At 27.9% G+C, this 207944-nt stretch overlaps 11 protein-coding genes and 1 long non-coding RNA gene across 15 annotated transcripts in view; 7 read left to right on the top strand and 5 right to left on the bottom strand.

Annotated features, from left to right (window-relative positions):
* LOC107445344 (putative uncharacterized protein DDB_G0282133) overlaps positions 1-3703 on the top strand; it is a 25897-nt gene extending 22194 nt beyond the window's left edge. Inside the window, exon 5 of the mRNA XM_016059713.3 lies at positions 255-3703. Coding sequence (XP_015915199.2) covers positions 255-682 — 428 coding nt within the window. The 3' untranslated portion in view covers positions 683-3703. The remainder of the gene's footprint in view (positions 1-254) is intronic.
* A 12660-nt stretch (positions 3704-16363) lies between these two features.
* On the bottom strand, positions 16364-55009 carry LOC107445956 (transport and Golgi organization protein 2 homolog). The gene is made up of 7 exons (XM_043042755.2): positions 54458-55009; positions 40208-40333; positions 29513-29627; positions 26444-26517; positions 23872-24028; positions 21808-21918; positions 16364-18768 (listed from the first exon to the last, which is right to left on the bottom strand). The coding sequence occupies exons 1-7, from the start codon at positions 54597-54599 to the stop codon at positions 18612-18614; spliced, it is 882 nt and encodes a 293-aa protein (XP_042898689.1). The 5' UTR covers positions 54600-55009; the 3' UTR covers positions 16364-18611.
* A 4578-nt stretch (positions 55010-59587) lies between these two features.
* LOC139425587 (uncharacterized) lies at positions 59588-61533 on the top strand. The gene is made up of 2 exons (XR_011636789.1): positions 59588-59787; positions 60800-61533. It is a non-coding gene; the product is annotated as an uncharacterized lncRNA (long non-coding RNA).
* Positions 61534-68269: 6736 nt separating this feature from the next.
* LOC107445957 (phosphatidylinositol transfer protein alpha isoform) lies at positions 68270-87161 on the bottom strand. Its single transcript, XM_071181253.1, has 13 exons — positions 87013-87161; positions 85116-85146; positions 83066-83229; positions 81268-81359; positions 80192-80199; positions 78638-78715; positions 77388-77468; positions 75852-75929; positions 74538-74633; positions 73067-73189; positions 70738-70830; positions 70140-70187; positions 68270-68407 (listed from the first exon to the last, which is right to left on the bottom strand). The coding sequence occupies exons 1-11, from the start codon at positions 87027-87029 to the stop codon at positions 70786-70788; spliced, it is 813 nt and encodes a 270-aa protein (XP_071037354.1). The 5' UTR covers positions 87030-87161; the 3' UTR covers positions 68270-68407; positions 70140-70187; positions 70738-70785.
* Positions 87162-87267: 106 nt separating this feature from the next.
* Positions 87268-112481, top strand: LOC107445958 (mitochondrial disaggregase). The gene is made up of 16 exons (XM_043042756.2): positions 87268-87907; positions 88571-88622; positions 90036-90122; positions 90414-90517; positions 91395-91523; positions 93968-94065; positions 96310-96424; positions 97836-97913; positions 100511-100566; positions 100653-100697; positions 104260-104421; positions 106036-106192; positions 106283-106356; positions 108348-108467; positions 110318-110422; positions 112195-112481. Exons 1-16 carry the CDS (start codon positions 87667-87669, stop codon positions 112399-112401), a joined length of 1830 nt encoding a protein of 609 aa, XP_042898690.1. The 5' UTR covers positions 87268-87666; the 3' UTR covers positions 112402-112481.
* Positions 112482-113506: 1025 nt separating this feature from the next.
* LOC107445961 (sin3 histone deacetylase corepressor complex component SDS3) lies at positions 113507-126893 on the bottom strand. 2 transcript variants are annotated; one of them, XM_016060478.3, is made up of 11 exons: positions 126669-126893; positions 126475-126571; positions 125800-125866; positions 123543-123690; positions 120677-120833; positions 119970-120065; positions 118781-118842; positions 118343-118373; positions 116955-117036; positions 116725-116812; positions 113507-114193 (listed from the first exon to the last, which is right to left on the bottom strand). In XM_016060478.3, exons 1-11 carry the CDS (start codon positions 126678-126680, stop codon positions 114098-114100), a joined length of 936 nt encoding a protein of 311 aa, XP_015915964.1. In that variant the 5' UTR covers positions 126681-126893; the 3' UTR covers positions 113507-114097. The 2 variants fall into 2 exon arrangements, with proteins under 2 accessions (XP_015915964.1, XP_015915963.1); XM_016060477.4 differs by having other exon boundaries at positions 118781-118845; positions 126669-126862.
* Positions 126894-127062: 169 nt separating this feature from the next.
* On the top strand, positions 127063-141684 carry LOC107445960 (NADH dehydrogenase (ubiquinone) 49 kDa subunit). The gene is made up of 12 exons (XM_043042759.2): positions 127063-127220; positions 129356-129468; positions 130612-130721; positions 132173-132374; positions 133102-133214; positions 133905-134143; positions 135280-135399; positions 137396-137525; positions 137611-137706; positions 139260-139343; positions 139988-140045; positions 141531-141684. The coding sequence occupies exons 1-12, from the start codon at positions 127123-127125 to the stop codon at positions 141566-141568; spliced, it is 1401 nt and encodes a 466-aa protein (XP_042898693.1). The 5' UTR covers positions 127063-127122; the 3' UTR covers positions 141569-141684.
* A 5793-nt stretch (positions 141685-147477) lies between these two features.
* LOC107447584 (DNZDHHC/NEW1 zinc finger protein 11) lies at positions 147478-160000 on the bottom strand. Its single transcript, XM_016062520.4, has 8 exons — positions 159652-160000; positions 157261-157423; positions 154083-154189; positions 152300-152361; positions 152120-152216; positions 150507-150579; positions 149764-149872; positions 147478-147689 (listed from the first exon to the last, which is right to left on the bottom strand). Exons 1-8 carry the CDS (start codon positions 159768-159770, stop codon positions 147613-147615), a joined length of 807 nt encoding a protein of 268 aa, XP_015918006.2. The 5' UTR covers positions 159771-160000; the 3' UTR covers positions 147478-147612.
* A 50-nt stretch (positions 160001-160050) lies between these two features.
* Positions 160051-173074, top strand: LOC107453086 (uncharacterized). Of its 2 annotated transcripts, XM_043042760.2 has the most exons (8): positions 160051-160312; positions 160484-160589; positions 160663-160704; positions 163787-163897; positions 165271-165403; positions 166023-166123; positions 167691-167882; positions 170219-173074. In XM_043042760.2, exons 2-8 carry the CDS (start codon positions 160485-160487, stop codon positions 170249-170251), a joined length of 717 nt encoding a protein of 238 aa, XP_042898694.1. In that variant the 5' UTR covers positions 160051-160312; position 160484; the 3' UTR covers positions 170252-173074. The 2 variants fall into 2 exon arrangements, with proteins under 2 accessions (XP_042898694.1, XP_042898695.1); XM_043042761.2 differs by lacking the exons at positions 160051-160312; positions 160484-160589 and having other exon boundaries at positions 160699-160895; positions 170219-172959.
* A 10653-nt stretch (positions 173075-183727) lies between these two features.
* LOC107447579 (uncharacterized) lies at positions 183728-199460 on the top strand. Of its 2 annotated transcripts, none has more exons than XM_043042762.2 (5): positions 183728-184071; positions 190570-190699; positions 193151-193296; positions 194714-194843; positions 197496-199460. In XM_043042762.2, the coding sequence occupies exons 1-5, from the start codon at positions 183987-183989 to the stop codon at positions 197740-197742; spliced, it is 738 nt and encodes a 245-aa protein (XP_042898696.1). In that variant the 5' UTR covers positions 183728-183986; the 3' UTR covers positions 197743-199460. The 2 variants fall into 2 exon arrangements, with proteins under 2 accessions (XP_042898696.1, XP_015918003.1); XM_016062517.3 differs by lacking the exon at positions 190570-190699 and adding an exon at positions 188656-188785 and having other exon boundaries at positions 183875-184071.
* Positions 199461-200392: 932 nt separating this feature from the next.
* Positions 200393-205168, bottom strand: LOC107450415 (rhomboid-related protein 4-like). Its single transcript, XM_071181252.1, is given in 2 exon segments — positions 200393-204583; positions 204747-205168. Coding segments are annotated over 2 exon segments (1107 nt in total). The 5' UTR covers positions 204902-205168; the 3' UTR covers positions 200393-203631.
* Positions 205169-205293: 125 nt separating this feature from the next.
* On the top strand, positions 205294-207944 carry LOC107447581 (Fanconi anemia group J protein homolog; the record flags this gene model as incomplete). The annotated part of the gene is given in 2 exon segments (XM_021146434.3): positions 205294-206932; positions 206934-207944. Coding segments are annotated over 2 exon segments (2165 nt in total), but the record flags the coding sequence as incomplete, so codon positions are not given.

Below are 207944 nucleotides of genomic sequence, written 5' to 3'. Positions count from 1 at the left end.
TGGCATTTCCGGCAAAATTAAATTCCTAGTGCACTTTAGCATCCAAATAGAGTCTCGGTGCTGCCATCTAGTGTGGCAGAAACTAGACGTCCAAATTAACATGACCAACGGTATCTCACCCATTGTGGTGGTCCTGAAAGAGTGGATACCACCTCTGGAGAACGTACTAGGTCTGCTCATCGGCAAGACCGATTGTGCAGCTCATTGAAAATAAAAAATATATATATATTATATCTTTTGTCATTTCTTTTCAGGTGTTTCCACAGATCAGCGATTTCAGTCAAAGAATTGCTACAAACAAAACAAAATTCCAAAACAGTTGAATTTTAAGTATAAAACTAAGAGTCCAGTGGTACTCAAAAGCACTGGATTTTCAAAGAAATGGACCCCTGGTTTATGGGCAGCGAACAACAAGACTTCCAGTATTATGGACAAATTCAAATTTCAATTGTTCTCAACTCATGTTCGAAGAAAGAAACATCTTGGACCAATGGTCTATAAATACGCCGATAACTTTGACCAAGTCAAAAGCAAAATTGAGGCAGTTTTGGAATATTATTATAATAAAAAACGGATTGGTAGAGACGATAACTCTGAAGTACGAATTCTGAAAGATCTGATAGGAAGGTTGGATGTCCATATGAAGTGTGACATTTGTTTAAGAAGTAAAAATATTACATGAAATGAAAATAATTATGATGTCAGCTTTTGATGCTTATCTTTAGGATGTACCAAAAGTTCCATTCTCAATATGTATATATATCTTTTTTAATTTAGGATCACAAATTAATATTTTATCTATTTGTGCCTTGCATCCTTTCCAAAAGACGATTCCTTTTTCCAAAAATGAAAAAAGTGGTAACAAATGTGCTTGTTTATTGGGATTTATTTTTCAAAATCAAAATAATTTTGTTTACCATAATATATTAATATATATTAATAATATAGATTTGTATATTTTTATCTGAAGTCAAAGCATGGTGCTGTTTTAAGGCTAAATTAGTAGGTAACAAAAAGAGATACTGCAATTTTATATAGAAATTTTTCACATGAAGCCACTTTTAACTGCTCGGCATTGATGGTTTAAGCGAAGAAAAAACAAAAACGCTATTGAAATCTAACAAATCATTTATCGAGGGTGGCAGATATACAAAAAGCATTAGAATTGTGTTATTGCAAGTAAACATAAACGTGTTTCTTTTAAATTTCTTTCAATTGCTCTCTCTCTCTATATATATATATTTAGCAATCAAACAGGTTTTAGTGTTTTATAAATCCGTCTTCCTCAATAGTTATTTGTCATATTTCGATAGCGTTATTGTTTTATCTTTGTTTAAATAGTCATTTAAAACCCTCAATGCATACACTATTTTGGCTTTTTTAAGTAAGGTTTTGCTTTATGTCTGTTATGTTTTGCTTAAAAGTTTTTTACACTTGATTTATTGAACTCTAGAATTTTTGATTTTTTCTAAGTGCCAAAACAGAGTTTAAATAATCAATGCATGAATATTAAAGTCAATGCTCCTGTAAAATACAATATCATTCAAACGTACTTATTTATGCAATATTTTAACATGTTCATATTAAATCATTGAAGTTTTGTTTTTCCCTTTTTTTTGCTTAAAGGGTTTGGACAATTGGATATATTTAAATATTCGACTTTTACTTTGTTAAGGGGCAAAATAAAATTTGAAAACTTAATTGGACAATTTGTGAACATAAATTTATTGTGATTATTCATGCATATACAAGATAATTTTAAACATTTTTATTTTTGTAATATTTTTACATGTTTATATTAAGGCACTGATTTTTCATGTTTTCTTTTTGTCTTGGTCATAGTAAATTAAAAATAAATAAGATATTTTTATTTCTAATTCGATTCGCATTTTTCAAACGATTTAAAGCACACTGAAATTTTTTTTAATATTTAGATTCATTTAAAAAGTTTTGAATGATTTTAGGCAAAAAGGCATCATTCTAAGCAAAAATGAAATAAAGTTTTTTTCCTCACATTCATGATTTTATTTGATCTTTCTGTAATACTTAGTAATTACAGGCTTAAATCTCTTCAGATTTATTTCTATTGAGAATAAAGTTTACAAATATTTTTTTGCTTTACAATCAGCATAATATACTCAATTAATACATTAATCTACTTAATGAATTAATCTACTTAATTAATCTACTCAATTAATAACATAATATACTTCATTAATAAGCGTTTTATATCGTATTAAAATTTTTACACCATGTTAAATCTGTGTGACCGATGTTTTTAGAATTTTCAATCTTAATTTTTTGGTTATAACTAACCATGAAAAATGTTCAAATTGATATTTAAGATAATGAATTCTTAGATAGGTAATACTAATCACGTAAATAATTAAGAAAAAAAACTTTAAAAAAATATGCAGAAATAAAAAAAGTGTTAATTTAAAATTACAAAATATTTTCAAATTTTGTAATATTTGACAATGTTTCTATTTAAAAAAAATAATTATTTATTACCAATTTCATACCCAACTCAAAATTATTGATGGTTTTCCATTGATGGGCAAACATAATCTTGATGGTATCATCAATATTTCTATCTTCTAATTCTTTATGATGGTCCAACTTAAAAAAATAAAAAAAATGTTCTGATGGTATATTCCTGAGAACCAACAAGAATTCCTATTGATCCATCGTGAAAATGTATAGTTGGAACCATCATGACTCATCACGAATCATCATGAATCGTTGGTCCATAAGAATCAAACTTCTCTTGATGGTTAACTATCATAGTATTTAAGTAGCATTTTCCATCACGGAATGATGGAAGTTTGTTGGCATATCAAACACCTTGAACACGCAATGGAAAATGTTGGATGATGGTGATCATCAAAAATGTTGGACCATCACAAATCGCTATTAAACCAGCATAAACCATCAAACTGTTTTGATGGGACCGTCAAGAATTTTGATTTTGGGTAGGCACGTGAAGTATTCACGAATCATTTATTTTCGTTTCAAACAAAAAAAAAATAATGAGGGTACAACTCCTTGAAAAATTTGGATACTTGATTTTATCGAAATATTTGATTCTTACTTATTTTTAAGTGCAAAATGAATTTGATCTCCATGGTCACATTTTCCCTTGATCATACAATATCATTTAAAACATTTTGACATGCTCATAATAATTTTTCTTTTTGCTTAAGAGAATTTAGATACTTAATTTTATTGAAGAAATTCGTTTTTACTTTTTTAAAGTGTCAAAATAAAGCTTGAAAGTCTAATCAGGCGATGCATAATAATGTAAAATTGTTTTGTTTCTTGTTATCATTTGAAAGATTTTGATATGTTCATAATTAGGCAACGATTTGGTTGTTATCATTGTGCTCAAAAGGGTAATTTTAGTGAAAATTGTTTCATTTTTGATTTGTCAAAAGTAAGTGTAAATATTATTTTTTTAAGAAAAAGAAAAGGGTTAAATATCTCTATAATGCAAAATGAATTAATCATTTCAGTTTGAAAAACACTAACAAAGAAATATTAGGTCAATTGACAGAGATAGTATTAAAACTTGAATATATTTTTACTTCATGAAATATTTTTGTCTTCTTCATTGTGTATCAAATATTGTGATATCTGTCATTTCATGATTTGTAAAAATGTTTCATTGCTCTCTGTTTTTTTAAATAAATAACACATTTATGCAGTTCGTTGATTATTTATTTCTTTTCTTTACTGACAAAGTATTAGTAGTTACTAAGCAAAAATATCTTAAACCATCATAGAGATATTACCTGATAAAAAGTTCCTTCACCTCAAAAATAAAAATAAAATCAGGAAATAACAGCCGACATGTTTCAAGAGCTTCAAAAATAGGCTCCCGTTTTCAAGACTTGTCAGATATGAATGTTAAGAAACAAAAATGATTTGAAATTAATGAAAAAACGTAAAATTTTCAGCAAAAAATAGAAAAATAAAGGTGAAAAAACAATCCTAGAAAAACCACAATAGCCGAGAGAGGAAAACGAAGAAAAACAGACAACAAAGAAAACAGCTAACAAAGGAATCAGCATTCATTTGAATAAAACAAGATTCCAGGGCATCAAGATGAACTGATGTGACCGGAGTGGAAATAAATTTGGTATTTCTTTCATTTTATAACCGTCGTAGAACAGCCGACCCTTCATGCTTACGACTACTAATGTTCAAAGCCATATCCTTGTATTTTTGAACCCAATCCAGAAGACAAGGGAACTTCTGGATTAAGTATTGGGAGAAAGTTGCCTTCGTGGAGGTCTTTTTGATGGAACTAACCCGCATTTGCGTTACATGGAGACGAACACCACGGGAACCTCCCACGGTTAGCCTGACGGCAAGGGGACTCTTGATCCGTCTACCACTGAGGATATTTCAAGTCAGCACTGTGATCGGCGCATGCTGGATGCGGAATTCGTATCGACCAGCCATCGCCGGGTTCGATCCCTGGCTCACCTCATTCGAAGGCAAAAGCTCTATCTTCTGATCCTTCACGGTTCAATAAATTTGGTATTGTCGAAATTAAATGTTTGCCCAAGATTCTAACGATGAGCAGCAATTGATGATATTTTGAATTCTTGATAACGGACATATCTATCGCATTCCTTTCGTCTAAATTTTAAATCTCGTTTAGTTTGCCCGATGTAGCCAAGGAATGAGGTAAATGCCTTAGCGATTATTGAAGCTAATAGACCTCTAAGAGACTTAAATTTGGTTTTGTAAACTGTCCTGAAAAGGACTTTAAAACCAAAATAAGAGAGGATATTAGCAATTTCGTAACTAATGGGAGAAAAAAACGGTAAAGGAACAAGCTCTCTGAAAATATTAAAAGAAGTGGGGCGATGGCCTGGATAGCAGGAGCTGAACTCACGTTTGTGAGAAAGGGAGCTCAAATCCAGCCGGCCGGAGACTCCCCGTGTAGTAAATGGTGACTGCTGCACGTTGAATCTGTCGGAACACAAAGCATTCCATGTTTCCATAACAAATCAGTAACTCTGGGTAGACTAAATTGGAGATTGACTATTCTCTGGTTCAGCTAAAAATGACGATCTGTGGATGAATGAATGGGCCCGCTTTAAAAACGGGTGTGGCAAAAGTCAAATTCTTGACCATAGATGGCGCCACTGGAAAACAAGAGCAATCACACCCCGTCTACTTAATGACCGACGACAACAACAACAAGAGGGGCGCTTGGGTTTAATGACTATAGCAAGAGGTAAATCCTCTATAGAAGAATTAAATCCGCAGTTATCAGCAAACAAGAGGAGGAAGTTAAGTTCGGAGTTCAAAGAAGAAGATTCATAGCAAAAGTCAAGTGCAAGTGTGAAATGCAGGCATTTTCTGCCAATTAGGGTGATTAGAATTAACATGAGGAGACAAAGAGACAGCAAAATGTTTTCGATAAACAGAGGTGGAAAATGATAAAGGTACTTAGTTACAAGAACATCTGAAAAAGTAAAAGTCAATTAATTTCCATCTCTAAAGTGAACTCAATGTTGGGGTCAACTGAGTTGACAGCAGAAAGTAACTCTTGAAAATCAAACCCTCTGTCTACTAAGACAAACGTATCGTCAACATATCTTTTCCTTCATGAGAATTTGAACAATTTAAAAACTTTTTCTTCGAAGTGATAGATGAAAATGTCAAAAAGAATGAGAGATAGTGGATTACCCATGGCTAAGCCCTCAATTCGTCGATAGAAATTACACTTGAATTGAAAAGAAGTTTGCTGACAATAGGAATGGACAAGGAATGACAAATATCTTCACTTTCTGTTGTTTATTGTTGTTGTTTCTAATGCTACTTTCCATATGGGCAAGCCTGCTTGGTGAAACCGAGCAAATTTAAGGCAGAGTGTGCGTTTCTTTTCTTTCAGTGGCGCCATCCTATGGCCAAGAATTCGTCTTCAGCCACACACACGTCACAGCCCGTTTTATAGGACGAACCCATTCACATACCTGCCAACTCTTCCGGATTTTCCGGAAGATCTTATTTTCATATTTAAAGTGGTAGCAATACTCAGGTTATTCCAATTAACTTTTTGAATTATAATGATAATTATAAATGAGTTTGACCACCACTACATATAAATAATTATAATAAATATATGTAAGCATAACAATCCTTGCGCAAGCGACTTTCAACGGGATCAAAATATAAATATATTTTTGAGTCAGATTGTTTTTCATTTAATGTTTTACAACCACTCTGAAAATCCATTCTCGGAAACAGTGAAAGTTGGCAGGTATGCATTCACACATCCATTCATTCATCCACATATCGCAATTTTGACCTGAATCAGAGAACGATTGATCTCCAATCCAGTACCCCCAGAGGTATTGATTTGGNAGACAATTGCCACCCCCTCCATAGAAAAGGTTTTGTTTTATGGCTACCGGGGCCGGTACCCCCTGAAGACGTCGGCTTCGGTGGTCATATTTTTACTTTTATTTCCCTTGTTTCCTTTATTGCTACATTTATCCTTTTTGTGAAATATCTGCTGCTTTTTAAGCGCGTTTTTTTTTCATAGAAGTTTTAATAATTTAGATTTAAAAAAAAAATTTGTTATAGACAGCAGAAAGTAACTCTGGAAAATCAAAACCACTGTCTACTAAGACAAACGTATCGTCAACATATTTTTTCCTTCATGAGAATTTGAACAATTTAAAAACTTTTTCTTCGAAATAATATATGAAAATGACAAAAAGAATGAGAGATAGTGGATTACCCATGGCTAAGCCCTCAATTCGTCGATAGAAATTACACTTGAATTGAAAATGAGTTAGCTGACAATAGGAATGGACAAGGAAGGACAAATATCTTCACTTTCTGTTGTTTGTTGTTGTTGTTTCTAATGCTACTTGCCACACGGGCAAGCCTGCTTTGTGAAACCGAGCAAATTTAAGGCAGAGTGTGCGTTTCTTGTTTTTCAGTGGCGCCATCCTATGGCCAAGAATTCGTCTTCAGTCACACGCACGTCATAGTCCGTTTTATAGGACGAACCCATTCACAGATCCATTCATTCATCCACATATCGCAATTTTGACCTGAATCAGAGAACGATCGATCTCCAATCCAGTACCCCCAGAGGTTTTGATTTGGGAAAATGGAGGACTTTGAGACTCGACAGATTTTACGTGTATCAGTCACCATTTACTACACGGGAAGTCTCTTCACTTTCTATATAAGATTAGTGAAAGTCTTGCAATTATAGTAATGTCCAAGCTAGAAGCTGAACTATATTGGTTTTTTATTTTATTTCATAACCGTCGTTGAACAGCCTACCCAATTTTAGAATTACGATTACTGATGCTCAACTCCATAGCCTTGTAATTTTGAGCCCAATCCAGAAGACAAGAATTCCTGGATCAATCCAGAATTCCTGGATCAAGGATTGGGAGAAATTTGCCTCCGTGGAAGACTTTTTGATGGAACTAACCCGCATTTGCTTTACATGGAGAGGAAAGCAACGGAAACCTCCCACGGTTAGCCTGACAGCAAGGGGACTGTAACCCATGATCCGTCTACCACTGTGGATACCACTGAGGAAATTTTATGTCAGACTGCTGTCGGTGTGATCCTAGTGCAAAATTCGTATCAACCAGCCAGCCATCTCTGCGATTCGAACCCGGTTCACCTCATTGGAAGGTAAACGCTCTATAGCCTAAACCATCGCGGCTGATTGTCATGCATTAAGGAACAATCACGAAAATGACCATAGCTCAAAAAGTTAAGTATAGAATTTAATGAAGCTGGCACATATTATAGTGCACATAATAAAGTATAAAATAACATAAAAAGTATTAACCAGACAATTATGGTTTAACAGAAATTAACAAATGTATGAAATGAATAAATGAGATGTGTCAGTTTTGAATCGAAAAAATACCCTCATTATGTAGTATGACCACTTCTGGCATCGATGCAGCACATACAATGTGATGATTTCAATTATGCGGTTCAAATTTCATCGGGATTGGCTTATTTTTGAAAGAGTCACTGCTATTTTTGTAATTTTTCTTTCATTTATAATCAGTGTATATCACTGAGCGAAATAAATCAATCTGGCGTTTGCACCATTCCTATTGGACGATTCATGTTAACATCTCAATAGAAACGTATTCCTATTGGTTATGATCTGTAAAGCATTGATCACATTGGTGGATTGTCTGTGGACAGATGAGTAAAGTGACGTCAGGATAGACTTCTCTATACACTACCTACGCGTGTATGGTGGATAGAAGTGATCGACAATCCTTCTAATACGATATGTGGTTATAAAAGTGTTTATGTAAATCTTAAAAAGAAATATTAGAAGTGATTTTGTGTTTATTTTGTTATGTTACAATATATCTGGCTGGGATTTTTTATTTTTATTTTATCGAATTCTAGCCTCTTTTCAATTAATATGCTGAAATGCAAAGGTCAGTAATAAAATGACACAAAAAGTTTTGAAATTACGTTTTTATAGTACAGTAAAACCTGTTTTTGTGCGGTGGATAGGGACCGCATAAAAGAAATCGTACAAAAAAAAATATTCGAAAATTTTATTAATTCTTACATATAATAAACGACTTTGTACGATATACTACTTAAAAAAAATTTTATGCGGTGGATAGGGACCGCATAAAAAAAGTCGGACTAAGAAAATACATCAATGATTTATGAAATAGAGAATGCGTTCAATTAAATTAGACCTAAAGAAATTGTAAGAATATTTAATTCTTCATTGTACATATGCATGGAGAAGTTTTCAAATTATACATTAAATATTTTGCTGCTACTCGTCGTAATCCAAAACGCGCATTTCTTGTGATGAATTGGTTGAAAATCGATTTCGTCGCTTGAAGATAGGATTTCAGTTGATTTGCTTTTTGGTACCATAAAGTCAGTGATCAGTTTTAGTGACGACGGTCGACTGGTCAAGGAGACCACGTAATCAGAGTTCGTTCACAACACGTATATGCACATTGATAGGAAACATTAAACTGATGCTAACGTCGCTGAGATTCATACACCGCATAAAAAAAATCGCACAAAAAAAATCGCACAAAAATAAAATCGTACAAAACCAATCGCACAAAAACAAAATCGCATAAAAAAGGACAGCACAAAAACAGATTTTACTGTACATGAAAGAGGAGAAAACAATTCTATTTTTGACTGACCTGAAACATTAGAGTTACAAATTCAAAAGAAGAGACGTTGTGAGATAAGTTTATTACAAAAGTCATGCTCCTTATATTTTTCGCTTTAGATCTGACCAAAATTTTTTTTTCTACTTAAGTCATTTCTATATTTTTTATTTTATTTCATTATTTTTTATTTCCCATCTATTAGTTTGTTTATGTCGGAAAATGGTTTACATTTTGATAAATTATAGAGATATATTTTGATTGCGTTATTCAGGAAACAATTGATATTTGTATTGACAACTGGCACAGTATGTAATGTGATCCAATTGTTATGAGAGACTAGCTGTATATCTAAAAAAAAAATTTAATATTTGTAGAACTTCTTGTCAGTGAACTTTTCTCATGGACATAGAGATTAAAAAACGTGCAGTTAAAAAAATGGGCATGCTTGACTTTCGCATTTGGAAAATAAATCAATAAACCTTACTCAAACTTCTTATCAAGGAAAATAACTTGAAATGTGGGTTTCAAAAACTGATATATTAATTTATGTGCTTGTTTAAAAATGAGCATTAAAATAATTGATCAAAGCTACTTAGAAAAATTGACTTAGCACCTATTGAATATCAACTTTAATGACTATTCCATTTTGAGCAAAGCAATAACGAACAATAATTATATGGAGGAAAAAACAAACAAAAGAGTTTTAATTTGGAGTGCGCCTTTTTCGACTTAGAATGACGTAGGTAATTTTGAGATAGATCCATTACTTCTAACGTACATTTGAAGTTATTTCTTTTTTTAAAAAAAAATGCAGCTAGTCCAAAAAAAAAAAAAAAAACGTTTTACTGAGTATGAAAATACTTATTTATTTATAAAATTTACTTATTTTCTGAAAATATTTATTTATTTTTTATTTAATATTTATTATTAATGTTTGAAGAACGGTATTTTAACTTATTAGATTGCATTCTTCTGCGCGTTGTTTTTAAATTAGTTTTCTTCTCTTGAAAATAAAATTAAAGATTGCGATGCATCGCGTGATATGCTTCGAACAAGTTAAAGAANGTGGATGATGTAAGTAAAAGAGGCATACAAAAAAAGCCAATTTAACTTCAGTTAATGCCCTCGATATTATATTTTTAAACTCCTCGCAAAAATGTAGTAAAAAAGTTATACAAATTAAATGTCGCAAACAGATTAATATTAAGTAAGAACGAATCAAAAATGATATCGAAATATTCTGAATCACTAATGAGACAGGCGGGATGAAAGACATCGAAACCAATTTGATTAAATAGTAAAATTAGAAAGTGTTTAAAAAATCTGGAGATGTATCAGGCTTCAATTTTTTTTTCTGTCACAAAATTTATCAGGGACAATTCGTTAGATTTCAATACGGGTTATGTTTTTTCTTTAATTAAATATTATTAAACATTAACTAATATTTGTCTTTCAAAGCTTTTCATTCTGTAATAACGAATGTCAAGCAATTAAAGTATCCAGTTCAAGAATGTCAAGTATCCAAATGACTTCATTTATTAAATTTAAAAAAATAAAAAATAATAATAAATAAATATCCGCAAGGCAGGTGCGTATATTTGGGGCTGATGATTATGAAATCTAACACAAAACTGTGAGATCTCGGGTTCTATTCCAGATGATGACAGTTTTTAATTATTATTTCTTAATACTGAAAAATATATTTCTTATTTTTTTTAAAGTATGCATGTTAAAAACTAATAATTGAACAAGTATTTAAAAAACTAGAAAGCTACACCCCCTGTTCATTTTGCGCACTAACCCTCATGGTTGCTTCTGATTAATCATTGTAGCTTAAGAGGAAAAACGGCTTATTTCCATCATTTTATTCTACAAAAATTACGATTGAATTTCTATTTACATTTTGAAGATGACTAAAATTTGGCAAATCAATAAAATTGGTACCTCCTGCAGAGTTATTATCCAGTGAAGATGGACTCAAGGGCACTAAGCTCGAATCCCAGTGTTGACTGGTCGATACGAATTCTACATCCGGCTTACAGCAGCCACTGTGCCGAAGTAAAATATCCTCAGTGGTAGACGGATCATAGGTTAGAGTCCCCTTGTTGTCAGACTGACAGTGGAAAGCTTTTGTGGTTTTCCTCATCATGTAACTTAAATACTGGTCAGTTCCATCAAAACATCCCCCTCCAAGACAAAAATTTCTTCCAATACTTGATCCTGCAGTTCCCTTGTGTTCTGAATTGAGTTTAAAATTAGAAGTCTAATAAGTTGAACGTTAGTAGTCGTAAACTCGAAATTAGGTTGGCTGTTCAATGACTATTATAAAATAAACTAATAATTTGGCCGGGATAGCCTGGTTGGTAGGGCGTTGAATTCGTGTTCGTGAGAATGGGATTTCAAATCCAGCCAGCCGAAGAATACCCATGTATAAAATGGTGACTGGTGCATGTTAAATCTGCCGTGGTCGCAAAGTCCTCACAACAAATCAATACCTCTGGGTACTGATCCAGTTCTCTTGTCTTCTGGATTGAGTTCAAAAGTATAAGGTGATTATTCAATATTATACGGAGTTAAACATTTGTAGTCGTAAACTCAAAATTAAGTCGATTGTTCAACGGCGGTTATAAAAAAAATAAAACTAATGATCAAATTGTATTTTCTTATGTTCTTTCTAACTCCTTGCTTATTTTTGACACACCTTCATAACTTCATGTTTCTAAGTCATAGAGCAGCAAAGCGAAATGTAACGTCAAGAAAAAAAAAACAATTTAGAAAAAAAATTCGCAAAAGAAAAAAAATATCATTTAAAATTCTTAAAATGCCAAATAACATGTATTCAGAATTTCAAGAAGAAAAAAAAACTCTGTTAAACATATAATGGTTCTTCTAGCCATGCCAAATCTTTACTCTGTACTTATGATGTTCTTAAAAATAGTTTCTGTTTTCCTCCTGGTTTCATTTTCAGTAGCTTAGAGCCCCGCCAAGCTTAAATCCGGTCCTGATTTCAGTTGATTTGCTTTTTGGTACCATAAAGTCAGTGATCAGTTTTTGTGACGACGGTCGACTGGTCAAGGAGACCACGTAATCAGAGTTCGTTCACAACACGTATATGCACATTGATAGGAAACATTAAACTGGTGCTAACGTCGCTAAGATTCATATACCGCATAAAAATAAATCGCACAAAAAAAAATCCCACAAAAATAAAATCGTACAAAACCAATCGCACAAAAACAAAATCGCATAAAAAAGGACAGCACAAAAACAGGTTTTACTGTACATGAAAGAGGAGAAAACAATTCTATTTTTGACTGACCTGAAACATTAGAGTTACAAATTCAAAAGAAGAGACGTTGTGAGATAAGTTTATTACAAAAGTCATGCTCCTTATATTTTTCGCTTTAGATCTGACCAAAATTTTTTTTTCTACTTAAGTCATTTCTATATTTTTTATTTTATTTCATTATTTTTTATTTCCCATCTATTAGTTTGTTTATGTCGGAAAATGGTTGAAATTTTGATAAATTATAGAGATATATTTTACTTGCGTTATTCAGGAAACAATTGATATTTGTATTGACAACTGGCACAGTATGTAATGTGATCCAATTGTTATGAGAGACTAGCTGTATATCTAAAAAAAAAATTTAATATTTGTAGAACTTCTTGTCAGTGAACTTTTCTCATGGACATAGAGATTAAAAAACGTGCAGTTAAAAAAATGGGCATGCTTGACTTTCGCATTTGGAAAATAAATCAATAAACCTTACTCAAACTTCTTATCAAGGAAAATAACTTGAAACGTGTGTTTCAAAAACTGATATATTAATTTATGTGATTGTTTAAAAATGAGCATTTAAATAATTGATCAAAGCTATTTAGAAAAATTGACGTAGCACCTATTGAATATCAACTGTAATGACTTTTCCATTTTGAACAAAGCAATAACGAATAATAATTATATGGAGGAAAAAAAAAACAAAAGAATTTTAATTTGGAGTGCGCCTTTTTCGACTTAGAATGACGTAGGTAATTTTGAGATAGATCCATTACTTCTAACGTACATTTGAAGTTATTTCTTTTTTTAAAAAAAAATGCAGCTAGTCCAAAAAAAAAAAAAAAAACGTTTTACTGAGTATGAAAATACTTATTTATTTATAAAATTTACTTATTTTCTGAAAATATTTATTTATTTTTCATTTAATATTTATTATTAATGTTTGAAGAACGGTATTTTAACTTATTAAATTGCATTCTTCTGCGCGTTGTTTTTAAATTAATTTTCTTCTCTTGAAAATAAAATTAAAGATTACGATGCATCGCGTGATATGCTTCGAACAAGTTAAAGAACATAAAACTTAAAAAATAAGATAATCATATTTTCTTTAAATGTAAATGTATTGGAGTATATCAAATAATTTTATCGCAAGAAAATTAGACGCACTTGAAAGATGTAATAATGTAACGTTTTATCTCAATACTTTCTTCTCGACCGGAAATTAAGAAAAAAATAAACATATGAGTGCTTTTTTTATCATTCAACGATAAATATTATCTTATCATGTTCAGATTACTTTAGGTACTATGATTCAAGTTTGCGATGAATTATCCGAGTTAGTATGGAAACGGTCAATAATTTTCAGAAATATGCATCGGATAAAAATCTGAAAATATTTCATTTAAATATGGTCAGAAGATCTGTTAAATAATACCAGAATCTGCCCTTAATCTCCCTCCCAGAGGATAGTAAAGAGATCATTAAAATCCTAAAACCCTTGGATCTAAAAATTTAGAAAATTTGGGTAGATTTTTGAACCCAAAACTCATAAATTACGCGAAAAATAATTTTGCAATAAAAAAAAAAAATGAAGATTCGTTTAAAATTTTGAAGTTTACCCCCGAATCCACTCCAGAGGTTGGGGTTCTATCTTGGTGTAATTAGACTTGTCTTTTTAGATTACCAGAGACATTTTAATTAAGACAAGACAATTTTTATTTTTTTCGATCTTATGTGTATTTATTACGATACCTCTAAATTATACAATACAATTTGTAACCCCATTTCCATATTGTTAATTGCCACACCATTTCTGAACCAAAATGCAAAAAAAAATTGCTTTTAAAATTATTGATTTATTTTTTCTTCTCGAGAATCAAAATATGCAATAAAAAAAGCTTTATTTTAAAATACAAAAATTGTCTCTCATTTTATATTTGGGGATTAATTTGTGTAGAGAAAAAATTTAGCTTGGTGTCATTAATATCTTCAGGATTGGGACTGAACTAACAAAAGAACTAAGATTAACATTGTTAAAAAAGGGAAAGAACAAAACTATTTTGTATTTATAACCCATCATTTTACTAAATAATATCAGGCTTCCATAACTCACTCTAACCACTTTTTTACTGAACTAAAAAAATCTTTAATATTCAGAACCATCAACTATTAACAATGCTTCAGTGAGTAGCGTATAAAGTATTATAAGTTACTATTGTTAGAAAATGGCACAAAAATGCATTATTTTAAGCCACATTTTTATTAAGCTACATTAGGGCACAATTTATTATGCTTATCTTTGTTCTCGCATAGCTATTTACCATCAGGAATTGTAGAATTTAATTCGGAAAATTCAAACGGAAGATGACAAACGGATTATAATGACTTTCACAGCACATACGCGGGAACGGCAGATGGACACGAGTGATTTCAGTTCGTGTATAATCACGTGACTCCCTGTGTTATGATATAAGCGCTAAAGAATGATGTACAAAACGGTTATGTAGCTTTCACGGTTACAATTACAAAATTTCGAAATTTTCAAAAATCAACACCCCATTTTCTTCGCCGAGAGGACTGTGCAGGATTCAGGGAACTGATTTTGTATCAGAAAGGTGTTTTGATTTTGAATCTCGAACAAGGCATGGATGTTCTTTCACTCGCTGTACTATCTGTCCTAACTGTAGGAGGAGCGCTGGTCCCCCTAATATGGTGCTCCTGAGAGAGAGGCCAACAAATCTGCCCAAATTGACGAAATGATTGAATTGACGAACAAAAACACACCATTGAAAAGAAAACACACCCATTTTTTTTTATTTTATCGAAGCATAATTCTTGCAGTAAAAACCTAAAATGGAGTTGGAGCAATTTTTTCAGGCCAGGAAATTGCAACACTACGCTTTTGCCAAATGGCACCACTTTTCGTGACCACTGACATGAGAAGTGAGTGTGATAAAAATCATAAAAATTAGAAACGAAACTATAAACATGCCAGGGGGCATGTGAGAACGAACAGGTCAAAAATTATTAACATTTAAACGGTTTATTTGTTATCATATCTCTTTTTTTAAAAGTTTTTCCCCCCATCTAACTCTCTTCTGGTAAGTAGTCACTAAAAATGACGACTTTTGACAAAAGCCTAATGTTCTAACTATCGTTTTAACTCCCTTTTAGTCCACTTTTTACTGTAAAGATTACGTATTGATCCAAAAAAGTTCATGTTGCCATTTGAAAATTTCGAAATTTTTTCACTGTAGCTATAACTGTGAAAGCTACACCGAAGTTTTTAACATCTTTCTGAAGTGAATAGATCACTATGCCTAGGTACGAAATTTTATTTCCTTCACTTAAAGGTAGGGGTCATATGACGGTAAAGTAATGGTCATATGATGGCTTAAGGTAAGGGATCAANTACACAGCGTTACGGAAAATTTAGAAAGGGTATTCATAAGTTTGGGAAACACTGGCTTAAGGTAAGGGATCAAATGATGGCTTAGGAAAATAAAAGGGAAAAAAAAAGACTTACTGATTAATTAGACCGTTGAATTCAAAGAAAGAATAAGTAAATTTCAATGACTGCTACAAAAGAAGAATGAAACTACAGCAGAAATTTGCGAATCTATACAAAATTTTAACAGCAAAAATCCAATGTTTCCGTATATAAAGTCAAATATAATTGTAACAAATTCAATCAATGCTTAAGACATCATTTTCTTATGTTTCGGATAAAATTCACAAAACAGAAAATTTTCAGACTCGACTTTCTAAGGTAAACATATAAGGTAAGGGTTATTTAAGCTTCAAACTTACACTTAAGGAATGGCGCAAAACAAATTTAAAATTTTGAATTTTACTTATTTTTAAAATCTCCCCAAAGCTATTTTTAATGTCTTGTAAAATTTTTTACTAAATCTACAAACAACTTTTTTTTTATTAATAAAACATAAATTGGCACGAATTATGCAAAAAAATACATACACATTCATTTTTACATCATAATATATAAAATAAAAATATTCATAGAATACAATGATAAAAAATAGGGTATAAATCATTCTGTGTTATACAAATATTACACAAATTTAGTGGATTATTCTATCAACTCGAGCTAGGTAGAATTATAATAAATAAGAGAACATTATAAGGTGTTTAGGGAAAAAGAAAAAATTTCCTCAATCAATCAGTTGCTTAGAAGACATAGCAGACTAGACTCTCCTCTTGTTGATAGCACCTCTTAGACCATTCGAACTTTCTGAGATTTCTTCTTGGTTGGTAAATAACGTATATCATTCAGGATAAATATATCATAAACAAAGAGTGTTTCGTTAGGATAAATCGTTTATGCACAATATCGTTACAAGAATATTCTATGTTTCGTCATTGTTGAAGAACTGAAACGTTATCTGCCTTTTTGAAACATTTTTCGTTAAATACAACGTTACTTTCTACTAGGTTATAATACAAGAAGACAATAGGTAATAATATAGAAAAAAATAATTTTCGTGATTGACGAAATTATATTATCGAGAAAAATATTTTCATTTTTAGAAGAAAAAAGTAGAAATTAACCTGCAGTTATTTTTATTTTTAATTAATTTAACAATCTGTTTTTTGTCAATTTATTTCTTTTTCAAGTTTAAATCGATTATTATTTGAACAACTTCTAAATGTAGTCATATTACTAATAGGCACATAAAAAGAGCCGGAATTTAATACATACTGGTATCAAAGTCTAGTTTATTAATTTAAACTTTAAGAAACTCATACAAAAATTGAAAGAAATTTTTCAGAAGAGAAAAAAATTATAAATAACGACCATATATCATATCCGGGTATTTGATTTCATTATAAATATAATGTAAAGATCCAAATACCGATTATTGTTGATTCCACGCTGACCTGGTGCTGATATAAATTATTTCTAGTGACAAATAAATAATGGGTTAAAGTTTAATGGTCATCGAGCTAACCACGGGGAGTTTTTACATTCTTTTCTCCATATAACATATGCAATGGCTTGTTTCATTTAAGAATTTCTCCTTAATAGTGATAATGTTCCAATATTTGACTTAGGCGTAATTTAGCCACGTGAATTGCTTCAAAATTACGAAATAGCCACAAATAGAGTACAATCAGTGACAGTTTCTATTGGCTTATGACAATGCATGAGTAATAAAAAAAATTCAACTACCTTCTCAGAAAAAACGATTGAGGTTAAACCATCATATCGAGCCAATTTGAATTAACTTTAATATGGTACAAAATTGAACTATATTTTAAGCTAAATTAAATCACAGTATTACGCAGTTAAATAAAAGAAAAAATGAATTAGTGAAAAAAGTGGTTCAGTTTGAAAATCCTGCATGGATTGGAAAAAGTCACTGTGGTTATAAAGTTTCCATTTAACCCAATTCATTGAACAAAATATTCACCAAAACATTATACCAACTGTGCAAAGGTAACTACAAAGTTAACCCTTTGACACCAGTGTCCCTTTTATATATAATTTTTCTGACTTTCTAATTACAAGCAAAAATATATATTTTGATATTTTTCAATTATAAAAAACAGTCTAATAATTACTAAGATAATCTGTTAGATTATCGGAAATATATCTGTACTAAAATATGAAATCCCCCCAAAAAAGTAGTATGAAATTATTTCTTCATTCAGATTCAAAAATTTATTAATGGTTGATGTTGTAAATTAAAGAAATTTCAATGATAAATAATTGCTTCTTTTACAACTGAATAACTGCAAATAAGTGCAATATTAAAAAAAATCATTGTTTGGATGTTTGGAACATTTTTACCTTTAATGCAGAAAAAGATACAAATGTTTCATGATGTATTTGATAACCATAGATTATTAAAATGCTAAGCATAATATTTTCACTTATTTTGATTTAAATTAATATGAAATAAAGAAAGAAGCACGAAAAATAAGTTAAATAAAAATTCTGAGTCCGAGGGTCAATTTTATGGAATTTAAGTCACTATGTTCTAAAATGTCATCTTACTAATGATTCAGTTATTTACACTGATTAATTACGAATACTGTATGCATAGTTATATAAATTAATCATTCAGAAAAACTTCTCAATTGTTAACAACAGAATGATTATTTCGATAAATAATTCTGAAGTCTAAGAAGAATTGGCCTTAGAGGTGGGATGAAATTCTCGTCGAGTCTTCTATGTTGAATTGCATGCGGGTCGTTATCCAGTTGATATCGGAGGTGACATCGATTGGCTCCTTCATTGTCCTTTCCAAGTAGTCGACACGACCATGTCCGTCAATTAATATCACTGTGTGAGTCCTGTGGAACATAAATAACATTCAAAATAAATATTAAATTCACAGATGATTGTATGTTAACAATTATAAGACGAGGATAGATTAAAAAAAGTTTATAAGCAATGGCAATTAAAAAACAATTATTGTGGAACATTAATACATTCCTCCAAAGTGGAGACAGCATACTATAGTTGCCTAGCAGTGGTTATAAGGATAGCTTATCCCAGTTCGAAAGACGATTTGTTGAAGTCATTCAAATGACACCCTTCTGGTCCTCGATTTTCTTAGGGTCAACGGTCTGATGGACCTTGTCTGACTTCGTTCAGCATTGGAGGATAAGCCACAACAACAACAGAAGCCTAGAAAAGTGGTCTCATATCGTAGTGCGAGCAGTATTTTGTTTTTATGAACAAGGATTTTCATCCAAAGCAAACGCCTTGTCATGCTTAGTGAGGGTGTTAATCTCTTGCTGGTTAATAACAGATCTCATCCTGATCGAAAAACGCAAGCATTGTTTCAAAACTTCAAGTGGAAAGTTTAAAGCTACCACCATACAGCCCAAACTTGGTACCCAGTGACCATTTCCTGTTTCTTAAATTGAGCGAAAACTTTCCTTACTATATATTTTTTACTTAACTCAAAGAGGGGCACGGAGCTATGTAGAACAGAAACAAACTAATTACGCATCGAGGATGTCAGGTATACAAAGCAAAAATATAGCACTGTAATATGTAAACAATTAATAAGTCTAAGTAAAGTAAAATATGTCGACGAGAAGGAATTATATTTCAGCAAATTCGACCTGTGATACGGAGCTGTATTTAATTAACTTCACGTTAATTAGCATTCTAACCTATATGGAGAAACTTAGCTAAACTTTAACACGCCATTTTGCTTATGAACGATTAGCTGACGTCACATGTGCTTGTATCTGTGATCTTTTTCTTGAAGTAAAAGTATCCAAATCTCATTAATTAGATAGAACTAATAAAATTCTCAATAGCTGCGAGTATTAAGTCGGAGAAGCAGAGAAAAATTGACTAGATAAAGATTGCGATAGTAAAATTCTTTCTGATACGGGGTTTGAATTTATGACCCTATAGAAAGATACTAGAGTTTTTTTTACTATGTCACCGGAAAATTGCATTAAAATTTTTTTTGTTTTTATTACGCGGCTTAAATGTTGTTGTTTTTTCTGGGGGGGGGGAAACTATGAAACTATTGAAGTGGCCTCAAAATGAATATCGTATTCGAAATCAACATTTCAAAATTTTTAAAAAAATGTTTTATTCAATATCAAACTTTTATGTTTTACTTGTAAGATTAAACGGAAAAAGTTGACAAGTCGAAACATTTTGTTAAAAAAATAATAAGATGAAATGAGGAGGATACAGAAATGTTTGCATTTACTCAAATATGAATGAAATAAACTTTCGTTTACTAAAAAGTAGGATCTTGTTTTCAGAAAAGGTTGTTCGTTCCCTCAAACATGATAACTTTACTGTCGAGAATCTCAGTATTGATGAAGATACTTGTTACAGTACCGAAACTGTCGTCTTTCGCATTTAACTGTATTACTCGTCTTTTAAGTTTTATGTTTTACTTTCATTATAATGATATATTTTGTGACTACAAATTTTCCAAATACTCAAATATATTTAACTTAAAATAAGTTTTCATTTCTGCTGTGCAACATAAAAATACAACCGATAGTGCACCATAAAGAACTGATGGGAAATGGATTTGGGAGAAATTTCCCTTAATATTTTGTTTAGAATATACCCGATTACCCCAAGAAACTTGTTTAAAAAAGTTCTCAATTTTGATTCTTATTGATTTGTTTAAAATCCATAGGACATACAGAGTTTGAAATATAAAGTATGAGAATGAAACTCTTTTAACACTTAAGGAGTAATACAAAAAATAATGCATTAAGGGAAATAATAAAGGTAAACTTGAGATATCAAATATAAGGGTATTGATAATGTTATACATGTGACACTCAATGTGATATGAGAAATCATAAAGTAAAAAAGGGACAGCAATTATGATTTATCATATTTGCTTACCATATTGCTACCACTTCTCTTATAAGAGAAGTGGTAACTGTATAAATGAGAAGCAAAAATATAATAAGAGAAATCATAAGGGTTAAAGCATGAAAAGGAAAGTATTATCGGTATAAATGTGTTACTAAACGTGATAAGAGAAATCTTGAGGGTAAAAAGTTATACAAAATATGATGAATGAAGTAATAATATAAATATGATAAGAGAATTCATAAAGTAAAAAGTGTTATCAAATATGATAAGGGAAGTAATATCGGTATAAATGCGTTATTAAACGTGATAAGAAAGATCATGAGGGTAAAAAGTTTTACCAAATATGATAAGTGAAGTAATAATATAAATATGATAAGAGAATTCATAAGGTAAAAAGTGATATCGAATATGATAAGGGAAGTAATATCGGTATAAATGCGTTATTAAACGTGATAAGAGAAATCAAGAGGGTAAAAAGTTTTACCAAATATGATAAGTGAAGTAATAATATAAATATGATAAGAGAATTCATAAGGTAAAAAGTGATATCGAATATGATAAGGGAAGTAATATCGGTATAAATGTGTTGCTAAACGTGATAAGAAAAATCATGAGGGTAAAAAATTATACCAAATATGATAAGTAAAGTAAATACCGTATAAATGTGATACTAAATATGATAAGAGAATTCATAAGGTAAAAAGTGATATCAAATATGATAAGGGAAGTTATAAAGGTATAAATATAATACTAAATATGATAAGGAAAATAAGGGTTAAAAGTGATACCAAATATAATAAGGGCAAACACATGGCTCCAAAATGGAGAATAGAAATGATAAGAAAACATGTGATACGAAATATGATAAGGGGAATAATGAAATAAAAAATAACGTATGATAAAGAAATGATAAGGATAATCTTTGAAATAAATGAAGAGTAAATATTCAACTCTTCTAACTATTTAAAGATGGTGAATACATATTTTAAAATTTATAGCAGGATTTTCGTCCTTCTTACCTGGAACCGTATACTCCTAGTTCTGGCTTTATAAATATGGCACTCAACTCCTTGACGTATTCTTTAGGTCTACCATCAGCATCTTTGTCTAGTTGCTCGTCAGGATAATGGCTGATGATTAAGAAAATAAGAGGAGTTTTAAAGAAACAACAGAAAAGATTTTGCTGTAAATGCATAAAAAGAAACTTGTATCTGTTGTATATATTTCACATTGTACAGCGCAAAAAAAAGAAAAATGAACTACCCTGAATAACTTTTGATCTAATGATCGAATCTTAACGTTCTGACACTCAATTTTAATGGTTCGAGGGGATGACTTCAAATATGCTAAATAATTAGCTCAGATCATATTTTATGTAACGAAATTAGACACAAAAACGCACCTTCTTTGAATAAACATAACTTTTTTCCCGACAGATTTGGATTTACGTCCCCCAAAATATAGGAGGTGGCCGCAATCTGGGTAATAGGATGAAAATAGTTTCCGCAAGTGAGGGGTTCATGGTTTGGACCCCTTAATGTAAACTTTATTTTTTTGTGCATTTCGCTATATCTCAAGAAATATTTAAGCTAATTAAACATTTTTTGCACACATTTATAAAATTCGTTCAGCCACAAATAATTCCGCACAAAAAATAAATTTTAGTGAGTTTTTATTACATTTATTATTGTTTTACTATTTTATTTAATAATAGTCGAAAACATTTTTAATTTTAAGCCATACGATTTTTTACATTGTTTTAAAGAATGAATTTTTACATGGAATAATACAAATTATTATCAAAATCAATCGATTAATTCCTGAGAAATCGAATTTTAAAAATATGACTCTTTCAAATTGTGATTTCTCAGAAACTTTTCGATCTATTCGCTCAAATTTTGTATTTTGTCATTTAAAAATATATTCTTTAAAATGATGTGAAAAGCTATATACCTCATAAATTAAAGGTTTCCACATATCATTAAATAAAATAATAAAAAATAATAAATACTCACTAAAATTTATTCTTTGCATTGAACAACCTGTGACTAAACGAATTTCATAATTGTGGGCAAAATTTTTCATATTCGCTTTAAAAAGTTCTCTAGGTATGGTGAAATATGCAAAAAGCAAAATAAACATTAAAGGGTTCAAACTTCGAACTGCTCTGCTGATCAAACTAGGACCACCATATTTTCCAGATTGCGCCCTACCCCCTATATTTTGGGGGTCAGAAATCCAAATCCGTCAAAAAAGGTGTATTCATTCAGAGACAGTACGTTTTTGTGTCTGATTTTTCACCTTAAAATATCGCCTGCACTAATTGATTCGCATATTTGTGGTCACCCCCACGAACCATTAAGATTGAATCCCAGAACATGAAGATCCGATCATTAAATTAAAGGTTATTCAGGGTGGTCAGTTTTTTATTTTGCTCACTGTACAACATTGCATTTCTCTAAAATTCAGAATAACGCGAAGTCTCAGTGGAGGAAACGCCAAGAAAGAAATATCATTTAAACACATGAGCTTAAAAGTTATAACTGATAAATGCATCGTGCAGAACTTTTGGGAAATTAGTTTGAGAGTAATTCACTAACGAGGTATTACTATGTCTTTTAAAAAATAAGTGTTCTTTTATATTTCTGAGGATATTCAAAAATTTTCGAATATTTCAGTATCAAAAGTGTCAAAAAAAGGAAAAAATGAAAATTTTAAAAAAAGTTTTAAGTAAAAGTTATGACTTATGATTGACAACACCCCATCAATGAAAGTTTTATAATAATTGGATTTTCTTAAAACATGCTAACCAAACATACAACATATTCCGTGCTGATCATCCTTTTTTGCAGATATTTAGAATGTTTGTAAAATAAACTAAATGATGCTCACATTAGAAGATAAGAGACAATTCAATAAGAGAAAAAAACTATCAAATTCCGATGGCTCATTATCAAGGTTAATAAGTGAAAAAAATATCTTCAAAAGTTCACACATTTAAATTGTGGGTGTACTAAATTTATATATATTTTGTTAACAGTGTCGAAATAGCTGTATTTCATAATGTAAAATAATTAGCTTACAGAGTGTCATCTCGAAGAACTTGAAAGATGTCTGTTATTAGTTCTTCCTTATGAGATGTACGAGGATGATGAGCTGTTACATCTTCAAACTTCCTTTTGGCAGCGTTCACTTTCTTCCAGGGATGAGAGGGAGAACTATTTCCAAACACGTGCACTCCTGTAAATAAGTTAGCAACAAATAAAAGGGGAATTAATTTGCGTCTTTGTTTACTGCCATTCAGAGGCAAAAACTATAACAAAAGATAATGTTATGCATCAACCAATATCCAGGGTGATAATAAATTATTTTGTCAACACATCATTTGCATATACCGTGTGAGGTAATGGAATAAAACTTTGAATGAAATTTCCCCATGCATTATAAAACACTCCACCCCTTAATGAATATTGTTAAAAACGATTATCCAGCTTTCACGCATATGGTTACATGGATGAAATTTCGACATTTTCTAAAGGCAATGGTCATTTATTTCTCACAATATGAAACTTTGAACAATATTTTCAGCATGTAAACCACCAGCGGTTGGCAGAGATGAAGAAAAAAAGATTCAGTATACAAATCACTGTGCCTTTTTCTTCGTTACCGCTGTTGTAGAGAAGGTTCAATATAGTGCTGAATATCTGATCTAGGCGAAAACTTGTAAAATACTATTTTCTTCATCTTTGTATAACGTTGTCACCAATCGAGTAAAATAGTCGTTCCAACTTCATTATCGATTTTGTACTGTAAGGACCACATTTCACAAATTACGAGCTGCATTCGAAAGTTTTAAAATTCTGTCTCCATAACCGTGAGAGCTGGATAGTATAGCTTTTACCACCACTCTTGAATATACCTTATGATATATTAATATAAAACTTTATTCTATTTTCTCGAATAATGTGCTCTCAAAGGGACTCATACAGTAGGCAAAATTTATTAATAATCACCCTGTATTAAAATATAAACTCTCGTTTACAAGAATAATTCTACCAAAGAAAGAAAAGTAACCAATCATTTGTAAAACGTTAGTTTATGAATGAAAATAATACAAACATCAGTCCGAACTTCTTGTTGCATTTCTAAAAATGTCTCGGAAGCAATTGAGGATTGAAGCAATGTAAGATTTAGGGACTAGAAAGCAATTGAATATTTAAGTAGAACATGTGATGTAAAGGAATTTTTTGAAAAAATTAACTCCATAGTATATAGAGGTGTACTATTGAAAATAAAATCATTTGAAGGTTTAGAACAGTAAATAATCTTTCTGTATCTAATTTCTTGTTGGCATAAATCTTAAATACATTTAATCACTCACACGGTGCTCTCTAATGTTCGACCTTACTGTGTACTTTAAGAGTCCTTGTCAGTAATGAAGTAAAATAATTCTACACATCAAATGTCACGGAATTGGATATTTAAGGGGGAAAGAAAGAAAACACCATAGAAATCAGGAAAAGTACTATTGAAAATGGCGGGAATAAAACACATCAAAGCTTATTTCATTGTCCACAAATCGCCCAACCATAGCCAAGCACTTAGTCCCATTTTTAGGACTATTAACAACCACGACAGGAATATCACGTAATTTTGACCCCAGACAGACGACGTGGACAGTGCCTGAGTTGGAACCCCTCTCTTGTTTCACTGTTCAAATAAAGAGAGGAGTAGAAGGTTCTTTTATCTGGCAATCAAATATTGCTTAATAAATACATGCACTGTAATTCAATGCATAGTTCAACAGTTTTGCGTCTTCAATTCCGTCTTCTTCAAAAGAGATTCCTCACATACTCCTTTTTCTCTTGTCTTCGTTTAAATAATAATTTGTGATCCTCGATGTGTTTACCTTTCCCAACTTCATTCTTAACAAGCTTTCTAAAAATACACATAAAGGAGTGTGGTAGAGGAACACCCTGTATGAGTATGTTTAGTAAAATTGAGTGATTTTAAAATGTCACTTCATGTTTGACAAACTCTATTTTATTATATTGTTGTTGTTTCTAATGCTACTTACCTATATCAGCAAGTCTGATTGGCGAAACCAAGCGAATTTAAGGCAAAGGGATGCGTTTCTTGTTTCGCGGTGGCGCCATCTATGGCCAAGAATAAGACTTCACAAACACGTCACAGCTCGTTTATAGAGCGGGCCCATTCATACATCCATTCATTCATCCACAGATCGTAATTTTGACTTGAATCAGAGAACAATCAATCTCCAATTCAGTACCCTCAGATGTATAATTTGTAATGGGAGCATGGAGGACTTTTTGACTCAACAGATTTAACGTACACCAGTCACCATTTACTACACGGGGTGTAAATGGTGACATTCCTCGGCCAGCGGGATCAAACTCACGACCTCTTTGACATGGGCTTAATGGCTCATTTTATTATATTGAAAAACTTAGCGAAACATGTTGATCCACTGAACTCTCCACTTGTAATATAGCTATATCCAGTTGTAATATAGCTAGGCCTTTAATAATGTCAAATTTAACTATTTGACACTGAACTACGCGTATAATTGCTTAACATTTTACTATCTTTTGTTTCATAAGAAATATTTTAAAAATTAAGAAATAAAATAATTACCTGGCTGCATAACGACTGGTCCTTTTTCACTGTCGTTGGTGTAATATAGAGCTGTGACGTCACCCAGCATCGGCCTATCAGTTTAAGTATAAAAATATTGCATAGCAATGAATAACTATTTGTTGGCCATCCATGAATTTTTCACTTATTATCACATTCGAACCATCAGCCAGCAAATCATCAGACTTTCGCTCAAAGATAACAGCAACCATTCAACAAAATATTGTTATATAATAAAACAAATGCAGTTTCGGACAACATATTTTTGTGATTTTTTATATCACAGATATAAAATTAACGTAAAACATAGGATTTCAACAACTCTCATCTTTAAAACAATTAAATTTGTGATATTTTTAATGTTGAAAAATGAAACATTCGAATAACAATAACAATAATATATTGAGAGTCGAAAATTTATATTCAAGTGGAAAAAAAAGCTTTCAAGTGAAAAAATAGCAGACACGATTTATTATCGAGATTAATTAATGGAAAGATGAGTTTAAAGATTACAAAAACTTATTAATCTGTTGAAGAAAACTAAAGGTATTTCAAATAATATTTTTCAAGCAGAATAATTATTATTAATTATTAAATATTTCCAATTAATCTTACCAACAAGGTTATTAAATATTTCCAATTAATCGGAAAATTATATTCAAATGAAAGAAAAAAAAGTTTCATCAAGGTAAATATGAATTGTTATCGGGGTCAATTTAAGCAAAAGTGATATAGAAACTGTTTATCTGTTGAATGAAACTAAATAAAATCTAAATAATTTCCTTAAAGCCGAATAAATATTGAAAGCGGCTTTTAGTTTCATACAACAAATAAACTGATTTTTAATGATTGTTTGCAATCATTCAGCGTTTCAAAACTGTTGTTCGTGAATCAATTTCCTATAGAATAAGACTGTTTATATTTATGAGTGTATTTCATATTCCACTGAAAAATCTTATAAATTTACTCATGATTTACTCAAAGATAGCATAAGCAAAATAAAAATAAAAAATAGTTGAGACAAATTATTGTACAAATTGTAAAGACACAGTTCCCAGCAGATCAGTGGCTGTGACCAACAAGCCGGTGAATGACCACTTTGATCAACCTGCTTAGGGACCGAGCGTGCGCGGTATCGGCCCTCATTAAACTGATCCCCTGTAAGGAGTCGCCTTCACGCAGGTCGTCGGACTACCAAAATGGGAGAGCCATCTCCTCTGCATAGGATCAAAATTGTGATGACAAGTCTTTGGATCATCATTAGAGATGTTTCCCCGACCACCAATAGCCCATTGTAAGGCTTTAGTGAGATGTAAGTAAAATACCTACCTAACTACTGATGCAATTTCAAAACCTCACCCTATGATATACTAAAATTGATTTAAATAGAGTAAAATAATTGTTTAATACTTTGATGGTTTACTACAAGATATTCATAATTCATCAGATCGGGAAGCGTTAAAATAATATTCACAGATGCATTTAAATAAATTATTAATTATCTTAGGCATTTGCGTCAAAAATTTATATTTCTTATAGGGTTAGCATTAGTGGCAGAAATTTATGTCCATGAATGGTACTGACCCATTATTTACTTTCAAAGAAAAAGTCAAATAGAGGGCGCGTTTAAAAAAGTACGGCGAATATGTTTATTACGGACCAATGAATAAGATTCGATTGTTGTGGCATTTTCGGAAGGAGTTTTTCGTCAGTTACGTCGTGACCTTTTCAACATCGAAAATGGCGTCAAAAGTTTAAGGCAGAAGGCGCATGAAGCTAAATAAGGAGAGTAAGGCACAAAAAGAGACGAGTAGACAAACGACATAGTAAACGACAAAAGAGAATCGGCAAAAAGGAAAGATATTGTTCCAAGCGTGCAACAGTTGCAACTGACTCATTTCCGGTTTTGAGTCCCTTAAACGGCTTCTAAAGTGATTACAGAGTCAGTACATTGTTGTCATACATTGAGTTTAACAGTGTGCAAACTTTCTTGTTACTTTTTGTGACAAATAAATAAATTAATAACTAAAATAAATTGGTGAGACGTTGTCTAAAGTCTTGATGCACAGCAGATACGATATTAAACACTGCTCCGTCTCTGGAATCAGATTGGCAAATCGCAGCATGATTATGAAACGTGATTACTTAAACGGATCAGACTATCTGAATTATCTTTTTAAGGGATGTAGTGTCAACAATTACAGCTGTAAAAATACATTTATGTTACTTTTCTTTTATCGCACCTTGTAAATGCGGGATCATTTACCCTGAAATATCTTACTGATCTTACAAATTATTTTTTCTAGCTCTTCTTTTGCTTTTGTGTCGTATAACACGTTGTTCGAAATCTTGATGAGCGGCAGATACGGCAAGATAAAGTTTCGAAGCCTATCGACACATCACAGTTTATTTAAGTGGGACTATTTCAGCGGATCAGGGTATCGGAATTAGCATTTTAAGTGGATTCAGTATCAGTAGTTGCTACTGTAAAAATACATTTACGGTATCTTTCTTTTATCACATTTTGTAAAAGCGGGATCTTCGATTTTGAGATATCTTGCTTTCATCGTTACTGATCTTTTTCCTTTCTTCTTTTGTTTTCGTATAGTTTCGTATGGTTCGTACAGTTTATAAATCACTTTAATTTTGCTATCTCGGATAGATAGTATCGTTCGTTTTTAATGCTGAGTTTGTCAAACGTCCTAGAAGGGAGAAAACCTTCTCACGGGTTACCATAAACGAGAAATCCGATCTTATAGTAGTCCGAATGTTGTAACATCTTTCTTGGTTGCCTCCACTGCGCAGTTAGTAGTCCAGACGTTGTGACATCGTTCTGATTTACTCCCCACTGCGCACTTTATGTTCACTAAATCGGACTACTAAATTGATTAGTGCGAATGCCTTCTCTTATCTAAGAGGTTTTGGTTTGAAAGGGCGAAACTGCGTGTTCGTCGTGTGCAATATAACCCAAACCAACCAACATCAACAAAAAAAATACCTGTTGGTCCCGATAATTTATATAGCGTCAATCATAGTGACAAAATAAAAACAAATTCTAATATCACTTACTTAACTTCAATGGTAACAAGTAAAAAGCCATGATACATGAATGCTTCTCTCCTTAATCTTTGCATGTAATTAATGTTGTCCATTCCACTGTCCAGGTAATTGACCACAAGAAATCCTATTATAAGAATTATTCTGAATTTCACATTGATAATGCATCATTGCATAAAAAAGTTAAGCTTAAATATCTCGGTTTCTTTTTCTTTGATTAGCATGCACTCATTTCACGAAATTTTCGAAATAATTTCAAGTTAACCCCTTAACGATCGGTTAATTTTTAAGAANGTAATTGACCACAAGAAAGCCTATTATAAGAATTATTCTGAATTTCACATTGATAATGCATCATTGCATAAAAAAGTTAAGCTTAAATATCTCGGTTTCTTTTTCTTTGATTAGCATGCACTCATTTCACGAAATTTTCGAAATAATTTCAAGTTAACCCCTTAACGATCGGTTAATTTTTAAGAAAACGGTCTTAAAAGTGCCTAGTTTTTTCACATATCACAAATACAAGTATTTGATTAGTGCTGACTAGGACTGGGCGATACATCGATGCATCGGAAAACATCGATGTTGTGCAATCATCGCCGATCCGATGCTTAGACTGGCTTCTTTTTCGAAGAATTGTGAATTCCGATGTGAGCACGATGTTTTCCGATGCCAGGTAGACATCGATGTTTCCCGATGTCGCGAAGCATGATTCTCCCTCTCCAACATCGATGTTCGCAAGCACGCGCGATGAGCATTTTCCCCCGATCATGCGGCGACATCGATTGTCATGACAATCTTTTCCCCTATGTTTCTTCCTTCGCGAAGTATCAAGTAACGATGTGCTCACACGATGATTTCCGATGTGACTAGAGGATCTTTTCCCCTGTGTTTCTTTCTTCGCGAATTATTAAGTAACGATGTGCTCACACGATGATTTCCGATGTGACTAGACGATCTTTTCCCAGTGTTTCTTTCTTCGCGAATTATCAAGTAACGATGTTCTCACACGATGATTTCCGATGTGACTATAACTCATCGCCAATGAAAGATGAAAAGGTGCTTTCTTCATTTCGTGCAAGTCCAAGAAAGGAAAGTGATTCTCGGAGGATTATTTATGTTTTGTTATTTGACAATACTTTGAGATCATTTTTGTCTTGTTGAAGAAACGATCGTCTGTTTCGATAAGACTTTTTATTTATTCACTTTTTTACCTATTTATTTTTCTTTGTTAAATCTGAAGAATTGCATTCCTTAAATATGGATAAAATGTTTTCATTAATAATTTTATATAGCTGCAATTTTGCGTAATGACCACGTTTTCAATTATTAAAAAATGATTATTATTATTGTTAGAAAATATTTAAAAAAAATCTATTATTTTTGCAAAAAACTTTTGCAAACGAGGTTTTGAACCGACAACTTCTCAAACGCAAATTTTCTTTTTAAGACAGTCGTTTCGTTTTTATCTCTTTAGCATTTTCTTTTTCGACTTGACTGCTTTTCGATCTTTCTTATTTATAACAATTTTAATAAGAGTGTGCAGTTAAATTTTATTTCCACGAAATATAGTTTAGCAACATAATAATACATTAGGTCAGCAATAATTTTGAAAAGAAATTTTCAAATAATTGATTTTTACAACATTGAAGCCATAATAATTTCCATCATATCCTTTTTCAGGAAATTTTGTTTTTATACTGGTTTTTCTCAATTTCCTCAATTAGTTCAAAGGTTACTACCTTCAATATATCTACTGCCTTCAATAAATTATTGAAAGATATTCTTCAAGAAATTCTGGAGAATGAAAGGTCAAGAGGTTATGCGCATCGGCTGTTCTAAGTTTTCTAGCTTTCTCAATCCATATTTTTTTTATTTTTTTTTATAATTTTCTATTACGTTTTTTATTTTTCTGTTTATAAAGATTTTTAAATTGTTGGCTCAAAGCACATTTAAAATTTTATAATTGTATCTATTTTATTTTTACAATTGGCTGACATAATTCGTTTATCCAAAGATAATTTTATGTAAAAATGATTTTAATTAATTTTTTTATTAGTAATAGTCGAAAAAAGTTTGAATTGTAAGGTATACAATTTTTTTAAAAAATATAACTTTTTATTTTAAAATAAAAAAGTTAAAAGAAATTAGTTGAATAGTTTCTGAAAAATAAATTTAAAAAAATCAGACTTTTTGGAATCCAATTATGAAGTCAACAGTTAATTTTTTTTTCATGCACTGCACTCTATCCACAAATATCAAATATTAATTGCTGAAATATCCATGTTAAGATAAATTTATTACAATATGAGAAATGAAAAAATGCACCAATTTCTTCTAATTTTATTTTCTAGAAAAATTATTTCTTAATGTAATAATTTTTAATGTGTTTTTGTCTATGATACCTAACCATCTTTAAGAATGTTGAAAATTAACGATAATTTTTGTTGGCTAAGGTTAAAATACTATTCTTTTTTTTAAATTCATCCTTAAAGATAATTTCTCATTTTTTTAAGCTGCGTGTAAAATTTTAATGAATTATTCGTTTCACCAGTTAACTATTTATTCAATATCCTCTTTCTTTAATTTAAAAACTTCCGATTGTTTTCAGAAAAGTTTGAAAAGATGTGTTTTATTTAAATTGAAAAAGACAGTCTATCGAATTATTTTAATCCAAAAGAAGAAAATAATCAGTTTACAAAACATTGATATACCAGGATATAAAGTCATACATTTAATTTACTCCTATCTTTACTTTTTTCTCTTATTGATTATATAACTTTATTGAAATTAAATACCTATAAAATGAATATAGTTCGTATAATGTAAATTTGATGCATTTTGGCAGATTTTCACTTTTATAAATTTTTCTGATTATCCCTCTTGAAATCCCCAAACACACGAAGTTTAAATTCTAAAAATCTAATATATATATTTAAAATTTTAGTTTTAGTCTTACTTTACAGTAGCATCAAATAAATAAAAAGTAAAGGTGTGCAAGAATGCAAAATTTGGCAACCAAATCTGAAATAGTAATGTGACATCGCGATGTATCGAAACATCACGATGTTTGAGTGGCGATGCATCACGATGCTGAAATCTTAACATCGCCCAGTCCTAGTGCTGACATCTAGTTTAAAATAAACGAACTACCTGCAACTACCTTAAAAATATCCTGGTACTGCCATCTGGTGTGTAAAATGAGAAATAAAATTTTTTCCAGGAAAGCGAAATGAATTAGTTTTATTCTTATTGGTGCGTTACTACTGAGCACTCCAGTCCAGAAATATCACGGGAGCCAGAAATAGAGGGTGAAACCTCACTCTTGCATTTTCACGGGAGCGAGAAGGAAGGGGTTAAAAGAATTGCTACAGAAATTATTCATACAAAATAAAGTTTTTACAAATATGAAATCCACATCAATAATAATAATAACTAATTGAAATTAGTGTAAATCTGATGTAGTTAAACTAATTAAATGTAGGTAAAACAAGCCATTTTTTTCTTCATATAAGAGATTATGCAGACATTATTGTTCCGACAATTCTGAACTCGGAAAAGGGATTGTACAAAGCAATTTCAAAAATTCAATGAGATAATTGAGACCCAATGGCATTTCAAACAACGTCGGACATTAAAATTCATGCGAAAATTGTTGTAATTTCTAATCTTGAAATTTTCTTGACAAAATATAGATATATTTTCATACTAACATAAAAAAAATTCGTAGATAACCCATGAAACATTTATTTAATGAAACATTTTAAATGAATGAACATTTAAAATTAATTAACGACACAGCAAGATAGCTTTTTGCTATGAATTATCATCTTATTAATGCTTAGGCATGGTTCCAAAATGCATTATAAACACATTAATATTATTTTTAAATTGTAAATTTTACGTAAATAAATTTTTATAAACATGTATTCGCGATTTTAAAGAATTGTTTTGTTGTTTCTCGTTAAAGAGTGTTTTTTTCTCAATGCAGTTGTTTCTCGTTAGTTTGTATATACATTTGTGTACATTCAAGAAACATTTTATTAAACGAGATTGTAACTTAATTTTCCTTAAAGTTTTAGCTGCACTACAAATTTTCCAAATAAAAATATTCTATGAATTCTTTTTGAAGCAAAAAATATAGAGTAGCTAATTTTAATATGACATACGAAGTATTAAAAAAATAGCAATAGCTCAAGCGATAGAGCAAAACATCCATATAATTTTTTTTTTTTTCATTTATGAATTATTTTTGTTATTATATAACTTTTAGACACTAATAAAAAGTGATCAGATTCTCAGTTCAATAAATAAACATTTTAATGATTTATTTTTCGGGCTTATCATTATTACCCAATACTCAAAATAAAAAAACGGAACACCTTAATAACTTATAGTCCATTGATCGGATTTTTATGCACTAAAGTACAATCTTAATAGTTACAGTGTCTAAGTTGACATAAGCTATTCAATTTATGCGGACTGTATTTTATGTAACAAAATCATACATAAGCCCATTTTCTATATCTCCGATTGTGTTCTTGATTCTAAAAATATGGAAAGTTGGAAGACGTAACCTTGAATATAAGGTTCAGTCGTTTAGTCTGTGCATTAAAAAAAATCCGTATCAAATTAAGCTATAAAGTACGGGCACTTTTCCGTAAAATCCATTTTAATCGTAAATTCCATTTTTACAGTAAAATACTATGTCTTAACTTTTACAGAAATATTCATTTAATAGAATTAGAACGATTAGAATTAGAACGATTCATTGATTTTACGGCAATTTTTACTGTAAAAATGACGGTGTATCAGATTTTTTGTTCCTAACATGTTCCGAAAAAAATGGATTTTACAGTAAAAAGTGCCAGCACCCTCAATGCTTGTACTTTTTACCGTAATTTTATCCGATTTTTTTACAATGTAGAGTAGTTGAAACATTAAGATCTTTCATATTAATTTCTGTTTTTAAGTATTTCTCTTTGAAACTATTTAAACGACAATTGGAAACAATTGTAAAGCCCCTTTGTACAAGAATAATTCCGTGTTAAATATAATTTATTGGAATTATTTGTATTTTTCATTAATTTAATATTAGTTATAAGCATTTAATAAATGGATTTATTTTTTAAAAAGAATCCTCGTGCAAAATAAAAAAATTTTAATTGCTAAATTAGTTTTAGAGATATAGCGAAATACGCAAAAAAAGGAAAAAATAATAATAAAGTTGATATTTTTCGGGTTATTTTACCATTTTTCAAAGTCTAAGTAATCAATCAATTGTGTCATTCTTTTTATTTTGAACTTCAAAAATCCGATTCCACCAGGGGAAAAAATTTTTTATTTCAAGATAGTTCGATTTTGTGTCTGATTCTTAACTTGAAATACCGTCCGGTTCTAATTATTTGACATATTTACGAAAAGATCCTCGAACTATTAAGATAGCATCTTTAGCAACAATCCAAAACATATCAAAAACTATTACGCGTTTTGTTTTTTCTTGTTTTTTTTTCTGAACACTGCATTTATTTTATACCATTCAACTTATAAACAATGCAAATAAAGGGAGTTGAATTAATTATTCCTTTACGGTTCATCAATCATTAATCCAATTATAATTCAATTAATTAATAGTAATTCTTTTAACGATGATAAAAGCAGATAACTTAAATTGTAACTTGGTGAAACATAATGAAGCGGCATTGAAACTAGCAAATACAAAAGAAATGATTGACATATCTAAGAACGCATTTCATCAATCATGCAAAGGTTTTCAATTCTTTCAACATTGACGTCAATGACGACTTTTCACGTTTCTCCTAAGCGAATTCGTTACTATTTCTCCATTAATTGTGCTTTTTTTGTACAGTGTGCAAAAAAGAAGAAAAAGGAGAACTACTTGAATAACTTTTGATCTAACGATCGGATCTTCTCGTTCTAGGACTCAATCTTAATGGTTCGAGGTGGCGACCACAAATATGCTAATTAATAAGGGCAGACGATATTTTAAGATCCCAAATTCGGCACAAAAACGTACTTTCCCTGAATAAAATTTCTTTGACGGATTCAGGTTCCTGACCCCCAAAATATCGGGGGTAGCAGCAAGCTGGAAAATATGGTCCCAATAATTTTATCAGGAGAATACTCCAAAGTTTGAACCCTTTAATTTTAATTTAATGTTTTTGCGTATTTTGTTACATCTTGAGAACTTTTAAGCAAATTTAAAAAAAAACTGCACGCAATTATAAAATCTGTTTATCCAAAGATAATTCCATGCAAAAAAAAAAAGCTTTATTCAATATTTATCATTTTTTTATTATTTTATTTAATAATAGTCTGAAAAATATTGAATTGTAAGGTATACAATTCAAAATTTCAAGAAATTGCCTCATTTCAAAGAATATAATTTTACGTGTCAAAAGACAAAATTTGAGCGAAATCAGTCGAATAGTTCCTGAGACATCGAATTTTAAAAACATGACTTTTTCAAAATTTGATTTCTCAGGAACTATTAGACAGCTTTCGCTCAAATTTCGTATTCAGCACCTGTTTGCCAGCTTCTTTGATCAGCACGAGTGATTTCGTCATTGTTTCGGTGTTGATTGTAACTCATTTGCTTGAGTTTTCCAAAAATAAAAATCTGCTGGTTTATTTTAGTGGGGCAAAAATAAGTTCGTTAAGAACGTTAATATTGTGGAAGAAATAAGCTCCTGTATAAATCCCGAAACCTCCCCACGAAGACCACATTCGCACATTTTACCAGTATGCAGTAGACATTCCCTCTTTAAATTCAACCTTACCCATTGTCATTGTTGTGATTTTTTTCTTCTCCTGGACTTCAGACAGGGGCACAATCTTCTCCAATTTTTTTTTTGTTGTTTTTTTTGTTGTTGAAGGAATTGAATGTTGACATATCCTGCTGTGCCTGCTGGGATGACAGCGGTGTTCCTTCGCTTTCCTTGTTTTATCCTGTCTATGGAAATGACGACCATTTTGTAGGTTTCTCTTATGGACTTTATGATCCAAATCATCTCTCTTCCATTGAGATAAGAATGTAAAAGATATCATTAACTCCACTAACATAAATGAAATTTATTTCTGACGTATTTGTCCTGGTGTCATGTTATTTCTCTTTTGTTTCTTTTATATTCTTCTAGTGACAGCGCCAAAATTTCCATTAAGGATGTATACTATCTTCAATGTCATTTTTCTGATGATGTTTTTTTGAAGAACATCAACCCTTGTTACAGGTTTTGCGAGAATAACATTGGCAATCGTACTTTCCATCATACTGATTTTTTTTCTCGGCCTATAAATTCATCATTTTTCATTTGACTAAAATGTCGTTGTAATAATATAATATCGAGAAGTAAACCTTTTCTATTAAATTGTAAAATATCTACAATTCTATTAATCAATTAATAATTTTTATAAATAATTTATTACCCTTATTTGTGTTTTCTTATGGCACAATATCATTAGCGAAACTTTAGTCGAAAAAATAAACATATTAGGAATTTAAAGTTAAATTTTAAGTGAGGTATAAAGACGTTAATGAAATATAATGAATCCACTATCAAAAGAGACAGATTTTAAAATAAAGTCTACTTGAATGCCGGATGAAACTTAAAAACGTTTCTAACAATTGTTCTTTCAACTCCTCTCAATATTTTCAGGTAATAAAACAGGTTTTGATGTTTTCGGCCCTGGATACTTCAGTAAATATTTATCAGAATACGACAATATTTTTGTTTTGGTCGCGCTTAAATATTTAGTTGCTACCCCTTATACGTGCATGATTTTTCTTTATTTTTGTCAAGGATTTTCAAAATGTGTTTTAAGAGTAGTAATTGTGGAAAACCTTGTATACTATACAACAACTGCACAAGATCTTGTAAACTGTAAACGGGTATACTGTATACAAGAGACAGCATACGAATGGAAAAGAATGCTTAACATGAGAAAAAATTAATAATAGGTAATAGATAATATTTACTTATTAAGTGGATCTTACCATTGAAATTAAAGAGAAATAAAAGATTTCTTCAAACTAATTACTAAAAATATAAATAATAATAAATAGTGTATTACTAAGAGCAGTGATTGAGGAATTCCTTGAATATTAAAAACTGTATGTGCTTGGAAAGTAAAGTATGCATAAGAAAAATATTCCGATCGTTGATAGATAATGCCCATTTATTGCTGGATCTTACCATTTAATTTTAAAATTTTTTTTATCCTTATACTAATTACAAAAAGAATTCGGCTGTATATTATTAGGACCAGTGCTGCGGAATCTCTTGTAAACCGGAAACTTCCTACACTTCTAAAAAAAAAGGCATTAAAAAAAACGGTATTTGATAAATAATCATTATCTACAGAGTGCGGCGAAAACCAGAGAAACAATTTTTAATTATTTAAAAAAATTTGTTTACAAAATATAACTAATAATAAGAGTAGACTTTTACTAATAAATTTTAATTGGTTTCATAGTGGCTGCCTTTTGCAGAGGACGCAACCGCTCGTAGAGATTCATTTTCACTGATGTGATGCTCTTTACAGTTCAACAAGCTCATAACCCCCAGAATGATAGGATAGGTCTGACGCATCTCGGCATTTGTTGATCCTCGCCCAAAAATAAGTCAGTTATTTTGTAATTTGCGCAAGCGGCAAAACACCTCTGGTTTTTTATGGATGAGGGCGTTAATTGGTAAAATAAATCGAAAAATTTACCAGAAAATTCTAGAAGGTGTTATACTTCCTGGGGGCCAAAAAACACTTTCGCAATATAAACATGACGTTTCAACAAAACTCCACGCCAGCTCACAAGAAGGCCAAAAAGATACAAGAGTGGTGCTGGGCGAATTTTCCAAACATGATGTCATCTGAGAAACCGCCAAATTACTCACCAGATCTCAATCCCAAGAATTACAGCATATGGTCAGTTTTGGAGTCTAGGGTCTGCACTAAACCACGCAAAAGTTTGGACTCTCTAAGCAATCGCTCCGGTGAGAATAGGATAGATTAAAGCTATAATAATTCTTGTGGCCTATTGCTGAAAAATTCAATAAGCGTCGCTGCAATTAAACCATGAAACCAATAAAATTTATTTTTTAATAAAAGTCTCATCTTATTATTATTCGCTATATATTTTGTTAATTTATTTATTTTTAATAAAGTTATATTAAAAATAGTTTGTCCCTGTTTTTTTAGCCGCGCCTTGTATTAAGTGGATCGTAAAAAAATTTATTAAAAGAAAACAAATTTTTGTACATTTAAACTGATTGCAAAAAAAAGAAGTAGTTTTTGCTTAATTTCCAAAACTTGCTTATTTTTTTAACGATGATTCTATGTGTTTGAATCTACATTTCAAATAGAAAACATTGCTTACCACCAAATAATAATTTAAAAGGTATCATTTATATATCACAAACCAAAAACTTCAGCTCTGTGTGGTATGTGCATGGGCTTTTATCCTAAAATATCGAAGCTAAAATTATTCTCTTTTTTTATACATAATTCTTTCTTGCACAACATCACCATGAATAGTGATAGAAGCGTACTGACTTAGATAAAGTCTACATTGTAACTGATTTACAAGCTCTATTCGAATAAAGTCTTCTCCGTAACTTTCGAGAAAATCCATTGAAATAAAAATAAGGAAAATGTACAAATGACAGACAATGAAGAATAACTAAAAATAAATTCCAGCTTAATACTTCATGTTAGTCACGTAGAGCTCAGATAGGAAGTAATTGCGGTATATGAGTTGCATACTAAAAAAATTGTAAGCACCTTTAAGCAGAAATAAATATGATAACATTGATTTGATAATATGATTTTAACAATATTAATATCATAAACAAATCTCGAACTATTGAATTTGATTTTCAAACGATTTGATAGAAGTTATTTTACTTTTTATTTTCTGCAAAACCAGAAAAGAAATCGGTTAATTGTTTAAAAATCAAGACTATTAGAAAAAAAAAGTTTTTGAAACACTTATTGATTCGTGAAAAGTTTTAAGCAATTAAAATAATGTGTCAGTTATCCATTTTTATCAGGTCATGAAACTTTTTCATTATGTAAAATTACGATGTGTAGTAAAAGTTATTATCCTGCTTGAATAATTTAATCTAATAATCGGAAATAAAATACATAGTAAATTTGAAAATACATTACGGCAAATGTTATTTATTGAAATGTTTATTTCACGGGAAATATTCAACCAATTTTTTTTCGAAATTTTGAATTTTGTCATTTAAATAATTTTGTCTTATAGAACAATAGTTTGTATACCTTGTATTTGAAAAACGTTTTAGTCCTTAATAAAAAAAATTAATTAAAAATTACGACTGAATTTTTTTTCGAATTAGCGAGTTTTACAATTGAATTCAGCAAACATTGTGGTCATCGTAAAATACTCCTGCTGCACGAAATATGTTTCTTGCCGACTCAAACTAACTGGACGATTTGCCAATAGCCTCATATATAACTCATTCATATAAAAAGTTACGCTTTTACAGAAAAAGTATATTTTTGAGTATCATTTCATGAATACTATTAATTAACTAGGATGCTCAAAGGGTGTCTCTACTAGCCACTGGTATTACATTTCATTACGTGAAAATCAGGTAATTCGATAACAAGTTAGACAGTATATTTCTTTTCCTTTTTTAACAAAATGAATGAGCTCTGATGTCATACCCCTGTCTCTCTTCGTACCATCCAAGTGTGACAAGGGCTGCATAAGATTTAGAAGGGATGCCATTTGCCCACTTGTGTTCATTGCTAGCCATGTTCCACCTTGCTTTCCCTCTTCAAAGTCCATACCTAAAGTAAATAAATTTTAGCTTAAGCAACAATAAAATAGAATGGACATAATTACTAGCAGGTATGCATAATAAATAGAATAAAAATTCAATTCTTTTAGAGTTGTTGTTATTTTTAATGCTACTTGCCAATACTAGCAATCCTGCTTGGTGGAACCATGCAATTTTAAGGTAGAGGGTGCGTTTCTTGTTTTTTCAGTGGCGCCATCTATGGCCAAAAATACGACTTCAGCCACACACACCTTACAGTCCACTTATAGAGCGGGCCCATTCATACATTAATTCCTTTTTCCTCAGATCGTAACTTTGACTTGAATCAGAGAACGATCAATCTCTAATTCAGTAGCCGCAAAGGTACGGTTTGTTATAAGAACATGGAGGACTTTGTTTTACGGATTTATGTGACCAGTCGCCATTTATTACACTGCCGTGGTCTTCTGCCGTTGGGAATCGAATCTTTTAATGTTTTCCGCAAATAGGTTATGTTCAACAAAAATCTTTCGAAATTAAATTAGACTTTTATTGTAAAAAAGTTAGGCGTCTATATTAGTCATAACATGTCCATACAATGTAAAAGTATAAAATTCCCCAGAAAGTTGAAAAAGTTATCTCCTATTAGAGATATCATTTGAAAATTTAAAAAGTGGCACAATTGCGTTTTAAATTTGAAATATTTTTTATTTGCCTTCCACCCAAGTAAAATATTGCTGTGTTTTTAATAAAGGTTTGGGGAGAAATTTTAAGATTTCATTCAAAGGAAGAAAAAAAAAACCCGAATTCGTGAAAAGTTTTTGTAGTTCATTCAGACGAGGCAGTCAAAACAATGTCTCACAAACAGTCACAATAAACTTCTCAACAAGGTCCATTGGAAAAGTTAAGGTCATGATCCAAGTGACCGATTAAAGTTTGTATTCAAGTTCAAACCTCCTCTTACTTTGTTGTTAAAACGAAGGTGAAAGTGGCTTAAGGAAAAATATGGAGGTGAATAAAAATGTGGACAACCTGCTTTCAAATAAGCGGAAAAACTAATTAGGAAAAAATAATGATCTGTGATTTATGGGTTTCTTCGTTGTAAAAGGTAATTAGAACTGAGGGTATGAAACAAAGATGGACGAAAAAGAACTTGATGCACATAAAGAGTGTTTCTCAAAAAGTACTTGCACTCAGGACACCGGTACCTTTTACCGGAAAGTTCCTTTTTACCTGAATATGTTACGGAAAAGAAATTTGATAAACCGTAATTTTTACAGTAATAATAATTGTAAAATTACTGTGAATCACTCTAATTAAATAAATATTACGGTAAAAATTGCAGTATATTTCACGGTAAAAATGGATTTTACGGATAATGCACCCAAACTTTCGGTATTTTATACCGTCATTTGATCCATTTTTAAATATCTTTAACTTAATCAATTTACGTTATTACATACAAGCGTTTCATGTGTTTAGATTTAAACAACTGATTTTTAAACTGGAACCACAAGAAAGCTTGATCACACACAAACTTGGAAACCACAACTGGCTTTAATCACAAGAAAGGCTATTGTCAAATGAATATAGAAATTTAAAAAAAAAAAAAGTTACTTAAGTTGTTTAGTTGCTTTCAGAAATTTAAGTTTTAAGACAAAAAGTCTCATCTATAAAAATTTTTAAAAATTTCATTACAATGAACTCTTTTCTACTCAAATACGTACAATTCAAAGTCATCAGAAAATTTCACTATTTTCTATATTTGTTTATCACTTTTTTTCTCTTTTTTTCTGACAATAAACTAATTTCAAAATCAAAATATTTATAAACAACGTGAACTGAAGCCAATTTCAGAAATTGATATCACAGAATTAGTGGTGGTGGTTCTTCTTTTGCGTGGTGGTTCTTCTTTTGCAAATAAAAATATACAAATGGCTTTGGGTGATATATATAGTGATAAGCCACACTTTTCCAAAGGTGACATTTGTATTTTTCCCTAATCTTGTTTTCCGTTCGGTACATTTTTTTTCCTGCAATTTCTTCTTTTATAACTGAAACTTCGTATTGCCAGCATAAAAATCATGTTGTACGCAAAAAAAAGAAAAGAAAGAAACGAAAATGTTTTCCTGAACTATTTGAAAATGCGGCTTATTATTATGCTGCCCTAAACGCTTTTAATCTATTTCTGATGAATTTTCCTAACATTAAATTGTTGTCCAACACGTAGATCGCAATAAAAATGGAAAAGTTTATTTTCGTATTAAATCTTTGTAAAATACAATTCAAACTCATACTTTTTCTCCTGTTTTCAATGTTTCATAATTCCTTTACGAACTTTTCATAATTCGAACTTTTTTACTTTATCATTTGAGTTTGATTTACTAAGAGTACACTACATTGACAATAGCACACTAATGGTAGCATTTTCTTTTATTTGATTTACAGAAAAAAGAAGCACCACATTCTTCGCATTTGCAAAAAAAACTTTATTTCATCATGATCTATTCCCCCCTTAAGCTAACTCGTACTGTACTTAGATAATGCAACTGTAAAGTAATCCAAAAATAAATAAATAAATAAATTTAAAAAAAACGGAGCAAACTTAATAACTTTTGATCTAATGATCGAATCTCCGCGTTCTAGGACTCAATCTTAATGGTTCGAGGGGTAGACCTCAAATATGCGAATCAATTAGTGCAGACGATATTTTAAGGTACGAAATCAGCTACGAAAACGTACTTTCTTTGAATAAATACATATCTTTTTTGACTAATTCAGATTTCTGACCCCCGAAATATAGAAGGCAATCTGGGAAATATTGCCCCGATAGCTTGGCTAGGAGAGCGCTCCAAAGTTTGGACTCCTTAATGCTAATTTTACCTTTTACCTATTTGCATATTTGGCTATATCGTGAGAAATTTTTTATGTGAATTGAAAAATTTTTGCACACGATTTTTAAAATTCTTTTATCCGAAGCTAATTCATGCAAAAGTTTTTTTCTTTTCTTTTTTGCGCACTGTACATTAAGTAAAATTGTGCTGGGACTGAACAAGAAATGTTCTGTGTGTCTCTTTAAGTCATCTAAAAGTGAGTCCGTACTTATTTTTATCCTTAATGTGTAAAAAGTGGACTATATTGAAATTAATAATTTACTCGTACTGGAAGAACAGTTATATGTAAATACGAACACAAAATCAGTAGAAGGTCAGGCCCATTATTATTTATAGCCTATTATCTTCATGGAAGAGCAATTACTTTCAAGGGCAACAAACAAAAAATTTTCTGGCCATTATTTTTACGCTGGTTTCTTAGATGTTGAATGATATTCTGGTTCTACACGCTACAATATTTCAACATATTACAACTTAAGCAAAATTATCTTAACGCTTGGAACGCCTGGAGCTGTCAAAAATAAAAAGATCAAAGGATTAAATATCGACGGCGTAAACGACAACACAAAACAAAACTAAATGCCACATTTTATAAAGATGCCTAGAATAGCGAAGCCAGAAAATTTAATGACAGATATAATATTAGAATTACAAAGGGAAAATATCAAATTTAATTCAGCAACTGCTTCAGTTCCTTCTCTCGGGTGTCTGTCGGTCAGAATTACATTCTCAGCTATCCAAAATTAATAATTATTAGCCAGTGATGACCCCAATTCAGATTGTAAACTTCGCATGTAGTACTTAGAAGTCGCCAAAGAATAGGAGGGCCCCAGGCCCACCTGTACCCGTTAAATTTTAGTTTATGATTTTATAGTAAATAATCGTTATCTTTTTTTTTTCGTCTTGTGTATAGCTCCGTTACCATATATATATATATATATATNGATGAACACATTCTTACACGATCAGACAAATTCTTTTCCGTTATTTCATGTGGAACCCAAACACTTTGCTTTAACACAAACCCAAGAGATTTAATGTGATCTCCAACAGTTGTATGATGAATGCCAAACTCTTCTGCAATTTGTCGACTTGTTAAATGTGGATTATTTTCCAACATGGATTGCAAAACATCACTATTGATTGACGACAGAACTTTCCCTCCAACCCAATATATATACAGAAAATGTCCGCGCATGTGCAGAACAAAAGAATACTTTAATTATTTTTATCAAGCTCTAAAGCAAAAATTTTATAATTAATTTTAAATTGCTCTAAAAATCTTATTTTTTATAAAAATGTCTGTATCTTCATAAATATTTAAGCTAGGTTTACGAAATTTAGTGTAAATATTGCTTCAACTTATTACCAATGACTAACTCAGCTAATTACTAATCACCAAAATAAATTTCACAATTTACAAATCTAATGCAAAATTTTTTGGCATGGGGTGTTCAATAACATTTTTTTCTGTTTGTAATTTATTGTCGGTGCTCAAATCTCTAGAAGCTTTAAACTTCAATGATATGTAAGAGAAATCGCATGATCTAAACACTTTTGAAGTTCGTTAAGTATTTCGGGAGAAATATGAAAAAATGTATTAGTATAGAAGTGTTACCATAATAGCAAGCATTTTCACTCTATCTTAAAATTTAACGTAACGTTGCCGGCAATTAAAATCAAAGGCGAACAGGTCAAAAAATTATTGTGTAAATTGCAATGCTGCGCAAAATTGAAAACAAAAATTATCACTCTACATTTATTACCAACTTAAACATACCTTATTATGATGCAAATAAATAAATCAGCTAAAAGAGGCTAATTTGTATAAAAATTTAAGTCATTTAAACAATTTAAACAATAAAATCAGCAACATATATTTTGGAAGAAATAACCACTGTTCTATAAAAACGTTACAATAAGAAAAATTACAATTAGTTTTTACTCATATATTTTTGCTCATATGATTTGCTCAAATTATAGCTACTGTAAAGTTAAATAAACAAAATAGGGGTCGAATCGCCCCTATTTTGTTTGTATGGTTACGAGATTTAACTATTTCAAGTAAAGCTGTTGGGTTAATATTTAAGACGGGTTTGGGCTCGAGTCGGTTAGAGAAAAGAAATCATTTTTCATCGATCCATTTCGAAGCTTTCATCTTTTAAATAGGCTATTTTTTGTTTCTGTAGCAGCAGACGGCTTTAGACTTAGTGGCGAGAGGAGCTTTTTTTATATAGACAGACTGTATGCAACTTTTTTTTATGAACACTCATACACCTTATTACAACTCGATTGGCCTGCAAAATCACCTGACTTCAACTCCATAGAAAATCAACAACGGGTAAAAAGGCGAAGTTAGCACCCCGTAACTTAGTGGATTTGCGTGATCAAATGAAGAACAAATGACTTAAATTGGCTGTTACCGATGTACCAGCAAAGACCTGGAGAACTCATTCTCTTGATTCAAATAATATCCAAAATAACTGAGACTAATAATGTAGTTATGTCCAAAAACAGAGTTACGCGGTTCAGCTGTTTTTTTCTAAAATGTCGACATTTTTTTCGGCGAAGAGCAGAGGATGTTATACCGAAGGAGAAATTATTAAAATCAAATTTTCTTCTTCCAACCGATGAAATTCAAAATTTAAAGTATAGAATAAGAGAGTTCAGGTATACCTAGAATAAAGAATGAAGTTTCAAAAACTGAAATATTTTTTTCAAAACATCAAAATGCAAACAAATTATAGCAGGGATATTTAGGATTACATAGTGGCTTAGTTATCCTGTAAAAAAAATTTTGCATTTTGATATTTTGAAGTTTCTTTTTCAACATTTGAAACCTCGTGATCTAGATTTACCTGAGCACATTTTCCATTAAATTTTAAAATACCAATGAAGGTAAAATAAAATTTTCCATTAGAAGTTTCTCCCGTGGTTGGGTATCTTAAAGTCTTTTAAAACATGCAACATCCATTAACTCAAATTTTTGGCGAATACTGTCCAATTGCCTGTAGATATAAATCTTGTATCTAGTTGACAGTTTTTTTTTCCTTCAATACACTTTGATTACAAAAAAAAAATTTTTAAAACTATATCAGTTGGCAATATCTACTTTTATAAATTCAGTAAAATTCCTAATGAATAAACTTAAATATTTCAAAATTATTTAACAGTAAAAAAGTGGATATTAAAATGTCCTGTTTAGGATCGAGTGATTATAAAATAAAATTAAGAATTAGATAAAGTTGAATAAATTTCTGTAAAATTTTTTTGATAAAAAAATAAGACGTAATAAGTTAATGAGAGAGACAGAATCCTCGAGATACAATAAGTCTTATTCGATGCGCAAACTAGAAAAATAGAGTAAAAAATCTAAATGAATGAGCACAGATTAGATTACAGAAATAGCTCGTGGTTATATAATTCAGTCGGATCTTCTTTGTCCTTACTTCCTTTCAATCTCTATAATTTTTAAATCCAACGTCAATAATTTCATATGACCTTGTAACGCAAATCAATACAACTTTGCATATTCCATTTCTTGCCTAATTATTAACATTATTGAACTAAAGTAATATTTTTTAATGCATAAATAACTTTAGGATCTACAAAATAGCTCTGAAGACACACAAAGAAATTAGGGGTTTTGTAGTTCAGTTGCTATTGTTATTTGACATAAGATGGTTATCTTTCTTTCAACACTGCGATATCATTAAAAAGACTCCGAAACGTTATCTGTTCCACGAAATCTAATCCAGTATCTTGTCTAGATTTCGAGATACATTTGCTTTGCAGAGTTAGTTAATGAATTAATTTGATTAATTTTAATTAATTAATTAATTTGAAGTTCAAGGGTAGTATTAGGTTATCTTATTGTAACTAATAATTTTAATTTGTAGGAGAGTAATTTATATCATCCGTCAAATTAAAATTAACTTGCAAGACTTTAATTAAACTATTTTATTTGCGTTATTTCTTCCTAGCTGAAATTATAAGTAAACTAAATATTACGTTTTCGAATTTCTAGTATTGTTGTCTCTAATATAACCAATGTATGAGTAGTAATGTAGGCTTTAATATAATCAATGTGTATCTAGTAATGTTGTCTTTAATATAACCAATGTGTTCTCTAATATTAATACCTAATTTTATGTATGGAATATTAATATTATGTAGAGAATTATTATGGAATAATATATCTAACACTAACCTCCTTTGGTAACCAGCTTGGTCACGTTTCGAACTTATGTTGTACAACATATAAATTTCAGTGGTAACGAAGCCGAATTTTGCAGAACTGTATTTAAATATTCAAATTCTTCAACCCTTCTTTCAATCCAAGCACCTTAATTAGTTTTAAATAATGTATTAAATAAATATTTGCAGCATCCAGCTGTTGCCCGCAGCTTTGGAAGTTCTTTTATTTTATTTTTCAATTGTAACAACTTTCAAGATATGTTCACGATATCGCCGAAGTTCTTTATGAAAGTCCTACACGAAGGCTAATTTCTCCCAATACTTGATCCAAGAGTTCCCTTGTCTTCTGGAATTTGTTCAAAGTTACCAGACTACGGAGGTAATCATTGATAGTCGTAAACTCAAAATTGGGTCTGTTCAAAGACATTTATAAAGTTCTTTATGCATTGAATTTTAACAATAATTTAAAATCCGCCATTAGATCACACAAATCACAGTAAATATAAGCTCGGGAAACTTCAGCATAGTAAGCAGAGGTAAAAAATTCTCCTAATGTTTCATTACGTGCTGTATGTACTATTTCCTCACACACCCCTCGTGCCATAAGTAGAGTATCGTATATGACAGTATGCCGCAGTATGTTGATGTTTAAATTTTTTCACCTATTTTACAAAGGATCAAAAATAAATCTGAATAATTACTTCGTAACTAAAGTTTTATTTCTATAAAAATACGAAATTAATCTAAACATTTACTTAACATATAATTAACTATTCAATACTATTTACATTATTACTTAAGACAACCAAAAAATTGAATAATAGTATTGCCAATAGAATTGAAACACTTTTATACTAACACATTTTTTGATCTTTCCCAAAAATACTAAGAGAATCATTTTACAAATATCGAAACGTTTAGGTTAGGCGATTTCTCATACTTATCCATAAAGCTTAAAGCTTTGAGGGACCAACAATATATTACAAGCTGAAAATATTGTTTTTGATCCATGCCAAAAATGTAGCAATAAATTTGTAATTTTTAATAATTATTTTGGTTGTTATATTCAATAACTACGCAAAATTTCGTAAACCTAGATTGAACGTTTATGAAGATATGGATATATTTATAAAAAACAAATTTTTTTGGTCTTACTTTTTTTGCGATAACTTTAAAAATATTCGATAAAATTAAACAAAACTTTTAGAGCAATTTAAAATTAATTAAAAAATTGTTGCTTTAAAATTTGAGAGAAATTTGCTTAAAACAGCACAAGATGTGAGTAATTAAAGTAGTTATTTTATTTTACGCATACACGGGAAAAAATATTTTAATTTATTTTATAGTGAATCGTGTTTGGCAACTAATTAAAAAGTTCTATATGAATATCTCAAAAATTTTAAAAGTTTCAAGCAATTTTTTAAATAGTTTTTGTACTTTTTTAAAGAAAAGCTAACATGATAAGGGGTTTTAATTTTTTACTAACAAACAAGATTTATTAAAAATGATATGGGCATTGTTGAGGATTATCTCCTCTAAAAGTATCTTAACTTTCTCATGTTGTCTTTCCTTACACAATAATATTTCGGTGTATGAACGTTTATTGTAAAGTATTAATTTGGTATTAAATTTTGTCTTTGAGACAAAATATTTATAGAAAACCCCTTATCATTTTGAGTTCCTTTTAAAAAGTACAGAAGCTACTTAAAATTTGCTTAAAACTTTTTAAATTTTTGCGATATTCAAATCGGACTTTTTTTATTAGTTGACAAATACGATTTATTACAAAATTATAAAAAAAAATGTGTTCAATTTTGTTATGCTGACGCTTTATGCTCAGTGTAGATGGATCATGGGTTAGAGTTCCCTTACCGCCAGGCTTACCGTGAGAGGTTTGCGTAGTTTCCTCTCCATGTAAAGCAAACGCAGGTTTGTTGCATCAAAAAGTTCTCAACGACGGCAAAATGTCTCCCAATACTTGATCCAGAAGTTCCCTTGTCTTCAGGCAAGGCTACAATTACAAGGCTACGGAGTAGAAAATAGTAGTCTTAAACCCAAAATTGGGCTGTATAAAGACGGTTAAAAAATAAATAAACACCAGAGTCCAAAGCCGTGGTGACACAGGGGATAGAGCTTTCGCTTCCCAATGAGGAGAACCGGGTTCGAATCCCAGTTGTGGCTGGCTCATACGAATTCTATTCCCAGCTCATCCCGACGGCAGTGCTGACGTAAAATATCCATGGATCATGGATGAGAATACCCTTGCAGTCGGGCTAACCATGGGAGGTTTTCCTCTCCGTGCAACGCAAATGAAGTTTAGTTCCATCAAAAAGTCTTCCATGAAAGCTTGATTCAGGCGTAGTTTTCTTGTCTTCTGGGTTGGATTCAAAATTGCAAGGCTATGGAGCTGAACATTGATAGTCATAAACTCAGAATTGGTTTGGCTGTTCAACGCTAGTTATAAAATATGAAATAAAACATCTGAGTTCCAACAGTCACGTACTTGTCTAATTCGGTGATTTTAGCGGAGAAGGAAAGGCGACTGTTAAGAGTTAAGAGGATTTTTTATTTATTTATTTTTTTATTAAATTATTTTAGAATTCCAATTTTTATACATATAAACTATAGATATAAACTTTACCAAATACGATATATATATATAAGCTTTACCAAATTGTTTACATTTTAACAAAATTTCGATAATTTAAATTTTTTGAATTCCATTAAAAACGGTTAAAACCTTGTGATAAAAACTTATCCATGCTTTTCAAGTCTTAAAAATGGTTCGAAATTTTAAAATATTTCGCATAATTTACACTAGCAAAACAAATGTCCATATTTATAATTGAAGTTTAAAATTATTATTTTTTCTTTTTGAACTTCAAAATTTTAAAATGAAATATCTACTTTTCAATTAATTAATAATTTTAAAAGAAGCTTATTATTAGTTTCAAACTTTTGTTATTGGCCATTACAGCACTGGTAGTGGGATTGTTCTAGTTTTCTAGTAGCGCCATCCAGGGCTGACACACCTATATGTCCCACCCGTTTAAATGGTGAACCCTTTCAGATCCATTCATTGATCTAAAGATTCTAATTTTGACCTGAACCAGAGAACGATAAATATCCAATCCAATGCCTCCAGGTATACTGCGTTATGGGAACATGGAGGCTTTTGTGTCCCGATGGATTTAACGTGCACCAGTCAGCATTTACTACACAGTGAGGCGAACTTCCGCTCTCTCAAACGTCCGTCAAGCTCCCTACCAACCTGATTATCCTCATCCCGGTCCAATATCAGCCTTTTATTAAACTTACTTATCGAAAAAAAATTCACACTTAATAATGTTATGTGTCAAAAAAAGAAACTACAATTATTCCTTTTTTTTCTTCCTTCAATTTTGTTAAAGTTTGTTTATTTTAATAACATATTCCTGTAGTTCATAATTACAAAGTATATATCACATTTCAGAATTCATCTAAAGGTGTTTTTTAATTATTTAAAAAAAAAACGCTTTTAAATATTAATCTAATATAGAACACAACAGTATAACATATCTTGTAAAATCATAGATATCTTTTCAATCATGGAGATTTTTTCAAAATATTTACAAGAAAGGATTTCAGGCGTATTAAGAAGTCGAAAAATAAAATAGAAATTAGGAAAAAAATTAAGTATCACCTTAAAGAATCCTCTATGTTCTTTTCAATTTTATAATTTTATTTTTACTATACACCTAATAGGGTTAAACCATTTTAATTCCTCTGATAACATACTCGATTTTTCTTCCACGCGTCATAGTATTTAAAAAGATCTGACGATTTCAATTGAAAATGACCTGATGATATTATTAAAGAGCTTATAATTTAGTATTATATATATATATATATATATGATCTATTTATTGAATCGTATTATATTGATCTTTCATAACGCATTTTTTGTGTGAACAAATGTATGTTATACCAATTGCAATTCTAAATATTCTAATAAAACAATTGTAATTTTAAAAAGGGATAAATAAAATTTTTTGTGAAGTGCATAAGGTCTTCCTTTGACAATTTTTAATGTCTTATCAAATGCAGCACAATAAACCACCATACTTTAAAATTTTCGGCTTTAAAATTTCAACATCGACTTTCTTCTATTGAAATAACAAGGAGAAATGGAAAGTTAAAAATACTCTCCCAATCCTCTAACAAGTGCAACCATGGTAAAAAGGTTTTATTAAAAAAAATGAAACAGCCTAACGCTATATTATTATTTTTTTTTTTTAAAAAAAAGAAGAAAAAAAGAATTCCAAAATTTAGGAAAAATATTTTTAAGTAGATTTATTCGGCATACTCTTTTCTATATTTGTACAAAAATGTAGAAGTTTACGTAACGCAATTAAAATGTACTTACTCAATTACGTTATGTTTCATTTTTTGTGTCCTGAATTTAGCTCAAGCAAACAATAGATGTCTTGGACAGACCTTAAAACCTAATTATTTTATCGCAGTTTAATTTTGTAAGCTGTTATTAATTTTCGATAACAAAATCGCTCTGGAAGCAAAAAATTAACATACCAACAAAATGTCGCTCCAACACCTAAAACTAAAAAAACTCAATGATAAGAGACAGATTTTATTGTACTTTCTTACACCACAAGAGTGGCCACCTTACTCACCAGACTTGAATCCAATAGCCAACAAAAAATATGCATTATCTTAATTTTCGAAGAACTGCAGATATAATTATAAAAGTGGTGAGTAAGTATAGTTAATTCGTAATGCATGGAAAAATGAAGAATTACCTGGTGGAAAATGGTGATTTGATTTATGATTTGAATTATAGGAAAGAAAATGACAAAGTGATAGTTATAGAGGTATATCGACATGGTACAACTAGACACTTTGTAGATATTAATACTAAGAGAAAAAATGCTTAAAACGAGCATTCGTTTCCTACATTGCTCTTAGATATACGAGATTTCCTACATTTAAACAAGACCAATTTGTCTTGGGGAAAAAAAAAATTTGTTTTTTTGGCTTTGAAATTCTTTATTTCGAAACAGAGATATTTTATCTTGTTATAGCATTCATTTTTCATTATTGATCGTTTTGTCTCGTCAGCGTATATGAAATCACGCGCAAGGTAAATAATGCGCATCTTAAGCTTTACCCCCCCCCCCCCCNNNNCCCCCCCCTTATAATTAATACTTACACATTCCAATTCGTACTCGATTGATGATGCTCAGTAATTTTGAAATTTACTTTTTTCCTATTTCCCAACGCAAATAGCGCAATTTTTTGCGAGTAAGACGGTATAAGCGTTCTCATTTTGTGGTGCATTGCCATTTTACTATACCTAGATACCACTTTTATAATTATAGCGGTAACCATTCCAAGTTTAAGGGGATAGATACGAACTTCAGTATGCACCCTTTATAATCCAATATAATTAAAAAATAATCTCCGGAATAAAAACATAAAATTGTTCTGTTTTTTCTTTCTTTATAAAAAAAATTGAAAAATGTTCTTTGTCCTTTATGAGTACCCAGTTTTCTGTTTCAGAAAAGTTTCGACGGCTTTTGTTTTTTCTACAAAGCTCATTGATTTATCTAATGTGATATGATTTTTGAAACAATATTTAAAATGTAATATAGTTAATTCAATAAAAGTGTCAACACAGATATTTTTAAAATAACTTTATAAAACAACCTACTCAATATTTTTTTAAAAATGGCTCTGATATCTTCGGAGTACTGTTCATGAGTAGAATATGTTTTGGTTATGATAACATTTCACATTTTCTTTAAGTTTATAGGAGTGAGGTTACTTTTTCATTAAGTACTTTTTAACTTAGAACTTTTTAATCAAGTTTAGCTAATCATTTTAATATCTTTTAAGTGAAAACCTATCATAATACAGATGCGTAATATAATAATTAATATAATTGTCTTAAAATAATAGCCTTATAAAACAACCTATTAAATTTTTTGTTGTTGGCTCTGATAATTTCGAATTACTGCTCATAACATGCTTTGGTTATAATATATTACTTTTTCTTTAAGTTTTTTTGAGGGAGGAAGATTATTTTTTCATTAAGTACTTTTCAATTTAGAACTTTTTAATTAAGTTTAGCTAATCATTTTAATATCCTTTTAAAGGAAAACTTATCTTGTTATAGATATTTAACGATAAAAACCCCAAGAATAGTTTATATATATATATATATATATATATAGTCGGATATAGTCGTGTGGGCTGAAGAAAAGACTATATCTTTTTTTCCCCCGGTTTTTTAAATAAAATTTAATCCTTTTTTTTAAAAAACTGTTGTTTGTTATTTTTTTTACTTATTATCCCCCCCCCCTTTTTTTCTTCATTTGTCTATTATTTTTCTTTGTTTTATTCTTCATTCAAGTATTTATGCAGCTGTTAACATGGTAAACAATAGTTTTGAAAATATGTTGAATACGGTAGTCATGAAATTAAGAAAAATTGGTTGAATGTTTCGATTAAACTTCATTTTAATACTAAAAAAATAATTTTTTCTATACATACAGCATTAAAGTACGTAGTCTTAAGTTTAATTTGCACAAAAAAGAAGTCTATATGTGAAAAATTGTTCGAGTAATTACAAATTTACAAAAAAAATTGGATTTCGGGTAGCCTCGCTCATATGAATGTTGGGTATCAACGACCAATTTTATTTTGTCGATAAATGTACGGTTGCAAAGATTATTATTTTAAAGCTTCAAATTTGAATGCTATATGCATTTTTAACAACAAATATTGTTGTTATTAAATGATTGTTATTAAATGATAGAATTCACTAAAAGTATATAAATAAGTAAAAAATAAAATAATTTTGTGATAAAAATGATAAACGAGGTTTACCTATTGTCAATACATTGGTCATTTTCATTTACATCTGAAAAAAAAGTAGTCAAAAANATATAAGAATGAAGAGTTTTGATATAGAATTTATAATCAATACAACTGTAAAATTTAATATTGCTATAACAAAATTGTGTTAACAAAAATTCGAATTTATGACAAGTACATCTTTAACTTACCTCCTATAATACCAGGATTTTGATCCCAAAAATGACATATGCGGGCCGGTCTGTAAAAAAACTCATCTCTTGTGTTTGCTAAGATAATATAAAAACCATCAGGCCCTGGATTCGGATTGATATATAGAAATAACATACACATCTTCAGTCAGTCTATGAAAATATATTAAACAGCAAACTATGAGCAAAACAATCGATACTAAGTGAAACTAATGAGCTCTGAAACTCACAAAACTTCTAAAATATCTCCTCGAATATTTCGCTACTTTGAGAATATTAATTACAGGCAGGAATGAGATTAGTCGCTCTATTGATATCTATTGTGAGAAACAACCGACTAAGGACACCTATTAGAAAGGGAAAGTGAAATATTCTACAAGCAACCGGCTTTTGGATGAATAAAGATCTGGAAGATAGAAAATAATAAAAAGTCAGCAAGATTCGGAAGAAGGGAAATATGCTGCTGCTGACCCACTTATAAATACTCAGATTGCTGTTTTGTTTGTTATCAAACAAACTTCGCCATGTTTGACCACAAATATTTAATTATAGAGTTGAAAAGAGATTTATTCGTTTCCTATCGTGTTTGTAGTAAATTTATAATTATTTTTTGAAGCGTAGGTTCTGATGTTTTTTCAGAAGTTCTCGCATTTTTTATTTGAAATTATTTTGACAATAACTCTTGAATTGATTATTTTGAAAATTACTCTTTCTTTCTTACTTTGAAAATTACTTTTGAAATTAAGTCGATTCTATCATATTAAATTACTCACACCAAGCTCACAGCACTTGCTAACCTGCTTTCGCAGTTCTTTACGGATTTCTTCTCTCACTCATAGTATACTTGCATATTTTAATCTAGCTTTGGAAGAAACCCGAAACGAGGGTTCACTTATCATAAAGTTTTCCATTCACGGATAGATTGGGTACTGTTGTGTTAACGGGAACCGGAAAAAAATCGCCAAATGGTAGTGAGCAAATTCGAGACCACAAAGGCAGCCCTTCACGGAAACGATCAGTATTAGGAATATCGGGAGCACAATAGCAACTAACCTCAAAAGTATCAGTGTAGGGTATACCAGGTAGTGGCATTAATCTTTAAAAAACTTTAGTTTAGAGTATACCGGGCCGTGTCAGTCAACCTTAAAAAACCGTAGGGTTAACCGGACAATGGCACTCATATACCTCGATTAAACAGATATATAACAATAACTAAGAGCGATTATTAATTGATTATAAGATTACTTGGCTTTTGATTTGGCGGGAAAAAATGTAACCATTACTAACGGCTCCTTTTATCAAAGAGTACCATTACTATATAAAGTATACTGTGTATCTGAAAAAGTTTAAAGTACACTCTAGTTTTGTAATTGAAATAATAAAAGTGATCAAAATATAGTATGATTTCAAATTATGTCAATGGAACTTTCTTACAATAATTTTTCTAAGAGTTACAAGTTATTTTTAAAAAATGCAATATTTATGACATCATGAAATCACATTAAAGCATACTTCGAACTTTTGCCCAGTCACTTTGGTAAATCCTAAGTTTATCTGTAAAACCTAAGATTTACCAAGCTTCGAGTTTTTACAGTAACATATGTTACAATTTGATTCATTTACTTTTAAAATAAATAATTCATAGAATTTCCCTATTTGCACAATTAGAATATTCCAGTCTTAGTTCTAAATTCAGTTTTTTAGTTCTAAGAACAGTTTTAAATTCTTTATTCTAACATAAACTCGCAAAACAAATGAAAAACACTTTCCGGTATTTATTACGAAACTAAAAATAATTATTAAGCTAAAATACAGTTCCAAACTATGTTATTTACGCATATCAATAAGCATAATTTAGATATAGAACAGCTTGACTATAGTTATTTCTGTTATACTGATTGGATTCCCAGTGGAGCACCGAAGTCAAGCATCACTGGCTGCTGTCAGTAAGCTGGTGGGTGAGCAGTTTGATCAGCCTGAGCAGGGACCAAGGGTGTGCGGTATTGGTCCTCGTTAAACTGTTCTACCGTAAAGTGCTCAACTTCGCGAGCAGGTTGTCCGGCTACCAAAGCAGGGGAAAAATCCCCTCTGCAGAGGATCGAAATTGCAATGGTATGTCTTCGGATAATCCTCGGGGATATTTCCCAGACAGTCGCCAATAGCCCATTCTGCAGCTTTAATTCGACGTAAATAAAATACCTACCTACCTATACTGATTGACCCAGTTTGTTTCAGCTTTTCATTGCCAACGCATTGAATGAAATTTTATCAGTTTTGAGATATTATACGCATTAGTGTTTTAGATACTAAATACTGCAATATAATACTAAACTACTGCATTATTTGCTTTAATACTATGACGAGAATGGGCAAAAGCTAATTCTAGTCCAGAGAGCTAGATCACGATTCTTTGCGATCTATTTGAATTTGTACAATCGTATCAGGCTAGTCAAAATTAATCTTGGGGAAGAGGTAAATACGAATAATATGATATTTGACAATGCAAAATTTCTAAGAAAAAACAATACTTTTTTAATAAATCGTTAACATATTCCCCAGCCCCCAAAGATTATTGCGCTAACTTATATGGTTCTCTTTTATAACTTAATTTTTATTTTTTATCATCACAAAAACAACATATTTTCCTCATAGGAGTTGAACATCAAAAGTTTTCGGTAAAATATTTAGCTTTTAAATATACAGATCGTAAAAATAGTATGTTATAGCTTTTCTTTGTTTTCTGTCATATGGAAAAATTTTATCACCATGTCTTAAGCTAAAAATACAAAATTGCAGTAAATTTTCGAATTCTTGACTGCTGTTTTTATTTATTGTGATTTCACTAATTTTCACATTCTGTAAACAAAGTCAATTTTTGAATAGTTCTTGAGAATTGAAAAATATGACTTTTATTTTTAATTTTTGTATCTTGGGAAACTNTACGCAGACTGATCCCGCACACTGACCGCAACCAGTGATGCTTGACTTCGATGATCTGCTGGGAACCATGTCTTAACGATCAGTCCACTGCGGGAGTTTAATTTTTGTATCTTGGGAAACTATTTAGATGATATTGTTCACATTTCTGAATTCATCAATAAAAAATTAGGCAGTTGAGGATTTAAAAAATTGTATACGTTTCAAGTTGAAACTTTCACACTAAATCTTAATTAAACACCAAAAACAAGTAACAAATTTAGGAGTTAAAAGCAAAAAAAAAAAATTTATAAATAGTATAAGGTTTTAATATCCTCGATTTCGCACAGCTATAAATTAAAATTTTGATTAAAAACAACCCTAAAACCACGAGGGAGAAAAAAAACAAAAACACCCTCGATATGTTTTGGTGCATCTTTAACATTAGGTAAACATGGCCTCTCGATTAAAAACCAACTTGCTGTATTGGAACTTGTCCAGTTTTTTAATAAATTACTTGTAATTTTTACGTTGTCTTTATTCAACATTTTGTTTTCTAATCACATCACAAAATACTAAATATTTTTCGTATTGAATTCCACTAGGTAAAATATCCTCCCTCCATTAAATCTCGAGTGGTTTGTGGACAAATATGGCGATACCATCAAAAGTGCTTAAAATCGAATGAGTGTTGCAAGATGGTGTTTGTAATCCTTCATTAAATCAGTGGGAGATTGGTGTGAAAGATGTTTCAAATGAGTGACAGTTGTAGATTTCAGTTTTCTCCCTCCCCCGCGGAGGCATCCTACCGTTGCAAACAGAGCCCTGACATAATTTCAATAAGTGAAGTAAACCAAAAATAGCTAAGCCACTAAAAGTGAAAATCACTTCCGTAATAAACTGTTAGGTTTCTTAATTATTATGAAAAGATGACAGGTTAAATGTATTTCCCGTGTAAATGTAAATAAATAAAACACGTGAAAATAGAAACGTGTTGTAAGTGCTTTTTCTTTAATACTTAGTTGCCGTTCGTGTGGTCTATTCACGTTTTTAACACATTTTAAAAATTTTACTTCCGCTTTTAAAAAAAACGTTAGGAGTGGAAGTGCAATTCAATTTTTTGCATGAACACAGAAATAATCTCTATTTTTAAGCTTATTTAAAAGTATCGTTACTTTAATATTCAATATATTTCTCTTATGTGGCACCATAAACTCGGATATTTCGCTATCTATTGGCAACACTATGGTTGTTATTCATTTTGTTAGGTTGTCGTTAGTAATAATTTACGTAGTGTCAAAAGAATAATTATGCATCAATGTTTAATAAGATTCGTTTTGTTAAGTTGCCTTTAATTTAAGTAGTGTCGAATAGTTAGTTATATGTTAAGTATTTAATAATGGAATAATTTTTTATTTCTATAGAAATAAAATTTTAGTTCGAAATAATTATTTAGATTTTTTTTTCTTTTATAAAATGGCTGTAGAAATTTTAAACATGAACTGTGCTATGGTGCTGCATACTGTCATGCCAATTGGGTATACTATAGCCTACGTCACAGGTTGTGTTATTCCTACTAAATTTAACCCATGAACGGCATTTTCTGCGAGCCTAAACTTCAAGCCACAAATAAACAAACGAAGTGTTTGATCGTTTAAATAGCTGCTCGCCAGATTTTATTGCATTATAAAGAAATGTAATTGATATTCGATTTTTGATTAACAATTGATTTATGTGGATAGTGGCATAGAATTTAGCATTGCGTCATGGTAAATGTTATTTCTACTAAGTGGAAGTAGTTGTGTTTTTTTTATATTATACCCAATTATAGGCGATGCAGCTTGTATTTTTCAAGCAATAACAATATATATACACATATAATATATGAATGGAGATAATTCAAGAAATTTAATTCAGAAATCGGAAAAATAAACATACTATTTCTGTGGATTAAAAAAAGTAAGTTATGTTTATAAATTTGAAAAATAAAATTTCATACGATTCAAAAACACGATTTCATATTTCTTGAGTGTAATTATATATATATTTCTCTTATGTTGCTCCATAAACTCGGTAATTTTTCCATCTATTAGCAACACCATATAATTATTATTCGTTTTGTTAGGCTGTCTTAAGTAATAATTTAAGTAGTGTCAAAAAATAAGTTACACGTTAAGTATTTTTTTAAAGATAATTTTGTATTTTTATCGAAGCAAAAACATAGTTATGAAGTAATTATTCAGATCTAATTTTGATTCTTTCTGAAATGGCTGTAGAAATTTTAAACAAAAACGGTGCTATGGTGCCGAATACTGTCATACCAATTATTGGTGACGAATTTTGCCTTTTTCGGGCAAATAGCTTTTATAGAGAAAGTTATGGCTTGGGAGGTGCTGGAAGAAGTAGCATAGCACGTAAGATTTTAAAATATAACTAAAATTTAATACATTAAGAACTTTGACAATATCGCGGACATCTTTTGAAAATAGTTAAAAGCGAATGCAGTTGTTTAGGCTATGAAAAAAATTTGGCTAATTTATTGTTTATAATTAATTAATATGCCATGATTGGAGGAGGGGTTAAAGAATTAGAATATTTAATTGGAGTTGTGGTTGTCCATTCGGTTTGGTTACTATTTAAGTTTGTACGTTGTACAAAATAATTTTGAAAGGTAAACAATCGGGTCACCAAAGGCGGTAAGTATTAATCTAAAACTGTATAACAATAAAAGATTATTTAAAATATTAAGAGATATTTCTAAAATTTTCATTTTATAAAAATAATAAATACTAAATACCACTACTTTAATTTTTACTTAAATCAACAATACTACTCCATCTCCACAAAATCAAAAATTGTATACCGTAACTGGGTGTTGTGTGTGCGTATTGGTGATTGAAATGGGCAACATTTCGCATGCTTTCACCATTAGCGTGTGGATAGTCATAGGAGAACTATAAACTATATGGAACTGAAAGCTGCATTGAACATTGTTCCACAAGAAATCTTCGAGGAAATTAAAAAAGAATATTTTTGAACAGTAAATACGAAAAATATTAAGAAAGGGGAAAACAGTACGTTTCTATGCAACTGATGAGGAGAGGGAAGGGTCAATTGTAACCGGTCTACTCCCTAGAAGGTGTATTCGAGCGTTGCGATCGCGAATAGTGTAATTTTTCGAAATTAAGACCAAAAAGAGAACAAATGATTTAAAAAAAAAGTAATTATCCCCTACTTCTTTTCAACAGGAGTTCCAAAAATGACGTGTCGATAAAAAAAATCAATTAACCCTTTGCACTCCGAGTACTTGAAAATTCTGTTTGAACTAATATAAATATTTTAAAATACATAAAGCAGTATTTTTATACATTTTTTAGAATAATGTGGTTGCTAATTATTAAGGCATAAAAATTTTTTTTATTTTAGAGTGGCGAGAGTCAATGGAGCCTCAAAGGCGACATCGGAGTGCAAAAGAAATATGGAAGGAGGTAGAAGTGTACTGCTTTTTGCGTTCTGCTTAAGAAATAATATTATTTCTTTTAGCCAAGTTTAAAAATTAATTGTTCAGCAACAGATGACGTTGCTCACTTAGGAAAACTACAAAAAGAAGTTTTGGAATGATCTGTCATCATGCAGCAGAAAGCATTATTTTTATTTTCATCAGAGCCATTGTTTCGAGCCAGAAATGATAAAGAATAACTCGTTAGAGAGACTACAAGGTTTATACAACCCTGTGGTACGAAACTTCCATTTCACTTTAAATATCTTAAAAGCTTAATTTTTAAAAAATATGTGACAGTAAATTAAAATATAATTTTATTTCACCGCATTAAAAAAACTCAAGACTGGTTCAGACGGTTACCAATTTTACAAAGTATATCACTTTTGAATCGGGCTATGGGGTTAACAATTTCGCAGTGCTTTAGGTTGAAGCCTTCTTTAAATTTAGCCTTCCCCGACAGAACGGAAACGCCCTCCGAATGCTCCGTAGAGTGGTGGTAGCGTATTCGAATCCCAGGAGTCCTGGCAGTATTTTCGTACTGCCCTTTTCTGAATTGATCCATCTTCTTACTTGGCAAGGGCTTATAAGCCGTACTTTATGTAACTAAGCACACAAGCCTGTAGTGTTGTACCAATAAATAAATTTTTTAATTGATTCATCCCCATTAGTTACGTATTTACTCTAGTTTCCTTAGCAACAGACTACTTTAGACTTTCAATCGAGAGGAATTCTCGTGGTAGAGATTATTTTTCCGCTCATAATCATCAATCTCATCTTCTAACATTCGAAGTGTAAAGTACTTTTAGCATTTCGGAAAAACTAGCAGTGAAATAATTAGCTCCAAAAACCATCGCTTGAAGAATGGTGAAAAACAATTTCACGCCGGTTTACAGAATTCATTTGGATAAAAATGAACACATAATATTAATGGCGACGTTTCTTTCCCCCGCAGAAATATTCAAAGTTATCGTATTTTCCCCCTCGAACTAATTATTTTCATTTTTAAGTATGAAATACATTTCTAACCAAAAATTTTATTTCGTGCTGACTATCGAAGATTTGACGGCAGAAGTCAATATCTCAATAGTTCCAGACGCATAGATGACCACCAACGAAAGGAAATCACTTAAATATTATAAATTTAATTTATATTCTCCTAGAACTACTTATAAAATAGCACTTTATTTAGTACTATTAATTTATATTCAATTAATACAATTATTTATATTAGTTCGATTAAAATTATTTAAATTTTCGATTTGCGGAAAAAAGTTAAAAAAATCCGTAGATAATTCATTTCATTTAGCTATAAATATTTAGTTATAAATATAAATTTTTTTTTAAAAAAACATTAAAAGTCCTAAAAAATTTGACTATCGTAAAAATTTAAAATCTCATCTAATGATAGGGTTTGGACTTCGGTAATCTGTAACGTAAGCTACGTTTTAATAACTTAAAATAATCCCGCATTTGCAATAAATAAACTTATTGAGTTTCTCATTTTGAATAACTCTATTAATGTTCTGACTTAAACAAATCCATAAAAAATATTTCCAAGTTACTGAATGAGCCAAAAATAAGTGACAATTTGAAAAACTAATTAAACCAAAAAAAAAAAAAAAAAAAAAAAAAAAAAAAAAAAAAAAAAAAAANAATGCACGGTGTGCTGCGTTCTATTTTAGAAACCAAGATTTATTCTCACCAAATTTTAATATTTGCTACAAAATTCGTCCATAGACATTGAGAAAAACTATAAAACGAGGTCTTCCATTCATAAAAATAACCATTAAATTAAAAACAACCATTATTTGCTGCAACAACATCATACAATTAAAGGAAAATATTTACATGGAATCATTTGAAGAGCTTTGTAACGAATTTTGAAACTTGCCAAGAATAAATTTAGTTAATTGTCAAGTTCAAATTGTCTAATAAAAATTGTCTCTTGCGAAAAAACACAAAAAATCTTAAATTTCTATCTCTTTCTCTTCTACTTTTTGAAAATTGGCGGAAATTTTTGGGACTTCTACTGGGAAAGTATGTAGTTAAAATAGAAACAACATAGTGATACACAATTAAAAAATCATATTTTTTGTATGAAAATTTAATTGGGAGAAACAAAACAGAGTCAACTTAAAACACATTTTATTTACTTATAATTGTCTAACAATTTTGAAAAATAATTTCATTTTATAATAAGTTAAATTTTCTATTTTTATAATATAATATATATTTTTTTGTTTCTGACACATTCACATAGTCAAGAAAAAACTAAAAAGACCATTTTAAAAGGTTTAAAGACTGATAATTAGAGCACAATATGAAAAATAGGAATGCATGGAGTTAAAATATTACATTTTCACGTAAAATAAGAACTAATAGTAGAAAAATAAATATGTTTTACACAATTTAACAAATTCACTGCAAAGCTAAAAATATAAATAAATATTTCAAGTAACCCAGGTGAAGCAAATTTTTTTTTCTGTGGTCCACTTCCTCTTCATTAACCTACACAACTTACTAAACATAATTTTTTTTTATTAACTAATAAATATTTATGCTTTTATTCTATTCAATTTTCAAAAATGTTAGTTTTTTAATCAAAAAGTGAATAGTACCCATGTATTGAATCCACATGTTATTTCTTTTTTCGTGTTAAGTGGAACTAAAATACTCTTTTCTTTAAAAAATTAGGATGGTCTGATATGGCATAGTTTACACATTTTTAGTAAAAACTTTTAACCAATTGCTTGTCGAACTTTCTGCTCCTTCACACATGTAGCTTAATACAGTGAATGTGTTAAAAAGTAGTTAAAGCATGCTTTTTATTTATTTAAATAATGAATATGGCAGTACGGTTAGATTAAACAGTTCGGTTTAAAATAGGCTACAACTCCAACTACAACACATATTTTTTTTGTATACAGTAGCTTCAATAAACACTGTTAATGTAGTAAATATTTAGTGTAAAGTGCTTCTTACCACGAGCGTGAAATGATATTCCTTGATGAAAACTAAACAAATGTTAATATTTTAAACTGAGGCATTATTTTACAAGTCTAGGCATGACATTAAAAAAAAAGATTTACATTGGAACATTCGTTTAACACATCTTGAGAGATGTTTTGCTGCCTTTTATTAGAAAGAGGTCAAACATTGAGCTATTTTAGAAAATATAGCTAAATTAGGTATTTTGGGGATTATAACATATTTAAAAAAAAGCTAAACGTTTTTTTAAAGTAAAAAAATATCTTCATATCATTTATAAACTTTAGATTAAAAGGAAATTTTTTATTGAAATAAATAATAATAATAATAAGCAAATAGGATTCAATTAAAAATTTTATTTTACAGTAAATACCTAAAATATACAAAATATCAAATGTTTAGATAATTAATCAATAAAATTTTTATTTAAAATTAATTACTTAAAAATTTGATCAATAAATAATATTTAAACCTTTAAATGAATGATAAATATCATATTCTAAAATTTTTATAAATATATTTCGTTCAAATGCGTTCGGTTAGCACACCGCAAGTATATAAAGATATTTTTATTTGCACTATTTACGATTGTGTATTAAGTCACTGATAGCAGTTTTACTCACAATCTACTAATTTATAACTCTCAACAATTAAATATTTTCTTAGAAAGACTATCATCTTTATAATAAAATTTACACACATACATTTACTAAAACAAAAAACGCAGATCACTCGAATAATTTATCACTTTATTATAAAAGGAGAATTCTTTCAAATAAAATGGAACTACTAAACATACACATGCAGAAAACGAATCACAGTATAAGATCTTCTCACTATAGAGATATAGAATAACAAAATAATAAATTACAAAAACCACATTATTACAACTTTACGGGTGATCTGCACGACCTTGCATAACAATATTAGTTATTTAATTAAATTTAATAAGTGATTAAGTGTTAGATAAACACAGTTTGAATGATTTACAAAGAATACCAGCTGTATTTGTTACTTAAAAATTAGTAATATAAGTTTCCAATTACTTTGCAATAGATGCTAAATAATAAAATAATAGTAAACTCTTGTTAACAAAAGTTTTTACTTTACATACAATAAAAAATGGCTGCAAAGAATAATTTAAAACATTTAGCTCAAACTTTAACAAATTTTTACTACTTAAAAATAGAATACTTGAATAAATTCAACCGTAATAAGAGGTAATGTCGTGCGTAAAAAATTTAGTTTCAATATAAATTATTATTAATATTTTTTTTTTTTGAAAATGAATAAAATTCTATCCAAGTTTTTCTTTAAAAAAATGTTTGGAAAGTAATAATAGGATAAGATTAATAATTAATTTTATGAGAGGGTTTTGTAATTGATACTGAAATTGTTAGTATGAAAATTAAGTCGCAAATGTTGGAAATATAAGTAAACTACTGTTTAACAGTTTGCATTTCAAAAATTAATTTACGATATTAAGATTTTAAACGTAGCGTCCCAAAACAAATTTGTTGAAAGGTCTAAAGAGGTCGAACATTTTACAAAGGAATATTAATCAGAAAGATTAATAATCCTAGTTATAAATTGAAATTTCTGTTCGCATGCTAAGATATTGTTTGCATGCGATACACATTTAATAAGTAGATGAAATTACTGGAATAAATATTTTAACAAATTTTAAAAGAATTTAGTTATTCACATAAGTAAGATAATTACACAGTAACAATTTTTATATTTACACCAACCAAATGCAAGCATTTTACTTTTGTAATAATTGTATGCACAAAAAAAAGTATTGATACATAATTTCATTTTTCAACAAATTTATTTTCAAACAAAAGAACATTTTGTTTCTTTTCACTTTTTTTAATAAAATCTGTAATATACACAAAAAGAGAAAAAAGGCTTAAACAACAAGCAAATATAACCATAAAAGCATTTTATCTAAAAGATTTTTCCTGAAAATGAAATAGTTGAATTTCCCATAATCTTATTCCTAATTTAATTTTTCATTTGAAAAAAAAAAGATAAATATATAATAAAATATATCAGGACTTAATTCTTTACATACAAAGGAACAATTTCCACCATAGAAATAGAAAAATTAAAAAAAAAACAAGCTGTAAAAATATATAAATTAAAATAAATAAATCACATTAATAACAAACACATCACTAAACACTTTTTAAATCATAGATAACTTATATCTTCCCTTTTTTTTAAATCAAACAAATTCTCTGCTGAAAGCTAGACTTTTTTTTTTTGATATAGAACAGACATAATGTTACACTTATAATTAATATTTTTTTAAATATATAAACGAGCATTAATTCAAAAATTAGAAATATAATTGATTACACTCCCATAATTATCACTAAGATCAGCATTATCCTTAATAAATACCCGTACTAGTAATAAAAATATTAATTACTAGCTGCATTAAGTATTTAAAAACAAATTAGCAGCAATACTTGTTAATATTTTAAGGGTGTCTATATTTCATTTAATCTTAATAAATAAAATAAATAGAAAGTAATGCTATTTACAGTGAAAACAGAAATCCACTTTTTTTTGTTATGTATTATATGATAATTTGAAATACAAATAAAGATTTCCTATTTTAATGTCACTAGATCTAGAAGCTGAATTCTACATCTAGACTGAATAATATTATTATAGACACAAAGTATTCACAACTGATAAGTAGACAAAAGAAATTTTCAATTATGATATAAAATAAAAATTAAACTAATAGAGATTTTATAACATACATAATATTTTTTTTAAATACTTAATTTAAAAACAATCTGTGTAACCAACAGAAATATATAGCAAATCGTTGAGTACTTAAGTGAATCAACATGTTAAGTCACATAAAATGTATTTGAATAAATTAGTGCTAGAGAGTATAGAAATACCTAGGAGCTTATAACAAAATAGGGTTCACTATCTGGTAACCAAAATATCCAAGCTAACACATCCCTCCAAAAAAAACAAAAAAAAAAACAAGAGATTTTAAATGGCTACCTGTTTCGACAAATTCATTGGGCAAATCGAAAATTTATCAAAAACCTATAAATGTAGAAAAATTAAAAAAAGTTTGATTATGCTAAATAATGCAAATGAATTAAAAATGATTATACAAATGAATAATTATAAAATCTAAGTGTCCGAACTTTCTATAATACTGATATAATATATAGTATTTTGATGCTAACTATAGTTTAGAATGATGAGATTTAATGACTGATAAACTTAATTGATTAAACCCATCAAAATTCAGTACAATTTTACATTTCCTTTATTTATTGTTCATTTGATTATTCCTTATTCTGATTTGGATAACTTAATTTTTTTTTTAAAATTAGAACTAGTGTTAAAGTTAATTCACAAATAATGTGCCACTTTTTTAGTACCCTCCTAAATCACCAAAAACAAAGATTGTAGATTTACACGTTAAACTATGATTGTATATTTTTGTATTAGTATAATGAGGCATGGGGTATGATAAGTTTTTCTGTTTCGATTGAAAGAAATCCCACATTTTAATTTATAAATAAAACTTCTTAGATAAATTTGTTTTTAGTAAAAAAGTTAATTTTAAACTCAAAACTAGAAGAAACCAACAGAGCTTAAGCTTTTTCTTTTTTAAATGAAGTCCAGATATTATTTTTTTTTTTTGAACCCGTTTACAAAATCTTTTAAAACTGCCTAATTCAAGAATTGCAGTCTGATATTAGACAATCTTAAAAATGTGGCTTAACATGTTTTCTTCTTTCATTTAAAAACTAATTTATCTTAAGTGTAAAACTCAAAATAAATACTAACAGAATGAAGGTAAAAAGTGAGAATGCACCACTAAAACTTCTTTGGTAATTCATTTTAACTAGATGTATCAATTTAAAATAAAATAGTAATTTTACTTTAAAATGACTAGACTAAATTTAGTTAAATCCAAATAACATGCTAGTAAGCAGGTTAATTTTTTTTTAAAAAAAAGCATATTTACAAATATATTTTAATTAAATATCACCGATAAATTAATAACATACACAGGACAGTAATAAATTAACATTTATCTACGTATACTACAATAATATCTCTCGAAATCACACTTATAAATAATTCAATGATCTTCTAAAGAATCACTAAACATCAAATGGATCCAACTTCCGCACAGCACATAAATATTTGTAAAACGTAACAATGAAAAAAAGTCACTCCATTAATAAAACAAAACATATCGAAACAGAGATGGAATGTCCATAACTTTTATGTTGATTACAAAAATTATAAAAATACAGTTAGAAAATTTAAATAAACAATGATTCACTCATTTAGAGAGAATCACAGAATTGTGTAAAAAAATAACCTTTCACTTAAAAAATACGAAACATATAATTCAATATGTCCAAAATAGTATGAACTCAACTGTGTGCTTCGCTTCGAATAGACGTCTGGTTTCATAATTACCTAACTTCACATAGGTCTCTACTTGATGTACATACTAGCTTTGGGCGGATCATAGTCATTTAAACCTTTTAAGATAAAACGCATAATAAAGTAATAAAACAAAATAAATTATAAAAATAAAAGACCAATAAGAAAAAAATGAAATTCAGTCAAAAAAAAATTCTATTGAATTAATAAACATAACAATAAATAAAATATTAATTTTAGTTACAATAATTAAATAAATAGAACTAAATTTAACATTGAATTAACTCATAAAAATAATCTACTTAAGCGGGACTGGCTAAATATTAACCAAAACTTGTCCCAAAAATTTAATTAACTTTGCACAGAATAATCACCTAAGGTTAGCCAGTTAATCGAAAGCTCTAAGTGCAAGAATCAGATATAGTTATTTATTTACCACCTAACACAAGATAAGTTTTAAAAAAACTCTATGCTTCTTCTTAAAATGTAAATTAGCAATTAGCTGTTTTACATTGCAGAACAAAATTATGTTATTTAATCCTCTGAGAGGATCAGCTACTTCCTAACTTCTGTTGTTTCTCAGTATTGCATCGCAAATCCCATGTTTTTCAATGGGAAATGATGTACAGAGGAGAAAATTTCAATTAAACTTACAAAGATGCTTAATGTTTAAAGGGTTTAAGAAACTTATGTTATTTATACAATATTAAAAAAACAGAGAAAGATTGTCGATCATTGATTTAAAAAGAATTAGGAAACAAAATTTTACATTGTTAAATAATTAAAATACTGGTTCTCATGGCAAAAAGAATAAAAACGTTGAATATATTTTAAAATTTACACGATAGGTATTTTTTTTTGTTCCAATAGAATATCTTTTAGTCAGCTTCATTAGATAGGCATAATTTTCTTCATTTTTTGAAGCACATTCTCTACACTTTTATATTTACGAACTTCACAAAACCCTCAATGCTTTTATCATCAGTAATATCATATATTACAATCTCTCTTTTGTTTTTTTATTAGTAAAAACAAAACTGCGGAAATTTTTTTTACATACAAATGCAAGAAAATTTAACTTCATTATTAGGAAAGAAATTCCCTCAAATTTAAATATATTCTAACATATTTTTTTTTGTGTGTGTATGTTTTTGTAAACTCTGAATATCTCCTTCAATAATTCATTAATACTATAATTAGAGTATACCTCCCTAGAAATTTATTTGTATCACAGGAATATCTAACTTGCACCTTTTTCATGAATTAAACTATTTTAACTATTAAATTTTAAGACAACAAGATAGTTTATTTGGATTTTACATTAAGCTAAATATATATTTTGTTACAAACTAGTTAATTTTTACACATTAATACTCAATATTTTCCAAAAGAAATACAAATAAAATACAAGTGCTAGATAAATTTTGTTAAGCACAAAAATAATAAAAATTAAAAAAAAATTAAGTATAAAACAAAACTAAAATTAATTTAAATTTTCTGCAAACCTAAAAATTAAATACACAGCTTTTTTTTTTCTTCAAACAGTTACTAAATTTTAATTATGCTACATCTGCTTATACTGATAAAGTTTTGAAAGCTCAATCAATACAATCTTTAATTCACACACTCATATAAAAAGCTCTGAAATATATTAAATAATCACTAACAATTGTAAAACAACTCCTTTAAGAAAAATAGATATAAATAAAGTAAAAAAAGCTAAACACTACCAAAAATTCAAAAAAACAAAATTTGCTACTAAAAAAAAAATCTACACACTTTTTACTAAAAGGGGTGAAAAGTAAATATGACAACTGAAAATAAACTTACTAAACAAAAGTGGATGAATGAATGACTACACCAGCTCAGGTCAAATTTCTGAAACAAAATATTAAGAAAACTAAATACAGAATCTCAACTAAAAGATTAGGTTTGGTTTTAAAGTAAGTGTGAGTGCATTAGGAGGTGTTCTACTCTTTGCAATGTGATTCTTAATTCCAAATATCATTACAAAATTGCATACTTTTATTTAATCATTTGAAAGATTAAAAATTAGTCTAAAAAGAATTCTGTTAACACTTCATATAGATTGCCAGACACATCTGAATGTTGCTTGCAAAGTATGGTTAGGTTTTATATAGTCAATTAAACATGCAACTAAGTCTGCTACACATAGTAATAACACAGAAATTAGTTGATCTGAAGAATATGAGAGCTTGTATGCTACCACATGGTTTATACACAACTTCCCTATGGATTAAACTCACTGTCTCAGTCTAGAGTTTTACAATTCTGGATGTGCCTTAGTCGTAGTACAATTACATCACTATGATATACTCTAAAACGATTTTTTGGGGGTATTTAAAGAATAAAAGAATTAGATTGTTTTATGTTCTCCGGACAGTGAAATGGCAGAAACAGAATTTACATAGGTGATTTGGAACAGATATGCTTGATTTAATGTTACCACTTGAAGTCATTCCTCACCTTGAGTGCCTCTAACAGTTCCTTTGTTGCGTTGCTACAAAAAAAGAAGGGGAGAAAATGTCAATTTAGAAGAAAATACAGGAGGAACACAGAATTAGGAAAACATTATTTTGCAAAGAGTATATAAATACAGATCTCTATAACGCTAACCTTGAAAAATGAAGCATTGTACTAAATGGAATTCTGTGCTATATAGAGAACAGAATTAGAAAACATTGATATGCTAAGAGTATTATACAGATCTTTAAAACACAAACCTTAAAAAATAAGGTTTTGCCTTACATGGTGTTATATAAAACACAGGATTAGGAAAATAATGCTATACTAAACGTATTATATAAATACAGCAGAAGATCTTTAACACAAACTTTGAAACATGAGGCTTTGCATTATACAGAAATTTCAGTTATACAGATTTATGAAGAGTTAATAATGCGATTGCAAATATTGAATAAAAATGCGGTTATGCATTATATTTTGTTACCAGCCCTTATATTATAAGAATGAACAATTGCTAGGTTAGGTATCATATTTTCATTATCATTCAGAATATTCTTTTAAATTGCATCACTATTTTCTTAAAATGCACACAAAGATTCATTTTGTTAATCTATATCCAGCTTTGGCTTATCATATAAAAACAAAAATAATTTGAAAAAATTTGATAATAATTTTAAAAAAAAATCTAATTATACATATAACAATTAAAAATCATTTTGATTTTACAGATTAAAAAAGTTTCATAAAGAAAGATTAGTCTGCATAATAAAAAAAAACTAATTAAAATAATTAAATACTAAAGCACAATAAATATTACATTATTCAGGCCACATTATGAACCAAAGAAGATATTAGGACAACATTTTTAGGGGGAAAAAATTATAAACATTTTTTTGAACCAGTAAACATATACTTGACTACTTTTAAAAAGGACAAACAACAAAATATAAAAGTACAATTTGACTCAACTTACATTAAAAAATTATATCAATTTGTAAAATAAAAGAAAGTAAATTTTATTTCAAAAGAACAATAGAATACATTATATTTTGAATTTTCAAATCACTTTTAGAACAGAGTTTTGACAGTTTCTAGTGTTTTATTAACATCTGAACAACTTATAATAGTTCAAAATCAATATTTAGAAAATATTTATGACACTGTTGCACTAAAAAAAATAGTATCATTTAGTTTATGTTTCTTCATACCAATATTTCATTCAAACTTGAATAAAAGAACAAGACTTCCATAATCAAATAATTTCAAACTAAGGTCTCAATTATCACAAAATAAAAACAGTGATTATGCCACTTAACATTTTTGTTGAAAAGAAAGTTAGTGGATGATCCCTCAATTCACCATTTAAAATTTCTATGATATAATTATTGAACTGTTGATTGGAATTGATCTTTCGTATTCAAATGAATCAACAACTGTGATAATACAAAGCTCCTCTCGACAAAATTTGCGACTGTGTTAGATGAAAATGATAAATAAACACATGATCCCTGAATTCCTCACCAGGCATTAACATTTTACATTTTAATAATTTTAATTCTGTTTTTCTTTTTCTTCATAAAATTACTGAATTTCCAAAAAGTTTGAAGCTTGTGAGTAAGGCTATACGTCTGTTCCATGCACAAAATTAGTGAACAGTCTCGAAATTTGAACTCCAGAGTTATGATTTTTTAGTAGCAGTATTAATAAAAATAAGCAAATGTTTGAACAAAATTTTAAATATTTCATTGCTTTAAATCGATTACTTTAAAATTTACATTTGTAATAATAGAAAATAGGATATTCTGAACATTCACAAAAATCAAATTTATAAGAACAAAAAGCTAACAAGACAACTATGAACTTTTCACTATTCCAAATGTTTGCAATTCAAAATATTGAATGCTTTAAAATTTCAATGCACATATTTACATGTTTCTATTGTCTTTTTTTAGGCATTCAACATTTAATTTCCTTTCGATTAATATTAATTTGTTACGCTATTGAAATATATTGATATAAAAATAATAAAATATAAATAAGTGTAATAAATATAGCTCATTATCTATAAAAAAAGTATTTAAAATAAAATCACTCATCAAACTCAGAAAAACTGTACATCATATTTATATATAATATTAATAATTTTTGTTTTAAAAGTTTGTGTTCTTGAAATGAATATTTAATTAGAAGCAAGAGGATTAATTAGCTACTACTAATTAGCTTATGTATCAAGAAAGTTTTCTAATAACTACATAATCTCAATAACTTACTTCATCTAATTCTTTTTTAGTTCTATCTTCAATTTCTCTAATATCTTTCATAGTCATTCCATGCCATCTGTCTAACCAACAAAATACTTGCCGATGGAAGTTCAGAAAAATTCGTCGTTCTGTCTAAAATACACAAAATTAAGACATATTTAAATAATTCAACAAAAATAAGAAACCAATTGAATTGCATCTTACAAAACATAACTGGGAGATAATAACCCCTCTTTCTTCATATGAGCGGAAAACATTCTATTTAACTTTATTTTATAAAGTAGTATAAATTTTATAATTCCTTATTGAACAATTTTACAAGAATTTATAGTTAAAGATTTAATTTTGGATGAAACTTTTTCAGCAAGCTTTATTCATCAAGCCATTCAATCACAAACTATTACATATATTCACAAACTATTACAAACTATTACACTATTTAATCTACTTTAAGGACAATTTATTGCATACAACAGAGATAACAAATTAAATAGTTTTAGCACTAAAAAGATATATTATATAATTTTTTTTTCACTTCCTCTTTTGTAATTTATGCAAATTTTATTTGACACATAAGATTATTAATGAGTAATGGTAGTTAAGTTTCCTTATCAAAGGGTCTAAAAATATGCCATTTATTCTCACGGCTAAAAAAAATATCTGATCTACTAAGTTAAATGTGTAAATGGTGAAAAGTAGTAAATAATAAGAAATTGATTTTTATTTTATTTTCAAAGAAAATCTTCTAATTGCCTTTAATTTATCTACTAACTTCTTAAGCCATTTTTTCCTCCATCATTATTTTAAATTTCATGAGCATTTTTTACTAGTAATGTTATGTTTAAATATTTTTGGGATTGAGATTGATTCATAAAATGAAATTCATTGAGATTATTAGCTAAAACTAATTTGAAATTTAAGACCATTTTAGGAGATTGGAAAGTGGACGGCATTTTTAAAATTTTACCTACTATAAAGAATTGGCAAAAATGTCTGTGCTTAAAAATAATGGAACATATAAGTATCATATTTATGATTGCAAATAAACTCAATGAGAATTGATCAAATAAACGAATGCACAAAAAAAGATAGCTTCATAGCATTGGTCTCTCTTCTTGACCACAGGCGAACCTTTACTGTTACCCACATTTATGTCAAGAAAATTCTCCCTTTTTTGGTATTTTCTGAAATTATTAACAGATAGACTCACAAATCATAAGTGGGAAAATAGAAAGCCATCAACATCTCAAAATCAATTAAAATGGCTGGAAGTACAATTCTCATTGCCTCATAAAGGGTTAAACGAGATCTTAAAATGTTTCCTAAATGGAAACAAATCAATAAAACATTTGACAAAGGACTCTCAAAAAGTTCTTTATTCTAACTAATATGAGATTAAACTATTATTAATGTGGATAATATTTTTCACAAAAGTTTTATATTTAGAAACACACAATTATCATAAAAATCTTGAGCTTACCTTTTGAATAAATGATTCCACTCGATTTTGTAAGCCAAACCACTTAAATTCTACAGTGACTAACTTATAGGCACACATTATAGGAGAAGAAGTTTTCTAGGTTAAATAGAAAAAAAATACATATATATATATATATTAAGTGCATCAACTCTGATTCAACATCTTAAAATTTAAAATTTTATGAACACAAGAAAGGAAAAAAATTTAAGGGTTTTTAGCCGTTTAATTATTTGGTTTATTTATATTGAAGTATTTCAAATTAAATTTCAATTAAGAGATGCGATCCTATTGTGATTGTTCAATATAGCACAATTTTGAGTTAATAAAGAGGTATTTATTCATTTATTGTATTTTAATTATTCTTAGCTGTTTAATAACTTTTTTTTTATATAAAATTGGGATATTTTAAATTAGTATTGCATTAAATTTGCAAAAAATTTTATACAGTACAATTATGCACAATTTTAAAACCACAATTATGCACAAAAATTATTAAAATGCATCATTTCTGATTTAGAGAAAAATCGCAGATATTCTTTCTTGTATATATAATAACTATTTTGATAATTCTCAATTGTTTAATCATATATTTTATTTCTAATTATTCATTTGTAACAGATTCGTTAGCTTTGTGATTGTTCATGCAATAAAATTTTTTATGGTGTATCCAACAGCGTTTTGCTATGAAAAATTTTTCTTCTTTGATTTAATTTTTTGAGTGTGGTGTATATCTCAATATACATTCCAATAAATATAATCCTCAATTTAACAAAATTGTTTCGACTTATTTTAGGAGCATTTAAAAAATAGCTAGTTGACACTTACTTGCCTCTCTAGAGCCTTATTTTGTTCTAGGATTGAAACTTGAATCAAATTTAAAAAATTGCAACACCAATCAAACCTAGTTTGATTTTAATAACTGATTTCTAAATTATGCAAATCTAATGATATAAGATACTAAAAAAACAATTGTGAAAATAAATTTTTTTTCTTCCCTGTTCAGCTCCTTTTCTCCTAATTAGACTTTTATAAATAAAAATATTGCCTACTTTATGCATTAAAATATAACTAAAAACATTTTAAAAATAATTATCTAATCTTAAGAAATAGACAGATTTAATGAATACATATTACTTAAGAGTCTAAAAATCTAGATATCTTAGCTATCTTAAAAGTGTATTTATTTCATATTTACCACTTCAATTCATATAATTTTGAAAAAAATCTAAATTAAACAAAAATTAAAAATTTTTAATCTGCATTGTTACATTGGCGAAAATACAAGTTTAAAAATTATAGTGAATAAAAACATACTTGCCAATTTCCTACTAATGGACCTCTTCCTGTTTTTTCAGATTTAAACTTTGTGGGATCTTCAGTTGGCTTATAGTCCTAAGAAACGACAATAGATTAATAACACTTCTTTGAATTTAAATAAAGAAAAAAAATTCAACACTTATTTCAATTATGGGAATTCAAATCATATCCAAAAATTTTAAGTTATGAACCACAATTTCTAATCTTTTATCATTGGACTTTTGAAATCCAGGCGAATCACTGCGTAACTACAAAAAGAGATGTAAATAATAAAAAAAAAACTAAATCATGAATTTCGATAGATAACATCAATCGACACTTTTGAACTCGCTGATTGACAGAATGTTACAACCTGGTTGAAAAATAACAACCTTTAAAAGTGTTCACTTAATTTTCATAGCAATACATAATGTTGGAAACTAATATTGGTAATTCAAAGTTTCATACAAAAACACATAACTTCATTGAGAAAATAAGATTATTTAACTTATACGCTGTGAAGCCTTGTACTTTTTCTATGGCACCAAATTCACCTCCTAAATACAAATTGTATATTGAAAAGTGATTATTTGATGCCACAATATAAGCACATTTTACAAATGAATATATTACTTATATATTTATATAGGACAGAAAAATATCCTTATATGAGAGAGTCCTGATTTTTCTGTTTCAATTGAAACTTAAAGTATTCTGAGCAGACAGTCATGCCTATTACTGCAGATTAGAAGTTGTATGCAAAATACTAGATATATATTGTATATAGATATTTAATGCAAAATATTAATTAAAATTAATAAAATTTATTAATTATTCTCACCAACAAAAAAAACTAAGAAGTTCTGTTATACTTCAAAATCACTTTTGTAATTAACTTCAATAGTTTTAACATAGTAAAGATAATAAAATGAGTTTAAGCATTTTATCATCTCCCATAACTGAAGTTTTTCATGCATGCATTATCCTAAATTATCGTTTTTATAAATAATAAAATAAAAAAACTGATTTGTATTTATAAATCTAAAACAATTTATTACAGGGTGGCACCAAAAAGATTTTTAATTGGAAAATTCAATTGAAAAATAATGAAAAGAGATGGAAGTGTAAAACTTGTCCCATTTTGCTTTAGAAACCATAAAATTTCTTTGCATCAAGTTTCAGAAATACAGATTTTATAAGTAGATGGCTCTACTAACTGAGAAAAATTATAAATCAATGATTTTAAAGCTATCCGTATTTGCAACAACAAAGTGACAGTCTAAGAACAAAACTAGCAGATGCCCTTGGAAACATTTCAGTTGGAATGGTCTGGCAAGTAGTAGAAAATATTTTTTTTTCATTCAGCAGCACCATATGTTTACAAACTTGATAATTTAGTGAAAACACAGTAGTGATTCTCTTAGCAGAGTCTGGCAAAATGCACATATCTATATCCCTAAATTGATTTTTCAAATTGTTGATCAATATCTAACATACGATACACAACGAGTAATTTTTAAAAAATTTTTTATAAAAAGCTAAGCACTTACTTACCCTACTTTCAACTGAGTCATTTGCAATGTCAATAAATACTACTTCTCGATGTTTAAGTTTCTCTGGGGGCAATTCATGGGCCTAAAATACAAGTGCAAAAATTAAGTTTGTTTAAACATATGAACTATTTATTAGGCATAATTGAATCCAAATTTATTAAGATTAAATAAATTGCAATCCATTAAATGCATTGCAGGCGAATAAGATGCTTATCAAATGCTCTTTGAAAAACAGTTATTCTTTCAAAATTATGAGATATATTCACATAAGTCTGTAATAATATTCAAATGATAACTACACTGAATAAAAAGAATTTACCAAATTTTCCTTACATCAATGCAGATTTTTGATATTATTGATACAAATATAACAGAAGAAAAATATAAATTTTAACTTAGAGATAAATAGATTTGAAAAATCCATAAAGTTAAGATATTCAATAAAAAAGATATTAAGAACTTTTTAAGATCATATAAAATGCTATAGTTATGAACTAATATATTTTTGAAAAAAAATAAATAAAAATTTAACAAATTTTGAAGAGAAAAAAACCTTATGGCACAGTCTAATAGATTATTAAACTTTTAAAGAAGTTTTTAGAAGAGAAGCAATGTAAAAAATAACTTCTTTCAATAATAAATCAAGTATTTTCAAAGTGCTTAAAAGCGTAAATTTGCCTGTCACTTTAGAAATGTTATCATAAAAAGAAACCGAATTTTAAAAAATATTAATTGTGTTGTTGAAATGTCGATTTAGAAATAATTTATGAATTTCGTAAAAGTCAAAAACAGTATTACATTTTTTCTGGAGATTTTGCTTTATAAACAATAACTTAAAAACTCAAGCAAACAAATGTTAGACCAAGCATTATTATGACTGGACATATCATTTTCTAAAAAAATCAAAGCTTAATTAAATTTTTGTAAGTTCAATAATTTTTTTTATTATTATTCTAAAAATTAAAACAAAAAACTGAGAAATAAGCTAATATTGTTAAGTACAACTTAAAACTTCTATAATGTATCATATGATTCTATCACGTTCAACAAACATAAGTATTCATATAATTTTATAGTTTGAAATGAAACCAAAACAAACCTGCAAACTTGTGCAAAGTGAATTCATTAAGATTATAAGAACAAAATAATTTTTTTAGTAACTACTATCAGACTAAAACAAATCATGATAGAGTGATGCAAGTGAAAAACATGCAATTTGATGCAGCAAGTTAAAAAAAGAAAAAAACTTACATTAACTTGATCACCAGCATCTGGACAATGCATTGTTTCAATGCTAATAAAAAAATTATTTTTCATGTAATCTGGATTCTGAAAAATAAATATTAGTAGACTTAAGAAAAAACAATTATTTTCAATATAACAACATGTATCAGAAAAGTAAAGCAAAATTCTAGATAAGGTTCCGAATTTTGAGAAACATACTTAAAATTGAAAGAAAAAAGATACATTTCTTATTGAAAAGATGGCATCTACGAAATTAAAAATAGGATTTGTTTATATTGAATGAAGTATTTAATGGCAAAAGAAATAGATGCAAGCCATACTAAGACCAAATTCAAGGGTTTTTTTTCTCCCTAAAGAAAGCTTTTTCTAGATACATTATTTCAATGCGTATAAACATTTAAAAATTGAGGTATTATTTTAAAAACAATTTTTAAAGAAGCAGGATTTAAAAGTTGTCAATAACAATGTTGCATGGTAAACTCTTACAGAAACTAAGAGAAGATGATCATTTGCATCCAAACTAAGAGGTTTAAAATTTGGAGAACAAACTTTTACTCGATATGCTATGTTGCACACCTCATTAAATATTTAGTTAATTGCACTGAATACAGGGATTAATTTTTCAAATTATATCATAAACTGCGTAACTACAAAAAGAGATGTAAATAATAAAAAAAAAANATATATATTGATATTACATAAGCTTAAATACCAAGAGCGTTCTTCTTAGTCAAATTTGAAAGGAAAAAATTATCCTCTCCTGTTTACTTTAAGGACTGAGGAGTGGATTATTTCAGAATAAATAGTTCACTTTTTTAGAAAATATTGATTATTGAATACTTTAATTTAAAAAAAAATTTTTTTTGATACTTACATATTATCCCAATGACCACTTTTGCCAACACTGCACCTGGATTCTTTTGGTATCACCCAAATTTATTTTTACAAAGTAATTAATCATAAAAAAAATAGACAAAATACAAATATAGCTTATTCCATGCAAAAAATAAGAATTTAAACTTAAACCAAATCTGAATTCATTTTCAATGTTTTTAAATGCAAAAACGGTCGACAGGATAATATATATATTTTTTACATTACTTTTATTAAAAATATATTTCTTTAAGATTTTTAAGTGCTTATCAACATTTTTACCAACTTTTCTATCTGAGATATAAAAAAATGTTTATTGGAAAAAAGTTCAAGATAATAGTTATAAGTATAGGTTTTTTATTGAAGAATTTTGTTTTCTATAGTCTGTAATATTAGAGAATTTTTGCGATAGAAAATTTTTTTTGATTGATAAAATTCTATGATTTCTGTGGCAACCCTGCACAATCAAGATAATTATAGCACATTTACAGTTGTCCTGATATTATTAACCTGATAAATATAGCTTTTTACTCACAATACAGCCTCTTATGTACTAAATAAAATAATAAAAGTATAACAATTATAACAAAAAACTCAATATTTTGTAATGGTAAATTAAACAGACAACTATAACTTGAAATTAAATAATAATAAGTTAATATATTACAATAATTAAAAGCTACTTACAGTTATGACTGCAGGAAATGAGACAACAGGAAAATGAAAGAAAAATAAGTTTTTTTTTAGCATTAGGAAAACTTTTATTCAAAGCAATAAGACACTTACAAGCTCAAGTACAAAATTGTTATAAGAAAAAACACAAAATGCAATTTCTTAAAGCACAAAAATATGTAATATTGAATTAAAGATGCACCAAATATTCACTTTTCATTTAGTTTACTTGAAAAACATACAACATTTAGAGTCCATTATAAAGCAATTTGCTAATAAACAATTTTTTTTCTTTTTATAAGCTTTCCAATTTTCATTCAATAAGTGATTTAATAAAAAAAAATCAAGTTAAGAGCAAAAATTAAAAACTTCCCAAGAATATAACTTTTAAAATCATTGTACACTTCTGAACAGTTTCTATTAATGGAATTTAATAGATAATTGTTATAGTAATTGCTTAATTTGAAAAATAATTTATATATTACTTTGTTTTTAAAGAAATATTTTTATTTCTTTTTTTTTTTATTTCACTGAAAATATGTCTCTGAAATACATTAACTAGTTTTAATCTTTTTAGTAATAATATTAATAATAAATCAATTTACTCCTCAAAAATATCTGGCTTAGTCTTGAGTTACTATGAAAATCAAAATAGACAGGAAAAAAAAAGAACTACAATTATATCAAATTTAACCCTCTAATTGTTAGATCCTGGCTTTTTCGAACTTTTAGCTGCAAGCTTCCCTGCATCAAAAACCAGTTTTCCTCATGTAACTCAATCGGAGAGTAGTATGTAGCGTAGCCTTATTATTTTACTCGGAAGCTCAAAGCTTGGAGGATTAAGCAAATTTTTAATTTATCTATAAAAAATTAAAACTTTGATAACATAAAAGATTTATTAAAATTCAACCACACATCATTGAATATATAATACTGCTAAATATATGTTTAGAAAAAATATGCCCAGGAATAAAATTATAATACTTAGTAAATATACTACAAATATAAATGAAAACTAAGCAGTCATGAAAAATATTTTTTTAAACACAGTATTCAAGATTATGGAGCCAGTTTTAATTTTATAAACATACCTGTTTTACAATAAGGGTATGCATTCCATGCTTCTTCATGAATTTCAAGGGATCCTTTTGGTGCCAGAAGTCTAATAAATGCAGGGACTTTACTGAAAAATAAACACTAGTTCAGACTCATATAGTTTATTTTTAATAGTGTTTAAAATATTAGATAATAGTACACCATCAACCTTTAAACACTTAGTTTTCCATCACCCTTGTTGAATAGTTGATGCATACTAGATTTACCACTATTAATGTTCAACTCTATTGCCTTGTAATTTTAAACTTAACCCAAAACACAATAGAACTCTGGGGGTCAAACAATGGGAAAAACTTGCTTTAATGGAAAACTTTTGAAGGAAATTACATTAAGTGGGGAAAAAAAAACTATGGTTAAATTGATGCTAATGGAATAAATTCTAACTCAAGCTTTGTCTGTCATTGGAGATATGTCAGTATTGTAGCCAGTGCAAGATCAAAACAGTAGACAAATTGATCAGCCAGTATTTGAACCTGGATTGCTTCGTCGATAGGCAAACACTTTATCTTGTATCATCCTGGCTTTGGAACCAAAAAGTAAGCAAAAGCTCCAGAATATGACACACAAAAAATTATAATTCTAAATAGAATGAATTATACAAACACATTACATTAGGAAGTTCCAAAAATGTTTGCTCTGCTCTACAAAATGCAATTATATATATAAAAAAATAATTCTTGATTCAAAACAGTGATTTTTCAAAAGATTTAATCAAGTAAAAAAACACTTTACTGTTTGCTAATATTTAACACCCAAAGAACTGCTTTTTGATTCTACTGGAATATATACCTAATTCATAAAAGACATAAAAAAAAGGTAATTTAACAGTTAGACCAGGTTTCCAACTTACATGAGGCCAGGTGCCACAATTAGAAACACCAGTCAAATGACAGGTCGCAACTTTTATTTTATATATTACTCTTTTATGTTTGAAGGAACATTAAATATTACTGTAAAAATTTTTATCAAGTTGTGCAAAACAAAAGTATTGAATTACAAATTAAAATAAGAATTAGATTTTTAAAAATATTTAATTGCATATTAAAAAATTCTGGCTACAATAACTATAATGTGCACTTATTTATTAAACAATTAATGTGCAACAGATATCTAATTGTTAAGATATAAAACTTTAAAAAGGTTTGTATTAAAACTTACATAGTAGCACACAAAATGTTCAATGAGGTTTGTCTGCTGCAACCATCAAAGTATAGATATTTACATTTTAGATTTAAAATTTACAGATGTAAATAATTTTGTCCAAAATGAGTGGTTTCAAATTGTTGAGTCGGAGAATTTCTTCGAGAAAATTTCAGACATGCACATGCTAATTTATATTCACAAAATACAAAAAAAACGAAATAAAAAGAGCAACATACACGATTATTTTTGCATTTGAATAAATATTTTCTTTGATGCAAAACCTGAGAAATAAATTTTTTTTGCACCGTTGGTAAGTTCAATTTCACAGAAATGAAGAAATTGGGCTTTTTTTTAAACGAGAAAAGTATTTTAAACCCATATAGAATTTTTATGAAAATTGTCAGCAAAAAAATGTCAACTAATGTATTTTAGTTCGTGGGCCACAAAAAAAAAAGTTTNAAAAAAAAAAAAAAAAAAAAAGGCTTCGCGGGCCGCCAGTTGGTAACCACTGAGTTAGACATTAACCAAAATATATTGGTAATTAATAATCTGCAATTAATTATTTTTAATTTTAAATACAGAAAAAGAAAGAGTACAAATAACATAATTGAAAAATAATTCTAAATATACCTGGCTAAATGGTAAATCTTGTAAGTATATTGGCCTTTATTGAATTTGCCCCCCAACAAGGGTACATTTTCAAAAGGTTCATTCTTGAGCACCTCAATTCCTTCTCCACCACCAGTTTCATTTTTACTGGCTTCAGCTACAGAATATAACTGCCCAACTTGGTACTGTAAATATTTAATCAAAAATAAATTAGTAACTATACCAAAGACAGCTATAATTTTTATTTAGAACTTAATTTTAAAATACAAAATTAATTTTAACAACTATTTTAAACTAATAAACAAAAAGAAAAATTTCAAGCAAAGAATGTATATTGAAGTAAATAATAGTAATTAAAAACTAAATTGTTAAGAAAATAGAAAAATATTTTTTAATAACAGGTAAAACCATAACCCTATTGCTATCAGGGTTCGTGATTTTTTTTGATTTTTTTTTTTAAAAATCAAAAAAATTGGATTATTTTGATTTAAATCGGATTTTTTTTATTTAAATCAGATTTTTTTATTTTTATTCAAATACACTATAAGAGCTTTAATTTATGATTAAAAAAACTTTATAAATGTTTAATCAAAATTAAATTAATATTAAAACTATATTATAACAATATTTTAGAAGCTCTAACTTTCTAAAATAATTTTTCATTATAATGCATAGCGACCATTTTGATACAAAGTCATGATTGAAATTAAAAGACAAGATAAAATAGATAATTTAAAGAATACTACTTTAACTAGTAACACAAAGTTTCAATTAGCACACCATAATTTTAATTTTAAAATTGTGATCTCTTTTTTCTTTCTCATGATTTATAAAATGACAAAATAAATGCAACAGATTGTGTTTATAAATGTTGTCATTCATCAAAAAATTAATATTCAATCCATATATTATAAGGATTTTTCTTAAATCTATGATTTAAATCGTGATTTCAACGAACCCTGATTGCTAAAGGGTATAGAATGTATAGGGTATGTTATAACAATACATCGTTAAAAAAAAAGGAACTAAAGATTATTTTTTTTAATAAATTTAAACACGTGTCAAAATATTTTAATAAAAATACAATTTTGTTATCTATCTAGTATTATTACATAAGATAATATTTTAACTCTAATTTAACTAACATATCAATAGAGATCTTTAATTATTTTTTTTTAAAGCTTATCTTTTGCACAGCTTGCATAACCTAATCTTTAAAATATTTAGCTTGCTACCAAATTAGGACATTGCCATCAATACATTCCAACAGAAAGGAATCTGTTTCTTTTTATGGAATTTGGATCATGGCCTATTGCAAATACTCTTTATGATAATCAAGGAAAAGATAACCTAAAATGTCCCCACATCTAAAACTATGTTAGGAGTTAAATACTTATAAGTTAAAAAATTATTAATAAAAAAAAGTCCCTTAATACTTAGTAGAACAAAATAAAAATAAGGAAATATGCATTTTTTATTAAATTCTTATGCCGGCCAACAAAAATAAAATTAAGAAGAAATAATACTTTTCAACATTAAAATAAATTTTCCCTTCCTATGCAAGCCTTTATCTGGAGATAATAATATAAATGAGGTTATCTATGACAGATGTTGACAAAGGTTATTTCTGGCATGCCCTTGAAATCTTACTTTTTTTCAAACAAAAATAAATAGAATAGTTTATCATTATGGAATGCTTTACATTCAGAAATATTTACTTTGAACATTAAATTAATATTTCTAAAATAGCAATTAATAATTCACAACACCTTTAATTATTTGCAACTATATAATTCTTAATTTATTAAATTAAAAATTGGAAAATTGTAATAAACAAAATATGTCCCATTATTTCCAATGATATATTTGAGATCCTCCATATCCCTTAAAACAAATGAGCTATTAAAAATAATTACAATTTTTTGCAACAGATGATTTTCTAGCTTTTTAAAAAGAGCCATTATCATTGTTTTAACTTTCAAACACAAGTTAGCTATCCTATATGTAGAAACAAAAACAAAAAAATTATTAACATGAAATTCTTTAATAGAAAAATAATGAATTTACTTACCTCTTCCACTGTAATGGGAAGAACTACACGACTGAAAACATGAAAAACAAAATAAGTTATATTACTAATAACAATGCAAAACTTATTTGCTTCAAGAAATTGCACATTACTGTGAGCCGAAGCAAATGAGCTAAGGGATATCAAGTAAGAAATAGAGTGTCCATAAAAAAAAATATCCTTATGAATTTATATAACCAACACCTGTATTTTATAGAAAAACTATTTAATATATAAAGATATGAAAAACTTGCATTAAGGGAGCATGTATGAGCTCAATTTTACATTGAAACTTGCATATGTATTTTAAAAATATTAAAGTAATTAAAAATTAATAAAATAAAAATAATAATTTAAGCTACTAACACAATAAATGAATTTAAATACAGTATGAAAAAAAATTTTACTTTCAATAATACAAAGCGAGTAAGTTAAGACATCAAATGCAAAATAAACTGTACATAAAAGAATTATAAAAATATTCTTCAAAATCAACATTTGCATTTTGTAGACAAATTAGTTAATATACTATATTAATCTATTCAAAGAAGCATATGTGATTTTATAAATAAAATAAGTTTTGCATTCCCCAGTTATTATTGATAGTGTAGGGTCCAACCAATAGAGACATGGCTTATAGCTAATTGCTGTTTGCCACATTGCTATAACGAAACCTAACACATTTTCGGTTCAAAGATATGTGGTGGTATTAGCTGCAGATAAGTCACAACGCTTTTTATTAATTTTATCTTCCTGTATTATTGTTTATTATATATGTATATATATTTAATGAAAAAAAAATTTTGAGATAGAAAATAGATAACGAGTCAATAAAGCAAAACCATCAAGTGAATTAAGTAACCAACATATATATATATATATATATATTTATACATGTTTATATGTGTATAAATATATACATATATGTATGTATACAAATATTTATACATGCTTATATGTGTATAAATATATACATATATGTATGTATACATAAAGAACCTCAAGATTAAAAATTATAAATCTATAAAATAAAATCATCTAGTGAATAAAGTAGTTAGCATCTATTAAATCAAATTAAGTGAAAAGAATTAAGACTAAAACAATAAATGAGTTTATAATAAAATGTTTAAAATGAGGTCAAATTAAGAAATGATGAAACTTCAAAAAAATTAAATGAACTGAATTAATAATAATTATTCATAACTGTTAAAAACACAGACATAAAAAAAAAAAACATTATCATTGCAAATTCAAATTATTTCCAAATTTTTTTTCCAGAGACAAATTTGGGTGAAAGCAGACGCAAAAAATAATTATTACACTGAATGTTTTTAATTTGGTTTTAAAAAAATAAACAAATATAATAACTATTATGTTTAAAATAAGTCACTGGATAGCAAAACTAAAATTTAATAGTAAAGTTATACATATCTTTCCTTTAAAACAGTTTTTATTAATTTTTATGGTGATACATAAATACAATAATAAAAATAAAAATTAACTTTACAAATGTTGGCAAACTCTTTAATTAAATAAAAAATTTAATTAGAAAAAAGAATCAGAAAACACATTTCTTTGATATTATAGAACTGAAACAAACTTTACATTAATTTCAGACTAATACAATACTCGCAGCAGAAGTGCCTTTAGAGTGATATTAGCGAAAAAGTAATGTTTACAGCCTAAATCAAACAATTACAATTGAAAAAAAGCAACACTCAATTGATCTAATTAAGGAATGAGAGAAAGATAAACCATATCCTGCTTAATTTCATTACTTGGATTTCTAAAATAAAAGCTGTAACAAAAACTGCGTCGAATTTAAATTTACAGGAAATATTTATAAATATTATGGTACTTGTTTAAAAATTTAGAAGATTTGACAATAAATAATACTTACAATTCTTTGATTATCATGTTTCTATATCACAAACTAAAATCACATAACAGCCGTCCACTCTCCCTTCACATGGGGCGGAGAAGTGACGTCAATTTTGCTGCAGTGCCAGTTTTCAAGAGTTAAGATTTGTTTTTGAAATAGAATAATATTTAATTTCGAATTTATTGTTTTAATTTTGACTAATTCTGCTTTTGCAATGTAAAGACGCATAAAGGACGAAGCTGAAAATTAAATAAAGCAAAATTGCATGACACTGATGTCAGGTTTAATTTTTTATGCAAATACTTTGAAAATGAAACCAAAAGTAAAACCGAACATTTTAAAAATATAATTTTTTCTTAAGGACTTTTAATCTAAAGACAAAATTTCTTGCTGACTGTAATTATGATTAATGAAAGCTGGATCAGGACTTTAAGAACTTGAAAGCATTTTGTTCCTGTGTTTTTTAAAATGGCCTGCTATCTTTTATGAGGCTTTTCTTATAGAACTTTTATGTATCAATTGAAACTCAAGCAAGTACACAAATGTAGTGTGAGCCATATTTTCGTACAAGTGATGCAATAAATAGGAAAAACTGACAATCTATGTTGATGATATTTTGGAACATTTATTTAAATACTAATCAATTTTAAGCTCTATTTAATGATTTAAAATATGAAAAAACTTAAATTATATTCGACAGTTGGGTGCCTACGATACTTCTTTGCTCCTAAGCAACATACAAAATATAATAAATGCCGCTACTTTTCTTACTATCTAACATATAAAAGTGAATGTAAACCGGCTTTAAAATATTTTACAAACAAAAATTATTTTTACTCAGAAAGGGAAATTTGGTTTAAGAAAACTGCTGCCCTTGCAATTCTGTATACTTATTGTGCGGAGAAAATCCGGGGTAATTGATTTTTGTTTTTTTGTAATGGTTTATCTAAATGAAATCTATTAATAAGTTTTCTGTGTTTAAACTTTATAACCCTTGATGCAAGAATGACGGGAAGATTTCCGTAGCTGAATAATCATGAAGTCTTGGCAACTTCAAGGCCGCGATCCGCGATAGTCTATTAAAAAAATATAAAAAAACACCACAAAAAAGGACCAACTCAAAGGGTATAATTTGTGGAAAACCGGAAAAATAATCTTTATGTCTTTTGCCAAAAAAATTAAAATCTATTTGATGATTGTAGTTGGCATGACAGATCACAATACAGAAATATCCTCAGAATGGTCAATAAATTATTTATTTTAACAGAATTATGATGTCTGGTATATACTTATACAGTATACTTATCTGATTGGATTTCTTGAGTCTGTCATCAATATAGTCCTGTCAAAAATTGTGATTATTGTTTGTCAAAACTAAACTATTTTAAACACATAATATGTGACGTTTCTTTAGTTTCTCTTTGACCGCCGCTGTAGGGAAGTTGCCAAGCCTTAACAAATCATTCTGACCCAAATCACAATCTGAAAATCTTCCCTTAGTTTCTTTTATAAAATTTTAAAATGTTTTTTCATTTGATTTTGAATTTAACAAAATCTAATTAATTAATTTTTATAGATGATAGAATTTTCTTAGCTGCTAAAACAGGAGATGTCAAAGAAATCAAAAGGTAACTTTAATTGCTGTTTACATTAATTTGATCTTATTCTTGTATTTGCTTGAAGTTATAATTTTAATTTATGTCTTGAAAGCAAACTAGTATTTTGCATTATACAATGCAAAAAAGACTTATTTTTGGTAAAATGTATTTTGCAGATGAAATTTTCAAAGTTGACATTTTGTGCTAAACACTCATGTTTTTATACTTACGCATATATTATATGATGGGTAAACAGCTACGTTGGAAAACACAAAATTTTGTATTTTGCCAGTGCAAGCGATAAAGACTCCAATTAAAAACAGTAAATTTAATTTTTTTTAACACTTCTTGATTAGATAAGTGCTTGGAAATTCAACTAATATTTTTTTTTCTTCTTATTTTTCTGTGCTTAAAAAAATAAAATAAAAAGTTAGCGGAGGACTGCACTTTTTGGTGACTTTTTGCTTGCACTGGGCTAACCAAATAGTGAAGTTTTTTTAATTCTTTTATTTAATAAAAAAAATTATAAATAAAATAACTTCTCACTTAATGTACTTACACCTGGTTAACCAAATAGTGCCTTTTTTTATTTCTTTTATTTAATAAAAATTTTATAAATAAAATAGCTGAATTTACTTGAAAAAATGGTAAGTATCTAGAATTTGCATTTAAAAAAAATTTCAGCTGACATGAAATTAATTTACTTACGGCACCTTTAAAAAAATCAATTAAGAAGTTTATTAGTAGTATTGTATTTAAGCTAAAATCAATTATACTATGTTTAATCTTATTTAAACAGTTGTAACTAAAAAATGTAATTCAAAACATCTATATATATTCTGGAAACATCTGGATATATTCCAAAATTGAGCTTAGCACACCTTATGCGTAATTTACTCACTAAAATTCTCGATGCAAAAAATAAATATCTATTTTGTAATTTTGGTTTTTGTCAAAGAAATTAAATGTTGCTTTGCTATCTCTCAATGTGACATATCATTTTTTCTTCATTTTTTTTATTTTAAATTTCTGGCAGAATACTATTTCTTAAGTGATAAAACACCTATGGAAAACACTGTGTACTAGCTGTTTCCTTAATTGTGAAGTATGACACCTACTAATTATTTTGTACAGTTTCTCTATTTTAACCTTCTAACTCTTATATCCAGTTTTTTTTTTTTTTCAATAACCTTAAAAGACTACTACTTACTTCCTCATGTTTCATGCTATTCAATAAAAAACTAGCACTTAGGGAACAATTTTATATTCTTGGCTTTTTGGTGATTATTTATTACCCTTGTAATGTTAAAAAATTTATAGCAATGTAATCGAGGTTAATAATAAAAATATAGAATACAATTTCATTTTTTTTTCTTTCAGTATTTTAAATATATTGTAATACTGTTATAAATATTGTTATAAAATTCATTTATATTTTATTAGATTAGTGGCAAATGGCATCAATGTTGATCAAAGACACTCATATGGTTGGACAGCTTTACAAGTTGCTGCAATTAATGGAAAAACTAAGTAAATATCAAAGTTTTTAATGTTTAATCAATTTGTTGAAAGCCATACTATAATAATATTATGTAAATTAGAGCTCGACAAATTCATTACATAAGTTTTTGTAAATTGTTTCAAGTATAGAGCTAAACACTTTTAAAATTGTTTTTCGAATCATGAAATTTAATAATCAAGCGTTTAATTTTTTATTATCATTAATTAATAATATTATAAACAGAATAATATTATATTTATTATATATATTGTTAAGGTTTAAATTTTATTTTAACTTATTTTCTGTTTTGCTATGTTCAGAGTTGTGGAGGAACTTCTTAAGTTAGGTGCTAACCCTGATCTGGGGGATGATTTCTCCAATGTCTATCAAGTAGCAAAAGAAAAACGTGTTCATTCTTTAGAAGGTAATAATTAAAAAATTCCTCTCATTCTATTATTAGTAAATTTTTATGCTTCTAGGTCTATATTTCAATTATTATAATTGTAGGCATAAGTGCAAATTTTTGTCTTTATGTTTGTAGTTATTATTGAGTTGTTTGGAAAGTAATTTCGTTTTTTTTTCTATGAAAAGGAAAGGCGATTTTCTTATAGTGCATGAATATTTTATTGAATCATATATTGTCTATTCTGGTTCAATACCTTTTGCCATTTTCCTAGCAATAGCATGATTCCTTGCTCATAAAATTTTTGTTCTTTGCCTGCAAAAACCGAAGAAAGTGATTTTCGACCTCTTTATTGGAAGTAAAGATTTTACTGTCTAAAGAAAAAAATTATAGAGTTCGGAACATTGTTGTAGATAATCTAATCCTCCTCAAACCCAGAGATGATGTGCTTCAAAAATGGATGATTCTCTTAACATTTGAGAAGTAATTTTCAATTTTCAAAGTGACGGCGAAAATTTCTTTCTGTAAAAACATGAGGAAAACACATGTAGAGTTATGAGATTAAATCGTAGACTTTTCAAATGATCATAAATAGCCGAATATGACAAATTTAATGTGTTAGAGATCTCCCGAGTTGTTAATCACCGGATTGGATTATTTAATATCTTTATTGCGCCTTAATTAGCTGAAACTGGTTTGGTGCATCACTGCTGTATCAGCTACCAAAATATACAGTAATTATGCCGCTTAAGCATACAGTAAAAAAATATAAGTCTTCTACTGCGAAAAACCAAATGACTTTCCGAACAACCCAATACTTTGTAACTGTCCAAAAATTTGTGTCATTTAAAATTTAGTAATAGTATGTCAATTTTTAAAACATACTTTTTCCTTTAAGTTTGGTCCACAAGAGAAGAAGAATTCAGTCCAAGATTGAGCTTAAGAGCTTCATTTCGTAACTGTACTGCTTTGCATTATGCTGTTTTAATGGATGACTACAATTTGGTTGAAGTTCTTTTGAAACATGGTAAAAACTATATTATTTTAATTTATTATTTATGTATTGCTATTAGAACATTTGATATTTGTAGTTGATTATTAATTTTATAGTTCTTGGAAACTTGATTTTAAAATTGGAAATCATAGTTTTTATGGTGCTATTGTTAAAATTCTTTATTTTAAAAGATTTCCTCAACAGCAAAATTTGTATTGTTCAGTTGATTAATGCAATGACATACTCAGGAGTTTTTTGCAATGGAGGCATTTTTTGTTAATTTTTTTTTTCGTTTATAAAATAATAAGTATATTAAATACACATCTGTATATCAAAGACTGTAACAAATCAATCAATATATATCAATGCATATCAAAGACTGTAAACATATATAATATGAACATAATATCAAAGACTGTGTAAATGCATACATTTGGTAACAAAATCTATTTGTAACTATCTTTAATTCAAATCTATTATTTTATAAATTTAGCTTTGTCTGAATTCTTTTAATTAATAAAAATTGATGATTGTTATTTCCAAACATTACTGATTTTTTTAACTGAGCATTTTATATGCTATTTGTATAACTTTTAAAGAAAATATTCTTAGTTATTTTTTGAAATCTATTCAGTTAAGACAATCTAAAATATTTTCTTACTTATATTTTCTTTAATAAAATATTGCTTTTAATTATGTATAATTAAAGCTCTGTATGGTACTATAAATACTGCTCAAAATTCAGAATAAAATTAAAAGTTTGCAGCTAGATTTTCTTAACCACTTTTAAAAATTATTGTTTAAGATGCTTACAAACCAAAATTTATGATAATCATAGTCATAAGTTTATAATTGAGAACAAGATAGTCTTATATATTCTACATAAGTGCGAAAAAAATAATTTTTCTACTACTCTCTCTGACTATTTGTATTCCATAACAGTCATAACAAAGGATTTAAAATAAAAAGTATAATAATTAGGTACATTAGTTCTGACAGTATAATAATGAGTTACATTTTCAGATTGTTCAGGAGAGTGTTTTTAGAGGAAAATACTGTGGTTTTTATACCAGTACAATGTTTCTGTGTATTGTGCTGTCATTCAATAGAAATTCAAGAAACTTATAAGTACCTCTCTGGAAACAGTACAAGGAGTCAGTTTGACTTAAAAATGACACAATTGTGAAAAAATGTGGCTTATCTCTATATTGTCTCAAGGCCTTCATTTGTATATTTATCTAAAGACATAATTAGAAAATAAAGCTAAAAAAGTACAATATTTTGTTGTCATATCAAAATCTTGCATAAGAAAAGTGATTTAAACCTCTAAATATACTTTTGTGCACACACTGCTTTGCTAATGGTTGTAATATCTTATTGCTAACTGATTATTAAACGATTGATGACTTGGTTATTATAGCTTTGCAATGTTGTTCCACTTAACACACCTAATTGAATTTTTACAATTATGTAATCTTACACTCTGTGACCTAAACATTCATTTAATGTTTTTAATGCAGTTTTGTTTGATGACACTTGATTCAGTTATTTAATTTTTAAATTTAATATATTCACTTCATAGACTCTTGGGCTTTTAGTTAATTGCTGTTAAGTAATTTTGGCTAATTAGTTAACAGTAATTTTTAACTAGACTATTTAGATATAAAAATTTAATTTATTGTTTATCACTGTATCTAAAGCCACATGCCTTACTTGTATAATATAAAATAATGTGTAGCAAATGTTTTTTTATTTAAGCTATTATAATAATCTCTGTGCTACCAAAATCTGTTAATAATAAAACAATGTGCAAAATTTTATTTATTATTGCATTTATTTAAATTAAAACTTATTATTTTTATGTATTTAAAACTATCCTATGATTAAACTAATAGTAGTATCAACAACTCTGTTTTTTTTAAACATTTGTATTTTTCTAGTGTTTTTTTTTTCTATAAATATTTTTAATTAAAAGTTAAATAATCTTGAAGTATAATCTCTAACTTTCTATAATTTGTAGAAACGATGTATCAGTTATATTTTTTTTTGTTTGTTTCTATTATATGGTATAGTATAACTTAAAGTATAAAATACAATAAAGTACATAAACAAGCAATAATTTTCTTTAAAAGTATATGTTTATTTTTGTATTAGAAATTTGCTAATAGCAACCTCAATTGTAAATATTGAAAACTGAAAGAACAGTAATGTGAATATGCCTTATGTAAATCCTCAAATGTTTCACTTTGAATCTTGAAATCTTTGAAACAATATTTTAAGGATTGGTAGTAAATAGTTATTTGAAATCCTAACTTCAATACTTTAAAATGAGCTTTAAATTTATGATGAACTTAAACGATAGCTTCATGTTTACTTTTGCAACATTTTGTTTTTATTTAAAGTCTAAATGATCTGTCACGCTCTCTGAATTTGCTGCTATAAAATATTTTACATTTTATTTCTTGTCTTTGTTATAGGAGCAAATCCATTTAAAACAAATGATCTTAACCATAAACCTATAGATTATACAAATAATGAAGAGATGAGAGAATTGTTACAATCTTATATGAAAAAGGTATATTTTACTTCCTCCAAGTTACATTTATATCTAATTTTCAGAGAAATATATCAGCCTTGAGAGATTTATTCATTTTAAAAATAAATTTAACAACTGTCAAGTTTATAAAAATCTTTTCATGAATTTATTATGAATCAATGAATTTTTTTTCTCCAAGTTGTACTCACATTTCATGTTTTATATGTAATTCACTCTCATTAATTTTATCCTATTTTGGCTGAATATGTTTCTTGTTAATTCTCAATTTCAAGAAATATTTCTGAAAAATTTCAAATGCTTACTTGAAATCTAACTTTTTTTTTTATATAGATTGTCTAACTTATTTTAATAACTACTTCTCTTTGTCGCTGTAAGAAGGAGAAAACTTTGTTTCCAACCTTCAATATTAAACAAAAAAAGAAAAAGGAAAAATCATATTAAATCAACATTCTTTAATAGATAAAGCGTCGACTATCATGGGTTATTTTCTTTAAATCTCCCTCTGTTGTACCACAAAAGGATGGTATTAAATTATTAATTTTAGTTAAAATAAAAATTGTCTTATTTCTATTTTTGCTCATTTATTTCTATTTTGTGATAACAATTAGAATAAGTAAATAAATGTTTATTTTTAACTAAAATTTATCATTTTTAATGCATTGTGCAACTCAACAAAGCTATCCATTTTGGACTGTAATCCTGCAATAGTAATAATTCAATATCTTACATACAATTTTTTTAAAAGTATGCTTTATACATAATAATATTATAAGATGATTACAATCTTATAATTTAAAATAACTGTAAGAAACTAATGAAATTTTACTTTTGTAAAATCATTCATTTCACCTATTGCTGAGGAAAATATGGTTGTTACTTAAATGTTTCCCATAAATAAATATTTGAATTCATGCTTATGAGATTAGTTATAAATATATATATATATATATACAGTGAAACCTCCGTTAAGCAGACATTCATGGGACCAAAAAATTTGTCCGTTTATGAGAGTTGTCCGTTTACGGGNAAAGTCAAGTAAAAAAAAAATTTAATATATAGCAACATGATATAGGAAACGAAAAAGTAAACAATGACCCACCCCCTCTATAAGTTGACCACTTGTCTAAGTTGACCACTAAAACAATGCACCACAAGTGGTCAACTTACACAAGTTTTACTGTATTAGGTTCACATCCCCTTACACCTACTTATCATTTGATAGGGAACATGGTTAATACCTTCTTGAAAAATAAACCTCCTATGATTCACAGAAAAAAAAGTAATGCATAACTGTAAGTCATGAGGACCTATGGAGATGATTATTCACAATTGATCAGCTATCAAGTGTCTGAATAAATGTTTCATTTATATAAACATCTCAAAGATTATACTTCTGTTTTCTTTTTTTTTACCCCAGTATACCCCAAATACAGTCTTCAAATTGATAAGAAAATTAAAGAAATTTTCAATGGGGAAGAAGCATTGAGAAAAGCAATTTCAACTTGAGGGGTCTCATAACCTGTGTGGTCCAGATGAAAAGATCAAAAGAAGATCAGAATTATTTCAGGAGTGCAGTACCATTTTCTCTCCTTTCTTTACAAAGATAAGGCAAGGTGACAGGAGAAAGATTGATTTTTCGCTGGTGAAATAGCTTAAAATTATTTTTAGTTATGGATAAGGCAAAAAGTTTTATTTACATGCTTTAAAAATGGTGAAAATTTGCATTTTTTTAGCTTGCAATTTATTTAGAAAAAGTAGTGTCCGGTTTGTAGAGATAAAAAACAACGTTTCAGGACCAAAATGACTGTCCGCGTCCGGTTACGGGAGTGTCCGCTTTGCGGAGAATGTACGTAATGGTTTATTCATAGAAGATTCCCGGGGAATTAAAAATATGTCCGTATTGAGAGGCGTCCATTTTGCAGGAGTGTCCATAACAGGAGGTTTCACTGTATATACATATAATTTATTTGCCATATATATAATATATATTCAAATATTATATATATGGCAAATATTACACAATGGATGTAAATTTCTCTGTTTTAAAGTTTTTTTCAAAGATAACTTTACCATAGCTTAATTTATTTAAAATTTTGAGGAAATATGGAATGCATTTGTGGAGCTTAAATGTTATAACAAGGCAAGATGCAGTACAATAGATAAAGTTAAAAATATAATGTATCATTCAAATTTCATTATCTTCAAGCAGGAAATGTATCATGTTTTTATTTCAAACTGTTGTATGTATTAAATTTATTTTAGTATGAGCAAGTTAAGCGAGAAGTGGATGCTGCAGAAAGAAGAAGATTCCCTTTAGAACAGCGAATAAAACAACATATTGTTGGTCAAGAGGGAGCTATTACTAATGTTTCAGCAGGTATTGTATTTGTAATTGATAATTTTTATTAGCAAAAATGCTTTTTTTTTTCAATATTCATTGTATGCAATCTTTTAATGTAATTTTATTTAAGTTGTTAAAGAGCTTGAAAAAAATTGGAATTTTTCTTGTAATTTAATGCAAATATTTAAACTTTAAATTATGTTTTATATCTGAGTATGAATAGCATTATCATAGACCCATCACCTGCTAGGCTAGCTGTTCATTGCTTTTTCCTTTGAGAAGTTTTTATGTTATCAGAATTCTATGTAAAGTATTCTGAATATGCTAACTCTTTATGAACCAGTATTTTGTTTCAATAGTGCAACAATGGAAATTTTATTTAGTGCAAAACAACTCACCCCCCATTCCAGCCAAATAAATTTTATTCACCCTTTTAGAAATAAAACATAATATATATATATATATTGTTCCAATTGATGAAAATGGTTAGAAACATTGAATGCCATATTGGTTGTGTGCATTTTTTTTTCACCTTTTCATATTATTCTTTTGTTTTTAATTGTTGCTATCTAGCAGAAAATGTCATTTTTTGGCATCACACGAGTAATTGTCAATAATTTTCAATGTCAGACAAGTTATCATAAGAATTCAAAAAATAAGAAGAAAATTGTTAGCCTTTTTAGTATTTTAAAATCCTCTATTTATATTTGTCTTATTTAGCTTCTGTCACACATTCGCGATTATTTGCAACTCTTTTTTTTCTCCTATCCTCTGCTCAAAGCTCCTTTCAAAATTGAAGAAAGTGCTTCCCTTTTCTCCTTTCCTTTTGATAACTAAGACCCAGATTTTGATGGCATTTACTCTCTTTGCATTTCTTTTACTCTCTTAGAACATTTGCTTAGTCATTTCTTTAATGGAATTTTTCTTATGTTTTTATTTTGATTTTGTCTACAAAAATTATTTGTAGGTATCAATTCATTTTCTTACCTTCTTAATCCTTTTTTTAATCAGTTAACTCTAATTTTAAACTTACCTGAATATTGCATTAAAATTTCTCTAATTATAACTCTTCTTTAACGAATTAATAAAAATATTTTAAAGCAATTGTATGTTATATGCAAATTTTGGAAATAAATAATGTTTTAAATTCAAATTCTTGCTAATTTTTAAAGAATTACTTTTTATTTTAAGGGCATTTTTAGAGATTTTTTAGTTTGTTCAAAACAGGGCGATGTAAGTTTCATCACCTTATGGTGATGCCTGCATTTATTAAATGAAAAAAAGGGAAATATAAAAGATTTGGAATGTCAATAGCGAAATTCGCTGCTATTAAAATTGCAAGTCACATGATCATTTTATTGATCAAAAAATTTATTTGAGAGTTTATGATGACTTCTATAATTTGTGTGATTATGAACTTGAAATTCGAATAAATAAAATTTTACAGCTATTAGAAGAAAGGAAAATGGCTGGACTGATGAAGATCATCCTTTAGTATTTCTTTTTATGGGATCATCGGGAATAGGTAAGCCTTTCTAAAAACTATGCAAAATTATGGTCTTAAAATTTTGCAGAAATGGAATTTAAACTAAGAAATTGACCTGGTTATCAATTTTTTATGCTAACATTATTATAAAATTTTTATGCTATATAAACCAGTTTTCTTAAATGGCTTATCACTAAATTTGATAATACTTTTATAAATTTTTAAAGAACTTAAATTTTGAATTAGTCTGTGTTGTTGCTTCTAATGACACTTGGACAAGCAAGGCGTGACAGTCATTGGCCTTACAAATTAGGTCATTAAGGCATGCATTTCTTTTGAAAAGAGCTCACCTCTAGGGTTAAAGAGCGACTTAACTCAGATCCCACTGAACAGATGGCAGCGTCACTCATTTGTGAATTTACTTCCACAATTTAGACATAGATCTGAAAAGACAAGAAATTTTCTCAAGGTCCCTATATCCATGGTACAACTCAGCGACTGACCACAGGGCTTTCGATTCCATAGTACAGTATATTGCATGTACTTGGTAAGTCTTAATGCCTTAGAGAATCAAATCACGTCTCCTCCTGTCCAAAGTCTGATGCTCTAACCACTGGGATGCCACAATCTCATAAATATAATTAATATTTCTCAGTTTAATTAAGCTTTCCCACAAGAGGATTTTACATTAATAGTGGGATCATGGGAGTTAAGTCTGTACAATTTTATGACTAAGGACAAAATGGCGTCAATGTGATCGATATTGTACATGAATCGCCTTTACTACCCAGGCAAGTTGGTACCCAGCTTCTTGACGCCACAATTTATGGAGTATATTAAACTGTAATATTAGTTATCAGAAATATTAATAGATTTAGTGCTCGAAGAAACTTAATTTTATTCAATTAACTACAACTGATTTATTAAAAATGTAGTTAAATCAGAGTTCGTTCAAAATGTAGTTCAGAATAGTTAATATCAAATCAAATTTTATCCATATGGTTATTGAATTTTAAGAAGTTTAAGGTTTATAAATTTGATTTCTTGAGAATTATTAGAATACATTAAAAGATTTGATGAAATGATAAAAAAAATGTGTGGATGGAATTGTCGCAAATCAAGAGCATCAAAAAGTGATAGCTCAAATTTGCAATTCGTGAGTAATAATATCGTTTTAAAAACAACAAAATTTGAAAAAGCATAAACATTTTTGGAAGATGATGGGGTTTATGATACGATCTTCAGAAATCAAGCTCATCAAAAAGTAATTGCTGAAAAATCAGTATCATGTTAAAAAATTTTGAAATTTGAAAGAAAAAAAACCCCATATTGAAATGGTGGAAAAAAATTGTAAATAACCACCAATAAAACAATTTGAAATGATGAAATCAACGCAAATTAGGCACATTAAAAAGTTTTAACTAAAATTCAAAATTTGCAAGTCGTAATACAACCATAGTAAAAATATTGCATAAATTGGAGGAAATAAGACATTTTTATTTTTTAAAATATCAAGTGAGTTATCTGTGTTTAAAGGCATTAAAATTTGGTGAGGGGTTGGGATTTTTTCTTGGGACCTGGTAGACATTCTGTATATTGCATAGCAATAAATTATTAGCTTTTTATTTCATATTTAAATAATGTATTTTTAATAACTAGGGTTCACACCAGTATAGTGACAACTGTCGCCAAATGTTTCTAAAGTCAGTGACAAACTTGAAATATGTTGGGAATTTGCAAAATTGTTTCAAAAAAAAGTTTTTGGCACCTAATTCCATGCATTTAAAAAAAAATTATTCTACCGATTTTATTGTTCTACCCTTTGTATGGAATTCGAATGCGATTTATTCAATTGGAATAACTGAAAATGTCTGGTACAAAACAATTTTAAATGTTGAAACATTAAATTTATATGTTGTGCTGTACTTTATATTCACTTATTGACAGTATAATTGTTCAGCAATAATCATTTACTCTTAGAATTGTCTTTATTTCATATTTTATAATTTTTAGATTTTTAATTTTGTTAACTATTACTTTCTCTGTTTTCCTCATTTATTTATTTGGTCTTAGCCATTTAATCTCTATGTTGAATCTATTCGCTAATATTTTAGATTTTTGCAATTAATTTTAATAAATATTCAATCTTTATGGGCTAATAAACCTAATTAGTTTTAGGCTCTTATAAATGGCAATTAACAATTTTTGTTGTGTACCATAACATGAATTATGTAATTCTAAAATTCAATTTTTTTTAAAGTTAGTCTACCATATTAAGTTTTTGAACCACTAATTGAATACCTAGGTGATCCTATTGAACCACTAAATTTTCCTTGCTGGAGTGAACCTTATTAATAACGTTAATAAATATTTTTAGTTTTAAATAAATAGCTGCAAATAATAATGTAATGGTAATCTAAAAATAAATAACTGTTACTTCAAAAGTTATAATTCAGTTTAATAAATCAACTCTATGTGTCTTTAATGTGTCCTTTAAATCTAAGAAAATATATTTTTGCATTCCTTGAGACTTATTAAGAGCAATGGTTGACATATTTTTCAAAGAAAACATTATCTAATAAAACTGTATTTGTCTTATATTTGTGGAAAAATATATAAGATTTCTGAATTTGCAGGAAAAACAGAACTTGCAAAGCAGGTTGCTAAATACTTACATAAGGAAAAAAAAGATGTAAGTACTTAAATATGTTTTAATTTTCTTCTTTGAATGAAATATTTGCTACAATTAAAGAATTGCTACATTTATTTTTCTTTCAGGGTTTTATTAGGCTGGATATGTCTGAATATCAAGAGAAACACGAAGTATGTGATATAAAAATATTTTTACTTAATAAATTTAATAACACTGTCTTTTTTAATGCATAAAAATTAGAAGCTCTAATAGGTTGCAACTTAGAAAATTACCATTTTAGTAAAAAATTTAAATGTTCTGATGTTATTCAAAGCAATTCATATTTATTATGTTATAAATTTATTTCAACATTGAGTAAATGCAAAGCAAATTTATCATAAATTAACTATATTGGTCATGAAATTTATCTATATATATGCTAGAGTATTATTTTTGCAGTAAAGAACTAAATATTATTAAGAAGTTTCTATTTCATAAATTTAACTTCATACAGTAAGTTGTACATTCTATGATACAATAACTTTAAATTTCCAGAATGAAATTTACAATTTTTCAAATTTTTTTAAGGCTTTCTTTAAGCTTGTGACAATTATATTCAATTGCTATCAATTTACTACCTAACAAACTGCAGCAGCGAAAATAGTAATATTAATTTAAAAACAAATTTTAATAATAATATAGTAATATGTTATTTTTGTTTTGAAAAATGAACTAAATACAAAGAACAAATTGCAGCTTTATTTTACTAGCTGGTGTTACTTAGTTATTATTTCATGACAGTTATTTTTTGCAATAAAAAATCATTTTGAATTGCCATATTACTTTTCGTATATGTAATAAAAGACATATGTTGTTTTCTTCTTAAAATGCAATTTGATATACGTAAGTATCTCTTTAAAATCGAGCAAATTTAGAGACCACATTCCCAGTTTTGTTGTATAAATTGGTTGGGATGAAAGTACAGTCGAACCTCTATTTAATGAAGTCGCTAAATCTCGATGAAAAGTTTGTTATATGGAAAATTCGTTAAATAGAAAATCACCAATTGAAATCCTTCAATTGTGTTCAATTGTTAACTTCAATTGTGTTGTTTCAATACACCAATTGAAACAACACAAAACAGGTTTTAAATTCATGAACACTAGACATAATTAAAATAGCAATTGATACACCTTTATTGTGTAAATTATTATCTACTATCGAATTGTTTCAAATCATTTTATCATATGAAGGTTTGGTGTCTTCTTCATCATATCTTCTTTGTCTTCCTCACAATTTTTTGCTGTATTGCTTTTATTTTTTGCACTGTCCAAAATATCCAGTTCAGTTAATGTTTCTATGGTTGCAGCTTCAGAATCAATAAAAAGAAAATCATTAATCAGTACATCAAAATTAATTTCGTGGTTCTCTCTTATCTGAACCCACATTTCTTTAAGTTCTTCTAAAGGAATGTCATCTTTGTCCTCTGCACTTTCCAAATTCTCCTCACTGACTAAGAATCCAGCTTAGCAAAATTGTTACGAATAGTACAGTCTGTAATATCATAGTTCGATGTATTAGAAATTTCTGTTATGCTTTCTCATAAATTGATTTTTGGCATGGATACCTATATGAAATGCAAACAAAAAGGGAAAGGGATTTTACCACTTTTTCTAAAAGTTAAGTGGCTGCAAAAATCCATTCCAGATCATTTCTCCCATAAAATGCGTTAACAAGTTTAAAATGTTCCGAAATATTTTGGGAAATAAGAAAAGTGAATCTAAAAATTCACTTCACTATTTGGAAGTTATTTTACGAAAAAATTTCCAAAATGTTCGTGGTTCTTCTTAAAAAATCGCAAAATAGAGAAATTCGCAAAATGGAAGTTCGTTAAATAGAAGTTGGACTGTAATAGATGTATTTTATTAATAATTTTTGATGATGATCAATATTTTTCATTTTATATCTGTTGTAGTATTTTCTTGGAGTTGCACTAGTAAGTAATGACTAGAAGGCAGCCTTCCATTACTGTTCAAAATAAACTTCAGCTCTTTTGTTAACTTTTTTCAAGTTCTTAATCTTTGCTTACTTACTATTATTTCTCAAGAAATGATAAGTTACAAAAATTTGCTGATTTCTTTTGAACGAAAACGAAAATAGTTGTAAACATTTGATTTCACTGAAAATTTTAATATTTACTCATTAAGAAATTCTGGGTTAATCAGTACTTGTTTAAATTAAATAATTTTCAAATTATCCATTTTTTAATTTTAAAAATATGCCACTGTACATCTAGATAATAAGACTAGAAGTGCTTGGGCTTATTTATACAAGACTCTCACTAGTCAGGGAGAACAGGAAAAACTTGGAATAGTCGGTGAATTTTGTTTTGACTCTCAAAAGCAGAAAAATTGCAATTTTTCACAAAAGCCTGAAAGATTCCTATGTCATACCTTAAAATAACCAGTCTCAGGATTGTCAGTAATACTAATCAGTTATTGAGTTAAATAATTCTAGAATCTGTTACAAAAATTTGATGCAAAAATATCATATTTTATTGAAACTTTTATGCTCTCATCTTTATTCTCATCCTTGACGTAACAAATAAAAAATCAAAAGTCTTCTAATGAAAAAATTGTGTGGTATGTGTAAAATATGGTCTGAATTTTCATTGAAACTTTCTTAATATTCCTGGAAAACTAAGGGAAATTTTTTTCTGAAATTGAGTGGGAACCCTGTTTTATATGCTAGAAAATACTGGCAGTTTATAAATTATGAGTTTTAAAATAACAAAAGTGTATAAATATGTTTTCATTATAATACATGAAGTCCTGTTTGTTCTATAGATGCATTGTTATTTCACTGCCCAATAGAACTTCCGCACTGAACTGTCTATTCAATCAAAATTAAGTACCTAATTCTAATCAGTAAAAGTTTCAAAGAAATTATTTAAACCAGTGTTTCTTTTGTGTACCACTGCACATTAAATGTAAAACATTTTCTTTGAATGAAGGAAAAGCGACATATTTACATATTTTTATCTTTAGCATTTGTGATTTGTAATCAGAAAGTTAAGGAAATTTAAATTACTTCACACTAATAATCAAAAATATATATTACAGAGTCAAAGTCTCATATTTGTTCATTAGGCTAAATGAATGCAGTCACAATCGGTGACAATTTCTATCATAGGTAAAATAAATTTTTCAATCTTACTTTTCTTAACTGAAAATTTAATTTTTTTTATTTTAGAAATTCTTAGTTCGCTTATAAATTTATTTTTAAATTAAATAATAGGATTTTTTTTATAGTTATCTTCACATATTTATTGGTATTTATGAGCTATCTCTCTCTCGATGGCTGATCTGAACCAGCTTAATAATTTTCCACCTATAAAGCATTATTTTGAAAGGTACTTAAATGTGCATGTTAACATAAAAAAGTTGCTTTATTATCAGTTATCCAGATAATTATCAAAATATTAAAGAAAAACCTTAATTTGTTAAAATTAATCTAGCATATTTTTTCTATGGGTTAACATCTGTGATATTTTTGTGCAATCTCAATATGAGGACTATTTTCGCTCTATGTTCTGGTTTTCATAATGTTGAAAACTGACTGTATTTTGATTTAATATGATATATTTTATTTACAATGTAAAAATAAACAAATTTCTATACCTTAATTTATTTTATAAGTAATTGTTAATAAATTTGTTTATGAAGAAAGTTTATTTGAGTTTTGGGATTGTAGGTTGCTAAGTTGATAGGTTCACCTCCTGGTTACGTTGGTCATGATGAAGGAGGTCAATTGACAAAGCAGTTGAAAAAGTGTCCAAATGCTGTTGTGCTGTTTGACGAAGTAGATAAAGCCCACCCTGATGTCTTGTCTGTTTTACTGCAACTATTTGACGAGGTGACACTTTAATTATTTAACTTGCTTCAGTGTCTACATTTTGAGATTACTATTTTATTCAATGCTAAAAAACTGTTTCAAATTTTTTAAAAATGTTTTTTTTTTAAAAATATGTAAGTAAAAAAATGATATATTTAGTTTTTAAATAAACCTGTCAAGTTAACATATTGTCACTATAAAAATGTGAGTTAATACTTTTGTTTACTGAGTATTTACAACAAAACTTGGTTATTAAGAGATTATAAATCATCTCACCATTAGAGGGATATAATAATTAATTAAAACAAGATATGATAATGAGGGACCAGCATTTGAGGTTGATTTTTCTTCGTAAAGCTTTAAAATATTTGGCTAATAATTTTGGCAGCTGAGGGCCTTTGATTTTCAAATCTTTAGTGTTGTTTTTAATTAATAGTTTTGCTGCTGTTATCACCACTCTGATTTATTTTCAAACTGGTAGTAGCCGTCACAAAGGTTTTATTTTGTCTAATGTCTTATTATTTAATTATTTTAATATCTAATTATCTCTTTAATTTTCATGCAATTGAATCTATGATGAAGGACAAAACTTGTTAATAATAGCCTTAAAGAGAGTGCATTAAAACACTGTTATTAATTCGATTTACAAATAACATATCACAGTACATTTAAATGCGATTTATGAATTGGACATTATGGTTCTTGTTCACGGAAAGACTTAAAAGAAATTTATCAATTATTCATCCATAAAAATTATAAACAGGATAATATCAATTATAAATTATGATTTCCTAACTGCAAATATATATTAACCTCAATATTTCGGTCCCTTTTCACACTTTTTTCCGACTTAAGTTTCAGGTATTTTTTCATGAAACCACAATAACCCCATGTATTCTTTGTAATTGATAAGTACAATTAAATTCATAAAGTATTATTTCAAACATTTTTTTTTAACTTTTTGATCAAGTTATTATTGATTTTATTTAAAATTATTAAGATAAAAAATTTAGTCATTTTAAATTTTCCGTGAAACACAAACCCAAAAAATTTTAGTAATTCATAATTATATATGGAACTTGCATTTTCTTGAGTTACACGTAGAATTTTATGATGGTGGTTCCTTATTTAAAGCTTGAAAATTGCTTTAATATTTTTAAATAACCAGTAAATTGCTTATTATAATTGGCACAAATATAAACACTCATATTAACAAAACAGCGCTCATATAAACGGAATCCTGACACTTCATTCTGAATAAAGTGTCTGAATTTTGTTTATATGTAGCAATGTACTTAAGAATATTATCTTTGACCAGCTTCATTTTAATTAGTTTAACAATCTTTGATGTTATAAATAGTTTTTATTACAAATTTTATTAAAAATAAAAACTATTAAAATAATGTTAAAAAATTTTACCTTCTTTTTTTAACAAAGCACATTATTTTATTTAAACAATTAAGTTAATAAATAGATTTTTCTTTTATATTACCACATATTACATTGAATGAATTAGTAAGAGATCTGTTTCTGTGAATTTATATAAAGATTAAAACTTAAATATTATGGAAGTCCTATTATAATCATTCAAAATGCACAAGAATTTATTTTAAAAATATTGATGATGTTTTATAGGGACGCTTGACTGATGGTAAAGGAAAAACGATTGAATGCAAGGATGCTATCTTTATTATGACTTCAAATTTAGCAAGCAATGAAATTGCTAGGCATGGGATTCACTTGAGGGCCGAAGCAGCAGAAATTGCAAAACAAAGATACGGTGATCATGAAGGTTCGCATAATTGGAATATATATACAATATTTAAATGTATCGCATGAGTTCAAAATGAAATTTAAATGAATATTTGTTTCTATATTGAAGGTAATACTGACATGATTGAAAAAGTCACTATATCTAAAGAATTTAAAGAAAATATTGTCTATCCCATTTTAAAGGTATGTCGTATCTGTTTCAATCACTTATATGAAATTGTTAAACATTGCTGAACTTTCAAAAAGAGAACTTGCTAAGAAAGAAAAAAGTATAAAAATAATGTTTAAAAGAATATTTTCACTTTTTTTAAAACTTCATCTTAAATTAGAGCACATTAAAAATTATATTTTTTTATGTCTACACTATCTAGCCATTAATGACCGGACACCCCTTCAACGGCAGGTGGACTCGTCCTGGCGGAATAAATACGGAACCTGTGGTGGGGGAAAGATCATTCGCAAGCAGGCGACGGCCATACGAGCGTTAACAATGAAAATGAGTGAACGGCGAGAGCTGAATGAGGCGGAAAGTGGCATGATCATAGGCGCCCACCGATTTGGTCATTCCATACGTGCCATCTCCGACAAGTTTCAGGTACCACGGTCAACAGTTGGTGACGTCGTGCTGAAATGGGGACGAGAGGGAGTGATAAAACCGCAGTCCCGACCCGGTAAGCCCAAAATAATGTCTGACAGGGATCGACGATCTCTTCGACGTGTAGTGAAGGCAAACCGACAAATGTTGTGTGACACTGTCGCTACCAACTTCTGGGTTGCATTTGGCAGTGCTGCCAGTACACGTACCATTCGTCGGGAGCTGATTTCACAAGGATTCCATGGACGAGCAGCAGCACATAAGCCAAACATCTCTCCCTCAAACGCCTGCCACCAATTTCAGTGGTTCAGAGCACGTCACCAGTGGACAGTAGAGCAATGGAAAAGCGTTATGTGGAGTGATGAGTCACGCTACATGTTGTGGCACTCTGATGGACGGGTGTGGACCTGGCGAATGCCCGGAGAACGGTACCTACCGGAGTGCATTGTCCCCACTGTGAAATTCGGTGGTGGAGGAATTATGGTGTGGTCCTGTTTCTCATGGTTTGGCCTTGGACCTTTGGTGTTAGTGCGTGAACCCTGAACGCAGAAGGGTATAGAGACATCCTGGATAATTCGGCGCTTCCCGCTCTGTGGCAACAGTTCGGTAATGGCCCGTTTGTGTTTCAACACGATAACGCTGCCATTCATAAAGCACATGCCATCACGGACTGGTTTGATGAAATGGGGGTGCAAGAGCTTGACTGGCCATCCCAAAAACCAGACATCAATCCAATTGAGCATCTCTGGGATGAGTTGGAGGGCCGGTTGAGGGCCAGACCACAACGCCCCAAAACCACCACTCAACTCTTCGCCATGTTACAGGAGGAATGGCGGGCAATACCTGCCGCCGAGTACCAACACCTAGTGGACAGCCTTCCTAGAAGGGTTAAAGCTGTGATTCGGGCGCGTGGCGGCCTCACGCCCTACTGACTTGATACTAGCACCTCATCTATCCGAAATGAGGGGTGTCCGGTCATTAATGGCCAGATAGTGTATATACTATTGAGAGCTCTTAAAATAAATTTAAGAATGCAATTAATTTTTCAACTTGGAATGATAGCTAAACACTTTCAAAAAATCAATGTTCTAAATAAGTAAAAAACTACATATTAGGCACACATTAAAATAATAATAAAAAATAAGCTTTGCTGTAAAGCTGCTGTCTACCCTTGACTTCTTGATTTGTACTTTACATTTTTCTTCCTATATAATATTCCAGATACCTTTTTATATTTGAATTTGATTTTTACCTTGACAATTCCAGTTAAATGAAATTTCTTTTCTTTTCTGAAGGTATTTCTATAGAATTGTTGTTTTTAGGAATAGAAAGAATCAAATTAGTTTATTCAAGTAACTTTATTTACTAACATTTTGTTTAAATAATCTGTTATTTTTAATAATTTATTGCATTTACTTCAATAAGGAAGATAATTATATATTAAGCATAACTTTTTGATTTAAACTTACTGTGTTCTTTATTTTTTTTTTAGAGTATAATATTCCAGGTACCTTTATTTGTTTGAATTTAATTTATTATTGGACAATTCCTATTTTATGAAGTTGATTTTCTTTTTTAGAGGCATTTCAAAAGAGATGAGTTCTTAGGAAGAATCAATGAAATAGTTTATTTCCTACCTTTCTCTAAGTCAGAATTGTTAAAATTAGTTCAAAAGGAATTGGAACATTGGACAGAAAGTGTAGGTTAAGTATTGTTATTTACTTTATAACTGACTGAGCTTTAATGAAAGGCTAAAGACATTTAAACAACAAAAGCCTTATTTTGTATGTTTCTTCTTTTGCCAAAATATTTTTTCCTCTCTTTTTTGTTGTCCAATGAAAAAGTTGTGTATTTAGAAGAAATTTGTTTAAAAATTCCCCAATAACAAAATACTCGGTCAGTTTTAATAAATTTAAATTATAGTTTTTTTATAACATAACTAATTTGTGATATTTTTAGCATATTATTATTTTTTTTTTTAATTTAGTTCTTGCTATTCTAAAGACAGTGAACTTCCTTGTTGTTAATAGCCTGTATGCACAAAAGGCAGAGTATGGTTAAAATACAGTACAGAACCCGTTATCCGGAAATCAGAAAACCGGAAAACCAAAATACCGGAATGAAATTCGATAAGTTTTCCCGCCATTTTGAAAAAAAAAATTTTTTTTCCTCATAAGATTTTAGGATTTTTCTTTCTTTTTTGAAAGATTTTTACCTTACCATCATTTTGGAAATAATCATTAGTGTAGTACTTCATTGTTTTTTCTTCTTTTTAAGATTATTTCCAAATAATTTTTTTTTAGTTGGGTTTAACAATAAAAAAAAACGCTTTTTGTAGCGATTCAGTAAACCGGAAAAATCAGTTATACCGAATAGCGATGGTCCCAATCGTTCCGGATAATCGGTTCCCTACTGTATATTTTTTTCTTTCTTTACTTGAGTTACAAAATTTTAATGACATTCTCCGAATCAGATCTCTTGTTAAGTAAGTTCGTTATTACATTTAAATTTTGTGTGTTCATTTTCATAACATTAAATGAAACTCACTACTGTTTCGTGATATATTTACATTCCTAACAGTTATTAAAATTTCTCGAAAGAATAAATTAATTATAAATTATTAAAAATATTTGCTATTGTAGTGTATTTCACTCTTAATTACTAACTAGGCTTGACAATACTAATAAAAAACCATTTATATAAAACATAACAATCATAAATAATTCTATTACAACTCTTTCAGATAGGACCTAATTTCCGCTTACTATCTTCAAAACGAACTACATCACTCGATGGACAGTTTCTGCTCATACACAAATTTCTCATTCACACACATCACAGTTTATGTTATTTAATGTTTACTTTTTTGATTTCTTTGTTAGCTTTTATTTGAAAAAAATAATGAAAACCAAAAAATTTTATCTTATCACTGCATTGCTTAGGAATCGGTTCAGTTATAAGTTCGGTAATTGAAAAAGGTTGCCCACCAAAAGTGGACCAGATTTCACACAGTCTCAATGAGATGAGAACTTACAGAAAATATAATTTGCTTACATTATAAAATATCAACAACCTGACAAATTAAAAAGTTATAAATTATTCCAAGTTGTAATGACGACTGTCCAAACTAATTGCTTTTTAACTTAATGTATTATGAAAATATGTTAATTTTAAAGCATTAGCACTATAAAAATAATAAAGCAATGAAGAAGAAAAAAAGAATTTTATCATCCCTTTAAAGCTGTCTGATTGTTTGAAAAATATTATAGCTCATTAAATTCATAGATTTTTTATTAATCAGGCATTCTTATCAACTGTCCCAATAAGACTTTGAGATTATGAATACTTTAGAGTAACTCAGATGTATAAATATTACCTTCATAAATTTAAAAGATATTGTATCCCAAAGGAATAAAAGTTAATATATTGTATACAAGTATTACATGATCAATTTTTTAAATGTCCAAATCTTTGTTATAAACTTGCTAAAGATTCTTTTTTTTTTTCATTTTGCTAAAATATACTTAAACTATTGCTTAATGATTTTAGGCTAAGAAAAGACATGGAATAGATTTGTCATGGGATGAAATGTTACTTGAAACCTTATGTGAAGGCTATGATATTCACTATGGTGCTCGTTCCATAAAGCATGAGGTAATACACTTAATTTTATAATTTTGTTTTTCGTTTAATGAATCATACGGCCCATGGCTGCAAACTTTTCTTCATTTCGTTAAATATTTCTCTTATCTTTAAAGTAGTTGCGAAATATTTTTGCTATGCTTTGTTTCTTAGTAAAATAAATTTGATTTAGAATTGTTTTGATTATTACTACATATAAATTTTAACTATAAAAGACAAAGAATTTAATATAGCACTTGAAATTGAGTGTGGATATTTTTTTGTTAATTCACTGTTAATTCACAATTGTTAATTCACTACAACATAGAGAAATTTTTACCAAAAAGTTTTACATTTGACAAATTTATTTCTCATTTTTCTAATGATATATTTTACTGCATTTTGCTTTTCACACAAGAAAGTTCAGTATATTATGGTAGATTCTATTCACTACTTAAAGACATTCTATGTTTTATCAGGTGTACAAAAAACTTGTAAATTTTTCATTCAGTATAGCGTATCATGAAGTAATTGTGTAATGGATACTAAAATATTTAACGGCATCTTTACTGTCTTAAATTTAAAAGAATTTTATTTTTATTTTATTTATTTACTTATCTAAGCTAATTAAAGTTGAGTCTTAGGTTTGTAAATTTAAAAAAAAAAAATTCAAGATTCTACCTTTATTTACCGGTAAACCAAACAATATGACATAAGGTATAACTTCTACTTATTTTCAGATACACTTTTTTAATTTAGAAACATTGATTTTAAACATATCTTGTAATTTATTTTACGATTTTTAAACATTTCCTAGTGTTTCTCAGTCATTTTTACTATCCATTTTTTCTTGCTTTAACTAACTGAAGTCAAGTCAATATATAAGTCGAATAGACTTAAGTAAATAGGAATTATACTCACGTTACTATTGTAAATTTTATAGTTTTTTAAAAAGAAAAAAAATTTAATGATCAAGGAATTCACTTATTATGTAAATATTTTTATCATTTGTGCAGTTATTGCTTTGTGTACCCATGAATATTTTTTAATAATTAAATTTGTGACAATCCTTCAGATAGTTACAAGTTATTTGTTAACCCTTATACAATAAGAAAATTTATTTAATTATGTGTAGAAAACATAACTTATTAAATAACAATACAAGATTATTTTTGATCTCTTGACAACAAAAAACTATAGAGGAATAACTTCATGACTCTGGAAAACCATCGACCGATGTTTACTAACATATTATGTTTTTTTTAGTATAGCCTATGTTCTTCACTCTTTTTTAGTCAATTGTAGCTAATTTTACTCTTGTTTAGTAGATTTTAGTTAATATTTAGCTAGTTTTTTACAACTTAGTTAGTACCATGGGAAATTATGTTGAACACTGAGAGAATAAAAAAATTGTTTTCTTATTAAAAATTTATGTTTCAAAAACAATGTAATTATCAAAATGAGTAACTTTATTACTGTGTGATATTACTAAATACAAGTCTAGAGGCAAATTCTTTGGGTTCTTTAAGCAAATGCCGTCTCCCTGACCCAGAAAAACTCTTAGTAAGCCCATCTCTTTTTTACATTTCTCCTGAGTGTCAGATTTAGTTTTCTTTCGAACAAAAAGTAGAAAGTAGTAGAACAAGTAGAGTATATTTTTGAGGAAATAGCACTTTGTGCACAGTAATTATTGTCAAGGTTGCAAAATAGCTCTTCACTTTGAAATAAAACAATGCACTAGAATTTCAAAATTAATAAGTTTTAATGATGAGTTTTTTTTTTGATACTTGTTTTTTTATCATTAGGTGGAGCGACGAGTAATAAATCCTTTAGCAGAAGCATATGAGAAGCAACTGATAAAGAAAGGTAGTTCTGTTCATATATCTGTTGAAGTAAATGATGCTTCCCTAGATAATAAAGAACCAAACAAAGTTGCTTATAAGATTAGTTTACAATTCAAGTCAAAAGACCAGTCACTTAATGAAGACTTGTTAAGTACTAATTACTCATGAAACTAGATTCCATATTGTATCATATAATTTATTTTGTACAGAAAGTATGTTTTAAATAATAAAAGAAAAATGTTAAATAATGTTTGTACAATCAATTTATTTGGGATTTGGTTAACAATTTGAAATTTATATGCTATTTTTTAAATTCAAAAATATTTATAAACTGGCTTATTCCTAGTATAGGATGAAAAAAAAGTTTATAACTAATAAATCAATATTAAACAACACTATACAATCTGAAAGCCATATAAGGACAGTTAAAATAATTCCAAGTTCTTCTTATTTATTGTCCTACCTGGTGACTTTTTGTTGTTTGAAAAAGCAAAATGAGTTTTTAGAAATTTAACTCATCAAAATAGAGATTAATTAAATTATTTAACACGGAAAGTGATGCTAATTGATTATTGATAGTGGCCAATTTATGATAGTCTAGATTTACACTAATTAAGCAATTTGCTCAGTAAATAATTTTTAGACTGCTATTATTTTTCGTAGAAATCTGTTTTTTTAAATCTAAAAGATGCAAGATACCCATTGATCCTTCATTATTTATAAAAATAAGTTACAATAGTGAAACTTAAAACAAATTAAGTACATGATTTCAGATGTCTTTCAAACTAAAAATTCAATTTTTATCCCACATTCATTTTGCCTTAGCTTACCTGACTTGATTGAACCAAAAATATATATATATATTTTTAAAAAAAGCCAATGAATTTTTGATTAAAGCTAAAATACGGATGAAAATATAAGACATTTGAGACGTTAATATTTTAGCAAGAGAAAAATGAAAATCCTTTTGAAAACTAACTAATCACACCTGTGGAAAACATTAAAATCTATTTGATTGCAGGACTAAATTGAGAAGATTTAAGAGATGATTGTGATAAGAAAAATCTCCAAATTTTACAAGGCACGATCTCACTTTCCCCACTAGTTATTCATTATACCTTTATAAGATTTTTTTTTCTTCAGATATTAATGCATGGCCCCTAAATGTTTACATTGTTTTGAAAAAGTTTCTAAAAATATGTGTTAAAAGAGGTCAATATGTAACAACCTGTATATAAAAATTGTACAGTTTTAAGACAAAAAATTAAACAGAAAAATTTAAAAATATTTTTAATAAATGAATACTACATGAGAAAATGCTAATGATACAATGATTATGATAATTACAAGTGAAAATTCAATAAGACAGATATTGATTTGAAGAAAGGAGAAGAAGAAATACTTGATTCCAACTGAATTTTTCTCAAGATATCCATCATAGATTCATACACAAAACAACCTAGACCCATCTTCTGTAACCAATATGTAAACTTTGTTTATGTATCACACAATTGCATACACAAAAAAAGCAGCCCTTTTCTTTTACCTTAGCACCAACAGTTAAAAAAGAACAGACATAAATGAAACTGTTCTCAACAGGAAAAGCAAATTGCTTTTTTTTTTATCAGCCATTTTACAGATTTGTATAAAAATCATTATAAAAAAGTAGGCAGAAAAATCTAACTTTTAAGATAAAAAGACAAAGCTGAATGTTTTTTTTTGTGGAAAAATTAAGGTGTTAGAAATATTTTTGTCGAAAAATGTCATAATACTAAAACCTACATCAAGAACATTTGTATAGTAAACTCTCTCTCCTAAGAATGGAAATGGACAAATAAAAAGGTCTTAGATATTTTTTAATTAGTTAAGCAGATCTTCTTCTAATGGTAATTTTTCCTTTTTGAAGTTGAGAAATGTAGATTCTGACTTTATTGCTATCTGTTGTTCTTTTTATCCATATCTAAAATAAATATTAAACAAAAAGTTAATTTTAACATCTTTTTTATGAATTAATTGCTTAGTTACATTAAACTAACACATTAAAAAATAATTTCATGAGTTTAAAAAATTCAGCTGTAAGATGTGTCAAAACATCAGGAAGTTGTTAACAAAGAGTTGTCTTAGATTTCGAATGTAAACCTTTTGATTTTAAATTAGTGCTTTATACTTATAAATCATAGCATGTTTTTAAAACCAACAATTGACTTTCCACAATGGGACTGAACATGCTTTTCTACTAAGTTCTTTAGTTGTAACAGGCATTAAGACAACTGAATGATTTTCTTTTAGTGAGAAACAAATATAAAAATTTACAATCAATATTATAGTTTTACTAATAGTAGAAACATAATAAACAAAATAAATAAAGGCAAATGTAAACATCAATGAAACTTAAAAAAAGCTTCTACAATGCATCGAAAAAATATCAGTTCAGTGAATAGTGAAGACATGAAATTTATTATCAATATCTAAGAATAACAGCTATTGAATGGTATTTTAAATCAGGGTTTGTTGATTTAAATCACGATTTTAATCATGATTTAAATCAAATGATTTTTTTTAAAAAAATCATTGATTTAAAGCAACTAATTTTTATTGATTTCAAAAGTTAAAAAACAGTGTTTTAAATTATTGATACTTTTATTATTTTATTTTATTAGTTTTAATATTTATTTTAAATAAATTGCTGCATAAATTAATTTAAGTTAACGAAATTACTTTCTTCCTTGGTGTGTGTTAAATTCCAACACATTTGAAATTAAATTTTTAAAAATCTTTTAATTCTTGAGATTGAAAGTATAGATTAAAGTAAACATTTAATGATGTCTTAATATAGACTTGCATAGCTGTAAAAAGTAATTAATAAACATGAATTTTTTTCAAAAAATAATGCAAATAATGTTAATTAAAATTCTACCTTTTGAATGAAAAAGCGTGGAATTAATATCTGCATTATATTCTATTTCATCTAGTCTTTAAATTTCAATCATGCATTTGTTTCAAAATGGTTGCTATGCATTCAAAGCTATGTACCGTAATTTCGCGCGTATAGTCCGCGGACTATCTGTGTTTAAAATGCGAATTCTTGAAGGTGCGGACTATCCACCAGTGCGGATAATACGGTGGTTGTTCACGGTTAAAATCGTTGAAATTTAAAAAACACGATGTCGCAGGGCTCGAAAAACAGCCCGTCCGCGTCGATCAAAAATTCCGACGTCCGCGCGGACGGCCATTTTCCTGTTAATGTTCGTGATACATTTTCAATTTTCATTATCTTACAANTTAAATCAAAAAAATCTGATTTGTTTGATTTTTTTTTAAAAAATCACGAACCCTGTTTTAAATATTTATATCTATATTAAACCAAAACCTGCCGTTTTAAAATAAGTGGGGGGAAATATCATCAAAATGTGTCTTTTCACTAAAGTAGTTAAAAAAAAATATTTGTTTCACTTTTTTTTTAAAGAAAAAATTTAGGCTTTAAACTTTCAGAAATAGTACCCCTTATATTACGATAAATTGTCATAATGATATAACTGCATTATATAAAAACTATAAAAGTACTTCAACTCAAAGATTTCCTGCATATTCCCTTACGGTACACGGTGCTTCTTTTTTAATAATAACTTAGCAAAAAAAGAAGAAAAAAATTGCAGCAGAAAATAATGTTTTATACCCAGATGCACAACTATTACACCAATTTTTTTATTAATTAAAAAAATCAACTAAAACAACTATTTTTTTTAAAAAAATTCACTTTTTAAAATAAGCAAGCTTTTGAGAATTTTTAAAAATGTAAATGATGCCATTTCTAAAAGCTTTTATGACGAGAATTTTGAAATATGATTATTTAGGATTGCAGCAACAAGGAGAAATGTTAATTTGATACAGCTAAAATAGAAATTACTCTTATAAATATAGTTCTGTGCAAAATCATACATAATTATTAATATAATAATTTTTAATATTCCATAGCTTAAATTTTCACAAAATAATATATTTTAATAATCAGCAGCAATTCCAAATGATGAATTATTTCCAATGAGCTGCAGAATCGGTCTTGCCGATGAGCAGACCTAGTGCGTTCTCCAGAGGTGGTATCCACTCTTTCAGGACCACCACAATGGGGGAGATACTGTTGGTCATGTTAATTTAGACGTCCATTTTCTGCCACACTAGATGGCAGCACCGAGACTGTTTGGATGCTAAAGTGCACTAGGAATTTAATTTTGCCGGAAATGCCAAGAGCCAATAAGGCACTCCAGGGATCTTTTACATGCCGCATATTTTTAGTTATTACATAGAATAAAATTAAATAAGAGTAAAATTAACTTTGCTAAAGCTTGTATAAAATTTTGTTGCACATAAAAAGTATATTTTTTGTTAAATTTTATACTATAAAAATAACATTGACACAATAAGATAATACTGTAGAAAATCATTGTCAAAATAGGTACAATAATCCAAACAAGAAAAAAAAAAATTCCTTACTTCAGACGAACTAATGGTGCAGATTAAACCACTATTTTTGGTACCAACTTCCTTTCCTTCATAATACACTTGCTGACCACGATGATACCTAAAATAACATTTTAAACATAATCCTTATCACTCGAACGGCAAAGAAATTTATCATCAGTTAATACTTAGAAATAAACTTCATGTATATTTCTTTTTAATCACATACATAAATTTTAAAAGAGTAAGTAAAAACCATTTACCATTTTTTATCATAGTATAATTTTCCATCTTCAACTCTAACCTCTATTGAGCTTCCACGATCACTTGAACCACTTTCACAGCCTACAAGAGAAAGAAGAAAAAAATTTATTGTATTGAGAATAATGTTAGAGTGCAATAAAATATTTTTATTTATAAAAATTTCTACATATCAGCCATTGGATCAGTGTGAAATTTCTTGTTGTTACTAACTGTAAAATGGTATAGTTGGCTGAACTGCCCCATAAGTTAAAAAGCCCCATCACTGAAAAACTTACTTCTTCAACTGCCATTTACATCAAATAATAGTTAGGGCCCTCAGTAAAACTCATTAGTATACGTTCGTATATAACATTCTGACACTCTTTTACTAATTTAGTGATGAGTTTTGCGACATAATAGTTAACAATTTTGTAATAAGTGGAGATATTAGTATATTTTAAAAATCGATTAAAAAAACACTATAAAAACCATTTAGGAAAATTAAACATGCCTGATAAGGGCCTTTCAATTTATCACGGCACTATACGTAAACAAATTATTTAATTCCATTATAAAGTAATAAAAATGAGACAACTTGAATTTTTCTATAAAAAAGTAAGTATAGTGTAAATATATTTGCTTAATTTTCTGTTCATCCAAAAAGAGTAAGACTGTTTAGTGGTATATTCTTTATTGAGAATGTCATTGATTGTTTCTTTTCAAAATAAGTAATTGATATTTCAGGTTTTTAATTTATAAATAAAAGCTCACATTATTTAAGAAGGGAAGTTTCAATCTATTGAAATACCATCATTATAGAATATGTTTTTAAAAAAGATTTTTGGAGATAATTTCTCCTCATTCATTGGAAAATATCAATTTTTGAAAAGTTACATTTTTGTTCAAAAACATTGAAAGAAACAGATCCTTGGTCTCTCTCTCTCTCTTTTTTTTTCTTCTTCAGAAAAAAAAGGATTTCAAAGTGAGTGAAACATATTCTTAACTAATCACAAAGAGAGATCTATTATTTGGCTATTTATCAAAAATTGAGTGAAAATCATAATGAATAAAGAAGGTTAGATTTAAATTATACGGCAAAAAAATATGTTTCAATGGATAATTATAAACCCCACGCTACGCTAAACTCATTAATTAATATTTATTGGTATACTATATTAAAAATACCAATTTCTGTTCCAAGTGTTTTTCTGTGAAAAAGATTTAATGTAACTAAACACAATGCTTAAGATTTTTTTCTAAAATAATTAGAGGCAAATTGATTTTACTTTGACACTGATTACATTGAATAAGATATTTAGTACAAAAATGAAAACAGATTAATGTCAACAGAATGTGTTGTAAATTATGTTGATAATATAGAAAATATGAAGAAACAATTTATACTCACTATCATGTCTTTTAGATGTTGATGCTTTGTACTAAAGAGAAGAAACAAAACAGCTATTAAAACAAATGCAGACACCTACAAACTAACATCACTTACAACTAATGCTTTGCAACACAACACTTACATTAATGAAAATCACATTACACACCATAGTCAAAGACTTTTAGTTACAAGTTATTCTCACATGAATCAAAAGTTAATTTAGTACAATATTGTGAGAATTCTTAAATTAATTTAAATAAAACTTAAATTCACATTAGAGCTAACTTAGATTAACTGATTTTGTCAAAAAAATTTGTTATACAATTGTTTGCAAGATCAATTTAAGAACTTACATATACCTAAATAATAGTATCAAAAATAAATTCATTTAAGGGTAAACAAAAAAAAATTCATAAAAAAATAAAAGAATTTTGTAATAAAATTCTAATTTCTTACTTTATTCATTGACCTGAGGTCATCCATTATTTCACTTTCATCCAAGAGAAAATTAATTGAAGGTAATAAACTACTAAGGAAGTTAACATTACATAATAATATTCACTATATAACATTGCAATTTCAAAAATGCTTAAAGCAAATAAATATCAGTTAAAAAGTAAAATTATATTTTCAAATTAAGCAATGAATTTTGGAACTGCAAAGTTTAGAACTATTCTACTGACATAATAGGCAAGTATAAGAGACATATGGCCTAAATCCAGGTTTTTTTGTAGGAAAATTGAAAGAAAAATATTTAAATTTGTGAAAATTTAAATCTTTTTAATCTTTCTAGTTTAAATGAAACAAAAAAATCTAAAACCTAGAATTTAAAAAAAAAAATGTGGCTAATAGAAAGAAGAAAAAATTTCTTTTCTTTAAAAAAAAAAAAGAATAAATTTTTTTATTCAAACATAAATAACATAAGATAAATAAATTCATTTGCAAATTCATTAGCTTTCAGTGAAAAAGTAGACTGGGAAAGTTAAAACACAGACTGAATTGCATAATAATTAAAAACAAAATTGTTAATGAAGTAAAATTTTTACTTTATTAACAATTATTAATCACATTAAGCTAATAATCACATTAAGTTAATAATAACTTTAAGTTACTTGATTTGTAGATGGATATTGTTTACAATATCTGAAAATTATTTTGCATTTTTGCTCTTGTAATCTTTTATATTGAAATGGGAACCAAACTTCTGATCTAAGGGTCAGATGATGGGGTCTCTGATAGGATTATGGCTGCTCTTCTATACTATATGAAGCATATTTATATATAAGAAGCATATTTAAAATAATCTGCCTGGATTAAGATTGTATATTAGTACCTGATAATTTGATTAAAACTTATTTAAGCGTTCCTATTAATATTTTGCACACTGGACATAAACATTTGCACTTCAGTGAGTAGATTTCACTGAAAAGTTTTTTTTAATTTTTCAATATATTATTTATTAACAAAACTTTGAATTTTTTAATATTTTTTAAAAATTACATGAAGCAAAAATATAATAATTTTTGAAATAAAACATAGAAAATAAAACTCACACTAAAAAGGTTTAGGTAAATAATACCAAAATAAATAAATAAATAGGAAATATTTGCAAAACAATAAAATATGATAAACGCTGAAAGGATATTTTGAAGGGTTTTTCTTTTCTTCTCAGGAACTGGTAAAGGATCATTCGGTCTACGTCGCAGTTTTCTAGTTGTGACAGGTTTAGTTTCCATTGAATCTGGAATTCAATTTAGTCCATTTTAGTTTATTCTCAAAAAAAAATTTAAATAATTGTTTAATAAAAGTTTTTAAAAAAAAACCTATTTAGAAAAAAAGAAGATAATGAATTGAAACAATTTATTTAAAATACAATTCACAATTATTGCTTGTCATTATAAAAATAACCAAGCACTGCATAATATAATCAAATAAAGTTGAATGGTAAAGAAAGCTTATTTATTATCATGAAATAAGCTAGAAATACAGTATTAGTGACAAGTCTGTAGTATTATCAGTACATAGTACATGTCAATTATACCAATATATACAAAACGTTTCATATATGATGCAGTTTTTTTTAAATAAATAAAAATGGATGTTGGTGAATTAATAGAATTTCCTTAATTTGACTTTATAATTTCAAGCAACACAAGAAATAAAAAAATAATTAATTACAGAAAATAATTGAACATAAAAGTGTTAATCTCAAAACTAAAATTTTACACTAATAATTTACATACTTTTAAAAACAAGCAACTTTTCTGAGTAACTAAATTGAGTTTTTCTAGAGGTTATTTCTTATCAACACATCATCTTATATTAAATTTCAGTAAAATCTGATTTACTTACCACCTGTAAGCTCCATTGTATTACGCTCATGCTCAATTAATCGTTTTTTCTCCTCTAAATCTGATATTAAATTTTCTCGTAATTCAACTTTTTTATCTTCAAACTCTTTATGAGCTGCTTCTTTTTCAAGAATATAATCACGCTCAATTCTTTCCAGCTGGAAAAAAAACTTACTCTTAATTCACATATAGAAAATAAAAACTCAACCAGTTAAAAAGAATATAATTTTAAAAATTTCATTGTTGAATTAAAATAGAAAATCATTTTTCAATGCAGAAGTTCTGTTTATTGGCATATTATTTTCATTGTTATTAAAAAGCATTTTGTTTTTCTTACTCAAGTTTTCTTCCTTAAGGATTAATTTCTTAGCTTTGAAAAGAAAAGACTATAACATGACTAAGAGAAAAAAAGTGCTTATTTAAAAATAAAAAAAAATATTAACATACATACTAATCTGATATAAATATGTCTTGTATAATTATCTTGCATAATAATCTTGTATAATAACGTCTCATTTAAAAAAAAAGCTTTCCAAGATAAATTTGACTTTACTTCTTTGTCAAATATTCTACATAAGCAATTCATAATAGTAAAGAAACACTTTACAGGGTTCCTACTCAATTTCAGAAAAAAATTCCCTGACTTTTCCAAGAATATCAGCTAAATATCAACGAAAATTCATACCATATTTTATCTATACCATCCAATTTTTCATCTGAAAGATTTTTTTTATTTGTAATGCGAAATATTAGATTTCGTGAGCAAAAATATATAATAGAATGAGTATGGAAGCATGGATAACTTCCCCTAAAAAGTGGAAATTTCATAAAAGAATTTTAGTAGATGTTAGAATTATTTAACTCAAATTTTAATAACTGATTACTGTTACTGACAATTCTAAGACAGGTTATTTTCCAGGCAGAATGTAGGAATTTTCCAGATTTTTTGTAAAACAATTGCAACTTTTCCTGATTATTCACTTGTTTTAGATTTAAAATAACAACTCAAGATGTTCCCTGACTTGTGAGAGCCCAGCTTTATGATAGGATTAGTAGCTATATAAGGAATAATTTATGAAGCAATAGTGTAAAAAACTAGTTAAATTTAATATTTTATTTTTATAATCTGCAAACATACACAAAGCAGTTACCACTAACCTGCAAATCTTAGAATAGCAATGAATCGTTGCTTAAAAAATGACTAATATGTTTGTTTCTACAATAAACGCAGCATGGTAAAAGAGTTTTACCAACAAATTATACACACAAAAAAATGACCAATATTTTGCAATGCCGTCTCTTTAACTAAGTTTTATTAAGTTAAATAACAGAAATTAAGTAAAATAATCACTAAAATATTTAAAACTCAAATATTATTTTCTTATAAAAGTATGTTCTTAGTAGTTCTTATTTACATGCTAGTTTTCTTTTTCTTTTCTTTTTTTCTTACTTAGAATTTTTTTCTTCATAGTTTTTCAACTGTTTCTAAAATTAAGTATAGAAATTGCTTCAAAATATTAACTTACAAGATTTTAATTTCCTCTAAATATTTTTTAACTAGATAAATGTAATTATCATAATGTTATAAAATAATAGTTTTTAAGTTGATTGTAATTTTGATAATAAAGTTGAAATTTCAATTATAATTTTAGCACATTTCTTATAGAAAACATGCAAGGTAAAATATAACTTTAGCCTTAGCTTTAACGAGAAATTTATGAAAGTTAAAAGAGTATTTGGGATCACATAAAAACTGATAAAAAAAAAAGAAGGAAAAAAAAAAAAGCAATCATTAATTTTTAAGTTACAAGAGACAATTTTTATTTTAAAAATAACTAAGATTAGAACTAGACATTTAACCCCACTAAACAAAAATATGAAATTATTTAACAGATTTGAAAAATATTTCTTGAAATGCTATACACAAAAGCAAAAAACCCTGAAAATTTTATGTGCGAAAACTCGATATCACACTACCAATTTATAAACTATACATGTTTAATACAATTTTTTAAACTAAGATTTGTTATTTAAATTACCTAACAATAAAAAATATCACACCTTTATGGTCACTAATTTAAGGGAAAACTTAGTACTTACAAAAATCACATTATTGAATTTTAAAATTAAATGAATATGATTAACATGCATATGATATTGGACAAAAATACAAATCATGATATTGGATTTAAAGAATGTGAAAATAAAAATCGCTATATTGGACTTTTAAGTCGCATAAATACAAATAATGAAACACGATTTATTTATTGCCTGCCTACATTCAATTTTAAACTCGCATGAATACAATCGCAATACTAATTTTAAAAACACATAAACACAAATCACGAAATTGAATTTTTTAAATCACTTAAATATGAATAATCATGTATGATTTTTAAATTGCGTGAATATGATTCAAGTTGTGTAGCTTTTAAATCAGGTTGATTCAAATATCGATGCATGATATTAAAAGCATGTGAATATGAATTGTGATATTAGCAGATTACAGAGTAGTTTGAGATATTAAAAATTTCTAAAATCCTACAATCCTAAAGAATCAAATTGGCGAAAGAATAACATTAATGAAACGTCTCTTTAACACGATTTAGCAAAAGTTTCGAAATTTAAATTTTAAATTGATGAACTCTGTGGAACTTTAGTCAGATCATAAGTTTTGATACGCTAAGTCCGTCAATCTAAGGTCTAAAAATAAGCGGATTTATGCCAAATTTGTGGAAAATCCCATGCCCTGCTCCGAGTTTTTAGACCCAGAAGGATAATACGAAAAACTTGGAATACAATCATTGCTATAATAAGTAAGTAATTAGAGCCATCAAATCATACAGGTTTTATTTAAAAAAAATTACCTCTATTGTTTCAAATATCTGCGTCATAAGAATTCGATGATCATAATTTTGTTCTAACTTTTTCAAGCGCTTTAAATAATCTGGATGAACTCCTTCATTTAACTGCTGCAATTGTTTCTTCAAATTGGCCAGTTTATCTTGATACATTCTAGAAAGAAAAGCATTATAAATAAAAAAGGTTTTAATAAGTGCCAACAAATTTAGAATAAGAACTTCATTCTACTAATTAAGAATAAAATTTAAAAATCTATCCTTCCCTTTCAATTAATAAATATTTTAAATACAAAATACTTACATTTTTAAATCTAATAATATTGATGTAAATCTCAATGCTCGAATTAAATTTAGGACAGTCAAATATTAGGGCAAATTGGATAGTCTGGAAGACTTTTCAAGTGTAAACTAAGTCAAATGTTGCTGATTTTCTAAATTATTTCCATTTATTTATTATTCTACATAGTTTGCCAAAATTCAGGTTTTTAAGGAAAAAAACCAGCCCACAAGCAAATATTTCTTGAGATATGGCGAAATATGCAAAAGTAAAGTTAGCATTAAAGGGTCCAAACTTTGAACCGCTCTCCTGACCAAACTATAGGGACCATATTTCCCAGATTGCGGCTACTCCCTGTACTTTGAAGGTCAGAAATCCGAATCCATCAAAATAAGGTATGTTTATTAAAAGAAAATAAGTTTATATGCCTGATTTCTTAACTTAAAATATTGTCTGCATTAAATAGTTAGAACATTTAAATTCCAATCCTTAAACCAGGGATGGGCAAACTTTTTTGGTCGAGGGCAAAATATTGAGGATAAAAAGTTTGGTGGGCCGAGTAGATACTTCTAAAAAAATAATAAACGTATACAAGTTTTAATTTAAATATTTAATGAAATTGCGATTTCATTTTTTGAGATGTGCTTATTTTAAGAAACGAGGCTAAATGCTTGCCTGTTAATCTACTTCTGAAAGGATTTTTTATAAGGTTTATAGTTGAAAACACTTGTTCACATATATAAGATGAAGCAAACATAATGCTGATTTTCTGGGTTTTACAATGACATGATATGTGTGCAATCTTTCCATACGCTATAAATAATGTTACAACTCGCGCCGACAGAAAAATCCGCTGCTTCGAGCTTATAATTTCGTGGTTTACCACATGTGAAGTACAATTCACCTATATTAGTTTCCATATGTGTGCTCCTCGAGAAAGACAAACGCTCGTTGGAGCCAATCTACGGCTATTCTATAAAGAACTTCTGCTTTCAACATTTTATATTGAAGCTGTCCGTATTCCATGTTGTGCTATTTCCATCAATTTATATTTTGTAGAACAAAAATAGGGTAAGTAAAAAGGTCATCAGTAGCTTTAAACATAGTAGACAGGAAAATAGATGTATAATGTATCTTGTTTATATTCACCACGGATCGGCAAGTTAAAATTCTATTCGCGGGCCGGATAAAACGTTCCGGCGGGCCACAATTGGCCCGCGGGCCGTAGTTTGCCCATCCCTGCCTTAAACCATAAGGATTGAGTCCTAGAACGTGAAGATCCAATCATTAAATCAAAAGTTATTTAGGGTGATTTGTCTTTTTTTTGGCACACTGTACACCAAAAAATAAGAAAAAATATTTTCTCTTCCATTGATATAATATATAAGTTTCGTGACTACACATTTGCAGTACATTGAAGGCGTGGCCAGAGTGATTAATGAGCTATTATTCGTAACAGCTAGTTCAAATATTAGTAATATGTAACTATTATTAACTCTCAGCTAGAGAGGCATTTACATTACTTTCATTGACAAACCAATGAAAATTTGTACCAATTAGATTCAAAAAATTAGTGGCAGTTGATCCTTGTTTCTTTATTAATTAATTAACGTCAAATGTGATAGTCAGGAATTGCTACAAACTACCGTTTTTCGTTTTGTGGAACACTATGCACTACACTAATCCTTTTATAAAGAAGCACACTACACCACAAACTACAAAAAAAAAAAAAAAATGCAGCAATTACACAAGTTTTGCTACTAATGCACTACTTCGGTTCTGCTCCATTGGTTATATTTTATTAAAATATCAAGAATATTGGATGCCAGCAACTACTTTTTAGATGTTACCGTGATCTATGGCTAAACGGAATTAACCCAGAATCAGAAAATTTATATATTACAATTAAATAAATAAAAGAACCAATGAGATGGTAAAGGTTAGAAGCAAGAAATTTTTATAAAATTCAGAAAGTAAAGCACATACTGTTCCTTGATTTCAGTATATTCTTCCTCTTGCTTCACCATATCAGTCTCACTAGCATCTTCTGTATCTAAAAATGTAGAATAAAATATTAAAAAGCAAATAATAATATAAATTTATATTATACAAATCATACTTCCACAGATCAGGATAAGGAAATCTCTCCGCTTCTAGATATGCCCAATTAAGGAAAATATGATATTTGAAGGGAGTACTAATCTCAGAATTTTGACACTGGCCAGCAGGAAGTGCAAAAATAAAAATCGCAGAAAGAAACCAACTCGTAGCTATCCCAGGTCAAATTGCTATATGTTCTTATTCATAAATTTTCTGGAGTTAAAAATTCTTTTGATGCCTTAGTAATTACAGTTGATGCGAATAGCTACAGATATGAAAATATCTACTATTTTGAACAGCATAGGCATGATGATGATGTCTTCTTGTTAAATACAGTTTGTCTACAGAAAGAATTTCTCTCGCATAGAAGATACGATATCTGCTAATATGGAAACAAGAAATAATGCATTTAAAAGAAGGGTGCTTCTCTCTCCAGATTCCCTTTCTCTCTCAACCTCCATGAGCCAAAATCTGTCTCAAATAACCTGTCAAAAATCAATTTAAATAGCCTTCTTAAATATCTCTGTCATCTGTATTACTAAATATATTTTTAATCAATACCTTCATCAGATTCATTTTCATTCTTTTCGGCAGCTTCATAGTCACTCTCCTCATCTAAGTCTAAATCATATTCACTCATTATGCTTTTCATATAAACCTATAGAGAGGCAAATTATGTAAGATTAATGTAAGAAATAAATAAAATAAAAAAATGTATAAAAAAAATACTTATATAACAATCTTTAGAAACTTACTTTCACACACATATAAAAGAAAATATTTCAAAACAATGAAATGTATTCTCACTAAAATAATTCCTAGGATCAGCTGATTAGTAAATATATAATTAGTTGATTAGTGAAAATTTCTATTTGATTGGAAAACACAGATCAAATTTAAAAGTTTAAAAATTTTAGTCTACGACTTTTTTTTTCCACTTCCTATAAACAAAGTTTATTCACTTCAGTTTTTTAATGAAATAAGCTGCTGTCGTATGAGTTTAGCTTAAGGCTTTGTGAATTATAATTATCAATGAAAGCAAATGTAGATCAAAAAAGGAGATATTTAAATGTAAAACTTTTTTACACAGTTATAATAAATTTCTGAAGCAAATTTCAATATTTAATGAAGATTTTATATTTTCTCAGGAAGATATTTTATGAATCTGGCTGTTTTAAGGAAGGTCAACAAAAGTCCGAAAGTGTAAACATGGCCTCGGTTGTGAGGTCTTTTACTCTAAGTTTACCTGCTAGAAATTTATTTAAAAATGTATCGTACCAGTATGGAGCTTCTATAATACCAAATAGGTATGATAAACCATCAATCAAACGTTGTCAAATTCTTATACAAAATGTTATACATTCAATTTTGCACTTTATCAACTCTGCGTAGCAGAACAAAAATAATTATTTTATTTTATTACCGGCAAAGTTAAAATGTACTTTTATGTTTTAAGTTTTTGATGCTTATTTAATTTTTGGATATAATTTGATAAGTAAAAATCAACTATTTGTCTACTTAATATAAAGAATAAGCTAAGGATGAAAGGTTATTAGTTGTCTTATTGCAATAACTAATTAACACATACAAATTTAACAATGTCATTGAATTAAATACAACCAACACGATATTTTTAATGAAAGAATTATTAATTTGTTAAAATATAAACTTCCAGTAGTTGAAACTTTATATTGTCATCTGTATCACTATATAGTTTTGCCCAAAGATCAGTTGCTGCTCCATATCTTCTTATGGTGGTGCAACTGAGGTTTCTTTATCGTATCTGCTCGACCCTACTACCTCCGCCAATGTGCTTAAGATATTTTTAACTTATCAAAATTAAAGTGTTGTGATTTTACATGGGATAACTTGGAATTATACCTTTCGAGGCAATATTTACGTATCATGATCTGCAGCAGAGCTATTGCCTAGTTTTGGGAACTTCTGGGCAGTGGCCCACGAGAAACTATTAAGAAAAATCATAGAAGGAAATAACTTGAAGGGTATAACACTTAGCCACCCCCATGCAAGCATCTACATGTTTTGTTTTAATTGCGAGTTACAAATGCATCACTGGTCTTTGTGATTATAAGTGGTGAGACAGGTCACACTATGGAAATATCACCCCTTACAAGTTGATATGCTTCTGGAAGAAATTTCCTAAATGTGATCTAAGCCAAAATAATCACCATGTCTTGACAACTTCTGATAGTGAGTTGTTAAAAACTAAGAAATAACACCTCAAAAAGGAACCAACTTGTATGATCTAACTTGTAACCCTGAGGCAATCTCTACCTATTTTTTTTTCTTTTTTATATAGTTTAAAATCCATTTGGTAACTGGGTGATTGTTGTTGACATGACAAATTACTATTTGGAAATAAATGTGCCCTCTTTTGTAATGTTTTTTCAGTTTCTTCAGGCCACAGCTCAAAAGTTGCCAAAACTTGGCAATTTTTTTGGCGAAGATACATGTTCTGGTGCAACTTATATACAAAATGAATAAAATTTTTAGATATCCATAGTGGTATCAAAATAGCCATAACCAGGCACTGGAATGTGAGGGAAAAAATTCTGAATGGGGCAAATACAAACTGTAAAACTAATAGTAACACTCTAATCAAATCACTGTATATAAAATTTAATCTAAGTCCACAACCAAGAAGTTTCAATTGTCGCAAACTGGTACAGATAGGAAAATATCCTTGAAATGTACTCTACTTTTCAGTTTCTCTTTCTGAATGCACAGATTTAAAAATAAATCATTTATTTAAGTATTTATAAATGGAGATATTTACATTATTTTTGCAAGTTTAATGAAGATGAGTTATGAAAATTATATAACTGGATGGTTTCTTAATTATCAGCATATTATATGCAATAATCTGTTGTTTTTTATAATCATTTGAGCTAACTGTCTCAAGTCAATTTGTTTCATTTGCTTGTTGGTGTGCAATTTTGGTCTAATCTAATATTAATAGCATCTAATATTAAAAATGTTAAATCTAATGTTAAAATCTAATATTAATAGCAGGGTTGGGTTTTTGACATGACAAGGGTATAATACTGGTTTAAACCGTCAAAAATGTCATAAACTAAAGTTTGCCAAAAAAATATATAAACTTCAAAACTACCAACAGTTGCCATGCATTATATTGAAATTTANGACATTTTCGACATTTTTGACAGTGAGGTTTTTGACGTGACGGTTTAAACCATGGTTTAAACTGTCACATGTCAAAAACCTGCCAACCCTGATTAATAGTTAATTTTTAAGTTGTATCTCTTTTTTTTTTCATGTAAATTTAAATTTTGAGGATTCTCACTAAAACATTATTTTAATTAATTAGGAAAAAATTATTCTTAATGCTATATTTGTAATCAGATGTTTTTTTTAATGTTTTGTACTTTATGCAGTTTCTCATGTTTTAATCCTGTTTCAGAACTAAAACTAAAAGATGGTATCCAGATTTGGAGTTTCTGGAACAATTTGAAGGACCTGTTATGTATCCAGAAAATTTCCCAGGAGTAAAATGGAAACCAAGACCTTTAAAAGGTTACTTATTATATATTTTTTGCCACTCATATATTGAATATTTGTACTTTTTAGAACAGATTGCACCCAACCATCATGCATTGTGGTGTCTTCCAAGATGGGTTTCTATGCTTGACTAAGTCATTAAAAAAGTCTCATTCTGGTTAACAGAACAATAAAATTCCCTAATAGTAGTTGGTAAATGTTGTTTAGTTGCAATAGTGTAAATGACATCAATTGGTTGTAGAAAGTTTTTTAATTGAGAGTTTGTGTTCACAGAAAGATTTTCATTTTATTTTTATTATTTTGCTCTATCCCTGTGGCAGAATTGTGGCGACTGAGCGGTATTGTCGCACAGCATTACAGAGTTCTTGCAGAAATATTTTTTATATATTATCTCTCTTATCTCTTTTTTTTTTTTATCTGCCGAATTTTTTTAAATATTTTTTTTCTGCGGAACTTTTTCCCCCTTTCTGCAGAATTATATTTAAAAAAATGCCTTTCTGGCATATCTTAGATGGAATAAATGCTCATGATTTTTTTTTTTTTTTTTTTTTTTTTTTTTTTTTTTTTTTTTTTTTTTTTTTTTNTTTTTTTTTTTTGCTACTTTCTTTTGAGAAAAAAAAAATCCACTATGACTGACTTTAGCTAGAATTTCAGATTGATTTTATAAAAAGTAATTTCCAAATAGCAAAAATTTAAAAAGGTTAACTATACAAATATTCTTTAGAACAAGAATATCGCCAATAATATTAGAATATTCTTTTATACATTTAGATTTAAAATAAAAATTCTTATATTTATAATTTTAAAAAAAATTATATACTGCTCTGATCTATACATAAAGGCTTTTTTGCAAACAGTAAAAACCTCTGTTACTTTAAATTAGTAACATATATATTTGCTACTATTAAAAATGTCTTTATTATTAAAGAAGACTATTAAAGAAAGGTATTAGTACTATAGAGAATTGTCAAAGAAAGCTCGAAAAAATTCTGCCACAGGGTACTCTATAAAGTTAAAAGTATGTTTCGTTTTACTTGTACAATATTTTTTAAAAATTTTCTTTAGCAGTGTATTACGGAAATAAGTCCTTCTTTTAAAGAAATAACTAACTGATGTATCTTTGAAAAGATTATGTTAATTACCATTTTTTTTTATTAGATAAAATACCTCCAGTGGAGAAAAAAATTCAAAATATGATTCTGAATTTTGGCCCTCAACATCCAGCAGCTCATGGAGTGTTACGTTTGATTCTGGAATTAGATGGAGAGGTAATTTTCATTTACAACTTTTCTAAATTGTGTCTCTTATTTTAATATATTTAAATATCCAATGAAAAATTAATGATTTTAACTTTAGTTTTAGTTACAATTGAAATGAAGAAAATAAAATTTATGTTCATGCGACATTTTTAGTGGTATGTTTATTCATATTTTATGAGACTCACTCTAGAATTTTAAACTATCTTAAAATATTGTACCGAGAAATATAGAAAATATTTATTTTTTTTTATATATTTTTTTTCTTATTAAATATATTGACAGAGATATATTTCTATATTTTAAAATTATATAAATTTTGATTTTAATGTTTCCAATCAATTAATATTTGTTTTATGAGCCACAATGGCTCAGTGGTTAAAGCATTGAACTGCCATAGTGTAGAACTTGGATTCAATCCCCAGTGGCAGCTTGAAGCCAACCCATCTTCGATTTGAGGGGTACCAGCTTGCCTAGAAGTAAAGGCGGCCTGTGCACTGTGCTGACTACATTGCCACAATCTTGTGTTGGTCAGAAAACTGCGGAGTCTACCTCAATGACTCCTTGGCCTTCCACAAGCTGTTGTAGGAATGCTTTACTTAATTCTTGTTGCATAGCTGCATTTTCTGTAACTCCAATGCTTACATTATTTTCATGATAACAGCAGTTATATTTTAAGTTTAATTTTACATTCCAAATTAGAGTATTTTGGGTTGGGTTGCATTGTTTCAGCGTAATTTTTTTGAATTTTGACATGATTTTTTATATCTGGATATTTCAGTACAAGATTATGATATATGAATTTTGAGTTGTGTATTGAGGAATCTTTTTTTTTGTGCTCTTGTTTTGTGATGATTAAATTGTAAATTTACTTAAGCTTCTCATTTGGTGTTTTTGACAGTTATCACGATTAATTACAACATGATTTTTAAAGTCTCTATATTTTTTATAGAATGCAAATTTTGCATTTGTGCTTTAATTGTAACATACAAATTTTGCATTGGTGATGATTTCATCAGAAATTCACAGTCTTATCAATGGTTTATTGAGTAGTTTTTGCTACGGATTTCCTCACAATTTTTAAAATAACTTTTTTTAGTAGGATATTTTATGACCTATGAATTTTTGCATTTTGCTCCCTATTTAAAATTCGTGTAGCTAATTTTTTTTCATCATGAATTTCAGAAGTTTCCGTATTTTAAAAGTTCAAATTTTTGAGATTATGCTATACTTGTGTCCACTAAAAGTTGATTGCTTGTTTTGATCAATTTATAATGTCACCTTTTAAAATCTATTTTAACAAATTATTTTCATTTAATAAAAAAAAGGAAAAACCAGTTTAATTTGCAGAATAACAGACAAAATTCAAGGTCCACAGTTAAAGTGTTAAAATCTTTTACTGATTCTGTGTAACGTGTGGAATTTGTCCTAAAATAATTACATTTTTCGTTCTTTACTTTTAGACTGTAATCAGATCTGATCCTCATATTGGACTCTTACATAGAGGCACTGAAAAGCTTATTGAATACAAGACTTACACTCAAGCGCTTCCTTACTTTGATAGACTGGATTACGTATCCATGATGTGTAATGAGCAATGTTACTCCCTTGCTGTTGAGAAGCTTCTAAACATCGAGGCTCCACCTCGAGCTAAATGCATCAGGGGTAATTATGATTTTTGTTGATTTATTGTTATGTAAAGGAAATATTATTAAAAATGTATTGAATTATTTCTTATTTTTACTTTAGGACACCTTAAGCAGTTATAAAATTTTTTAAATATTTATATTTCCGATACCATTACACATATTTTGTTTTCACGTAAAAGTAAATTCACAAAATTAAAGAAAATCATGCAATGTTTTTTTTTTTTTCAATTACAAATATTTGATGTGTAACTCTTTTGTTGCCTGAATAAACATTAATCTATAAGAAAGCTTGTTTTGAACTTTTTTCTATTTTAGACCAATGCTCATTAAAAATGCATTTTTTTAAAAATTTCTCAGGTATCAGTCATTCATAAAGTGTCATTCATGAGTGTCTTAGATACGTGGGGTGACAGTGAATTTCTTTTAACCTATTGCTTACGGCGCTTGGCATGATGAAGCCATTCGGGTCCACTTAGTGTACAAAGCAAAGGGTTAAGCACATAGCCAATACGATCCCTGGATCTTAAGATCTTTTTTTAATAGGATTAAGCGGATGGCACAGTTTATGAGCCACATGAGTTGATAACACCTCAATAACTTTTTACAAGAGTGCATTTGTATAGTTTACATATTTATATATTTTTTAAAATCATTTCATTAAGCTTTTTTAAAATTTACCTTATTCTTGTAATTAATTCATGATTTGAGCAATGCAAAAAAAAATTTTCTCTTTTTTAAAATAGTTTTGTTTGCTGAAATTACTCGAATTCTCAATCACATCATGGCAGTGGGTACTCATGCTTTAGATGTTGGTGCTTTGACTCCATTTTTCTGGTTATTTGAAGAAAGAGAAAAGGTAACATTCAATAATATTAATGGATTTTAACTAAATCTAAATTTAACTAATATTTGAAAAAAATTACGTGCATGGTCTTTTAAAAATTTTATATGTGATTTATATTAAAATGCATATTTATACTAAATTATAAATCCTGTAGACTTATAAAATAGATTTTTGAAATATAACAGACAGAATGTCTTGAGTTTATTTTTCCAATTTTAAAATACAGTAGTACAGGAATTATTAAAAGATAAAAGTTTTGTTACATATCTGAGAAGCAAATAAAATTTTAATTTAATTTATTTTTGTGTATAATTATCGAATTTTGTAATTTTACCCTGGAACGTTCCAATTCTAAAGAACTGAATGTAAGATCATTTACAATTTTTCTGTTCATTCATAGTAAAATGTAGGTTAATGCCCCGAAATTATTGAATAATCTTTGATAATAACAAATAATGGGGAAAAAATTTTTTTTACTGAATTTACTAAGGCATGTGCTAACTACAAAAATTAGCTATCTTATTTATGTTATTTATCTTCATTGGCATGGTAATTTTAAGTCTTATCCAGTATTTTAACCCATAAATTCAAAAAATATTCCCAGCCTTTAGCTCTCAACTATAAGTTACTCATGGAATTGCTGATCTATAAGAAGTATTTTATATGAGAAAAAATTAAGTAAACAAAGTTTTTATAATTTAGTTAATGGAATTTTATGAAAGAGTTTCTGGAGCTCGTATGCATGCTGCCTACGTTCGACCTGGTGGAGTTAATCAGGATCTTCCTATTGGCTTATTAGATGATATATTTGAATGGTTAAGCAAATATGGTCAACGAATTGATGAAGTCGAGGATTTATTGACAAACAATCGAATATGGAGAGCTAGGACAATCGATATTGGAATAGTGAGCTCTGAAGATGCTTTGAACTATGGCTTTAGGTAAATTCTAATAGTTTCATAAGTTTTTGTACTGGAAGTTTTGATTAACTTTTACTTTCCCAAAATTTCTAAAATACATTTTAAATTAATTTGAGAGAAATAAACTGTGCATAAACTTCTTTAAAAGAAAAGAAAAGTTGAAGCCATTTTAAACTGTAGATACTAACTCCTAGTATTACTTGGTGAATGATTATTCTAATTTTAAAGTTGATATAAGTTTAAAAACAATTTCAGATAGAAATCTTTCTTTTTTTTCTCTAGTTGATACTGGTATTCTATCTAATTCTATTACAGTAATTTACATTGTTTTTTAACTATTGTTTATTATTATATTATATTATTAAGTGTATTATTTGACTTATCAGTTATATTTAACATCAGTTATATTAACAATGCTGCCTTTTGGAAAATTAAAACCGAAATTATTTTTATCTTTTTGTAAATTTTTAGTGCTAGCTTCATATTAAGAATAACTAATACTAAATCTTCTCATACATTTATATAAGTTTATAAATCATCAGACATACTAAAATAAATCCATCCCTAATGTCTATTTTATATCTTGTATTTATTGTTAATATAGCTTTTCAAACATGAAATTATGCTCTACATTTAGTACTTCTAGTTTTTCTATTACAATTTTTTCTCTCTTATGATTGCGCTCAAATTCTTTAGTATTTTTATAAGAATTTTAATATTATTGTTTCTTTAATTATCTTTGATTTTGTAATATTTTTCATTTGGATTATAACCACTTAAATAAAAAATTACATTTTCTATATTTTCGATTTAATCTTGCTTTTATATATAAATAAAAGTGTATACATATGCAATTATTATAGTTATTAATAACAATATTGCTTTTATTATAACTAAATCATTTTATGTTTTAGCTTGTGTAGTGTGTCAAAAATTTAATCTTTGCCTATGTACACAGATAGCTTTTTTGATGCAAAAAAATTCAATTACAATGGTTTGAAATTGACTCTGACAAAAATTCATTTTAACAAAATTCTATAATTTAATTTAGTGCAAGTCAGTCATTTATAAGTCTTATATCCAATATACTGATGTATTCAAATTCAAAATGCTGTATTAATCTAGTGATTATACTTATGAATAATATATATTTTTAGTGGTGTTATGCTAAGAGGATCTGGAATTAAATGGGACTTAAGAAAAACGCAACCATATGATGGTTATGAAAACTATGACTTTGATATTCCTATTGGTATCAAAGGTGATTGCTACGATAGGTAAACATTTTGTTTGCTTATAAGTTAAATATTTTATTTTATTTTCCTTTTTTAAAAATAAAATGTTTATATTTTGTGTATATGTTTTATTGTTTTCATAAAGTATTATCCAGTATACTCTCAATATCTGGAACTTTCAAAACCTTGTATTGTCAAAAAAATACTTTTCCGCTTAGTATTACATATCCACCTAATGTTAATTTGAATTCCTGTGTCGAAGAGTTTCTTCTCAAAAACCTTGTCATGTCAAATACTTTTCGAAGTAAAAGATAAATTTTGTTCGAAAAAATCACCGCGTACCACTACTCAATATTGCTTGTCCTAAGAGAAAATGTTGCCCACAACGTTTCATGAAATACTCCAAGATCATGGAAAGCGATGACTTGGCAGCTATTTTCCAAATGGAAAAATTGATTAATGAATAATTTTGAAAACAATGTCCGCTGGCCACAATGATAGAATATTTTGATAAACTCTATTAATGTGAGTTTATTGTAAAACAATTTTCTATATAGTGTATAATTATTTTTGCATTGCTTTTAAAAATAAAATTGTCCTTGCTGTCTTTAGACTTATTGTCAATATATATATATATATACTTTTTAGAACATATTTAGTTCTGAACTTGTTATCTCGAAATTTTTTTAACGTCCCTTCAACTTTGAGATATCGAGAGTATACTATATATTGTTATATAAATATTATTTATCATAAGTGTACATTTAATTATTGTTTATCAAAATTCGAAACTAGAATGAAATAATCTCAATTGTTGAAAGTTTATCAGGGTGGTGACAGACCTGAAAAAATTATCAAGTATTTTTGACATTCTGAAAACATTGAGGAATTCAGAAAAAAATTAAGGCAAAGCAGCCAATTCCTATTTGATGTTACCTTAGACTATCAACATTTGATTCCAATAGACAATAATTTTATATTCTATTTTATAATGATTGCTTTTCATATTAAGTTAATTTACTGTCAAAATGTGAAACTCAAATGCTACTTTATAAGATTAAATAAAATTTCAAAGAAAGTACGAATGAATGATAAAAATAAATGAATTATTTTGTTTACATGGGTAGAAAATGCAACTCTTCAAGATTTAAGAGGAAAAAAAAACTTTTTCCTTAAGTTACTAATTCTAGTATTTTTAGAATTTTTGCTAGCAATGTTTAATATCCTTAAAAATTACTGTTTTAATTATTTAGAGAAGTCCCTATTTTATGTCCAATATTAGGAGTACTTTAATGTTTTGATCATTTAATAGCAGCTACTGAAATTTTTGTTTCATTTTTTTTTTAATTCTAGCTCTTGATTGATGATTTTATAATGTAAAAAGAATAAGTCTCATTACATGCTCTTCAACTAAGCTTTTTAGCAAAATTTTATTGATAGTATAAATTTAGTATTAAGTTCTTATACATATGCTTTATTTGACTTAAGTAGCCATAAACTGAACAAATTACCTCCGAAAGCTATATTTTTAAATATTAGCTTTAATTTTTTTTTTTTTTTTGTTGACAATAATCTTTAATTGCAGTTCAGAAATTCATGCAAAATTTGAAACTTGCTCTATTCAAGGTTGTTAAAATATGAGCATTATGTCAAACGAAAAATGCATTTTCATTGTTGGATCATTCTGTGCATTTTAGTGATCAGAATTTATTTTAATGCTGTAGAACTTTTAACCACTCACGCATTGGAAAAAAGGAAATTGAACACGGTATCAACAAAATTTACCCATATTTATGTAAAATTGATATATTTAAAATTTATACTCCAGTTAGACTTCATTGGCTATTTACCTCATATGATATTCCATGCCTAACCCTATATTGTATTCTTAATATAACAATAAAAAAATTCCCAATTTTGTATTAAAAACCTATATTTTCTGTTAAAACTGCATGTTACATAAATTTTGAGACATTATATAATTTTTTTTCTTTAAATAAGCAAATTCTTTTTCTTGTGTCTTATGTGTACATTATAGGTATTTGTGCCGAATTGAAGAAATGAGACAGAGCATGCGTATCATAGAGCAATGTATTAACAAAATGCCCGAGGGGGAAATTAAAGTGGATGATCATAAGGTTGTACCACCTACACGGGAGGAAATGAAGGTCAGTATTATGCATTTGTTCAAATTTGTTATGTTTCTGTTTAAAATAAGTGAACATTTTTGTTAACTGATATTTTTTGTCATAGACCTCTATGGAAGCATTGATACACCACTTCAAACTTTTCACACAAGGTTACCCTGTACCTCCTGGTGCCACATACACTGCTATAGAAGCTCCAAAAGTATGTCTTTATTAACTCAGTCTTATTTTTGCCCCCTTTGTATTTAAAGTTATTAGATCTTTCAAGTGGACAAATTTCTGCAAATGTACTTTTTTCTGTGCACTGTTTCCCCTTCCTGTTTTTAATAACGTTGAGAATGGATTTCACTTTACCAGAATGCATACCTGACACCGGTGGATGAATGGTAGTGTTTTGCGCTTTCGTGTCACAGATTTGGGGTTTTATCCTCTGATTAGGAAAGGTAACCCAGTCTGTCATCTCTTCAGTGGATTAAAAAAATGAGTGCCAAACATATTTGGGGTCGAAACACTGGGCGGTTCTGTGTTCTACTGACTACCCAACGGGAACATCTGCATCTTCACCTCAGAGCCCAAGGTCAAAAGAACTGGCACAAGCACAGTAGGTCTTGGCCCTTCATGGTCTGTAGTGCCATTAAGTTCAGTTTAAAATGCATACCTAGGTCTATCAGAAAAATGTTTTTGAATTTATTTATTCGGTCCTTTGTCTTTCTATGCACATACATTATGTTATGTTGTTTTCTAGATTTGAAAAGTTAAAAACATGACTTCACTTTCATAGCAGAATTCAAACTAGATGGCGTTACCACACTTGTTTTTTTTTTTCCCATTTGATTTAATAGATGGCTAAATTACTTATCTATCTGACTTATTAGATGGTAACTTATAATCTCCCTCCATTGAAGTAATGCATCTCATAAGATAATTCAATATTACTATAACCTGCTAAAGCAACCTAATCCAATTAAGACAACTTTCAAGCTTGGGGGATCACTTCTTTACTAAGAAATGTACTTTATAGCTGTGCAGTACAGCTCTTAAGCGATTCTGTGTTTTACCGTCACCACTTCACAAACCTCTTAATTTACTACTAATATTCTTGATACTGCCAAAGCAAGCTAGGGCCATCCCAACAAATTATTTCCATCAAAGATCAGGTGCATGCTATTTTCAATTAATCTCCTTCAAGGTTTTAAGTTCTTTCTCGCTGTCATGAAGCCACCTCAGTTGAGGTTTTGCACACACATAAATTTACCAAGTTCTTTAGTTTACATTCTAAAATCACATCTATTCCATATTACTATATCAAAATGAGAAGCAATTCTAATGAAAATTTAAATTTCATTATAATAAATAAAACCACATTTTTTTGGTTCAAAATCATTCCAAATACAATAAATCTTGCTTTCGAACATTGTAAGCAAACCTAAAAGAGTTTATTGCTGAGTTACGAAAAATTCATTAGTTAATAACTGAAATTTCATGTCAAATTTTTGAAACATTTTAAAAAGATGAAATAAAATTTGATGTTTTTTTTTTTAATATTTTAGATGAAATACGCTTCATTTTTATGAAACAATTATTTGTATTATAAATCTTATCTAAGTTAATAATTATAATGTATTGCTTGTTATTTAAACTTAAGGTTTTTTTTAAAAGTTATATGTGATTGGATATTAATAATAATAAATTCATTTAATTATTGAAGAGTTTAATTTGTAAGTATTTATGCTGTCTGTTTTTGTTCCTTTTTAGGGTGAGTTTGGTGTTTATTTGGTTTCTGATGGAAGCAGTAGACCATACAGATGCAAAATAAAAGCTCCTGGATTTGCTCACTTGGTACTTTCCTTATTTTATTTATTTATTTTTAATCTTTAGAAAAACTGTATCAATAAGTTATTTCAATTATGAAAATCTTAAATTATAAGCATAATTACGTGAAGTAAATCAGTGTTTTAATGGATACAACAATTTCCTTTCAAGCTTATATTTTGTCTTTGATACAATATTGCATATTAGCAAACAGAACTTATGACACCCATGAAGTATTGTAAAATTTAAAATGCATAAATGTTATAAAATTACTTTGTGATTTTTATTAATTTCTTCTTTAAAAAAAAAATTCTTGATTCTGGCAAAAATTTGACGTAAAAAAAGGCAAAAAATGTGTATTAAATAAAGATATGTATTCTTGTTCATGTCTGAAGAAGCAAAAAACTTGATTTTCTTGATTCAAATTCTTACTTTCTTGTAAGCTTATTAAAATCTCCTCCTCCCTCAGACATGCATGCATGTCAAATAATAACCAAAATTCGTAACTTAAATGAGCACTTTACTCACAAGAACTAAATTTTCACATTTTATTTGATTACTTGCCCATTTGAATTTCTGAAAACTATTTTAATCTATTTTGCTGTTGCAAACTAGAATTAAATTTTATCTAATTATTTTAAATGATTTTTTAAAGTGGTTTTTTTTTATAGGCTGCCCTAGATCATATAGGGAAAAGACATTTGTTAGCAGATATTGTAGCTATTATTGGTAAGTAAGACTTTGTCAAGCATCATTAAATTAAATTTTAGGTGGGGTTTTTTTTTCTTAAACATTCAGTTTTAATCAATTTTCTTATTAATTAACAATTTAAATTTAATGCTTACATAATTAAAACATTTTCATTTACAAATTTATTGTTACCAAAAAAATATATATCCTTAATATTTGAATGCAAAAGAACTGAATTACCTGCATTATTTTATGCAAGAAAAAATAATTGTTAGTTTTGGTAGAGAACATTTTTTTAAAGCATTTTGGTTATTTAGTTTAATTTTAAATTTGTTTTGGAATCACTATATCAATCCACTCCAATATCTTGAATTTTCGCCATTTTATCTTAATGCATTGGTCAAAAGCCACAAAAAGATTATAAAACAACTGTGCTAACAGTTATGGATTATAGAAAACAAAAATGTTAAAATTAAAGTAGTCTTAAGGTGAAACGAATGAAAAAATTATCTAAAATGAACTGTGTAAGCAGTTTTGAGGTTGGCAAGTAATTTGGAACAGGGAAAAAGCTCCTGGTATGAAATATAGAAAGAAAAAAAATTTATACCTTATTTTTCTGATAGAAAAACTTATTTGTTAAAACTTCAAAAATTTGCAATGATTTAAAAAGTTGTATTAACTATTTTTGCACTTTTCTTTTCAACGGCAACAATAAATCTAACTAACACACTTTTGATTTAAAATTTTATTTATTCACTTTTCTGTGACATGTTAATCCCATCTTGAATTCATTTCCTTGCAAATGTGTTCAAACATTTCAGCCCTTTTAAGAACTAACAATATTTTTTCCTTAGGAAACCTTTAAACTTATAATAAACATAATTTTTTTTACATATTAGTTTATTTAAACAGATAAAACAATCAAGCAGTAGATAAGAAGATTGATGCCATATGTTCTCTTTTGTCAAGATTTTGACAGCTCTTTTGTATAAATTTGACTGCATTTTGTTAATATGGGAACTAAATTTTTCTTTCAAATTGTGGGTTTGTTGCCAAAAACTTTAAACAAAGAATGTATCAGGCGTGAGTAAAAATTACCCAACAATGATCAAAGTATTGCCCCCAATAAAGAAATAGTGTTCTTTAATATTGCATTCCATTTTAGCAAAAATTTCATGCTGCTTTTGACTGATAAAATGTTTGCTAACTTTAAAAAATGATCGAAAAGTAATTGATAAATTCATCATTTGCAAACTTAAACATCATTCATTGAAACACATTGTTAAAATAAAGTGATAATATGAAATATTTTGAATGGGCTGAGTAGATTAATATTGCATCTAACTTTAAAATTTTACTGATTTTCATTAAAAAAAACTACAATAACATTGACTCAAATATTTTTTTAAAAAATACATTTTTTTTCATACGCATAAAAACTGAAGCTCATCGGAATTTCTGTAAAATTTTATGTATAGTAATGTCCATAAATCACTTGATTATTCATTATGGTTTTCTTTTTAGGTACTCTGGACGTTGTGTTTGGAGAAATCGATCGTTAAAAATCTTTCTAATTTAGTTCAATTCCTAGGTAGTTTGTTTCAAAATACATCCCTTATGTACATAAAAAAAATCAAAGAATGTATCGAAAACTAAATAAAGAATTACATCTTTTTAATTATATTTATTGAAATATATATATCACATGTTTAAACTTCACATAAATTTTTCTGTAATGTCAATAAATACGTAAAGTTGTAATACATTTTAACTACAAAGTAAAACAATTTCTTAATTTTAAGTATTATGTCTGTAAATAGTATAAAAATATACAAATAAAGCTAATTTTTTAACAGAAATTATGTTTAGTGTACTTCATCAGCACAGCTGGGTAAAATACACAGTGTAGCAAAATATAACATTTCACAAAATAAAACATATGAGCAATTCCATGTGTAGTTAATAGCTTCATGCATTTCTATTAATTTTTAGATATTTTTTCCTTAAATATATATCTTTATTACTAGGTATGTTTTTCAAAAAGTAATGTAAACAATGAAATAGTAATTTAATAAAATAGTTGATATAAATTTTTATTGTTGACCTAGTATATACTTTGTGTATGTTTTTTATTATAAAAAAAAGAAAGACAACTAGTCAACTTTCCATTTTGTGACATAGCTAGCCATATTATCTGTTAACCGAGCTTAAAGCCAAAATGTAAATATTAGCCTCATCTTTGCTCTGAATATTAACAAAAACAGGTTTTGAAACACGCAAAGAGTTTTTTTCCTTTTTGTCAATCGATAAATCAGAACTGGTTACATAATAGATGCTCTTTTCTGGCTTCAGACATCACCTCAAGATGTGGCAAATATTTGCATTGAAAAGAAAACAGTTATAAGATTCTGCTCATTATTGCTGTATATTACCCTAAAAATTTGCTAGTATTTCCCCATATATATTGACCTCTAACTCGATGGCACCTTTAGAAAATACAGAACATAAAACTAAAGACTAGTTCCATGAAATTGCCCATGTCACAAATACATATAATCATAAAGAAGGAATTCTTATAAATGCCAAAAAATTTTGTACAAGTTATGTCATTTTCCTATTTAACATGTTGATAGACAATGAATAATTAAGGAATTAAATTTTGGTACTGTAGGCATTTTGCAAAAGAATGATTTTCAATATATGATGGCTTCTTAAATATCTCAATATAGGATTTTATTAATTTTTCACTTTCGCAAAAAATAATTTTTGTATATAAGATAATAAGTATACCTTTTTATATATGTAATAAAGATTAAAATTTAAAAAGATCATAGTTGTGCATCATATAAATATAATAATTTTTTTAATCATTAATAGTTAAATACAAGAATATTCCCTCTTAAAATGTAAGTTTAAAAAAAAAATAATACCAAAGGGAGGTCTTAAATGTGTGACATGAAAATATTTTTTTTAAATTTCTGCTCAAATTTTAATTCAAACTACATTTAAGTAATTGTATAAAGTTAAAGTGGAGATAAAATGGAGCAAAGTTAATGTGTCTAATAGTTTGATCTAGCTTAAAACTTATAATTCTGATCAAAAATCTGGTGTGTGTAATATAAAGGTAAATATAAAAAATAATTAAAAAAAAGAATTATAACATTTTTATTCTGCATTTTAAAAAATAGGAAAATAAAAAATTATTAATAAATAAATCTGGAAAAAGTAACTAAAATTAAACTTGTCCCGACATTTACAGAATTATGGAAAAGCTATATAACAATGTATTTGAGTAAAAAAAGTTTAAAGTAAGTTTTTATTAAGTGAAATTGTCTCTAAATTTATAAAATGTAGTTATAAACACTGGAATGTTAAAAGTGACTGATTACATTCTTTTAGCTTACCAATATTAAATGTATAAAATAATATTTTTCTACAAGAGTTATTATTACAATTAAAATTTACAACAAGTCAATCTAACAGAATTTATACTTCTAATAAATAATTATTATGGATAAAATATACTGTAAGATATCATTTAGAATAATAATCAACGGTCATTTGCTGACATATAATCGACAATGTACGTATAATCGAACATACAAACTTTTATTTAATTTTTTGTCTCTATTGAGATTTTTAAAAAAATTTGATTTGATCTAATTAAATAAAAAAGGGATGTTTTGAAGTTATGGTGGGTAATTAGTAATCGTTAGTAAAAGAAATATCCAGTAAAATGGTATAAAGCTCAAGCAATAACATTACAACCAACTTATTTCTTTCAACAAGCTTAAAATGAGAATGATTTTTCAGTAATTTGTAACTATGGTAAAAAAAACTTGTAAAAATTAAATTCATCAGTCTTTATTTTAATAGTGAATGAACACAAAAGAACCATCAAAATAAGTTGGGCATCAAATTAAGTTGATCCTTTGTTCCTATGAGAATCTCACATAAAAAATTATTTTATATTTAAATAAAGTACAGTATAACCGTACCTCTTCCATTTAAATACTTATGAAACCAAATCAATTTTCAACTTTTTTAATAATATGCTGTCACAATTCACCCTCACTAAAACTTAATTTTTATTTCGTACATATTTCTATACTATCTTTTTTATTTTCGATATTCCTTTTATCCTCTGAAGATAATTACATTGCCATTAAATGTTATAAGAATTGTGTCTTTTATATACTGATGCCAAATGAAGTCATGATTAAAAATTCAACTGTTATTGGAAGTTAGATCCTTTTGATGAAATAAGAATTGGTTTAGTAAACTAAAAAGGAGAGGGCTGTTTTATGAGGCTTTCAAAATAAAAATAAAAGCTTTGTGGCTATATGGAATTGGTAATTTTATGAGTAACAAGTAAACATTTTATAAGTTAGTTATTTTAGTTTTGCAAAAAGAAAAGGAAAAGTTGTAATTATGATTGTTTCATCAGTCTTTTCATTATTACTAGAATACTTTAATATGACCATCTTTTCTTCTACTTCTACTAAAAGGAAGCACGCTGTGTTATTATTTTTAAAAAAACATAGAGATTGTTAAGGAAAGGAGATTAAAAATCCATGTTACCTAAATAGCAAATCTGAAGTAGTTCCTAATAATCAGCGTCCTACTTTATTTCATATTAGTTAAACAAAATTTAAGAAACCAAGTTTGATTTCATGGTTGTTTGACTATAAAGATTGAGATATCAGAATCTTTTAATTATTGTTACATTAACAACATGGCTCGATACTTTCTAGTTATTTAAGAAGTAAAATGTTTGGAGTGATAGGTCCTCTTAGTGTACTGATTTTAATGAATAAATAAACACATTTTCAAGACTGTCAGTAACAAATTAATTTTTAAAATTCTAAGTTTTTATCTTACCTTTTTCTGAATTAAACTTTAACCCACACAGCATAATGCCAAGATCATTTTTGATAAACAATTGCGGCAACTATAGAGTTGAAATACTAATTGTATTTATAATCACGTTGAATCTCTTCTTATAAAATAATATAATTTAAATTTTTCTTAAAATTGTTAAAGATTTCAATTTCTTAATTTAACAAAAATATTTGCAAAATTTTTAGAATATATTTAAGTGTTATTATTTTCTTTATAATTATTAATATACAAAGTATTGCTTTATAGCTTATAGTAACTTAATCATTGCTTTATACTTATAGTAGTATTTATGGTAACTTTGAACTAAAAATAAAAACACTTCAGAAAATATTTTTACATAATGTATACAAAATAAAGATTACAAAAAATATAATTTTTAAACGTTTGCAACAAATAAAAAAAATTACACATCCAGTAAAACTTAGCAATATAACAATGAACAATACTTTCTTTATACAAAAAGTAAATCCCATTTAAATGTTAAACACTATTTTGAAATATTTTTTCAAGAATATCAAAAAATCACAAATATATATCAAAGTATCATATGCTATCAGTTCATGGGTTTACTTACATACTTTATTCTTAAGAAGCCACTTTCAACGCAATCAAACTCAATTGTTAAAGGAGTGTAGACTAAGGGGAAGATTTTAAATATGCTTTAAAACATTTTTATTTAGTTTTAAAAAAACAAACTGAGATTGGAGATTTACTGTACTGGGCAGCATCTTTCAAAACCCATAAAATACAAGACTGCCACTTAATCAGAATTTGAGAATATAGCATAAGATATACTTCATTCTATTTATTTTTCTGACAAAATTATACCAATACAATTCTACAATCAATATTTTTAAAAAGATTACTCATTTAGAATTACACATTTTTCTGCTTTAAATTGTTGATAAATATCTTTTTGTTATTCATATTAAGACAATTTTTTAGCATTATCTCAATTGATTGCCATCAATATAAGCAATAAAAAGCAAATTTAAAAAATCTTAACTCAGACGAATGTACAGTATTAAATTACCTATCCAAAATTATTAACTGCATTATTTTATCCTTTTACATTTCTCAAAAAAAAATATATATATACTGTTCTAAAGTGACCCCTTCGTTTTAGACCTTTTTTTAAAAATATTTAGTGCTGTCAAGTAAGTCTCTCATCAAAGTTTGCTTAGAACAAAAAAAAAAGGAAAATCAAAATTTTAACCTAAAACTCTAGACGGTAAGGGAAGAGGTTTCTTAAAACTTATTTCAATCTTTAAGTACAGACTGGACTTAAGACTAACATATAATTTTTGGCTTTTAATTAACTTATAATGAGAATTCATTTAACTTTTTTAATAATATTAACAAAGCATAAATGTTACATATTTATGAAGTCTATATCTTATAAAATTATATACTATTATTATTATTAACTTTAAAAAATATGTTACAGATTTTGGATACATTATCTTGTGAGGTAATAGAAAAATCAATACACGTCTTTTTCCCTAGTAATTTGCTTCCTGACCCCAATTACTTTCATGTCTACTATATGTTAATCTCTTCCTTAAAGATAAGCTAATATAGAAACATTGTTTCATTTTGAATGAAATAAATTTTTTCACAACTTTCATCAATCATTTTTTATTTTGAATTAAAGTAAACCTAACTGTATTAAAATTTATTCAGATATACTTCAGTATGCAAGATTAATTTAGAAAATTTGTGATGTTTAAAACATCATGCATGATGCAGTGTATAAAATAGTAAATTATTAAATTTGATGCAATTTGCAAAATTAAATTAAGATTAAGCTCTAGTTCAAATATTCAAAAAGGTACAGTACTATTTTCATCTTAGATGTACAGGGTGACAAGAAATGAGTTGGACACATATAATACAAGATTTTAATGCCTTTAAAAAATGAGAAAAAAAATCACAACCAAATGAGAAAACAGTACAACCTGTAACGTGTTTATAAATTTTCAAAGGAACCACCTTTGGTTTTAATGCAAAACTGTAAAAGTTTTACAAAATTGTCTGCTACGAGCAACTAATTTACTGATATTTTATTCTATTCCTTTGACAAGGATTTTTAAGCAAGCCAAAGTCTTGATGAGGCTTAGTGCCTGTAAGACTTTAGTGCCATACCCATGCCTTCAAGATAAACCAAAAAGAAATATCAATTGGTGTTCAGAGCTTAGGTGCTTATAGCTCAATGAAATTAATTACTGTTTGTATGTACATTTTCCAATTCCAGAGAAGTTTTGTGACCAAGGAAACATTATATTTTCTAAAACAAATTTGCCACACAAAAATTTGGTTTTAAATGTTTCCAAATTATTTCTTGATACTCTGTACACAGATGAATTCTTCTAACATTTTTAAACAAATAATTTAACAAATATCCCTTATTAAACAAAGAGGAGAAAGAAAAAACTATTATTTATAAAAAGTTTTGTTAAAACAATCTCATACACACAGAAATAAGAACATTGACCCCAATCGAATATATACTTTCAAAAACCTGCTTCTATAAATTACGAATATGTACAAGAAATATGACAATATTAAATAGATATGATTTGAAGCAGAAAAAGTGAAAAAATCCTAATCTATAACATGGAATTTATAAATTCGTTGGGTCCCATCTCTCATTTCACGTTTTATATTAGTTACAATAAAATTGAAAAAGTTAATAATCACACATTCAAACTTCATATGATGTAAAGCTTTCGATGTTTCTTGAAGCACTCTGACAAGGAAACACCCAAAGAAATGGAGAACCTAAAAACATCATGTAATAAACACTATTAAACAGAGAATAATTTTATCCTTATAAAAGTTACTGGATTACAGTTTGTTTATATATTTGGAGAGATGTTTTTCAATTTTGATGGAAAAAATTATTCAAAAGTAAAACAATTAAATGCTCCAATAGCACAATTGGTAAGGGCATCGCTTGTGCAGCTGGCTGGAGTCCACTAAGCAAATGACATGTACAGGAGGTGGACAAAATAATGGCAACAGTTCTATACTAATACACTTTTTCATATTTTTCCAGAAATACTAAGAGAATCACTTAATAACTTTAGAAGTGCATGCAGTTTTTCATACATATCAATGAAGTTTCATAAGTTTGAGGGACCGACAATAAATTACAAACGAAAAATAATGTTTTTGAACACCCTATGCCAGAAAACATAGCAATAGATTTGTAACTTGTGACAGTTATTTTGGTTATTATATGCAATAATAACACAAAACTTCGAAAGACCAACTTAAATATTTATAGCAATATAGACATTTTTATATACATAAAAAAACTTGCCATTTTTATATACATAAAAAAAAATTTTGCTGTACAACTTTAAAATTATTCCATAAAACTGAACAAAATTTTTAAAACATTTTAAAATAAATTAATGAAATTTGAGAAAATTAGTTTATAACTGTGCAAGATATAAGTAATTAAAGTAGTTCCTTTATACTACGCATGCACAGGAGAAATTTTAAAAAAACTTTTATTAACTTTGTAGTGATCGTATTTAGCAAATAATGAAAAGTCTGATATAAATTTCTAGTCTAAAAAGTAGATAAAAAGTTTATGTAATATCTTAAAAATGTAAAAGTTTCAGGCAATTTTCAAAGCAGTTTTTGTACTTTTTAAAAAAAAGCTCAAATGATAAGGAGTTTTCTACAAATATCATTTTGTATCATAAAATAGAATTTAATAACAAATGATAATACCATACAATAAAGGTTTAATACACCAAAATGTAGTTTCATAAAAAAAAAACAGGTGAAAAAAATATTTTTATGGAGATGATCTCCAACAATGCTGAGATAATTTTTAATAAATCTTGTTTAATAATACAAAATGAAATATGTGGAAAAACGCCTTATCATTTTGTGCATTCTTTTTAAAATTACGAAAACTACTTAAAAAATTGCTTAAAACTTTTTCAATTTTTAAGGTATTTAAATCAGACTTTTTTTATAATTTGCTAAATACGATTCACTATAAAATTAAGAAAAATTTCTTCAATTTTTTGTGCCCATTTGCAATATAAAAGAACTACTTTAATTTCTTATATCTTGCACAGTTTTAAACAAATGTTTCTCAAATTTAAAAGAAAAAATTTTGTAACTAATTTTAAACTGTTCTAAAAATTTTGTTGTTTTATTGAATATTTTTAAAGTTTTAGCAAAAAAACGTAAGACAAAAAAACTAGTTTTTTATAAAAATGTCTATATTTCCATAAATATTTAAGATACGATTGCGAAATTTTGTGTAATTATTGCATATAATAACCAAAATAGCTGTCACAATTTACAAATCTATTGCTACATTTTTTAGTATAGGGTGTTTAAAAACATTTTTTTTCCATTTGTAATTTATTGTCGGTCCCACAAACCTCTAAAAGCTCTTAACTTCGTTGATATGTATGAGAAATCACATGTTCTAAACACTTCTAAAGTTAAAAAATGATTCTCTTAGAGTCTCTGGTGATCTTCTCTGGAGAAATATGAAAAAATGTATTAGCATAGAGGTGTTTCCTTTATTTTGTCCACCCCCTATAAATTACCACTTTGACAAAAATATTATTGAATATAATTCTTTTATCATTACACATAAATCGTAAATCTTTGTAGTAAGTAAAATTTAGTGACTAGATATTGAACATATAACATGTTGGTTTTATTAAAAGTATTTAACTTTAGAGAGAGAGAGAAAATTTATTTTAAAGTTGTTGAACATTTAAAAGATTTTTTTATTAAAAGTATTTAATTCTGTTAATTTAACTGATATCATTCTATATATTAATAAAAAAGTGTATTTGATGATTATGTGAATTACCTCGTCCAAAAACTTCACTTAGCAAGGCCATTTTCGGCTTTCTAGGTCTATGTGGTCCCTTTTTCTGAAGTTGTTCAATAGCTGTCTCATCAGACAAGATGGCTTGAAACTTATAAAAAAGTATATTATGCAAATTAGAATTTTTAAAAAGTATCGGTTACCTACTTGTGTGAAATAATATTTATAGAATAAGTGTATTAAAGTTCAAAGAAAAGTTATAGAAAACTAAACTTAAGTCTGCTAATTGAAAAATTAAATAAACTCTGGTTACCTCCATTTTAAAGAAATTAAAAAAAGTTAATCTCAATAATATGCTTAAAAAATCATTTTTTGGCATGAGCCATTTAATAATCAGTTTTTCACCATATTGTCTGTTTTCATTTAGAGTAATTTTTTGATCATGATTCATAATTTGCATTACATCTAACTTCAATGTAGAACAAAATATTTATATTTTCATATTATAATTATTATTTGGAAATTTCAAAAAAAAAATAAAATCATATAATAGATTTAGTATACCAGGTTACTGTATTTTTGAATAAAGAACATTTTTAAAAAAATGAAAAAAAATATCTTGCAATGCATAGCTTTATAAGTTTACCATAAAAGTTTTTTTTAATTATAAATTCAACTTTTTATAATCCAATATAAAATTCAACAATTTTTAATTAAAGAAGGTTATTAATTAATTTCAACTGATTTAAATTTAATTTTATAATACTTTTAAAGTGAGCACATACCTGATCACACATTATTGCAATCACAAATACTCCAAATAAAATACTCTCTATTAGTAAAAGCACAGTATGAATTCTAAAATATAATAAAAACATTGATCATAAACAAACCGAACATATATCTCAACAATTTCATTTTAATAAAATTAGCAGTTTTTTAAAAAGTTTAAGAAACATACAATATTCACAGAATAGTTTTTTTTATGCATTTAGTTTTATTATGCATTACATAATTAATAGTTGCTTAGAAAAAATATGTAGATAACATAAAATTGAAAAGATATACTTTTCTCAGGGTTCCCCCTCAATTTCAGAAAAGAATTTCCTGATTTTTCCAAGTAAATCTTCATGAAAATCTAGATCATATTACCATGCCTTTTTTCATCAGAAAACTTTGATTTTTTTTTTTTTATTTGTAATGCCCAATATTAGATTTTGTGAGTAAAAAAAATACCATTGAATGAGGAAGGGAACAAGTCAGATTGAGTAAATTGGGACATTTTTGTAACAAATAATTGTAATAGATGTTAAAATTATTTAACTCAAATCTCAGTAACTGATTACAGTTAATGACAATTCTAAGACTGGTTATTTTCCAAGTATGGTCCAGGGTTTTGTAAAAAAAAAACTGCAACTTTTTCTGGCCATTCTCTGATATTTGGACTAGAAATAAAATTCCCTGACAATTCCATATTTTTCTTGTTCTTCCTGATCCATACGAGCCTTGCTTTTTCCTTATCCAAACTAGTTTTAATAAACTTGCAAGAACAATGCTTTAAACTTTTTTCACATAAATTTAATAAAAAATTAATGGAAAAATGAATCATGATTCTCTCTCAAAAAAAAAATTATTCTTTTAAATTTACTCAATTGAGCAAAAAGTTTATTTAAATTTATTTACTAACTAATAAGTAAAAGCTTTTATTTACTTACTTTTATTATTTATTAATTTACTTTCATTTTTTATTTATTTATGTTTCTGTGAAATTAAAGGCAATCAACAATAATTTTACCAAGAAAAGCTCACAGTGTTTAAACATATTTCTAAATCATTGAAGCTATTTTCTCTAACAAAACTGGAAAAGTCTTACAACCAAAATTTTCTAAATAATTTAGCAATCCTAAAAATGGATATTTGTTTTCATGTCTATCGCATGTTTTGAACTATATTTGAATTGGATTATAAAATAAATTATGAAAAATTAAAGACTTCTATATCTAAAGCTATTTTCTCTAATGTAATTGGGAGAATTTTAGATTTATTAAACCCGCATCTTCTTTAAACAATTAGCCTCTACAAATATGGATATCAAATTTTATGCCTCAATTTAAAATCGATAACAAACAAAATTCTATGAAATAAAATGCATTAACTGGTCAGTGAGAATTTTATTAAAAAAAGAGAAAAAACATATCTACAATCACTGAAAATATTTTCTCTAAGCTGTTGCACTCAGCTTCTGAAAGAATTAAAGAGTCAATTTTTCCACAAAAAAAAGTTACCACCCTGAAATGTATCATTCAAAAATTATTATGCTTCTCCTTCATTTTATGAATTTCAGAATGAACATGTTTATTGTTAAAGAAAGAAAACAAAAAGCATAAAGATAACTTACACACGGTGCTGTCTGAAAATTATTTCCTTTTTACATTCTATGCAATCTATTAGCCAGGAAATGACAACCATACCGAGAGAATACAAACTTGCTAAACCTAAGTCAGATAACAAACATTTACAACTGAATTTATCCACATACACATACTATATAAATTTAATTAATTATAAAACCTCATACCAACAAATATTAAGAACTGGATGAAGTATTTTTGATTCAGCTCCCCGACACAATTATTTATCCTGAAAGGCATAATAAAATAAGTGAAAAATTTTATAGTTAAAACTAATTTTTTTCAAATTATAAACACCAAATTTTTTTAAGCAATCTTTTTAAAATAAAATATCCAGCACAACTTTGATAGGAGTCTATAAATTTCAAATCTAAATTTATCATTAAAAAATAGTAATACATATTTCAGAATTTTTCGATTCACTTTAATGACAATATTGTCAGAGAAATTTTCTGTATAACTATTAGAAGTTTGAAGTCAAATTTCAACTAACTTCTCTTGTACAAAAAGAACTATTGAAATCATAAAACTATATTTAATAAGAAGATAAAATCACTGGGCAAGAACTTTTTTAGGTTCCAATTTATTTTTATAAGTCTTTAAGTTTTAAATCAATAAAATCACTACATTAGTTTAACTGGTAAAGAGTTAAATTTAAAAAATTGAATGTTCTTAATTAAATTTAATTATTTTTTAATCATTACTTAAAATATTAAAAAAAATTGCAAATGATAAAAACAAATTGGGATAGGACTTGGTATCTATCAGTTATTTGGCCAATATCTTAACCATTTCCCCACGCATTCACTCTCAATAGATACTATTTTTATTTTAAAATTATAGGAACTAAAATGTTGAGGTCATATCTTACCACATATTTTTGATCAGACACTCTTTCAAGCCAGCTCATGTGTCATTAAAAATAAAAGTAATTAAGGGAAAGCTGAAAATTACTCAGAAGTTTAGGCTCAATCCTAGCACCAGAAACTCTCTTGCTCGGCTGCAGATTATTACAGCATCTGCATTTATTTTTATTTTTAAAATGCAAACAAATGAAGTGAAATTCTTAGAACTATTTTTTTATAATATCCTAAAACTAATTTGTAATTAAAAAGCTGAATTGAGAGAACACCACTAAGAACAAAAAGTAAAAAATTTCTGTTGCTTGTTTACAGACTGAACTCTACGGGGATTTATTCAATTTTTTTAGTATAAATTCAACTTTAATTTTAACAACATAAAATTTTTATGCATTAAGTCCTCATATTTTCAAATTTTGCTGTATGTATGTTAGATTTAACTGAATTTTTACAATAATGTTTGAAGATTTGCGTTCTAAAGATCTCCAATTGTATAATGCAATGTTAACTTTTAGCAAGATATCTTAAAAAATGAATTATGAATTATTACAGTAATTTCTAAGAGATATGCCATGGCTGATGTGAAAAGCTAATTTATTATGCTGAGCAACTTTTTAAAAAAAATTCATGATAACCTCTTAAGATTCGAGAAAATTTTTCCTAATACCTAAAAAAAAATTCTTTTTGCCTAGGAGCATTAAAAATATATATTCATGAGAAAAATATGCACATTTGTTTTAGTTTAAATTCTATTTCCTACAATATATTAAAAATTTATGAAATTGCCTATAAAAAAAAAATCTTATTATTGTTTATTAGAATTAAGTAGGTAAATATTTTAATTTTTTAAGCATTAGTTAGATTTTAGGAATAAAAGTGCCCATGCAACAATTCTGATACAATTTGAAATTTTGTTGGTGCAATACTAACATACCAAGTATCTACTAGAAATTAATATAATTTTGTTGCAACTAATTTAGCTGAGTTTAAAAGGTAATACAATCTGTTAATAATTAAAAATATATATTAGAATTATATGCTCAAATTACAACATTAAAGAATATTTTCTTAGGGAATTTTAATAGCCTACCATGGGCAGTGGTGATCCATTCGGCGAATGCAGCGTCTACATATTCTACAATGGTGAGCACGAGGTGGCCTATATGTTTCACACCGAGAGCAAACAGTCCAATCTTCCTATAAGTATTTTTTTAAAGTGTAAGTTACTAGTCAATATAAATCAAAAAAGTACGTAGTTTTGAAATTAAATTATTGTTTAGATTAAAAAAGGGTATCCACTTTTTTTTTACAAGGGTCATTATGCCTATTGTCATCATGCATGTTTTTGGAACAGTAACTTAAAATATAGAAAAAATAACTGAAACAAATATTTCATTAATGGAAAATTACCTTTCATAGTTATCTAAAACTATAAAATAAAGGTCATTGTAATACTGTATTTTATAAAAATCTATTGGTTGCAAAAGTCAAAGCCTATTTCTTAAATAAATTATGTCATACAGTCAAACCCCGCTATAGTGAACACGGTTTATAGTGAACCTCCGGATATAGTGAACGAAATGTTCGGTCCCGTGCCTTGCTATACACGTATAATGTTATTTTTTCTGGATATAGTGAACCAAAAAAGTGAGGAAGTTGGATATAATGAACTTTTTTCTGTCTTCGACTGATTTTTTTCTTCATTTTTTTGTAATAATTTTGAAATTTCTACTTCAAAATAAATACATATACCGATTTTTAAAACGATTTATAGAGGGGAATGTAGCGATAAGCATTTTTTCTTGTTTGCTTCTTTTATCTCACTTTCCCATCCCTAAGCAAACCAAGCAGATGTTTCCAATCCTGGCAGATGATGCACCTGTAAGGTGTCAGTGGGATCAATATGCATTTTCTGTCAGAGGGAATGAGTAATTATTCATTATTGGTCAATGGATTGGAAACTAAAATGTGTTGATAAGGCCCTCATTTCAAATCCTTTTTGCTTTCAGTTCAGTTAAAAAAAATCCTGCAAACAAGTGTCTCATATTTAACTATGGCGAGCAGTAAAAGTAAAACGTTTTTCATTGATGGTAAAATGGGTATAATCAGAAAAATTGAAAATGGATGCAATCAATCTGATATTTGAAGAGAATATAAACTATCCAAATCTGCAGTTTGTAACATATGGAAAAATAGGCAATTAATAATTTCTACTCATGAAAGAAATTTAGACGGCAGAAAAAAGTTGAGAAAAGCAGATTACAGGGCTGTTGAAGAAGCATTACTGAAGTGGTTCACCATTCGAAGAAGCCGCAATCTTCCAGTATCTGGACAAATGTCGATGAATTTGCTAAGCGATTTTAAGAGACTACTTTTATGTGCTCGAATGGCAGGTTAGGCTAGTTTAAAAAGCAGAATAACAGAAATTCAGGAAAAATTATCAGAGAGTCGGGAAGAGTTTCCATATTTGATGTTGAGGATTGCTCATCAGCTAAAGATTACTAATTTTTTTTTGTTCGCAAGGCGAAGAGTAAAGAAAAATAGCACATTTTTTGCTACTACATAATATTTTCCAGTCATTTATTTAAATACTGTATAATAAAAGAGAGGAGTTTGGGAACCATTAGTTAAATTGCCTTGTAACGGATATACTGAACTCCCGGTTATAGTGAACCGAAATTTTGGTCCCTTGAAGGTTCACTATAGGGGGTTTGACTGTAGTAATAATAATCTAAAGGCATTAAAATCAAAATAATGGCAGATTTTGTGGGTACTGAGCTTATGAGTCTATCCTTAAGTGGATTCATTAAAACGTTATATTTTATGCTATCAGAAAATAAAGTTTTTCTTAAAATAGTAGGAACTTCAGAAGAACTTAAGATGAAGATAAAAATTGCAAAATCCCTACTTATCTCCAGTCTATTAATCCCAGCTTCAGTTATAAGCTAAAGGCTTATTTACGAACAACACATAGATATGAAGCTGCAGGTAATCGATGTAATGCTTGAAACATGAAGTTATAATACATAATCCCTCCCTTTTTTCCTTTTTTATTATTTTTTTAGATAAAATTGAATTTCATGATTTCCTTATTTTTTATAGAAGAAAAAATAAGAAAATCATGAAATTCAAATTTGTCTGTAATTTTCATAAGTTTATGTGTACTTCATTAATTGTGATCCATTTCAGATTATAATCAAAATTTCCACCATTTCACTAAAGCTGTTACCTACTGAACTGCATAAGCATCAGGTTTTCCCCCATAGAATTCAATGGGTAAGTATTGTATTCTAGACCAAATTCTGTTCAAATTTGCCTAAGGGTTCAAATAAGGGAAAATTAGAAACACATTAACTTTGATTATAGGAAAATTCAAATAACTTGAGAATAACTAATAACTCTCTTTCCTTTTGTATTACCTCCCCCCCCCAAAAAAAAAAAAATAAACACCTTTGGTAGGCTATAATGAATGGCAAACATTCTTATAGCCCACTGCATGATTTTCTAGAATGGTAATGCAATCTTTTTATCTAAGTACTGCTAAAATGTAGATCAGATAAGAGTAGATAAAGATCCAAAAAAAAAATTTTCAAAAATTCAACAAAAATCAGACCTTTTTATGTTAAAAATGGATTTATTAAATTTAAATAGAATTTTTTAATTATATTTAAGTATAATATTTGATACAACTACATATTATATGTTGACTTAAATTGCTAGAGTTAAAGATGCCAATCACCAATGAGTAAAATATTTTTTACATGTAATTGACATGTTATTTATTATCATCCATGGAAGAATATATTATTTGTTGCTGTGTGCAAAATTTAATATGACCTGTTATAATAACTAAAAACCAATAGTACATGAGGATCCTGCGAATTCTATGTATCAGATCTTAATTTCACATGTGGTCTGTCCAAACTTGTAATATATGTTTCTTTAACAAAAAGCAAAACTGTGGTTATTAAAAGTAAAGCTTAAAAAAATAAAGAAAAACAGAAAAGTACTACTGCAAAAATGTACAATATAAGTGCGTTGTGAAATTGAAAAATTAATACTGTAGATACAAGTAATAGCTAGGACAATTATGTCAATACCAATAACTCTTTTATTATTGCTTTCTTTAGTTGTAATCTTAAGAAAACACACAATAACAAAAATTTCTCCTAAGTATACATTAAAAACATCTTTATAACAACAATAACTTATATTGCCCTTTTAATAAATTATCACAAGCTATAATTGTAAGTTGAGAAAGTTTATACCTTACAGACAGGAGATCCAGCTCCACTATGCATGTCAGAAAAATCCAAATTATTATCAGGAAAAGGTACGATTCCAGGATCTGATAATACTGCTCTTAAATGAGCCATTATTAATAAAAACACTATAGTGTTGAAACAAACAACATGGAAAGCTCCCCATAAACTAGAATAAAACAATTTTAATTAAGACTCAATGAATTATGCTTAGAAAAACTATAAAAATAACAGAAAAAAACTCTAATAAAAAGATAGATTTAAAACTGTAAAACAGTTTTGCAATTATCAACACTTTTATTACTAACTACTGTGGTAAGTCCAGGCCAAATTTACTACCGTTTAGCAGTATTTTCACAAATTCAACTTTAGGAAAAACAGTAGCTTCACAAAATACTTTTTCTTAGAATTTTACTTTTGTATCCCATAAGAAATAATAAAGCCACATTTTTATGTCATTTTTTTTTAATATAATTTTTAATTTTCACAAATAATGTCTAAATTTTCACAAAATAGGTACCTCGAAGAAAAACCCAGACAGATCCCTAAACTACCAAGATAGATCACCTTAGTTACATCGAAATTGAAAGATGGATTAAACTTTATTGTTTACCAGTTCATCATGCAGTTTGCCTTTTCTTTTTTTCCCACTTTCATCCTATTTTTCATTTAAATTTATTTTAAAACATAAAATTTTTAAATGAAATTAAAAAGATATGGAAATGAACTTAATTTATAATTTTTATGTAATGAATATTCACTTCTCGGCTTCACTTTCTGGGTGTCTAGCTAAGAAAGGTTATCCTTAAATAATGCTGGAAATGTTTTTCAATATTTTTTTTTTTTTGNGATTACCTTAGTTACATCGAAATTGAAAGATGGATTAAACTTTATTGTTTACCAGTTCATCATGCAGCTTGCCTTTTCTTTTCTTTTTCCACTTTTATCCTACTTTTCATTTAAATTTACTTTAAAACATAAAATTTTAAAATGAAATTAAAAAGATATGGAAATGAGCTTAATTTATAATTTTTATGCAGTTTCTTATGCAATGAATATTCACTCTCTGGGTGTCCAGCTAAGAAAGGTTATCCTTAAATAATGCTGGAAATGTTTTTCAATATTAATTTTTTTTTGCCATGATATTTTACATAAACATATACTTACAGTTCAAAAACTCATTGTCAAATTCAATCTATGTAATAATTAATAATTCAAATTTGATTTCTAAACTTTAACTATGTATTTTAAAGACACTTCAGAGCATAACTATAATGATGATTAGATTAACTTAATTTGTATAAACTAAGGAAAAGGTTAATAATAAAAGACAGAATTAATATACAATAGTAGTAAAATATTAACATAAAAGAATTAAACTCTGGCATTTGATTCATTTTCTTCAAATCTCATCTTCACTTCATGAACACAAAATTCTTTTAAAACAAACAGCAATTTTAATAAAAAATGGAAAACCACTGTAAAAAGAACTACAAAAATGAGAAATAACTTTCAATAAAACGAGAAATCAGAAACTTAGATTAATGATTGAATAACGACAATGTGTAGTAAGGTAAGTAGGTAGGTACATTATTTACATCGCACTAAAGCTGCACAAGAGGATATTGATGACCGTCTGGGAAACATCCCTGAGGATGATTTGAAGACTTGCCATCGCAATTTTGATCCTCTGCAGAGGGGATTAAGAATAGAACACCGATACAAATTGAGCGTGAAAATGAGTGAATAATTTTAACTCAAGTAAATAATAGCAACCAAAAATTTGCGTGTTGTAAAAAATATCAGAATTCGAAAAACCTTATGAAAAGGACCTAAAAATAAAACCTTCAGAGATTACTAGAAATTTTTGTCACTGCATATTTCCGCAACAAGAAATTTAGTTTTATAATTAGCTTAGTTTTTTAATTAGCAATTTGTTTTATTGTTTATTAACTAGCAATCTACGAAATTGCGCCTTGGAATATAGATACAAATATGTTTTAAAAAGTACGGTGTGAACAAATATGAATATTTCATGTAATATTTTCTACAGAAAAAAATCTTTTGGAATCTATATAGGGTTTTTATAAGTAATTTCTATTTAAAGAAATATTCAAGTAAAAAGTTTTTTTTTTTTTTTTAGACTTTATAGGAGTGGCCCCTCACTTCATACAAGAAAATTATATTAAGAAAATAAAGCAAAACAAGCTACTTGCACTAAAGGTTATTAGGTTTCAAATGACTCAATTTAATGAAAGAAAAGAAATTTCGATTATAAATCAAAGAACTAGGCATTGTTTTCACACAACATAAGGATATCGACGAGTAAAAGATATTTTATGAAATGCGACTATGTAGCCTGGAAAATATTTATTTGCGTGAAACTGCATTAATCACCTGGAGGACATTGTCGGCATAACCATCCATTTCACGACAGCGTAATCTGCATACAACACTGACACATAGGTTAAAATGATACAAATTATACCACAGGGATCTAACCTGAATACAGCCATTATAAAAGCATTATAATTTAATAATTCAAATGGAATATATATTTCAATTCTGAAATGCCACTTAAGCTGTTCATTTAAGGGTCATTAAGAAGAATTATAAATGGAATAAAACTTAAAAGGATCAAACTTGTTACATGATTTAGAGTCGATAGATTTAATCATATAAAAGTAAATAAAAATTTAGTAAATAAATTTTTTAGAGCAGACAACCGTAACCCACAGTTAACAGTTATGAAATAATTGATAATAATTGCAAATATATTTTTATGATCAGTAAATTATTGTAGAAATGAATGTCAATGACACAAATTCCTAAAAAAGTAATTCTATCAAACTCTTTGATTGAAAAATGCTCATTTTGAAAAATAATAGCCCTTTTTTTCATAAAAATCACGTGGTATGACGTTGTGGCCATTGCGCAATAATTGTCTGACAATCGGGAAGGTTTTTGTTTTGAAATTATAAACAGTCCATCAACTTTTATTTTATTTTTGAACTTTAAACTGCCTTCCTGATAATATTATTTCCTGATAGTAATAAAGGTAATTATTAAATATAATCACCGTAAAATTTCTGTGAAAGAAACTGTTTCTAGTTTCAGCAATCATTCTTATTTTGTATTGTTTTTGAAGTTAAAACAAAAATTATTGTAAGCTATTTTGTCTCTTTTATTGTGATATATTTATACCAAAACTTTCTATCATTTTATATAGAATGGCTGGGTATCCAAATTTACCAAATGATCAATTTTTACCTTCTCCTACTTCATCTTATGCCCCCAGAACTCCTCCACCACAAAGAACAAATATTCCTCCAGCAGTGAGTTACATATTTGATTTTAAATTATTAATCTGTCATTATTAGTGTTTAAATCATGCCTTATACCTTACAGGCTAATTATGTACCGCCATCAAGTTCTCCATATCCTGTTGGGGTAGGTGAACTTTTCCTTATTACTCACCTTTACGTTACGCATGAATCATTTTTATTTTGTTTCGAAACTTGCCTTCAGATGAAGACGATATTCTCTTTCCGCTCAGTTTAAAGTTTAGTGACAAATATTATATTGTAGTTTTTATTTATTTGCATCTCTAAAATCTGGAAATGGATGCGTCAAATCCAAAGGTATACAGTATATGATGATTCTGTAAAGATTGTACTGTTATCTTTTTGTGGTATATTTTAAAGTAGTTTGTTTATGTTGAAGATATCAGTGTATATTTATATACATAAAAGTCTTCATCCAGTAGTTTGACAGCCTTTTGGTCGTTATGACTGTGTTATTATTGTCATTGTTAGAATTTAAAATCTTCAGTTGTTTTCATAAATTATTTCTTAAGAGAATCAGAGCTGAAGTTTTCACAAAGAAATTTTCTTTAATAACTTTTTTGTTTTAATTTATAACACAAACAGCAGTTTATTTTTTTCTAAAATACAAATCATGGTTTTCATAAGAAGTCTAAAAACTTAAAATATAATTAGTATTTTTAAATAGCTATACGGGTTAATTAGTTTTAAACCTTTTTTCATGTTTTAATTGTTAATTTTTTTATAAATATCAGAAATTCTTACCATATAAATTAATTATAATTTAAATTTACTTCGTAACACTGTAAATATTAGCAAAGGAATGTTTTTTCAATTAAGAGTAACAATAAATTTGTGAGACTCTTATTGCAAAATTATTAGTGTTATTATTAGTGTAAAATTATAAATTGTGATGGCATGTCTTCGGATCATCCTCCGGGATGTTTCCCAGACCGTCGCCAATAGCCCATTGTGCAGCTCTAGTGCGACGTAAATTAACAACAGCAAAATTATTGGATTGTAAGAATTAATCATATTTACTTCCTTAAAGAAGGAGCACTCCTTCAGAACTAAATTTTCCACAACAGTCCTGAAACAAATATCTGTTTGGTTTAAATAACATAACCAATAAATGAGGTATTAGAAAGAAAGAAAAATAACATTATGAAGGTTTTATGAGAAACAATTGCAAACATTAAAGACAATTTAAAGTTAAAGTTTAGTTTTTAATTAAAATTTTATTCAAGAGATAGCCGTGCTTAAGTTACTCTATGTAGGTTATTGCCCAGTGTTACCATAATTTATGGGTGCTGACCAACAAAAAAAAAACTGACTAATTTTGGAAAAGAGAAAGAATTTTTTTAAAGTTTATATTTGTAATTGGGGCAAGAATGTAGTTTTGACAGTACAGAACAAAAATCATGAAAATTAACAAAGCATTTTATGTTCTCAAAATAAACGACATTGATTTAAATTATCATTTAAGGAAAAAGATATAGAAATGTATTATTTATTTTTACTTAAATTTAAAACTTACCAAAAAGGTTTGTTAACACACCATAAAACAATGTTTTCAAAAAAACCATTTGCAGTAATAAAGAAATGCAGTAAGAGAACGAGCTTAACAAAGCCTGGTGCAAATATTTTTATTGCAATAATTTACGTGTGACAAAGCTTTATATATATATATATATATATATATATATATATATATATATATATATATATATATATATATATATATATATATATATATATATATATATATATATATATATATATATATATATATATATATATATATATATATATATATATATATATATATATATATATATATATATATATATATATATATATATATATATATATATATATATATATATATATATATATATATATATATATATATATATATATATATATATATATATATATATATATATATATATATATATATATATATATATATATATATATATATATATATATATATATATATATATATATATATATATATATATATATATATATATATATATATATATATATATATATATATATATATATATATATATATATATATATATATATATATATATATATATATATATATATATATATATATATATATATATATATATATATATATATATATATATATATATATATATATATATATATATATATATATATATATATATATATATATATATATATATATATATATATATATATATATATATATATATATATATATATATATATATATATATATATATATATATATATATATATATATATATATATATATATATATATATATATATATATATATATATATATATATATATATATATATATATATATATATATATATATATATATATATATATATATATATATATATATATATATATATATATATATATATATATATATATATATATATATATATATATATATATATATATATATATATATATATATATATATATATATATATATATATATATATATATATATATATATATATATATATATATATATATATATATATATATATATATATATATATATATNATGTATACATAATATTACAAAAGATGTGAGCTTTCAAAAGTACAAGATTTTGGTTACTATTCAAAATATAAGTGTTTCTTCAAAATTTTAAATTTATTTTTTCTAGAACATATTTAGAAACACTATCCTTCATAAAAAATATATAAATTTTATGTATTAATTAAATTTCACATATGAATATAGGTTTTCGACATTTTTGACAGTAAGGTTTTTGACGTGACGGTTTAAACCATGGTTTAAACTGTCAAAAACTGTCACATGTCAAAAACCTGCCAACCCTGAATTAAATGTAAGTTAGTGTCTAAAAAAATATTTTCATGTTGAAACTTTTGCTCCTAAATTAAATTTTATATTATATATTGTGCTCCTAAATTAAATTCAATATTATATATTGTAGCAGCATGAGAAAATTTCTAAATATAAGTTAGAATATTATATTTTAAGAATCTTAATGAAACTGTTTAATAATGTGATCAAATTTTATAATTTGATCTCATTTGTTATTGTATTATCAATGTACTGTTGCTAAAACAATCATTGTTGTCTATGCCCTTTTGTTAATATGATCAATATTGTTATAGATGCACTATTGTCAAAAATAAATAAAATAACACCTCTTCTTATAGGGATTGCAAGGTACTTTGTCCTCAGTTGGTAAAGATCTTGGTGGAATGTTAAAAGGGTTGACAAAAGCTGGTGCTAAAGCATTAAATAAAGTCTTAGACCATCCAACTTTAGTAAGTAAAATTTAAAATAGTTCTTAAGCGATATAATATTTAGTGTACATTATTATCTTGAAATATTGTTCTCATTTTTAAAATATGATTTTTTTTAACTACAAACCTTAAATTCTGTTCTTTATATAAAAAAGTTCTTATTTATTATGTATGCTAGAGTTTTATATACTATTAGACTAGAAATAATAGGTAAAATTTTTTAATTTAAGAAAATTATGAGTATGCAGAAGAAGAGTTGAATATTTGTTATTTTAGTTTTTCAAATATTGTTAATTCATTTATGTCTACATAGTTTTTATCCATATGACTACAACCTTATTAAATTAATTCTGAATTAGGCTAAACTTTATGTCAAGTTATTGGGTCATTGCTGCAAAGGTTACAATGTAATACTCTTCTAAAGAATTCAATGGTATAATTTTAAAATTATTAATATCTCCTAAAAAATATTCGTTTGCATCCATATATTTAGAGCAATAATTCAGTCTACATTTCATTAAATTTAAAGTACATATCATTATTCATAACATTCAATGATGAGTGTCAAAAGCTGTTTGTTCCTTTTACTGTTTACTTTTTTAAGAAATTTTGCTGAATATAATATGATTTATTGCATAAATTATATATTTTCTTTGTCTGACAAATAATTATTTGGTTAAAAAAAATATTGGGCTTTATTGGCATTTGCAAAGTTCTTTTTTTCCCCCCGAAAATTGTCTCATTCATCTATACGAAATAATACTATTTAGCTTTTTATTACTCTGTAATTTAGACAAACATTATCTTAGCAGCTGTGACTGTAGATAATAAATTCTAAATAAATATACTTTAGGTGCATGCTGCTTAAGGAATTCTGGTTGCTTAAAAAAGTTGGAAGATTTGGAGGCAAATAGTTTTACATTTCTATTGGTTTGTAATATTTTTGATATCAGTGACCCCAAACTGAGTACACTAAGAAGGATTAAAACCCATGTGTTATGTTAACGCATGGGTTTTAAAACCATGGGGATTAAAACCATGAGAAGGATTAAAACCAATTTTTTATTATTATTAATATAATAATAAAGATATATGTTGATTTTTTTCTTCAAAAATATTGGTAAGAAAAGTTTTAAAAGTTTACTGTATAGATGGGAAGAATTAACGATGGTTCTTTTTTACCCCATGGAATGGCATTAAGCATAAATATTGTTTGTTAGTAAGTTTATTATTTATGAAATAGTTTTCTATTTCTCAGTTTTTTTTTAAATGCATTCTTTTTTTTTAATTTTAAGCTCTTTTCTTCTCTTTGCACTCTCAGGTCTGCATTATCTGATTTTTGTAATTCAAAATTTTGTTATTGAGCGTTTCATTTAATATTATTAATTTTTCAGGAAAATGTAAAGAGTGGCAATGTTATTCAATTTGTGTCTCGTATAACTGGTCAATCTCTCCAAATTTTACAATCTCCTGATGGCAGATTAGTACTAGATTCCCTTGGTGGAGATGGTCACCAGTTTGTCAATGGTAATTTAAAGAAAATGCTTTTTTTTTATATGTATATATTTATTAACTTGGTGTTTTATCAACAGAAAAAAATGAATAAAATAGTTAATAAGTAAAAAAATTATGCAGTAAATATAGCTGCTTCATATTTATGACCTTCTCTTGCTTTATTACTAATTATTATATGAAGTAATACTCAATATTTTGCTCTTAAATTGCATATTCAAGTTAATTTCTCTAACAATAATCATTGTAGCCACTCTGTTATTATGAGCAATTTTTTCATAGGATCGAAATAAACTTCCTTAGCCACTGCAAACTCATTCACTTAATTTCTTGAGAGAAAGTAGTTGTGTGAAAATTACAGAAATATTATAAAAGGTTTTATTTTTAATTATTATTCCCATTTTATTAGTAATGGGAAATGCCCTAACTAAACTAACCTATTTTATTTCTTAAGCTTTAAAGTTTAAATTTCTGTAGCAACATAGAAATTTTTCGCGTTTTTAAATGATTTGGTAAGGTATATTGAGTAATTTTTATGAAAGGATGCGTAACTAAATCTAAATATTTTTAATTTGATTATTTAGTGTTATTATAAATATTAAATACTCTCTTGTGTTTTAATATGTTTTTACAGCTCATTTCACTGTTGTGCAAGACAGGGAAGGATACATACTTCTTCAGAATAATTTCAATTATCTAGCCATTAAGGATGGAGTTGCCCAACTTTACTCTGCAGTAAATAACTTTTCTCTGAATTCTTTTCATAGATGTTAATTATAATATTATTTATGATATCCCTTAAAATTACTCTGTCATGAAATTTTATATATTCTAGAGCAGGGGTGGCGAACCTTTATACACCAACGTGCCATTTTTTCTAAAAAAAACTGTTTAATGATGTCATAGACGTGCCGTCAAGTAATTTTGACTTCGTGATTATTGGGAAAATAATAATACTAAATACTATCAACTCAAAACTATTTACATTGAAAAAAAATATACATTTTGCAATGTCTCAGTTATAGGCGTAATTCAACTTAAAGTAACATCAGTGTGACTTCTGTTGCTGCAGATTAGATGACAAATAACTTATATTAGGTTGTAAGATGTTAGTTTAAGCAAGACTGTTAATTTCTTTTTGCTAGTTACTTATTGTTAACTTGTTTTTTATGGTTATTAATTGTTTTTTTAGTATTAATTGTTAATTTTTTTATTAATAGTTGTTTATTATTTTGTTTGTTCTTGTGATTTTTAATTTAATTGTTACATATGCTTCATAATGTAATAACATTTGTGTAATAACAATTCATAGTGCAATAACAATTGCGATCGGTGGGGTGCCCAAAATATTGTGTCACGTGCCATTGGTTCGCCATCCCTGTTCTAGAGTAAAAAAAAGAAAATTTGTTTTTTATTCATATTATGAAATCATTTATAAATTTTTAAGGACTAGATATAAGTTAGAATCATTTATTAATGATACTGAAATTGTTTGTACTGCATAAGTTATTTAAACTGAACTCTAAAAATTTAATTTCAATTTGAGATAAAGTTACTGCTTCATTGTATAGAAAAAAATTTCCTTAACTATCTAAAAGTTTAAATTGTTGTCTAAAACTAATAAAAATGCATGCTTCATAAATTGCTAACATCTTAACATATCACTATTGGCATAATAAAAAAAATTTAAAAATTCAAATGATTAAATAGATTTAGTGCTAAAGCAGCTTTCAGCAGCTCTGCTTTAAACAGCTTGATAGCTTTAAACAGCTCTGATCAATTACTTATATAAGTAATTTCCATTTCTAGACTACTTTCCTTAAAAAATATTCATAATATAAATGTTTAAGTAAAATACCAATTAAGTTTATACTTTGATAATAGGAAATAAACCTTGCCTATATTTCTTGTCAGCAAAATATAGGCTATAAATCCTTAACATTCATTTAAATCATTTGCGTTATAGTATTTACTACCATCATTTTAATTTGCTATTTGAAAAAAGCTCTCTAAGGTTGCTTGGCGACTCTTTGTTGCCAGATGCACTTGAAACCTTTTCTCTCTCCGAAAGCACTTAAACACCTTCATCTAGAGAGGTCTGCAAAATTGAAAGACAAAAACTATATTTTCTCAAGAACCTTCAATTTTCTCAAAAATGTCTCTTTGGACCTATTTCTATTAAGCTATTCATTTTCAGAATAATAACTAGCCTTTATCTAATTAGTTTGAATTTCCATATTAATAATTTTTATATAATTGTGTAGAAAATGTGTTATTTATTTTTAATGATTGCTTATTTCAGGGTCCCGGAGGTCTTCCTACTCCCGAATGCCGGTTTAAAGTTAGAGAAGTTCTAATGCAAAATCAGTTTGTCACTCTAGAATGTGTTTCTGAAAGAGGAAGATATATGGCAGTTATGCCCAATGGTCAAATGAAATCTTCAATTGCTACTAGTGGAGCTGACCAAGACACACATTTTGCTATTCGTTTGATTGTAAGTTGTTTGAATTCTATGTTATCTTTAGGTAAATGGTTCATATCCAGAGAAAAAGCCCCCAAAATGAGCAGTCAGGTATTTAAAAAAAGAAAACTATTGCAAAACTTTCGCTCTAATAAATTTTGTCAGTGTCTTGGTAACCATTCACCAATAAAATATTCCTAATTTTTTGTACCGTCATGTGGGGCTACTTTGTGCAGGATTTCGCAGTTTTTGAATTTTGACATGTAAAAAAACTATGTTAATTCAAACTTTAGTAAAATTTATCGATATTATATTCATAACTGGACTCAGACGAGTGAATTTGATCAATATTGGCATTTGTATGTAATATTTACAAATAATAAGTCAAAACATACCTTGTGCAGCAATAGGAATTCAGTTTAATAATCATGCTTTTAGTAAAATATTGATATAAAATTGTTAAAAAAAGTTAATTCTTGACACTTTTAATAACAAAAACATCAAGATATGTAAAGATATTAGTTTGAAAATAATTTTCATCATTAAAAAAACATTTTTTATAAAGAATTATTTCTTAAAAGGAATGTTTATTTCAAAACATTTGAGTTGAAGCAAAAGGAAACCATATACATTTTTGAACATTGAAATGGATGACATTTCAAAAATAATAATTATTACATATTCATTAACATTTATAATATTGATAAATTTGAACATAACATGCTTGAATGAACATGACAGAACTTGCTCTTCAGTTTCTGTCAAAATCACCTGATTTCCTATGAAATATATTTTTATGTGTTAAATCATTTGATTAATTAATTAGAAAAATCTTTGTGGAGGAAAAATAATAGTTTACCAGCACGTTTTACGTGTTTCTTGTGAATTTTATTAGAGATAGTATTTCTGTGGATTTTGTACTTCCGAGAAGCTTCTGCAATCGACATACCACCAGCAACTGCTTGCAAACATTGTTGCAGCTTTTCTAAAGTGTAATCATGGTAGTTTCTCGTTCCAGGTATTTTTTTTATAACGTCTGACAATTTTTCTGTCGAAAAAAAAAACAAATGAAGCTTTGCACAAAGTAGCCCCGCAGTGCATTTTTTTTTTCATTTTCCGTTTATTTGTTATTAATTTTCAAAAGTTTTTAACGCTAACATGATGTAATTGTTTATTAATATGTAAATAAAAAATTTTGCACTTACGACAATTGTTTTATCAACGTCTTTGCATTTCCCAGCTAAAGTTTCCAAGCGCTGCTTTTCGACGCCCGACGTTCTCGGAAAGTTGTTGACATTGGATAAACAAAACACACTCTGAGATTGTTTTAAAATTCGAAATTTTTTTTGTAGTAATAGAGGAGACTTCTATCTTCAAATTCCACACTTTTTTAACGTGAAAAAAAAACATAATACTGAATAGCAGCACTCGAGAAGTGTCAAATTCGAATTTGCACAATGTAGCCCCACATGACGGTATTCTTAAAAATTATTTCTACATTTTGAGAGTTCCTAAAAAATTATGTATCGAAAAAAGATTTTTTTACTTTACTTATTGCTTGCTTGAGAATTTTTTGATAAGTAATTCTTAAAAGAAAAATTTCATGAGTAATTCTTAATTTCATAAGTAATTCTATTCACATACTTAAGTTGAAAAATACTTAAAAAAAGAAATGCTATTTCATTTTTAATAAATAAGTTAAAAAATTTTCAATTTTTAAAATTTAAAAAAACTCTTTTTTTTAAATAGGTTCAAATATTTTTTTTTTTTGTTGCAAAAATTTGTGTACCCCTATATTATTTTAAATATATGTTGCTTATTATATATATTCTTTATGGATATAACGACTATTCATAAAAAATTTAATAACCTTTACTATCCAACATTAGAAATTTAAGAATACAATAAAAATTATATGAGATCTTTTTTTTTTTAGTTTTACAGTAAAAAAAATTATTGTAGTCAATGTAAAATTGTTGTCACCAGGATAATATAGTTTTTTTTTCCGCTTTATTGATTGTAGAAAAATCTCCCTTGTATAGAGTGTTTTATTAATTGCACAATACTTTGCATAAACTGGTGGATTTTTTTTCTCATTTTGGCAGCTCTTTTTAATCAGTTAATGTGTTCTAGAAAGAAAATCATAATATAAAATTCTTTACTTTTGGTGTGTACATCGTTAGTTACTTATTAATTGTTTTAGGGTTATAAGACTATCTTCACAAAATTTTCATACAGTTAACCTTTTTTAAATAATATTTTGACTATGTTACTTCCTTATCATTACTGATTTAATCATTATAAAAAAATTAATGCATATCTGCAACTTTTATTATTTTTTATTAATAATTTTTTTCTTGTGATTTTAGTTTAGTCCTCACGGAAATATGTCGAAGAAATAACTCCAATCTCAATCTCCTGTTATCCACTTTTAGCTATTTTGAAAGTTTATTTACTCTACTGCAAAGTTTCTCTACACTTGTATTATTTGAATTTTTCACTTTTTTGTTTAGTTCAAGAGCTACATCAAATAGTGTGCTTGTGTAGTTTTTTTATTGTAAAATGTTTAATCTACAAAATCTCATTTTTATTTTCACAAAAAATGAAATAAAAAAGAATTCACCTTTTGAAAAACTAATGTTTTTAAATCTGTAGTATTTCGTGTGTTTTTAGCTAAAATTTTGCATAAATTTAATTAACTTGAGCTAATTTAAGTTTTATATCTATAACAATGAGTGTGTCAGAAAACAAATGGCTTTTTTTTAATAATTAAATGTGCAAAGAATTAGATTGATTAATTTTTAAAATTTTTTTAAACATAATTGGTTATAATTATTTTTAGTTTCAATTTCTATGTTTCAATGTATTACTTTTTTTATATTTAAAAAATTACTTTTTAAAGCACAAATTTTTATTAATGTGAAATAATATATAAAAAAAATAATGAAAAGATCTTATTTTGTTATATGAAGTAACATTTTTGGATTTGTGCATTTATGTGAAGATTATCACAGGTTATGTGAAGGTTACTATTATTTTTTATCAGAAAGAAACTTTATAATACTTTAGTATCTCTGAAATTAGCAATACAAAATTGCAACTGTTTCATTTTCTTTTCTCTCAAGTGCATTAAAATTTCATTTTTAGTTACTAAAACTTATATCAAAACAAAAATATACAAGAGATTATTTTGTTGATCTTAATTTTTACGCATGTTTATTGAATCTGCATAAAAATTTTAAATATTCTTTTTAATCGGTATAGAGATTATTTTTTATTGTAAAAAAATTATTTTTATGTATCTATAAAATGTTCTTGCTTTTTATTACATGCAAAGCTTTTAACTTGTTGCAGCATGTTTATCATTTTTCAAGTGCTTATACATTTTACAAAAGTACAAATTAGTCACTTATTATGCTAGCTGTGCTTCATTATTATCGATTATGTTATAGAACTAAACTAATTCACTCTCTTCATAAACTATAATCTCAGTGAATTTTCTTCCTTTTTATTATGTCTTCATCAAATTGAAAATTACTATATTTTTTAAATACACTTTTTGAAATATCATAGAGATTATAATTATCTTAAATTTCATACCTGTAAAAAGTTTTTTTAATGTTAAATAACACAACATTTGCATCTATTTATTATATTGTTACATATGATTTTTTCCTGTTGCAAAAAATAGTATTATTGTTTGTTAAAGTGGGAATTGAAAGCAATGATGTTTAAGATGTTTTAATTTAAAACTATGCAGTTTTCTTCTTGCAATGATAAAAAGAATACACAGTTTTTCAATGTGCAAAAAGTTAAAAAAGTTGGATTTCCTTCTTCAGTTTTGTATTGTCTTTTGTGTGCCCAGTTTTGTGTTTGAAAAAAAAATGTCAAACCTTATTTTTTATTTGTTTTATATCTAACCATATCATTTTTTTAAATTAAGTATATGCAAATAGTATGCTCTATGTTGAGATCTTTTTTTTTCTTGGGGGGGGGGGAAGTAAATATACAGTGCCTCGTTTTCTCTAATTTTTTTATTTGTATTTAAATATCAGCTTTATTTTTTCATCTACTTCAGTCAAACTCAGAATTTATAGTTTTGAGGCACCCTTGCATTCTTTCCTCTTTTAATTTTTTTTTAATTTCTCATTTTTCTTTTTATTTTTTTCCATCATACCTATTTTACAGTGCGGTCTGATTTTATAACTCTATGAGTAATATTTATTTTTAGTATATCCATTTCTGATTTTTATACTATTAGACTCTACTTTCATTTCCTTCTTTCTTTTCAGTTTACAATTGAAATCCTGTAAAACATTCTGAATGAGACTGATTTTACAAAAGTCGATTATATGAGTTTTAAATGATTAATTGGAATTATTTCATGTTCAGTTCAAATAAATCATAAAATAATTCTTTGCCCAAAATCTTATCTGTGATAGTTATAATTTGTTTGCCCATTTAGTAATGTTTTTTTATTAATAATTTTTTTATCACAATACATGCTATGATAATGAAAATCACTAAGTGCGATCTAAATTTTTATATTTATCTATTACTAGAAGTAAATATATGTTTGTGATTAAATTCTATAACTTCTAAAAGTAGTGTTTGTTAAAATTAAAAGTTTACCAATGTTTATCATAAAGAAGTTAAATTTTATGAACTAGATGTTTTTTATAGTATGGCATACTCATACGTGTTAAAAACTAATACCATGTAACTTAAAAAATTAGTTTCATGAAAACAATTGTAATAACTTTTATGGATTACATATATTAGTTATACTCTTAGGATTGAATCTTTCATGAATATTTTCTCTGCAAAATATAGGCTGTGCAATAAAATTTACTAAAGTGGAATCAAAATTTTTTATTCATTTAATGAGAAGGAAGAGAATTAGATTCAAATTTTAGATAAAGTTGTTCTTTGTAAAAAGTAAAACTTGAAGGTTGTATTTGCAGTTTACATTTTATGAACTAGATTTTTTGCTAAAGTTTGCTATGTATTATATGATGCATTTTTTATTGATAAATGATATTATGTAATTCTTGTAAGGCAATTCTTTCACTGTAATGAATATAGTCATATAAATTATCAAAAACAAAAATATTATGCATATGGATTATTGGTCACAGTTTTAGTATTGAAGTATTTTCAAATGCTTTTGTGTTTTGTGCTACAATTACTATTTATAATTCCTAAGTACTAAAAGATTTTTTTTTAAACTTTGTTCGTTCTATTTCTTACTCTAAATCAGAAAAATAACTTTTATAACAAGAACTTATTTACCATATCTTATTTTATTAATAATTTGAGATTTATTTGTAAAAACTGAGTTTCTCTTACCTTAAACCAATAATAGAAAAAGTTGTCTTCTATATCACACCATTCTGACTTTTTTATTTTTAAATTTTAGAAATAAAATGGCATAGATATGAATATGACTTTTAACTAATTTAACTTTTAGCTGTTGAATCAACATTTTTCCTTTCTGAAATTTATTTTAGACTGTAACCACAGGAGAATTAAAGTTCAAATTTAATTAGCGAGTAAAAATCATTTCCTTATAAAAGAAAATTTAATTTAGCAATATTTTATGTCTTACTTTCTATAAAATTCCATTACTAAATATATACTTTTATAAATTAAATAAAAATTATGAGACATATTTAATAATTACATTTTAAATCTGTTGATTTTTGAGGTAGGAAAATATTAATAGATTCTGAAACATAAATATATATAATTCCTTTTTATTTTTTGTGTTGTAATAAAAAAATTTATTAATTACAAAGATTTGTTCTGCAAACATGCTTTAAAATCAAAAAGTTTTCTGCAAAAATATGTATAACTATGAATTAAAATTTGAACCCTCTTAAAACCTAACGTCTGTCTAGAAGGTTGGCTGAACTTAAGTATGAGTTTGTACTTAGCAGGTCTCAAGTTTACTGTGCTTCTTAATATGCAGGGTATTTCATAATCACCTTCCTTAATATATATTTTTAGAATCCTTGTCAAAACAATTTTGCAATTACAAAATTTAAAGAAGGGAAATGCAAAAAAAGTCATCAAAATCTGACGAACCGCAATTGAGGTAGACCAGATTCAAAACATTGAAACCTATTTGATTGCCCAGAGAAATTGAGAAGAGGTAAAAGACAATTATTAGAATGACCTTCAAGTTTTTTTCCGCATTCAAACTTGTTTAGATCTCTTTCATCTTCTTCATCAAAATCTCTTTCATCATCTTCTTCTTCATTTTTTTTTCTTCATCTATTTTAAAAACCTGCAACCCCTTTTGTAATTACTTTTTTAATTCATTTTTGACGAAGATTCTAAATATATATACAGTCGACTCTCGATATAACGACCTGCGTGGTGGTCAGGGTGCAAATGGATGTTATAACGTATCTGCCGAATAATAATACCATAAATATTAACTCGTAGCATAAAAATACTTGACTAATTTTACAAAAGAAAATTCTCTACAACTATAAAAATTAGGTAAGAAACAAAAAATAATTGTATTAATGCAACTTTTATTTCTCTGTTAATATGTAAAAGTATCTTTTAAAATAATACTTCTTAAGTGAAAGATGATTAAAAATATTATGCTGGTTTGATAAATAACAATATTGAAAGATAACTTAGGAAATAATGGTTGAATTAATTTCTTTGAAACTTTTTCTCAGTAATATGATTTAATTCGGTCGCTATATTAAAATGAACGGTTCAATGCAGATGTTCTATTTAACATCAAAGTAACATTGCGTCTATGCAAAACAAGGGGGACTTTATAAAATGATCGCTGTGATGGGGATCGTACTAAAGATCGTAAATTGAGTATATAAATATATATTTAGTACAGTGATTTCAAAATACCCTGCATTACAGAGTTTTTTGACTAATTGCTTTCCTATTTGTTAATTTTAAATGCATTAACTTATGAGTTAGTTTTTTAAAAAATTGGTAACCTTGTTATCTATTCTAAGGTATAAGTATATACCAATACTTAAAGTAAGTTGTAATGTGATACTATGTGTTGACACTGAAAAAATTTTATGTAAGTTTAAGAAATAAATATCTATTTTTATGAGTGATATAGTGTTTCTTAATCTTTTGTCTTAATTTTGAAGAGCAGTGCAAAAAAGTAAAAATTTGAACACAGATATCTTTTGATCTAATGAACAGATTTTCACTTACTAAGGTGTGATCTTAATGTTCTAAATGTAAAGAAAACTTTAAAAATGTTTAATAGTTAATGCAAGCAATATTTTAATATCGAACGTAGTCTAGATTAAGCTTTTTTCTTTTTATGAATTTTTTTGTAATTTTTACTCTACTACTAAGTATGATAGCTGTACTACTAAGTATGATAGCTGTTAGTAAAATACGATCCCAATAGTTTAATCTAGGAAATTAGCCATTATTTTACTCCTAGGGCATTTTTTTAAATCTTGAGAACTATTAAAGCGAATATAAAAATATTTCTCTTTTTTTAAACGATTCCAGAGAGAAAAAATTTTAATTTTTACTATTTAATAATAATATAAGCATTTTTGTACTCAGATGTATAAAAACTTTTCTTAATCTAATGGGAACGAAATTCAAGTTCTCAAAAAATAAAGTTTTAAAATGTTGGAATATTAATATTTTGAAGATTTTTTTAGGAACTGATCTATTTTAATCAAACTTAGTTACTTAACAATACATAGTTTAAAATTATGCACAAATTAATATATCTTACAATGCTAATGTCCAACCTTATTTCTGACTAAATAATTTGAACTGCTTCATTTTTTGAGGAAAAAAGTCGAGAGTTATTTATTTCAACTCCCGGCTAATTTTTTCTTCTGTTTGCGCTTTGTAGTAGTAGTTGCATGCCTACTGCTATCTTTGTAAATCATTAAAAGATAATTGCCATCATAATGTGGACACTAAAGTCACATATTTTCAAAATAAAACAAAGATGATGCAAATATCTTTGACTATCAGCATAAAATTTATAAAACTTTTGACGGTATTTCACTATAAATTATTTATTTTTCCTTATTCAGCAGTATTTACCAGTAATATTTCTTGATCATCGTTTTTTAATATTATTCTCTGATACTTATGCGTTTTGTATGTTGATTATGACTTAAAGATTTAAACCAAGAAGTATTCTTTAATTATAAAGTAATCGCATGATATTACTTTAATCAATATTTCATGATAAAGATATTTAATTACAGTTTTTTTCTTATTGTTGAACAGTAATAAGTTTTATTTACTTTCATAAAAAAATTTCAGATAACACTCTGTTCGATGCCATTAAAATAATTACAAAATAACTACTTAAAAACCTAAAGCAAAGTTAAAAATTAACTAGTTTTTTTTATGGAAAATATGTAACAAGTTTTTACGGTAACCAAAAATTTTAAAAAATATGTTTTGGGATGGAAATTATAATGAGAACTGAGCAAAAGTGTTAGGTTAGAATTGAAAAACATATCTGTGTTAACACAATAAAAATATTGAGATCTTGATTTTTAATTTTGATGTAACCATCTGTTTCTCAACAAGAAACAAATTTCGAAACAATCGTGGTAGTTGGTGGTCTTACCGTTTTTTAAGTCAGTAATGATTATTTTTGTGCAAATATGTCGCAATTTAGTAAGAAGTTGTAGCTTCTTTTTATTTAATTGCCTAATCTGTGAACTGATCGTTAAGACACGGTTCCCAGTAGAACACCGAATTCAAGCATCACTGGCTGTGGTCAGTAAGCGGGTGGGTGATCACTTTGATCAGCCTGCGTAGGGATTGAGGGTGATAGGTATAGGTCCTCGTTAAACTGTTCTACCGTAAAGTGCGCGACTTCGCGCTCTTGTCTTCGGCCTACCAAAGCAGGGAAGCCATCCATTCTGCAGAGGATGTCTTCGGATCATTCTCAGGGATGGCGACAATAGCCATTGGCCCATTGTGCAGCTCTAGTGTGACGTAAATAAAGTACCTACCTGTGGACAGGGACAAGAAAGCAAATAAATTTCCGAGTGTCCAATCGACAGGATCTGATCAGATAGATTTCTTAGGGCGGTTCATTTTGTCGTTTAAAACATCGGTCGTTCACAAATAGTATTCCGTAGAAAAGTCAAAGGTTTTGAGGGTTACAACATTTGTTTTAACCCATAACATTTGGAACCTTTAATTACTGTTAGTCCTGGGTTCAACGGCGGTCATAAAATAAAATAAAATTACTGTTAGATCCAATCAACAGTTCATTTTTTATTTCATATTTTTATTGCCCTTAAGAAATTATTTAAGGTAAAATGCTATTGAAAAGGAAAATAATGATTTTTTTAATAAGTATGAATTTTCTAATTACAATGTATTTCATAAATTATTAAAATATTACACATTTATAAGACTTTCATTATTATTTCCCAGTAAGCTTTTTAAATGAAAATAAAATTGTCAAATTTGTTAATAAAGAAATATGCTTCATCATCATCATCAATGGCTCGACACTCCAGGGTGGGCATTGGCCTTCTCAAGAAGTTTTTTTTCAGGCTAACCTTTTTTTTTCTAATGTTTTCCAATTTTTAGTTTTTAAGACCAAAAGGTCTTTCTATGCTTCCCTAATAACAATTTTCAACGTTTTAAGCAGCTCGTTTTAGTTTTTTTATTTTAAAGAAAACCATATTTCTGCTTGTTTTATTCAGTTTCAGCTACAAGCATACTTTACACCAAAAACAAATTTTAACTATATTTCAATAGTCAGACATAAAAACCGACTTAAGATTATTCCTCTTATTAGGTGTTTTTAAAATAAAATCTTTTATTGGTAAATATGTTCGCAACTGACTTTATTTTCTTTATTTATAAAGTTGGGGTTCCGCCGAAGGAAGATTTGCCGCTGGTTTAAACTATACCCTTACTTATATCGGTTTCTTCCTTTGCAGTAAAAAAAAATCGAATTTTTTTTTCTCTGTATTCTACAGAGAATAATTAAAATTAGTTAAGTTATAATATTTTTTCCATTAAAGAATACTTAATAACTCACGTGCATCTTTGCTAAATCAAAGGTCGATATCCTAAAATGCAATTCGTAGAATACTCCTTCACCATTTTCAGTGTGCTCTAATTAAGACTCTCAACTCGACCTCTTTGCGAATCACCCTGGATTAGATCTCCTTTTCCTCTTGTTTTTTTCAGACTTTCTTTCCTCGTGGAAGAGTCAAACAAAAGAACTTTCCCTTGTCTGCCCAGTCATCAGCTCTGGTGCCTGCTTTTCGAGGTCAAACAACGCATTTTGGTTGATTAACGCTGCTCCGGTCAGTTGTTTTTCGAACAATCCTGAAAAAATAAATTGATGTAATTGTTTAAAAAAATCGTTTGCGGGGAAAAAATGTTTTATGATCTAGATTGGCCATCATGATGCGTAAGTGCAAGTGGATTGTAATGAAACATTCTATTCACAATTATTTGTTTTTAAGTGTGATATCTAGTAGCCGCATCGCATGCGTTATCGAATGATATAATGGCTTTAAAAAATTTTAACAAATCTAATGATAAGCATATTTAACGCATCCCATGTTTTCGAATCTTGCATATTGAATTTTTGCTGAAAAAACTATTCAATAAGCCAGAGACTTCAAAAAAAAAGACTTATTTTTTTTTATGGGGAGAATGGATAGAGAGTAAAATTACGTCTTTCGTTGTCAAATAAATATGAACAGTATTGAATTTATTTATTTTTTTCTAAAAAAAATCTATTATGCAATTTTATAAATTTTTAACGAAGAATAATTTCACTTAAAGTAAATAGTACGCTGTTTTTCCTTAAAATAAAGGAATAAAATTTTTTTGTTAACCAAGAAAATTTAAAGGAAATGAAAATTACAAGAATTAGAAAAATGCAATTCTTAAGGAGGGAGTAAGTAATACAATGAAATGTTCGCATTTTTATATTAATCCTAAATGATTATTGACCATATGTATGTTCTTAAATCTTACTGATTCAATAACTAGAATATAATGGGGAGGGGAGACAAACGTTCTTTTTCGGTAATTACATTTGAATAACAAGGCAAAAGAACGGTTTACGTCCATTTTTCACAAAAATGACGAATGAATCTGTTACATTTTGAGGATTACTAAGTTTTGACAAATCATTAACGTGAAAAATCATTTCTCCCCGAGAGTTATTATGCAGAGAATAGATGGGTCGTTCAGTGGAAAAACCTTTCCTTTCCGAATGCAAAATGTTTTTTTTTTCTTTTCGGAATCGGCTTTTATGAACTTAAACCATTTCCCCCCCGTGGTCTTAATTCTTTTCTAACCGATTCCGATATTGTTCCTCAAAACATAGAAGGTTATTTTGAATCCCTGACTACCTGAACAGTATGAACAAAAGTTTGAATTTCACCCACAAATAAAAAAAATTTTCCTGTTTTTAAAATTTTTTGTTTAAATAAACTGATAGCTACTTTTTTTTTTTTTTAAATTTAGCTCTCAGAAATATTTTAGTTTACTTTGCTATCTTTTTCAATAAACAAATCAAAATATATATTAAAAAGTAAAAATATTAAATTTTTTTTGTACATTCAAATAATTTAAAAATTAAGTTACAATGTCGTGTATAAAAGTATAAATTTTTTTTTAAAAACAAAAAGTTTTGTTCTTGTTACATATCCAATTAATTTTATCTTACCTGTGTCAATAACCGTGCGAAATGTCAGATGGTTTTACGGTTTGACAAAATAAAGCAGGGATTGACTTGAGAGGATTAGGAGAGATAATAACTTAGACTGACATTGATTTGCAGCACTTCCTTTCTCAATGAAATTTCCGTACAAAAAATGCATTATTTCTTTTTAAAACTCTACTGATGTGAGAACACAGTTTTTAAAATCACTACTTTTCCTTGTTTTTTAAATTACTATTTTTTCAAACATTCTTTCATTCTGTTTCTTATTTGTTCTTCTCTTCTGCTTGTTTTTTTTATGTCTAAGGAGACTAAAACATTTTACATTTTCAAGTGGTAAACCTTAATAAACCATGTTTTCTCGGCGGAAATTGATGTATCGCTGTATAATATAATTTAAACATTTTATTCATTTATTAACTCTGCTTAAACTTATTTGTACCCAATATACCACGTTTACAGACATTTTTTTTTAACAAATTAAGAATTAAAATCTTGTTAAATGGGAAAATATAACATTCGAAATTTGATAGTTTCGTTAAAAGTACCTTCAAATATTCAAATTTTACCTGTTTACTGTCTTTTATTATTGATTTGTTTACTTTTAGTTATTTATTGTCATCACAGACTTTTACTTGAAAGAGCTATAAAATGAGCAATTAATCCGCTATATATTCATAAATCCGAAACTCCTGGTGCCTTTTTTTCCTTCACCGTAAAATTATAATAAAAATTGAGGGAAATAATTTTTTTATTTGTTGGTTGCGGAAAGAAATTTTCGAAAGAGTATTCAATAAATATTTGGCAGCAATATCTTACGAAATAAAAAATCGAAGCATAACCACGACAACCCATTGTTGGCAAAGGGAGGGGGGTGTTGATTCATGCATATTAAGGCTTCAAAATTAAGTGATGGTGGTAATGTGCGCACCGACAACCTTTACCAGCCGTCTTGCTCGTAAAGAATTAGTGTTTTATATTTTGTCTCTTCATTCTAGAATATAGCAAATGCATTTTTTTCTTTGTATTTAGAATTTATTGGAAAACACCTTTCGATCGTATGCAGAATACAGATACCTTTCGTGTCAGTCAGAAAAGTTTGATTACGAAATTTTTAGATTTCAACAACCATGTTTCAACAACGAGTTTAAGAATGAAAGGTGTATAAAGAGTAAGAGTTTCTCTTAATTTAATAATAATAAGTTATTTAATTTTAAATTTTATTCAAATGAGATATTTTTTTTTAAAAAAAAGCATTAATTGTTTTTTGTTTCATTATATCATTAGTTTTTTAGGTGTTAAATATAGAAGCATCTAGAGTCGTTGAGAGTGGGGGAGAGACGAGGCATTTAGCCTTGGCTAATACCTTTTGACTTAATGCTAAATGCGTATTAGGCTAAATGCCGAACATTAGCCTAGGCATTTCATAAACTCTAGAGGTCGAAAAAGGTAGCGCAAAAAAACATTTTTTAAATAATTTTAAAAAAATATTTGTATGATTATTAAGGACAGGTGCTGAAACGTAGAACTCCTCACTGAAGAGCTCGAGCCCAGTATATCATTAATAAAAATAATCTAATCATTAATAAAAACAATCTAAAATTTGTTAAAAAATCTTAAAATATAATAGTAATAAGAAAATTTAAGTTGTTTGTTCTTAGAAGTTAAATTCTAAAAACTTATTAAATAAATAAAACAATCAACGTAAAAACAATAACAATAATATTTTTGCAATTAAGAGCTAAAATCTAATGGCGTTCTGAGTCACCCATTTCCCTAAGGACAGCGCAGAAGAAGAATATTTAAGGCTGTTTTTCAAAGTCTAAATCGTCTAATGAAATGATGCTTTTTTGCGAATAATATGCTATTTTCATAAATGCTGTGAGTTTGCAACATTTACTCATGACTGTTAGATCCAGTTTAGCCTATCTAAAGCCCACGCTGTCTATGCTTAGTTTGAAAATGGCGCAAAACGTATATATGGAGAAAAGCCACAATTTCGTGAAAATGAAAGGCTATTACGGTCTAATTTTGAAATTTATTCCAATGCTGCTCATAAAAATTTGCAAAAACTGAGAATAAGGCAGTGAGTTTCGTAATTTTCATCTAGGTGGAAAAAAATCGCCAACTTGGTGATTTTTTTTTAAAAAAAATAGTAACTTTTAAAATATTTAAGTTATTTGTTCGTTCTAAAGACCAGATGGCATGATGATATATATATAGTTTAAAACCATCACTTTGCTTCGAGTATCTTAAACTGTGACTTTTTTTATTTTTATTTTCCTTGGCTACAGATCTTCGAAAAACCATGTTAAAAGGTCGCACAAACTGTAACTACAACTTTAAGAGCTTCCTTTAACCTATTGAAATCCAATTTATTTAAATGCCAGACTAAGAGGAAACAGCAAACATAAAAGTTGATAGAGAGTCGACTAAGTAAAGATGATTGATATTTTTTACCAAATCAAATCTGATACCTACCTATAAGTATACATTATCATTTATATAAAGTAATAGTTATTAGTGCATTATTTCTTTCTGAAATAGATTGATAGCAACATTCTCTTGCCACCACTTATTTATTCGAAATAAATGCATGACATGCTTCGCTCGTCAAATTGTGCCATTGGGCTAAGTACATTAAAAACCTAAAATTACAAATTGGGTGATATAAGACAGTGGTTCCCGAAAGGTGTTCCGTAGACCCTAGGGTTCAGCGGAGAGATCCTAGGGGTTCCGAACGTTAGGACTGTATTTAATCACTTAGAATTTTTGAAACCTGTAATCATATTTATATGTCAATAATCCTATATTTACTTAATATTTTGGTTGTTTTCATGAAATTATTTAAGTAAAATATACAGCAAGGGAAAAAAAGCAATATATTGAAAGAATAAGGAAAATGATATGCGTGTATAAAATCTGTAATACTATTTCTAATCAAGCTTTTCAATCCACAGTAAAATAAAATAAAAATTTAAAATGAGTTCAAGAATAAATAACTATATTTTCCTATATCAATTTTCAAATTTTGAAACAGTTCTTTTTTGTTTTCATTTCAACGCAAGCCCAAATTTAGCTTATTTTTTTCAGCTTATGCGTATACCAAAAATAAATTCTGAACTAGGCTAAACGCTGTTTCGTGATTGTAACTGTCTGACATAAAATTTAGCTTTAAGACTGGCAATGATGAACATTTGGTTTACAAGATACTCAAAATAATTAGCAGTCTTTATTTGGTTTATATATTCATGATTACGAATGAAGATTAATTATAAAGTCGAGGTTCCGCCAAACGATGGTCGATCATTTTGAGTTCCATAGAATACAAAATGTTCCTTACAGATAGAATACTGTTTAAAAACAAGGCAGGCAGTTTTTTTTTTTTTTTTTGATTTTTTTAATGANAATATCGGTATGAGTTTGTTTCAAGTACGAATGTTATGTCTAACAAAGCCCCATCAAAATGTAACAAAAATTGATCCAATTGATTTGTTAGAAACTGTATCAGCCATTTTTAAAAAAAGAATTCAATTTCGAGACATTTAATTTTCTACAAGCAAGAGTGTAATGATGGATAAAAAATGAGTTTTTCCCCTCGATAATTTGTAAAAACTTTATTTTATTTTAAAATTAGTTTGTAATGTTTTTAGGAAAAGAACTTTCTTTATTTGTTCCACATATGTGAGTTGAAAATTGTTCTTTAAAAAGTCGATATGATTTTTAAAATTTAGCTTTTATTAGCTTTATTATAGGATTTTTTGACTTTAAATTTACTTATTACCAAAGCTACCGACATGAGTTTGTGGTTCTTGCGAGAATAACAAGTCTAACTGCTATGCGATGAAATATAATTGATCTTATTGGTTCGTTAGATACCATGTCAGCCATTTCAACAACAAAAAATATGCAATTTCGCGACTCTTAATTTTTGCAAGAGGATGAATGCTACAAGTCAGTGATGACTGAACTTGCATGACGCGTAGAAAAAAGAGAATTTTACTTTGTAACTTTGCAATATAATCTTCAGTTGTCATATTTTCAAATTATGCAATGATAGAAAAATTGTTTTCTGGAAGTTATAAATCGCAGCAGAGCTCTATTGCCTCTTTATTAGTTTTCTAGGGCCCCTCCTCAAAAGAACAATTCTTACACGAAGCTATATTTGTCTTACTTTATTTCGCAATGTGACTCAAACAGGGTCATTAATTGTAGGAACCTCGCAATTTATTAAGCAACAGCTTGTATAATAATCAAATCTTTCAATTTTCGTGGAGCAATCGAAAAAAAAAAGCCAAAATAAAGTAAAAATTATGACACGCTCGACAGCTCTTTCGATCCCACTGGACTGAAGTAAAAATTCATGAAAGAAAAAGTAAAACAAATCGTTCACCTCGCCTTCGTGAGAGTAGGTCACTATATAAAAGAGAAGAGTTTTTTAAACTTTTATGGACTTCAGTCTCATCTGCGGAATAACAATGAAGTCGATCTCATCTTCCAAATTCCTTTTTCTTCTTGTGGTGATTAACACGAGTGAGTTCCTAAACAATCACTTATTTATCATTTGACAATTTTCATTGATTCATTTATTATATTTGAGATAAATTAGCTGTATGAAATATTTTAAGACTTGTATTCAGATTTTTTTTCTTATTTTCGAAAAATAAGTATATCAAATATTGTTCCCATAATTCGTATGTATTGTGGTATAAATATTTAATTCTTTTCTACAAAAATGCAATGTATTTAAGAAGTTTCATTGCATTAATTTTGAGTTATTTTTATTAAAGTTTTAGCTCATTTTTTTTAAATTAATTAAATAAAATTCCTTTTTTTGTATTGGGAATGTTGACAAGATTTTTTAGACATAGTTTTACCTTATTTATAACCCATTGTGTTATCTTACTTATTCCAAATATCTGAAAAAACCTAGAAACACCATAACTATTAGAATTGAGCTATAAGTAAACTCATAAAAAAAAACATATTTTTACATGTGTATGAATATTGAAATAACCTTTTTTTTAGATTCAATATATAACTAAGCAATATTTTAATATAAGTGATAAATATTATACAAAAAATAATGTTTCTACTTTTATGAATGAAAATAAAAATATAATAAATAAATAAAAGCTTTTTAAAATTATCATATGAAATAGTTTAAATTAGCTTTTGAATCTTGAACAGGTTTCACACTTTTGCATTAAAATTGGTAAAATTGTCTTTATCCTTTAAAGATCAACACCGCGCGATAAACGTCAAAGCAAGTATCGCCAAAATAAAATACGATTTCTTTTCTTTTCTTTTTTTTTCGAAGACGAAGAATTACTATTTGTTAAGTAAAAATTAATCAAGTGCAAGTGTTTCCTAATTTAAAAGAAAAGCGTGGGTATTGAAGGGAATTTCTCTAAACAGTAGTATAGTATTTAGAAATGAGATTTTAAAAAATATTATTTCACTCATGCACACCCAACAGCCTTAAGTATTTGTTTCCATGAATTACTATGCGAATCCTACTATTTTTAAAGAGATGTTTAATAAAGCATTATCTGGTATGCAATTAATTAAAGAAAAGAAATCAAAATGTGTATAAAGTTAAGTGAAAGTCAAAGAAATTGTAGATAATACACATTTAAACATTTTATTTCTTCTCTTTTTTTTTTCAATGAAAACGTGGCGCATTTCATGTTTCAAATATCGCGCCATTTTTTTTTCAATCGCCTTGATGAGTTTTCTATTCCTAATTATGTAATCAGATGGTAAAAGAATGGAAGTTGAATGACTTAATTGAAACGAATGAAGACAGAAGGGATTTTTTTTTTAAACTTTTTTTAATTTTACTTTTTATGAGAAATAATCTAGCATAAAAAAAAGTAGTTTAATTATGTGAAATTTCTAAACAAACTCTACAAATAGCATTGAGGAGACCAACCAAAATAAATATGTAGAAAAAATTGTTATGAATTTTGTCAGCGTTTGTGTTAAACTTAACGTAATACTTTTTTTTAAAATCTTATTGTACACATTTTAATCTTCATTTTATCCTGTTACAAATACAAACATTTTAAAAATTAGCTCTGTTGTATTACAATGTTATAAAATTTATTTTGCAAATTATCCATAACTTCTAAACTTATAAGTTGAAAAAAAAAATCATCCAAATTTGATTTCGTTTTAATTTTTTAAGACTACGTTAATGTAGTTTTCGTTACTAGAAAATAAATAATTTTTTCTCACAAAATGGCTGTGTTTTGAAGAAAAAAAATGACATACAATGCGTTACATTTTCATGGATTACTCAAAACCTGTCAACCCAAGTAAAAAATGCCTAATTGCAGAAAAACTATACAGGGTTGTTCCTAATTCCCTCCGGGGTTTTGAAGCGTTATAGTTAAAAAACGAATACGAATATGGCAAAAAAGAACATGTAATTATTCCGAAAGTATTCAAGTTTTAACTTAAGCAGTTGCCGGTAGATGGCAGTAACATGTACCACAGAAGCCAGTTGTAGTAAAAAAAAATGCCGTTTACAGGCGGAGGGAATTATGAATAACCCAGTATAAAATTTTGCAACTTACTACAATAATTTACCTGGTACGTAAGAAACTTCTCCATCATTTCTAGCAGTCTTATTTTATCTTCGTTTAACCCCTTTTCTTGTCGATCTACCCTCATGTTAAACACCTCATATGTTTTTAGAGTAGGATGAAATTTTTCGATCATCTTCATTTTAAGCGTAATCTTTGGCTGCTGGGCCTACATTAATTCCTAAATGTTCTTATTAATTACTAATTGCTAATTTCTAATTAAAGAAAAACTCAATACATTTTGCGAGCCGTCGTGGCTCAGGGGATAGAGCGTTTGCTTTCCAACGTGGTGAACCGGGTTTGAATCCCAGCAGTTGTTGATCCGCTGATCGATACGAATTCCGCATCCGGATTGCATCGACCACAGTGCTGACGTAAAATATCTTCAGCGGTAGACGGATCATGGGTTAGTGTCCCCTTGCCGTCAGACTAACCGTGGGAGATTTTCCTCTCCATGTGACGCAAATGCTGCTTAGTTCCATCAAAAAGTCCTCCACGAATTCTAGATTGTTCCCATACTCGATCCAGGAGTTTCCTTATCTTCTGAGTTAGATTTAAAATTACATTGCTACGGAGTTGACCTTATTTGAATAATGGTTCAACCCCACTCATTGAAAACTGTTACGTTAGTATGAGTCTAATACTTGAATTCTTCTAATACTTGATCCAGGAGTTCCCTTGTCTTCTGGATTGGGTTCAAAATTACAAGGCTACAGAGTTGAACATTAGTAGTCGTAAACCAAAAAAATTGCGTCGACTGTTCAACAACGATTATAAAATTAAAAAATAACCTATTGCAACCTTCATCAAGAATTCAGCTAAATAAGTTACAATTTCAACTATTTTAAAACCATTAATCAATTCATATATCATCATATATCAATAATTTAAGAACCATTAACTCCTTTTGTTATATAATTTTTAAAAAATTTCTCAATAAAATAGTTAAAATGATAGCATTTTACTAAAAATTTCTTGATAGGAGTGAGCAAATCCTTTAATTGACTAAGAACACAAGTTCATTTGTTCATACCTGTCCAGCGCAGCACTCGATATATTATGCTGCAACTTTTAAATTTTTTCGAAGAGGAATTTAATATTTTCGTGCTATAATCTTAAGACAAACTATAGAAATATGGAATAAAAATGTTTTTTATTTATTTAGTTTCTTTATTCATTTATTATTATTTTTTTAAATTTTATTATGTTATTTTTTTCTTAAAAAGTTGTTATAAGGAAAACAACATTTACAAGCATCGTTATGTAAAATAATAATAATGAATCAACAAATTAAATTGAATGTTATCCATCATTCGGATCTTGCGTTACATGACAACGAACACAATTTTAATGCATAATATTTTCTTAACTTTTTTTGTGATGAAAAAAATGTGATTAGATCGGACTAACTTCTTTGTAACGAGGTTAACGAACCGAAACAACTTTTTTTTTATCTGATTCTTGACATAATTTATATATTCATCGTACAAAATCTAGGACAAAGACTCGGATGAACGCCCCCTCATATTCTAAATCTCCATTTTATTGAACCTATAAAAAAAAGTCGAATGAAAAAAAAAAGCATGTTGAAGGAAAATTCAGTTAATAAAACTATAAACCGATACTAAAGATGTGTATATATATAAATACGTACTTGTTTTCATGAGGACGGAGATTTGGGTTAACCTTCATTTTAAACACTTTTTGTCACTAATTTTTTAATTGAATTATATGTAGATGAATACGATTTTCTATATAATTCAGAACATATTGAAGAAAATAGCTTTTAAAGAATAAAAAGAATCTTTCATTTAATATCTAATCAGTTCCATCTAAATGCTAAAAGAAATGTGTAACGGACAAATGCTTAGAAATTTATATTTTATTTTATATTTATATTATAACCGTCGTTGAAAAGCCGACCCAATTTCAAGGGCTTACGACTACTAAAGTTCAAATCCGTAGCCTTGTAATTTTGAACCCAATCCAGAAGACAAGGAAGCTCCTGGATCAGAAGATTGGGAGAAATTTGCCTTCGTGGAGGACTCTTTGATGGAGCTAACCCGCCTTTACGTTTCACGGAGAGGAAGTTCACGAGGACCTCCCACGGTAAGCCTGACGGCAAGGGCACTCTAACCCATGATCCGTCTACCACTGAGGATATTTCACGTCAGCACTGTGGTCGGTGCAAGCCGGATGCGGATTTCGTATCAACTGGGATTCGAACCCGTTTCACCTCATTGGAAAGCGAACGCTCTATCCCCTGAGCCATCGCTGCTCAGAAATTTATATTATCGACTTCAAAAATAAGATATTTTATTATTCAACAGTTTCGATACTTTTTATTCATAATCATTATTTATTTTTTAACTTTATAGCACATAAATAATTTTAATAGTTATTTTTCCTTTTTTTTTTTAGTCTAGGTGTCATATTAATTTCAAAATAATTTTTGTTTTTATATAGGCGCTTAGAAATATATCGTTGTTTTTTTTCTCAATTAGTATTTTTTTTTTTACCCTTTCAGTATTCCACTATAGTTCTAGTCAATCGTGCCACTTACGTGAGCTTGATCTTTGTGCCGCAACCTTAGTGCTTTTCAACCAGAGTCCAACAGGAGTTGCTACCAATGAACCTGACCTCAACAGGCAGTGCACGTAAGTTTTTTTACTGCTGTGAAACTAATGCAGTTCTCAATATAGACGGTGTTCTGTAATCACCACCCTTACTGCACAGTTTTTGAGTTCTTATAAAAATGAGGGGGGAAATTATAAGCAGAGTCAAAGGTCGCAATTTAGTATTTAAGTGAATAAAATAATCCAAATCTAAACAATCTATATTCAGGAAGATGATTTTAAAAACTTCTAAACCATTGTCAATGGACCACAAATAAATATTTAAACGAAGAAAGAACAAAATCGTTTTTAAAACTCAATGAATCACTAGTGAGGAAGGAAAGGCGTAAATCATAAAAACCTACCTGCTTGCTCGAGGAAACAGGAAGGCACTAAATTAAGTTTTGATGTTTTCTTCGCGAGCCTTTCGATAACGATTTTGTTTCTTCCTTCTTTAAACATTAATTAACGACCATCAATATGTTTACTTTTAAGACAAGAGTGTTTCAGGGAGTGATTACAGAACACCTTGTATATTGAAATACCTTAAGTGTTTTCATGATACTTATCTAAGTTACATGATAACTTCATGCTTTAGATAATTGTGTTTCATGAAATTTACTTTTAAAGACGAATTTTCGGCAATAGTTTTATAACTTGAGCAAAATTTGTCTTTAAAAATAACGGTTATTTTTAATTTTATTTCTTTTTTATTTTAAACATGAACCTTAAATAAATGTTTTTTTTTCCTTCCTATTTTGTCTGATACCTAGTGTATTTTTATCTAGCAAAGGATGGTAAGCAGGAAGTGTTCTAGTTTTAAAATAGCAAAGAAGTGACGACTATGAACATAACAGTGAAACTAACAGTTTCACTGTTATGTTCATACCAGTTACGAGTTTCACTTTGTATTCATACTAGCTCAACAGTTTTCAATGAGAGGAGTTGAACCATTCTTCAAATGAGGCCGGTATAAAAATTCAAATCAAAAATCGGCTTTGGAAACATTCACAAATTCAGGTCGACAGTTACCATCGTAGTAGTAAATGTCTCCGCTTTGTCCCCAAACTCGCCTAGTATATAGGCACAGACTTATTACATGCAGAGATATTTTATTTTATTTTTTTATATATATTTTAAAACCGGCATTGTACAAGCGACCCCATTCAAAGTTTACGACTAACAATGTTCAACTCCACAGTAATGTAATTTTAAATTCAACCCAGAAGATAAAGGAACTCCTGGATCGAGTATCGGAACAAACTAGCCTTTGTGGGGGACTTTTTGATGGAACTAACCAGCATTTGCGTTACATCGAGAGGAAAACCACGGAAAGTTCCCTCTGTTAGTCCGACGTCAATGGGATTTTAACCCATAATCCACTAAGGATATTTCAAACAAACAAATATAACTTTATTGAGAACAAAAACACATAAATACAAAGAATATATATTCGTCGTCAAGAGGAAAATCCTGTCCAGGCGACAAAGAAAAGTAATACAATAAATTTAAAATAGAAATTTAAAGAAAAAANACCTCTTTGGAAGGCGAACGCTCTATCCCCTGAGCCATCGCTGCTCAGAAATTTAGATTATCGACTTCAAATATAAGATATTTTAATGTTTAACAGTTTCGATACTTTTTATTCTTAAACATTATTTATTTTTTAACTTTATAGCACATAAATACTTTGTTTTTTTTTTGTTTTGTTTTTTAAATTTAGTATAGGTGCCATATTAATTTCAAAATAATTTTTGTTTTTATATAAGCGCTTAGAAATATATTGCTGTTCTTTTTTAAAGTAGTAATTTTTTTTACCCTTCCAGTATTCCACTATAGCTCTAGTCAATCGTGCCACTTACGTGAACTTGATCTTTGTGCCGCAACCTTAGTGCTTTTCAACCAGAGTCCGACAGGAGTTGCTACCAATGAACCTGACCTCAACAGGCAGTGCACGTAAGTTTTTAACTGCTGAAACTAATGCAGTTCTCAATATAGACGGTGTTCCGTAATCACCACCCATACTGCACAGTTTTTGAATTCTTATAAAAAATTAGGGTGAAAAGTATAAGCAGAGTCAAAGATCGCAATTTAGTATTTAAGTGAATAAAATAATCCAAATCTAAAGAATCTGTAATAAGGAGATGAAATATAAAAAAACTCCGACTACGGGTCACAAATAAATATTTAAGCGAAGAAAGAACAAAATCGTTTTTAAAACTCAATGAATCACTAGTGAGGAAGGCAAGGCTAAAATCGTAAAAACCTACCTGTTTGCTCGAGGAAACAGGAAGAAATCACAAGGCAATAAATTTAGCTTTGATGTTTTCTTCACGAGCCTTTCGATAACGATTTTGTTTCTTCCTCCTTTAATTATTAATTAACGACCATCAATATGTTTACTTTAAGACAAGAGTGTTTCACGGAGTGATTACAGAACACCTTGTATATTGAAATAACTTAAGTGTTTTCATGATACGGAACTAAGTTGCATGATAACTTTATGTTTTAGATGATTGTGTTTCATGAAATTTGCTGGTTCATTTGTTTGGAATAATAAAAAAAATTGCTGTGATTGAATGTTCAATAACTAGTAACCAAAAAATTTTGTTTTCTTTAAAAATAAATTTTCAAAATTTAAAATTATTCTGTATATAGCATTGATTTAAGGAATGTTTGCTCAAAGAGTTGGAGTACTTTCTTTAAAGTGCTATTTTTTATTTTTTTTCACAAAATAAGTCATATAAAGACGAATTTTCGGCAATAGTTTAATAACTTGAGCAAAATTTGTCTTTAAAAATAATTATTATTTTTAATTTTATTTATTTTTCATTTTAAAGATGAACCGTAAATAAATAGGGTTTTTTCTCATTTTGTCTGATACTTAGTGTATTTTTATCTAGCAAACGATGGTAAGCAGGAAGTGTTCTAGTTTTAAAATAACAAGGAAGTGACTACTACGAACATAGCAGTGAAACTAACAGTTTCATTGTTATGTTCATACCAGTTACTAGTTTCACTTTGTATTCATACTAACTTAACAGTTTTCAATGAGAGGAGTTGAACCATTATTCAAATGAGGCCTGCATAAAAACTCGAATCAAAAATCGGCTTTGGAAACATTCACAAATCCAGGTCGACATTTGCCGTAGTAGTAGTAAATGTCTCCGGTTTGTCGAATACTCGCCTGGTATACAGGCACAGATTTATTACATGTAGAGATATTTAATTTTATTTTTTTTTATACATTTTTAAAACCGGCATTGAACAGCCGATCCAATTCTAAGTTTACGACTATCAATGTTCAACTCCACAGTAATGTAATTTTAAAGTCAGAAGGTAAAGAAACTCCTGGATCGAGTATCGGAACAAACTAGCCTTTGTGGAGGACTTTTTGACGGAACTAACACGCATTTGCGTTACATGGTGAGGAAAACCGCGGAAAGCTCCCATTGTTAGTCCGACATCAATGGGATTTTAACCCATAATCCACTAAGGATATTTCCCGTCAGTACTGTGATCGGTGCGAGCCAGCTGCGGAATTCATATCGACCAGCCACCTCATTGAGCCCTACCCCCTGAACCAAAGCGGCTCTAATGTATAAAGATAAGAATCTAGATCTAGGTGTAGAGGCAAACATACTGCTATGCTATTTAGAGCCTGACGAAGGCAGGGGCATACGGGACAGTTACCCCGGACCCTCGCATTAGTGGAGGCCCCCAAAGCAAATGGAAAGTTTATTTTATGCTACATTCTTTAATGAGCTTTTTCATAACAAAATACCATTACAGTGTAAAATCCGTCAGTTTTATGTTAGCTTCTTCATTAATCTATCGTATGAACACAATCTATATTTCGTAAATCCATGGCTTTCTAAGACGGAATTCAGCTAAATTTTCGCAATTACAATGAACAAATTTGGTCAATCAAAAGCGTGTATTTTTGCATATTGCAAATTGCGATATGTTTACAGAAATACAGGCTTCTGATTGGTTTAATCGAGTCAACGAAATTGCGTAAATTTAGCCCTAATGTCAGCAAGGATATGAATTTTTCGCTGCTAGATGACAAAGTTAACAATCAGAAAACTGCATCCGGCATGATGCCGAAGGACATTATCTGAAAATCATTAAAATGGGCAGAACGATATTTCGTCTGACCACTGAGGGGGGGGGGATTTCATAGCTATTTTAGGTTCTAGTCAATTTTCTTATTATCTATAAGGAGGTGAAAAAATATAAATACCTAAAAATTAAATACCTTTAAATTCCTCCATATTAAACACCTTCATTACTGAAGCAGAGGGGGTCCCCTAAGAAGTTTTTGACCCCGGATCTCAATTAGGCTAAGTCGGGCCCTGGTGCTAAGAGTCAATTTTAATGTGCGATTCATTATTATTGTTGCAGATATATTAACGAAGCAGAACAATGTTTCAAAAACTTCACTCTCAGATGCATGACACCACTGCAGAGAGAACTACTTGGATTCGTAAGTGAGGGTTCAGAGAAACTATTAACTGAATACTGTACACCTGGAACTGATCTAAGAGCAAGTAAGTAACCAGTCCAGAATTTCTATATTCACGTTCTAGAGCGTATTTTTTTTTCGTTATGGAACTCTAAATGATTGAGCATCTTTTTGGCGGAGACCCAAGTTAATAAAATAAGTAGCTGTGAATATACAAACCAAAGAAAGGCTTAATATTTTGATAATGAATGAAATTTTTTTCAATAACCGTTTTAAGTTTTAAAATTATAAGTTTTGTGACAAACAGTTGAATTTGCAAGCCTGGAGCGGCATCTAAGAACACCATAAATCTTTATTCTAGTCATTTATTAATCTTTATTCATTTTATCATTATTCTTTATCTTTAATCTTTATTCATTATTAATCTTTATTCATTTTATTTTCAATTGAAAAGTTCGATGAGAAATAATGTTGCAATTTTTAATAAATTCATATCCTTTTCATAATTTATTCAAGATATTGTTATTGGAAGAAATACTTTTTTAATAAAATTTTGCTATCTTTTTATTGGTATTTTATTTAAATAATAAAAATATTAAAAAATTATGGCTATTAAAAAATGATGGTGTATTGCTTGGATATAAATATAATGACACGTTTCAAAAATTATTACTGGTTTTAAAATTTTTAAAATATCGGATTTAAAATATTTAGTTGTAGAACACCACATATGGAAACCTTTGTACTAGAGCACTAGAGACTATTAATAAGTTAAAAAATGAAAAATAAAGGAAATCCAACCTCAAACCATCTGAGCGAAGACTAAACCAAGCATCCCGACTAAGGGGAAGAAGTTATTCATTGAAGGTAACAAATAATAGGGGAGGGGGATGAAGAATACAAATGGTCACCAGAAGAAGGGAAAAGAAACAGTGAATTGTCTTTTGATGATGAAAAACGGAAAGTAAGATCGGATGGCAAATAATGTTGGCGAGTCTTATGTGAAAAATATATGTGTGGAATAAAACGTATTGGTTTCCGTTAGTTTTGCTGAATCACTATGATTCCAAATTTGCTTTAAAAAAAATAATTATAATTACAAAGCTTGTTATTTATTCATATAAAAATGTGTCAAAGACTGCGTCCTGACACCAACAAACCAAACTACGTATTTTTTAATAAAATTTTTAATTATTTCTTGTTTGCTTAAATGGAACTGACTAAATCAACCGATTGTCGTTTGCACCTTTCTTATTGGGCGATTCATATTTGCATCTCAATACTAACATATTCCTATTGGTTGCTAAGTGATCGATAATTAATAGATTACCAGTGGACAGGAAAATGAAATGACATCAACTTAGATATCTCTATTGATATCCTGATGTTAATTTAAGAAGCTTTAACTTTTTATTAAGAAACGATGTTCGACAACCAAATCTTTAATATTAATTCAGATTAGTTCGATCGTGAAATTTTTATAATCCTACCTTCTTTTTCAGATTATTTAAAGCACGCACCGTGTTTGAATGATGCCCATAGTCTACAAAAAGATTGCTTAATTGATTTGCAGGCTGGTCTCGAAGCTATTTCAGTCTCAGAATTTCAAAAGCGAATACCAATGGCATGCTGGTAAGAATTCATCTATCGCTATTGAATCAATCATGCAGATGGTGAATAATATGGATAATCATCCAACACATATAAACTACGCTGTTCAGCTAAAGATTTATCCCTGAGCTAATGAAAACACATATTAAACATACAGTGATTATTTCATATTAACAAAACACTTGGAATCAAGGCTTTTATAAAATATGCAATTTAATTAGTTATGTGGCGTGGTTTTTATGGTAGATAATTTTTTTTAAATCAAGTGAAAAAGTTACTAACGCTAGGAAAATCTTTTTCTCAAAAAAAAGTAAAATGTTTTATTTGTAATCAGAAAAAAGTATTCGGCAATTTCAAATTTTTTTATTTATTTATATTTAAACTTTAGTTCATTAGTTTTCCAAAATCCTTCAAATTTTTAATTTTCCGATTTTTTGAGTTTTTTCGTATGCTGACAAACGTGACGGAAGTAAATTGCAGAAAATGAAAGTAAAATGTTTTTGTTATGTTCTAAATAGTTTAACCTTCATTTACTTATTAATTTTCCGAAATAATTGTATTTTTAAGACAAATAATACTCACTTTCAAAAATTATTTTTCGAATTATTAAATTTTTTTTGTCAGAATTTTCTTGCATGTTCTGAAGAACGTTTATTCTGATAAAATTTCTTAAAGCTAACACAAATTACAATAAAAGTTTAATATAAAATACTTCGAAATTTTGTATGAAGTTCTTGTATAATGTTACCAGTGACTTGAATTATAAGCTTAAGTCTAAGTGTGAAAGTGTGTTAAGTCTAAGCGTTATTTTTTATCAAGCTTTAAATAAGAATATTTCGAATTTTTCTTTAAAAATTCAATATTAAACAATGTATTTAGTTCTTTTTATTATCTGTTTGAAATGTCAAGTTTTAGTTCAAAACACAAGTAATCAAATTATTGATCAAAGGAAAAAAATTGTTTTGAAATTTATGCTTTACAATTTTTTGTAGAGCTGTTAGTGTGACGTGAAAATTTTGTAGTTCAAATTTGTCCTCATTTTGAAAAATATTTTATAAATTTTTAAACTTTGCTTTAAATTTATAATTTTTCGACACCTGCATACCAAACATAAAATTAAAATTTTAATTAAGCATTTTTTAAAAAATATATATATCGAAACCTGTCTGATACCTTAATAGTATAGAAGTCAGATACCAACATATACTTTCTCTGAATAAACATTTTTTTTTATTTATGATGGATTTTGATGGCGGGTAACAGCCGCGATCTGCAAAATTATAGTCTCTGCTCAGGAGGATTAGTTTCGGCTCAATTCGGTTAGGAGAGTAGTCATAAGTAAGTTAGAACCGTTTATGTTAATTTTATTTCTGCGTATTTCGTCATATCTATTGAACTATTAACGAAATAAATAAATAAAAATTTCAATTATAAAGTTCGTTTATGGTCGAAAACTTTACGGATTGCAAAATATAAAACATTTTAATTTTTAACTATGTGGTTCTAAATGACAAAATGCAAAATTTAAGCGAAACTGGCATATAGTTTCTGAGAAATTAAATTTTAAAAAAATTAATAAATAAAATCGTATTGTTAAATTTTCTTATCATTTTTAAATTTTCGACCGACTTCTTTTAAATGTTGGGTTTTGTCATTACAACTTGCATAGTTTAAAATATTATAAATTTATGATAAATAATAAAAAAATTTTTTTACATGGATGAAAGAGCTTTGATTGAGTTTAAAGATTTTTTGATTAGCTTCTAAAGTTTCCGAAATATTGTAAAATACGAAAAAACGTTAAATTATATATAGGGATTAAAACTTTCAATCACTCTCCCTGCAAAACTAATTGATTATTATTTTTAAGAGTGCTACTCCCCTCCCCTCTATTTTAATGGTTAAAATCCCGAATTCATACATTAAACAACTTTTGTATTAATTAATTAGCGTAATTACGAAGAATTCTTTAAGCCATTAAGATCGCAACTCAAGTGTGAGATAATTTTGAATCTTCAAATAAAAATTATTAATTAAAAATTTCAAATTTTCGACTTTTTCAAGTTTGATTTTTTAAGAACTATGCAACAGATTTTGCATAAATTTTGTATTTTACTATTTAAAGTGGTATTCTTTAAAATTATATACCTCACAATTCAAAATTTTTTTTTACTATTATTAAATAAAATAATAAAATGTAATAAATATTTACTGAAAGTTATATTTTGGATGGAATTATCTTTGAATAAACGCATAAGTGTGCAAAAATTTTTCAATTGTCTTAAAAAGGTCACAAGATATGGTGAAATACACAAAAAGTAAAATTACCATTTAATAGGTCCAAATTTTAGATCGCTCTCCTGACTATACGGTTGGAACCATATTTTCCAGATTGCGGCAACCCCCTTTCTTTTTGGGATCGAAAATCTGAATCCGTCTGAAAAAAAAGGTGTATTTATTCAAAGAAAGTACGATTTTGTGTAACTTAAAATACCGTCTGCCCTAATTAATTAGCATATTTGAGGCCACCCCAACCGTTAAGATTAAATCCAAGAGCTGAACTATCCTATCATTAGATTAAAAGTTAATCAGGGTGGCCCATTTTTTTATTTTTCAAACTGTACATACAAATTTAAAAAAATTAAAGCATTTTTTTTTTCATTTATTTTACAGCGGATACCAACGTTACATGACTTGTGCTCGTAAAACCGTGGAGAAGAAGTGTGGAAAAGCAGCTGTTGACTTTATGCAACTGCTCCTGAAAAATGCAGTATCCAGACTTCCCGACATAGTCTGTACAGGATATGGATCTGAAAACCATGAGTGCCAAAGAATACTTCCCCCAGAAGGTACGGAACCAAAGGGTTCAAAGTCTGACTCCGTACTGTCAAGGCTCTTTGCAGCGTACTTGGGAAATTAACTGACACCAAAGATTATTTAAATAATTGCTCATTATCGCTAGCAGGTAAATTAAATCTTACCCCAATTTCATTCAAACTAGTATGTTGGCTAAGGTTCCACACAAAAGCTAAAGCAAATATACGTATAATTTTAATCATATTTTTTAATTTACTACTTTGTCTACAACTTTTTATTTTCTTTCGAAATTGTAAAAAGAGTGTATATTAAGTGAGCGAGTGATAGTGAGCAATTCTTTGATATGCAATATATATAATAATTTCTTAACGATTTGTAAAAAAAATTCAGTTTAAATGTATTTGCCGATCATTTTTCCTCATTCCATCGCCACAAAAAAAATGCATATTCATTTGAACGCAAACTACAATTAATCACTCATTTGTATAACTCATGAAATAAGAAAGGTAAGCAATGCAAAACCCTTTGTCTATCCACCGTAAGAAGACGACTGACCTTCGAAGAGTTCATTTTCACGTGGGGACGTTATTACGCTGAAGAAACATCATTTAGGAAGCTTTTTTTCATTTTGCCCACCTACCATCTCTGATCTTCCTTTGGTTTCCGTTTCTAAGTAACGCCTATTGTAACTATTCAACTCATACTGTCAATTGATTTCTTACAGTAGTCAAATAATATAAATTCGAATATGTACTTTTTTTACATATAATTTTTTTTTTGTAAGTAACTTTCTGAGGAATTAAATAAGCAATAAAATTACTTAAATTACTTTAAAAATTTGGAATTTTTTTTCTCTTAAAGATTTGTATTGTTGCGCACAGGTGCGAACTGAAATATTTTACTTACAGCTACTTAGAGCTAAATTAACAAAAAATAACTCGAATGCGGAATAATTTTAATAAATACTCATTAAAAAAAAATATGAATGGTTTTTAATTTAACTTGATAAAAATTTTTCCATTTCTTGAGCAAGAAATTTTTTTTCTGAGATACTAAAGTCTTATGAGATTTAGCAGAAATGCTTATTTCTACGATGGACCATTCTCGATTGCAACTCTCGAATACGCCATCAAGGGTGAACACCCATTTTATGTCTTGAACCTTCCCCCTTCCTTCTCCTCCTCTTCTCAGTTGTATAGGAATGTACTACGATATTTTCTTCTTTCTTAATACTTTTATTTTTCGTATTTAATTGTCAAAGATATTTTTTTTTTAATGTCCAGGACGCTTTCTTTTAGAACTATGTTCAATATAGTTTTCAGTTCCAAATATTTTTCCAATTTAAAAGTTTTTAATCTATTTAAAAATTAAGACAGAAACTATCGTACTTCCTTCTCCTATGACTCTCCTTACGCTAACGGTGTAAACACACGAAATGTTGCCATAGGTAGAGAGTTCTGCTCAACGCCACCTGTAGCCAATTTCGATCCCCATTTCTGCAAAAATCCATTAGATTGAGGCCTGGTAAAAAATGTAGACATTCTTGTGCAGAAAGAAAGTCAGAAAAATGTGCACTGAACTAATCTGAGTAGATGCATATTAGAAATTTCGTTTTCAAAGAGCTTTTTGACCTAGGAAGTATTTTTTTAAAAAGAGAGTTAGTGAAATGCCTTATAAAACAATCTGATTTTAAACTTTGTCAAAGCTATTTCTTGTCACTTTGTGTGTTTTTGTGAACCAAATGAGAAAATTGTCACCACTGTGATGCGAAGAATTTTTATACAAGTATTTGTATTTTGTAAATAAATTGTAAGAGATCTATTTTTGCAGTGTTTCTTATCTGTTCAAAAAAATCTCACTAGATTGTGTCAAATCACAACATTGAAAGCTAAAAAAATAATTTTTTGCTGAATTAAATCTATTGATAATTTTTTAATCTTTTTATTCAGTTTGTTGGCAATAAGTAATGTATTGTTAAGGGAAAAAATTAAGTCTTTGCTATAGACATAGAAACAAGAAAAGTAAACTTTGAGTCAGTTTCAAAACTTAACCCATCTTACCATTGTCACGAAAATCCAATGTGTCATTTGTCAAGAGTTAGAGAATCAAATGTGTCACTTACTAGCATTTAAAGCAGAAACATACTTTGTGACTGTACTTAACAAACAGTCTATGACTAAATTCTCTTTTAAAAATTTTTACTTGATAATATGTCCAATCTGGAAGAAATATGAAAAAAAAGATTTGCTTTATGTAAAAAAAAAAGGAAAAAATTCATGTTATAAATTAGATAATTTATTGTTCTTATAAGTACATTAATTACAATACATACTCATTGTGTATATTCACAAGATTAAAAAAAAAATTATCATATAATTTGTTCAAAAAGAAAAAAAAACATAATTATAATGATTAAACTTATTGAATATCTATTGAAAATATTTTAAATTCAAAAAGAAAATTTACAGGAAATAAAATAAATGCTTAGCTTCCAAAATAAAATTAGAAATAAAAAAATTCAAACTCGTCACATTTTAAATATTTTTTCAGCATAAAATCTTGATACGTAAAATAAAGTATATTTTATAAATATTTTTCCAACACAAAATTAAAATTGCTGATTGTATATCAGCTTAAGTATATTTCACAAACTAACTCTCATTAAAAATGTTTAAGCTTTTGAAGAAACTATGTAAAGAAAATTATTAAAACCTAAAAAAGATTTTAGGAATACTTCTGTATTTTTTTGTTAAACCCACAAATATAAAATGGAAACTAAAGGTTAAATATTTCAAAAATGAATAGTAAGTTAATAGTAATAAAAGCTAAAAATAATATTGCATATTATGCCTAATTTATTTATTTATTTTTTTTAAAAATTTGTAGTTCAATGTTGCTCTTTACATTGAAAGCTTAATTTTTGTATTTGTAGCATAAATTTCTGTTTCATTAAAAAAAAATTTACTGAACAAGTCTAAAAAAAATGTGATTACTTGACAATTTAAAAAAACAAACAAAACATGAATATTAACTAACATTAGAAAGAAATTATTCCAGAAATATAGAAAACCTATTAAATGCATATTTTTAAGTTTATCATAAAAAATAAGATATACTTAACAAATAAATCTAACTAAAAAGATACTAAATTAATTTAATCAAAATTTGAAAACATACAGATTATTGAATTTGTAGAGAAAGGTAAAAGAAAATATTTGTGACAAACATGTAAAAATCTGCAATAGAAAACTTGTAAGGATGTAAAAACAAGATGCAGTTTCTTATAAAGTTTAGCAAAGAAGTATTAATAATCAATTAATAAATCAGCTAGGCACAGATGAAAACCAAAAATTAAGAAAATATTTTCCATTTAAGTAAAATACAACAATATAAATTCACACAATTATGTAAATCATTTGATGAACAATTAACACTTTCATTGCAGCTGAGTGTAGGTGGTTATACTATATATTTATCATTGAAGTGCGGTAATTTGTAAAGATAAAAATTTCGCATTTTAGTTTCTAAATTTTAAAATAAGTTTATTTTAAAAAATATGTCATTGTCATGAAAAACATTATATTTTCTATAATGAAAATAATTAAATGATTACATACATTTTGCTACCACTTGAACTGTTTTACTGATACAAACTGCGAGGAAAGAACTTTGTAATGCAATATTGTGTGTTTCCCAATGAACATATTAAACCAACAAAAAATAAGTAGCAACACTCCAGGGGGGACAAACTTTCACAAAATAAAGAACTTTAATGAGAAAAATAAAAATGTATCACTGATTCAGTTATTTTTAGGAAAATGATGAAAAATTAAAAACAAGAAAATTTGAGATACTTTATTCTCAGTAAAATAAAAATAAATAAACATTGAAAGAAAGGACTCGTAAAAACTTTGGCATAAATAAGTAAAAATCATTAAAAAGTATTATGAATTCAACATCTCTTGCCTCATAATAATTATTTATGTAACTGGACACCCAACAAGCAATTGGTGCTAAGTGTGAATCTAACTTATTAGAGTTAATGCTGCTTTTAAGTATGATTTTCAATTTAAAACCTATTTTATTTTACCTTTATTTCATTAGACTATCGATTTTTTAAAAATTAAATTTATAAATTATAAGAAATGAATATTTATTTAAAAAATCATCAACTAGTTCATTCCTCAATACAATATTTAAACACTTGCGTAAGTTGCCATTTAGATTCAATATTTTCTAAATCAGTTAATTAAAAAAAATTTTCAATAAGCTCAAAAAAAAAAAATGAAACAGACAAATCTTAAATTTTCAAATTACAAAGTTGCAAGGTTCATCTTACAAAATTTAATATTAAATTTGCACAACTATAATTGTTATAAAAGCACTCTTTAATAAACTGATCTTACTTTAATTTAATAAGATAATTGATGAAACAGGATTTGTGTAACTACAATGGAATTATTTCAATTATGGTCAAAGAAAGGGATTAAAAAATAAATTTCAAAAAAAGAAGTTAATTTTCAGATTTACTGAATTCGAAACCAACTGTTATAACAACATTAAAATGTGTTGAAAAAGATGGCAATTCTCTTGAAGATCAAAAAAAGATCTGACGATAAAAGAAGTTCTATAAGCTTCCATGATGAAGAATTTGAAGACTTTGTTCCTTAAAAAAGATATTGCAGTAAATTAGACGTTATAATCTTATTAATTGCAAAAGTTTACTTCAATAACTTAATGACAAAAAAAAATTATGAAATCAAGCTTTGTTCTGAATTTTACTTCAACAGTTAAGTATGACTAAATGTTAGCATAATTAGCTAATATAATTCAAATTATTGATATATGTAATAAAGAATAATAAAAAGTTTGAAAATAAAATTTGTTTTGTGACTAAATTTCCTCAAACATACCTGATTTAGATTACAAAATACTTGTTCAACTATTTTCTTTAAAATTGTTAAAATTATTATGAATTTTAAGTTCTTTTTCTTCAAGTTGTCAAATCTGTTATGAAAACATTCTTGATATTATTTATCATTAATAAAGAAATACTAATTAAATTTTTAGACAATGTTTTAAAGAGTAAGACTTTTTAATCAAATGTAATTTTTTTTTTTAAATTCTTATGATTTTTGTGAACTGAATTTGAAATTACATAAAATATATGTACACCATTTAAGTACTGATAGTTTAAGATATCAATATAATCTTTTAAAAAATATTGCAAATTTCAGTTACCTACATATTTAAAAAATATAATTTTTTTAAAAACATTTAGTAAGAAAAACCAATAATATTAATCAAGAAAGAAGAATAAGTGAGCAATGCGTAACCAACAATAACAAGAAATCAGTAATGTAGAATGGAATAATATTGGTATCAGCATTGGTATAAGTACTAATAGGTTAAGATGTTACAGTAATCTTCAAATAAACATTGCTAATTTCATTTAGGTATTAAAAAAATACAATTCTTCTTAAAGTTTCAATAACAAAAAGCTATAATATTAATCAAGAAAAAAAAATTAGAAAACAATGTGTAAACAATATTAACAAGAAATTATAATGTTATGAAATGGGATAATTTTGGTATCATTACCCATTCCAAAATTTTGAAAGAAAAAAAAAATTACCCATGACAACCAGACAACGTAAAACAATTTAACAAAAAAAAAAAAAAAATCAGTCAGTGAAGGCAAATTTCAAGAGGGAAATATATTACCACTTTTGAAATTCGAATTACTCTTTGGCGACTACAGTAGATATATTAAAGTACTGTTATAATAGGAATATCCTTCACTTCCATAAAATTAAATGTTTACACTTTACGCAAAACAAGAAGTAATATAATGTTTACGACAAAACTATTGAACATGATGAAATGAAAAATTGACATTATTTTTAAAAATTATAAGATAAAAGGGAAAAAACATAGTGAATTTATACAACATAGCCACAGCTTTTTAATTCAGCTACTAACTAAAAAATTATTAATGTTTAAAACGAGCTTCTCTTTTCGAACGTAATTCATCAATATCAGGATAAAATCCTGGAGGTGGAGGAGGCGAAGTATTAATATTATCACCAAATATAAATCCTGGAGGGGGAGGAGGAGAAGAACTGTTAGGAGGTGAGGTAGCAGAAGACGAACCCCGACTGCTAGATCTAGGACTACCATGCATGCTTTCTTCCATAGCTCGCCGAATTTGCTCTTCCTCACTCATACCAGGTGGTATATATTGGTTATATCTTTCACTGGTAGAGTCAGATGATGCAGCATATTGATTATATCTTCCACCAGAATATCCCGATGATTCCGCATACTGGTTATAGCCTCCACTGGAATATCCAGATGGTTCAGCACGAGGTGTAAAACGTGGACCAGATGGAAACAGTATACCTTTCGCAATTGAATAAATTAAATCCATCACTAATCTTAATGGTCCCATCACATAAGCTGTTCCAACAAGAATTCCAGCTAAGTGTCCATAAAAGGACACATTTGGTACAAGTAACTGTATCAGTACCAGCTCAAACCATACGGCATACCTGGTAGGCACAGTTATGGGTATGCCCATTATTTGAGTAAAACCTCGATCATAATAAGTAGTCAATACTTTTAATGCAAATATAACACCAGAAAATCCAACGGCACACCGCTCTTCATAATCTAGATATTTGTTTGAAAATATGTTTAATGCCACTAATACTGAGTTTGTAAGCACAGTAAATACTGATAAAATATAAAGGAATTTTACACTCCCAAATCTTCTTTCTAACGATTGTCCCTTTAAGGCGAAGGATACCATGTTGTAATAAAGATGCCAGTCATCTCCATGTTCTAAGGCAGCAAAAACAAGACGAGAATATTCTTTCTTTGTCCAAACTCGATAGGCACTAACGCAAATATCTGTTGGTTTGTACCATGGTAATTTGAAGAGTCTTAAAAATANTTTCTAACGACTGTCCCTTTAGGGCGAAGGATACCATGTTGTAATAAAGATGCCAGTCATCCCCATGTTCTAAGGCAGCAAAAACAAGACGAGAATATTCTCTTTTTGTCCAAACTCGATAGGCACTAACGCAAATATCTGTTGGTTTGTACCATGGTAATTTGAAGAGTCTTAAAAATATAGCAACTTGGAGTCCAATAGCACTTAGAGTGACAGGAGGTATCCGATCTATGCCAATGACAGCGAAAAGCTGATACATTAAGAGCATAACTCCCATACCAGGTTGTCTTCTCCTGTTTTGAAACATTTTTTTAAAATGTTGAATCAAGAATAGATATTTAGTCTAATAAAATATTTACAAAATTCTAATTCCAAACTGAAAACTCTGGGGATTTTTATCATAACTACGGCAAGGCCAAGTAAACGACATTTCAAAAGCACATGTATAGAAAGATTGAATACAATACTGACACTGTCAGTAACAATTGAATATTAAAGTACCAGAGTTAACGTCATTAGTTACGTGATATTCAACAAATACGAAATTACTTCGTAGAACGATTGTTTACTTCTTGTGTTAAATTCTGATTGGTCAGAATGTTTTGGAAAATTCTTCATTTCAGTTCTAGCATTTGCAAAAAACTTAAAACACTATTTCTAAAGATCTCATAATTAACGCTTGAATTTTAACCCAATAGACATAACAATTTTCACATGAAGTTAAACCAATGTGAATCGAAGCGAAATGATTATATTTGTTTCCAAACACTGCCGGGAAAAAAGAGAATTTGAGAATAAAAACAATAGTTTTCACGTGATCGTCACATTATTTGACTGAATTAATACTCAAATTTTTTATAGCTGAATTATAAAAAAAGGACAAACTGTGAATTGAATATGCGAAATTATGTTGCTTAGAAAAATCGCATTTTAAAATATCAAGAGCATTCCAGCCATTAATTGTAGTTGTGATGGTCTGGTTGTTAGAATCAAACTGTTTTTTTTTTTTAATTCTCGAATGTAATAGACTAGCATGTGTTACCTTATATTAAATATATTATTTCCTTAAGTTTCAGAATTTGTCTGTAACTAATTCTGAATAAGTGATTAGTTACTAAAGAATTACTGTACTGTCTAATTAACTAAATAGTTTCTTGTGATTTAAGCAGTGTGCCTTTTTAAAAATGGCAACTGTTGATGAAAGTTCCAACAAAACCCCTATTACTTCAGATGTTGTTTCCAAAGCTTATGTCATTAGCGGGGTTCCAATTGTATTTCCTTATAAAGCTTATCCATCTCAAATAACAATGATGGATAGAATTGTTAAATGCTTAAATAAAAGAAACAATTGTCTCTTGGAATCCCCTACTGGTTCAGGCAAAAGTCTTGCTTTATTATGTGCCAGTTTAAGTTGGCTTAACCAAACTAAAAAGAAAATCATGATTCATAACGAAAAATTGGAAGAACATCTCAACTCCCTTGGAGTTACAGTAGAAGATAATGAAAAGTGCCCCGTTCATTACTACAAAAATCGTAATAACAAATATGATAAGGAAAGTGGGTTATCTGAACAAGCTAAAAACAGTTCATTATCAGATTCATCTAGTGGGAGACCTTTTGTCACAACAATAAGACCTATTGAAAAAGAATGTGAAACTTTAGATGAGCAGAGGAAATCAGTGCAAGCTTCATCTAGCAGTAAAAGAAGTTCCATAAGCTTCCATGATGAAGAATTTGAAGACTTTGCTCCTTCAAAAAGATATCGCAGTAGCTTAGATGCCTCAACCTACTATAAGTCTGCACAGTTGAGTTCTAACAACTCATTTCCTAATGAACTATTGAATAATATGCCTACTACTGCTGACTCTGACAATAGGGCAAGCAGCAAATCTTCTATTAATACTGATTCTGCACTTTGCACATGTGATCTTAAAAAAGAAAAGATGAAAATGAATGTTGCTAGTGACACCAATCTACCAGCTTAACTTCCTACTATATATTTTGGTACAAGAACACACAAACAGGTAGAGCAAATTATTCATGAGCTTAAGAAGACGGCCTATAAAGATTGCAAAATGTGTATCTTGTCTTCTCGGGAAAGAGCTTGTATTCATCCGGAAGCGTCACGCACTGATAATAAAAATGAGGCTTGTGAAGAGCTTCTCAAGGCTGAAGGTGGTCCAGCTTGCAAATATTATCGAAATGCTAAATTTGTAACTCACAACCGTCCAAGCAGCCTTTCAACTGCTTTTGATTTAGAAGATTTTGTATCAATCTGTAAGAAACAAAAATGTTGTCCTTATTACAGTTCACGAGAGCTAATATCTGCATCAGACATTATTTTGTCCTTATAATTACCTCGTTGATCCTCTTTTACGTTCTGCGGTGTCAATTAGCCTAAAAGGAAGCATAATAATTATGGACGAGGCACATAATATTGAAGATAACGCTCGTTCGGCTGCAAGTAGTAGTTTTGATGTTGTGAGTTTAGAAGAGAGTGGTGCTAATTTAGAAAAGGTTGGGCGATACTCAAAATTGGATGGACAGTCATATTTATATTTTAGTGACATTTTTAAAAGTATGACTAATTGGTTAAAAAGCCATTCAAATAATTTGACAGATTATCAGACATTTGAATCTTCCGCTAAAGTATATGAAGGCGATGATATGCTTGCTGTATTATCCCATGTGAGAATTGGGCCTGACACATTCAAAGAATTTGATCAAAAATTTGAAAGTGTTCTCTTTCTTGAAAAAGATAAAGAAGCAGTAGAAATTATAGATTTAGACCAGCCCAAGTTGTCTTCAACTGCATTAGCTGTTATGAAAAAATTAAGAGAAATTCTTAACTTTCTGTATAAAGCCAATATGGTGTATGTCCCAGATTATCGTCTTGTTGTTTTGAAAACCAGGCGTGTTGGTCAAAGGCTTAGAGGTAATAGACACTTAGTTGTTCCAGCAAATGACTTAGAACTGACCTTAAACTTTTGGTGCCTAAATCCAGGTGTTGCATTTTCAGACATTAAGGATTGTATCCACTCTTTAATTGTTGCTTCTGGCACTTTATCACCCATGGCGTCCTTTGAGTCGGAACTTGGCACAACTTTCCATACTACTTTAGAAGCTAATCATGTTGTTAAAAAATCTCAACTTTGGATTGGCACTATTGGTAAAGGACCAAACAATGTGTCCCTTAATGCTACATTTCAGAATACTGGAACATTTACATTTCAAGATGATGTTGGGTCTTTAATACTGCAAATATGTTCCATTATACCTCATGGTGTTTTATGTTTTTTGCCATCTTATAACCTGATGGACAAATTAATTGACAGATGGGAACAAACTGG

The sequence above is a fragment of the Parasteatoda tepidariorum genome, chromosome 5, assembly GCF_043381705.1.
Source record: "Parasteatoda tepidariorum isolate YZ-2023 chromosome 5, CAS_Ptep_4.0, whole genome shotgun sequence".
In the NCBI taxonomy this organism is placed as follows: Eukaryota; Metazoa; Arthropoda; class Arachnida; order Araneae; family Theridiidae; genus Parasteatoda; species Parasteatoda tepidariorum.
The sequence above is the reverse complement of the archived record's forward strand: the minus strand, read 5'-3'. Positions and strand labels throughout refer to the sequence as shown.

Bases quoted from the DNA above. Each gene is read 5' to 3' on its own strand.
- LOC107453086 (XM_043042760.2), top strand. From the start codon at position 160,485: ATGGCTGGGTATCCAAATTTACCAAATGATCAATTTTTACCTTCTCCT. The intron at 165,404-166,022 runs GTAATTTAAAGA...ATGTTTTTACAG, and splicing joins TGGTCACCAGTTTGTCAATG to CTCATTTCACTGTTGTGCAA. The intron at 166,124-167,690 runs GTAAATAACTTT...TGCTTATTTCAG, and splicing joins TTGCCCAACTTTACTCTGCA to GGTCCCGGAGGTCTTCCTAC.
- LOC107445958 (XM_043042756.2), top strand. From the start codon at position 87,667: ATGAAAAAACTTAAATTATATTCGACAGTTGGGTGCCTACGATACTTC. The intron at 91,524-93,967 runs GTAAAAACTATA...TCTTTGTTATAG, and splicing joins TGAAGTTCTTTTGAAACATG to GAGCAAATCCATTTAAAACA. The intron at 100,698-104,259 runs GTATGTGATATA...TTGGGATTGTAG, and splicing joins AATATCAAGAGAAACACGAA to GTTGCTAAGTTGATAGGTTC.
- LOC107445957 (XM_071181253.1), bottom strand. The intron at 77,469-78,637 runs GTAAGTTTTTTT...CTTGTATTTTAG, and splicing joins ATGCTGGTGATCAAGTTAAT to GCCCATGAATTGCCCCCAGA. The intron at 74,634-75,851 runs GTATGTTTTTAT...TATTTAACCTAG, and splicing joins CATTAGTAGGAAATTGGCAA to AAAACTTCTTCTCCTATAAT.
- LOC107447584 (XM_016062520.4), bottom strand. From the start codon at position 159,770: ATGGCTGTATTCAGGTTAGATCCCTGTGGTATAATTTGTATCATTTTA. The intron at 154,190-157,260 runs GTATAAACTTTC...AAATACTTATAG, and splicing joins CTGGATCTCCTGTCTGTAAG to GAAGATTGGACTGTTTGCTC. The intron at 150,580-152,119 runs GTAAGTTATCTT...ATTATATTTTAG, and splicing joins ATTTTCAGACAGCACCGTGT to AATTCATACTGTGCTTTTAC.
- LOC107445961 (XM_016060477.4), bottom strand. The intron at 120,834-123,542 runs GTAATTTTTTTT...TTTTTTTTCCAG, and splicing joins AGATATTTGAAACAATAGAG to CTGGAAAGAATTGAGCGTGA. The intron at 118,374-118,780 runs GTAAGAAATTAG...TCTTCTCTTTAG, and splicing joins ACCTCAGGTCAATGAATAAA to TACAAAGCATCAACATCTAA.
- LOC107445956 (XM_043042755.2), bottom strand. From the start codon at position 54,599: ATGTGTATGTTATTTCTATATATCAATCCGAATCCAGGGCCTGATGGT. The intron at 29,628-40,207 runs GTATGACATCAG...TTCTTATAATAG, and splicing joins TGGTACGAAGAGAGACAGGG to GATTTCTTGTGGTCAATTAC. The intron at 18,769-21,807 runs GTAAGAAGGACG...TATGTTCCACAG, and splicing joins CTAGGAGTATACGGTTCCAG to GACTCACACAGTGATATTAA.
- LOC107445960 (XM_043042759.2), top strand. From the start codon at position 127,123: ATGGCCTCGGTTGTGAGGTCTTTTACTCTAAGTTTACCTGCTAGAAAT. The intron at 130,722-132,172 runs GTAATTTTCATT...CTTTACTTTTAG, and splicing joins TTCTGGAATTAGATGGAGAG to ACTGTAATCAGATCTGATCC. The intron at 133,215-133,904 runs GTAACATTCAAT...TTTATAATTTAG, and splicing joins TATTTGAAGAAAGAGAAAAG to TTAATGGAATTTTATGAAAG.
- LOC107447579 (XM_043042762.2), top strand. From the start codon at position 183,987: ATGGACTTCAGTCTCATCTGCGGAATAACAATGAAGTCGATCTCATCT. The intron at 184,072-190,569 runs GTGAGTTCCTAA...TTACCCTTCCAG, and splicing joins TCTTGTGGTGATTAACACGA to TATTCCACTATAGCTCTAGT. The intron at 193,297-194,713 runs GTAAGTAACCAG...CTTCTTTTTCAG, and splicing joins TGGAACTGATCTAAGAGCAA to ATTATTTAAAGCACGCACCG.